Raw genomic sequence first — 218639 nt, 5'->3', positions numbered from 1 at the left:
GTTTCTGCTCATTTTTGAGATGAAAAGGAAGGGTTGTCATCAAGCTGATGGTCAGTTGCTGTCGGACTTCTTGTGGCTACCAACTTCAGTACTCAGATGTTGTTACCAAACCACTCTTGAAGGACCCTGAGCCCTTCTTTCACTTGTTTAAAGAGAGACTTTCTTTTGAGAGAGAACAAAGGTTTTTTGTTTTGTTTTTTAATTTTTTGTCGTTGCTGTTGTTTTGTAAGGCTTGTGCCACCACAGTCCATTGGCACCACCTTCCTAAAAGGGAGTTCCTGTGCTTCAGAGAGTGGATGCTGTGGTTAGGTCCAGAATCTTGTGACTGACTGTGTGACCAAACCCAGAAACTCTTCACCTAGCGTAATGAAAGCAAAGCAAAGTCCAAATAACAGCTGTCTGTGCTATGGAAATAGATTTTTGGTTTGTTTTTTGCTCTTCTCTTGTCTTTAGAAGTCTCCCTTTAAACACTTCTTGACTGGAGTGACTGAGGGCTTACCTGTCCCCAAGAAAATCTAAATTCCTTTCTAAAAATGCTGCCTATATAAGTAGCATGAGCATAGCAGAAATCACCAAAGTGATCTGTGAGGGTTTGGTTCATTCAGGGTGAAAGAAACAGTGATAGTATTGGGTGTTTGGGATTCCTGAGTTCTGCTGTGTTATCAAAACCTCCCTCCTTTAATCCCCTTGAAAATGTTTTTAATTTTATATATATATATATATATATATATATACACATACATATATATATATATATAATAATCTTAGATTTCCCAAGACCTTTAAACTTTCACCCCCTAAAAGCAAAAAATCTTTTGTAGAAATATTCAAAGTGGAATAAAAACTCCTGGAAATGCCCTGGCCCAACTACGTACCTTGGAGTAGAGGAGGGATGCCTCCCGGAGATGTGGGACCAGCGGAGAATACAGAGGCTGGTTTGGGAGCTCTGTGCGGGCAAGGGATGGCACAGATGTGAGAACACAGCTGTATTTTATTGCTGTATCTACAGTTCCTTATATCAGACAACTTGCACTTTAAAAAAAAACCTGCTTTTTAACACTAATATTCTCTTTAACCGTTTCTGTATATGCATATGAATATTTCTTTTAAGTCCCACAAACATGCATCAGGTAGATTTCTGTGACTTCAGGTCCTGTTCCACAGATTTTTGCTTGTTGCCTCATGGCGCTATACTTGTAAAATGAAGGTGAATGCTCACCTCCCACCGCATGCCACTGTTAACAGCAGACCTTGCCAACCACTCCGTGTGCCCCTGTTAGAAAACAGCAGTGGAGTGTTGGTTATAAAATAAGGAGCCAGGGAAGGTGACATTCTAAGTGTGAGCCTAATCTCTGTTGTTAACTCCAATAGATGTGGTTAAAGGTCACATTCAGAGGAAAACTTTCATGTAAAAAATCTCTGTCACTTTCCAGGACAGGGTGTAGAAGAAAGATTGTAGCATGTCAATATGGTGGAATGGTTTCACACCAGCAGTGCCTTTGTCATTAGGGATGCTCGGGACCTCAGAAATTCCACAATAGCCATGACCCTTCATAGGGTAATACAATAATCCCCATTTTTCCCTTTGAAATGCCCTAAGTGCGGAAGGAGTTGGAAGGTCCAGATCCTTCCTGCTTTTCAGTTCCCCCTGAATTCTTCAGAAAGTATATTTGGCTCTTAAAATGCCAAATCAGCCAGAACAGCCAAGCGGCTGCTCCCAAGTTCGTTAGTTCTATAAACTGAAAGGCTAGATTAGCTGCTTTGGCCCCCTTTCTACCAAAAATAGAGCAGTCTGTGTCTGTGACTGTATCTGGCATCGAGCAGCGCTGAACAGCTTGTGCCCTCTCACCGCCAAAGGGCCCCCATCTGGGGGCATGGTGCTGCTGGCCAGCCAGCTCGTTGCCCTCAGTTCTTAGACGTGGCTTTTTATGCAGTCGGGATCCCCGTTTGCTGAAGCTTCATAGCAATAAAATGCAACTCCTGGGACCCCAGGGAACCGCCCATGGCTTTATTTATGAACTCTCGGCAGGAGCAGGTAGGAAGCGGTAACATCCTTACCTGCCAGAAACCAGGACTCGAATAAAACGGTGCTTAAACTTTTCTTATACACATTTCCTTTGTGTAAATAAATGTTTACAGTTTTATATTGAAGATGGAATAAGAGTTAGATCTTTTGACTGTATATTTTTTACTTTTTATAGATTTTAAAACTGTATAATTCTTTATATATGTGGGGGGAGGGAGGCAGGGAGTATGCTAAATTTTATGCCTGTAAATGGAGAACAGTCAAATGATGCTAACCTTTTATGCCCTGTTTTTGTATAAAGATCCTATTAATCCCCTGATTCTTCCACTTCACTTAACTCTGGCACACACCAAAAAGAGAACCTTCACTTTCCTGTTTTATCATTATATGAAATAATAAAAGTATTTTACTAGTATGAAAACTGATTGTGCTGTTTGCCTGAACGTTCCCCCTCACTCCTGCAGTTGCCGATGTTTGTGTCTGGCCTCCTATAATGAAGTCTGAACTGAGTCGGGGTTTTCCATTTTGTTGGAGTGTATGACTTCTAACATAAAGTTTCAAGTCAAAATTAGGGTGCCAAGAAGTGAATCTACAAAGCATTTTATATTTGCAGAGTGCTTGCTGACCATTTCATGTACTCTCTTCATGCTAAGTTTATGATTGAGATTAATCTTACAGAAAAGAATGTAGAATATATCTGTCCTGAAGAGAGAGTCATTTTTGCAGAATCTGAGTTAGAAGACTATTGGTGGGTTGGGAGAGACAAGATAACAGGGCAGCCATGTGGGAGAGGGATTAAACAGGTGTGTTTGGCCCCAGAGGGTAAAACCAGGTGCTTGGGGGAGGTCAGAGAGGCCAAGGCTTGATGTTAGGAAAAACTCAACCAAAGCCATTGCAAAGTGAGATGCACTGCCTTGGAACGTTGCAAGTGCCTCCTCATATGAACATCTTTTAGCAGATGCTGAATGACCGCATAGGTGTTCTAGGAGAGGGTTCCAGGTCCCCTGCTGTAGTTCCTTCCAACTTTGGAATTCCAAGAGGCCTTAGAAGGCAGCTGGTACATGAATCTCTGTAGCAACTGCTGCTTTGGTATTTACAGTGAAAGAAAATTCCTGTAGGCCAGAGTGGCCCTTTTCATTTTTCTTTACATGGACATAATATCTCTCCCTATACACCACCAACTGCTTCTTAATTGTTTCTCTAGGGCCAGGCAGAACAAGTTTAATTCTTCCATATCAGCACTGCAAAACTTTGAGGTCCACTGTGTGGTCTCTATGCCTTCTCCAAGGCCTTTCAGCCTAATCTTCAAGGAAAGGACCTCCACTACAACCACTCTCCACCATAAAGTCCCTCCTAAAATGCATTCAGCACTGTTCATGGCCCTCCAGCTGTGGGCTCCCCAGGGCAGAGAGCAGTGGCATGGCCTGCTCCTTTGTCCTGGACATTATGCCTCTCTTAAAGCACCTTAGTTTTTTGGGCAGTCACATCACACTCTTGACATGTTAAACCTGCAGTTCAGTATGCTTGCCTACATATATTTTATGTGAACGGATACAAAGTTAGGTCTGCCACCACCCCTACCCCCAACATATATTTTTACAATTGATTTTTTTTTTTTGGCACCCAATTGTAGGATTTTAGGCAGCGTGGTAAAATGAAAGGAACGCAAGTCAGACCAGATCTGGACTTCAATCCTGCCATTACTTACTAGCAATTTGTTGTTCATTCATTTTCAGTCTTGTCTGACCCTTTGTGACCCAATCTGTGGTTTTCTTGGCAAAGATACCAGAGTGGTGTGCCACTTCCTTCTCCAGCTCGTTTTACAGATGCAGAAACTAAGGCAATAGCTAATAAGTATCTGAGGCTAGATTTGACCTCAGGACAATTAGTCTTCCTGACCAGGCTCAGCACTGAACCTCCCGGCCTCCCTGCTTCCTTAGCTGCCCTATGATCGCTAAATCCCTCTGAGTCTGTTTCTGCATCTGCAAAATAGGCTAATATCTGTAGAAACCAGTCTGAGAGTTGTGAGAATAATCAAATGGGATAAGATAGCTAAAGCAATTTGTTTTAAAACACACCAAATCATGATCAGCACTATGGAAATATCAGCTCTTATCCTCACTACTCAGCCCATCCATCCAGCTTGTTGGAATCTTTTTGGATTATGGTTTGGATAACCAAAGTACTAACTGTCCCAGCTTCATGTTATCTGCAAATGGTTATTATAAAATGTGGAAGGGGCAAGACTGAGAAGAGATTCCCTGAGACTCTAACTGAAAACTCCCCATTAATCATCACTTTCCATCAGGTGTTTCAGCTCTGGGTCCATGCAATTGTACTGTTGCCCAACCCACATCTCTTCCATTATATCCACAAAAATATCTTAAGAGGGTTCTGAGGTCAGCAGTTTTTCTAGAGTTCAAATTTTGTGGGAGTTTTGTTTGTTTTTTGGTGAGGCAACTGGGGTTAATGACTTGTCCAGGGTCACACAGCTAGTTAGTGTCAAGCACGTGAGGCTGGATTTGAACTTAAGTCCTCCTGACCCCAGGGCCAGTGCTTCATCCATTGTGCCACTTAAGCTGCCCCAATTTTGTGTTATTTTGGAAACCCTAAATAGTTCCACATTCAATCTTTGGTCATTGCTTTTGTCCACCATTCCTCAAAGATCAGGTTAACTATGTAGTCACTTCTAAATTTTTTCTGGACCCTGAGATGAAATTATTCTGGCTCTAGAAGTATGAATTAATTTAAAAGATTTTTTACTGGCTCCTCAACTACCTTCATCATTAACTCCCTATGCTTATTCTAGCCTTTCCTTGACACCCAGCCAACACACATTAATGTGCCAGACACTGCGCTAATCACGTGATACAGAGGCCAAAATAGTCCCCAGAAAGTTCACATTCTAACGGAGGAGGCAACATGAAAGCAACTACATACAAGCGACATACACAGGATAAATCAGATGTAAAGGGAAGGCACTGGCATTAAGGGGGACCAGGAAAGACTTCTTGCAGACGGAGGGATTTTAGTTGAGACAAAGAGGAAGCCAAGAGAGAGAATTCTAAGCATGGTGGAGATAGCCAGTAAAAATACCTGGAATTCATAAGTCGAGTGTCATGTTCAAGGAACACCATGGAAACCAATGTCCCTGGATCTGATCCATGGGCATAAGTAAGTTTAAAAAGACTAGAAGTTAGGGAGGGGGCCAAGTTATGAAGAGCTTTGAAATCCAAACAAATTATTTTTAAATTGATCCTGGAAGTCACTTTTAATGTATGTGACCTGGATGAACATCCCAGAAAGGTGACAGAGAAGGAGGAGAAATGGGTGGGAGGAGAACCAGGAGAGAGGTGTTCACAAAAACCTAGAAAACGTCAAGGAGAGGATGATCAGTAGTGTCCAAGGCTGCAGAGCAGTCCCGAAGCATGAGGGTTGAGATCATTGGTGACTGGAGAAAGCATTTCCAGTTGAATGATGAAGTCAGAAGCCAAACTGCAGAGAATTAAAGAAGAAAGCAAAGTCATTGGTTTTAAACAGCCTTCTCGGACAGTTTAGCTACAAAAGGGAGATGAGACATGATAATAGCTATCAAGAAAGGGTGGATCAAGTAAGGGTGTTCTGGGCATAATGTAGACAGTGTATTCGTAGGAAGTGGGGAGAAAGCTGGGAGACAGGGAGAGACTGAAGATTAGTGATAATGGAAGTTATAGAGGGAAGCAGTCTGCTGGAGGAGATAGGATGGAAAGGGATCACTTGCACATAATTGTAGAGGGATTTGCAAGGAGAAGCTCTTCATGTGAGACAGGGGTAAAGGAAAGGGGGACGGCATCTGAGTGATGAGGATGGGGTGGGGAGAAAAGGGAGCTCTCAGTGAATGGCCTTAATTTTTTTTTCCAGAGAAATATGAGGCAAAGTTCTCAGCTGAAAGAATGGTTGAAGGGGGAAATCATGGGAGGTTTGAGGGGGGATGAAAAGATTGGAAGAGTCACTGTGGAGAGTAGGATAGTGAATAGGTTAGGGAAGGGTAAAAGAATTGCCTTGCAGCAATGAAGGCACAGTGGAGATTATGTAGCATAAATTAGTTTCTTGATTTTTTCCAGTTTTGTTTGGCAATGTGTGAATAGGAGGGAAGGCAGGGTGTAGTGGGAATAAACCAAGGCTGAGGAAAGATCAGTGATAGGATGCGGGGACAAAGGGATTTGAGAGAAGACACTTGTTCACCAAGGGTTTGTCAAGATAAGAAATGATGAAGAGAGTAGCCAGTGCAAGAGTGGAAGAATTTGAGGTCATGGCAATGATGAACAGGATTAAGAATTATAAGGCAGAGGGAACAGTGGAATCATGCTCAGATAGAGGAATTTCAAAGTTCATGAACTTGGAAGTGGAGGATGAAGAAAAGATCCAAAGTAGGAGTATCCCTACATGTAGCTGAGGTGGGAGGAGGAGGAGGAGGAGGTCACAAGAAATGAGTAAGTGGAAGAACTGAAAAGTCAGGGTGTTTGATTGTCAGTAGGTATACCAAGGTACCTTGGTATGAGGGGAATAGTTGGAGAGAAGGAAAAGATTGGGCAGGAGCAATTCATTGATGAAGGACGGAGAGTTGGTAGATTACAATTATCAGAATGCTAACAGAGAAGATAAGAAAAAAAAGATGTGAGTGGTTCTCCTTCCTCCATCACTTATTTAAAATTATACCAAGCAGCTGGCCTCTCCCTTCCTTATTCTTGTTCAGAACATAGCTAAAAGAATCATTTTTATTGTTCGTAGCATTTTTGTGGATGTCAGCTAAATCTGGACTTTACTATTATTCATGGTTTTTGTGCTTTTTTTTTTTTTGCCACTCTTACATTTCTCCTTGGTTATACTGTGTTCGTCCTTTGTTGCCAAAGAAGACCATGCCACCAGAGAAATAATGACATGACTTGCACTTGACTTTGTTTTGAGTGAAAGGGCTGTGCAAGTCACAAGCCTCACTTCTTCTCCAGAGCCATCTGAATCCAGTGACCAGATATTCATCAAGATGACTGGAGATGACCCAGGATGAGGCATTTGGGGTTAAGTGACTTGCCAAGGTCACTCAGCTAGTGAGTGTCAAGTGTCTGAGGTGAGATTTGAATTCAGGTCCTCCTGACTCCTGCACTGGTGCTCTATCCTCTGCACCACCTAGCTGCCCCTTCCTTGGTTATAAGGTATAGTCAAATACAGGGCACTATTAGTGAAGGCTTCCTGCAGAAGCTGGTGCTTCAGCTGCATCTTGGAAGAACAGGGAAATCTAGGAAGCTGAGGGGAAGAGTGCATGGCAGAGGGATGACACCGTGCACACAAGCGATGGAGTGGTACGTGGGAGGAGCGCAGAAAGGTCTAGCTTGCCTGCAAAGAGGAATATCCAAGAAATCTTTCCTGTAAGATCTGAAGTAAAACCAGGATGCTCATTACTAATGCTAGAAATGCTAGCAGTAAGAAAAAGAAGTTGTTAGAATAAACATAGGCAAAGAGGAAACTAAACCATCACTTTTTGCAAATGATATGATGGTCCATTGAGTCAACTGTGAAGAGTCAACTAAAAACTAGTTGAAACTATTTTATATCCTGCAAAGGTGCAGAATAAAAATAAATCCAAAAAATCATCAGTATTGTTTTATAATACCCACAAGCCCCCTGAGGAATAGATAGAAAGATAAACTCCATTCAGAATAACCACAGAATGTATAAAATGCTTGGGAGTCTTATCTACCAAGACCCACAAAGAAATGAAAAACAAGTACCAATTGACTGTTATATAGATTGAAAGACCAAAATATTGGAGAAATATTAATTGCTTGTGCACAGGTCATAGCACTATAATAAAATTGACAATACTACCTAAATTAATTTACTTTTTCAGTGCCATATCAATCAGTGTACCAAAGTATTATTTTATACAGCTAAAAATGAAATTTATCTAGAGGAATAAAAGAGGGATAATAATTTTTTTTTTTTAAAAGCAGGAAAGGAGTCCTAGCAGTTACCAGGTCTCAAGATATGCCACAAAGTAGTTGTCATCAGAATAATCTGATAATGATTAAAAATAGAGAGGGGCAATCAGTGGAACAAATTAGGTATGTAACATACAAAAGCCGATGAACACAGCACCATAATGTCGAATAAGCCCAAAGATCCCATCTATTGGGACAAGGATTCATTACCCAACAAAGACTGATGGGAAGCTGAAAGCAGTCTGGTAGAAACTGGTCATAGACCAAGATTTCATAAAATGTATCAAGATAAACTCCAAATGAATACATAAGTTATACATAAATTAATGAAGCAAGGAAGAAATTACCTTCCAGAATAGAGGAAAAGTTCCCAACCAAATGAGGGATAGAGAGGATAATGTTGATTCCATAAAATTCTTAAAGTCTTTGCATAAATAAGAAAAATGCAGTTAAAATGAGAAGGGAAATAGGTTAAAAAAAAGAGAGAGAAGTAGAAGGAATTGGAAAGAAAATCATATGTTCTGAGGTTGACCTTGGTAAAAAGAAGGGCCGCCTCATTGTCAGAGAATGGAGAAGAAATGGAGACAGAGAGAGGAGAGAAAGAGAGAGGAGGGGGAGAGAATGAAAGACAGAAGAGAGGGAGGAGAGGGTGTGGTTTGGGAGAGGCTTAAGGAGGGTACAGAAGGTTTGAAAAACTTCTGTAGGGGAAGAAATAGGGAATCAACTGGGGAGTTATAAAAGAATTCGTTGCTTCAGGGAGGGCCTAGCTGAAATTGGATAACATGAATTTAGAATGGACTCAATTGACCCAGTGATGTGACTTCTTCCAGCACAGTTCAGCAGCCCATGAACCAGAAGCAGAGGAGTCAGAGAGTGGGAGTAATTTAGGGCTGAGGTTTGACAAAGGATGAGCAGTGATAAGACACGTCAGGATTCAAGACTAAATTGGCACGGAGGAAAGTATAATCAGAGCGGGGGTAATGGCCTGAGAAAGTATTGAGAAAATAGGTTTAGGAAGAGACAGACATAGGGAGAAGTGGAATGATAGGAGGTTATGGTCAAATAGAAGGATGTCCGAATTTCTGATGAAAGAAATGAAACACTTGAGATTAATGGTGAGGTCTAGTGTGCATTTATGTATAACTGTGGTCGAGTAAAGGAGGAGGTCATGGGATGGATAGAAGCCTAGGAACTGGAAGGTTAGGGAGCCTGACGTAGCATCAATGTAACGTTGACGTCTCCTAGCACATGGCTAGGAGTTGGGTTAGAAGGGAGAGACGGTAAATAGAAAAAATGCACTGATCACCACCTGAAAGAGATCCCAGGAGGAGAACTTACCCGAATATAGCAAAGTTTCAAAGCTCCCAGGTTAAGGAGAAAACATTGGAAGCAGCAAGAAAAAAATAATTTAAATGTCATGGAGCTACAATAAGGATTTCACAAGACCTAACAGCTACTACACTGAAGAACTGTAGAACTTGGAATACTATATTTCATACAGCAAAAGAGCTAGGGTTACAAAAAAGTGTGACTTGCCCAGCAAAGTTAATCTGAATGAAATAAATAATCTGAATGGGAAAAAAAGAGGATATTTTAACGAACTAAAAGATTTCCAGGTATTTGTGATGGACAAAAAGAGCAGAATTTAAGAGAAAATTCAACATACATCCTCCTGGATGTTCCAGGGGGTTAAATAAGGTAAACATTAAGGACCAATTATAAGGGGCTCAATAAGGTCAAAATATTTACTTGTTCTACATGGAAATATTATCAGTTCTTTCGTGACTGTCATTTTTATTTGGACAGTTTTAAAAAACTGAGTATGATGGGATGATTCTAAAAAATAAAACTGTAGGGAGAGATAAAAAGGAGCGATTATCTTATACAGATGAGGCAAAAAAGGAAAAATTGATATAGAAGAAGATAGTAGCAGGAGGGCTGACAGTGCTGGAACGTTACCCTTATTGGGGATGGGTTAAAGGAGGAACAACACATATATCAAGAAGGGCATAAAAGTCTTCTAAATTCAGAAAGAAATAAAAGGGAAAGAGCATAGGGGAAGGGAAGGGGATAAGGAAGGGACTCTTGGAGGGGTAGGTAGGTTAAGGAACAGGAGAGCAAGGTAATAGATAGAAGTTAAGCAGAGGAAGGAGGAGGGATAGGAATATAGTGAGAAGAATAGTGAAGAAAAATAGGAAGAAGGAAAACATACAAGAAATAATTATAGCTTAGAATGAGAATGGGATGAATTTACCTATGAAATGGAAACTGATAGGAGATTAAAAACTTGAATTGAACAATATGTTGCTTTCAGGAAATGCTACAAAAATTAGAGATATACACAAACATAAAAGTTGGGAGTAGAATTTATTATGCAAAAAGCAAGGGTAGTAATCATGATCTCAGACAAAATTAAAGCTAAAATAGATTTAATCAAAAGAGAAAAATAGGGAAATTACACTACTAATATGTCAGCCATATTATTCAATATTGTTTTAGATCATTTAAAATAGACAGTATAAAATACCTGAGAGCATACCTATATGAACATAAACATGAAACACTTTTTATACAAATAAAGTCTAATAATCAAAACCTAAATAATTGAAGTAATATTTATTGTTTATGGGTTGATAACACCAATATAATTTTAAAATGACAATTTTACCTAAGTAATTTATATATTTAATGCCATCCCAATTAAATTATTTTAAAAACTATCTTACAGAGTTAGAAAAAATAATAAAGTTCATTTGGAAGAATAAAAGGTCAGGAACTTCAAAGAAACCAGAGGAAAGAAGATGTAAAGGAAGCAGATTCGGCAGTATCAGGCCTTAAATTATATTACAAAGTGAGAGCATCGTTGAAGTATGAAACAGATACTTTTGATTATTTTAGATTAAAAATTTCTTGTGTAGATAAAACCTATGCAGCCAAGAATAGAAGGATTGCAGAAAATTGGGGGGAAATTTTTATAGACAATCTCTCAGATAGGATGTGATTGGGTTGGAATATTGTTGTACTGTAGGAAATGATGAACTAGTTGACTTAGAAAAACATGGAAAGACTTGGACTTATGAAGGAAGATGTCACCCACCTTGAGAGAAACAGATAATGAGGAAATAAGCATACATATGCTCATTACATATATGTGTCTTACATAGTCTTACATATATGTGTATGTTTGTAAATATATGTTGTGTATATATACATCTACGTATATATATCCTGCTTAATTAAAAGCCTTCTTGGGAAGGGGAGAGGGAGAGGGGGAAAATAAAGTAAAAAAGTGCACAGCAGAGAACAAAAGAAAACCTGCAAGAAGTAAGGAAAAGCTAGACGTTTTGGAAACAGTGTGCAGTGTTTATTGCATAGGCTGTCTTGGAATGGGAATTTCCCCTCGTTCTCCTGTGTACATGGCAATGCTTTTTCTCCCTTTTCTTATTTTGTATTTACATTTAAAATAAACTTTAAAACTTTGAAAAAGAAAAATATTATTATTAAAAAAAAAAACCAAACACGTCCATGACTGTCTCTGAAAAACCAAAAAAAGGAGAGGGACAGTGTGAGCCAGTTACAGAATGCTTTGGGAAAAGGAGAGCAAGGGAGCTCCTGCCAAACAGACCCCAGGGTATGGATTGAGGGGAAACATGCATTTTTTCTACTCCAGAGGAGACATTGCTGAGTAGGGGCAGTAAAGGGGACAGCCTGAAAGTGGTTGTGGGGAGCAAGGAGTCCTCTGACTCCCCCTCCAGGGCTATGGAGGGTGCAAGGAGGGACAGAGAAGGAACTTACTGCCAGTGTTGGAGATGATCAGGTATTCGGGTTACCTGGGGAAGCCAGATCTCCTTGCTGGTAGAAGAAAATACTGTGAGAGAGAAGTCCAAGACACAGAATGAAGGGAAGTTTGTATACAGACAGAGGGCACAGTGGCCAGTGATTAACTATTACAGAAGAAGAGAAACAGGAGGTTGGGAGCTTGCTAGTCATAGGACTAGTAGTGGGTGGCAAATAAATAATGATGGAAGGGGCGTCCTTGCTGGGCAGGGGTGTTTAAAATTCTTTTTAAAGATAAAGACTAATTAGGGGCAACCAAGTGGCACAGTGGATTCTATACACCAGCCCTAGAGTCAGGAGGACCTGAGTTCAAATTCGACCTCAGACACTTACTGTGTGAACCTGGGTGACCTAACCCCAATTGCCTCAAAAAAAGATAAGGCTTATAAGGGAGCACATTTGGTATTTGTTCACTGCACACCCGGCGCCAGCTTGTAACAGAGCCTGGCATTTAATAGTTTCTCAATAACTGATGTTGACAGATGGATGGTCAGCTCCCTCCCCAAGGAGTTCATCCCAGAAGCCTCCTAGGAGGGAATGGGGTGCTGCACTGCTCCGTTCCCTGGTTTAGCAGCTTCCTAATCTTTTCCATCTCCCTGATGGGAAATGGGATCTCGTTCATTTGCTCTCAGCCAGCTCCTTCAAGAGTCTTGGGTCTTGTGTTTGGGATCTGTCCCCCAGAGGCAGTGCCCAGGCTTTGGGAAGGGCAGTGCCGGACTGAGGATGGGGAATGGAACGGCCCCGTGTGTTGGCTTGAGGGAACCAGCTGTGACAGGGGGCTCCGCCCAATGAACCCCCTGTAAAGCGCTTCCTCTGAGCGCTATGCTGGGAGCCTCCCGGATGAGTGGGAGCGCACAGCGCTGCAGCTGAATTCCGACATCGGTCCTCCCTCAAATCTCTGCGCCGGGATGGGCTCCTCAGCAGGGAAGCTGGGGGGTTCCTCTAAGGGAGACCAGAGGGGGAGGAAGGGACAGGAGTGGTTAGTTCCATGATGAAATGAATGCCGGGGGTGGAGAGCAGAGGCTGGGTGGAGCCCTTATTGGCCCTTAAGAACCAGCTGCCAAGAGGGTAGCAAAGCACTGGGCTCCCCCGCCGCGGTCATCGGGCATCATGCATGGCGTACATGAGGAGGTGGCCCTGCTAGCCACAGTCACCCTCTGTGGAGTCCTGCTACAAGGTAAGGCTCAGGCCCAGGCCCTGCTCTAAGGTTTAGCTCAGCTTCCGGGCAGTCCAGTAGCTAGCTGACGCCCTCAGACCTCAGCACCATCATGGGGAGGGGAGTTCCCCAGAAGTCTAGCGGGAGAGAAGGCTGCCGATCTCTGGGTAGGGTTGGAGATGAGACTGCAGACCCATGATAGAGGGACAAAGACCCATGGACTTTAATCTGGTTGAGTTCCCCTTTTAGCTGTGAAGCCCCCATTCGGAAACTCCAAGTCGGGGGCCGTGGAGGACAGAGGGGTGGGAAAGGAAGGATGGTCCCAGAACAGTGTCAGGGGCAGGACCATAGACATCTCAGCCCCTGGGGTTTCGGCTGCCTTTATTTTTTGTTGTCTTGGGGGTGAAGGAAAGGATGGCTGGTCCAGAGACCTGATTTTATTGGTAGAGGGAATTCCTGGTGCCGAAACCACCAACTTAGATGGGCCACTTTTCTGTAATTGAGATCTTAGGATCTGCCTTAGGAGGCAGGATTTGGACCCAGGTCGTCCTGACTTGGTCCACTCTTCTATCCCCTATGCCATTAGTGATTAGTGAGAATGTTTCTAAATGCACCCAAAGGAGATAAATCTTCAATTTTCCAAGGAATTCCGGAGCAGGGAGTCACCTCAGATGGCCTGTAGTGGGAATTTCTTACATTGGAGGGAATCAGGACTCTCCTGTACAGCCCCAGACTGAAATTCAGATTGTAACTACATCTCCAAAAGTGGCATGTCCCAGGTGCCCCAGTCCCAGCAAGTACTGCTTGATAATTTGACTAAAGTTTGCAAATGAAATGAAGGACAAAGTCCTAAGGCTCCCCCATGGGGGGTGTATCTGGGGGGAAAGAGGCATGTACATCTAGGTGTCATCAGGTAACTGTTTAGAGATCCTCCTAGAGGTTCATTCTCATTTTAGGAAGCTCTTCATGACAGCCTAGAGGCAGGGGGATGGGAGAGATGACCTTACCCCAAGAGAACATCTGATTGGATTAAGAATAGCTCACATTTCTGTATCATTTGTGAGCTTTTCTTGAGAAAGCACAACTCCTATATAACTCATTTTACAAATGAGAGTTCAATGTCATCTCTAGTAGAAGGACCACTTTGCATTGGTGATGAGTCCCAAAGACCTGGCAGGTCCAGCGACACAGTGGCAAACTGACTCATTGATCCTCTCCTCCTCCTCAGCCTACTTCTCCTGGCAGGTGATCACGGCGAGGAGGAGATTCAGGGTGTCACCCCCAGCCACCACTGGCCCTCCAGAGTTCGAGAGAGTCTTCCGAGCTCAGTAAGGATCCGTAATGTGTGCCAAGCCTTGGACAGCATCAGAGAAGATGTCCAAGACTCTGAGTCCCTACTCTTCTGGTTCCTTGGCCAGACTCAGAGGTGTAGAGTCTGAGGCCCGACAGCTGGCTCGTCCTGCCCTGGGATCTCTGTGTGCCTGGCCTTAAGGGCCCAAGGGTAGAGGTGTCACCAAGCTTTGCCACTGCCCCAGCCCCACCCTGATCGATGCCTAGACATTCAGGACCCCACCCTGCCGTGACACACTCATCACTGCTCAGGATTTAGCCCTTCCCCCACCACCATTTCACAGCCCCAAGAAACACCACTAAGGGTAAAAATTGGCAGAACTGGAGGTGAAAAACAAGGGCCCCGCGCCTCTCAGCCCAGAACTCGTTCCCCTGTACTGTAAAAACCTGTGTTTCCATGCAAGGAGTGACAGCTTCTTCCCTCAGGTGGGGAGAGGGGGTCTTGGGTGGGTGGTGGAGAGCTCAGCTCTGCTTCTCTTCCTCTTCCCCAACCCCTGCCCACCTCCCCCCACAGGGCAAACTGCACAGAGTACTTCCCCCTGTTCCTGGCTGTCCTCTGGGTCGCTGGCATCTTCTTCCATCAAGGTATCAGGGTCTGGGGCACTGAGGGTAGACTGAGAGCCCAGCCCTCCCCCCACTCCAGTGCTCCAGTCACAGAAGAAATCCTTGGCCCCCAGGCACTCGGGTGTGTGCCCCCGAGACCATAAGGATGCTGCCTGTGACCCCATTGCTATGTGCGTGAGGGCCCACCCATGGGGTCATGCTGCTGTGCGCCCCACTCCTCGCTCTTCCAAGGGGCTCAAAAGCTGTTTCTCTTTTTCTGGAAAAGGGACAGCAGCTGCCTGCGGCCTGCTCTACCTGGGGGCCCGATACAGATACTTCCATGGTTATGCTGGGTCGGCCCAAGGGAGGTGAGCAAGGACTAGGGTGGGGATTGGGCGGCAGGCAGGGCTGGAGGGGAACGTCCTCTTATTAATTTTCACCCCCCCCCCTCCACCTTCGCAGGCTGGGCCCCCTGTACTTCGGTGCCCGTGTCCTCTGGCTGCTGGTAGCTCTGTCTGCATTGGGCCTGACATTCCACTTTCTTCCAGCCTCCCTCAAGAAGGCCCTCCTGAGTGACTGGTTGTAATTGGGTAGCAAGTGGGGTGGGGTCCCATGAGGGAACAGAGGTATGAACCAAGGTGGTTTGGGAAGTGTCAATCCCACCAGGGAGCAGTGGGGGGACAGTGGCACTGTGGAGAAATACAAAGACCTGGGGTCCCCAGAAAGGGGAGTGTGATGCAGACTCCCCCCAAGGTTTGAAACGGAATTAAACTTTTATTACAATTCACGTTTTATATAATTATATATCGACATACGTGAAAAAATCAAATGTATCCAATAATAAAAAACACAGCACATTAGAGTAGTATGATGCATTCCAGTGTACGGCCGCCTAAACCCGGAGAAGCCCTGATTTGGCCAGCGCACAGCACAGCCAGGGGCCAGGGCTGGGCCGCCCCTTAGGAAAGGCCTGTCCCCTGGGATTCCCTGTCCCTCATCACACCCAGCCAGGGGTGCCCAGGCACCCTGATCCCCGGCTCCTTGGCCCCATCCGTCTGACCTTGCTAGGCCCAGCCCAGCCCAAGGAGATAGCACCAGCTCCCTAGGACTGGAGACTCTCATGGGGCCTGCCCACATCAGGCTGGTGAGCAGAGCGGGGAATGTGGAGTGAAGGCCAAGGATGGCCTCGGGCCATGAGGCTCGTGGCCCCTTCCAGGACCCCTCATTCCCACCAGCCCCATGTGTGCCTTGGGACCCTCAGTTCCATTTTTGGAGGAAGGGAGGCCCCCTAGAGATCACCCCAGTCTCCCCCTTTGCCCCCAGGGCTGTCTTTGGTCCTGTCACCTCCAGATCTTGTACCCTGCTAGACTCTGGAGCAAGGGCACAGGCTCCCCACAGGATGCTGGGGGAGACATTGGGGCAGGATGGGGCTTTGCAGCCTGAAAGCTCCATTCCCTTCACCTTCCAATGCTTAGTCAGCCTTTTTCAGGAAAATCTGAAAGAACAGAGGAGGTAAGGGTCAGTCAGGCAGGGTACCTCAGAAGGACACAAACTAATAAGCTCTTCAGCCTCCGTGATTTCAGGGTCAAGCTGGGACCCTCACCTGCCCGTGCCCACCTTCAAGGCCTCTTACCTCACTCAGGATGACCCACACTGGGGAGTCGGTCTGGATTGACAACCGGACAGCTTCCAGGGGCCCAAAGGCCGGGTCTACCTCACCCTCAGCCACACCCTTGGAAAAGGAACCTGGAGGGTGGAGAGGCGCCTCAGAAAGTCCCAGCCCTACCTGACCACTTCAAAAACAGCCCAATGGGGCAGTGAGCAAAGAGAACCCAGCAGCCCTTCCCCAAAATAAACTGAATAGCCAGCGTGTATATAGTGTACTGTGGGGTCCACAAACACCTTTACAAATATCTCATTTAATCTCACAACCCTGGTGGCAGGGTGTGCTATTATTAAACCCATTTTACAGATGAAGAAACGGAGGCAGACGGCAGTGAAGTGACTTGCCCAAGGTCCTATAGCTAGTAAATATCTGGGGCTGGACCTGGACTTGAGTCTTCCTTATTCCAGGTCCAGCGCGCCACTCACTGCTGTCTAAGTGAAATAGATGGGGTGCTCACTATCCTTGGAGTTTTTGCTCCCATGCTCATTTTTCTGGCTTAGGTCTACTCACCGATCTGGAGGTAGCCATCTGGGGTCCTGGGATACCTGAGCGTGGCCCCTCGGCCCTCCTGCAGGGCCTCCTTGTCCGACTGTGGGTTCTAGGGGGCAAAGGACAAGCACAGGAGCAGCTGGTCATCCCAGGAGACAAGCAGTCTTTTATCAAGTGACCCCTCTCACCTGCCCTCGGGGCCAAGCTACTCACGTCAAAGGGCAGGACCTCCACCGTGGTGTTAAACAGCTTGTCCTGTGGGTGCTCAATGTTTCCACTTCGGAAGAAAAACCTGTTTGACAGAGACTCAGATTGTTTGTAAAGCCAAAGGCACACACAAAAGAGGGACAGACAGAGAAAGGGAGACCAGACAGAGACAGAGGCAGAGATGGGGCAAGCTCCCAGGCCAGTGTCCAGGGTTTAGTTCACGGTGGGGACAGAGGCTCTGTATAATGCCAGTGGAGATGATGATGAATGAGTCCCTCCCCTTGGTGGGGGGGGAGAGGGGCACTGACCGCTCTAGGCGCAGAGGCTGGAAGAATCTGAATCGGATGAAGTCTCCAGCTATGGGAGTGAAGGCCCAGAAGAAGTCCTCTCGAAGATAGGCCTTCTCCAGGGTGAAATGCTGGTACGTCTTGAGGCTAGTGCTGACTTCAGCAGGAGGATTCATGTGCTCCTTTCTCAGGGCATGTTTACCAAAATCCTTGTCCTGGACACAAGCACAAGCATTGGGGGGGGGGGGGGGGGGGAAGGTAGGGGGATGGATATGAGTCATACCAGGCTTATAACTAGCAAGAAGGCCCTCCCTGGGGAAGGGGTGGGAGGAGGTTAGCCCAGTCTAGGCACCCCTGGCCACCTCCACCACTCTGGCCTAATAGCGTCCCTCAAGTGTCTGGAGAGGTCAGGGCCTCCCTTGTACCTAGGTAGACATCCCTCTGAAATTGCTGAGCCTTTCTCCCTCGGACCTCCAATACAGTTTGAGGACATAGCCCCTACCTAAGAGGCCAGTCCTCAAGGCTCAGAGAGGACCTCAAAGAGTCCCTTTTGTCACTCAATCAACACGCATTTATTCTGTGATAGGAACTATACTAGGTTCTGGGGAAACAGAGACAAAAGTAAGACATTCCTCTTACCATTATATGTACTGATGAGAAAGCAACAGGACAATTACAAAACAGTCACGTAGAAAAGGAGTACTAAACTCTGGGGGAATCAGGAAAAGCCTCCTGAAAGACACCTGCCCATTCCCAAGCTCCTTTGCAGAGGTAGAGAATATTGAATGGGACATTGTGTTTTGATTGGAGTCGTCTTTTTTTTTTTTTTTTTGAGGCAATTGGGGTTAAGTGACCTGCCCAGGGTCACACAGCTAGTAAGTATCTGAGGCTGGATTTGAACTTGGGTCCTCCTGACTCCAGAGCTGGTGCTCTATCTACTGTGCCACTTAACTGCCCCTCTCTCATTTTGAAATTTAAATTCTTTTTTATAAGAGATGCTTTGCTTGGGAGGGGAGAGGAGGGAGGACATAAGTGGAGATGCAGACAATATAGAGCTCGAGGCTAGAGGTTCCAAGAAATAAAGCAGAAGGGTGTCCCAAATATGGGGTATAGCCTGTGGAAAAGCATGGAGGGGAGAGGTGGGATCTTCTCTATGGAGAACGTCAAGCAGGTCCACCTGGCTTGAGCCAAACTCTGAGGAAGAATTATACATCATTAATCTGAAAGTGGATGAACCTAGATTGCAAAAGGTTTTGAATGCCAGAGAAAAGTATCTTAGCTGTAATGTACAGGGAGATGCTAGAATTTCCTGAACAAGAAGTGACATAGTAGACTTGGGCTTTAGGAATACCAGTATGGCAGCTGTGTGGAGGACGGATCAAAGAAGGGAGAGACTGGATGGAGGGAGGCCAGGGCCACATCATTCTGGCAAGAGCCGCCCTTGGGAGCTTGGGCACGAAGCCTTGGGCACTGACTCACACTGCTGCTCTCCTGGCCATGGTCCTGCTAATACCCAGGTGACCATTTTCATGGGAGACTGCGTACTCCTTCCTGGGCTAGTAATACCAAATCTGAGCTGGCGATTGCCCCATTCACCCAGCCCTGGCTGTCCCCCTCAGTACAGAGCCACTCCTGTTCCTACTAGGGAAATGTCAACACTTGCAGTTCACTGCAGTTGAACAGGTACCAATTTGCTGTTCTGACCAGACCAAAAATGGGGATAATAATAAGATCTGCCCTCAAAGCTGTTGTGAGGATGAAATGAAGTTTTGGTATTTTGCAAACCTTAAAGTGTATAATTTATAAGTGCTAGCTGTTATGAAGATGATGTCACAGGATCACAGTTAAGAGGTAAAAGGAACCTTAGCAGTTATCTAGTACAATGCTCTCACTTTACTGATGGGGAAACAACAGTACAGATAGATGAATGACTTGCCCAAAGTCTAAGTTGCTGAGTCAAGTCTTGAACCCAGATTCTCCCCTTCCACATTCAGGCTTCAGATTTCTGAAGGGATATAATCCCCTCAGTATACATCTTGGGGACAGCCTCCTTTATGTATCCATCATGATCACTCCCAGAAGCAGCAGCACAGTACTATGGGAAGAGCACTGGTGGCAGATACTCACTTGCATTGCAAACATAGAAAAGTCATTCACTTCTTGGGGTCTCAGTTTCCTGAGGTCAGACTGGCTGACTTCAGCTCTAAATCTGTATGATCTGGGCCCCTAACATCTCAATGACATGTCCCCAAAGCCTCACTGCTATCTTGTGCATTCAGCACTGGTCATGAGCACCAGTTCCATCTCAACTGGGACAACAGACCTTCGATTTCCCACGAGTGTAATTGTTAGGTAATGGCCTTTCCTCCCACAGCAACCAGATGGATCCACAAAGGTCAGTGCTGCATCACTTACATCTTCCCCCATGCTCCTCTTCTTCGCTCTGGTCTCAGATGAAGAGATAGCCCCTGTGTTTACTGAGGCTCAACCCCTCCACATGTACCCTGATCCCACTGCCTCCTGACTTTTCCAGCAGTTTGCTCATACTAGCATCCCCAGTTTCTCTCATTTTCAATCTCTTCCTGTCTATTGGCTCTTTGTCTCCTCCATCCTCAAAAAACTCTCACTTAACATGAACTTCTCCATTAGCTACTGCCTCCCGTCTCCTCTCCCTTTCATAGCTAACCTCCTCTCCTGGCATCCTACAAATGATTCGGCAATCCCAGCCTACTTGTAGTTCCTTGACTACGAAACCTCCATCTCCCATTTCTGGCTCTGAAACAGTGGCTCTTCCCATTGAATTCTGGAAGTCCAACAGAGCTTTGACAGGGTCTAATCTATGACTGCCCAAATCCAGCGCTGCCTGGGACTCAAATGACCATTTGCTGTAAATGCATAGTCTTGGTTAGAGAAGATCACCAAAGATCCTCAGGTCTCAGTGTTCCTATAAGCTAACTGCTGACAAAGTCCTCTTCCTCTCCTGGACAATGGAGCTGCTGCTACCTATCACTGGGCCTTGAAGCCTTCAAGGGCGATGTTCTGACCAAATGCAGAACCCATTACAAAGTACAGAAAACCTAGCCATAGGGACCAAGTCTGGGGCTCTTTTCTTAGTCCTATTTGACTTGCACTGCAAGTAGACTCCAGTCCCCAGGACTGAAAAGCCAGAATTCCTACTAGTGCCCACACTCTCCTACTTGCTATGCTATCATCCAACCATGGCATCCTGAGACCTCACCAGGCCCCTATGGGCATACTGCTTCTTATACCTTACCTTGATCTGAATTGTACGGTGACAACACCACATGATTTACAAAAGCTACTAACAATTGCTGAAGATTTCTGACAGTCCCAGGTACACCACAGTGTTTAGAATGAAGAAAATCCTGCTGTTCTCAACTGTGGTCAGATCTCTTATTGTGTTCAGTTCTAGGGGCCACATCTGAAGGACTTTGGCACAATGAATTCCATACAGGAAAGAAGGACAGCTAGAAGGCTGAACTAGAGACCATGTGATGCAAGGCTCAGCTGAAGAAAATGAGGCTCTTTAGCCTGGATAAGAAGACTTTAGCAGGAAAAGAAGACAGCTGTTTTCAGCGTCTGAAATGCTATCATGGACTTGTTCAGTCTGGTTGCAAAAGGCACAGAAAGTACCATTGGAAAGAAGCTGCAAAGATAATTTTCAGCTCACCAATGAATACAAATGCCAGTAGGAGGGACTTGTACTGTCCCAAAGTGGAAGGCATGCCTGTGGGAGGTAATGAGTTCCTCATTAACAGTGATCTTCAAATAGAAGCTGAATGGCCACTTGGCAGGTGGTAGTAGTGGGATTCTTTGCTCAGGAATGAGTTGAATTAGAATTTAGAGGCACCAAACTCACAGCTCTCAAAGGGCTTCCCCAACTAGATTAAAATGCAATTGGGAAATGTTTAACAAAATAAGGAAAAATATAACATGATATAGATAATGTTAATTTGTGGTTTTCTAAGTCAACATGTGGCCAGCAGGGATCCATTTCTATTTGAGTTTGACACCCCCAGGGCTGGATGACCTTCAAGGATGATGTGCTAACATTCATGACCAATTGTGAAACCCATGTGAGTGACTAAACCGGGAAGCGAGAGGAGAAATGGTCACTCAAGACTTGAACGCTGCCACTGCTGCTATCAATATCACCCCACCCCACTCCCTACCCAAGACCACTACACTCAATCCCACAATTCTTTAGTCCATCTCTCTCTCTCTCTTTTTTTTTTTTTGGAGGGGGAAGGCAAGGCAATTGGGGTTAAGTGACTTGCTCAAGGTCACACAGCCAGTAAGTGTCAAGTGTCCGAGGCTGGATTTGAACTCAGGTCCTCCTGACTCCAGGGCCAGTGCTCTATTCACTGCACCACCTAGCTGCCCCAATCCCACAGTTCTTAAGAAGTTCCACTCCATATGTCAGCAAACCTGCTGCAGCTATTTAGAAAATCTGGGGATGAGGGCAGTGGGTATTTTTTCTTCCCTGTAAGCCAATGTAGTGCCAGAAGCAGGCTCAGTCCCTATGATTTCCCTTCTTGAGAAGGACTGGGGAAAGGGGTGTGCATGGGATTGATGAACACCCCCCTCTTGAAAGAATTCCCAACCAGAGGGTCTGGATGGCCATCCTTTGGGCTGTCTTGAGGGGCAGATAGGCAAACCAGCCTTAGCCCTTTGCTTTGCTTAAAAAAAAATTATCAATACAATTTGTTGACACAACATACACTTCCCAACAAACACCTAACATTACCCAGAAAAGTCAGTTTGTCAATTATTAACACAAGGGAGTGAGGTATCCTTTAACTGTGTTCCTGATTCTGATTGCTGTATCTGATATGAGGTTTACTGCTGCTCCACATCAGTTTTATTTATTTACACTGTCACTTTGCAAATCCCTTAATTCTGCTTTCTTGGTGTACGTGCATGTCTTCATACATATCTTCCCCAGTTTCTCTGGATTTTTTATTTTCATCCTTCTTTATGGTACAACAATATTCCATTACCTTCCACAATTTATTCCTCTAATTTCTCTAATCACTGTGCATATTTTTGTGGGGCTTTTTGTTATCACAGATGCTGTGGCTAGGATCAGTTTGTACACATGGGTCTTTTCCTGCTGTCCGTAATTCCCTTGGTGTATGTACAATCCTGGAAGTGGCATCTTTAGGTCAAAGGGTATGAGCTTCTACTCATGACTCCTAACTGCTTTCAAGAACAGTAAAGCCTATTCACAGCTTGGCCAGCAGAGAGCGAGCTGGCCTGTTTCTCGGAAGCCTTTCCCCCAATGAGGTCCCCATCTCCTTCAGCCTGATTAGCATGAGTGTGTAAGCTCCTAAATGCCCATCTTGTTGGCTCAGTTAGTGCTCCTAGGTCCTTATGTCCACATTCCTTTCCTCTCCTACCACCCTGAGTGAGGACAGGTCCTGGACCTAGTACTTTTCCTTCGAGAGTTAACTGAAGATGACTGAGAAGGTTAAGACAACCAGGAAGCGTTCACAGCCCCTGCCAGAAAGATGACCTATGTGCAATGGGTCCAAAGGCAGGGACATGGAGGTGGAAAGGGACCAGGCTTCAAGCCCACCCTAGCCCAAGTCCCAGGACTTGAATCCCAGGAAAGATCTCAGGGACCAACTAATCTAACCCACTTATGCTATAGTTAGGGAAACTGAAACCTAGAAGGGGAAGGTAATTGCCCAAGGTCACACGGCTATCCAGAATTAGGGACTGGATCTCCTGGGTCGTCTGACTGACTACTTTCTCCTCTTTGAAGCCTGGCGTTCAAAACAGGCAAGAGATCTTATTAGAAGGTAAGTAAAGTAACAAAGTAAACACTTGTTGAATGAATGAATCAATGAAATACCCTTGGCTTTCAGTGCTATGATTACAGGGAAACCCTCAAGTCTCATAAGAAAATGTCCCACTTTGACTTGTGAATTTGGAAGGTTCCCACAGCCAGCCTCTCCATGCTCACCTTAAACAGGCCTGTTACCACTTTCCCAGGCTACTGCAATAGCCTAATTAGGAGGTAAGTCTTCCTACCATTCCCCCTCTCTAATTTACTTCTCACACCACTGCTAGCCTCATCTTTCAAATATATAAATCTGGTCATGACACTTTTCTCATTCAAAAATCTTCAGTGGGGGGCGGGGCCAAGATGGCAGAGTAGAAAGACACACATACGCTAGCTCCGAACGCACAGCCCATAAAATATCTGTAAAGAAGAACTCCCAACAAATTCTGGAGCAGCAGAAGCCACAGAACAACAGAGCGGAGGAGATTTCTGTTCCAGAGAGACCTGAAAACTTCTCGCAAAAGGTCCGTCACGCCCTGGACCCGGAGCCAAGCCCAGCCCTCCCTTGGCTGCACGGCACCAAGACAAGCAGATCCGAGCAGGCTTCAGGGACAGAATCTCCAGCAGCCGAGTGGGTCCCTCCACCCACGGGCCCCAAAAGTTGGTGAGAGGGTCTTCTCGGCTTGCCGAGAGGGGAGTGGGGTCCCCCCATAACTCAGGCCCCTTCGGGAGGCAGCAGCAGAGGAGGGAGCAGACCTGGGCTCCTCAAGCAGGCAGGAGCTCGGATCCATTGTTGAAGGTCTCCCCATAAACCCCCTGAAGGAACTGAGCCTGTGAGGTGGCCCTGCCCTGACCTGAGCACCTGAACTTAATCTCACACTGAATAGCAGCCCTGCCCCCACCAAAAGCCCTGAGGCTGGGAAGCAGCATTTGAATCTCAGATCCCAAGCACTGGCTGGGTAGATCTGGAGGCTAGAAGGGTGTGGAGAGGTCAAGTCACTGGCTGGGAAAATGCCCAGAAAAGGGAAAAAAAATAAGACCATAGAAGGTTACTTTCTTGGTGAACAGGTATTTCCTCCCTTCCTTTCTGATGAGGAAGAACAATGCTTACCATCAGGGAAAGACACAGACATCAAGGCTTCTGTATCCCAGCCCACCCAATGGGCTCAGGCCATGGAAGAGCTCAAAAAGGATTTTGAAAATCAAATTAGAGAGGTGGAGGAAAAACTGGGAAGAGAAATGAGAGAGATGAAAGAAAAGCATGAAAAGCAGGTCCACACCCTGCTTTCAAAAGCAGAATTAGCCAAATGGAAAAGCTGGTTCAAAAGCTCACTGAAGAAAATAGTTCTTTCAAAATTAGAATGGAACAGATGGAGGCCAATGACTTGATGAGAAACCAAGAAATCACAAAACAAAACCAAAAGAATGAAAAAATGGAAGATAATGTGAAATATCTCTTTGGAAAAACAACTGACCTGGAAAATAGATCCAGGAGAGACAATTTAAAAATTATGGGCCTACCTGAAAGCCATGATCAAACAAAGAGTCTAGACATCATGTTTCATGAAATTATCAAGGAAAACTGCCCTGAGATTCTAGAACCAGAGGGTGAAATAAGTATTCAAGGAATCCACAGATCACTGCCTGAAAGAAATCCAAAAAGAGAAACTCCTGGAACATTGTGGCCAAATTCCAGAGTTCCCAGGTCAAGGAGAAAATATTGCAAGCAGCTAGAAAGAAACAATTCAAGTATTGTGGAAATACAATCAGGATAACACAAGATCTAGCAGCTTCTACATTAAGGGATCGAAGGGCATGGAATAGGATATTCCAGAAGTCAAAGGAATTAGGACTAAAACCAAGAATCACCTACCCAGCAAAACTGAGTATAATACTTCAGGGGAAAAATTGGTCTTTCAATGAAATAGAGGACTTTCAAGCATTCTTGATGAAAAGACCAGAGCTGAAAAGAAAATTTGACTTTCAAACACAAGAATGAAGAGAAGCATGAAAAGGTGAACAGCAAAGAGAAGTCATAAGGGACTTACTAAAGCTGAACTGTTTACATTCCTACATGGAAAGACAATCTTTGTAACTCTTGAAACATTTCAGTATCTGGGTACTGGGTGGGATTACATACACACACATGCACACACGCACACACACATAGAGACAGAGTGCACAGAGTGAATTGAAGAGGATGGGCTCATATCTTAAAAAAATGAAATCAAGCAGTGAGAGAGAAATATATTGGGAGGAGAAAGGGAGAAATGGAATGGGGCAAATTATCTCTCATAAAAGAGGCAAGCAAAAGACTTTTTAGTGGAGGGAAAAACAGGGGAGGTGAGAGAAAAACATGAAGCTTACTCTCATCACATTCCACTAAAGGAAGGAATAAAATGCACACTCATTTTGGTATGAAAACCTATCTTACAATACAGGAAAGTGGGGGATAAGGGGATAAGCAGGGTGGGGGGGATGATGGAAGGGAGGACATGGGGAGGAGGGTACAATTTGAGGTCGACACTCATGGGGAGGGACAGGATCAAAAGAGAATAGAAGTAATGGGGGACAGGATAGGATGAAGGGGAATATAGTTAGTCTTATACAACACAACTATTATGGAAGTCATTTGCAAAACTACACAGATTTGGCCTATATTGAATTGCTTGCCCTCCAAAGGGAAGGGGTGGGGAGAGAGGGAGGTAAAGAAGTTGGAACTCAAAGTGTTAGGAACAACTGTTGAGTAATGTTCTTGCCACTAGGAAATAAGAAATACAGGTAAAGGGGTATAGAAAGTTACCTGGCCCTACAGGACAAAAGAGAAGATGCAGACAAGGGCAGAAAGGGATGATAGAAGAGAGAGCAGATTGGTCATAGGGTCAATTAGAATGCTTGGTGTTTGGGGGGGAGGGGACAAAAGGGGAGAAAATTTGGAACCCAAAATTTTGTGAAAATGAATGTTAAAAGTTAAATAAAAAACAAATAAATAATTTAAAAAAAAAATCTTCAGTGGCCCTCTATCGCTTACTGAGTCAAGTTCTGGATCCCTTTACCTGGCATTCAAGGCCCCCCACAATGTGGAGCCACCCAGTTTTTTCAGCCTTATCATATTCTGAGTTCTGATAAAACTGGACTACTTTCTGTCCCCTGAACACACTGGGTCTTCTTACCTCTAGGACAAATGGACACAATGAAGGAGTAGAAGGCAAGGGGTACCACAGAGATATACCTTGAGCTTCTGGATCTTCCCAGCCAGGGAGGAGTGGGTGCCCACATGCTGGAAAAGTGAGGGTTTGAAGCGGATCCGAAGATTGGCCTTCTGTCGATCACAGTGCTTCTGGACAGACAGAGAGGGAATGTTAACCCCAGCCAGGAGAGAGAGGCAGAGAGGTGGTACAGACAGGTGGACAGAGATGGAAGGCGGGGCTGGGCACAAACAAAACAGTAGCTATGAATAGTGGTGGTGTGGTGGTGGTGGTGATGGCAGCAGCAGCAGCAGCAGTAACTGACGTTTCCACAGAGACTTAAAGCTTATAAAACCCCTTACATGTATTATCACATTGGACTCTCACACAATAGCCCTCTGAAGTAGGTATAACAGGTATTATTATCCCCAAATCTCTGCCTAGGCTCGCAGCTTGTCAGGGTCAGAAGCAGGATTTAAAACCCTCTCGTCTTCCTGACACCCAGTCCACATTTCTATTCATTAAGCCAAACTGTCTCTTGAAAAATGTGTGTGTGGGGGTAATTTTTAATAAAAATTTTTTAAAAAGGTGTAGAGAGGAGGCTAGATATGCAATTAGAACAAAGGGGTGGGTGTTGAGGACAACAGGCTATGTGGACAGACAGATAAGCCAGAGATGGACAGCTGCAAAGAAAGGGTGGCTGGGGGGAGACTGACAGAGTAGACACACACACATGAGAAAAACAGAAAGAAAAGGCAGATTATCAGAAAGACAAGTTACACAGACAGAGCAGAGCAGGCAAACAGATCGATGGGGTGGGTGGACAGAACTGAAGGTTCCTGCCAGCCAGAGCAGAACGGAGGTAGCCCTCCGGCCACCCCTCCCAGGTGGCTCTGGACATGCCATCCCCACAGCTGGGGGTGAGCTCTGTGTTTCCCACAGATCAGTGCTCTGGGGAAACCTGACCCACCCCCTGGCTCTTGGGATGGCAAAGAGGCCTGGGACAGCCCCAGCCTGTGCTTCTTCATCTTCCAACATGACCCTTGATTTACTAAAGGCAGGGAATTGATCCAGCCCCTGGGGCATGTGTATCTGCCCCGGCTCCCTGGTCCATGATTAGTTAGGAATTTCAGAGAATTTAAATGGCTAACCCTTTGCTAACATGCCTTGGCTCAAGGTCCATGTGGCAAGCATCAGTGGAGACTCTGTATTACAGAGATTAATTAGCCCAGACCTTGTGTTTCACCAAGCAGGACAGCCTGAGCTACATGAACTCATCTGTAAAATGGGGATGATAATAGCGCCTATTTCCCAGAGACTGTTGTGAGAATCAAGTGAGATAATATTGATCAACTTTAAATCACTCATGCCCACAGACAAGAGGACAGAGGCTGGTGCCAAGCAGGCCTGCCCCCTGGCAGAGGGCAAGGGTGGGGTGGGGTGGCGTGCCCAATCTCCAGCCCCTCTGACTCACCGCATCCTTCTCTGGGTTGCAGACCTTCACCCACAGGATGTGGTCCAGAAGCCAGTCAATCGGCTTGTCCCGGTAGAACATAAGGATGAACTCCACAATCAGGCTCAGGTCCAGAGACTTGAACATCTTTCCTGAAGAGACCCCCAAGAGTGCCTGAGCTGGGGTGAGGCATAGAAAGGAGGCCAAGGTGCCTTGACCACAGATCAGGATAAGGGGCAAGAGGTGGAGTTACAAAGAGGCAAGAATCAAGGTTTGTGTAAGGAGAAACTTCCTAAAACCTAAGAGTGGAACAGGCTGCTTCAGGAGGGCATGGGCTCCTTCTCCTGCAGCTCTTCAGGCATGCCCACACACAGCTTCTCAGGTAGATAGGGGTGGCCTCTGAAGTGCCTTCCAATTCTGCAGTTCTGTGACATGAAGGGCCAAGTGTGGGGCTGGGCCAGGCCAGGAAGGGCTTGGAGTCATCTCCTGACCACCCGTCCTGGGGCTTTGTGGAAAGAGGCAAGTGTCACTCCTGAAATCAATCTGCGGAGGGGCCAGCATCGGGCAGGGAAGGAATTCTAGCACCTATTCTGTGCTCAACCCATTACACTCATTATCTCATTTAATCCTTACAACTACCATAATTATCTTACTAATTATCCATTACATTATATGGCTAGCCTTCAGTCATTCAGCTGTGTCCGACTCTTTGGGACCTATGGACCACAGTGCACCAGTGCCAGCCATGGGGTTTTCTTGGCAAAGATATTGGAGTGGTTTGCCATTTCCTTCTCCAGTGGTTAATTATATTATGTTATTCCTTATCTCTTATTATTCTTATAGCTGAGGAAACTGAGGCAGGCAGCATCATATAGCTGGTAAGTGTGTAAGGCCGGATTTTAAATCTGGTCTTCCTGACTACAGGTCCAGGGCTCTTTCTACTACACCATCAGCTGCCTCTGCGTTAGTGTATATAAATGTTGTCTCCCCCAGTGGCATATAGACTCTCCGAGGACAGGGAGAGTTTCATTTTTGTTCTTGTATCCCCAGCAGGCAGAACAATGTCCACTACACAGTAAACAGTTAATTGTGGTTGTTGAGTCATTTTCAATTGTGTCTGACTCTTTGTGACCTCTTTTGGAGTTTTCTTGGCAAAGACACTGGAATGTTTTGCTATTTCCTTTTCCAATTCATTTTGCAGATGAGGAAACTGAGGCAAACAGGGTGAAGTGACTTGTCCAGGGTCACACACCTAGTTAGTGTCTGAGGCCGGGTTTGAACTCCAGTTTTCCTGATTCCCAAGTTTAGCCACCAACTGCTCCAGTTAATTAATGCATGATGACTGACTGATTGATTGTGGGGGGAGGTACAGCACTGAGGGGTCACTCTGCTCTCCCTGTGTACTTTATAGTCTTACTAGGCTAGGAGTTCCTGGGTGTGATCTTGCGGACCTTGGTGGTCCAGGACAAAGGCATATCATGCAAATGCGCTGAATTTGTTACGTCTCCAAAACAGGATGCATGTGCCATCCCTGGGACTGTCTTTCTGGGTAGGTCCAGGGACTTCATTTGGAACATGCATCCGGGCACAGGAGCAAAGGATCACTGAGCTAGCACTGGAAGGCCTCATAGGCCGTCTAAACCAAACCTCTTCATTTAACAGAAAAGGAAACCTTGGCCCAGGGACACTGAATGACTTGCCCAGGGTCACATGGGTGTAAATGACAGAGATAGGATGTGAACTCTAGCCTTCTTTTCACAGCACTATGGAGATCAGGAGGAAGAAGAGGCAAGATGGAAAAAGGAAAAAAAAGAAAGGAGGAGGAGGAGGCTACTCTGTGCTGACCAGTCAACAGCCTTGGCGTGAGCAAAGGGGAGAAGTTGGGGACAGCACTGTAGAACAAGACGGGAGGGCAGAACAGGGCAGGGGGCGTGTGCTCATTACCGATGAAACCAAGCTGGGAGAACTCCAGGATCATCCACTCCTCTGAGGGCTGCTGGAGAGCAAAATTCTTCATGGTGCTCAAGTAGTTGGGTTTGGCCACAATATCATCCTCCAACTGCCAGAGGGGAAAGGAAGAAGGCTCAGAAGCTGACCCCCTCATTCCCCTTCACCATGAGAGAGAATAGGGGTATATGTGTATATGTGTGTGTTTGGGGGTGGGGGTCAGGCTTCTCATTCCCTGATCCCTGGCTCTGCCCCAACCCTGCCCAGGGCCCATTCTGGGGTTCCCATGCTGCCTCCCCAGTAGCAGGCTAGAAACAAGGTCTCTTTCCAACACTGCCATCCCCAGAACCTGAGCCCCTGTCCAGGGTCTCCCTGGAAATCCCCTCCCCTCCACACTCAACCCCAAGTGGATACAAACAAGAAGTGAAAGCACTCCCCCTCCCCTGCCCTCCACCCAGCTCTCCCGGGCGCTGACCTGGACATAGTACATGCCCTTGGCCTGTGCGTACATCATCAAGAAACAGTAGTCCAGGTTCTGCTTGGTTCTCCACCTGGGGGAGAGGGATGTGGCCAGGTCAGGGGCCTGGACCCTCACTCCCAGCAGGGGTCAGACCTGTTCTGGGTAATCCCACGATGGGGGAATCTGTGTCCTGGGTTTACTGGGAGAGAGAGGGGTGCCTGATTTGGGCTCAGGGTCAGCTCAGGTCCTTGCCGGGGATCCCCAGGATGGACTTCATCCCCATGCTATGGATGGGGAAAGCCAAGGCACATGCAGAGGAATGGTGGCAGGGGCCAGATGGTTTGTACTGGTTACCTGACTCTCTCCTTGGGGTCTCCAAAGGACTCTCGGAGTCGGGAAAAGTCAGGATAAAAGTGTGGAGAAGGAGAGATGACTTCTAGGAGGCCAGAATGGATTTCGGTGGGGAACCTGGTGAGGGAATGAGGGAAGGAGTTATCACAGATCAGGAACTCTAAGGGAATCTAGTCTACCCTCTTCATTCAATACATAAGGAAACTGAGCCCCCAGAAGGCAAGGTTACTTGCTCAAAGTCACACAGGGGCAATGGCAGGATTTGCTACTACACTCTACTGAGAAGGAGGTTGAGTAAAACAAGATGGGGATACAGCGGTCAGGAAGGATCTCTGCTCTGTGCTTCCCCCACCCCCCAAACATTATCAGCCTGGCCCCAGAGAAGAGGGGGGTCCTGGACAGAAGAGGCAGGAACTAGGGAATGGTGCTCTTCAGCCTCAGCAGGGAGATGGGGAGCCTGTTGGACACCCCATTACCTCCTCTCCCTCTCAGAAAAGCTCCAGAAGCCAGGAGTCCTGGGATTCCCAGCCCAAGGGGAAGAAGTGGTGGGCAAATGCTCCCTGGTGGTGTTGGCTAAGACAAGAAAGAGGAAGGATTCTTCCTGCAATATCCCTAATTTTGTAAAAGTGAGCTACCTGTCTTGTGCAGAGGCAGCCAGAAACAAGGGTGGTACTTATGGGTGGCCAGGGCATCAATGTGGGATGGAAGGACAGCAGAGGGGGCACGAGAAGCTGAGCAGGAACAACAGTACCCCTTACCTATGTTCAATCAGAACCCCAGGTTGGGGTTCCTGGAGGGGGAAGCTAGGCAGCACCATGCCCTGAGGCTTTGGCCTGGCAGCAGGAGATCCTAATCCTAAGGGAGAGCCCTGCAGACACACTGGGCTCTGCTGGCACCTCTACCACATTTCTCATGGAAAGGGAATCACAAAGGAGCAGAGCCAGGTACGAAGGAACACCTTACACCTGAGGCTCAGCCTTATTTACCTTTCAGAGATTGCCAGGGTGAGGCAAGAGAGCCGATGTGAAAAGTAGTTTGGAAAGGAGGCTATGCTGTAATTACACCCTGAACAACAGTTGGGGGAGAGAGAGGTGTAGGGGGTGTCTGTGTGTGTCTGTGTGTGTGTGTGTGTCTCTGTGTGTCTGTGTCTGTGTGTGTGTCTGTGTCTGTGTGTCTGTGTCTGTGTCTGTGTGTGTGTCTCTGTGCGTGTGTCTCTGTGTGTGTGTGTCTCTGTGTGTGTACACATGTGCACATACATAGGTGTGGAACACTGCATCCATTGTCAGCTTTTTTTAAAAAGTATTTCTTAATTTTGTTGATTTTTTAATTTCTTTTTCTTTAAAAAATTATTTGTTATACAGGATGGATCTCCAGGAGGGGAAGAAAAGCAGGGGAGAATGTAGGAAATGTTAAAAATAAAAGATATCAATAAAAATCTACTAAAAATCATGGAACTCAAAATCTTACAAAAATGAATGTTGAAGAAAAGTAAAGGTGTTTTTTTAATTTAAAAAAAAAGTTGATTTTTTTTAAAATAAGGGGGATATTTCTCCCTGAGGTTCATTTACCAATATCATATTAATATTTTGGTAGGCCAGTAGTAGAATTCTTGAGTATTATTCATAAGACCTAGGCTTGGAGTTGGTCCATGAAAAGTCTAATATTATTGAAAGTTTGACTATTTCTCAAGTTATTTTATTGTATTTAACTTTGAACATAAAACTTCTTAATAAGGATAAAAAAATGAAAATGAAGGAGAGAAGGATGAAAGGAAGCTAAGCTAAGGCTCTGGTTCTCTCTCCCAGAGCTCTGAAGGTGAATTGAACTTCCTTCTCCAGGGCCCAGCTTAGTCCTACACTACAGCAGGGAGAGCTCTATTTCAGGATGTCAACCAATCAACATTAAAGTCATCTGTAGCTTGGTCTTCTCTGACCCTCATGATTTTTTTCTTTCAAGGTACTTTTGAAACTTCGTTTTTCAGCTGGCCAGACTTCTGTTCTTACGGACTCTGGTCACCTAGTCTTTCTTGGTCTTGGTCCCTAAAACCTGCTACTGAAACCATAGGACAACTTGTACGCTCCTGACCTCACCTCAGACTCTCCCCCCAAGCTTAGCTCTGGCCCAGCCCCGGGGGTCTCTATGCAGCCCTAGAGCTGCAGCTGGACGGGGCTGAGTTCTCAGAGCCCTGGGAAGGAGAAAGAGAGCCTGAGGGTCCCAGCCAGAGCTGGATCCCTCCCCACCTCCATGAGGATCCAGGGGCAGTCACTACTCACAAGGCCTTGATGTTCTCGGTCACCCCCGTCGTGTACTGGGTATCTGTCTGTGGATGAAAACCAAGCAATTTGAGTCCTGTATCCTTCTCCTCCAGTCTGTGGGACCCCTCCCCCCCATAATGCCTATTGACCAGGCCACCTGGAACTACTGGCCTTACCAGTATAGATATCCTTCCTTCAAGTCCCCCCTCCCCCGACGTCACTCCCCTTCTTACCAACACAGAAATACAGGCACAAGGAATTTAAACTAAATTCTTAAATTTCGTTTGGGAAAGAACTGAGAAGCCAGGAATGGTCAATACTATTGCATCTTGGGATCAAAGATTTAAGGCTCGAAGGTACTTGAGGGGTTCAAACTCTGAATTTTTATAAAAACTAAGGTCTGGGTCAAGTGTCATGCCCAAGGTCACAGAAGTTGCATGTAACATGTCTGCGATTTAAACTGGGTTTTCTGATTCCATGCCAGCATCCTTTCCACCGTACCATGTCACCAGTCTACCTGTGGGATTGGTGCAAGCCCTCTAGAATCATGAGCAAGAGGAAAGAGAAGGAAGGGAGAAGTCTAATGCCTGCAAGCCTGGGGACAGATGCCAGACAGGAAACACTGCACAGCTGAATATTTGCTCCAGTCTCCTTGGTTAACAGGAAGGCTCTTCAAACATGAAAGGGTGGGACAATGGCTATAAAGAGGGAACTGTGGTTGAGGGTAAGGGCCCTGAAAGGGGCTGCTTCATTTTTCACCTTTAACTCATCATGCCTGGCATATGCTAGTTATGGGACCCTGGGCAAGTCACACATCTGTCTGCCTCAGTTTCCTCAAATGTAATACAGGAATAGTAATAGCACCTATCTCACAGTGCTGTTGTGAGGGAACAAATGAGATAATAACTATAAAAAGTGCTTAGCACGGTGCCTGTACAGCACACAGTAGGTGCTATATAAATGCTTATTCCTTTCTCTTTCCTCCCATCTAGTTGGCCAGCTGAATGGTTGCCCTAGCTACTCTTAATGAGTCCAAGATTCAAAGTTCAGAAAAAAAACACTCCAGAATCCTGAAAGAACTCAAAGATGACATCACTGAGCACCATGAGGAGCAAGACTAGACATGGATAACTAATGGTCTTATTTTAGAAAGGAAGATGATGGTGAACTCTAGAAACTACAGCCTCATGAGCTTCATGTTAGGGCCCTCAAAATGGCAGATTAAAAAACTAAGGTGATAGTTAGTGGGCACTCAGAAAGAAAAAGGGCATCATAAAGGAGCTGGTCCAGGCTCCATCAAGAACAAATCATGCCAGGTCAACCTCATTTCCTGCATTTTTTTTGACAGTTACTAGACAGGCAGATCAAGCAAGTGCCACAAACAATGTACAGCAGAACTTCAACAAGCTCCATGACAAAAGACTCTTATTATGGGAACTGAGTCTGTCCTTGAGGTCTTGGCTTTGGATTAATGGGTGACCTGGAGGGGGCCTCTAACGGCAGCTTCTACTCTGCCTGGCTCAGAATTTCCAACAACAATTTGGACAAAGGCACAAATGGCATACTTTTCAAATGTATAGACCACATGAAGGCAGGAAATACAACCAATGCATGTGATGACAAGAACTAGGATGCAAAAAGATTTGGGTCATAACGCCATCTAAAATCAAGGAAATGAAACCAGAGAGACAAATGTAAAGTCAGGCACTTTGGCTAAAAAAAAAATCTGATTACACTGGTTCAGGATGGGGAGGAGGACACGGTCAGATGGCAGTTCACATGAAAAGGACTTAGGGACAACTTTGAGAGGCTAGAACCCTGGCCAACACAATGACCAACCACAATGTCACGGGCCTAGAGAAAAAGCATGCTCCCCATTTCCTGAAGAGAGGGCAGGGGCTCAAGGTGCAGGAGGAAATGTGGCCAATGTAGGGATTTATTTTGCTTGCCTATGTATATATTTGTTTTTCTTTTTCTTTTTCTAATAGGAGGGCAAGGTGGTAGGGAGAGGACATAGATAGTTGTTACCTGAGAAAAAAATTAAATTAAAAAAAGAAAAGATTTTAAAAAATAATTTTTTTTTTAAAAGAAGAACCTAGGGATTTTTACCAACTACAAGCTCAACGAGTTAACAGTATGATTTACCAGCCAAAAAAAAGCAAATTCAATTTTATCCTTTATTAATAGCTACAATCCAGTAACCAGAAGGGACGTGGCTGGTCTCATTGTACTCTGCCCTGGTCAGATCACATCTTAGTACTGTGGTTCAGTTCGGGGCACCACATTTCAGTAGGTACATTACAAAATGGGAGTCTCCAGAAGAGAGAAATTAGGATAGGGAGGAGGCTTGAAACCATGGCTCATGAAGATCACTTGAAGTTACAGGGAATGGTTAGCCTAGAGAAGATTGAGGAGGAAAAAGTTACAAGGCTGTCACTTATTCACTCCAAGAAACATTTTTAAGCATGTATCATAAGGGCGATCCAAAGATAAATGATACATGCTCCCTCTAATGGAGGAGGGATTAGAGCATCAGACTTGCTCTGTGAGTCCCCAGAAAACAAAATTAGGACCATCAGTAAATGGATTTTTCAGGGAAACCAATTTCAATTCAATCAATGACCCTAAGGATTTTTTAACAATTAGTTACTCAACAATGGAATGGGCTGTTTTGTAAGCTAGTGAGCTTTCTATCATTAGAGGTATTCATGCAGAGACAGTATGACTTGTCAAAGATGCTGTAGACAGCATTCTTGCAAGAGAAGGGAGATTGGACTAGACGCCTCTCAGTTTTCTCTTATTACTGGGGCTACCAAGAAAGGTAAATCACAAATCTAGAGCTAGAAGGCCCTCAGAAGCTTTCTAGCCCAATGCCCTTATTTTACACAGAAGGAAACTGACGCCCAGAGAGATGGAGTGACTTGCTTAAAAGCCCAGTGGAGGATAATCTGTAGTCCTAGACAGGAGATATCCACAGCTGCGTAGCATGTGGCCCCAAGGGTAGAGCTGTTCATAAGGGAAATGCCTTCAGCCCCTTTCTACCTTTCTAGGCTTCTTACACCTTATTAACCACCCCACCACCCTCCTGGGATCCAGTGATTTCCCTAAAGCCTGGTCAGGTCTGACCAGATCACCCACCTATTCAGTAATCTCCAGTGGCTTCCTGTCACCTCTAGGATTAAATATAAAAATCCTGTTTGGCATTGAGCCCTTTACAACCCACTTCCTCCTACCTTGCCAGTCTTCTTATACCTCCCTCCCCACAACCTCTCCTCACCCACTGGTACAGGGACACTGGCCTCCATGCTGTTCCATCTCCTCACCCGGGAAGTCTCTCCCTCCTTATTTCCACCTCCTGGCTTCTTATCAATCCCAGCTAAAATCCTACCTTTTAGAAGAGGCCTTTCCTGATTCTTCCTAATTCTAGTGCCCTCTCTCGGTTGATTGTGGCCAGTTTATCCCGTCTGTAACTTGACTGCATGCTGTCTCCCTCATCAGACTGAGGTCTTTGAGAGCAGGGATTGTCTTTCTGTTTGTCTGGCCTTTCTCTGTACCCCCAGTGCCACAAACATGTTGTTTCAGTCACATCCAACTCTTTGTGAGCCCTTTTGGGGTTTTCTTGGCAGAGACAGTGGGGTGGTTGGCCATTTCCTTCAGCTCATTTCATAGAGGAGGAAACTAAGGCAATAAGGTAAGTGACCTGCCCAGGGTCACACAGCTAGTAAGCACCAGAGGTCAGATTTGAACTCACAAAAATGAGTCTGCCTGACTCCGCTGGAATACAGTAGGCCACTGTCATTGCTGCTTGTCCTTTGTTTTCAAAGAGGATCAAGGACATCACTGGGAGATGTCTTGATTTGTACATGAATTAGATTTAAGTGATGCAAAGGGGCACAAAGTCGTCAGCCTTGCTCTTCCAGAGTCAGTGAAGTCCAGTTGGCAGGGCAAAAGTCAAGACTGACAATGGCCTGGGAGGCAGTGAATGACCGTGGCATCTTCCATGTCTGCCCATGCTCTAAGCCCACAACAGCACCTGCTTCATGACCCTTGGAACAAACTGTTCTTGTCCTCCCACTCTACTGGGGCAAGTTTACACATGCACAGATAGACACCCCCTTCACTCTCCAACGGGTCTGAAGCCTATCAGTTACCCTCAACCTAGTTTAGCCCATCTGCTGAGCTAGTTTTATCAGGGTGTGGCCACTGTATTTGACAGCTTCTTGGAGCCACAAGTGAGAGTTGGGTGAAAGATAGACACCAAAGGTCAATGAGCAGCCTCCAGAAATCCTCACACCAGAAGTGCTGGTCCTCCCTGAACACCCCATGCCCCTGGACAGAATGCTAGACTGACAGCAGGGAAAATGTGAATTCAAATGCTGCCTCTGACTCACCACGTGACCCTGACAAGTCACTGCACATCCCTTAGGCCCTTATTAAATGCTTATTGATCGACTGTGTCTACTAACCCTGGTCTAAAAGAAGTTCTTAGAGCTGGGTCCAGGACTTGCAGGAAGAAAAAGTCCTGTTTGCTTGTCCTGGAGTAAGAAGGGAAAGTGAATGTGGGGCTCCCAGAGCAGGGGAATTGGAAAGGGGCCAGGGCCCAAGCCATGTGCACTGTCGGCAAATGCATGCTCACTCATGCAGGAACACACACACACACACACACACACACCACACACTCTCTCTCTCTCTCTCACACACACACACCCCCCACACACACATACACACACTCTCTCTCTCTCTCACACCCCCCCCCCATATACACTCTCTCTCTCAAACCTGCCCTCTCCCAAGGTCTTGGCCATCCATGCCCCCCTCACCTCAGCAATCAGCACCACAATGACCGTGTCCTCCTTCTCTTGGGCGCTAAGCTCCGAGATGAGCGAGTGCAGTGTGTCCGTCAGGTATGAGTGCACCTCCCGCCGAACACTCGGGATGCCCATCACAATGGACACTGCAGTGGCCCAGGGACCAGGACTTAGGGGCTTCCCTACTCCCTGGACCCCCAGTGCTTTCCCTTTCCCACCCTGGCCCTACCCAGTCCCTGGACCAGAAGTCCTCTCCTTCTCCACACAGTCTCCCTCAAACCGTCCCTCCCTGCCCAACTACCTCCAGTGCGGCCCTGGCCCACGTGCAGGGCTGGCTGAAGGCTGCTCTCCTTAGACAGCAGGTGAGGCAGATGGTGGAAGACGGTGGGCAGGTGCATCACATGCTTGTGGGTGACGTTCCACAGCTTCAGCCTAGTGTCATCTGGGATGGAGGGAGGGAAGGAAGGTGGCTAAGACAGACGTCCCTCAGCCTCTTCCTCCAAGAAGCCAAACCCCTGGTCCCCAAGCCCTCACCAGACAGGTGGCCCCAGGTCCGGTTGCCGTCCACGTCCCGCAGGGCCTGCTTCTCTGACACGGCCCTCTTGATCTCATCCAGCACCACATTCAGCTCCTTGGAGCGCTTCAGGCTCTCTTGCTCTGCAGCGTGTAGACGGTCACGGAGGGCCAAGAACTCGCGCTGATACATCTCTGCTGAGTCACCTGCCAGACAGAGAGGACCCACAGGGTATCAGGCAGTGATGGGCAGACCCACTGGGTGAGGGACTTCCTGACTGGCCACTGGGACAGTACCATCATGCCATGTGTCTCCACTCCCACTCAACTGGAAAACTGGACCCTCACATCTGGAACCATCCTGGACTCAGGCCAACTTTGGCCTTATTTAGCCCCAATCCAGGCTTCCACACTTCCTCGGCTATCTACAGACCACATCCAAGCCATGCTGCTGTCTCTCTAGTAATTTTATCCTGATCCTACCCTCACCCTCAGCTTCCTTTTGGGTACTGTCCTCCCCACCCCACCCCTGTGGGTGTATGTAAGATGTTTAAGGGCAGGGACTGTCTTAGTTCTTTGCATTTTGTATTCCCAGTGCTTGGCACACAACAAACATTTCATAAATGCTTATCTATCTAATTATCTACATGTGAACAGGCTGCTTCCCTTCCCATCTCCCCATTAAATCCCAATGTAAGCTTCTTAAGGGCAGAAGCTGGGCTATGTTGCTTTTCATCCCTAATACATAATTAGGTGCTCAATAAATGCTTGTTGATTGATTGATCAACCTCCCTCCTCCAACTCTACCCCACAGGAACTTGTGTGTCTATGTCCTCATGTCTCACACTACCTCAGAATAAATAAATGTTCCTCTCTCCTTCACACAGTTCCTTCACATCTGCTTCGGCCCCTTTCATTCCTGCTAACCCATTCTACTCCAGGCCCTCACCGCCCCCTCCCCTGGTCTATCATAATGGCCTTGCAACTGGCACCCCAACCTCAAGACCCTGATCCTTCAATCTATCTCATCCCCCAATCTTCCTACAGCTCAGCTTTGGTCACAGCATGGGTGGGGTGTTCTGAACCTCCAGGGGCTTCCTGTCTGTCTATAGCTGACATTCATAAAGCAAATGATCTCATTAGAGGTGCATCCTGCAGGTATCATTATCTGGATTTTACAGTCTCAGCTTCAGGAAAAAAAGTGGGTTCCTTGCCTCCTCTGCCTTTACCATGCCAAGAATATAGGTAGAGCCCTTTCCTCTTACTTCTCCAAGCCATCCTATCCCATCCTTCAAGACTCATCCCAAGTCATAATGGTCCATGGAGGCCCACTTTAAGGGCTCTGACCACTCCAGACCTCCTGGATCTCTGTCAACCTTGTCAGCACAACTATAGTAATTACATTTATATGGAGCACTTTTGCAAACCACTTGACAAATCTTATCTCATTCTATTCTCACCTGGAGAGGCAGATGCTATCATCATTCTCATCTCCCTGGTGAGTCACACTAAGGAGCCCTGGTCTTTGTTCAGTACATGCCCTCCTGGTCTTATCTTCCACCCTAAATGAAGAGCTTCCAGAGGGCTGGGACCAGGAAGACCTTACTCAGCAACTAGCTTTGACCTCCCAGGGCAGGCACAGGTGAACAATTCAATTCAATTCAATACAACAAGTATTTGTTAAGCCAGAGTAAAGTGTTTCCAAGACCCAGGTTCAAATCCCACCTTTGACATTTATCACCCATGTGACCCTAGAACAAGTCAGTTTCTCTAGGTCTCAATTTCTTCAATATGTAAAATGAGGGGGTTGAACTAGAAAGCTTTTGAGGACCCTCCAGCTGCCGACCTACATCTTTACTTTTCTTTATATCTCAATGCTTAGCATTGTGCCAGGCACATAGCAGGTACTTACTGAATGTTTACTGACTGACCATCCAAGTACCTACTACCCTGTTCTAGGTACTGATAGTACCAAGACAAGAATAAAACTCTTTTAAGTGTTTGAAAATCTACTGACAGAATATATGTAAGTAAGGTGGATTTTAGTGTATGTAAGATGGATTTCTGTTACTCTGTTTTAAAGTCTAGTTTCCCAGGACTCATGGCCATAATAATCTCCATTTCCCTGGCTTGTGACTTGTAAACATCTCCACCATACTTGCCCAGTGTTATATAACGACAAACAATATAAACATTTGTGCTTAAATCGTAAATATCCACCTCAACTGCACAGTGAGATACAGTGGTGGGATAATGTAAACTTGTGAGGCTATGGCTAGTAATAGGCCTTCTTTGTCTGCTGCCCTATCAAGCAGGTGGGCACTGGTGGAGAACCCTTAGGGTTGAATGTACCAGATGGAATGCTGTGTATGCCTGGATTGGCCCCATCAAGGTTTGGGAGGAATCTGTGTGTGCCTCAACCGGCCCCCATTGAGGCCTAAGGGGATTTAGGGGAAGCACCTGCTGTGCCTGTCTTGATTAACCCCATGGAGATGTAGGGGCAGTTGCCCTCTTCATGTCAGCCCCTGAAAGTTGAGACAGGAGAGGGAGAATTAACAGTGGGAAGTTTCAGGGCAGCTGTGGTACCCACCCAGAGACTTGAGGAAAACAAGAATTCTATCTGATCAAGGGAAATAAGGATGGAGCTCATTCTAGGCTTGCACAAAATAAGAGAGGTGGGAGGTTAACTATATAAAGAGAGCAAGCTGTAGTAAAGTTTGGCTGGAAAAAAAATGTTTCAAAGGAAGGAGGGTGAGGTGGGGACAGAGGTACAAAGTAAAGGGACTTAAATACCAGGCAGAGGAAGTCTAGTCTCCTCCCAGAGCCACTAAAGGTTTGTAAGTAGAGGAATGAAAGGTTAGCTTAAGCAGGTTATTTCCGTTCCTGAGTGGAGGATGGAGAGGACTGAGTTAAGGCAATGGAAGAGCTGGGGGTCTGTTGCAAGTCCAGTAGAGGGGCGATGAGGACTCAAACTGGAACAGAGGTCATAGTGGGAGAGAAGGGGGTACAGATGAAAGATGCTTGCAGGTAGAACTAAAAATAACTTGGCAACCAACTGGCTACAGGAGAGTGAGGAAGAAACAAGTCAAGGATATCTCTAAGGTAATTGCTCAAGGCAACTGGTTCCGTCGACAGAAATGAAGGTTGGAAGAAGGGCTGGTCTGAGTTCTGCTTTAGACATATTCACTGAGTTTCACTAAGTATCCATCGGTTGATTTTTCAAGCTCAAGGAAGTCGCTGACAATTTAATTCAATAGACTACACATTTATTAGCTTATTGTGCAGACCATCTGATTGGAAGCAGGGAAGGAAGGAACCTTAGAACACAGACTTGGAAGGGACATTAGGACACAGAATGACAGAATTGGAAAGGTCTTTAGAATGTGGAATAAAAGAGCAAGAAGGACCCTTAGAATATAGGTTGTCAGGGCTGGAAGAGACCTTGGAACACACTGTTAAAACTAGATGGAGCCTTGGATGTCATGTAGTCCAGCCCTATAATTTTATAAATGAGGAAGCCAAAGTCAGAGAGAACTGACTTCCCAACGATCGAATATTAAGTTAAAGTTCAGCTCGGTCTCCAGTTTCATATCCATTCATCTTTTCATTACATCACATGCTCTGATTTATTTTGGGTTTTTTAAAATTACTTATTTTTAAAGTGCATTTTTAAAAAAATGTGAGTTCCAAATTCTCTCTCTCCCTACTCCAATTAATTTTTTTTTTAGTTATCAAAATATTTTTTTTATTTCACTTTTAACATTCATTTTCACAGAATTTTTGGGCTCCAAATTTTCTCCCCCCTTGTCCCCTCCCCCCCCCAAAACACCGAGCATTCTAATTGCCCCCATCTCCACTCCGCTCTCTTCTCCATCATTCCTCTCTGCCCTTGTCTCCATCCTCTCCTCTGTCCTGTTGGGCCAAATAACTTTCTATACCCCTTTACCTGTATTTCTTATTTCCTAGCGGCAAGAACAGTACTTGACAGTTATTCCTAAAACTTTGAGTTGCAACTTCTTTTCCTCCCTCCCTCCCCACCCCCTCCCTTTGGAAGGCAAGCAATTCAATATCAGCCAAATCTGTGTAGTTTTGCAAATGACTTCCATAATAGTCGTGTTATATAAGACTAACTATATTTCCCTCCATCCTATCCTGCTTCCAATTACTTCTATTCTCTCTTTTGATCCTGTCCCTCCCTGTGAGTGTCGACCTCAAATTGTACCCTCCTCCCCATGCCCTCCCTTCCATCGTCCCCCCCACCCTGTTTAATCCCCTTGTCCCCCACCTTCCTGTATTGTAAGATAGGTTTTCATACCAAAATGAGTGTGCATTTTATTCCTTCCTTTAGTGGAATGTGATGAGAGTAAGCTTCATGTTTTTCTCTCACCTCCCCTCTTTTTCCCCAAACTAAAAAAAAATCTTATGCTTGCCTCTTTTATGAGAGATAATTTGCCCCATTCCATTTCTCCCTTACTCCTCCCATATATTTCTCTCTCACTGCTTGATTTCATTTTTTTTTTTAAGATATGATCCCATCCTATTCAATTCACTCTGCACACTCTGTCTCTATGAGTGTGTGCGTGTGCATGTGTGTGTGTGTAATCCCACCAAGTACCCAGATACTGAATAGTTTCAAGAGTTACTAATATTGTCTTTCCATGTAGGGATGTCAACTTTTATAAGTCCCTTATGACTTCTCTTTGCTATTCACCTTTTCATGCTTCTCTTCTTTCTTGTGTTTGAAAGTCAAATTTTCTTTTCAGCTCTGGTCTTTTCATCAAGAATGCTTGAAAGTCCTCTATTTCATTAAAAGACCATTTTTTCCCCTGAAGTATTATACTCAGTTTTGCTGGGTAGGTGATTCTTGGTTTTAGTCCTAATTCCTTTGACTTCTGGAATATCCTATTCCATGCCCTTCGATCCCTTAATGTAGAAGCTGCTAGATCTTGTGTTATCCTGATTGTATTTCCACAGTACTTGAATTGTTTCTTTCTAGCTACTTGCAATATTTTCTCCTTGACCTGGGAACTCTGGAATTTGGCCACAATGTTCCTAGGAGTTTCTCTTTTTGGATCTTTTTCAGGTGGTAATCGGTGATTCTTTCAATATTTATTTTGCCCTCTGGTTCTAGAATCTCAGGGCAGTTTTCCTTGATAATTTCATGAAACATGATGTCTAGGCTCTTCTTTTGATCATGGCTTTCAGGTAGGCCCATAATTTTTAAATTGTCTCTCCTGGATCTATTTTCCAGGTCAGTTGTTTTTCCAATGAGATATTTCACATTATCTTCCATTTTTTCATTCTTTTGGTTTTGTTTTGTGATTTCTTGGTTTCTCATCAAGTCATTAGCCTCCATCTGTTCCATTCTAATTTTGAAAGAATTATTTTCTTCAGTGAGCTTTTGAATCTCCTTTTCCATTTGGCTAATTCTGCTTTTGAAAGCATTCTTCTCCTCATTGGCTTCTTGAACCTCCTTTGCCAGTTGAGTTAGCCTATTTTTCAGGGTGTTATTTTCTTCCGCATTTTTTTGGGTCTCCTTTAGCAGGGTGCTGATTTGTTGTTCATACTTTGCTTGCAAGTCTTTTATTACTCTTCCCAGTTTTTCCTCCACCTCTCTATCATGATTTTGAAAATTGTTTGGGCTCTTTAAGACCTTTTCCCAGAACTGATCCCATTGAGTGGGCTGGGATGTAGAAGCACTGACTTCCGTGTCTTCCCCTGATGGTGAACACCGCTCTTCCTCATCAGAAGGGAGGGGAGGAGAAACCTGCTCACCAAGAAAGTAACCCTCAATAGTCTTGGTTTTTTTCCCTTTTCTGGGCATTTTCCCAGCCAGTGACTTGAACTCTGAATATTCTCCTCACACCCACCTCGCCTCCTGATCCTCCCAGCCAGCGCTTGTGGTCTGGGAATCAAATGCTGCTTCCCAGCCTCAGGGCTTTGGGAGCGGGCAGGGCTGCTATTCAGTGTGAGATTAAGTTCAGGTGCTCAGGTAGGGGCAGGGCCGCCTCACGGGCTCAGTTCCCTCAGGGGGTTTATGCAGAGACCTTCAACAATGGATCCAGGCTCCTGCCTGCTTGGGGAGCCCTGGTCTGCTCCCGCCTCTGCTGTTGCCTTCCAAGGGCGCCTGAGTATGGGGGCACCCCACTCCCCTCTCGACCCACCAAAGAGACCTTCTCACCGACCCCCGTCACCTGTGGGTTGAGGGACCGGCGCGGCCGCTGGAGATCCTGTCCCTGGAGTCCGCTCGGATCTGTTCCTCTCGTTGCCGGGGCCGGTGCAGGGCTGGGCTGGGCTCCGCGTCCGTAGTGCGACGGACCTTTTGCAAGAGGTTTGCAGGTCCCTCTGGAACAGAAATCTTATCCGCTCCACTATTATGTGACTTCTCCTGCTCCCGAATTTATTGGCGGATCTTTACTACAGATATTTCATGGGCTGTGGGTTCGGAGCTAGCGTATTTGTGTGTTTCTACTCCACCATCTTGGCTCCGCTCCCCTACTCCAATTAATTTTAAAAGCTGTTCGATAAAATCAAATATTTTGTATAGCAGTTCCAGATTCCTATGTGTGATCATTAAAAATAAAACAAACCATCAAATCCAAAGCATGCCATGAAACGTCCTACTAATCTAATTTAATAAAAGCTTCACCTGACAAAATTGTTAACCTGGATATACACACCTTGTAAGACCACAGAGCGTAAGCTATTGGGGATTTTGGGACATTGGGAGTCTCTGAGCAGAATATTTTTTTTAATAGTATGGTATAGTGAATAGGACACTGAACTTGGATTCAGGAAGAATTCTTTTCAAATCCTGGCTCACTTACTAGCTGTGTGATCCTTAGCAAGTTATTTAACATTTCTTTGCCTCAGTTTCCAGATCTGTAAAATGAGGGGGTTGAAGTAAACCTCCAAAGTTCCTTCAAGCTTGAAGTCTGTGATCCTATAATTCTTTGCTTTTGCTATCTCTAACTAAAAGAATACCCCCACTCCCACCCCCACCCCCGCTCTTGATTGTGGGAAGAAATCATTAGCTTTACCAGCTTTTCCTAAAGGCATTCCTCTATTCTAAAATCCACTGCTGAGGTCTCCCGGGTGCTGCAGCTCAGTCCCTCCCTTCCTCAAGTCAAGGGGCTCATGCTTGTTTATGCTGGCCTCTGCCCAGCCTGAGTTTCCCCTCTGCCTAGGGCAGTCCCTAAACACATGCAAAGATGTGTGTAAAGCCTTTGTAACCCGCAGCATTTTAATTAGAAGTGATGATTGTGAGCATTCTACTTAGTACTACTAAAGAGGCAAGGCCTTGGACGAGGATTCAAATCCTACCCCTGATAATTATCAGATGTCTGACACATCCTTGTGACACTCAGCAGCTGAGGGAGCCACAGGGGGCTGGCCAGCTCACAGCGGAAGCTCATGTCCTGAACCTCGAGAAGTCTCAATATCCTCATCAGTAAATTGGGGGTGTTAATACCTGCAGCAATGACTGCAGAGCTGTTGGGAGGCTCAAACTAGATAATATAGGTCAAGTGTTTTACGAACTTTACAATGCGAGGTTAATTTTCTTATTATTCCTACTTGGCTTTTAAAGCCCTTCACAACCTGGCTCCAGCCCATCTTTCCAGACTGACTTCACATTATTCCTCTTCATGCATTCTGTGATCCAGCCAAATTGGCCGGTTAGCTGTTTCCCATCTCCCAAATCCATGACTTTGCACAGACGGTCCCCCTAGTTAATGAGTCAATAAACATTTATGAAGTACCTACTATGTGCCTGGCACTGTGCTCAGCACAGGGGACGGATGAAAGGCAAGACTGCGTCTCTGAAGGGGCACTGTCGAATTGGGGAGATGACATGCAAACAAGCTATTCAGTATATAGGACTAAGCGGAAATAATCAACAGAGTGAAGTCACTAGGCATTAACGGGGATCTGGAAAGGTCCCTGTGGGAAAAAGGAATTTTAGCTGGGACTTGAGGAAAGCCAGAAGGTGGAGATGAAGAGGGAGAGCAAGGTCTGGCATGGGGTGAGGTACAGCCAGAGAAAGCCCCCAGAGTCAGGAGAGAAGAGTCTTGTTTGAGGAAGAGCAAGGCAGCCAGAGGACTTTATACTTGATTCTAGGGGTGACAGGGAGCTTATCGAGTAGCTATGGACACGGTCACAGTGCACTTTCAGATCAGTTTGACATTGGAGTAGACAATGGGCTGGAGTGGGGGGACCTTGAGGTAGGGAGATCCTCCCTCCTCAACCCTAGGCTTCCTTCAAAGTTCAGGTCAAGAGATCCATTCTACAGAAAGCCTGGCCTCATTCCCCGCAATGGTGGGTGGCCTCCCTCTCCCCCAAACTATTCTGCATACATCTTGTCCTGAATTTTCTTTGTACAAGTCGCTTCTCCATCACACTGTGAGCTTCTCAGAGGAGGAGATGTTCTGGCCTTTCTTTGTAGTAAGAAGCACATAGTAAGCACTGAAGAAATCCCTGCTGTCTCCCCTCCCCCCATCACCCTAGACAGGCCCAGGAGAATGCAGGAGGGCAGGGACGGACGTTTCATTTCTGTCTTGGTCTCCTCAGTGCCTAGCACAGAGTCCATCTTACAGTCACCACTTAATAAATACTTGCTGAATTAATGATTATTATTAGCTCCACTGTGTTCTGTAGTTACCCAAGATGAGTCACCAGGCACTGTTGTTTCCACCTAAGAGGATGAGGAGCAGGGGCCAGTGGGAGAGGGACAGGACAGGGAGGTGGGGAGTGGGCAGCTGCCAGAAAGCACGTGACTGAGTGTGACCCCGGCTGTGATTTCTGCATAGAACCAAATGACAAAGCTTTCCCAGCCTCAATTTTCTCACCTATAGAACAGGAATAAGGTTATCTATGGAGAAGCAGTGTTCTACAGAACAAAGGTAAGAGGGAGAGTAAACAGTATGGGACTTGAAATCAGAAAGACCTAGTTTCAAATCCCACTTCTGATAGATATTAGCTGTGTGCCCACAGGTAAGTCACTTAACCTGAGACTCACTTTTCTCATAGGTAAAAAGGGGAAAACGAAACCTGTAGTACCCCTATCACCCTGACAATGTGGAGATCAAATGAAATGTTTGCAAAGCACTTTGGGGAATTTTCAAACACTTATGTGTTGTTGTTGTTGGAAGCGGAGGAAAGGGTATTTCAAATCAAGAAATTCATTTTTAAGTTAAAAAATGTTGGTAGGGAAGGGAGCCACAGAAGGGGATTCAGGTGGAGTATTATGCCCCTCACAGGTGTTCTTAGGGTCAAATGAAACACATGTAAAGTGCTATGGTGGTTGTTGAGTCGTTTTAGTCATGTCTGACTCGTTCTGTTTCTTGGCAGAAATACTGGAGTGGTTTGCCATTTCCTCTCCAGCTTGTTTTACAGATCAGGAAACTGAGGCAGACAAATTTAAGTGATTTGCCCAGGCTCACACAGAGATACAGCAAGAGTGAGGTCACATTTGAACTCAGATCTTCCTGACTCCAGCCCCAGCACTCAATCCACTACACCACCTAGCCCTGTAAATGCCAGCTCTTATCACGATTACTGAATCCAAACAGAAGGTAGAGTTTTCTGAAGGGCAGTTCTGGGGTCCCTGTAGTTATCCCCACACTACTCCCTCCTCCCTAAGAGATCCTCAGCACCTGGGATCCAAAGCTTGCACTAATCAGGCACAAAAGTCTGGGGAAGGAGAATGTTTCAGGCTTTAAGCCAGCATGAAATGCATCTCCTCCTCTTTTGTTGGACACGTGGGGCCTATGGGTACAGGATGTTGTGCACTTTACCAGACTAAATTGATGGGTGGCAATGAGGTATAATGGAAAGAACACTGATTCTAAGTTAGAGAACCTGGATGTGAATCTTGCCTCTCCCTCTTATTAATTTGTGACCTTGGGCTTCAGTTTCCTCATTTGTAAAGTGAAAGGAGAGAACCAGATGGTTTCTCAGAGTTCTTTCCTGCTCTAAATCTATGATCCTATGATGTACTGGTTGGTTTTATTTAGGTTTTTTTTTTATTATTATTAAAAAGGAAACTGCACAGGAGGGAAGGAAGAATATGCCCAGAAATGACTATAGCTGTAAAAAAATTAAAATTAAATTAACATAAAATAACATAAATTAAGGTAGAAGAGAGGATGAAAAGAAACTGCTGTAGATCCCTAGCCCTGAGGACCAGATTTTATAAGGGGGTGGATGAGGAAGGGGACTTCACAGGAAACATTACCAGAGGGTCTTAAGGGAGAATGTGCTGATCCCAGCCAACCTCTCTGAACATCCTGTTTTGCTGCATCTGTTGAATGTTTTTATTTCTTGTTTTAGAGAACTAAGCAATAAAAATTCCTTTCTTTAGCTTGAGCTTGGACAGGCAAATGGGAGGAACTTCTAAACAATAATAGCTAAAATTAATATGGCACTTTAAGGCTTAAAAACACATATTCATTTGATCTGTCTAACATTGCCATGAGAGAGGTGCTATTATCCCCATTGTGTGGATGAGAAAATTGAGGCTGAGTGAAGTTACATAACTTGCCCAGGGCCACACAGCTACTAAGTGTCTGCAGCAGGACACAAATTCTGGTCCTTAGTCCAAATTCAGCACCACCTAGCTGCCTTTTTCTTCTAGAGATGGCTTGATGGAGAGAGTGCTGAGCCTGGAGTCAGGAAGATTCATCTTTGTGAGTTCCAATCTGGCCTCACGCTTACTAGCTCTATGACCCTGGGCAAGTCACCTAACCCTATTTTCCTCAGTTTCCCCATCTGAAAATGAACTGCAGAAGGAAATGGCAAACCCCTCCAGCATCTTTGACAAGAAAACCCTAAATGGGGTCATGAAGAGTTGGACATGATGGAAATGACTGAACACATTTTTCTAGAGACATGACTTTTTGCCAGGAAGCTCCTGACCCCACCCCCCTCTGCCAAAAAAGAAAGATTAGTCCAGTGACTGGGTGATTCTGGAGGCCACGGTAAAATGGGCCCCCTACCTCAGGTTAGGTTTCAATCTTCCTTTTCCCTTGGATTAGGCCCTTTTATGAAGGTATGGATTTGCAGGGGCTTCATGTCTCCCCTGGGTCAGTGAGTATCCCCAGGGAAAGGGGGACCAGAGCTGGTGGCAGGAAAGATGGGGAAGTGACTCCATCTCCTTCCTGACCTGCCCAGCTTCCTGGGTTCATCCCTCTAGCCAGGGCAGAGGGGGGCCACCAGGGGCTGGCTCAGGCTTCTGAGCCAACAAGACAGGTCACAGATTCATCTTCCCTTTGTGTGCTACGGTCACAAAATGGGACCTGATCATCCGCCCCTGTTAACAAAGGATGTAGGGGAAAACCCAGTCATAATCATAACTCCCCCAGACCCCACACACTGAGTCAGGGGGAGGAAACTGAGGCTCTGAGACACTGACAGATTTGACCAAGGGCACACAAATCCCACTGAAGGGACTCTCTTGGCCATTTCCTCTCTCCAAGGTCACCAATGACTTCTTAATAGAAATCCAATGGCCTTCTCTCAGTCCTCATCCTTCTTGACCTTTTCAAGTCTCTCTCTTTCCTGAGGTTCACTGCTCTCTTCTCATCTTCTCAGTCACCTTTGTAGGATCTTCACCTGTGTTCCACCCCACCATGTGCTCTGTATGGGTGCTAATCCTCTTTTGATACTCAGTTTTCTTGATTTCAACAGTACCCACTGATTTAGGGGCAGCTAGGTGATACAGTGGATAGAGCAGAAGTCAGGAGGACCTGACTTCAAATCTCACCTCAGACACTTGACACTTACTAGCTGTGTGACCTTGGGCAAGTCACTTAACCTCAACTGCCTCATCCTGGGTCATCTCCAGTCATCCTGATGAATATCTGGTCACTGGATTCAGATGGCTCTGGAGGAGAAGTGAGGCTGGTGAGCTACACAGCCCTCCCTCACTCACTCAAAACAGTCAAGCACAAGTCATGTCATTATTTCTCTGATGGCATGGTCTTCTTTGGCAATGAAGGACGAACACACCCACCCACTGATTTAACTATTATCTCTACGAAGGCAGCTCCCAGATCTAAGCATCCCAAGCCCTCCACTCTCCTGAGCCACAATCCTGCTGGTTACCTCTGGATAGATGTCTCAAATTTAACATGTCCACATTCCCTTTCTTTCCCAACCAAAACCCACTGCTCCTGGTCACTTACCTGACTGTCAAAAGCCCCAACATTCTTCTATCACCCTCATTCATAACCTGATTCATTCTTTTCTTTACTCTCACCATCCTTATCCACAGTCATGAAGCCTTCTGGATTCGATGTTTATATCTCACATCTGCCCCCTTCTTCCTTCATTCAGCCACCAACCTAGTGAGAACCCTCATCACCTCTCTCCCCAAGACTATCACTAATTGGTTTCCCTGTCTCTTCTCCCTTCTCCCAACCATTCCACAAACAATGGTCAAACTGATTTTCTTAAAGTATAGGCTTGTTTATATCACTCAAGATGCTTCAGTGATTCCCTATCCCCTTTCCCTATCCCCTTTCCTAGAGGACAACACAAATTCCTTCTCCATCTCTCCCCCTTCTCCTCTCCTCCCTGTCTTTCTTCCCTCCTTCCTTCTCTCTGCTCCTCTCCTCTCTCTCTCTTCTCCTTCCCTCTTCCTCTCTTTTCCTCTTTCTCATCTCTCCATCCTTCTCTTTGCTCTTCTCTCTCTCCCTCTCTTCTCCCTCCTCTCTCTCTCTCCCCCTCTTTTCTTCTCTCATCTCTCTCGTTCTCTCTTCTTCACTCCTCTCCCTCCCTCCTTCCCTTTCTCTCTCTCCCCCCTCCTCTCCCTCCCTCCTTCCCTTTCTCTCTCTCCCCCCTCCTCTCCCTCCCTCCTTCCCTTTCTCTCTCTGTCTCTTTCCTCCTCTCTACACCTTCTATATTCCAGCCACACCAACACACCCCATATATGACATTCCATCTCCCACTTCTGCAGTTCCATAAGCCATCCTATACTCACTCGTGCTCTCTTCTCCCCTCTCTTTTCAAGGCTCAGCTCGGGGATTATGTTAGTGCTCCTCTGTCCACACCAAATAACTTTATTTTATGTATTTACTTATTGGTTTACATGTTATTTCCCCTCAGGAGAAATGTGAGCCAGTTGAGGCAGTCTCATTTCTGTCTCTGTATCCCCATTACTTAGCACAGTGTCTAGGGCACAACAGGCACTGGGTAAATGTGGAATCCTTAGTGAAGGTCCTGGTGCAATGTAATGGAAAATTAGGTAAGGAGAGAATGCAGCAATCCTCCCTGGTCATAGGAGATTGTAGGAACTCAGGGTCTTTGTGGCATTTCCCTATGCTGTATATACAGTACCAGACGTGGAACTGGAAAGGGCCTGGGTAATTATCTAGTCTCTCATTTTACAGAGGAAGAAGCAGAGGCTCAGAGACACTGACAGAGTTGGCCAATGGAACACAAATAATAAGAAAGAGGCAAGATTTGAACTAGGTCTTCTAACTCTGAATCCAGGGCTTTCCCCACTATGTTGCGTTGGAGTTAGTGACCTGTGGTGTTTTCTTTTCCTTCTAGCAGACTACAAGATCCATGAGAACAGAGATTACATTTTATCTAAATTCTGTATCTTCCCCAGTGCTCTGCAAAAAGTGCCCATGTAGACACTTCTATGTTTGCTGAGTGAAGAGATGTCTCTATTTCCCCACTGTTTGGGTACAGGTTCAAGATCAAGTCCTGTACTCCTCTAGAACATGAGGCACATCAAAGAAGGGGTCTTCAAGATGATACCTGGTGAGTGTCACAGATTCAACCTGAAGGGGACACAGTCACAGACCTTGGAATGTGACAGCCTCTGGCCCCACACTGACCCTACCTAGCCTACTTCATAATCACATGCTGTGGGTCGCATGCTACAGCTGAGATAACATAGTGCATACAGCTCAGTGTGGCCCATCTCCACCATCTAGGACAACTCAGAGTGTGTTGGCAAAGCTTTTGGGACTGAGGTAGAAGGCAGGGGGTATCTTGGTGTGACTATGGAAGACTTCAAGGCAGGGCTTCATTTTTAGTCCCTTCCCTTATCAGGAACCCCAACTGCTTGCTGGAAATGACCCCGAGATGCCTCAAAGGATCTGGCCTTAGATACTTACCAAATGTGTGGCCCTGAGCAAGTCATTTAATTTCTCTGGGCCTCCATTTCCTCATCTGTAAAATAGGAAGGTTATACTCTATGACTTCTAAGGTCTTGGTCTTCTACAGCACTAAATCTGTAGGAGCCTATGGCTCCAGAGACACAATGGCCTAGGCTAAATCCTGGGCTGGACGATGACCATGGGCAAAACACTTACCTTCTATGAACCTCCATTTCCTCCTCTGTAAAATGGGGATAATAACACCTATTGTGCCAGTCTCCTAGGGCAGTTGAGAATTAAGTGAGATAAAATATACAATGTGCCTTATAAACTGAGGTGTGATACTAGTTGTTTTAATGTTACTATTACCAACATCATCATCTTTACTGTTATAGGCCCTGAGTAGAGCACAGCATCTTCCAAAGGCATTTGGGATCCTTCTAACCTCTGGGATTGTACTTCACCCTTGGGGGCAGGGCAGGAGAGGCGGGCACTCCCCTCATACGTACACCAGGGGCCTAGGAGGGATGAATCAGTACTTTGTTCCAATTAGTGTTTGTTTTCCTTCTACTCCTTTCCGGGCCCCTTCCCTCTCAAGTAAACACAGCCTTAGCCAAAGGCCCCTCCCCCAGAACTGCCTCAGGAGATAACTGTACACTATAAAGACCACTATAAATATAGTTAAGTTTTCCCCCCACAATAACCCAATGAGGTAGGTAACTGATTTATCCATAAGCATTTAGTAAGCACCTACTCATGTAGGTGGGCAGTGCAAATCCTGTTACTACCACTTTAAAGAGAAGGAAACAAGCTGAGAAAGGGATCACAGATAAAGCCCTTCCTTTCACAGATAAGGAAATATAGGTTTACAGCCTTCATAACCTGCTACCTTTTCCAATTCTCCAACACCTTTGCTCCCTGCACTGCAATTCAACAACACAGGCCTCCGAAATGTCCCTTTCACTTGACACTCCCCACTCTGGGCATTTCCACACCTGGAATGTTCTCCTTCCTCACCTCTGCCTCCTGGCTTCCTCCAAGTCTCAGCTAAAATCTTGCCTTCTGCAAGAAGCCCTCCCTGGCTCCCCTTAACGTCTTCGCTCTGAGATGACCTCCAATCTGTCTGTACATATCTTGTCCCGACATACTAGTTTGCCTGTTCTCTGGCTCAATAGAGTTCTTGGAGGGTGAGGACTTGGTTTTACCTTTCCTTGTAAACCCAGCACTTAGCACATTTTAGTTGCGTGTGACTCTTTGGTGACCCCCCACGTAGGGTTTTTGTTTTAGCAAAGATATTGGAGTGGTTTGCCACTTCCTTCTCCAAGTCATTTTACAGATGAAACTGAGGCAAACAGTTAAGATCAGGGTCACACAGACAGTAAGTGTCTGAGGTCTAATTTGAATTCAGGTTTTCCTGAATCCAGGTATTTTATCTACTGCATCACCTAGCTGCCCACTTAGCATATTACTTGACTCATGAAGTCACTTGCCCATGATCCCACAGTTATTAAACACCTAGTATTTCCCTGACTCTAAATCTAGTACTCTACACCACAGAAAAGTAACTGGGCAGGGTGTGGGTTAAATTGAACATAGATAGTAGTTTGGAGGTCTGTAACTCTCTGCCATGGCTAAGAGGGGCCAAGCTGACAACTAGTAGGTGGTAGCAATTAGGAAGTTAAGGAGTGTGGAGTGGCAGGGCCACAGGGCAAGAGGGTAAAGCAATAGCAGGTGTGAGCCAGAGAGAATCCAAAGGGCAGCCCTTAGTTCCTATAACCCACAAAAGATGGTTCTTAGGTGTTTGATTCCGTGGAACCACTCTGAACAGGGAAGAGGTCAATACAGGACTAAGTAGGCCAGGCGAGCTAGCCCCTAAATCTGGGCTAGCCCCAAAGCTACATTAACAATGGGTCGATCATAAATGCACCTCTGGCCCTTCTTTGCAGAGCTGGGGCACTATGGATGTGGACATACTGATAGACTTGGCTGGTGTGTGGGTTAGCTCTGCTAAACCGTTTCTGTTCCCATTTCTTTTTCATGACAAGGGATGGCTCTTTGACTTAGGGAGGGAAGGAGAAAGGAGTATTCTGGGAAACAAAAAGGCTATAAAGACAAAAGGGGTCAATAACATTTGAAATAATATTATCTCACATACAGCACACTTTACAATTCTGAAAGCTCTTTGTTTCATGACAGTCTGACTAGTATCTTTGCCTAGAGACAAAGGTCATGTAAATAGTATCTTTGCTTTACAGATGAGGAAACTGAGGCTCAGAGAGATGAAATGTCAAACGTCACACAGGCCAGGACTTAAAAGCCATCATGCATGTTTAAGAATGGTGTTCTTTCCCCTCCACCAGGCTGTGCCAAATGCTTTCCTGGCCCTGAAGAGAGGAATTTGGGGAGGAGCTGCAGTTAGGATCATAGGTGAGGAAAAAGGAAACGCCAGGCCCAAGGCCCACTTGTCCTCAGAGGGCAGGATACAGTCTGAGTGTCAATCTATTATTAAGCATTTATTAAATACCTACTGTATATTCTAAAAAGGGAGACAACACAACCTAAACAAACACATACAAATAACAATAGCTATGCTAGCTATACAAATATATACAAAATTCACACAAGATTTTTATTCTTTTGTCACAGAGTATTAGCAGGTGGGGGAATCAGGAGGGGCTCCATATGTCACTAGGATAATTTTGCAGGCAACAAGGGATTCAGAGAAGGGGAGGTGAGGGCAGAAAAAGGCATAGATGGAGAGTGGAGATCTCAGAGGGAAGTAGTTTAAGAGAGGTGATAAATCAGCAGAGAGAGTCAGCCAAAAGCCTGTTGCCAGAGGCCGGGAACCCTCTGCTTATCACTCAGCTTCTGCAGAACAGCAGCTGCAAAGCCTGCCCCAGGGCATTGTCCGGCCTAGCATCCGGCCCATCCAGCCTCTTGCTGGGAGGCACACATCTGGAAGGCAGCAGAAGAAACAGAAACCTCCTCTAAAATCCAGGTGCCCACCCCAGAGCCTAAGGCCTTCTCAGAGCCTGGAGAAGACAGCAAAAGCAGGGGGAGAAATCCATTCTCAGAGAAATTTTCCCCAATGTTCAGAGGCAGGCCTTTAGCTTTCCCCAGCCCATCCCTTCTTGCCTGGGCTGCTCTCCAGAGACTTTCTCCTCAGAGATCCCTGAGCCAAGCTCAGGGCTGAGACAGGCTAATGAGCATTTCCACTCTGCACAGTCATGTGGCTTTCCTTGGGGAACTAGTCCCACGAGTTGGTTTCCTGAAGGTGATTTGGGCTTAGATCACAGGGATGGAGGGGACAGTTCAGCTAGCAGTAATCGCTCTTCCACAGTAACTCTCACAAGAACTAACGAACAAAGCACTGGAAGTTAGAGGGCCTGGGTTCAAAATCTGTTTTACCCAGACCAATCTGGATGCCTTCAGGCAGGCTACTTAATTTTTCTGAGTCTCAGTTTTCTCATTTGTAAAATAAATTGTGATTTAGTTTAGGGAATTTTCCTGGCAGAGATACAGAAATAGTTTGCCATTTCCTTCTCCAACTTATTTTACAGATGAGGAAACTGAGGCAAACAGGGTTAAGTGACTTAACTAAGGTCATACAGCTGGGAAATGTCTGAGGCCAGATCTGAACTCATGAAGATGAATCTCTCTAACTCCAGGCATGGCCTTCTATCTGATGGGGTGCTTGGACCCCAATTCTAAAATCACATTTCTCTTTAAAAATTACATTTATCCCTAGTCTCAAAACACTACCCCAGGCACTTTCTCCAGCCCAAGGACACAGCCTGCCCTAGCAAATTGTTATCTCCCTTCCTGATACAGCAGCCAGGTGCACCTATAGAACTTATTAGTCTGAACCAGTTGTGTACTGGCTGAACTGACTGTGCACGGAGTCATAGCGACATTCACTAGTCACTGACCAATCCTATGTATCCTAGACTTAGACATACGTATACTCCCTTACATTTATCTTGTCTAACAAGACATTGATGAGAGCAGCCTGGTATTCCTCAATCAGCGTTGACCCTGAGTTGACTTAGTGATGTTTCAGGCCTAAAACCACACCTCCATGTAGTCTCCCCTTGAGCTATGTTCGATGAACTCTGGGTAAAATACTTGCACAGTAGGTACTAAAAATGCATGTTCCTTTAAGAACTAACCATTCCCTAATCCTGCCCTGAATCACCTAGTTAGCATATTTGGCATATGTTTTACTATAGAATATCCTATACAAACTTTACCTGTACCCCTCTAATATTGCAGGTTCCTTAAGAACTCTTGCCTGCTGAAAAGTGTAATAAATCTTTTCCTTGAGCTCAAGAATGCTTAGGTTCATGAATTCATTCCAGGTGACCTACCCCTGTACTCCAGTCTTTGGAGGATTTCAGAATTTCATCCATCCCATCCCCCTTTCCAGCCCTCATCATATCCCCTGGGTCATCTACCTTCCCCCAAGTAAGGAAAATAAGAGGGCTGAACTAGACAGCCTCTGGTTCCCTCCAGCTCTAAATCTATGACTTCATCATCCCATGGAAAAACACACAGGGGCTTAATGGACCACACTGAAGCTCAATCTGAGTCAGCGGTATGATGTGGGCCCCGTCCCCCCTAAAAAATACTAATGAGATCTCAGTCTACATTAGTAGACGTCTAGCCCTGAGGCAACGGAAGGAGCATCTGGGTCTTCTTTACCCACCATGGTCAAAGCCAGAGGGTTACAGTGGAAAGAATACTACAAATGGGGTCCAAAGGCCTGGGTTCAAACTCCACCTTGGACACTTCTACCTGTGTGACCCTAGTCAACAAACTGCTTCTTTCCAAGCACTTCAATTTCCTGATCTATAAAATGAGAGGGCTGGGCTAAAATGGCTCCAGAGCCAGGCAGGATCTGGTTCTGTTCCATTTTAGGAGCAGCACTGAGAATCTGAATTGTGAAGGAGGGGAAATGAGAGTAGGGACAGATTCAAAACCAAGCCATCTGTATGTACAGGAGGACTAGGGCTCATTTAAAGAAGTAGAGATGCTTAGGCTGGAGAAGGAGAGACTTGAGGGTTGGGGGATGATGGCAATCACTCTGGGAGCAGGGAGAAGGATTCAAATTGGAGTTTAGAGAACTAGGTTCAAATCTTTGGGTTTTGGGGGGAGGTAAGGGGGGTTAAGTGACTTGCCCAGAGCTGTACTGTTATAAGTGTCTGAGGGTAGATTTGAACTCAATTCCTCTTGACTCCAAGGCTGGGGCTCTATCCACTGTGCCTCTTAGCTTCCCCACTGGGTTCAAATCTAACACCCTATGTGACTATGACCAAAATCACCTAACCTCTCAGAGCCTGAGCTTTCTTCTTGGCAAAATGGGTATAATACTCTTTCTACCCACCCTCACAGTATTTTTATAAGAAGAATGTGCTTTGTGAACCTTAAATCACTGGAAAAACAAGAATTTCTATTTAAGGAATCATCATGAAAAAGCAAGATTAGACTTGTTCTTATGCCCAAAGGGCTATAAAACTGTGGATACCCTTTGACCCAGCAATACCATTTCTAGGTCTGTGTCACAAACAGATCATAAAAAGGACTCACATGTACCAAAATATTTATAGCAGCTTTTCTTGTGGTGGCAAAGAACTGGAAATTGAGGGGATATCCATCAATTGGGGAATGGCTAAACAAGTTGTGATATATGAATGTAATAGAATACTATTGTGCTATAAGAAACAATGAGCAGGCAGATTTCAGAAAAACCTGGAAACACTTACATGAACTTATGCTGAGAGAAGTGAGCAGAACCAGGAGAACACTGTGTACAGTAACAATCACACTGTGTGATAACTAACTTTGATAGACTTGGCTCTTCTCAGCAATGCAAGGATCTAAGACAATTCCAAAAGACTCATGATGGAAAATGTCATCCACATCCAGAGAAAGAACTATGGAGTCTGAATGCAGATTGAAACATATTATTTGCTCTCTCTTTTTTTATTTTTGTTTCTTCTTTCTCATGGTTTCTCCCACTGGTTCAAATTCTTCTTTACAACATGATAAATGTGAAAATAGGTTCAATATGAGTGTATATGCAAAGCCTATGTCAAATTACATGCCATCTTGGGGCAGAGGGAAGGGAGGGATGGGGAAAAAAATGTGGAACTCAAAATCTTATGGAAGTGAATGTCGAAAACTAAAGATAAGTAAATTTATTAAGATTAGGCTTGCTCTGTATGACTAGAACCCTATGGGACCAACGGGCAGGGGGAGCAGTTCTAACTCAACATGAGAAAAAAAAACTTCCTGACTCAGAGCTAACAATGGAATAGGTGGCCTCCAGGGAGAGTGAGCTCCCTTGAAAGGCAGGTGTTAGTAAGAATAGCTAACGAGTATATTGCTCTTACTATACACCAGGAGCTCTGCTAAACACTTTATAATTATTATCTCACTCGATCCTTGAAAAGGGCAGTTAGGTAGTACAATGGATAGAGTGCCAGGCTTCAGATGCTTACTAGTTGTGTGGCCCTGGACAAGTCACTTAACCCTGTTTGCCTCAGTTTCCTCATCTGTAAAATGATCTACAGAAGGAAATGGTAAACCACTTCAGTATCTCTGCCAAGAAAACCCCAAATGGGGTCACGAAGAGTCAGACTTGAGTGAAAAACAAGTGAACAACAACAATGATCCTTGAAACAACCTCCGGAAAGTGTTATTATTATTTTACAGATAAGGAAACTGAGGCAGACAGAGGTTAAGTGACTTGCCTGGGGTCACATAGCTAGGTCTATAGTGAGACTGAAATTCAAGTCTTCTAGACGTGATGGCTAAATGCTTCAACTCCCTCAGGGAGGCTATACCAGGGATTATATTCTTGGGTGAGGAACCAGGACTTCAGAATTTCTGGACTCTCTTTCAACTCTGAGATTCTAGGAATTATCTGAAGCTTCAGATATTGCTTGAAGGCCAGTCTCCTTTGTGACTAAGGACTAAGAAGTTCAGTGTTAAAAAAGCATCTGTTTCTTTGGTCAGAGGTTCTGCACACTCAGAGGGCTAGGCAGGGTAGAAAGTCAGAGTGTGAAGCCTATGCCGGAGAAATGGTCTTCCCCCACCCCATACCTAATGCTTTGCTTCCTTCCTTGGATGAATATTCACTAATTAGGTACAACTAGGGAAGATGAAACACAAGACCTCTGGAAAAAGGTCCTTCCCAACCCAGGATCTGGAGATGCTACCACCCTCAGGTTGTTTTTCTGCTATTTCTTTCCATGAAAGCTGGCTTTTGATGGGCCCAGAAAAGCATTCTTCTCTTATACATCTCCTTCCTCAGATCATTGAAAACAGGGCAGTAAACAAGCACTGATGTACAGAGCCAAGAAAGCGCAGGGAAGAAAGAACCCACCAGGGACAGTCAGACGGCTTTAATATTTCCCACACAGGAAGGCTATGTCTAGGCTAGACCTGTATGTGGCTTGGGCCAGCTGAGCCGCTGAGATCATTATCTGGAGCCTTTTCCATCCCATTAGTGGGTTTCACTCATGGGCCAGATACCCTAAGCTGATTGCTCAGGCATCGTCTGCTAGCTGTTTCTTGATCTCAATCAGAATTATCTTTATCTTCTGTCTACTGGGAAGAAGATGGGAAAACTGAGGCTTTTTTGGAGGCTAGATCAGTCATAGGGCAGCATCCCTAGCTACCTACGCAAATGTCTTCTCCACCACCCCCTTGGGAGCAGCACTGAAATACTGGGCACAGCCTGAACCTAAACTGCTACCTTGGTCAGGAGGATAGAATGGAGAAGGGGGCAAGAGAATGTGGAAGCTTCAGTACAGTCTGAACCCACAGAAAAGTATACAATGCAACTTTGGCCTCCTAGATCACTGACAATGACTGAAGGGCAAAAACCCCCTTTCTATATTATGAAAGGCTCCTGCAGAAGCCACACGCTTCCTTTGGCCACACAGTAAACTCCCCAACCTCCATCCCCTGTACCCATGTAGACCAGACCTCACTTAGTAGAAAGTAACTGTGGTCTCCTGATAGACAGGTAGCATGGCATAGCTTCTTCCTACAGAATATAAACTTCTTCAAGGCAGGGACTGTTTCTTTTATGACTTTGTATCCCCAATGCCTCCAATACAACTAGGTGGTGCAGTGAATATAGTGCTCCACCTGAAAGTCAGGAAGACCTGGGTTCAAATCTAGCCTTAGATTCTTGCTAGCTGTGTAACCCTAGGTAAGTCACTTTGTCTCAGTTTCCCCATCTATAAAATGGAGCTGATGACAGCACCTTCCTCCCATAGTTGTGGTAAGGATAACATTTAGATAATATTTGTAAAATATTTTATAAAACCTGGGGAGTACTTTATAAATGCTAGCTTCCAGCTTTTGTTAATTAAAAAAGGGAAAATAATAAAGTACTTAATAAATGCTTCTGGATTGACTGACTCAGAATGGAGAGAGTGCTAAATCTGGAATAAGGAAGACCTGGGTGGGAAGCCTGCCTCAGATGCAACCTTTGTAATCCCAGAGAAGTCACTTAAATTCTACAAGCCTTAGTCTCCTTCTCCATAAAATGGGAATACTAGCACCTATCTCACAGGAATTTTGTGACAATCCAATGACAGCACATATACATAAAAACCCTTTCAAACCTGAAATGGTAAATATGAATTATGATTAATTATTACACATCTTGGGTCATGAGATCTGTTTTCATAACTGAATACAGAGGAAATGGAGCTACACTTGGGCCAGCCTCAGGATGACCACCTATCCAGCTGACAGAGGGTGTGGTAGGGCCACCTTCAGCTTGGGGCTACCCTTATAAGGTGAACACTGGCCAGCCATTGTCCCTGGATATGGCCTAAGGATAGAGGCAGCTACAGTGCAGAATGAATGCGAGAGTGTTTTGTATTTGAAGAGGGCAGGATAGAGGGAGGGAGGAAAGGGTTAGTCCTCAGTACAAAAATGCCTGTCCTCTCACAATTCAATGAGCCTCCTACAGCATCAAAAAGGCCCTGGGCATTAGTCATAGGATTCTTGGCCTGGCCCCTTTCTTCACCTCCCACACACAGTGTACCAGGGAACTGGGCAAGGTTTTGCCTTAGGATCTAATGCTGACTTGTGAATGAGGGCACAACACACAGTCATACAAGGACAAAGAGCTCCATCTTCAAGTCCCTAGAAGCAGAGACTTCTGCTGAGTAGGCCAGGGTGGCCCCAGCTCCTGGCTTAGCAGACCAAATGGCCTCCCTACTTCCCTGGCATCCTCGTGGACACTGGACACCCAACCTCTTGGACACCAGACACCACCTGTGTCAGAATTAGTCCAGTGGTGTCCTTTACAGCTATGAAACCAGACCCAGCTCAGGCTGGGTGTATATACTGTGGTACTATTTATCTACTCAACTCTAGGAAATTATGGGGGAGTGGGGGGAGAGGGATAGCACAAGTAGCACATGTTGGCCATGCAGATGACTTCTCCAAAAGAAGATCCTGGAAGAACCTGTCTGAAATCCTACATCACAGGCTGTTCTGCAACCTGGCTAGTGATAAATAGGATCATGGACAGAACAGGAAGTCTATTGCAGAAGACACCCATTCCAATCCTTCATTTTGGTCCCCATCAGACTGAAAGACCAATTTCTTTTTTTTTTTTTTTTGAAAGGCCAATTTTATGAGCAAAGGGTCAAGAAAACCCAAGAAGAGCTCAGGGCCCCCTGGTGCCAAGATCACTGCTTACTCTTACTTCTTTCCAGATCCTATTGGAAAAGCTTCATCCATGCAGTCTCCTGGCTAGAGAGGCTGCAGGCCAAGCTTTCCCATTGGGACTAGCCTTTGGTTATTTTCCAAAAAACCCCACAAGTTTGGATCCTCCAAGCATTGGACTGGGATGCAGGAAGATCTTCATGATCTATCTTCAGGGTCTGCCTGAGCACTGCAGCCTTTGACTCTGGAGATGACAAACAGAAAGACAGACCAGGGCTAAGAACAAATGTGTTCAGTCAGAGCTGGGAGGCAGAGCCTGGCTTTCTGCTTTCCTGACTCATCCCAGAGGAGGAATGTTTGTAGACTGAAGCATCCATCTCTTGGCACACCCCCATGCCTACTCAAACCACCTGTCTGTCTAGGCTTGGCCATCCGAGGGTACCTCTGACTAAAGCTTCTGGGGTTGCCTGGCTTGGCCCACAGAGAAAGTAGGGGGATTCACCCCTGAATTCAAAGCCTTTGTGAAATGACCCATGGTGAAGTGAACAGGACCGGCAGAACAAGAGACAAAATGACTTCAACAATATAAATGAAAACAGCGTGCAGGAGCAGCTGGACTCCGTCAATGGCAATAATCAGACTGGATCCCAAGGTACAGATGATGAAATACACAACTTCTCTAAGGAGAGAGTGGCAGGGGGGCACAAGAATGGAAGAGGACACACAGCATTAGGCAAGTCTGTAGGCTAGTTTAGTTGATCTCTTTTCCTTTATTAGAAGGGAGGGTGTCTGTTGGGAAATGAGTGTGGCATAAAATACAAAGAACATCAAAACAACTTAAAAATGTGTGTATTGAGTCTTCCCAGTCGCCTCCAACTCTTTGTGACCCCATCTGAGGTTTTCTTGGCAGAGATATACTGGAGTGCTTTGTCATTTCCTTCTCCAGCTCATTTTACAGATGAGAAACTAAGGCAAACAGAGCTGGGTGACTTGCCTAGGGTCACACAGCTAGGAAACGTCTGAGGCCAGATTTGAATTCAGGAAGATGAATCTTCTTAATTCCAAGCCCAGTGTTCTATCCACTGTACCGCTTAACTTTAAAATAAAGTAACCACAACCTCAAAAACAAACATTATCTCTCCCAGGAATGAAGAGAGCTAGTCAGGGAAAGAGACTGTGTTGCTGGAACCTCAACCTCCTAGAACAGAGTACCCCACGCCTCTCCCTGGATCACAGTGGCTCATCAGCATCCTCATTAAAAATCACCTCTCCAGCTCCCACTTGCTTTCAAAACAATCACTTTGCAATTAGTTCCCAAACCAAGTTGCAATTCTTGTGGTGGTGATCAGTACTTTTTATGAGGATGCAAATGAGCTTGACTCTGCAGGGGAAAAATCAAATTAGTCAGGTGGCAGTAACTAGGAGATAGGAGCCATTAGAGTCTCAGTTCAACCCAGTCTTTCTTGGGCCACTGGAGTATCCGACAACCAGTCCCATTCTCCTATGCTTCCACCAGCCTGCCGTCAGCAGGAAGAACCACTAACAAAGCTCCTAGATGACTCTCCAGATACCTTTAACGACTCTATAAGCCTATGGGATAACAGAACCTGCTTAGCTTGAGATTTGAGGCAAGGGAGTGGTCCAACCTTCCTTTATAGTCTTATTCTACCCACTGCCTATAATCTAGTATCTCTGAACAGCTCAGCAGTCCCTGGTGCTACACTTCACACCTTCACACTTTTGTCTATAATAATCCTTCTTTTACTCATGCTCACTCTACAAAGATCTGATAGGATCACAGCCCTAGAGTGGAAGGGACCACAAGAGGCTATCTAGTGCAAAGCCCTTTTCTTAAGGGCCTCGATTGAGGTCACACAAAAGCAGGGTATGACCCAGGTTCACTGACTCTTTCCTCTGTAACACTGAACTACATCTCTGACTATCTAAATTTCACCTATATTTCAATAGGGTAGCTAGGTAGTGAAATGTCTAGAGCTCTGGGCCTGAAGGCAGGAAGAGCTGAGTTCAAACTAGGACTCAGATATTTACTAGCTGTGTAGCCCTGGGCAAGTCACTTAACCCTGTTTGCCTTAGTTTATGCATCTTTAAAATAAGCTGGAGAAGGAAATGGCAGACCAGTATCTTTGCCAAGAAAACCCCAAATGGTATTACAAAGAGTCAGATATGACTGAAACAACTAAACAACAGTACCCATACTTCAAAGCCTTCTTTAAACACATTTTAAAAGCTGTTATTTCAATATAATTGGCTTTTTTTGTACTCCTGTGTATTTGTTTTATTCATTTAAAAACACATTCCAGAAAGCCAAAGGGGTCTGTCACACAAAAAAGGTTAAGATCACACACTGTCAGAGGTGGCATTGGAATTTGGAGCCCATGCTCTCCTTCCACAGCACCACAATGGAGCCTGGGTAAGTATTGTTCATGTACTCCCATCCATTCTCTCCCAGAGAAGCTACCCAACATGCTACAGGATTCTTTCTAAGTTTTTTGGCATTTGCAGAACACCAGGGTAGCCCTAAGGCTGCATTCTTTAACACCTGCCACATGACTGTCTGGCCTACCTCCTTTTCTTTTTTAAAAAATAAAATTTTATTGACATCTTTTTTTTTTATATCATCTACTTTTCCTAGTATACAGCACTTACAGAGTCATCCCCTATAACAAAGAATAAAAAAGAGGGAAAAAAATTCAACAAAACTTATCAACAAATAGAAAAAAATCTGATATAAAAAATAGAGTTTTTTTCTTTGGGGGGGAGTCTGTAAACTTGTTTTTAAAAATATATATTTAACTATATTTCAATGTTTCCTTTGTAATCCTATGTATTTTTATTGTATTCATTTTAAAATGTTATTCAGAGAAGGAGTCCATAGACTTCATCACACCATAGGAATCCAGGGCACAAAAATATCTATAATGTTCCTCACACCTTTAGATGCCTACCTCCACAAAGAAATAGAGAGAATGCCTCTTTTTCTAATTAGATATTTCCTGTCTTTTACACTATTTCTTTTGTAAAAGTCATGACCAAAAGTATGACATAGCTACTCTTGGGTCACCAGCAAATTGGATTCTTTGGAGATTACAAATGCTGCAGGATTCCAAACATACAATACCAAGGAAGATAAATCTAATCCCTCTCCCACTTAACATATCCCCAGATGTTAGAGATAAGGTCTGTTGGATGTCTGGAATAATTATCCCAAAGTGCCTAGAGATCCTAGTTACATTTTCAGCCTCTTTCACATCTTGGGGAAATGAGGTCCCCCAGTTTCCTCTAAAAACAAGAAGGCATTTCCTTCTCCTGAACCATGTCTCCTGACATCCAATTTTGGCTCCCTGATACCCTGGATCAAAGAGGAGCCTGGAACTCTAAAGGAAGTTCCAGTACCTTTAGTATATTATCTATGAACATTTGGGCCCTCCATGCTGCTTGGCCCTAATTAACTAACCTAAACCTTCCCCATTCTCCCCAAACCCTGGACCATACTCCCACCCCCATGCTTGAAGCCGATGATTTAAGCACACTTCTCGAAGGACACTGGACCCATCCCACATAAACTGTCATCCTCCCTCCTTCATTCCTCAAATATCCTCCTAGTCCTCACCCACTTTCTCCTCCTTACTATCCTACTCTTTGCCAAGGATGACTTTGCTACCTAGACCCTTCCATGGTAGGGATCCAATGCCCTTCTGCTCTCTTCAGGACCCAGCCCCAACAATCATCTCTCTCCAGTTTCTTCCTTCTGTCTTCTCATCTGCTTACAAACACACTCGAGTCTCCAAAAGCCTTCCCTTAACTCTTCTACCCCAACTAGGCAGCACTCCATCTCTCTACTGACTTTCATCTCCAGTCTTCTGGGAAAAGATGCCTACAACCAAAAGACATCCTCGATTAGAGATAAGTAAGTGGTCTAACGATGGTATGCCGGATTTGCAGCCAGGAGGCCAGGCTTTGAGTGCTGGCTTTTCTACCTACTCCCTGTTAGACCCAGAACCAGGACTTAATGTCTTCGGAACTGTTTCCTCATCTGTAAAATGAAGGAGTTGGCCTCCACATTGCGGTTCAGTCATTTTTCAGTCCTGTCCAATTCTTCCTTGTGACCTCATTTGGGGTTTTCTTGGCAAAGATACTGAAGTGGTTTGCCATTTCCTTCTCCAGCTCATTTTACAAATGGGGAAACTGGGGCAGACTGGGATAACTGACTTGCCCAGGGTCACACAGTTAGTAGGTATCTGAGACCACATTTTAACTCAGACCTTCCTGATTTCAGGCCCAGAGCTCTATCCACTATATCACCTAGCTGCTCCAACCTCCATGACCTAATTCTAAATTTATAATCCTATATATGCTTTTAAATTTAATGCAAATCACTTAACCTGTTTGCCTCAGTTTCCTTAACTGTAAAATGGAGATAATAATAGCAACTCTTTCACAGGGTTGTTGTGAGGATCAAATGAGATTATATTTGCAAAAGGCATTTAGCATAGTACACAGTAGGCACCTCAAAAATGATTACTCCCTTCCCTTAGAGGCATCATAAAATAGCTGATTCAGTGCTAGACCTGTAGTAGGAAATCAAGAGTTCAAATCCCACCTTTCTCGGTGACCCTGGGCAAGTCACTTATCCTGTCTGGACTTCCATTTCCTCATCAGTAAAATGGGGATAACAATATCTGTGGTACCTCTCCCACAGTGTTGTTGTGAGGCTCAAATGGGACATGTAAGTAAAAGCTCTTTGCAAACCTGAAAACTATATGGAGGTTGCTATTATCACGATCAACAAATTCTTTTCAAAAAGAAATGCAAACTGACAAAAACGAAATGAGAAAACATTCCAAATCACCAATAATGAGAAAATGAAAGTTAAGACAACTCTTAAGTTTTCACTTTTCCTATAGCTAACTGGAAAGACAGAAACAGTTAATGTTGGAGGATCGGTGGAAAGACCAGCACACTCAAACTCCATCGATGGAGCTGCAAAGTGGTCCAACTGTTCTGGAAAACAATTTGGAACCAGGCTAGAAAGGTGCATAAATTATTCAAATCCACTGACCCACAGATATCACTCCAGCCATATACCCCAAGTAGGTCAAAGATAGAGGAAAAGGTCCCATACATGCCAAAATATTCCTCACAACCCTGATTGGGCACCCATCTCTCCAGCTCATTGCTGTCTCTAACTTCCCTCCTTTCTCACTAATCTTCAGGGGTTCCCAGTCTACTGGCTGCTTCTCTCCTGCCTACAAACATCCTCAAAAAACCTTCACTTGATCTATTTATCCTGCTAACTACTGTCCCCTATCCCTCCTCTATTTGGTGGCTAAATTCCTTGGGAATGCCATCAACTATGGTTCCTTTCCTTTCACTCTCTTCCTAATTCTCTGCAGTCTGCCCTCTGACCTCATTATTCAACTAAAACTGCTCTCTCCAAAGTTACTGTCGATCTCAGTTGCCAAATCTAATGGCTTTTCTTCAATCCTTCTTGACCTCTCTGTAGCCTCTGACGCTATCAATCACCATTTTCCCTTTGATCTTTGATTTCCTCCAGGTTTTTGTGACACTGTTCTCTCCTGGTCCTTCTCAAGTCTTCTTTGCTGGATCGTTATCTAGGTCAATTGGATCACTCTGAGTGTTCCACGGGACTCTGTCCTGGGCCCTCTTCTCTTCTCCCTCTATACTATTTCACTTGGTTTCAATTATCATCTTTATACAGATGGCTCTCAGATCAGCTTGTCCAGCCCTAACCTCTCTTTCGATCTCCAGTCTTGCATCTCCAACTGCCTGTTTGGCTGTCTCAAACTAGACGCCCCATAGACACCTTCAACTCAACACATCCAAACTAAACTCATTACTTTTCCCACTAAACTCTCTGATCTTCCTAACTTTCCTAATACTGTAGAGGGTACAAGCATCCTCTCAGTCACTGGAACATGATGATACCAGATTATCATCTTTAACTTTTCACTCTCTCAGCCCTCAGATCCAATCAGCTGCCGAGTTCTGGCGTTTCTACCTCCAGTCTTTCATATATGCCCCTTTTTTCCCTCTGATGCTGCCACACCCCCAAGGCAGGCCCTGGACACCTACCACTCAGACTGTTACAATAGCCCTCGGGTCAGTCTTCCTGCCTCAGGTCTTTCCCCACCTAAATTCATCCTTACTCAGCTGTCAAATCAATCTCATTAAAAAGCAAGTCTGACTATATCACAGCCCTCATTCAGTAAGTTCCCCTGGCTTCACTTAGGACAAACATAAAACAAACATAAAATCCTCTGTTTGGCTTTCAGAGCCGTCTATGTCCCACCCACTTCTACCTTTCCAGACTTCTCCCTCCTCTCCACATACTCTGATCCAAGGACACCAGACTCCCTGCTGTGCCTTGCTCATGACATTCCAACTCCAGACCCCCTAGTTTTCACTGGCTGTCCCCTATGCCTAGAATTCCCTCCCTTATCTCCTCCTCCTACTTTCCCTGCCTTTCTTCAAGTCTCCTCCTTTTCTAGGCCTCCTTAATCTTAATGCCTTCCCCTTATGTCACACCTCCTCTTCCCCATTTATCCTACATAGGTCCTGTTTGCAGAGTTGTCTGCATGTTGTCTCTACCAGGGGACTGTGTGCGTGAACTTGAGAGCAGGGATTGTTGTTTTGCTTAACTGTATTTTGTTGCAGGGGAAGGTTCTGGGGAATTTATAGCAACAATTTTTAAAAGGAAAATATATCAATAAAACATTTTTTTAAAAGCTACTCACAGCTATTGTGTGTTCTAAATACTCTCTTTCTCCTCAGCCCTTTATCTGGCTTCTGCCCCCAGCACCTTACTGAAATTGCTCTCAATAAGGTCATTACTGACTAGTTGCCAAATCTTCACTCTCCTTGACCTTTCTGCATTCTGATGCCCACCTCTACCTATAGGCTATTCTCTCCTCCTTTGGCTTCAGATGCCATACTTCCCTGGTTCTCTTCCTATCTCCCAATCTGTTCCTTCTGTCTCACCTTCTTCTCAAGCCCAAAAGAACCTTAGTTCTCCAAGGATGGTTCTGTCCTCTCTCCTTTGACAATCTCTACTCATTCCCACAACTTCAACTAGCACCTTTATGGAGATATTCCCCCAAATTTTTATCTTTTAGCCCCCATCTCTCTTCTCAGCTTCACCCAGATCTATGTTCCACCTCACAACCTGAACACCTCAAACTCCACAGGCAAGGCAGAGCTCATCATTTTCCCCCCAAACTTGTTCTTTCTCTGAATTTCAGTGTTTCTGATTCTAACTAGTCTAGAGCAACAGGAGTTGGGTCTCAGGAAGCTGATGCAGGGAGGGCACACTTTTTCCCTGCAATGACAATTACTCTCACCTTATAGTCCTCTACCAATCCATGCCACTATATGAAGTACCCTCAAGCCACTGCTCCCTAGGGTCCTATCATTACAGACCTCTTAGATGATGCTTTCCCTCTCCCCATCTCCAGCATCAGTCACACTGTCTTCCATATCCCCATTGCAACAACTTGACCTGTAAAGTGGGGTCAAGTGAGAGCAAAAACAAAAGCTTGTTTTCTTAAAAATATTTAGCGGTATTTCAATGTACAGTTGGTACACTGAAAGGCCTGGTAGAGGCCTTCATTACCAACCACGTGGATTATTTCAATAGCCTCTAAAAAAGAAGCCTTTCTACCTCTGCTCTTCTCCCACCACCCTCCCCCAATCCCTTCTGTCCTTCACATCACCATCATACCAATCTTCCACATGCATGGATTTGTTCAAGTTTGTTGAGGGAACTAAATGTCACTCCTTCACTCAAGAATCAATAGCTTCCTAACGATCACCAACTAAAATTCAAACTCTTCTGACTAGCACTCAAGGACCTCCACAGTCTAACCTGTCTTTTCAAACTGAACTGAAAAGTATTATACCATTCCAAAAAACCAGACAAATCTCAGCCCTACAGATACACAAAATCCTTCTTTCCCTTGGCTAACACTTAGGCCCAACCTTTATACACAACAAAAGCTTAATATATGTTGTTTGAATTGACTTAATTTCATACTTGTTTTCACAACTATATCACTGGACAGGATGGAGGTAGGACAGACCTTTGACCTACCTTAAGGAACACAAATTTTGCCCATTCCTCTCACTGTCCCTTACAGCCCCCTCCTGGAGTCCAATGGCGGAGAGTCTTGGGGCTATGCCCTGGCGATGAGTATCTCTGGTGCAAGAATACCCCAAATGGTCTCCTCCTTGGAGTAGATTGGACAGGAGGAGAACTCAGCTTTCTATAATCTGCTCAAACTAAGTTCCCCCACCTCCTCCCCCCCAAAAAAACCCTTTCCTTGATATACATGGAATCATGAGGAGAAGCTAAAAACAAATTACTGTTCCCCCTTACCAGCTTGAAGATCCCAATCCTATCAGTTCCAGAGTAGAGATATTCTCCTGTCTAAGCAAGTAGTCTGAGAAACTTTTGGTCTGGTTTTCTAACCAAATGCTTTCCTGCCCAAACCCACCAACAAATGGCAGAGAATCCACCACCCCCACCCCCAATCTGATTTGTAACTGGGTCGGAGCTACTGCAGAGTATTGACTGAATAATTCTCCAGAACTCAAAGTTTCTCTGACTTTTTTACTCAATGCTTTTCACTCCAGGATTCAGAAACCCTACATAAGCTTTAGGGGCTAGAAAGAAATTTTCTGGTCTTGTCCCTCTTCTGGATAGGGTCTAACTAAATCAATCTATGGGGTGTCTAAGGTGAAAGAAGATAAGGCAGCCCCAGCTTTTGGGGGGAAATGGAATCTGAAAACTTCAAAATTCATTTCTAGCCAGATCATCATGTGGGGACAACTGGTTAAAGGAGGGAAATAACTTGCTTTTCTAAGTTTATTTTCCCTTTGAATCTAAAGAGGCTGAATTTTTGCTTCCCTACTTTAGATACTAAAATGTCATTTCCTGCAGGAAGGAAGGGAGGGAGGGTGGAAAGGGGCCCTAGTCCAAGTCTGGGGGATACACAGGGTCTGTGGTTTCCTCACCCACCCTGGAATCAACCTCAGGCTGAAGTTCTCCAAAGCAAAGTCCAACCGTGGCAATAAAGCTAACAAAGCATCTGTCTAAGGAAGACTGTGTATGTAAAGCACTAAGTGAGTTAGTGGAGGGGCCTCAGATTCAGTTTAGGCTCTCGTTTTACAGATGAGGAAGCTGAGGGCTAGACAACAGTTGTGACTCTTGCTCCCCTAAATGGTACTTCCTCATCTGTAGTCCCCTGAGGCTGATGGTTTCCAGTGATAAAGATGACCCACAGGCTATGGCAGAACAAAGCAAGCTCCAGAAATGCCAAAGCTGTAAAAGCTTTGAGTTGGGCACTAGAATGGACTGAAAGCCCAGTCATTCATTCAACAAGCATTAATTAAGTTCCCACTGTGTACCAGACAGGCACTGGGCTTGGCACTGGAGAGACTAAGACAAAAATTAAACAGCTCCCTTCACTCAAGGGACTTATAGTCTTTTAGCTTTGCTAAGTTTAGGAACATCCATCAGGGTGGCTGAAAGGTGATGACAGCTAAAATCCCAGTTTCTCCAAGGTCTTCCCAAACCTCCTTAATGCTAATCCTTCAGTGATCATTTCCAATTTATCCTGTATATATCCTGTTTGTACAAAGTTGTTTGTGTTCTATCTCTTCTCCTGAGCCCTTTAAGGGAAGAGATTGTCTTTTGCCTATCTTTGTGTCCCTGGTGCTTGGCAGAGTGCCCAGTAAACAGTAGGTGCTTAATAAATACCTGTCAGGGCAAAGTATAAAGAAAAGTCCAAGTCATCTCCTAAAAAGATCTCCAAAATGAAAACTTCCAGGAAAGCACCAATCCAAAGATCACAGGTCAAAGAATGAATGCATGTGGACTAAACCTGACCCCTCAGGCCATTTTATCTTACATGGAATAAACAGGGGTCAGAATATCCACATGAGTAAAGGAGTGCCTCTACTGATGAAATCTGGGATTCCTGAAGTATTTAAATTTGGCACAGAGAGGCAGTCTGGCAGTACTAGACAGAGAGCTGACATCCAACTCAAGAAGACCTGGATTCAAATCTTGCCTTAAACACACTGGCTGTGTGAACCTTGGGCAAGACATCTCAACTCCCAGCACTCTAAGACCAGACACTGCAGAGCAGGTGCTGACCTGCATGGGGAGAGGGAGGTGCTTATACCAAAGTAATCCTGGGTGCAGTCAGTCCCCTCTCCATTTCCTGTAACACAAGGTAGGATGGAAATTTCAGGCAAATGTCTAGTTTTCTGGCGTCAAAGAGAGGGTAGTAATTGAGTATTGTTCAACTCTATCTTTCCCACAGCACAGTAAGCTCGGGAAGTGCTCAGGAAATATGTTTGTTAAGTCACATAGCTAGGGACTAAAACCAGCTCTCCTGACTCCCAAATTCAGAGTTCTCTTCCCCCGACACCAGCTGTCCTCTCTCCCTAGTTAGTGACAGGAGTGAAAGCAGAGGAAGGCCCTTCAGCCTCATCCGGAGGTTGGGTGGAATGGGTGTGGGAGACCTCCCCTAAGTACCAGGACTCTCCCACATCCCCAAATTCCACAGGGCCCCACCCCAACCAGTGTGATGGATGAAGAAACTCTTTCCCTGGCTTGCCTTTCCTTCCTCCCCCCCCAATCCCAGGCCCCAAATGAAAACCAGAACCAACCCCCAAGGCCCCAAACTCCCCCCTCTCCTTGGCAGGGGCAGGCCCATATATGACACTGACACACTTGGGCTCATGCACAGCAGATCCAAGAGTAGAAAGTTGCGTTCACTGCCCCAGAAGCTGGGTTTGTCTTTTTTTCCCCCTCCTGTTCTCCTGGGACAGCCCCAGAGAAGCAGAATTGGGAGGGAGGGAGGGAGAAGAGAGAAGTGGGAGGGATATGGAAGATCTGATTAGGGATCAAGTGTTGTTTTACATAACACAGACAGAGCCCAGTTGGGGTGAGGCCAGGCCAGGCTGAGCTCTGGGCGGGGTCAGAGAAATAAAGGGGAAACTCTACATAGAAATTCATTCATTGGGCAAACAGTTACTGAGCTCTGAGAAGGTAAAATGCAGTTTCTACATACCCTGGGACAATCACAGTTACCTCCCTCCTACCCAAAGGAGGATGACTAGATAGATAATCCCCATAGTCCTAGCTGGGGAGTAGGGAAGGGAAGGGGACCCTGGTATGGTTCAGTCATAGAGTGATGTCTTCCCTACCCCCATGGCCACAGCACCCTCCCGATTCAAGTAAATAAATTAGATTGACTGGAAAATCCAGGCATAATAAGAACACTATTTAGAGTCGGAAGACCTTGGGTTCACACCTTCACCCTGCCAGGTAATACTGCTGTGACGGCATGTCACATTGCTTCTCTGGGCCTCAGTTTCCTCATCCTTAAAATGGGGGTGATAGGGAGGAACTGGAATGGAAGGATAGGATGATATGTAAGGTTGCTTCCAGTTCTAAATCCTATGAGCCCATGACGTATTATTATATAAAGGGCACCATGCTTAGGCACCAGGAGACAAAGCTGTTTTTGAGATGGAGCCTGCTCTTAAGCGTATGATAGAATAGGAAGAAAGATACGTACACAAATAAAGATATTGAATCCAAAGGGGAGGGTCAGGCAAAGCATCAGGAGACATTTAAGGAGAGTGATTTCATTTAAGGGGGAGAGAACAGTCAAGGATGGGTTCTCAGAGGAGGTAGCCCCTGAGTTTAGCCCCTCACAGGGGCCTCTTTGGGGCTGGCACAGAGATACAGGGAACAAACTACATCATAGGCCTGTCCTCCAAACTGTCTTCTGACCTGGTAGAAATCAACACAGACCAAACCAAGACCTGAGAGAGGGGAAAAACCTGGGGTCTCAGAATGACCCAGGGAGCTTCCCCCTGGCTCAAGGGAAATGAAAAAATAAGCCCTACAGGTTATTGCCAGGGAGATTTTATAGGCTGAAAAGGAGGCCAGTTCGTCACCGCCCCCCCCCCCCAAAAAAGCCACACACTAAATGCCCCCACCCTACAGAAACCCTGGCTACAGCCCAGAGCCCAGGCAGTGCTCCAATTCCTGCCAGTGTCTACAAAGAGGAAAGAGTAAGCATGTGGATCACTCAGTACTCTGGGGGATAGGGGGATGGAGGCACATTTCTGAGCCTACGTCTTATACTAAGGTTTGGTAAATACACTCCTATATATATTTGGTATGAACCTGGGATTTCATCAGTGACGGGAGACACAGTGTGGACCTTCCCTCTATCGATGGAGATGTGCCACTCATCTCACGACACTGAGAAGTTCAACTACTTGGATGGGTGAAAGGCAGGACTTGACCCCAGGTCCTACTGACTCCAAGATGAGCCTTTTATCCCCTATACCACACAGACTCTCTATAATTTTATATTTAAATAGATGATATTTCATCAAGTAAAGTGCCAGAGTACTAGGTCAGAGGATCATAGATTTAAAAGAGGTTTAGGGACCTTGGAGGTCTATCCTCTGCATTTTACAGATAAGGAAACAGAGGTCCAATTTGCCTAGGATCACACAGCTAGTAAGACGGGATGTGAACCAGGGTCTTCCTGATTCTAAGGCCAGAGGTCAATCCACTATAGCTCTCCACATCTAAGAATCTGGTTCAAGACCAGATGATAGCCCAAAGAAATTATCATAGCTGAGGGATAGCTGAGAAAGATGGCTCTGAAGAGATGGGGCAGGTAAGCAGACCAGAGGGTCAGTAATGCTATGGGATCCTTCCTAAGAGGGTCAATAATGGGCCATTTAACAATGCCCAAGATGGCTGGTCAAGGGATAATCTTTGGCCAGTGATGCCCTTAGTAGAGTGTCATGCCTTGGTTGTCTGATAGCTTAGGAGATTCCTCTATAGGTGTATCTCCAAGTTTCAGGGCCAGGAGAAGAAAGAAAGTCATTACCCCCTGATGTAACAAGTTTGGACTTACCAAAGGTAAAGGATCTGAAGACAATGTTTAGAAAAAGGGAAAGTGGGTTCAGAAATCCCTTTGAAGCTCCTCCCAGGATGGATGGTCCAATGGCCCCCCCCCCCCCCCCCCCCCCCCCCGCGGGAACTGGCCAGATGGAAGAACTTAACCCTTGAATCAGAGGCCACCATGTTGATTCCCAAAGGACTCCCCCTACACACACACACACACACACTCACACACACTCCATTCCCACACCCTCTCAGGGGAGGGGTGAGACAAAAAGACATAAACATGGGGAAGGGGGGGCCAGGAAGAGAGAGCAGGGCTGAGGAATCAGTCCCACAGACTCATCCTCATCCAGGCCCGCTGAAGAGAGTGGGGAATGGGCAGAGGGGGGCTGACTGGGGTGGAAGCAGTGAGTTGGGGGAACCTGGGACTCAGGCTAAATTCTTTACCTCAGGGCTGTCCTGGAATAGAAGAAATAAAGACAGAGCAAGTAGGTAGGATCCTTTCTGTTTAAGTCAGGGCTGGGAGTGATCTAGTCCCAAAGATCTAGCTTTCCAGGTGCTTGCCCTCTACACCTCTAATACCAGAACTGGTCCTCAGGGGCCGACCTCGAAGGAGGTGCCCTCCAAGTACCCTTGAAGAAAGGGTAGGAAACATAGAGCACAGGCTAGCCCTAGGGATCACCTGGAAGAGCAGTAGAGGAACCCCAACGTTTTTGCTTTTGGGGGAAGGAAAGGGAGAGGTGAAAATGCTGAGCCACCTTCCTGATCCTGGTCTTTGGGGTGAGGGGGTGACAAGTGGGGCAGTCAATCGCAAGTACCCCACCTCTTTCCTATCCAGGTGAGCTGTGCTGCGAAGGAAGCCAAGGGTAGTCCAGAGGAGGCAAACGGGAGAAGGGTTGCCTAAGGGCACTGACGGGCAGGTTGGATACAGACGAGGCTCTGTTCCGAGCCACCTCCCTCGGCTCTTCTCAGCCTCCCACAGCCCTCGCCTCAGCCCTGGCAAGGGCCCCATACAGACCCTAAAGAAACAAGGGTTCGCCTTAAGGAGGGAGCCGGAGCTGGGGGAAAGGGATCGGGAAGTCCGTGGCCAGCCGGGGGCCGTGCCAAGCTAGGAGATGCGGAGACTGGCCCTGGCCGGGGGGCGCTTCCTGACCCTGCCAGGTGGCCCCCGACCTGGGCAGCACCTTTTGGGGAACGCCTCCTCTAAGGCCTGTGGCGGGTGGGGATGGGCCAAGCCCCCTACCCGGTCAAATCTTCGCGTGCCCCCGGAGAGAAACGACCCCTCCTGCCTTCGCCCGGGCGCCGGCGGGGAGGCGGGTGCGGAGCGGAGGGGGCTCCCACCTCCTGTCCGGGGCAGGGGCTGCGGGACCCCCGAGAAGCGCCGAGCGCGCAGCGGCGGCTGCCGGGCAGAGCCGGGCGGCGGGGCCAGGCCGGCCGGGCGGCAGGTGGGCGCCCGCCTCGTCCCTTACCTTTCTGGCCGCTGAGCGCCGCGTACCAGGAGAGCGAGAGGAAGGCGCACAGGCAGCCGAGCAGCAGCGTCAGGAAGGTGCCATGGCGGAGCCTCATCTCCCCCGGCTCGGGCTCCTCGGCGGCGGCGGCGGCGGCGGCGGCGGGGGGAGGCGAGGCCGCATGTCCCGGGCCCGGCGCGGAGGAGGACGACGAGGAGGACGAGGCAGGCGGCGCTTCTGCGGGCCGGGGGCCGGGGCCGGGGCGCGCGCGGCGGCGGCGGAGGGCGGGTGGCGGCGGCAGCTGGCCCCGGGCCGGGCGCCGCCGCTGGGGCGGGGGCTGGGGGGGAGGGCGGGGGAGCACCGCTGGCTCGAGCCCGCGCGCGCGCCTCCCTCCGAGCCCGGGGAGGGAGGGGAGGGGGAGGGGGCGCGAGGCCGGGGCCGCGGCCCGGGCGGTGGGCGCTTAAAGTGACCGTGCCCCCCGCCTCGGAGCGGGGGTCCGTCCGGCCTCCGAACTGGGCAGAGGCGACGAGGAGCCTGGAACGTGTCTCCGCCGGGAGGCCGGCCGCACCCCTCCCCTGCCCCTTGTTACAGTATCCTCGGCGGTGAAAAGTCTGCGGAAGCCGAAGCGGAGCCCGGCCGGGCGGCTGGGAGCCCGGACCCAGCCGACGCTTTCCATCGGGGCCACGAGAAACAAGTGATTAAGCCCCTACCTGCTCTGGGCTGGGCCCGGAGGGGCAGACAGGATGTAGACCTCGGGGGGGGGGGACCCGAAGGCTCAGGCAGAGATAAATACGGTGGGGAACTGAGCAGGACCAGTGCGGTGGGGATGCACCCGAAGTGCCCCGGGGGTCTGAAATGGGAGAAGCAGCTTCCAACAGAAAGGCCCAAGAAGGCGGTGAGTCAGTGCTAGGCGCCCTGGGCCCGCGAGAGTGGGGTCAGAGGGTCAGGGGCTTAGAGCTCGGAGGCACCTCTGAGGAGGTCATCTCAATCTACCTATTTGGGCTTGTTTGTTTTTGTCTTTGAAAGCAGGGAGAAACTGAATCCCATAGAAGGAAAATGACTGGCCCACGGTCTCTCCGGTTAGGAGCGGGGGAGTCAACATTCCAACTCAAGTCCTCTGACTCCAGATCCAGCATTCCTCCGTCAACAATGCTGCCTCTGAGGGGGCATTCCAGAGAAGGGGACAGACAGCCTGGGAGAAGGCACCAAGAGTGGAGGTAATAGGAAGCTCCATGGAGGAAAAATTGGAACCAGAATAACATTCCTAACAATAGCTGACATTTTAGAGCACACAAAGCCACGTCAAGCAAGAACCCTCATTTTATGGATGGGGAAGTTGAGTCTCGAAGAAATGAATAGACTCGCCCTCTGTCTCGCTGACTAGCAAATATCTGAGGCAGGTTTCCAATCCAGTTTTCCCTTGCTCCAGGCCCTTCCCAGGAACCTTTGATGTCACTTAGTCTTTAGTAGGAAGATTACATGGGCACTGGACATGACAAAGGATGGAATAGACCGGGAGATCTGTTAGGAGGTGATGGGAGCCAGAGTGAGCAGTGTGGATCTCAAGGGGGGAGTGGGTGTAGGTGAAATCAGCTGTGGAGGTATAGAAAACACAGAATCTGCAACTGGTTAAATGAATGAGCAAATCAAATTTTAGGCTAGGGTGACTGGTAGGATGGTTGTACCATCAATAGAAATTGGAAATTTTGGAGGAAGAGCAGGTTTGGGGTGGGGAAGAGAAGGTGATGAGTTCTACATTGGACACATTAAGTTTGAGATGCCAACAGGACACCCATGTAGCCAGTAATTCTTGAAGGTGGCTCTGAGTGCCCTAAGCCTTGTTCCGGCTGCCCTTCCTCTCTCCTTTCCCCCGTTCCAGTTCTAGAACCATATTCAGATCAATACCTTCATTGCTCAGGAAAAGGATGTTTACTCCCTACTCACCATCCCTGCAGCCTTCCAAACCAAAGTACTTCTCCCTGGTCACCACTGCCCTGTGTGTGTTGTCTCCCCCTTGAGGACAGTAACTGTCTTCACTTTTCTGTTTGTACCCCTAGAGCTTAGCACAATGCTTGGCACATACTAAGCATCTCTATCATCAATGCTGTCTCGTTCATTTATCCATTCACTCATGTCAGAATAAGTAAGATTAACAAAAGAGAAAGTGTAAAAGGATAAAAGTCGGTGCTTGGTCAGACCTCTGGGGACGCTTGATACTTAAAGGGCAGAAGTTAGTTAAGGATGCCTGGGAACAGTCAGAAAGTTGCTGTTCCGTGGAAAGGACTCTGGATTTGGAATAAAAGACATTGGTTTGAAGCTCAGCTGTGCCACTTACTAACCATGTAAATTTGGGCACAAATTCACAGGGCCTCAGTTTCCTCATCTATAAAACAAGAGGACTGGACTACATAATGAATTAAGGCTCATTTTCGCTCTAGATCCCCAGAAATTGAAGTCCTTGAAGACAGAGACTGTCTTTTGCCAGCATTTTAACACAGTGCCCAGCACAGAGTAGGTGCTTTTTGTTGTTGTTGAATTGTGCATGACTCTGTGGACCGCAACACACCAGGCTTTTCTGTCTTCCACTAGCTCTCTAAGTCTGTCCAGGCTTATGTTCGTGGCTTCCATGACATTATTTACCCATCTCATCCTCTGCCATCCCCTTTTCTTTTTGCCTTCAATTTTTCCCAGTATCAAGGTCTTTTCCACTCAGTCCCATCTTCTCATTGTGGCCCAAGAATTTAAACTTCAATCTTAAAAATTTAAAACTTAAATTTAAATCTTAAAAATTCTTAAATTTAATCGTCAGTACTTGACCTTCCAGTGAATGAGCTGAATTAATTTCTTTAAGTATTGACTCATTTGGTTGCCTTGCTGTCCAAGGGACTCTCAAAACTCTTCTCCAGCACCACAATTTGAAAGCATCAATTCTGCAGTGCTCAGCTTTTCTTATAGTCCAACTCTCACAACCATAGATGGCTACAGGAAAAAAACTTTGACTGTACAGACCTTTGTCAGCAAGGTGATATCTCTGCTTTTTAATATGCTGTCCAGATTTGCCATAACTTTCCTTCCAAGGAGTGTTCTTTTAATTTCATGACTAGAGTCACTGTCTGCAGTGATCTTTGAGCCTAAGAATATAAAACCTGACACTGCTTCCATTTCTTCTCCCTCTATTTGCCAGGAAATGATGGGACCAGTTGCCAAGATCTTGATTTGTTTGTTTGTTTGGTTGGTTTTTTTGATGTTAAACTTGAAGCCAGCTTTTACACTCTCCTCCTTTACCCTCATCAAGAGGCTGACTGACTAGATCTTATCATCCTAGTTAGGAGAAGAATGAAGACAGGAGGGTTTAATGAAAGCAAAGGGAAGAAGGTTAAGGTCATCCAGGTAATTATGTACTATAGGAAGGCCAAAGGAGGACCTCTGAGGAAAAAAAATAACCTTTAGAAAGAGACAGAATGTAATATAGTAGAGAGAGAGAGAGAGAGAGAGAGAGAGAGAGAGAGAGAGAGAGAGAGAGCCAGGAAAACCTGGGTTCCAGTTGGCTGTGTAACCCTGGATAAGTCACTTATCTTCTCAATGCCCCAGGTAACACTTTAACACTGTAATTTGCAGAGTTATTGCCAAATTATAGTAGTAGTTATTACTGTTATATTATCATTAGCAGGCTGTTCCCTACATTAATAAAATCATGGGTCAGGATTTATTTTAAAGACAAATTAAGTAATTCCAAGGTCATTATCGATCTTGGAACTCCTCAAAAAAACCTCCATTGTCAAGATCTGATGCCCCAACTTCCTCTCCTCTCCCTTTTGAATCCCCCACCCCAGAATTTGTCTTCCAACCTGATCATCCACTGCCCTCTCCAAAGTTACTAATGATCTCTTATTTGACGAATGTCATAATGGCCTCTTCTTAATCCTCATCCTCTGAAACATCTGATGGTGTGGATCTCCTCCTGAATATTAAGCAGTATTTCTGTACTCAAGTTTATATTTAGGATTTCTTGACACTGCTATTGCTTTATCTGCTCTGTCCTAACAGGCTATATCTCAGTCTCTTTTGCTGGTTCTTCATCCATGTCATACCCACTTTCTTTGGGTATCACCCCAGGCTCTATGCTGAACCCAATTCTCCTTTCCCTCCATACTCTCATATCAGCTCCCATCACTTATGTTCTTTACACAGAGGATTCCTGGATCTATCCATCCGTCTCAAGTCTTACTTCTGAGATACATCTTTTGCACATTTTGAAGTATATTTCCCATGTGCCTCTCAAATTTAACATGTACAAAATAGGACTCATTATCTTTCCCTGACACCACCGCCTGTCCCACCCTCTCTTCCTAACTTCCCTGATACTGTTGAGGGCACTACCATCCTTCCACACACTCAGTCCCACAACCTCAGTATCATCCTGGACTCCCCACTCTTACTCACTTCATATATCCTATCTCATTTCTACCTTCACAACAACATTTCTCTATGTTTCTTTCTCTCCATTCATGTAACCACAATACTAGTTCAGTTTCTCATGTCTCACCTGGACTACTGTAGTAGACTGCTAATTAGTCCCCCTTCCTCAAGTCTGTCCCCATTCCAGTCCATCCTATACTCAGGCATCAAGTTGAATTTTCTGAAGCACATATAAGAAATGATAAGAGTGATATGTTAATTGAGGCAGAGTCAAGTGAGCAGAACTAGGAGACCGCTGTACACATTAAAAGCAATATTGTGACAGTGGCCAGCTGTGAAATACTTAGCTACTCTGAGCAAGACACACAAGAATTCCAAAGAACTCATGATGAAAAATACCTTCTACTTCCAGAGAGAGAACTGCTGAACACTGAGTGTAGATTGAAGCGTAATTTTTTTGTTTCTTTATTTTTCTTGGTTTTTTTCAACATAGTTAATGTGGAGATGTTTTATATTATTTCAGATGTATAATTGATATCATATTACTTGCCTTCTTGATGGGTGTTGGAAGGGCTACAGAGAGGAAGAGAATTTGGAACTCAAACTCTTTTTTAGAAATGAATGCTAAAAAATGATAAATTTTTTAGAAAATTTTCTAAAGATGTCACACACAGAATCAGTAAGTTCCAGTGGTTCCTATCACTTTCAGGACCAAATATAAATTACTATTTGACATTTAAATTCTTCTTAACCTGGGTCTTTCCTTCCTTTCTGGTCCTACACTTTATTCCCTCCCACACATAGTAAAAATCTGGCTATAGGGACCTACTTGGTATTTCTTGAATAAGGTGTTCCATCTCTTGACTCCTTCCCTTTGCACTATCCAATGCCCACACCTGGAATGCTCTTCTCTCACCTCCATCTGTTCTTTATTCCTCTGGATCCTTTCAAGACTGCTTAAATCTCACTTTTTACAGGAGGCTTTTCCCAATTCCCTACCCCTACACATATTCCTATCACTAGCAGCTTCCCCTCCAATTACTTTGCCTCTATTCTGCATATATTTTGAATGTAGCGCATTATTTTCATGTCATTCCTCCATTAGAATATAAACTTCTTGAAGACAGTGACGGTTTTCTTCTTTCTTTTTATCCCCAGTGTTTAGTATAGTGCCTGGCATAAAATAAGGTTTTAATGAATGTTATTGACTGATTGGCTGATCTTGGAGAGAGAAAATTGTGTCAAACATTTAGAACTAGAGGAGGAAACCCATCTGATTTAATTTGTTTAAAATAATTTTAATTTTTAATTACTCTGTACTTCTTAAGCACCAATACCTATATCCTCCTCTTTTTACCCATTAGAAAACAAAAACCTTCCCTTGCATATTTTAAGCAAAACAAATACACCCATCCCTCAGAAATATTTATCTCATTCTGCAATTCAAGTCCATCAAGTCTCTGTCAGGAAACTGGTAAATTACTTGATCATTGGTCCTCTAGAGTCTTGATTGGTTATTGCATCGATCAGTGTTCCTAAAGCGTTTCAAGGTCGTTTTTCTTTACACTGTGGTAAACTGTTCTGGTTCTGCTAAATCAATTCATATAAACCTCCCCGTATTTCTCTGAATCCATCCCTTTGATCATCTCTTATAGCATAAAAGTATTCCATTTCACTCATGTGCCATAATTTGTTCAGCCATTCTTCTGATTAATCAGCATCCCCTTATTTTCCAATTCTTTGCTACCACAATAAAAGAGCTGTTATAAATGTTTTATACTTATGCATTATTTCCCTTTATCTTTTATCTTTTGGTGATATAAGCCTGGTAGTTGAATCTCTGATGCAAAAGGTCCCACTGGTTTTACAGATGAGAAAACTGAGGCCAGGGAATGTTGAGTGACTTGCCAGTGGTTACAAAGGTAGCAAGCATCAATGTGTTGTCAATCCAAGAGGAGTAGCATAGTAGGGAAGGAAGTCTGATTGGACCAAGGGAAGGCAGGGTTGAGGATTACACAGATAGTGAGGAAGTGGGAGCTGAGCAGTGAAAGGGAGCAGAGATATTAAGCTCTTTGAAGCCTTTTAAGGTGCTGTAGAATTCCCAACTCTTAGAGCTTAAAGGGGTGGGAAGGTCAAGGGAAGATTTTTTTAAGCAAGGGGAAACCTCAGCATGTTTATAGACAGAGGGGATACTAACAAAGAGAAGAGGTTGAGGATGCAAGAAAGAAAGGAAATTACAAATAAAGACCCTAGAGAAACTCTAAGGTCAGAATGAATAGCGGGGATTCCCATCTTGTGGCTTTTACTTATCAATAAAGTAGGAAAGGAAATCCTCTGCTGAGATCCTGCCATCTCAGAATAACAGAATGTTTTGAGTTGGGAGGGACCTCAGCAGCTGTCTAGTTCAACCTACATGCAGAATGAATCCTAACTATAAAATGTCCAAGTGATGATCATCTATTTTCAAAGGACTGCAGTGAGGGTCATTGATTTCCCTCCCTGTGGGAAGGGAGGTCAGGAATCCTTTCTAGGAGTGGGGAACCTGTGATCTCACCCTCTATGTCCTCAAGTGTGGCCCTTTAACTTGATTCATTCAAAAGGGCATACTTGAGGACCTAGAAGGTCACATGTGGCCTCAAAACTGCAGGTTCCCCACCTCTGCTTTAAACCATGCCTAACAACTGGTCATCTGACCATCCCTTGAATACTTCTAGCAGAAAGAAACCCCTTTCCTCTCAAAGCAGTTCATTAACACTTTTGAATAGCTGAATTGTTAGGAAGATTTTCCATCTGCCTCTCTGTAATTTTTACCCATGATGCCTAGTTCTGCCCTCTGGCTCCAAGAAGAATCAAACCAGCAGACAGCACTTCAAATAGCTGTAAGATGGATATGCGTCCTCAGCAAAAAATAAAATAAAGCTAACAAAACCCCAAAGCATCGTTTTCTCCATGTTAAATTCCCCATTCCTTTCCACCGATCCTTCTATATAATGGTCTCCAGGCATCTACCCACATTTTCCACCTTGTCATTGCACTTCCTAAAATGTGGTCCCTAGACCTGAGTGCAACCTACTGGATGCAGTCTGACCACATCGTCTGGTACTCCTATCACTTCTCATGGCTTTGACACTGCGTTCTTAATGCATAAGGTTATATGACTCTTGGTTGTTATTAAGCTTTCTCAGTGCAGATCAGACTTGTAGTCCACCAAGACCTCCAGATTTTATTCACACAAAATGATGTCTCACTCTATACCTTCCCCATCAAAGCTGATTTTTTTTAATCCAAGTGTAGAATGTTTATGCTTATCCCTATTATACTCTTATCTTCTCAGATTTGACCCATCATTACAGATTTTCCCCAGATTGTCCTTTTTTACATATTGTTTTTATATGTTTTATATATATATTAAATATTTATTATTCCTATCATTTGTTTTTATGTTACTGAATTTCCCAGTATATACCTTCTCCTACACTGCCCAGAGAGCCATCCTCAATAACAGAAAATTTAGAGGAAAAAAAAAGAAAACGTGAATGAATACAACTATATACAAAGTTGTTCCATACAAGGTAGTTTGGGAGAGAGGGTAGGAGCAAAGGGAGGGATCCAGAAAGGATTCATGCAGAAGACAGTACTTGAGCTATATCTTTAAAGGAGAGAGGAATTCTGTGAGACAGAGGTAAGCAGGAATGGAAGATGATCCGTGAAAAGGCCTGGAGGGAGGAGATAGAGTGCTCCTTGTGAGGAATGGAGAGACCAATTTGACTGGGATTGCAGGAGGAGAAGTAATATCCCTCTTCTAGTAATTAAACTAGAAAGATATGTTGGGATCAGGTTGTAGAGTATTTTAAGAGCTAAACAGAGAAGTTCATATTTTATCCTAGAGGAGTATTAACCATACTTCCCAGTTTCTTTTGTCATGGGTAAATTTCACCTATGCCTTCATTCAAGTCACTGATAAAAAAGCTGAACAACCCATGTCCAAGAACAGAACTCTGGAAAATTCCACTAGAGATTTCTCACCATGTTGACATCAGACCATTAATGACTCCTCCAGGGCTAGTCATTCAACCAGTACCATATGCAGGTTCCCCACTTCTGCTTCAAACCATGCCTAACAACTGGTCATCTGATCATCCCTTGAATACTTCTAGCAGAAAGAAACCCCTTTCCTCTCAAAGCAGTTCATTAACACTTTTGAATAGCTGAATTGTTAGGAAGATTTTCCATCTGCCTCTCTGTAATTTTTACCCATGATGCCTGTATCAGCTGGCCTACAACACTTCATGAAACCAGCACAGGAGACTTTGCCACATACCTCATTCGCTCTCAGATTGATTTTTTCTTTTTTGAGTAGGTAAAAGAAGCCATTTTTTGCCTCATTTCTAACCTAACCTTAATCACTGAATGGGTGTGGCCTCAGGCAAACTGAGACCTGGGAAAGCTTAAAAAGGTCAACTTCTCCACAGTCATCTCTAGTCATCCTAATCCATATGTTGTCACTGGATCCACATGGCTCTCAAGAGGAGAGAGTGAGGCTGGTGACGTTGCAGAGCCCTGCCTCGCTTACGTCCAATTCACACTGAAGTCAAGACATCACCTTCCTGATATCATTGGTCTTTGAAAGGAAAAGACAAACAAACAACAAGCACCAGTAACAATAACAATCTGCTGAAATCTAGACAAATGCTCTTTAGAGCAGTCCCTTAATTTACCAGTCTATTAACCCTGTGGAAAAGGCAAATGAAACTAGTCTGGTATGACCTGTTCTTGATGAAACCATGCTGGCTCTTAGTGATCACTGCCTTCCTTTCTCACAAACCATCCCATTTATAGAATATTCTAGATTTAGGAAAGGAATCAGAGTCAATGTCACAGGCCTATAGTTCAAAGATTCTGCTTCCTCGCTTCCCTGTTTTTGAAAACTTCAAGTCCTGTAGGGCATCTAAGAAGCACTGGCCCTGCAATCAGGAGGACCTGAGTTCAAATCTGACCTCAGATGCTTACTAGCTGTGTAACCCTGTACAGGACACTTAACCCCCATTGCCTCCAGAAAGGAAAATTGGATCCTTTAAAAATATACGATTATTACAGCTGTATACGAAAACTGAATGGCAACAAAATTCAGATAAAAATGTGGACAACATTGGTATTAACATACAGCATATTATCCCATCTCTTGACAAGCAAATAGCTAAAGTACAAGGTCACATGTATTCTTAGTTGCCAATCTCTCTTTTAGCTTTACTTAAGCATCTGAGGGCATCATGCATTTTCAATACATTAAATTTGTAGCATATGCCAAAATTAAATTTATTTGTGAAAATTTTTAAAATAGCAAAAGAAACAGAGGCATTTTTGCCTTTATCCAATCCTGTGATGCCTGTCCCATTTTCCACAATCTTTCAAACATCATTAACACTGGCTCAGCAGTCACAGATGTTTCCAGACTGTGCCATAAGAGGTAATCCATGCAGGCCTAGTGACTTGAACTCATCCCCAGAGAGCTAAGACAAGTGTTCTTTTGGTAGAGGAAGGAGTACTGAACAGTGGAAAGAATGATGACTTTAGGTTTAGAAGAACTGTGTTCAGTTCCTGCTTCTGACCGTGGGCAAGTCATGTATTTTTCCCAAGTCTCACTCAATTTCTTCGTCTGTAAAATGAAAGCGTTGGATTAGATGGTCTCCAAGGTCCCTGACAGCTCTAAATCAGTGATCTCATCTCCTTACTTATCTTGGGTTTTGATCTCTTATGTAAGCCTGCTTTTGTTGTATCCACTTAAGTCTTTCCCAGATGTCTCCAGTAGCTTAAAGATGACCTGATAGCTAAAAGGTCAGTGGTAGCTGAGAGTGTGCACTAGAAGCACCTGTCAGGCTGCAAAGGCTTTCAGTTCTGTCATTCAAGGATAACATGGGCTAAGTCTGGACAGGCTAGTGCCCAGAACTGTAAGTAACCACCCAGGTGATTTATTTATTTTTTCCTCAACAAGTCATGAAGAGCTGTCTTCTAAGATTTAGAGGGAATGTGACTGTTCTAAAGGAGAGAATATCCATGGAGATAAAGTCATCAATCTTTCAAAGTCTCGAAATGAAGAGGTGAGGTCATCTGATGGATCTGAGGGGAAATTCATGAAACAACTGGACACTTGTGGATCAAAAGATCATAAGATCATCATCATATAACAAATCATGTTAGGTGATAATATAGTAATTATAGTAATGATAATAACATCCAGCATCTATATAGCACTTTAAAGTTTGCAAAGCATTTTACATATGTTATCTCATTTGGTCCTTATACCAACTCTGTGAGATGGGAACGATTATTATCATTCCCATTTTACAAATTAGAAAACTAAGTCATAAGAGTTTAAGTGATTTTTCTAAGATCACATAACTAATGTCTGAGGCAGGATGTGAACTCAAGTCTTCCTGATTACAAGTCAGGCTATTTATATTATACCTAGCTCCTCAAGGACAGGGACTGTTCTTTTTTTTAATCTTTGCATCTCTAGTGCCTGGCACATAGTAGATACTTAATAAATCCTTATTGAATTAGTGAATGAACAAATAACTAAAAGGAGAGAGCAAAAGGTTTAGAGTTTGGGTTAACAAAATCAAAACAAAACCACAATAAAGCAAAAATATCATACCATGAGACATTGATAAGAAACAACCAGTTTATTCTGTGATAAAAACCTCACTAAGCAAGTAAAATACTGCTGGGTTGGTCATAATATTTGGGTACAAGAACTGCAGGAAACAAGAGAGACACCAAGAGATGAATAAAAGGATTTGGAGCAATTGTGTACAGGGGTCAGCTGGGCTTAGAGGGAATGGATTTGTAGTAGACTTAAGCAGCTAGTGGGGTTTTGTAACTTTTTCCCCAGCCCAGCTGGACTGCCCAGTTGAGAAATCAGACCATCAAAGTGACCCAGGGTTAAAGCTGGGCACCGGAGAGGATAACAAGAAATATATTGGAAAATAAATACTGGTTCAAGAAACGAAAGAGGCCAGCTCAGTCACTTCCCTTTTACATCAGGAAATGTTTCCTTAAAAATAAAGGTCAGTTCCCTCCCTTCTTTGCTACAATGGGAGACTATGGGTGAGGACATTTCATATACTATCAAGCACAGTGGATATGTTAGTGGGGTTTGCTAGAGTTCTTTTTCTCTCTTTTAATCTTTATTATAAGGGTTGACTTATAGTAGTCTACTTGGAAGGGGAGGGAGAAAAGAATATTTTCAAAAATGAAGGTATTACATCATTTACCTCTTGAAAAAGAGGTGTTGAACCTATAATTCACAGAGAGTTTGCATTTTCTTCCAACATGACTTATGTGGGAATTTGTTGGGCCCAACTACACAATTATGTATTGAAGGCTTTATTTTTTTCTTAGGGGAGGGGGTGTTAAATGTTCTCCATATGAGGGGAAAGAAACAGGAAGAACAGATTAGTTTTTTAAATGCTTGGTAATTAGAACAATTTTTAAAATAAAAGAAGTTTGATATAAAAACAAAAGATATTTTAAAAAGATTAGAAAAAAAGATTGCATGGAAATCGTAGTCATCAAATGGCTTCATAAAAATAAATTGACTCTATATTAAGAGACAGGAAATGACTGTTTACTGACATGGAGTCATTTCCAAATCAGCTGTCTCTGTGTGCAGTTAGATCATCGAATGTTTGGAGCAAAGGTCAAAATCAATAACAATTTAGAAGAAGGGATAAAAATGAGAGAATGACTCTGCATGCAATTACAGTTGCTCCAACAAGACCTGTGCAAACAAGCTATCGACTGCAGAAATGGGAAACAGACAAAAGTAGTGGCACTAAAGATGAAGATGACAAATGTAATCGGTATAAAACATTCACAGCAAGGAGGCCAAGAGAGCCTAGAAACCATCTCAACCAATAAATGCTTGAATATTTTACCGAATGGAGAGATGTGGCAGCCAAGGGAAGTACCAACTCATTTGTAAATGCATAAAGGCACAAAAGAATACACACTTAATTGTAAGATATTATGGAGGGGTTTGGCCAAAGAACAGGAGCAGAATAGATTCATAAAACAGTCAGAAGCAATGGAGGGGAAGACAAGTGTATAGGGAGTTTGGCAGGATACTTAGCTATGCTAGATCATACTGAAATATCTGTCCATAAATTGGGAAGTTGGTAAATTGATAAATGGTTGTCATGTGCCTACTCTATCCCAGACATTGTGCAAAGCTCTGAAAATTCAAAGAAAGATAAAAGATAGTCCCTTCTTTCAAGTATCTCACAATTTAATGAAGAGACAACAGACAAGGAGAATGTGAGAGATAATGAGGTATAGAGGATAACACCTAGGTTACAAGCCAAAGTAACTGGGAGGAGTTACTCAATAGTAATGGGAAAGTTAGGAAGAGAGGAGGGTTTGAGGGGAAAGATCATTTCAATTTTGGACATGTTGAATTTGAGATCTCTATAGGACATCAAGTTCAAGATGTCCATCTAATCAGCAATTAGAAATGCTAGACTAGAAGTCAGGAGAGAGGTTAGACAAGCTGATCTAAAAACCATCTGCCTAGAAATGGTTACTGAAATCAGTGGAGCTGTTGAGATCATCAAAGTGAAATCGTATAGAGGGAGAAGAGGAGAAGGTTTAAGATAGAGCCCCAAAGGACTTTCACTATTCATGGCTGTATCAGTAAGTACCCTAACATACACAGGGGGGCCTCTATCACGGGTTCTTAGATCTGCCTTCATAAAAGGAAAGGCAACTTTAATCAAGTACATATATCATTCCCCTAGTTCAGGGGAGTCAGCACCCTGAACTTCAAAGAAAATTCAGAGAAATTAAAGATCAACAGATATGGCTTCTTCTGCCTGAATTCAACAGATAGTTGGACCCCAACTGTCTGACCATAGTTACCAGAGAGGGAAGCACTGACATCTGGATTTTCAAAGGGAGGGGGCGACTCCTTAAAGCAGCTTCCCAGAGCCCTCCTCTGGCACTCAAATCTTATAAAAACTAAGCCCCAAAGTAAAACCTCAGAGTAGCTATACACTTTTTAGAGCCCAGAGGGTATAACCCTCTGACCCAGTGCCTCAGTAAAAAAAAACAAAAGGTACTTGGGACCCTCCTACAAAACAACTGGACTAACTAAGCTTCCCACAATGGCCAGACACATCAATGAGTGAAAAAGATCTGTAATCACTATATTCAATCAGAGCCACTTTTAGTAAAACAAAAATAGCAAAAGATCCTAATTTGATTGCCATCACAATGGACATTACCTGGATGAAGATCCAGTAAAGAAGACTGAGGAGCAGATAGATAAGACAAGAACTAGGAGAGAGTAGAGTCACAAAAAAACTACAGAAAGAGAGTATAAAAGAGAAGGGGGCTGCAGAGAGGTCAAGAAAGATGAAGATGAAGAAAAGGCAGGTAAGATTTGGCAAGTAAATTAGAGATGCAAATCAAAACAACTCTGAGGTACCACATCACACCTATCAGATTGGCTAATATGACAAAACAGGAAGATGATAAATGGTAGAGAAGATGTGGGAGAGTTGGAACATTAATTCATTGTTGGTGGAGCTGTGAGCTAATCCAACCATTCTGGAGAACAATTTGAAACTATGCCCAAAGGGCTAGAAAAATATGCATACCCTTTGACCCAGCAATATCGCTTCTAGGACTGTATCCCAAAGAAATCATAAAAATGGAAAAGGGTCCCACATGTGCAAAAATATTTATAGCACCTCTCTTTGTGGTGGCCAAGAGCTGGAAACTGAGGGGATGCCCATCAATTGAGGAATGGCTGAACAAGTTATGGTATATGAATGTAATGGAATACTATTGTGCTATAAGAAATGACAAACAGGAAGACTTCAGAGAGGCCTGGAAGGACTTATATGAACTGATGCTGAGTGAAAGGAGCAGAACCAGGAGAACTTTGTACACAGCAACAGCCACAGTGTGCGAGGAATTTTTCTGGTAGACTTAGCCCTTCACAGCAATACAAGGACATAAAACATTCTGAATGGACTTTTGAGGCAAAATGCCATCCACATCCAGAGAAAGAACTATGGAACTGGAAAGCAGAATGAAGCAGACTGTTTTCTCTTGTGTTATGTTCTGTTTTGGTTTGGTTTTTTTCATAGTTTCTCCAATTCATTTTAATTCTTCCATGCAGCATGACTAATGTGAAAATGTATTTAATAAGAATGTATGTGTAGAACCCATATAAGATTGCATGCTGTCTCAGGGAGGGAGAGAAGAGGGAGGGGGAGAAAATCTAAGACTTACAGAAGTGATTGTAGAGAACTGAAAACAAATCAGTTTTGAAAAAAAAGATTTGGCAAGTAAGAGAGAGCAGTTTAGAGAGAACAATTTTAGTGGAATAAGGTTGGAAGCCAGAATATAGAGAGTTAAGAAGAAAGTGAAAGAAAAGACAGTAGAGAAACCTATTGTAGGTGGCCTTCTCAAGTTTAACCATGAAAAGCAGGAGTAATAGGATGATACCTAGTGGGGATGGCTGGATCAAGTGAGTTTTTTGATGTGTGACAGACAAGGGCATGTTTGTAGGCAGCGAGGAATCAGTCAGAAGATGGAGTTGAAGATAAGTGAGAAAGTGGGGATGATAGAAGAGGCAATCTTCTGGAGAAGATGGGGTAGACTGGGTTAACTTGTGCATGTAGAAGTGTTTGCCTTGGCAAGCAGAAGGGTCACTTGTTTATGTGAAATAGGAATGCAGAAGGATGCCAATGACAGAAGGCATCTGGAGGAAGAGGGGAGAAGAGAGAGCTCTCAGTGAATGGCCTTAATTTTTTCAGTAACATGTTAGGCAAGGTTCTCAGCTAAGAGCATGGAGGAAGGAGAGCCATGGAAGGGTTGAGGAAGGATGCAAAAGTTTGGAAGAGCCACTGTGGAGAATGGGATGGTGAGTTAAGGGAAGTATCAAAGGAGTGCCTTGCAGCAGTGAGAGCCCAGCTAGGGTTATGCAATATAAATTTATAGTTGCCTAGTCAGCATGGCTTCATGATTTTCTCCAGTCTTGTTCAACAACACATGTATAGAAGCAAAGGTATAGATAGCGATATTGATCTAAGGCTGAGATTTGGCAGGGCAAGTTCAGTGATAGGATAAGGGGTTAAAAGACTTAAGAGAAGAAGAAAGTAATAGAGTTGAATTGATTTACCAAAGGATGGAAATGGGGAAGGGAGGACAGGGTGGCTAGGGACTGGGAGAGAACTGCAGAATAGAAGGATTGCAGGTCATCGAGTAGATGAAGAACAGGATTTGAGGTTGGAAGGCGGAAGGACAGGTGAAATGACAATAGACTATGATTAGATAAAGGGATTTCAGAGTTCATGAACATGCAAATGGTACATCTGTGGGTGAGATAAGGGTAACATCTTTGTATGTGACTGAAGTAGGGTGAAGGAGTAGGTCATGTGAAGTGAGTAAATTGAGGAACTGTGAGATTAGGGTGTTTGACAGAGTATCAGTATGCACATTGAAGTCTCCCAGTATGAGGGCAGGAGTTGAGGAGGAGAGAAAGGAATGTCATGGAGGTATGTAGATAGCAGCTATTAGAATTTTGATTGGGTAGTAACTATGGATTGAGTGAACCTCAAAGGAAGAGACATTATTGAGGGATGGTGGTAGAGAGAGAACATGAACATGGCAATGGAGAACAAGGAATTTTCCAATTCCCCCACCTTAACCAGTAATTCCAGAGGAATGAGTGAAAGTACAGCCAGTGCTTGAAAGGGAGGCCAGGAAAGGAGCCAGCTCTCAGAGAGAGCCAGAAGATGGAAGGAATAGGAAAAGACAAGATTTAAGATGAAAGCAAGTTTATTGGAGCAGGCATTCCAAAAGAATGGAGGAAATTGAGTAGACATGAAATGGGACAGTTCTTATGGTATTTGCCTAGAGATCCTTTCTCATCACTGCTAAGAGGAAAACTACCACATATAGACTCTGCATGCACTGGACCACATGACAAAGTAGCAATGAAGTTAGGAAACTTGGCTGGACCTGACTAAGTACATACAATAAAAAGTCTGTGCTTCTGAGAACACAATTTTAAAAATAGTCAAGAATCAGTTCAAGATATATCAAGATGTAGAAGATTCCAAGAGAATAGAAAAATCAGAGAGTACTTTTATTTTTTAAAAAAATGCCAACAACCAAGAAAATACAGAAAATCATTAATCCATTTTCCTACTTTCTCATCTCTATAAAATCTCTATGAAAATACTCTATGCTCCCATCAAGGATATCATTGATGAAAACAGGAGAAGGGAACAAGTTGTTGTTGTTCAATCATTTCAGTTGTGGGGTTTTCTTGGCAAAGATACTAGAGTGGTTCGCCATTTTCTTCTTCAGCCCATTTTGCAGATGAGGAACTGAGGCAAACAGGATTAAGTGACTGGCCCAGGGTCACACAGCTAGTAAGTATCTGAAAGCCAGATTTGAACTCAGGAAGATGAGTCTTCTTAACTTCAGACCTAGCACTATCTCCACTGTGTCACCTAATTGCCTTTCACAAATGATTTTTTTACAGGAAAATACTTCTTCATTATCACAAAACTGAGAAGCATGAGGAATATAAGATCACACTGTCTCTTGTTTATTGATTACAAAATACCATCTGATTTGGTGGAGCAAAATAAAACTTAAAACGAAAATAAACATACCTCATGAAAAAGGTATCTTCCATACATATTTTAAAACTAGACAATATTCCAGGACAGATGTAGCCAGGAAGATAACATTATTCAATAATCTGCTGATTACCAATATCCATTGAAGCATAAAACAGAAAGACATATGTTTGCCATATGTTTGTCACTGTCATGGCGGATATTCTGCACAGTCAATTAGAAGAGGAATCCTGTATTGACAGCAAGAGTTTCCTGTTTGCAGATAACATTGCACTGATCATATTGAGCCCCAGAACACTAGAAGGCCTCTTGAGTGAGATCCTCTTCAAAGAAATTGTCTTAGCCATCCACACAGGAAAAATAGAAATAGATGAAGGATGTGTGTTACCTATATGATGATATGCAAGTAGTTGGGAAACTGATCAAGTCGGTCATCAGCACATGGATTGTGTACATACACTGGAGATGGGCATTGCATTGGGTCCACCTCTTTAACACCAATATTCTCCCTGTGATACTATAAGGCTATAAACCACAGAATTCAATTTCAGAAAAAGCAAAATTTTATTTTAGCCAAAGAGCAATGACTAGTGGCTATAAGAAGGCTCCAATATCTTAAATGTTAGAAATGGTACCAGTTATATCCAAGGGCTCAGGTTGGGCATCAAGGTCAATGAGTCATAGAATAAGAAGAATGAGAGAGGTTAAGGACTCTGAAAGATGGCAGATTTGGATCTCAAAGGGAATGATGAAGAGGTCCAAGGCGTTAGTAGATGGAAGCAAATAGAGTACAAGAAGAAAGGGGGCAGGTCTATAACCCAAAGAGATCATAAGAAAAGGGAAAGGACTTAAATGTACAAAAATATTTATAGCAACTCTTTTTTGTGGTGGCAAAGAATTGGAAATTGAAGGGATGCTCCTCAGTTGATGAATGGCTGAACAAGTTGTGGTAGATGAATGTAATGGAATACTGTTGTGCTATAAATAATGATGAGCAGGCAGATTTCAGGAAAACCTGGAAAGATTTCCATGAATGATGCAAAGGGAAATGAGGAGACCAGGAGAACATTGTACACAGTAACATTATGTGAAAATCAACTATGAATGACTTAGCTCTCCTCAGCAATACAGTGATCCAAGACAATTACAAGGGACTCATGATGGCACATGCTATCCCACATTCAGGGAAAGAACTGATGTACTCTGAATGCAAATCAAAGCATACTATTTTCACTTTATGTTTTTTAATTTTTGTCCCTTTCATCTGTTTCTTTCACAACTGTGACTAATATGGAAATATGTTTTTTATATGATTTCATATATATATATAAAACCTATATCAAATTGCTTACCATTTTAAGAAGAGAGGAGGGAACAGAGGGAGAAAAATTTGAAACTCAAAATTTTGTAAAAATATATGCTAAAAATTATTTTTGCATATAATTGTAAAAAAAAAAAAAGACTTTTTAAAAAAAGAAGAGGGCAACAGGACTACACAGTCTTAAGGAAAGTGGGAAAGTCCTGGTTGGTCCTGGAGCAGAAAGAATTGGGATAGAGAGTAGGGAATGATAGAGGATTGATGCCAAAGGAATGATCTAGAAAGGCTTAGGAAGAATAAGTCTTTGAAGAGTGAACGATCTCCTCCTAAAACCTGTCTGTTAATCTCGAGTCTTTCTACCCTTTTGTACTTCATCCGGTGGTTACCTCTACTTTGAATTCATTTTCCTCCCTTGCCCATCCATATGGGCAATCCTATAGTTAACCAGTTCAGCTGCATAACTCTTTCAAATCCCTTACTCCCCTGTCCTATGCCTTGTATGTCCTACTCCCAGCCCTTGCCAAAACCTCAACCCTGGATCACTGCCACCTACTCAGGTGTTGATGGATAGAACTGGAAGAAATCAGACAATTGAGCTGACTGGATCCACTATAAATACGTATTATCTAACCTCAACTGAGTCCTCCCCTATCAATTAATCCTTCCTAAATTTTTCCTATCGCATCCCCCACAGAGATCATTCTAAACCTTTTCTTTCTTCCAACCTCTCACCCCTCCTTCTTTCCCCACCCTTTCAGCTTGAAGACCTCACCTCATATTTTACTTTGAAAATTGAGGCCATTTGATGGGAGCTCACTACTCTCCCATTCTTTTCACCTCACAACTCCCTGACAGAATGAGACATATATTTTCAGATACAGCTCCGCTAACATGGGAATCTGTTGTTTGACTGTTCACATTTGTTTCACTTTTTTTTAATATGAGGGGAGGGGCAGTTAGAAGCGGAGGAAGCTTGTGATAGGACTGCCAAAAAAAAAAAAAGGAAGAAAGAGAAAGAAAAGAGGATCATTGAAATATCCTTTCAGAAGAGAACAGAAGGAAGGCCAGAAGGAAACACAGCAAAGCAGTAGAGCTTTGAAAATTACATGCTGAATGTATAATCCTTAAAAGGAAAAGCAAGTTGTATGTAATAGATAGTCACAGATTCATGCAGAATCCTTTTTTTCTGTTTTACTTTTTGTACGTAAATGTTCGTTTAACTGGCGATATAAAGTTCAGAGTAAAACAGCAATAACAAAAATGTTTTAAACCCTTGATATCACCCCCCTCTACTAAAATTTCCTCCTTGCCAAGGCACATAATCCCTCTTGATCCCATTCCTTCCCATTCTTTCCTGCATATTGCTCCCTCAATCATCCCCTGACCTCCAATCTTCAATCTCTGCCTGCGTCTACCTGTTCCTTCCCTGAAGTCATCAAACATGCAAGCCTCTCTCAGTCTTAAAAAAACCTTCACTAGATCCCACCCTCTCCTCAAGCTATTGTCCTGTCTATCCTCTTTCCTTTTTTAAAAAATTTATTTAGTATTTATTTTTCCTAATTACATGTAAAATCAATTTTTAGCATTCATTTTTAAAGTTTTTAAGGTAGTAAGTTCATTTTTAAAGTTCTAAATTCTCTCCCTTCCCCCTTCCTCATGCCCCTCATTGAGAAGGCAAGCAGTTCTATATAGATTATACATGTGTAGTTGTGCAAAGCACTTCCACATTAGGCATATTGTAAAAGACAACATGAACCAAAAAAAAAAATAAAGAAAATTTTAAAAGTATGCTTCTGTATTCAAATGCCATAACTTCTTTCTTTGGGGATGGAGAGCATTTTTCATCAAAAGTCCCTCTTCTCTTGGATCATTGAATTGCTGAGAATAGCTAAGTCATTCACAGCTGGTCATCTTACACTATTGCTGTTACTTTGTACATAGCACATTTCACTTTGCATTAGGTCATTTAAGTCTTTCCAGGTTTTTCTGAGAGCATCCTACTCATCATTTCTTATAGCACAATAGTATTCCATCACAATCACATGGCAGTTTGTTCAGCCATTGCCCAATTGATGGACATCCTTCCAATTTCAAACTCCCTGCCACCAGAAAAGAGTTGATATAAATATTTCTGTATATATAGGTCCTTTTCCCTTTTTTAAAATCTCTTTTTGGATACAGTCCTAGTAGCGTCACTGCTAGGTCAAAGGTTATGCATAGTTTTATAGCCCTTTGGACATAGATCCCAATTACTCTAAAAAATAGTTAAATCAGTTCAAAATTCCACCAACAACGCATTAATGTCTCATTTTTCCCACATCCCCTCCAACATTTGTCATTCTTTTCTGTTCTCCAATTTCATTCTCCAATCTTAATAGGGCTGAGTTAGTACCTCAGAATTGTTTCCATTTGCATTCCTCTAATCAGTAGCGATTTAGAACACCTTCTCATATGGCTATAGATAGTTTTGATCACTTCATCTGAAAACTGTTTGTATCAGTTGATCATTTATCAACTGGGAAATGGCTCCTATTTTTATAAATTGGACTCAGTTCTCTGTATATTTGAGAAATGAGGCCTTTATCAAAGAAATTTGCTTCAAAAATTTTTTTTAGTTATGATTGCTAAATGTATTTCCCTCCATTCTATTCCCCTACTCTCTTTACTTTCACCTTGTCTCTCCTCAAAAGTGTTTTGCTTCTGACAACCCCTCCCCCAATCTGCTCGCCCTTCTATCACACACCCCCTTTCCTCTTTTCTCAGCCAACCACCTAGAAAAAGCTACCTTCCTTTCCTCACTTTTCACTCACTCCTCCACCCTTTGCGATCTGACTTCTGACCTTATCACTCAACTCTCCAGACTCTCTAAAATCATCAGCTATCTTTTAATTGTCATATTTGATGATCTTTCCTTAGTTCGCACCCTTCTTTACTTCTCTGCTACATTTGACACTCTTTAGCATCTTTTCCTGGCCACTGTCTCTGGGTTTTCACAGCTTTCACTCTCTCTTTCTCTCTCTCCCCACCCTTGTCTCTCTCTGTCTCTGTCTATCTCTCTGGTCCTTCCCTCTCCTATTCTGTCTCTCTCCTCTCTCTGTCTTTGTCTCTCTCTCTCTACTTTTCTCATCCTTCTTTATCTCCTTTATTGGATGTTCATCCATGTCAAACCCACTTGTTGTGAGTATCTTCCAAGAGCCCCCTGGGCTCTCTTCTCTTTTCTTCCTACATGTGCACTTTTTGATCTCATTGGTTCATTTATTATCTCCATGAATATGACTCCCAGATCTTATATAGATCCAGCCCTAATCTCTTGAGCACTGGTCTTGCATCACAAACTGGCTGCTGAACATTTAAAACTGTATGTTCTATAGACATCAAAAACTCAACGTATCTAAAACAGAACATAGTATCTTTCCACTCCTCTTCCAAATATCACTCTCCCTGTCTCTCAGATTTCTAACCTCAGTGTTATTTTCCTCCTCATTCTCACCCTATATATAGAAGCAATTGCCAGATCTTGCTGTTTGTCTCTCCACTCTTCTCACTACTCACACAGCTAACACCTAAATTCAAACCCTCATATGTCCTACCTGATCTACTGCAATAGTTTTCATCTTTTCATTTGTTTCTGGGCCTCAAGCCTCTCCCCAGCTCCAATCCATTCACTCACAGCTGCCAAAGTAATAATGCTTAAGCCCAGATCTGCCCATGTCCCTCCCCTACTCAAGAAATTCTAGTTTCCTGTAGCATCAAATATAAAGACTTATTTGCCCTTCACAAACTGATTTCAACCTATCCTTCTAACTTTATCACCCATTACCTCTTTCATGCAGAGTCCAGGACCTAGCCCCAAATCCACTCTTTTGCGATTCCTTGTATGTGACACTCCATCTCCCACCTCCTATCTCTGTGCTTTTGCAGGGATTGTCCTCTAGTACTCCATAGGGCCTTCTGTAGGTGCTGGGGCGAGGTGAGGTACAGAATAGGAAGCTGGCAATCAGGGCTTGGATTCTCAGGGTCCAGTGGATTCTGGCTTCTCCCCCTCAGTGAGCCTCCAGGCCTGGGAATGCAATCCCAGTCTTGGGGGAGGCAGCTGCTGCTCACCTTTGTTTCCCAGAATCCTTCACTTCCTTAGAGCAGCTTCTGCAAGAAATCTTTCCTGATCCTAGTGCCCTCCTTCCCCTAGCATTAAACTACCTTGTATTTATTGTGCATAGACATCCATTCATTAATTAATATTTATTTTCTTACTGAAAAAATTGAGGCCTTTGAACGTGAGCTCTCTTTATCTCAAAACCCCTTAACAGGGTGCAGAATGAGCCATATGTTTTTTGGACCCAGTCTATGGGGGAATTTGTTTGGCTTGACAATCTGTATTTGTTACAAGAATTTTTTTTCTTTTTTCAATTGGGGTAGTGGAGTGCACCCATACATAAATACGTCTGTATGTATGTACATGTTGTCTACCCCAATAGAATATGAAGTCCCTTAGAACAGGGACTGTTTAATTTTTGTCTCTGTATCCCACATATCTATAGTAGATGCCTAAAAAAAATGTTTGTTGATGTATTGATCTTTTTGACAGTGAGAGTTTTTGAGTCCAATGGTTACTGGCTTCTCCTCCCCCTCAGTGAGCCTCCAGGGAATGTAATCCTATCCTTGGGGGAGGAAAAGCAAAGGAGGATTCCCCATTTTGGGGGGAGGCATTCACTTGGAACTCTCCCCCATATAGCCACACAAAGACTGCTTTTCAAATGCACCCACTCCCTCCTCCCTCCCACTCCCAGTGGCCTTCCCAGAGGAGGAGGAGACTCCCAGTGGCCCCCTGAAATCCAGGAAAGGGTAAGCATTTTGTAAGAGACAGCCAGACCTTTGGTCGCTTGGAGGAGGCTGTCGGGAAGCCAGACCTGGCTAGACTGGCAGGAGGGGTACATCCTGGATGTCCCCACCTCCCAGGAACAGGACAAAACCGAACCCAGCCAGAAGTAACCAGCTAAGATGGCAGAGGGGAGGGAGACCCCGGGCAGGATGTGCAGATATGGGTCTAGAGCCAGTGGCCTGCGTCCCCTGCTGGTTATGCTAACGTACAGCAGCTTGGTAGTGGCCAGAGCTGGCCCATATATGTGTGTTTGCTTGTGTGTTTGTGTTTGTTTGTACAAGTTTCTCCCGTTGCCTAATTCTTTCTCATTCCTTCTTCCCTGACACTGCTGAACAAGAACACCTCATTGGCTCCATGGTCTGGGCAGAATAGGGTCATAGGGTCAGAAGCAATGGTATTTTAGGCAGCTAGAAGCAGATGGAGAAAGGATGCCATCCCTTGGGATGGGAAAGGATGGCTTCCCTTTAACGCTGCTCCTCAGCCTTCTCTCCCTTTCCAGAGCCTGGCAAAGGAACCCCTACTTCTAGTCATCCTGACCTCAGCTTATAGCAGACACACTTTGAGGCCAAGAGCAAGGTGGGTACTTACTGAAATGCTGTATCCCCACTGAGGCCTCCAGGACCCCAAGGCTAAGTCTGTCTTGGCTTGCTGGTTCCCTGCCATGTTTGTCTCTCTGAACTCCAAACAGTTGGAAGGATCCTAGGTAGGTGTCCAATCAGGCCAGGCCTTGGTAGCCCAGAGTGGGACTGTTTTCTCAGCTCTGGACACATGTTCACTGGAGAGAACAAAGATCCCTAGGCTGCTATCTTCCCTTTCCTGGGTAGTCTCAGCTGCCCTGTCACTCTTCCTGAGTGGGAACATGATAGAGACAAGGGAACAGTATGGAAGACAAAATGAGCTAGGGCTCAAGTATAGTGCAAAGAGCTCTGAAGTGGGAGTGAGGAGAGCTGGGATTGAATTTTGCCTCTTAGAGGATGTGTGTACGTGTACATAGATGTATACATGTATGTGGAGGCAGCTAGCTAGCTCAATGGATAAAGGGCCTGGCCTGGAGTCAGGAACTTGTTATTTCAGTCATGTCTGACTCTTCCTGACCCCATTTGAGGTTTTCTTGGCAAAGATACTGGAATGTTTGCCATTTCCTTCTCCAGATCATTTTACAGATGAGGAACTGAGGCAAACAGAATTAAGTGACTTGCCCAGGGTCACACAGCTAGTGAGTATCTAAGGCCAAATTTGAACTCAGGTCCTTGTGACTTCAGGGCCAATGCTTAGGAATCAGGAAGACCTGAGTTCAAATCTGGCCTTCCTAGCTGTGTGACCCTGGGCAAGTCACTTCACTTGTGTTTGCCTTAGTCCACTGGAAAAGGAAATGGCAAACCACTGTACTCTCTTTGCCAAGAAAACTGCATACAGGGTCACAAAGAGTTGAACACATCTGCACACCTGGACATAGGTATGTGTATGTAGATATCTATGTAATATATACACACCTCTGTGTAATCACTGGCAAGTTACTAAACATTCATGGATCATAGCCTCCTCATCAAATGGGCTTCGTTCTTATGATATAACTCCAACAAGTGTAACTTGATTCTTATTCACCTCACAAGGTTTTTACCTGCAACAGTTTTTAAATGAGATAAAACATGGAAAATGCTTTGTAAAGCATCATCTTTTTATTATCATTGTTATTAGATCTGTTCCTTCCACACATTCAAGTATAGGATACCCCCCCCCCCTCTCTCTCCCTCTCTCTCTCTTTCTCTCTCTCTGTCTCTGTCTCTCTCCCTCTCTCTCTTTCTCTCTCTCCCTCTCTATCTCTCTCTCCCTCTCTCTCTCTGTCTGTCTGTCTCTCTCTCTCTCTCTCCCTATCTCTCTCTTTCTCTCTCCCTCTTTCTGTCTCTGTCTCTCTCTTTCTCTCTCTCTCTGTCTCTCTCTCTTTCTCTCTCTCTCTGTCTCTCTCTCTCTCCCTATCTCTCTTTCTCTCTCCCTCTCTCTCTGTGTCTGTCTCTGTCTCTGTGTCTCTCTCTGTCTCTGTCTCTCTTTCTCTCTCTCTCTCTCTCTCTCTCATCATAGCTGACATTTACATAGCACAAATCAATCATATGTCTAGAGCTAAGGGGGGCTCATCTAAGGGAGAAGACATCTAGTCCAACCCAATCATCTTAGGGAAACCAAAGAAAGGGAGAGGAGGCAGGTGGGAGAGGGGCCAAGTCCCCTGAGTTCAGACAGGTAGTAAATGCCAAAGGCAGGAGCTGAACCCAGGTCCTCTGACTCCAGGCTGCCTCCACATTTTCCATGCCCTCATGAGTCAGGTGCTGGTCCTCCCTGGGAGCGTATCTACGTCTGTGTGTTGTCTGAGGGGAAGTGGGAGAATGAGCCTAGGAAACATTGTATTTCACTCTCAGTGTGAGAGTGAAAGCAGCTGCTGATCTGTCAGGGCCCAGCTCACATTCCACCTGTGGGACCAGGCCAGCAGCCCAAGATTCTCTGGGGAGTATCTCTCTCTTCTCTGAACTCCATCACACTTTATTTCCTGACCGTGTGCTCTCCTTCCTTGCCAATTATCCACGTGCTAGAACCTCAGCCAGAGAGATGGGCGACTGACTCCCAGGGCAAAACCTTGTAAACATTGGCAGGCCCAGTCGCCAGGTGTTTTTACTGGTGTTTCTGTTACAAGGGGAAGGTTCAGGTTGGAAGGGGAGAGGGAAAGGTATTTCCACAAATGACCAATATAAAAAACAAAAAGCATTGATAAAATTTATTCTTTGAAAAAAAGTCTTGTGCCTTATCTTCTGTTATAGCACTGAGCAGGGCATGTGCCATGTATTCTGCGTGGGGGCACATGTCTATGAATCCAGCATTATCCTTCTGAACCAGAGTTTTTATCTTGAGATCTGGGCCAAGTCATAAGATCATTAGATCATAGACCTCTAGCCAGAGGGGAACTCAAAGGCTGAGTACAACCCACTCATTTAAGGATGAAGAAATAAGATGAAGGAGTTTAGCCTTATTGGAATTTTTTTCCTCCTCCCCTCCCCCTCCCCCTTTCTTCACCTCCTCCTCCTCTCTCCTTATTTCCCCTCCCTCTCCCCTCCTCTCTCCCCCTTTTCCTCCTCTTCCTTCCCTTCCTCCCTACTTCCCTCTTCTTCTCCCCCTCCCCCTCTCTCTCCTTCTCCTCTTCCTTCTCCTTGGCTAGGCTCAAGGTCAGCTGTATAGAAAGCCTATGGCTCAGTAGGAAAGGAACCTAACCTGCTGGCTAGAATGCTGGACCTGGAGTTGGGGAGCCCTAGGTTCAAATTCTGCCTCTGATACTTAGCCCTATGTGAGCATGGGCAAGTCATTTCAACTCTCTAAGCCTCAGTTTTCTCACTTGTAAAATGGGTGTAATGCTCATATTTTCATTTAGTATTTTATTTTTCCTCAGTTACATGTAAAAACAATTTTTAATATTCATTTTTAAAACTTTGGGTTCCAAATTCTCTCCCTTCCTTCTTTCCCACTCCCCCTCATTGAGAAGGCAAGCAGTTCTATATAGGTTATACATATGTAGCCTTGCAAAACATTTCTATAATAGTCTAACACTCACACTTTCAACCCGAAAAGCATTATAGAAAAGTGAATTTTCATCTAAAGAACTGTCATGAGGACAGTTCTGTGTGACCCCAGAGGAAAGGGAAGGCAGATTCCAGCTCAGTATGAGAAAGGACTTTCTAACACTTAAAGTTAATGATGCAGTGAGCTGTCTTAGGAGATAGTGAGCTCCCCAACAGTGCAGGTGTTTAGGTAGAGCTATAAGACCTCCCTATTAGGGAGGTTATACTGGGGATTCCATCCTTCAGTGAGAACTTGAATTCAGGAATCTTTGAGGCTCCTTTCTTCATCTGCAAAAAAGGAGAGAAGATATATTTCACTAAATTTTGGTGAAGCTCACATGAGATGATGGATATAAAGAACTTTGCATTTTAGATCATTTATAGAAATATTATTGTCATTATGCATGTCTGAAAAAATGTGGTATGTTCCAGGCTCCCTGATTTGCTTTGGATGTTGTATCCTTTTGTCACCGCTGTGTTAGCAGGTGAATGAGTCTATATATCGCTGCAGGGACCCTAGGCCTTCTGTGGCAAAAAAAGGTGGGTCACGCAACAATATTGTTTTGCACAGACACATGGGTCATATATAGTGGCACTAAGCTATGTTCAAATGCCAGTCAATTCCAGAGGATTCTAACCACTGTAGGACTGACAGGAGCTCACTATTTAGGGCCCCAGTCCTGTAGTTGGGCTGTACCAGCCATCCATATCTCAAACAAGCCTGTCTTTATTCCACAGTGACCCATCCAGCCAAGATGACTTAACATAATTCAGTTCAAAAAGAATTTATTAAGTGCCCACCACATTCAAGACACCATGCTTTTTCCCTTTTAGAGTGTGGAGGAAAGGACCTCTAAAAAACATCACAAGAATTTGGGATCCCAACAGGCAGGTCACCTTGCAGAACACTGATCATTCTAGATCATTCCAGATCATAAAGAATAAGCAGGGTTGTATGATCTGTAAGACAGACAGGTGATTAGATCACATGCACTAACATACAGGAAGTAGGGTGCTGATGAACACTATGGGAAAGTCAGAGGATTAATCACAGTCTAGCATTTAGAACTGGAAAGGACCTTGGAAATCACTTGGCCCAATCCGCTTGTTTTACAAAAAAAGAAACTAAAATTCCACAAGGTTGTGTGACTTGTCTGTGGTCACAGAGGAAGCAGCACAGTAACAATTTAAACACTTTGATGACAAATCCAGTGTTTCCTTGTAGAGGCTAAAAGTCATTTAAAATGTCAAGGTCCCCTTCGCCTGTGGGGCAAGGGCAGATTTTTTTTCTACTTTTTTTTTAAAGGGCAAATTTTCCAGGCTTTTGTCGAAGGGGCAGAGGTGGTGGGGAGGGAACCCAGAAGGAACCAGTCAGTCCTACTATCACCATTTTAAGAGAAGTCCTTTGATGTGGCCTGGCTACTCAGTATGCAAACATTTTCTGAGATCCTCTTTGAACTGATCTGGTCTTCACTGAGGACCTATGCTAGAACTAGAAGAATTAAAGACCCCTGGATTGACTGAATAGTAGAGATACTACAGGGGTGGGGAACTGCCTCAATACCATGTGTAGCCTTCTAGGTCCTCAAGTGCAGCCCTTTGACTGAATCCAAACTTCATAGAAGAAATCCTGGGGAATCCAGGGGCCACATTTGAGGACCTAGAGAGCCACATATGGCCTCAAAGCTGTAGGTTTCCTACCCTTGTATTAGACATGTACAGTGTATGGGAAAAGATATCTTATCCGACAGTTAAATAGCATGGTGAATAAAACCCAAGGTCTAAAGTCAGAAAGATCTATTTCAAATCTAGACCCAAGCACTTGCTAGTTATATGATCCTGGGCAAGTCATTTAACCTCTGTTCACCTCAGTTTCCTCACCTGGAAAAATGAAGATAATAATACTTCCCAGGGTTGTTGTAAGGTTCAATAATTGTAAAACACTTAGCATAGTGCCTGGCATATATAATAAGTTCTATATAAATATTAGCTATTAAATAGCTATTACATAGCTGTATTACCTATGTAATATATATAATATAACATATATTCTATAGCTATATTAGTTATATAAATAAATACCTATTATCATCCCCCACAGCCTCTAAGAACAAGTACTTGGTGAGTGTTATGTATGAATTTGGTCTAGTCTCTGGGGTCCAGGCTCCTTACCATCCACCCCCTCTTTGGGTCTCTGATATTTAGAGAGCATACATTGTACCAACACCATCCTCTGTCAGCACAGGACCTTGGAATACAAAGGGCCCAACCAACTGGTACCTATGGCTAACAAATACATACCTTCTACTCCCCTGATCCCAGTGATTTAAGAGTCCCTGTTTCTCAGAACCAAAAGCCCTTTCCCCTACTATGTCTTCTCATGCTCTTCTCTCCATTCAACTCAGTTCAGTCCCTCATCAGTTCCTTTCTGCTCTCTCTTTCCATTACTATCCCTAAAATTCTCATGTACTTGTTACCAAACTCTCCTTCCTCTTTGGTCTTCTCTGTTCATATTCCTTCCTCCTTCTTGATGAAACCATCAAGTTAATGTGACCAAACAGTGGGAAAAACTCTGAACTTGGAGTTACAGGACTTGAGCTCAACCAACCACTAACATTTATGAAGTGTTGACCATGTCCGAGGCACTGTGCTAGGCTCTGGGGATACAAAAACATGTTGCCTAAGTAAGATGTTTCTCTCCTTCATGACTAAGGGTATGTTGTCCATGAACCCTTGTCTTGGGCCTCAAAGCTCCTGTGTGCTTTTGCAAAATACTCTGCTAAAGCCTTAGCTATTGACCTCTTAGGCTGGGTTCCTCCTCTGTTAGGAACTTTCTTCTTGGGCCAAGTAGGTGAGAACGCTGTGGGTGAGCACATGTGACTCCCATATGCTCCTGGTTCACGGACAGGTTTCCTCCCTGCCTCCTAAACCCGGTCTGCTTAACTGCCCTCTGATCTGCCTCCCAACAGGGGAAAGGTGAACAGGAATGAAGGCAGTCTTTCACCTCACTCACTTTTCTAAGCCAGCTCAGAGTTCCTTAGGCAATAATATTAGAAAGTCTAATAATCCTGATAGTAGCCTCAGTCACTGAAACTTATCTCCTAGAAGGCAACCAGCTCCAAACTAGACAACTGTCTCAGGAAGACCAGTCAAAATGACAGTTTAGCAAGCTGGAAGAAATATTACAAAGATATTCTACAAAGATCTAGAAAAAGGACCAGACTGTGTTCTAATCAGAAAATTTAAGAAGAAAAAATCATAGTGAATCATTGTTCCAGCCAGATCAGTCAAGGAAAGCAGAGAGGTCTACAGACAATGGAGACTATATTCTGTGTTGAGGATACAAGCCTGACAGAAATAATTTTACTAAACTAAACTAATTCTAATCTAAGTATTCCTGCTTAGACAGATAAAAGTCCAGTCTGTCTTCCTGTTTCTAGGCTTTCCTTTCTGCAATCCATCTTCCACCACAAAGTTACCACAATACTCTTTCTGAAGCTCAGATCTGGTCATTTTATTCCTCTGCTCATAAACTTTCAATAATTCCTCAATTGCTCACAGGAAAAAGTGCAAATTCCTCAATCTGCCAATTCCATTCTCCAAAACAGGAAAATTCCTATTCAGTTCTCACTTCAGACACTTACTGGCTGTGTGAGTCTGGCCAAGTCAAGTCTGTTCAACAAACAGTTATCAAGCACTTTCTATGAGTCAGGCATCATGCTAAGTGCTGAGGATACAAAGAAAGGAACAGTCTCTACCCTTAAGCAGCTCAAAGTCTAATGGGGAAGACCACAGGCAGAATGCTAGTAGGTACATACAAGACAGAAACAGGGCAAATTGTAGGAGATCTCAGAAGGATAGCACTAGCATGGAGGGTAGGGGCAATGACAGGAAAGGCTTCTTGCAGTAAGATTTGAATTGACTCTTGAAGGAAGCCAGGGAAAGTTACAACTTCTTTTGCTTCCTCATCTGAAAACTTAAGAGGTTGGAATATATGTCCTCTAAGATCATTTCTAGCTTTAAATATATGAAAAATGTGGCTTCTTTTATATCCTCATTTCATCCTGCTGCGCTGTATGAATGCAACATTCCAACCAACCTAAATTCCTTTCCATCACCCCAAATGACTCATTTCCCACCTCCATGCTTTCAGACAAGCGTTTCCCATGCCCAGTAGATAGACAGACAGAATAGATAAATGGTAACTAGATAAATAAGTGATAGGTAAGTAGACAACTGGTAGATAGATGATAGATGATAGAAAGATAGATAAATGGCATTTAGATAAATGATAGGTTAGATCCATGATTAACAGGTCAATGACAGATGGCAGATATATAGTAGCTCAATAAATGGTAGGTAATAGATTGGATAAATTAGGTCGAAAAATGATAGAAATGTAAATAATAGATAAATGGTGAATAGTAGATAAATGGTAGATAGAGAAAGGATAGCTGATAGATTACATAAAGTGATAGACCGACATACAAAGAGGTAGCTAGAGGATTACTATGCCCTTGCTAGGAGCCATATACGCTGCTAAGCACTGAGGAAACAAATATAAGCCTATACTGACCCTTCATCTCTGACTCGGCAAATCTTTCTCTTCTTTAAGACTCAACTCAGGTCCCACCTCTCCTGTAAACTCTTTCTGATACCCCCAGTTGTTAGTGTGCCTCAATTTTTTTGTATATACTTATTTGAGTACATATTGTATTTTTCTTCATAGAAAGGAAGTTCCAAGAGGACAGGGATTGTTTCTGTCTCTGTCCTCTCTGGGTTCATTCCATTCCACTCCCACTCACATTCACACTCACCATTTGGGGGCCTTAAAGGAGTACTTGCTACCTAAGTCTTTTGCAGAATTCTCATCCTACAAAAAAAATTAAGAAAAAAAATCAGGAAAATATTAATTCATTCAAATATTAGTTGAAGAAAAATTTAAACACTATACTTTGCATCTTAGGAATAAGGCTGCCAGAAAAAATCTTAACATTATCCTAAATCCAAGCCACTTTCTTTTAAAGACAGTAGATGTGTTTAAGTCACGTACCCATTTTGGAGCCTGTCTTGCCAATAGTGAGAGATGTTGGTCTATGCTGAGCTTCTGCCAACCTGCTATGCAGTTTTCTTAACAATTTTTGTCAAATAGTGTATTCTTACCCCAATAACTGGAATCTTTTGGTTTATCAAACACTAGTCTACAAACCAGCCTCTCTAATTCCTAAGCCATAGTACCAAATTATTTTGGTGATTATCGGGAAAACAATTTTTAAAGGGACAAAAGGATTTTTTAGAAAAGAGAAATATTACTCCTTAATATTTCTAGAGAAACATTACAGGAAGTTTTTAATATACTTTTACAAAATGTAAATTTAAGTTTTGTGTAAAAGTCCCCACATGTAAATCTATTTGGGTAGATTTAGCATAGTGCATGATACCTAGCAGGAATATTATGCTCTATCCATCTATCTTCTTGCTTGTACAAAATACTAGGAATAGAGAAAACACATGTAGTAAGTATATTTCACATAATCTGCCACTCAGCTGGGGCAGAAAAAAGTTACCAAGGGTCAAAGTGACCCACTCTGGTTCAGGAAAAGACTCACTGGAAGGTAAAAATAGGTGAAGTATCTGTGACAACAAGCATACATAAACATAGATAAGAATCCACAGGGGACCCAGGTGTATAATTTGTTGTTGTTTGTCCGACCAGGACATCCGGAAGGTGATGTCATGACTTGCAAGTGAATTGGATTTAAGTGAGGCAGAGCTGTGCAGTCATCAGCCTCACTCTCTCCTCCAGTCATCTGAGTCCAGTGATAAGACATAGGTCAGGAAGACTGGAGATGGCACCAGATATAGTAGGAGATGTTGGCCTTTTTCCTTCCCAGGTCTTAGTTTGTCTGAGGTAACACCCACTCAGTGATTTAAGGCTAGGTAGGAAATGAGGCAAAAGATGGCCTTTTTTATCTACTCGAAGAAAGAAAAAAATCAGTCTGGGAGGGGAAGACCCTCAGGCTTTCCAGCAAGAATGGAAACAATGACCAAATGAGACTTGGGCTGGGACCTATTATTGGCCAATCAATGAATGAGAACCAGAGTGATTTGGGTTTAAGGCATAGTCATAAGGCTCTATTTGAATCCCAATGGACTTTATCAAAGCTTGGTTTTTCCAAGCTCAGCTTCAAGAAATTCATATTCCTTTTGGCAGAGCACCCACATGTAAGAGTCTGATTCTCCATGTAGACAGAGGAAGGAAGGAAGGAGTAGCATTGCCCAACTGGAACTGGCCAGTTGGGTCTTCAGTGAGGCAGCTGCTGCTACTTGTTTCTCAGAGGACCATGACATCAGGAAAGCAATGTCCTGACTTGCAGTGAAATGCATTTAAGTGAGACAGGGCTGTGTAGTCATCAGCCTCACTCTCTCCTCCGGAGTCCTTAGAATCCAAAGAAGAAAAAGAAAGATATTTTCTGCCCTCAAGGAGCTTACCATCTAATGAGGGAACATAATGTGTGGGATGGCTCAGGCCCCTACATAAATCTATTACTCAGAGGCCTCTCAAAGTGATGACAGAAAAGAGATTTATTCGATTCTCAAGAAGCAGGGCTAACCTGTAGGAGTAGGAAAGCTGAAGACAAAGAAAAGGAAGTGATTTATATAAACCCCAACACAAGTCCCTCCCCCACAACTGACCATTATTCTTATTAGCTGAGAATATGATCTTACATTCTAGACACGAAATCTAACCAATCCCTTTTGAAATGAAGACATTGAAGAATTAGGTAAACTTTATCCAATCATTGAGACCCTAATGTACTACACAGTTTTATATCCTTATATGGAATTATTCTGTTCTAAAAATTTAGTAACCTTGAGCCTCTCAGTCTTACCTCACCCCTGGGAGAAGAATTACAATCTGAGAAGTCTTCACTAAACCTATCCCACTCAATAACACACAAAAAACAGTTGAATAGAGGAGGAGAGAGAGCAGACCACTAAGGGGATGAAGTTCTAAGGTGTCCAAACTGAGCAGAGTTATGCACAGTATGCACTTAGACTAAAAGGGGAAGTGACAGCTCCTAAAGAGGAAATCTTTTTTCTCCCTTTTGTGGATTCCTCAAGAAGTTCCTTGGAGGTGTAACTCTGTCTGGCTAACAGTCAGAGGGTCAGTGTCTCTCAGAAGCCCATAACCAAAAGCCTTCTGTGGTGGAAGGAAGGGGTTACGTTCCTTGAGGTTACTGCAGCAGATTCAGCCACTGTGGTTTGGGGTGGCTACTGATATTGCCTCTGGTCAGCTCCTAAACTTAGAAGGTCACCTAGGTGCTTCATCTTAGAGTATTAATTTGCCTAAACTCAGGAAAGAACGAAGAGACAGAGGCAGCCTTGGCTCACAATCACTGCAGAAGGGGAGAGGAGAGACATATGGACAGACTGCCTTCCTCATTCCACCCCCAGACTACAGCTCACTGTAGCTGTGTCTTCTTGCAGATGAAACAGAGAGGGATGAAGGTCAGTTTGGTCCTTCTGTGTACCTGGTGAGTTCTAATATAGCAATTCCTAGGTCATCGTCTGCAGCCCATTAGAAGACTTTTCTTCATCATGTAATAACAGCCTCTCAATCACGTTAAGCTTCCATGTGGTTTATTAGATTGAAATTATGCAGGGGAATATCTGTGTCCCCTTCAAGAACTGATTCCATAGGCCAATCTACACCCATTACCCTTCTCTGTATCCTCAGGGCATAGCAGAGTGCCGGACACAAAGTGCTTCACACATGTCAGTTAAATTGATTAGCTAAAACGAGAAAGCTGAGTGGGATCCAAAGCCAATGAGTCAAACTGACAATAGGAATTCTTCTAGAAATTCAGAGACGGGAGAGATCTCTGAGGGCTAGGTTAGGGCAGGTTTTTAGGGGTTGTGTGATATGTGTATAGCACAAACACAGTCCAGTAGCATTGCCTGAATGCCACCTCCACAATCCATGCCAACAATTGCATTCAAATTGTAGGTCCCCAGCCACCTCTGGGATAGGCTCCACTACCTGCACTTGCCTACTTACCATGGTTGATCATTCTTCTACTCAAGTTGCTCAAACCAAGGGCTAACTCTTTTTAGAGGGGTAAGAGAAGTCCCTTAATCCAATCCTCAAAGAAAATGGTGTCAGAACTATGTAGTAGTCTAAGATTATATTCAGTACTTCTTCAATTCCTCAAAGCATGTGATCTCATCAATTTCTCCCAGTGGTATAGACTTCAACCCTTCTATGCCTTCTCATCCTGTGCTGCTCTTGTCTATGACTTGGCATAAATCCTGGCTAAGGTTTTGGGGCTCCTTAGGCTTCCTTATCATGGTGATTACTTTATGGTAGTAAAACTACCATAGGAAATGGTGATAACTTGTATTACTGTGTTTTCTTTGCTTTATTTCCCGCTTGAAATGGTTGAAATTGGACGAAATAATTTTGATTATATCAAAGCAAAAAAAATTTGCCCCCCAAAAACCAATGCAGCCAAGATTAAAAGGAAAGCAGGAAACTGGGGTGGGGGGGCGGAATTTTACAAGTTTCTCTGACAAAGGATTCCTTTTTCAAATATATAGAGAACTGAGTCATATTTATAAGAATACAACTGATAAATTGTCAAAAGATATGAACAAGTAGTTTTTAGAAGTCAAAGCTATCTATAGTCATACTAAAAAAAAGCTCTAAATTACTACTGATTATAGAAATGCAAATTAAAATAACTCTGATGTACCACCACCTCACATCTATTAAGTTGGCTAATATGACAGAAAAGGTAAATGATGGATGGTGGAGGGGATATGGAAAAATAGTGACACTAATACACTGTTGGTGGAGTTGTGAACCGATCCAATCATTTTGGAGAACAATTTGGAACTATGCCCAAAAGGGCTATAAAATTGTGCATACCCTTTGACCGGGCAATATTACTACTAGGTCTGTACTTCAAAGAGATCATAAAAAGGGGGAAAGACCCACATGTACATGTTTTAATGGGTGTTGCCTCACAAAAAGTGAGAACCTGAAGAGACCTTAGCTTAAAAGGACCAAGGAATCCCACTGCATCCTGGGCCATCTCTGGTCATCCTGATTGATATCTGGCCACTAGACCCAAATGACTACGGAGGAGGAAGTGAGGCTGGTGACTTTGCACAATACTCCCTCTCTCAAATCAAAGTCAATTGCAAGTCATGTCATCATCTCCCTGATGTCATGGTCCTCTTCAAGAATGAAGGACAAACCACAACCATGACTGTGACGTCTAAAATCATTTAAAGAGATAAAATTTTGAGGTAAATTATAATCAATTTTGTGGGCCTGCGTCCCCACGTGGCTGGGTGATAGCAGTGAAAAAGAAAGACACATGGACAGGCAAGAGAAGACAGGGCAACTCCATTTATTGATCCAAGGGTCAGGGTATTTATTGATCCAAGGGTCAGGGTATTTGTAGACAGAAACTGCAAGTCTACTTGACATTCTACTCTCCTCCTGTCCTAGTGATTTGGCCAGTCTTATTGTCTTAAAGACTGTTAGCCTAGAGGGCATCTATTTTACATATCCCTTGTATTCTGTAGTTCTCTAGTTTATCTCACATAGACAGCAATATGAGCCCCCCCCCCCACCTCCGCCCCTGCCCCCTCCCAGCATGGAGAGCCATTCTGGATGTTAACGACACAGTCACAAAGAACAGTTTCCCGGAAGGTCTATCCTGAATCTGCCAACTGCACTCCATCCTGGCCCTCAACAATTCCCCCTTTCTTTTGCTGTAACCAGAGATAAGGTACTTGGGTTTGAAGACCTTTCTCATTAGAGATAACCCACCTATAAATAGGTGGCCCGACACAGAGATAGAGGGATAGAGGTAATGAGCCAATGTAACAATGACACAAAGGGATTTGTATTAGCAAAATAACCCCAAATCACATTTGCAGCTTCATCAGGGTCAAGATTTTCCTTGGAGGCCCAATCTATATTATTAACAATCTGATTAAGATCTTCAATATGCAAAGTAAGACTGCTATTTCCCATATCCCATTCAAATGATTTCTAATCTTAGTCCAATTATATACAGAGCTATTATAATAGACAGGAATAACATAGAAATGAACCTATAATCATCTCATGGATAACCTTGTTTGAAGAACATCAACTTCATTTCCCTCCACAATATTTCCCTTAAAGCATCCATTAAGTGGTATGTACAGATAAACCAACTGATACAGAAGAAACCAATGCTGCCACAAAGCTTACAATGCCTAAAATAATGCAACTTATACATCTATTCTGACTTACTTTCAACAGTAACTGATTAAAAGTTTGATCAGATACAGACATATACCAGCCTTTACTTTTGATAGGCATTAAAGCAAACCTAGGACACATAATTACAGATATAATGCTAGTATTAGCTATATGAAAACCAACGTATTCAGTGATAGTACAATTAAAGCATGTTATTTCCCAATCATAAAAGCAAAAATTTTTTCTATCAATTCTATCAATTTGTTTCCCAAAAACCTTTGACCCATATCCTACTATAATTACCTCCTCTATCTCCTCTCCCCATGTCACCACCCTAACCCAAGGCAGATTATGTATAAAAGTCCATCTGTCTCCCTCTTGATCAGTTCCTTCTGCTGCAGTGGTCAGCTGGAGGGTGCCTAGAAGCAGAATGAGTGGCTTCATTGTCCTGTCAGTCTGATGATCAAGGCTTCTTCTTTTTCCTCGATCTACATCTTCTCCAATGTATGGCAGAGGTCAGATGTTTCTTTCCAGTATCCAGATTGTTTCTTCACCATTTTCTGTGGAAATACAAGCATACCCTGGCCCCCAAGTTAACAGTTTGGGTGGTTCAATTTCACCTTCACTTTTTTTCCAATCAGTGAAGTGTATTTTGCTTTTTTTGAAACTGTTTTTGAGCAGGCATAAGCCTCTCTTTATCTGGTGTCAGGTATACAACACCATGTCAACTCTTCTCCTTATTCTTTTGCCTTCTTCTCCCCTTTCTTTTGTTTTTGGAGGAGAGTTTTTATATCATGATTGTGACGTTCTACAATGGCCTGACCAGTAGAATTATATGGGATGCCAGTCCTATGCTGTATTCTGTATGACAGACAGAACTTAGTAAAGGCTTGACTAGTATAAGCTGGACTGTTATCTGTTTTTATAATTCTCTCTCTTTCTACCTTCTAACCCTGGCCAGGTTGTGAAGGTGGAGAGAAAGAGAATTTTACCAACAACTTTCCAAAACTTTAATGCTTTCCTTAAAACTGCACATAAGTTATTTCCTTGTATACCTTATCTGAAACTGCTTTTAGCAATATAAGATTAGTTTCTCTCTTTCTTTCTCCCATTCTCCTCCCTGATGATGCAGTCATCAGAGAGAAGGGATGAGGGGAAAGGAAAGAGAAAACATGGGAAAGAGATTAACACACAAACACACTCACACAGAACATATAGACAGAATACATATACAGACAATAAAAAAGAATTCAAAAACTGAGAAAAGATTATCAGAAATCCTCTGCACAAATTAGACCTTTGGCTTGATTTCTTTTACTTTGTTCCAAACATACTTTATGAATTCAAATTTCCACATTCAGTAATATCCTTCAAGAGTGGTTTTATCTAAATTACACCAATCAGTGAGGCATAGGGCTGTCTGAGAAATGTTGTCTAGAAGAGACTGAATGTAAGGATTACTTGGTCCATAATTCCCTTAAAAATATAAAATCCAGAGGAGTGAATTCTCTTGCAATTCCTCCTGGGTTATTGGGATCTGGGGTTTCTGGAGGAGTATAGAATGGCAGCGGCTCTGTGGGAGCAGAGGGTTCCAGGGGTGCTGAGGCTTCCTCTGACCAGGAATCCACCTCTTTTGCCTCTTCCTCCTTCTCCATGTCTGCCCCTGAGTGTTTCTGCCTTTAAAAAAGTATCTGTCCCATTGTTAACCTTACTTTTGCTATTTCCCTGTCGGCTCTGATTTCTTATGAACAGAATCTGCTTTTTGATTTTGTTAACACAGTAACTTCTCCCCATAAGCCTGTAATTGCTGAGATTTTACTGTGTCTGTGAACCTCGGATAAAGTGAAATGCCCCCGCAGAGGCTCTCAAGGCTTCCCCTTACCTTAGTTGCTTTGTCACAACTTGGAGCTCCTTTCCAGGGCGCCACTATCACCAAAGGACGAGTCCCTTTTCTGGGGTCAGGTTCCTGTCTAGGCGCCATTTGTGGCATACAGCCTGCGTCCCCACATGGCTGGGTGATAGCAGTGAAAAAGAAAGACACATGGACAGGCAAGAGAAGATAGGGCAACTCCATTTATTGATCAGAGGGTCAGGGTATTTGTAGACAGAAACTGCAAGTCTATGTGACATTCTACTCATCTCCTGTCCTAGTGATTTGGTCAGCTTTATTGTCTTAAAGACTGTTAGCCTAGAGGGCATCTATTTTACATATCCCTTGTATTCTATAGTTCTCTAGTTTATCTCACAGGGACAGCAATATGGGGGGGGGGGGGGGGCATGGAGAGCCATTCTAGATGCAAAGAACAGTTTCCCAGAAGGTCTATCCTGAACTTGCCAACTGCACTCCATCCTGGTCCTCAACACAATTTTATCAATCATGACTAGAAAATGATTGACAAAAAGGGCTCCTTAACCTCTTGATGGTCAAAGAAAATGGCCACTTCTTTATATGGTTTATATATGCCCTAAGACCAGAGGTGTTCCAGCAGACTGCAATCAACTCTGATTGGTTAACAGTTAATGAGAGGTAGACTTTACAAAGAGAAATGAGCTAACTCTAATGCAGGGGTAAGAGTGACATCATATCACTTAAGGAACTGAGAGTCTATTCCCATACCCAGACCACCCCTAGTCTAGACAATCTAGACAAAAGGATCTATCTCCACCCAAGCCTGATCAAGTGGAATTTATCTTAGACTAGACATTCCTTTTAAAGTTGAGTGGGGTCAGCTAGAGGAGAAAGTTAGCTCAATCTTCAGAGACTGAGGTTTTAAAATGAAGATAACAGAAAAAGGGGGAACTCTGGATCTCCCCAGATCATTGGTTATTAATTTCTCCCAATATGGTTAATTTCCTGCAGTAGTACACTGACTCATTAGCTGTTGGACAAGGTTCTCACTTGGAATACCAAGTTAATTGAATTGACATTCTCCTTTTCCCCTATTCCACTGTCTTTATTTTAAAGCACAAGGTGACAACTGAAGCCCAATAGCTATTTTAAAATAATAATATTTTATTTTTTCCCATTTACAGGTAAAGACAATTTTTAACATGCACTTCTTAAAAATCTTCTAAATTTTCTCCCTTTCCCTGAGCTGGTAAATAATTTGATATAGGTTATGCATGTTCAATCATGCAAAACATATTACCATATTAGTCATATTGTGGAAGAAGATACAGATACAAAGGGAAAAAGACATGAAAAAAATACAGAAAGTGAAAAATAGTATTCTTTGGTCTGCATTCAAACTTCATCAGTTCTTTCTCTGGAGGTGTACAGCATTTTTGATCATGAATCCTTTGGAATTGTCTTGGCCAATAGCTATTTTTAATTGCTGTTGTTTCATGAGTTCCATTCAAGTCTATTTAATTCAACAAATATTTATTAAGCATTTACTATGTCACAAGGTACTCCTCTAGGTGAAAGGAATACAAAACAAAGAACAAAACAATAGGTACACAGATAAGTAATTTCAGAAGAAAGCACCAACAAGGGGGGATTAAGCAATGCCTTTTGCGGGAAGTGGCAACTGAAATGGGTCTAAGCTAGACATTCTAGGAGGCATAGAGGAAGAGGGAGGGAATTTCAGGCATGGGAGTCAGCCCGGTAGAGGGCAAAGGTTCAAAGGCACAAACAAAATGTCCTAGATGCAGAAGACCAAGTCATCTGTATGAAAATATGGAAATAGGAGATGGAATTCCTATAGGCCTGCTATAGGAGAACAAAAAGGAAGTCAGATTTTTTACAGAAACTCTATGTTTTAAACATAAAGTTTGTGAGAGGAAATAATGTGAAATGAGCCTGCAAAATTCAACCGAAGTCAGATATTCAAGATCTTAAAAAATGAAACATTTGTATTTTATCTTTCCAGCAATAAGGAGCCACTGAAGATTTTTGAACAGAAGAGTCGGACAGTCAGACTTGCATTTAAGGAAGATATTTTGGCAACTGTGTGGAATACAGACTGGAGAGAGGAGAGACTAAAAAGGGAAATAAATTTGGAGCTGACTATAATAGTGCAAGTAAGAAGAGATAAGGATTTTAATTAACATGATAATTAATTAATATGACTGGAGAGAAAAAGAGATATGTAAGATATTGTGGAGGTCAAATCAATAAGACTTGGCAACTGATTGGATTAGAGGGAAAGAATGAGAGAGAGGGAAAAGTTGAGGATGAATCCCCACAGAGATCAAAGAAAAGTATCTCATGTCTAAAAATATTTACAGTAGGTGTGTGTGTATACGGATATCCATCAATCAGGGAATAGTTGAACAAACTAGAGAATATAAATATAATGAAATCTATTGTGCTATAAGAAAGGGAGGATAGTTTCAGAGAAATCTGGGGAAACATATCAACTAATGCAGAGTGAAATAAGCAGAATCAAGAGAAAAATTTATGTAATAACAGTATGGAAAAACAAAGAACTTTGAAAGACTTAGGAACTTTGATAGCAAAGAACAATACCTATTGTGAAATCAGGAAGGCCTTTATTAATCTTTACATCCATCCCTGTGAACGGACAGGTAGCTTTCCCCAGTAAGGTTACAGGAAGATTACAGGAAGACTACAACACGTGCAGGAAGATGGGGGGTTCTTATACTGTTTTCTGAATTTTGGATTAATTGACTTGCCCAGGGTCACAGAGCTAGTAAGAGTCTGAGGTCAGATTTAAACTCAGGGAAATGAGTCTTTCTGACTCCTGGCATTCAATCCACTGTGTCACCTAGCTGCCTATTTCCTAATGTATCTCTACCCTTTTTCCCTCCCAGAGAACTATCCCCTAAACCAAACCATTTCAGCAAAACTAATTGACATTTTAAAAAAATCTAACACAGGCAGTACTACCAGTACTACCCAGAGTCCCTCCCATCTCAGAAAAGGGGAAGAGAAGGGCCTTCTCATAATGTCACACAGTAAGGTATGATTGAATTTTGTTTCCACAGAAATTAAATAAAATTATAATTCATATTGATGGCTAATGTCAGAGACAAAAACTGTTTGTACAGACAGCAGTGGGGGAAGTTGGCTATCTAAAAGATCTCTTCCTGCATACTAGAAACAACTGCCAGGCCAGCTCTCATCTACAAAGCATAAGTATGAGAGCCATAAAACCCACCTTTATTATTGATATCCTAGGTTGGAATCTATAAACTCACACTTTTGTCAATTCTCTTAGCAACTGAAAACTCCTTTATCATGCTATCTGATATAGACAAAAGGGGAGGGGACTGAAAGTATTACTTTAAAGAATAAAGTGGATAGAGCACCAGTGCAGGAGTCAGGAGGACCTGAGTTCAAATTTCACCTCAGACACTTGACACTCACTAGCTGGGTGACCTTGGGCAAGTCACGTAACCCCAATTGCCTCATCCTGGGTCATCTCCAGTCATCCTGATGAATATCTGGTCACTGGATTCAGATGGCTCAGGAGGAGAAGTGAGGCTTGTGACCTGTACAGCCCTCCCTCACTCAAAACAAAGTCAAGTGCAAGTCATGTCATTATTTCTCTGATGGCATGCTCTTCTTTGGCAATGAAGGATGAACACACAAATGAAGATGTGATTAAGGGGTGGGGTTTAGTGAACCCTAGAATGCTGACCAATAGGGTTCAAGGCACAAAATTCAAATCTGGATGAATTATAAAGGCTCGTATAAATTATGTGTACTTGTATCAGCTTGAATGCCAAGTTTTAGATGTCTTTTAGATTTTTTTTTTCTAAATTCATTTGTGACCAGATAGAATTCTTGGTTATTTCTAACAACAGCAATATCCTATTACATTTAATACATATTTTAAAATTATACATGATAGAAGTTTATAGTTCTGATGTGGATACAAATGAAACTCTAAGGGTTAGTAAGAGTCATTTTCCCAGGGTTTGAGGCTCATTCTATAGCCCATCCTGTAACCTGAGGGCATCCTAATGCTCTTTCCCCCTTATCTTGAAATACCATGCAACTTGTACCTGAAGAGTTGCCCTTACCCCATGTCCCCTATCCTGTCATCTTCCTCATCCTGTGTCATGGCTTTTCCTTCTCTTGCAAGCAGACACCTCCCTTACCTTGTTTGTCCTTATCCACTCCCTAAATCTCCAATCCCCATTAGAAGCCCTAAAAATAACATCATCATCCTACAGGTTGTATAGCTTTCTATCCATAAGTCTGGTTCTTTTCCTATATCTGTGCCTTCGTCTCGCTCCCGGCTAAATCTCAGGTCTGTATACTTTTGCATCAGTAAATCGTCCCATTGGATAAAGATAAAGAGGTCCAAGTGAATTCTTTCAAATGTGAACCAGTTCTCCTAACTCCGACCTCCACAGTTTCATATACAATCCTCCTTTTCTGGATTTCTTTGCATATTGAAATGGCTTTGTTATATTTATGATAGAGGAGAATTTAAAAAAAAAATTAACCCCTAGTAAAAGACAATAACAGCTTGAATTTCGATAGTAAAGTTTGCAAAGCACTCTGCACAATTATTTATCTTCTTTGGTTCTCGTTACAACCTTTTCAAATTGCTGTTATTATTCCCACTTTACAAATGGGGAAACTGAATTTGATGGAGCTTAAGTGACTTGCCTAAGGTCACACAGTAAGTACCAGAGGCAAGATCTGCCTGAAGACAGGAATTTTCATGTTTCATTTTATGAGGACCAGCCTGGGCCAGGCACATAGTAGGGGTTGCAGATTAATTGCTGGATTGTGGGATTATAAAAGTACTATATGCAAGCCTCTGGGGGGGGGGGGCGGGAAAGGCTCAGAAATTAATTTCTTACTAACAACTCAACTCCTGCCCTAACCTCTCCTTCTTTTCCCTTGCTCTGGCCCTGCCAGTGGGCAGGGGCTGGCTAAATTGGCCAGGTTGTGGCACTGTACTAAAAGCCTGAAATGATTTTGGTTCCATTTTCAAGGGAGTTGGGACTTCAGTTTTATGGAGGGCCCCATTCCTGCCCCCACACACTGCCATCAAAATTCTGGATTCCTGGAGACTCTCTTTGCTCAGAGAGTTTCCCTTGGAATCTACCCTGTTGCTCTTGGCCAGACTGCCTTGTCTTTCAAAGACCATTCAGATATTTCTTATGTGTGTGGAAATGTTTCGCCTTGGACTCCAGGACAAGTCAGGTGCTCAGTCCAGGAAGTCTCTGTCCTGGTGGCTCCTCTAAGTCCAGCCTAGCTCTTCCTTCCTCTGCTGGGCAGGTGCAACTCTCAGGAGTCAGTGAGAGAAGGCCCTGGTCTCTCTACCCAGTTTCAACCACTCTGGCTATGGCTAGGCCTGAGCTATAGAGCCTTAGGTGTCTGTAGAATCTCCCATTTGAACCTCACCCCCTACCCTGCACTAAAGTACTCAAGCTGAGCCTTTGCATTCTTTCCTAGGTCACTGTGAGAAACATACTCATTCTAAACAAAGAACAATATTTATTGTGAAATCAGGAAAGCTTTTATTAATTTTTGTGTTCATTAGTTCCTAATGGACTGCTGCATTTGTTCAGACAGAAGCAGACCTTTTCATGCCCTGTTTCCAATTTGATTTCCCACCTGCTTCCCACTGGCTAGGCACTTCAGGGTTCACTAAACCCCACCCATGTGGGTCTCTCTTCTAGCCACCTTTATAGAAGGATGTTTGGTTCACTTCTTAGATCATCTATCCACCCCCAAAGGGGAGGCAACCATCCCAGTGCCAAGGGCTCAAAGCCCAGTTTCTGATTAAATAAAAGCCAAAATGTCCATTGCCTTCAGTTCTAGGGAGAAGATGCTGAATTAATACTTGTTGACTTACTCAGCTTTTAGCCCCAGTTTAAATTCACAAAGAGAAGAGAAAACTTTGGGAGAGAAAACAGTCTCTTTAGGTGAGGTACAAAGTCTAGGCAGAAGCTGGTGGAAAGCCCAAGCCAAGGGCAGGTTCAGGTCCTGGGCCCGGGAAGGTCAGAGGCTGTGTATATGAGCTGTAGGACAGGCTCCCTGCTGCATTCTCTGGTCTCCAAGTTCCCCGAGGCTGTTATCTGCTTGCTAGGGCCCGCCCCTGAGAACTGCCCACAGCTCATGAGACTCAGTGAGTCACAGCCACCTGACCCAGATCAGTCAGGCAGGGGAAGGAGGACAAAGGCCCTTCCTGGGGATTTCCATGCTGCCTTGTTTACAAACTTTATTCTGGATCTAGCTGAATTAGGGCCGCTGACTTTTATACTGTACCTTAAGGTCTGCAGAGCAGACCTTATATACATCATTTTATTTGATCCTCACCATAACCCTTTGACAAAGGAAAGGTGGAAGACAAGCATTTATTAAGCACCTACTATGTGCCAGGTACTGTGCTAAAAGCTTTACAAATATCTTATTTGGCTCTTGCAACAACCCTGGGAGGTAGGTGCTCTCATTATCCCTATTTTACAAGTGAGGAAACTGAGGCAGATGGACCTTAAGGGCTAGGCACATAGCCAGCAAGTGTCTGAGGCCAGATTTGAAGTCGTATCTTTCCGACTCCAAGCCTAGTGCTACCACTCGTGCTCTGTTCACTGTCACTCAGCTCACTACAAATCATCATTAATAATAAACTATTATTGATTGCTAGCGTTTATCCAGCACGTTAGGGTTTGCAGAGAGCTTTGTGTGTGTTATCTCACCTGACGATCTCTACAACAACTCTGCTCTGAGGCAGGTACCACATCATTCCCATTTTACAAATGAGGAAACTGAGGCTGAGAGAGGTTAGCATAGTGGACAGAGTGCCTGACTGCAAATCAGGTCTTAGACATTTGCTGGCTATGTGACCCTGGGTAAAGCACTTAATCTCTGACTTGCCTCAGTTTCTTTTTCAGCAGAACAGGGATAATAGCAGCACCCACCTCACAGGGCTGTCATGAAGATCAAATTAGATAACATTTGCAATGCACTTTGCAAACCTTCATGTGCTCTACAAATGCTATTATCACTATATGTACATATGGGTATATATCTAAATGTACGTACATATATATGTACATACACACATGCACAAAAATATACATATATGAGTGTTTTCCTCACCCCTAACCACCCTCTCTCACCTCCCACCAAATCTAAGCCAGAACCCAATGGTAAAGAGCAGCTCTCGCCCCTATAGTGAAAGAAACCACTGTGGTTCATTGGGAAGAGACAGAGTCAAATCTGAAGGATATGTTTCATTCATTTCTCTTATGGCTTGTGTGACCCTGGGTGATAGTAGCAGCAGCAGCAGAAGTAGTAATAGTAATGTCACTTAGTAGGCAAGTCACTAAACATACATGGGTTTTGGTTTCCTTGTTTGTAAAAGAGGTTGGCTTAGATGACCTCTGAGGTTTGTTCCAGTTCTGACTCCATGACCCTAGCTTGGTATCTGTTAGTAAGTCAGGATGGAGGTTACAACCTTTCACCCAGAGGGCTAGACTCCACTGACCTCTAAGATCCCTTCCAGCTCTAAATTCCAACTTATAAGCCTTAAAGCTGAGCAGGGGGTTGGCAAGTGATGCATCTGGCTTCTGGCCCTGGCTGGAGAACTCTGACAAGGCTGGGAACTCACTGAGTCATCGTTACCCACACTCCCAAGGGCCAAGGAGCAGAAACCTTCCTACCTCCCTTAGAAAGTACTGGATGGGGTTGAGCCAAGCCTGGTTGGGCAATACTCAAGAGGAAGGGGTGTGGCCAAAGTAATTAAATGAGTGAGAGTAGGGATACCCCCCCAAGTTTCTGGTGTTCTCTAGAAAGTTCTGTGTCCCACCCCCAACCAGAATTCCTTTCTACTAACCCTGGGTTCTCTGGCCCTGCTGCCTCATTTCTAAGTAGCTAGCTGACCTTAGGGATCCTGGACTCCTTGTTACCTTTTATAGACTCCCCACCATATCCTTCCTGTTCCCTTTCTTCTGAGTCTCACTTTTCTCATCAGTAGAGAAAATGGTACCTGAAGTGCCTACCTGATGGAGTTATTAGGAGGATCAAGGAAGATGATGTGTGGCAATCCCTGTAGCAATTAATCAATCAACAAGCATTTATTAAGCCTCCATTAGGTGCCAGGCCCTGGGCTACGTGCTGAGGCTAAGACAAAAAGTGACATCCCTACGGCCAAGAAGGAAGGCAAGCACAGAGTCAAGCACACACAAAGTATATGTGAAGTCATTTCAGGGGGAGGCACTTGCTTCTTCCAAGAAGTGCTGGCTGGCATTTAAGCTGAGCTTCTAAGGAAACTAGAAGCTCCAAGAGGTAGAAAGGAGGAGGGAGTGCACTCAAGATGTGGGATACAGCCTGGGCAAAACTGAGGAGATGCGAAATGGCTTGAAGGCCAGTTTGATTGGATCGTGAGAAAGGGAGTTAATGTTCAGTGAATGAGGAAAGATAGGGCCAGGTTGTGAAGGGTTTTAAGATCTAAACTGAGGAGTTTATACTTTAAGTTACAGGTAATAGGAAGTTAAGAGAGTAGGAGAGTGACACAGTATTAACTTGCCTAAAATTCCCCATTAGATAAGCTTCCTGAGGGGAGGCCTAGAAAAAAGGAAGGAGAACCTGCTGTAGATAGTCAACAAATAGGGAAGGGAATAAGAATTTATATATGGCCTACTATGTGTCAGGCACGGTGTTAAATGCTTTACAAATGTAAACTCATTTGATCCTCACAGTAATCCTGGAAAGTAGGGGCGGTCATTATTTGAAACAGAGGGTAAGTGACTTGTGCAGTAAGGTGACACAGTGTCAGAGGTCAGAGCTGACTCAGGAATTCCTGACTACAGGCCCTAAGCTCTATCCATTTCACCCTCTACCTGAGAAAATCCTACCCAAGAGAACTCCCAGGGACAAAGAATCATAGAAATGAACCTGTGACTCAATTCTCCTTTGGACTGGAGTGAAACAAGCCTGATCTCACAGACAGTGCTAGTCAAACCCCTTTCCTCTTGGCCCAGTGAAACTCCCCAGATTCCCCTGATAACATGTGTTGTTCCCTAAAGCCAGACACTTATTATCATCATTCCCAATCAACCAATCGAAAGGCATTTATGAAAGGCTTATCATTGGCCTGTGGCTGTGCTATACCTTAGGGAATCAAAGACAAAAGGGAAATAGTCTGTGCCCTCAAGAAACTTACTCTTCGGGGGTGGGGTTGGTTGAGTAGTATGTACATACAAAAATATAAGCAAAATAGATAGAATTTAAGTTTTGAGAGGAAGGCACAAGAAACTGGAGGAGTTGGGAGAGGTTTCCTGTATCTCTTTTATGCTGTATCTCTTGATTTAAGTTTTGAAGGAGACCAAGAATTGTGGAGGGCAGCCAGGTGGCACAGTAGATAGAGAACTAGCCTGGAATGAGAAAGACCTGAGTTCAAATCTAACTTCAGACACTATCTGTGTGACCCTGGGCAAGTCACTTCACCCTCTTTACCTCAGTTTCCTCATCTGTAAAATGAGCTGGAGAGGGAAATAACAAACCACTCCAGTATCTTTGTCAAAAATACCCCCAAAGGGTCACAAAGAGTCAGAAACAACAGTAAGTTAGAATGGAAGAGTTGAATTATCTCCTGGGCCTTCTACTGGAGAAAGATGGAAAGAGCTCAGCACCACAGGCCTCAGGGGACAAGGGCACGGCATAGGGCACAGACCCTAGGGGATTTTGAGGGGACAAGTAGTTCAAGCAATAAGCATTTTTTAAGCATCTACTATGTGTTAGGCATAGTTTAATCTATATTATATTGTATCAACATTTATAACGCGTACTTTATATTTTAATCTCTACGCGGTCAGTCAAGTGGCTCTTGGAGCTGGAGGAAGATGGAAAATTCCAGATTTAACAATGAGGGGCAAACCAAGCCTCCCCAGCCCCATGGGCCAAGTTAGGCAAGTTAGACAAGTTAGCCTCGGAGCCCTGGCCATCAGAGAAGGTCACCGAGCTAAGTTCTCCTTGGCTAACGGTCCGTGAACACTGGCAAGGAGCGCTGCGGACCCCCTCTGCGGGCAGCAGGCCCACTTTGGGGCACGGGGTAAGAGAAAGCTCCCGGAGCCCGGAGGCCCCGAAGTGGCCAGGCGAGCTGCTGAGTCATGCTCAGTCAGGTCAGTGTGCAGTCCGGGGAAGTCCCTCACCCGTGGGGCTGTGAATCCGGAGGGAAGCGGCCTGGTGCCCAACTCTTCCTGCCCTATGCGGCCCTCGCCAGCGTGCTGGGGCACCGGGGGCACGGAGACCTCCCCCTCCCCACAGCTCAGGGCCCTAAGGAAGAGCCAGGGCTCCCATACTTCTGAAAGTTGAAGGGGCCCTTCCGCAGGTCCGCGGACCTCCCTCCTACAGCAGACACCCCCGCCCCGACGCTGAGACCTCCCCTAGAACACGGCGCCCCTCCCTGCCCCCTCCACCTTCCACTCCCCCCAACGGCGCATAAAACCCTCACCCCCCAAAAAGCCTCCCGCTCCTTTCCAGGGGCAAAATGACGGTCCCTTCAGCCTCCTCCGGCTACAGGGACACCCCCTCCCACACGCACGTGGGAAGCCTCTGGGATACTTTTCTAGACAGCTGCATCCCCTGGCACGTGGGAACTGCTCCCCGCCCCCACTCTGATGCCTCCCAGGGTCGCAGAGCCCCCAGCTCCGCCACTACGGACCGAACGGCAGACCCCTCCCCCCACTTGTTTATTTCGGCAGCGCACGAGGGATCCGCTTCGGGGCGTGAGCTAGCACCGAGGGACACGTGAGGGGAGGGGGGCGGGCGGGGTCCGGGGGGGGGGCGCGTAGCTCCCGGCCCCGCCCCAGCCGGGCGGAGACTCGGGCGTCGTGTATAAGACCTGAGCGGGGCGGGCTCGCCGGAGACGCCGTCCCAACGTCTGCGGGTCGCAGGTCGCCTTCGTCCGTGTTTTCAGCTGCCGAGACCGGCCTCTCCGCCTGCACAGTGCCGCCGACGCCGAGATGGAGCGGCTGACCGTGAAGGCCTACCTGATGGGCAAGGAGGAGGCGGCCCGGGAGATCCGCCGCTTCACCGTGGAGCCGCTCGACGGCCCGGGCCGCTGCGAGAAGCTGCTCCGCCGCGTGGCCGAGGTGTTCCCGGCGCTGCGGCCCGGCGGCTTCCAGGTGTACTACCGAGGTGAGGCCGCGGGGCCGGGCCGGGCAGGCGGGGGCCTGGCCGGGAGCGGGGCTCCGAGCCCGCAGCCGGCTCTGGCCCGCCCTGACCCTGCCGCTTGTTTATCTGGCGTCGGGCCGAGCCGGGCTTACGTAACCGGACCCCGTGTGCCGTGACGCGGGCCAAACCGCCGAGGCTGGGCGGGAGCCGAACCGACCCCCGCCGAGGTCTCCGTGTCCCCCGGGAGCTAGGCTAGGATTGGCCCGCCTGCAGCCACCCGCGTTTATTAAACGCTGCTGTGTGCGAGGCGCTGGAGACAGAAAAATGGTGGCGCTCCTACCCCCGAGGAGTTCACTTGGTTTTGGGGGTGTGGGGGTGTGTACACACACTCGTGGATGCGTAATACGTGTGTACGTATATCGGCGGCTGTACGCGTATCTAGCAGCCTGTTGCACGAGCAAGTCTGTTTATACAAACATGCGAATAAGTAAGCCAAGGTTCAGAGTTTTGAGGAGGAGGATCCGGAAGGAGCTTGGGGGCGGTTAGGGTGTGCCTGGCTTGGAGGTGTGTGTCTCGGTGCCCGCGTGTGCCCTGGCAGGAGTGGCATCAAACTTGTCCCAGCCGTGCGGCGCCGGGCGGGTCGCTTCATCGCCTCCTGCCTTAGCGTCCCCGTCGGTAAAATGGGCATTAGAAGTAAGGCCAAGCTGCCAGCGCTGTTGTGCGTGAGTGTTCCATGGAAGCGTTACTACTGGCGCTGCTACGGCTCCAGCCTTGCTTTGGGCCTGGCCGCCCGCCAGCCTCCTGGTCCTGTTGTGACTGCCCGAGCTGGACCTGGACGGAGCCCACGGTGGCGGCCCTCCCGCCCCCAGAGTAGTCCTTGGCTTTTCTACTCCCCCCAGGGCAGAAGTTTCCAGAATCTGTGACCATTTTCTGTCTCACCGTCTCCAAACTAATTAGTAAAATAACGTGTGATGAATCCCACAAACGAGCTAAACTTTTTTTCCAGAAATGTTTGTATAGTCAAAGAGTGGGGGGGAAATCCCACTTAGAGACCACCCTTGGAGATTGGATTGGTTTAAATCGATGTATCCTTAGGCAACACAAGATCCGTGCACACCAAAAGAGGCAGCAGACAGTCTAATGGAGGAGACCACATGCTAATAAATACGTAGAAAGAGAGCTACATTCAGAATAAAGAGGGAAGGCACTAGAATTTAAAGGGTTTGGGGAAGGCTTCCTGTAGGAAACCAGGGAGGTCAGTCAACACCAAAGGGAAAACTTTCTAGGCTCAGGACACCCAGAGAAAATGCCCAGAGCTGAGGGTTGGAGTTCGTGAAACAGCCAGGAGGCTGGTGTCGCTGGATAAGAAAGAGTACCTGTAGGGGCGAGTAAGGTGTAAGAAGATTGAAAAGGTTGTGAAGGGCTTTCCAAGGCCAAGCAGAGCTTTTTGTATTTGATCCTAGAGACAATAGGGAGGCCCTGGAGTTTATTGAGTAGGGGAAGGTGGGTTGACCCCATCGGACTTGAACATAGGAAAATCACTTTTAGTGGCTTGGAGGATAGATTGGAAGAAGGAGAGATGAGAAGCCTGCAGACACCCCATCCCCACAGCAGGATGTTGTAATCAAAGCCTGAGGTGATGAGGGCCTGGACCCAGGGGGTTGGCAGTGTCTGGAAGGATTTTGCAAAGGTGAAATCAATAGGCCTTGGCAGGGCTCGAATATGAGAGATGGGTGAGGAGTTCACCGTTCCTAGGTCAAGAACCTGAGAGACTGGTAAGATGATGTGGCTCCTGAGGGTAAAGGGAAAGGTTGGAGGGGCAGGATTTAGGGGGAAAGATTGATTTCAGCTTTGGACTTAGTTTAACTAAGTTAAAAATGTCTACTAGACATCCAGTTCTGGGTGTCTGAAAAGTTAGTTGGAGATGAGAAAATGGAGGTTAGGAGAGGGAGATTTAAGAATCATTGGCATAAAGATGATAATTAGATCCATGGCAAGTGAGAGAGAAGAGGGCCCAGGTATAGGAACTAGAGGGACACCCATGATTAAAGGGTGGCATCATTAGGAGGATCCAGGAAGGGACACAGAAGGAACAATCTGAGAGGTGGGAGGAGAACCAGGAGAGTGTGGTGTCCTGAAAACCTAGAAGAGGGTGTCAAGGGGGGGAGATTGACACAACTATGTTAGAGGTCAAGGGGAACGAGGGTGGAGAAAAAGACAACCAAGAGACTATTAGTAACTTTGGAGAGAGAAGGTTTTGGTGGAATGATGAAGTTGGAAGTCAGATTGCGAGGGGTTGAGGAGAGGAAGTGGAGACACTGATAAAGAGAAATGAGATTATAAAGTGAGGCAGAGGTCTCACTTTCGAATTTTTTTGGGGGGGGGGGGAGTTTTCCTGGAAAAAATGACTTCAGAGATCCAGGTATACTAACTTTGTAGTCTTTGATTCCCTTAGGCAGCTAGCACATACAGTGCCAGGCTTGGAGTCAGGAAGATCTGATTGGATTCAGATTTCATCCTGGAGGCAATTGGCAGCCACTGGAGTTTGTTGTTGGGGGAAGTGGGTTGACGCCAGCTGTGTGACAAGTCTAGGCAAGTTGTTTAACCTGCCTGCCTCGGTTTCTTCATCTCTAAAATGGGAATGATCATCTTCTACCTCCAAGGGTTGTGTGTGACAATAAAATGGGGGAAAATATATGCAAAGCCCTACATAAATGCTAGTTAGTAGTATTCTCCCTGCTCCAAAGTAAGCTCTCTATCCTGAACTACATTTGATTTGAACCTCTCCTCTTTCCACTCCCAGATAATAAACTATTTGAGGGCTGGGGCTTATTTTATGTGTGTGTGTGTGTGTGTGTGTGTAAATATGGTGCTCAGGTATATGTTGGGTTGAATGTGTAGGGTGCTTAGATATTTATTGGATTGGAGATATATATATACTTATTAGGCACATACATTAGGTGTTTAGATGTATGTTGGAGTGTGCATATAAGATGCTTAGATATTTGTTACGTTGAATGCATATTAAGTGCTTAGATACTTGTTGGGTTGAATATATATGTATACATACACACGTACTTATGAGGCACTTAGGTATTTGTTGGGTTGAATGGACATTTTGAAGTTACCAGGTTTAAGGGCTTTGAATCCTGCAAGAACTAGGAATCACTTGTAGGGCTGGGTAGGGGAGTGACTCTAATCTTAGTTCTTGAGTGTCAAATTCAGTAAAACCGAGGTTATGTTTCATGATTATGAAGTTAATTATGAGATTATGATCATGAGCTCAAAAAGAGACCATCTAGTCGAACCCTCTCATTTTAGAGATGAAGAAACTGAGGTTTGGTGCAGGGGTGGTGAAGTGACCGCTTTATACTGAGAGGTATTAAGATGAGGGATAGGTCTTGTAACTCCGGAGTTGGTACCATTTCTACTGTACTCCACTGCCCCATAGAATCACTGAGGTGTTTCCTGGCTTTAACTCTGTGATTCCACATCTGGGATGCTGGTTGTACTTGAGAAGATTCTCTTAGTCATCTGTGTGCTGGATTCATTGGGAAAGGGAGAGGCTAGAGGCAGGGAGATAGAGAAGTAAGCTCCCTGAGGCCAAGGACTGTCTTTTGCCTCTCTGTATTCCCCATCCCTTAGTGAGGTTCCTGGACTAGGAGTGGTTTGTTCTTCAAAGAACCTCCCACTGTTTTCCTGCTGGCAGGGAGTGAATTGTTGTAGAGAGCCTTTGGTGAGGACAGGGAAGGGAAGGGGACGACAAGCACTTGTAAAGCTCCAAATACAGTGCTAAGCACTTCACAAATATCTCATTTGATCCTCTGACCAACCCTGGGAGGGGAAGTAATGTTACTAAACCCATTTTACAGATGAGGAAACTGAGGCAAATGGGTTAATCAACTTGTCCAGGATCATACAGGATCATATAGCAAGTATCTGAGGCTAGATTTGAACTCAGCTTTTCCCTCCCCCAGCCCAGCTCTCTATCCACTGCTCCTCTTTGCTGCCAGGGTTTGTGTCTCATCCTAATCTTTGCTCCCTTCCCTTCACATAAAAAAAGATAAATTTTCAACAGGGTTTAGGGAAGGGCCTGAGAAAATGCAGATGAATACTATAAATGGCCCTGAGGCATTTCTCAGAGATAACTGACTGGGTTTTAAGACTGAATGTGATTCCAACTCAAATGGGCTAACCCCCATTTAAGCCTGACAGGTGCTGACGAGCCTCTTCCTCTTAAGTAACCATCCCACCATCAGGCACCAAGGTCTGATAGAGTCAGTTTCACATAAGACATTTAGACCTTCTATACCCTGAACCTTTGGTCAAGGCTCTTTTCTGTTTTCCTTTTTATCTGTTTGGTGTCTGGGCGGATTGGTGACAGCCAGTTTAGGCCCTAGAGTAGAGCTATTAGAAAAAAGTCTTTACCTGGCAGGTGTTGAGTATTCGTGTGTTTTCATTTTCCCCAGGGATGTGTAAGAACACATCTTTGAAGGCTGTTCTGACTTGCTGGCTAGGTTGTTTATTTGATATCCAGACCTAGACTTACCACCAAATATCAGTTCCCCCTTAACTCTTGCCAGCCTCCTTATTGTCTTTTTCCCTGCCTTCCTCATGGAGGTTGATCTTTCAGGTGATCCCTTACCACCTCTGTGCTTAACAAGAATAACTTGACCTTTTCAGATGACCATTGGCTGGTGACTCCTGCCTGATTCCAGAAATACAGGTCCCAGAATTGTAGACAAATTCAGAATCCCATCTGATTCAATCCATACCTGGATAGGAATACCACCCAGAGCAGGGAATAAATAGATGAAAGCATTTTCTTAGCTGGTACTTAACTCTGTGCTGATCACTGAGGATATACAGAGAAAAATTGAGACAGATTCTGCTCTTTAAAAAGCTCACAACTCTTAATTGGAAAGACAAGTTCAGCTTTTGCAAGGCAAATGAAAAAGCTGGAAAGAGGGAACAGGAGGAGGTGTTGGTGGAGGGGAGGGGAGAACGGGACCAGTCACCCCCAAGGAAGCTTATTTTTTTCCCCCAGCTCTAGAGTTAGCGACTCTTCCAGTAGGATCCACTGAGCACCACTACCAGGATTCTGCCCCAGGCTGTCAGAGACTACTCTGACTGAGTTGCCCTCACTGAGTCAAGTCAATCTGACTCACAGAACCCCTTTGCAGAGTTCCCACCAGATACTGGACACCCACTGTCAGCCAGATGCTGCCAACATCCCAACCTCTGCTTTTTTTGTTCCATTTGATTGGAACTGTATGTGCCCATGGAGAGTATATAGTGGAAAAAACCCTGCTCTAAAGAGGGTCAGGGGTGTGTCAGAATACATGGGTTTGATTCTTGACTGTTGTTGAACATTACTTTTCTAACCTTTTTAGTAAGTCAGTTTAATTTGGCAGAACATCAGATTCTCCATGGGTAACATGGGGTCAGTAATACTTGTACTACCCACCTCATGGAATTACTGCAAGGCTCAAATGAGATGACAGATGGGAAAACCCATCTATGTAAACACAAGTTACCACTTTGATCCTCTTTAGTCCCAGACCCTGTTTAAAGTCAACCCATTTTCAGCTTTTTGGGCAGGAGGGAGGAATTTTTTCATTAGAGAGAGATGAGCAAAAATTTCAACTGTATTATGTGGGTGGCTGAGATTAATGTGTACGTACAGTTTGGACGCAGAAGAGAGAGGGTGGCCCATGACCTTGGCCTCTGGTTACATTGAGTTGGATGGCTAGTTTCAGGCGGTCAGATAGCTTGTGTCAGGAGGCAGAATAAGAAAACAGGAAAACTTACGCAAATACTATTATTGACTTTAATGTTATGTTTCATTTTTACTTATTTTAAAATCTAGATGAAGATGGGGACCTGGTTGCCTTCTCCAGTGATGATGAGCTGAGCATGGCAATGCGCTACATTAAAGAAGATCTGTTCCGGATTTACATTAAAGGTGGGAATGGGTTTAAAGCTGGATTCTCATTTCTAACAGTTGATAGTGCAGACTGGGCTTAGAATGGGGAGAGTCCTGCCCTGTTTCCTCATCTGTAAAATGGGACTAAAAATACTTAATAGCACTGACCTCGAAGGATGCTTCTGAGAAAAGCTCTTTGCAAACTTTTTAAAGTATTCTAGAAGAGGGAGTAATATTTTAGGATTATCATTATTACCTGTGAAGGGGACCTCTGAGGATAGTGGCCTGGAGGTGGATTCATGGATATAAAAATAGAAGCCGGGCTCCAATTCCTTTGAAGGGACTATGAGTCAGGTGCTATTTGTGATTACAAAGACAGCTGCCTGCTGCTTTGGGGAATTTTGGCCTGCTCTATTTTTCTTCCTCATTCACTCATTTTTAATAGAAAGGAAGCGAGTTCCATTTTTCCTCTTCTCTCTATTGTACTTTTGGCTTTGTCAGAACTAAGTGTTTCTGGGACTGACTGGCTCAGGTGGATCCCAGAGATAACTTTTAAAGACTGGGATTATATTTAGGTCTCTCTTGAAAAATTTCCCTTTTTGGGTGTATCTCTTTTTTTTCTTTTTTTTTTTTTTAAACCAAAGGCAGCTGGTTTGTGACCATCTTGTTAACAAGACTCTCTCAGGCTTTGAATAAAGCCAATTGCCAGTCCTTAGTTCATTAAGGCACACACTATTCCTGCAGCTCCTGAGACCTGCTACTGAGTCCTGGTGGGTGGGAGCAAGGGGGGTTCTATTGGGAAAACAATCGGTCTGCCATTGGTCCTGTAATTGAGTTCTAGGGTTGGTCTGGTAAGAATAAGACACAGAGGGTTGATGAGGTCTGAGTGAGAGTGAATAGTGAGCACCTTTAACAGCTTAAATGATTTTTTAAAAAAATCTTTTATTTCATTTAGTTTTTACTTAAACTTCGTTGGGGGGGGGGGGTGTCTCCTACTCACAAGAGATTAAAAGAGTTAAAAAACAAAGGGTTCACCCAAACTGTTGAGCACTGTCAGCCAGGTGTGACATGGTGTGTAGTATTCACCTCTTGCCTTTGCAAAGAGGGGGCTAACCCCATCTTCTCAACTCTCCTGAGGTCAGGCTGTGTTGTTAAAAAAAGTTTCACAGCATCGGGGGAGGGTGGTTGTTATTGCTTCCTTTCTCTTTATGTGATTGTCACTGGGCATGTCTTCGTCATTTTCCTGGTCCTGCTTGCTTCACTCTGTGTCAGTTGATGTAAGCTTTCCCTTGCTTCTCATCATCTTTATTTCTTGCTGCATAGGAATGTTGCAGCATACTGTTAAGTGACTTACTTGGCCTGTGCAGCTATCTGCTATCAAAGCTATATGGCATGTTGAACTCATCTTCTTTATCACTATTCCCTCTTTTAGAGAAGAAGGAATGTAAGCGGGAGCATCGGGAGCATCGCCCCCCCTGTGCCCAGGAGTTTCCCACCAACGTGGTGCATCCCAACGTGGTCTGTGATGGCTGCAATGGGCCAGTGGTGGGTAATCGCTTCAAGTGTACGGTCTGCCCTGACTACGACCTCTGCAGCACCTGTGAGGGCAAAGGTCTTCACAAAGAGCATAATATGATTGTCTTTCAGAATCCGTTCAACACCCATCTGCCTGAGGTGAGAGGCAAGCAGCATGGAAATAAAGTAAGGCCTCACAATCCATCACCACCTTCCTGCCTCCTCCCTCTCCTTTAAAAACCATTGCCTACCAGGTAAAATAGAGCCTGGCCTTCAAGGCTTTTGCCCAGCTTGGCACCAGCCTACCTCTCTCACGTTTATCTAATGCTATTTGAATACTGTGTTTTCTTCCCATTTATAGGGAAAGGCAGTTTGTAGTAGTGGAGAGAGGACTGGAGCTGGAGACAGGGCCCTACTAGCTTAAGTGATCCTGGGCAAGTCATAAAAAGCATTAAGCGTTTATTGTGTTAGGCATTATGATAGGTGCTGGAGACACAGACAAGTGAAATAGTTCCTGTCCTCAGGGAGTTGCAGTTCTATCAAAGGAGACATGTATGTATGTGTGTGTATATATGTGTAATATATATAAAACATTAATTAAGCACCTACTATGTACCATGCACTCTGCTAAGTGCTGGTGACACAAGTAAGAGAAAGACAGTTCCTGCCTTCATGGAGATAGTTTCTCAAGGAAGACATGCTATACATAGATAAGTATATACAAAGTAAGTGAAGGTAATTTTGAGGGGGGCATGGGTCAGTGATCAAAGTGTAGGTCGCTGAGTTGTAGGAGGGCTGGGGAAGCGAGTGCATAACTCTAATCTGTGGGTTTGACTGATTTCTTTCAGTGGGTTTCCCGTCGACGTTGGCTTCAGAAGATGAGACATGGGCCTTTCCCTCCTTTTGGGTGGATTCCAGGCTGGGGATTCCCTGCTCCTCACTCCATGAATCATAATGCTCCACAGGCAGAAACTAGTGGGACTCCTCCCAATCCAGGAGCAGAACAAGGTCGGATGGGTTTGGGCTCTTGGCTTGCTTTTGGAATTGTCATAAATCCCAACCTACCTGGGATCTGCAGGTGTTTGGCAAAGGAGGTGAACTATTGTTTAGCAAGGGGAGAAGGGAGGAAAAGGATTTGGCCCAGTTCATGGTCTTCTGGAAGTAGAACTGAATGCATTCATTTTTACTCATTGACTCTTACTGTTTTGTTTTTAAATGCTTCAGCTAGTACCAGTTCACAGCAGGATCCCAATGTCACCTTCCTGCAGAATGTAGGTGAAAGTGTGGCGGCTGCCCTTAGCCCTCTGGGTAAGTGACCTTTTTTTTTTTTTTTTGAATTTATTTGGGATTTCTATCATGGTAATTTCCAAAAAAAGTTCAGGCAGCTTGTAAATCTAAAATATAACATGGGCCTGTTGATCTAAAACTAAATAAAAGGAGCCAGCTGGAACCCGAGTTAAATAATTCCTATAATTGGACACAGGATTCAGTTCTTCAGTCTCCTGGCTAACAGGAAAATATGTTTGGTTATGGGTCTCATGAAGCATTCAGTCATCTTGAGATGCTTTTTCCTGGAAAAACTGGAATTTCCTGGAATGTTGGGTAACCATGGGCAATACCTAGTTCTGTAGAAGACAGGAACCCTCTATCAGCAGTCTATAAAAGTCAAGGACATAACTTTTAACATATCCAGGCAGGTTGGCAACCTACTGATCTGAACTAGGGCACAATTGTCTGAGGAATAAAAACACAGATGGGGGGGCGGCGGAGGGCAGTGACAATTTTTAGCTCATTTAATCCAAGCCTTCATTTGACACTGGTATCCAGAAAATTAAGAACTAGGATTCAAACCCAGCTTTTCCACCGCTGAATCCAAGACTATGTCTCTTACGCCACACTACCTTCCTAGTTAGGTACACATTAGGTTAGTTATAGGTCCATTGTCTCTCAAAAATGAAATTTCTGACAAGGGGGGGGAGTCAGCTATGACTGACTGGCCAAGTGAACAAGAATCCTCTTAGTCTTAAGAGACCAGACTTCTCTTCAGAGAGGGAAACTGGTCTTGAACTTGTGACAGGCAAGGGGCTAACTTTGAAAGAAACTATGGCTAGGACTGCAGTCCACCCAAGAGAACCTAACAAGAAGCTTGAGTTTTATACACAAGAAGGGAGGAAACGAGCATTTACTTAGCACCTACTATGCGCCAGGCATTGCTGGCATATTATCTCATTTGATTCTCTGCAACCCTGGGAGGTTGATTCTCCTATTATCTTCATTTTACAGCTGGAGAAACTGAGGCACACAGTTTAACTGAATTGCCCCAAATCACATAGCTATCAACTCTCTAAGGCAAGTTTAAACTTGGGTTTTCCTGACTCCTGGCCCAGTACTCCAACCACTGTGCCACACCTAGTTGCCGATGTGCATTTACTAGAAATCGTACATTTCCCTCCATCATATTCTAGAACAGGAGAGGTTTTTTTTTTTTATTTAACTTTTAACATTTATTTTCACAAAATTTTGGGTTACAAATTTTTCCCCTTTTCTCCCCTCTCCCCCCCAAACCCGAGCATTCTAATTGCCCCTGTGACCAATCTGCGTTCTCCTCTATCCTCTCTCCCTGTCCATGTCTCCGTCTTCTCTTTTGTCCTGTAGGGCCAGATAGCTTTCTTGACCCCTTAACCTGTATTTCTTGTTACCCAGTGGTAAGAACATTACATTTGGTCCTAACCCTTTGAGTTCCAACTTCTTTAGCTCCCTCCCTCCCCAATCCTTCCCCTTGGAAGACAAGCAATTCAATATAGGCCAAATCTGTTTAGTTTTGCAAATGATTTCCATACTAGTTGTGTTGTATAGGACTAACTATATTTCCCTCCATCCTATCCTGTCCCCCATTACTTCTATTTTCTTATGGTCCTTTCCCTCCCCATGAGTGTCGACCTCGGATTGCATTCTCCTCCCCCTGCCCTCCCCTCTATCCTCCCCCCCATCCTGCTTGTGCCCCTGTCCTCCACTCTCCTGTATTATGAGATAGGTTTTCCGATCAGAATGAGTGTGCATTATATTCTTTCCTTTAGTGGAATGTGATGAGAGTAGACCTCATGTTTTTCTCTTGCCTCCCCTCTTTATCCCACCACTAAGTCTTTTGCTTGCCTCTTTTATGAGAGATAATTTGCCCCATATAACTTCTCCCTTTCTCCTCCCAATATTTCTCTCTCACTGCTTGATTTCATTTTTTTTTTTTAAGATATGATCCCATCCTCTTCAACTCACTCTGTGCACTCTGTCTCTACGTATGTGTGCGTGTACTCCCACCCAGTACCCAGATACTGAAAAGTTTCAAGAGTTACAAATATTGTCTTTCCATGTAGGAATGTAAACAGTTCAACTTTAGTAAGTCCCTTATGACTTCTCTTTGCTGTTCACCTTTTCATGGTTCTCTTCATTCTTGTGTTAGAAAGTCAAATTTTCTTTCTAGCTCTGGTCTTTTCATCAGGAAAATTTGAAAATCCTCTATTTCATTGAAAGACCATTTTTTCTCCTGAAGTATTATACTCAGTTTTGCTGGGTAGGTGATTCTTGGTTTTAGTCCTAGTTCCTTTGACTTCTGGAATATCTATCCTATTCCATTCCCTTCGATCCCTTAATGTAGAGGGAGCTAGATCTTGTGTTATCCTGATTGTATTTCCACAATACTGGAATTGTTTCTTTCTAGCTGCTTTTGCAATATTTTCTCTTTCACCTGGGAATTCTGTAATTTGGCCACAATGCTCCTAGGAGTTTCTCTTTTTGGATCTCTTTCATGTGGTGTTCTGCGGATTCCTTGAATATTTATTTTGCCTTCTGGTTCTAGAATCTCAGGGCAGTTTTCCTTGATAATTTCATGGAAGATGATATCTAGGCTCTTCTTTTGATCATGGTTTTCAGGTAGTCCCAGAATTTTTACATTGTCTCTCCTGATTCTATTTTCCAGGTCAGTTGTTTTTCCAATAAGATATTTCACATTATCTTCCATTTTTCGAATCTGCACGCTATGTTCTGTGATATCTGTCTTTCTCATAAAGTCCTTAGCGTCCATCTGTACCATTCCAGTTTTGAAAGATCTATTTTCTTCAGTGAGCTTTTGAATCTCCTTTTCCATTTGGTTAATTCTGCTTTTGAAAGCATTCTTCTCCTCATTGGCCCCTTGCACCTCCCTTGCCAACTGAGTTAGGCTAGTTCTCAAGGTGCCAATTTCTTCAAGATTTTTTTGGTTCTCCTTTAGCAGGGAGCTGATCTGCTTTTCATGCTTCTCCCTCATTCCTCTCATTTCTCTTCCCAGTCTTTCCTCCACCTCTCTAACTTGATTTTCAAAATTCCTCTTGAGCTCTTCCATGGCCTGAGCCCATTGGGTGGGCTGGGACACAAAATCCTCGATTTCTGTGTCTTTGCCTGATGGCAAGCATTGTTCCTCCCCATCAGAAAGGAAGGGAGGAAGTGTCTTTTCTCCGATAAAGTACCCTTCAATAGTTTTATTTCTTTTCCCTTTTCTTGGCATTTTCTCCAACCAGTGACCTGACCTCTGAATGTTCTCCTCACACCCACCTCACCTCCTGGTCCTCCCAGCCAACGTTTGGGGACTGAGATTCAAATGCTGCTTCCTGCCTTAGGATTTTTGGCGGGGGCAGGGCTGTTATTCAGTGTTAAATTAGGCTCAGGTGCTGAGGTCAGGGGCAGGGCCGCCTCTCAGGCTCAGTTCCCTCAGGGGGTTTATGCACAGACCTTCCACAATGGATCCCGTCCGCAGCCACCTCTCAGCCCCCACCTCCCGGGGGGTCGAGCCATGGGGGCACCCCACTCCCCTCTCCACCCGCCAAAGACACTCTCACCTACCCCCATCAGTCACCTGTTGGTGGGGGGGCCGTGCCACCGCTGGAGATCCCGTCCCCGTAGCCCGCTCGGATCTTTTCCTCACGGTGTCGCTGCCGCGGCAGGGCTGCCCTCTGCTCCCCGTCCCGGCGCCCAGTCCACGGCGTGAAGGACCCCCGCGAGAGGTTTGCAGTTCTCTCTGGAACAGAAATCTCCCTTGCTCCAATACTCCGTGGTCTCTGGGTGCAGAATTCGCCCTGGGTTTTAGTCCCCTCTGCCGTTCTGTGGTTTGTGGGTTCGGAGCTATGTGTATGTGCGTCTTTCTACTTCGCCATCTTGGCTCCACCCCAGGAGAGGTTTTTTTTAAGAACATTTTATCTTGTTCCCTAGTTACATTTTAAAATAATTTTTAGTATTTTTAAAAGAATATTGAAGATTTTGAGTTTTAAATTCTATTACCTTTTCCTTCCTTTTCTCCCTGAGACAGTAAGCAGTCAGTTATACAGTTCTGTTATTAGTCATTTTGTGAAAGAAAACTTGAACAACAAATAAGTAAAAAAAGATTATGTTTTGGTCTGTATTCAGACACCATCAGCTTTTTTATCGTGCGTTCTTTGGGATTGTCTTAGTCTTAGGTCATTGTATTGCTGAGAAATAGCGAAGTCATGCCCAGCTGATCATCATGCAGTATTGATGTTACTGTGTACGATGTTCTCCTGCTTCTGCTCACTTTATATCAATTCATGGAAGTCTTTACAGGTTTTTCTCAAGTCTGTCTGCTTATCATTTCCTAATAGCATAATAGTACTCCATTACATTCATATACCACAACTTGTTCAACCGTTTCCCAGTTGAGGGGCATGTCCTCAATTTCTGATTGTTGGCCACTACAAAAAAGAGTTGCCATAAATATTTATGTACATGTGGGTCATTTGCCCATTTTTATCATCTCTTTTTAATATAGACATAGAAGTGGTGTTGCTGGGTTAAAAAGGGTATGTCCAGTTTCATTACCCTTTGGACGTAGTTCCAAATTGCTCTCCAGAATGACTGGATCAGTTCACAACTCCACTAGCAGTCCGTGAGTGTCCCAATTTCCTGAACAATTACAATTTTCCATTACTCAGGAGTTTAGACTTGCTTTGGGCTGGAGACACCAGGAGTAGTTCCTACCATTGTTGCTCCCCCTCTTTTAGTTCAGCATGACAGTACCTTTAAAATTTGTGAGGCTTTTAGTATATTCATATAGGATCATTGGACTAGAGCTGGAAGGGACCTTAGGCCATCTCATTACTTTACAGTAATTAAGGATACTGATGCTCACAGAGAGTACATAGCTAGTGAGCATCGGAAGAGTTCTGAACATAGGGCCTTTGATTCCAGAGCCATTGGTGGACTTTTTTTTTTCATCATGCCACCAAAGGATAAAGGTTTCAGCTGGGACTTGGCCCCTGAACTAACAGCCTAATTCCAAGGCCTCCAGCAGTAGCCTGTGATGGTGAGAAGGCAGTTAAATGTAGTAAAAGAACATTGGGTGAGAATTGAAGACCATATAGGTCTTAACTGTAGGTTCTGCCACAAAGTTGCTATGTGACCTTGGGACAAGGTTGAAGAGTATTTTTGTGGCAGGAACTGAGAGGTCTGCTTGAGTCCAACCACCTTGTTTGACATGTGAAGACTTTGAAATGGCCTGGAGAGAATGATTCTTCCCTGAGCTTGTGTCACTGTTAACCTGAAAATTAACCCAGTTCTCCTTTTCATGTCTTTGTCTCATGGCTCAGTACCTAGCACATAGTAGGAGTTTTAATAAGTGTTGGTTGTTTTGATACATCCCTCTGGGTATGAACTTGATTTTGGTGGACTAGATATCCTTCCCTTCCAGATCCACATTATGGTCCGACATTTCTTTGTGATGTTATACGTTACTACCACAGGCAGGAAGTGGTTCTCAACCTGAGGCTTGGGAATTTCTTTTTAAAAAATTACATGATAGCTATTCTAACATACTATTTTTTCTCTGTAATCCTATGTATTCATTTTAAAACATTCTGAGAAGGGGTTCATACACTTCACCAGATTGCCAGAGGGGTTGAGGCCGCACAAAACATTGGAGAATCCCTGGCCTGACAGCATTACCAAGATTTCAACTTGGGGAAACCACTCCTTCATTTCTAGGCTAAGTACTTGATGAGCTGTTACTGGGGAAATAGTCTATCAGCCATTCTCAGGGACAGCTATTTCAAGTTACCAGATGAGCTGTTATTGAGGAAGTTATTGCATATCAGCCATTTGCAAAGACTAGACCTTCCTCTCAAGGAGAGCCAGTTCAGGCCATCCTTTTAGCTTGATCCTTTGTCCCTTGATTCCTCTTGGGAGAATTTAATCAGACAATGCTGCTGCAGTTGGGGACATCTGTACCTAACCCTAGGTGCAAAGTACATTGGTATATTTGCTTTGAAAGGCCCCTGGTGATGGATTTCTCTTCCTTCTTAACAGGACATACAGAAGTACTTAGGGACACCTTTATGGAAGGTTGAAGTCCAGGAGTGTAGGCCCCTGGTTTTGAGAGAGACTTTGAATTCTAGTCAAATCTCCACTGTCAGAAAAGTTCTTAGGCACTCTCAGGTCCTGCCTCTTTCTACATACTGGGCACAGTACTTCCCTTGGTATTGCAGGCAATTTTCTGAGACTAAGGTCCTCTTGCTAGAGGGAGTGTCCTCACTCTAGTTTCCTGTGCCAGTGAAATCACAGTTCCAGACCTTGTCCATCTTGGAATGTAAGATAAACTGTCCTTACGTATGGCCAACTCTTAGGCTTTCTTGGTGAATGAAATGAATGGAGAGAGAAACATTTATTAAGCACTTCAGTGTGCCCCAAGCACTGCTCTAAGTGCTGAGGATTCAAGTAGAAAAATAAGACAAGGAGCCCATTTTAATGGAGGTGGCAGCATGTTTTAACTTCAAATCAGATAAGGAGCAAAACAACTAGTGCTCAGTAATGCTTCTCTCCTTTGGGGGGGAAGGGGTTAAGTAAGCCCAAAATCATGCAGCTAATTGGGTCCTCCTGATGCCAGGGCTGGTGTTCTGTGCCACTCTGCCATCTAGCTGCCCCAGTGCTGCTTCTTCATTGTCATTTCCACTGATTAAAAGTCATCAGTTCTTGATGTTGCACCATTTGGCAGTGCCAGGGACTTGGGTGACAAGAAATTTCTTTTCTGAATCTTCAGTGGTGCTGTGGCTGTAGCCCCTCGTAAGAGAGGGCAACTCTCATGGTAAGAGGGAGAAGGCCTCAGTGTATTCCCAAGGCTGGAGGATTCTGATACCCTGGGCCTCTCTCCAAAGAGCCTTCTTCAGGAGGCCATTTTATTTAGATGAGTTTATCACACTCGAGTCCCTGCTTTAGTACTACTTAGTGATACAGATTTGATTGAGAAATGGAGCCAGTGTTAGAAAATTATCAGGTTGGAAAAGCAGTCTGGTATGTAGAGGCTGGATCTGGATTCTAATTCTTTCTCAGATGCTTAATAGGAAAGTCATTTAACAAGGAAAGAAACATTAATTAAGCACCTACTGTGTGTTAGGCACTATGGCAAACGTTTCCCAAAATTAAGCCCATCTGGCCCTTAAAAAAAACCATGGGTGCTATTAGTATTCCCATGTTACAGTTGAAGAAACTGAGGCAGATTCAGTGACTTGCCGAGGCTCACACAGCTAGTAAGCGTCTGAGGGCAGAGTGAAACTCAGGTCTTCCTGACTACACAGCACATTATCAACTGCATTCCTTGGCTGCCTAGATAATAAAGAAGTAGTATTTATGTAGCACTGAAAAATTTGCATATGTTAATTTCTTTGATCCTCACAACAGTCCCATGAGGTCGGGGCTCTTTTTATGTAATTTAGTCTGTTGTGGGCCTTAGGTTTCTTATCTGTAAAAATGGAAGTATTGGACATGGTGGTGAAGAGGTTTGAGGGAGGGTACACTCAAGCATTCTTTTAGTCAAGTGGCCCAAAATTTATTGTAACATTTTATGCTTAGCAAAAGCAGGCAAGGTCCTTAAGGAACCTGCAAGAGGTTGAGGATGGGAAAGGAATGTCAGGGATACTAAGGTAATTTAAGGAAGGGTGTGTGTGTGGGGGGGGGGGGTGGGGGTGTGTGGTGTGTGTGGTGTGTGGTGTGTGCGTGTGTGTTGTGGACAGGAAAGTGTAGGGAGCATACCAGACGTTAAAGGGAGATGGCAGAGAGTCATGGACCTTGAGGATCTGGTGGGAGAGAGAGTCCTTGGGTCCCTGGCGTTCCTTTGTCTCTTTCTGACAAGAGATTGTGTTTTGCAACAAGAGAAAATTTTGTCTCACAGGATAGGGGCCTACTGAGAAATTGGGAGATCTACAGAGACATGATCTTATGGCTGGGGCCTGAGAACATTGCCCTGTCAGTGGTGTCTAAGGTCCTTTTCATACCTAAATCTTTGTTTCTGTGACCTTTTAGTGTCAGAATTCATGGATGAATGGGCACCTTTAGAAGTAGTGAAACCTGCTCTCGAAAGAACAGATGATCACAGCCTCAGTCACCACCTCCCCACCCCCCACCCATTAGGTAGGCCTTCTGTCTAGAATGTAGGATTTATTGGAGTACTACAGAGTATTTTGGTTTATCCTCTGGGAGATTGTTAAACCAAACTGGATTTCCTTTTCTGTAGATAAGATGTCTTAAACAGCCTTTTATTTTATTAAGGATCAAGGTGTTAAAAGGGAGAAACTTGATAGTAAGGGAATCTTGGGCATTATGTTCCAGAGAAGAGAGGTAGTTGGCAGCCCTCTAGCAGACAGTCCAGTAATTCCTGCCCCTTGGCCTCTGAGGTCCCTTATAGCTCTAAGTCTACGATCTTTGTCTTAGCCTAATATATCTTAAGCTTCCTGACAGAAGGGAATGCTTGGATTTGGTGTCTGCATTCCCAGCTCCTAACATGTTAATTGTTCAGTGTTTGTTATGTTAGACTCTGTGACCCTATTTGGGGTTTACTTGGCAGAGATACTGGAGTGGTTTGCCATTTCTTTCTTCAGCTCATTTTACAAATGAGGAAACTGAGGTGAACAGAGTTGAGTGATTTGCCCAGGGTCACACAGCTAGTAAGTGTCTGAGGCCAGATTTGAATTCAGGAAGAGGAGTCTTCCTGACTCCAGGCCCACCTCTGTGTGTACTATGGTGCCACCTAGCTGTCCTAGTACGTAGTAGGGGTGACACATAGTAGAGATGGGGATTAGTCAATATCGCATCACTAGTATAGGGAACTCTTGGGTGAAGAAAATACATAGTTGGAGTCCAATAAAAGCCTGAGAAATGCATTTAAACAGAACAGTAAGCCCTTTCGCACCTCTAGCAGGAGGAGTGAGATGCTTCTTGGGTTGCCTCTAGGGGGCCACTTCTCAAGGCTTGGACTTCCTCACCAAGGCTTCTATGAATGCTGTCACCAGGCATTACCACAGTAACAAGGTGGTTTTGAGGTAGAGCTGATGACCAGGTCCTTGCAGAGCTCTCATTATTCATTCCTTCGGTGGTTTTAACTCATAAATAACCAGTCTCATGGAGATTCTGGAGTTCATTTGTAGGTGAGAAGGTAGCATCGATTGCCTTTCTGTCTGCGTGCTTGCCGCGGTCCATAGAGCCTATGTGTGGGCTACATAGATCAGAAGGAGGAATTTGAGACTTGCAAAAGCCTCCACCCTGGTTTTATTTTGCCTTGTCCTGGAGAGGTGTTTGAATGATCGCCTGGTTTCTTTCCTCCCTTAAAAGAATGCAAAGTAGCGAGTTACAGGTTTGCATTAGTGGGGCTGTGCCTACTTCTGTCTTCTCTTACCAATTGGAATGATGTCTTTTCCACTATTTCTTCAACCTCCCCCCCAACATTGAGCCCTCCTTTTTGTAATAGAAAAGTAGTTAAGCCAAAGGACAATAAGGCTGTGGTATTGGCAATGTTCTTCACCCTTATTCTTCTTCCACCTGAGTGGAGAGATCTGTATTTTCCTTTCTTTTAGCCCCCAAATTGTAAACTCATTGAGAAAAACGGGACTGAATCTTTCTTCCTAAGGCCTAGCCCAGTTGAGTCATTTCAATTGTGTCTGACTCTTCTGTGACCCTATTTTACGTTTTCTTTGCAGATAGGAATAGTTTGCCATTTCCCTATCCAGATCATTTTACAGATGAGGAAATTGAGGCAAACAGTGACTTGCTCAGGGTCATACAGCTAGTAAACGTCTGGGGACAGGTTTGAAGTCAGGAAAGAAAGTGAGTCATCTTGGCTTCAGGCCTAGCACTCCGCACTGTGCCACCTAGCTGTACCTTATCCAATACCAGTTACTTAATAAATACTAATAAATTCATTAATGAGCAAGATTAGTTAACTCTGTGCCTCTAGAATGTCTTCTATTCTCATGAATTAAGACAGCTCATTACAATTAATCCAAGTTGAGCTTCCCCAGTTAGTTTTCATTTACATTACTGTAATCAAGAGTTCTAAGCTTTTTGATGTTTGTGGTTGCTTTAATATACTTTTTGGCTTTTCAGGTATTGATGTTGACATTGATGTAGAACATGGTGGAAAAAGAAGCAAGGTAACTCCACCCTTCTCTCAGCCCAACAGTGACGAGAAGGGTAGCCCTCAGCCAAGCAACTGCTCATCCAGCCAGAGCCAAGAGACCCTCCAGAGTGCTGACATGGAGGCCCTCTCTGAGCAGATGGAGAAGGTGATTGTGGAGTCTTCCATGCAGGTGGATGAGAACCCAGTGTCCCAAGTAAGCTGAGACCACTCTAAGCTTGCTTTTATCCTCCTAATTGTCATGTATTATAAATTTGGGCATTTCTGTTCTAGTGAACATCTTAGGATAATTTGGTCAGTTACAGAAATTTTAATTCTAGCTGTGAAAGTTAGCGTCTCAGAATAAAACTCAGTGAAGACAGAATTATTGACTCTTCATACATCTCAACCAAAAAGCCATGACAGCTTGGATCTCTAGCCAACTTGAAACTGTATTAGCTCCTCAGCTTCATGCTTTAGTTAGGTGTGATCTCTCTTCTTTCCTCAGGAACAGGCAGAGACTGGTTCAGGAGGAGATGATGACTGGACTCACTTGTCTTCGAAAGAAGTGGATCCTTCCACAGGTGAACTTCAGTCCCTACAAATGCCAGAAACAGATGGTTCAAACTCCATGGACCATTCTCAAGAGGGGCCCACAGGGCTCAGGGAAGCTGCCTTATACCCACATCTTCCACCAGGCAAGTGGTTTTCAGTAACTCACAGTACTTTGTTTTGGGGGTTCCATTCTCCCCTTAAGTGACTGCTGTGTTTTTAAACTGTAAGTAGAGATAATGAAGTTCTTCTAAATAAGGCTTCCCTCCATTAGGGTACTTGGATACCCTATCTTTAGGGGATATCTTTAAATTTAAATCAGGAGTAAATCTTTAACTAGGAAGTCTAGCTGAAGATGCAACAAGTGGCCCAGATGTTTTAGGTACAGGTAGTCAAGGCCCCTAGGGGAGAGTGACCAGTCCTGTGGGTACATCTGCAGGAATCTTCATGACTTCTCTTGTCTTTGGCAGAAGCAGATCCGTGTTTGATTGAATCCCTCTCCCAGATGCTGTCCATGGGCTTCTCTGATGAGGGTGGCTGGCTCACCAGACTCCTGCAGACCAAGAACTATGACATCGGGGCTGCTCTTGATGCCATCCAGTATTCCAAGCACCCACCTCATCCATAAGGGATTCCTGTTCTCACAGGACAACTCCCTCTCACCTTGTTTTTTCTGTCCCATAACCACACTGACCTGTCTCAATTCCAGCTTCTCTGGAAATTAAGCTCATCTTTGTGAAAGTTCTTAGTTTTATGTTCGGTCATGTTGGAAACCATATCAGTTCACTTTTTACTTAGGCCATGGTGAGCACCAGCGCACCCACCTCTGACCATTGTGCCATTGTTTCAAGGGGGGGAGGCAGGAAACAAACAATGATGCCAGTAGCTCACCTTGGGCATCCCTTCACCATTTTGTGAAGGAACAATTTTGTGAGGAGGAGGGCATGAAGGCAAAGCAAAGGACAGGCTTTCCTAGTGCTTTGTTTCCATGTTTCCTTAGCTCTGGTGTAAGAGAAGTCATGTTCATGTCAGTTGTCTTAAAATTAAGTGTCGTTGGCTTTTCACCTCTGTAACGGTTTCTGCAGTTAAACTTGTGAAGAACTAATGTTGCCTTCTTTTGGTAGAAAAATTTGCCATATCCAATGCCATTCATTCAATAAACATTTATTCAGCCTTTACTGAGTTCTCATCACTGGGAGAGCTATAAATATAGATAAGGTTCTCTGCCCACATGGACATCCCTATCACTTTAAAAGCCTAATGCACAAAATCACAAGAATGTGTTGAAGAAGCTGGAGGGGAGAAATATTTGGACACAGCGTATGTTAGGATTATTTTCCATAAATGGAAAGATTAAGCCTGTTTTAAAGTTAAGTGGGTTTTATAACACATCCCCTTTGGTTTCACCAAGTTTATGGAACTTGTTAATTCAGAAAGAAGCTTCAGTCTGTTTGAGAGCAAATCACAGCATGGAATATGTTACTGGCCAAGGCTTTCATTTGGAAGACTTGGGCTGGGGCGGGGAGGGGGGGGGAAGGCTTTTAACAAAGAAGGCCTCAAGGTCCTGTGGGAGGGGGAGAGTCAGAAGAAGAAACTGAGAAACATTGGGCATTCCACCCTAGTTACAGCATCATGCAGCCCAATCACCTAGAGCAGCAGCATTCCAGTCTTACTAGGTTTGCTAGGTAAGGGTATCTGACTTCTGCTGCAGTGACAAAGGATTGGAGACTGCTTCTTGCAAGGTAGGTTAGTACCTTGGACTGAGCGGGATTCCCAGAGCATCTGGGGAGCTGCTGTTAAATGTATGTGTAAGGACTAACACCTCTGAGGGCTTGCCACCTTAGGTGTCTGGTTCGCCCGAGTTAACTCGCTGTGGCACGTGCAGCAGCTATGCCCAAGTAAAACTACACATGGCATGAAGGTTGAGGGTCATTGGCAGGCCTCAGACAAGCATGTGAAATCTCCCCTAGTGGAATGGATACATGAGAACAATTCCAGCAGCCATGAAGTCTGCTGAAACAAGCGCTGTGGCTCTTAAAGCTTAGATATCCACTGCATCCCAGACCATTGCCTGACTTGGCTTTGGCCTTCAGTGACTGAATAAGAGTGAGGGGCTGTGCCTCTCTGAAATCCAATTCATGTGCAAATCAATACATCACTCACTTCATAGGTCCTCTAAAAAAAAAAAAAAGATTAAAACCCAGTCAGCTTTGTCCTATGATGTGCTTGGATTTGAAAATTCAGGTCAATTCGGGGAAAATAATAAGACAGGCTTAGCCACTGAAGAGGCAGAAAAGTCAGCTAGTCTGCTTATTAGTCTCAAGATTCTTAGAAGCCATTAGTAAGTAGACACCCAACTACATCCATGCTTTAAATGCACTAGACAGGCACCTGTGGTGTATGTGTCGTTCAGCTTTCATTCATAAAGAAGACCAGTGACATCAGGAGGGCGATGTTTGACTTGCAAGTGAGGCAGGGCTATGCAGAGACACTAGCTCTAGAGAGAGTCCACTGAATCTAGTGGCAAGTCATATCTCAGGAAGATTGGCAATGGCCCAGGATGCAGTGGGAGACCCTGGCCTTTTAAAGCTAAGGGCTTTCTCAGGTCTCATATTGCTTGAGGCAACACTCATTCAGTAGTTAGAAGACTAGGTAAAAAATAGAGGTAAAAGATGGTGTACTTTGCCTTTACAAAATTCGGGAGGGAAAAAACCATGGCCAGAACAGAAATAACTATTTAACTATTAAGGTTCATTCTGAGCCATCAAAATCTAAATAATGAGCAATGCTTAGCCTGGGGGCTATTATTGACCACCGAGTGATTTGGGTTTAAAGGCTCTAGTAGCTCCATTTGAATCCCAATGGCCTGGTTTTTTTTCAGAGATGTTTCAAGAAGTCATAATGAAAACTACATAAGACAAAAGAGTTATCTGTCCCAGTTAAAAAAAAATTCAATAGAATAAATAAGGAAGAATAGCCCCCGAACCCCAAGATTCCTTGAGAAGTATAAGGACATACATGTGTGACTCCCCAAGTGGGCAGAGGAAGGAGAGGGGGGAGGAGGAGGAGTAACATTACCCAACTGCAACTGTCCTGTTGGATCCCCCAGGGGCGCAGCTACTACTGCTTACAGATTTTCGTTCGTACTTCATTCTCTAAGAGGACCAATGGTGTCAGGAGGGAAATAGATGTCTTAGTGAATTGGATTTAAGTAAGACAGCTATGCAAAGTCATCAGCCCCATTCTCTTCTCCAGTCATCAGAGTCCAGTGGCAGGACGTAGGTCAAGATAGCTTTCTATGGCCCCATGATATGTATAAGGCTTTGTGAAAAGATGTGGGTGGTATAAAAAAGAAAGACAGGTGCAAACAAAATATCAGGTGAGTGAAAGCACCAATCTAGGGAAAGTGATGAATCTTAAAGAGAAAATTTAGGCAGCAAAGGAGCTGGGACTTCAGAATGAAATTCCGGGTGCATGTCCCCTTCAACACAACTGAGCCAAAATAAGTCAGTTCACACAAAATTAAAATGTACCTCAAAAATGAGCATGGAAAAAGAAGAGTAACTAGGGCATTTGGGACTTCATAGTGAAAAGGGCTAGAACCTGGGTTAAAATTCTGATTTTATTAGTATGTGACCTTGGGAGAAAACTCAGATTTTCTTAGGGATCAGTTTTCTCATCTGTAAGATAAAAGGGGGCTGGTGCTTCATAGTTTTAGATATGGAAATATGTATTTCCATATTCTATAGTTATGGAAAGAAATGGGAAATCTACAAAATTCCCAGAAGATACTTTGAGAAAATTAAAACTAGCAAAATCATGAAGGAGAAGAGCTTGCAACAGGTAAAAAGGATAACCTAAGAAAAGTAATGTATATGGAGAATATAACAAAAATCATCTGAAAAATCAATAGATGCAATCAACATGATGCTGTCAAAATTAATGGTAGTCACTGGAAAGGGGGTTGGAAACTATGCAGCTGCACTATGATAGATTTGGAGGAGAGGTCAAGTCACAGCAAGTTCAGAATTACTGACATCACAGAACATTCAGAGAAAAGGAAGACTCTGGACACTGTGCTCTAGTAATTTATTCAAGAAAGCTGAGAAGCATTGATCGTGAACTCCCAATCAGCTTTCCAGCAATATTAAGCATGCAATATGAAGGCCAAAAATTGGGCATTCACTAATCCACAGGATTTTTAATAATTCACAGGAAAAGCAGACATTTCAAAGCAGCTTTTGGAAAGGAGACCTCCCTAAAAAAGATGGGGAGCAATCCATACTTTTAAACTAAGACAAAGCAGTTGTTAACTAAATACAAGAAGGTTCAGAGGGGAAAGAAAGAGATTCCAGAGGAGAAGGGGAATAAGCAAGCCCATACTATGTGCCAGGTACCTTACACATATTCTAATCCTCACAACAACCTTGTGAGATATGTACTGTTATTTTACAGATGAGGAAACTGAGGCTAACAGTTGAAGTGATTTGCCCAGGGTCCCACAGTATTAAGTGTTTGAGGTCCCATTTGAACTCAGATCTCCCTCTCTCACCCAGCTGAGAAGAGGGCAAGCTGATCTTGGGATCAGCTACTTCTGATAAAAGGCAAATCTGGATTAAAAGATTTCTACCAGTAATTTGATAAAGAATGGTAGAAAGAAAGATAAGTAACAACTAGAAGGGTGACTGTAAATGAGTTGAACTCCTTAGAAGAAAAATAAAATGCAGAGATTGGATTAAAAATCATCCAATATGTTTATCAACAAATAACACATAATGTAGTAAGGGCTTACATAGCTTTTTTTTCCTCCCTAACTTTTATTTGGTATTTTATTTTTTCCTCAGTTACATGTAAAAAACAGTTTTTAACATTCATTTTCAAAACTTTGAGTTCCATCTTCTCCCCCCCACACTGAGAAGGCACACAATTTGATATAGGTTATACGTGTGTAGTCATGTGAAACAGCTCCATAATACCCATGTTGTAAAAGACTCACTATATTTCCCTCCATCCTATCTCATCTCCCATTTATTCTATTCTCTCCTTTCATCCTGTCCCTTCTCAAAAGTATTTGCTTTTGATTACCTCCTCCCCCAATCTGCCCTCCCTTTTGTCACACTGTACCCCACCCCCTCTTATTCCCTTCCCTCCTTACTTTCCTGTAGGTTTACATAGCTTTGAACAGAAAGGTTGAACCAAAATGTACCATGGAATTGCTAACTCAAGAAAAGCTAGAGTGACACTGGTGAATTGGTGTTACTGAACAGTTAAATTCAATTAAGAGTGTTGAAGCATATTAAAAAATCTTTTCCATTCCTCTAAAAATATTAAGAAATATTTCTCTTGCCTAAAAACCTTTTCCAGACTTCTCTCCTTAGGTGGATTTCTTAACAAAAAGCTTGCCTTTCCTAGTCTCTGAAGTACCTGAGCTATGACCCAACTTTCTCTTCTTGGAAGGACTGAGATATTGATTACTAGGAAGGAACCCTGGAAATCCTTGAAGAAGGAAGTGAATTGAGTAATTCATATTACTATTAATATGATTACAATTAATAGTGAAGGAAGGAATTGAGTAATGACTATTCTGGACTGGTAACCTAAAACTGGATTTAAATATATTTCCTTGTTCAAGACTCCTATTATAATATTATCATTAATATTTTAATTAATATTAATGATAACTATTATTATAGTTCACTAATGTGCCAGGGACTAAGCTAAGTGCTTTGCAATTATTATCTCCTCACAAACTAGGAGGTAGGTGCTGTTATTATCCCCATTTTATAGATGAAGAAACAGGTATACAGAGGTTTAGTGACTTGCCCAGGGTCACAGGTGAAAGGCTCTGGGATTTCAATTGAATTCAGGTCTTCCTGACTCCAAGCTCAATACTCTATCCATTGTGCCACCTAGCAGCCTCTATAAGTATTACTTCAAATTATCCTGGAGTTGAGAGACAAGTCCAAGAACGTAATAAAGATGGAGGGATTATGCCAGTTTGGACATCTCCCTCTAAACTAGAAATACTTGACTATTAAATTTTAAAAAATGATTCCTGGGAAACATGTGCCTAAAAACGTAGAGTACAGTATTAATGCTTTTTCTTCAACAAAAGACATAACTTCAACAAAAGACATGTGATCAACTAATTGATCACATTATGTTTAAAAGGTACTATTCAAAATTAGGGGCAGCTAGGTGCCACAGTGGATAGAGGGCCAGTCGTGCTGAGTGAGAAAGACTTATTTTCCTGAGTTTCAATCTGGTCTCAGACACTTACTGTGTCACCCTAGGCAAGTCATTTAAGCCCATTACTTTAGCTCCCTGAGAAGAAAATGGCAAAGCACTCCAGTATCATTGCCAGTGGGATCACAAAGAATAGTCAAACATGACTGAACAACAGCAAAAAATTCAAAATCAGAATTTGAAGAATTTGAAAAATATATATTTACCAAATATTTTCATGAAATTTATGAAGGACAAGTCATTATCTTTCAAGAAAAAAATAGACTATATGTTATTGTTTTTTAAATCCACACTACCATGAAAAAAATTGATCTTAGGCTAGGTCACAAGATTGTTATGGATTAGAAAAGCACAAATTTTACATATTTCTTTTATGAATCAAAATGCAATAAATAGTGGAATATGTCAGTGGATCTATTATCTCATCATAGTGGGCATTCCTTCAAGAAGATTACAATCCATTCATTCCTCATCCTGTGTTGTTCCTGTCTACTATATTTTCTCCTGCACTATCTACAGATGATGGACTTCCTTCAGGTTATTAAAAAAAATTATTTATTAATTTATTGTTTTATTTTTATTATATGTAATATATATTATTTTTATTATAATACATTAATTTACATAATACATTAATTTAATTAATTACAAACTTACAAAACTTACAAAAAGAAACATTTTCATTTTGAACACACAAACTGAATTCTTTATGAGATTGTGAATCTCCATTTCATCATTTGCTTTTTTAAAAGTATTATCAAATTCACAAATTACTTTCAAAACTGCCATGCTCCTAAGTCTCCTTTTCTCCTCTGTGTATTTTATTCTAATGGTATTTTATCTTTTCCTTTTCTGTGTATTTTTTAAAAGTGTTACAATGGTCCTCTTTTTTGTCTCACATCACTATTACTAACTTCCTCCCTCCTTCAACTAAAAACTTTGACAGAAAGGGGGAGAAAAAAATCAACCTTTGTAACAAATAAGCATAGTTGGAGAGAAACAAAAAAGCCTTGTTAATAAATAAGCATGGATTCCACAAAGGGGCCAAGTCCACAAACGTCTCTTTCTGCACCTGGCATCCATAACCTCTCTGGTAGACAGCGGATGATATGCTTTTTTATCATCTGTTGTCCAGAAAAATGGTTGGATGTTGCATCAAACAGAGTTCTCTAGTCTTTCCATTTTTTTGACAAATTGTTCTTTTTTCAAATTCTGTCTTTTTACAAATTGTTCTTCTGGTTCTACTCATTTTGCATGAGTTTATATTACCCAGCATTCTCTGAAGTCATCTCTTTTTTCATCATTTCTCAACAATATTCCATTAGATTTATATACCACAGCCTCTTCCGCCATTCTGCAATTGGCTGCAAAGAAATCTAAGGCAGCCCTTGGGTTCCATCTCCTCCTTTCCTCATTAGATAATTTGTTTTGTTTTGCTTGTGATTATTTCCTTCCTGGTATTATCCTTCCTCTTAAGTTCTCCTCCCTATCCCTGCCTGTTTCTCTGCTGAGTTTGATGTATTTCTGCACCAAGTTTTGTGTGTATGTGTGTGTTTGTGTATGTATGTGTGTATGTGTTCCACCCCTCTTTGACCATTTCAGCTAAGGCTGAGGTTCATCTGAAGCTCTTTTCCCCCTCTTTCCTTGATGTTTGTTTCTGAATATTCTTCTCATGTGTTGCTATTAAGAGAAACAGCAAGTTCTATCCCCTTCTTCCTCCTTTCTGCACTAATGTTGTGTTCGTTCTTTGTTGCCAAAGACCATGCCATCAGAGAAATGATGACATGACTTGCACTTGACTTTGTTTTGAGTGAGGGAGGGCTGCGCAGGTCACCAGCCTCACTTCTCCAGAGCCATCTGAATCCAGTGATCAGATCCAGTGACCATCACGATGACTGGAGATGACCCAGCATGCACTGGGAGACCTCGTCCCCTTTAGGCCAAGGTATATGCAGGTACTCACTTAGGGTGAGGTAACACCCTTTCATTGAATAGATCTGCTTAAGAGTCAGAGTGCAGTAGGTCAAAGGGGAAAGGAAGGGGAGGGAAGCGAAGGGAAGGGATCTAGCCAGTAAACTCCAAATTAACTGGGCATCTTCTGGCCATACTAATTTACCTTCCTTTAGGTAGGAGAAGGAAGGGGAGGGGGAGACACACAGGAGAGGAGGAGCTGGTTTGGGTCCCCATTCAGGCAGCTGTATCTACTCACAGAGTGTTGTGTTTGTCCTTCCTTGCTGAAGAACACCATGCCATTAGAGAAATGATATGCTGATGTATTCTTCCTTTAATGTCCTTTCTCTTTATTCAAACCCTTAGAACAGAATCAATTTACTTCCTAGAACTGTTTGTCTTGTTTAATGCCTTCAACATCCACTATTCAGTTTTTAATTTATTTCAATTAGTTTCCTCTCTCCCACACCCCCAATATCAACTCTCTGTTCTCATCTTTTCCCCAATGGGAAAAAAACCAAAATACTTTTTTTTTTAACAAATATTCATAATCAAGCAAAATAAATTCCCATATTGGCTATCTTCCTTAATATAATACCGTTTAAAAATATTAAGTCTCTGAAGGGACACAGTTCTTCTTCCTCTATTAGAATACATTATCATACAGTTTCTTCCAGTTGCTCAAATCAACTTACCTTTCCAGGTTTCTCTGGTTTCTTGCATTTGTATTTCAAAGTTCCTACTCATCTCTGGTCTTTTCATTAGATATGTTTTCTATTAAAGATCCATTTTTCCCCCTGTAGGATTACACGCAGATTTGCAAAGTATGTTATTTTTTCAATTTTTGGAATAACCTTTTGGAATATTGTTTTCCAAGAACTCCTTTGGTTGATAGTATCAGTTGCTAAATCTTACGTGATACTGACTGTGGCATCTTGGTACCTGAATTGCTTCTTTCTATATGCTTGTAATCTTTTCTTTAATACAGAAGTTTTGGACTTTGACTATGACTTTCTTGGGACTTTTCCAATTGGAAGTCATCAGTGGATTCTATTTTCATTTTTGCCCTCTGGTTCTAATAGATCTATGCAGCTTTCATTTGAGTTCTTGAAAAATGCTATCCAGGCTTTTTTTTTAGATAATGGGTTTTTTTAAAATAATGGTTTTAAAGGAATACAATGAATCTTAAATTCTCTCTGCTTAGCTTGTTTTCCCACTCAGTGGTTTTTGCTGTTAGGTATCTGACATTTTTTTCTACTTTGTCAAGTTTTTGCTTTTGTTTTAATATTTTTTTGTTTCATTGAGTCATTGATTTCTGTTTTGGTCTGTTTTAGTTAGCAGAAGACCATCATTCCTTGGATAAATCTTTGGTCAATGTTTTCTTTGATTTATTAATCTTTTCATTTTTAATTCCATAATTAGAGCTTTATGCTTGGCTTTGCTTGATCTGTTCTTGGGTCCTCTGAGTTGCATCTGACCTTTACTTCCATGAGTTATGCCCTGTTTTATGTTGGAGGTTTAGAGCTCTCTGAGGAACCTCAGGACAGAATGCTGAGGACCTTGAAACCCTGAGCATCTCAGCTGTTTTGGTTTGATTACTGCTGCGCAGCTGTGCAGCAGATTACTGCTGCTCCCCAACGACTTCTGCAACAATCACCCTGGGGCTTTTTTCATGGGCTTCTTCCTATGGGAACTCTCTGCTCTTGATGCCTCAGCACACAGAACCCTTTAGGCTATGGTGTCTCTGGCCCTTCTCTGGTAATGCTGAAATGCTGACGTTTGCTCATTGCCACATGAGGGCATTTGCTGCCCCAAACAGTCCTGAGTTATATGAGGTCAGAGAGAAGTGAGGCACTGGACCACTCTGTTGTACATACCCATTGAGTCATTAGCTTCTCTGGCTCTGCAACCAATAATGGGCCTCTCCATCATCTCACAGTGCCAACCCTTCAGTGGTGAGTCACACGCTGACTCTCCAACACTTTCACGTAGTTGCCTGAACCAAGAATGGTGGGAAATGGGTAAGGAGTGAGGGAGTAATAATGGCCATTATACTATTAATAGAAGAATCTTTCCTTAATATGATAAAATTATCTGTTGAAGCCATAAGCTAGCATTATAGGAAAGGAAGGAATAAAGAGAAATTCCACTTAAACAGGTAGATACCTGGAGTGTATTTCCAAGTAATCTTAGCAACAACAAAGCATGAAAACCAAGGACTGCTAGGTGGCACAATGCATAGCGTGCCAGACCTGGACTCAGAAAGCTCCATCTTCCTGAGTTCAAATCTAGCCTCAGGCACTCACTCACTAGCTAGTCACTTCACCCTGTTTGCCTCAGTTTACTCATCTGTAAAATGATCTGGAGAAAGAAGTGGAAAACTACTCTAGTATCTCTGCCAAGAAAACCCCAAAAGAGTTGGACACGACTGAACAACAAAAACTAAGGGGTTGTCCCCCTAATGGGAAACAAATCGTGGTACATGAACATAATGGAATATTATTGTGGAATATTAATGAAATAAAGTTTCAGAAGAAACTGGGATAGCGTTTATAAAGTCATGCAGAGCTAAGTGAGCGGAAGTAGGAGCACAGTTTAGACAAGGACAGCAACATTGTAACAAATAACTTTAAAGACTTTAGAACTTGGATTAACACAAGATTAAACAATGAGTCCAAAAGAAGGAAGAGAAAACATACCACTTACCTCCTGCCAGAAAAGTGACCCATTTAAAATGCAGACACATGGCCAAGGGGGACATTTATTTTGCCAGACTATGCCTGTATGTACTGAGGGCTTAAAAAAAATTCCTGAGGACAAGAATGGAAAAGACAGATTAATAAAATAATATATAGATTTTTTTATAATTCAAAAAAGAGGTCAGGAGGAGGGCCCAAAAAAATCACAGACGCATTTGATAACTTTAAAAATTACATGTTGATTTTATTAGAAAAGTAAGCTGTCCATAATAGAGATCAGAAGTTTTAGGTACCATCCTTTTAGTCTATAACATGGAAATGCTCATTTTATTGAGTTTTTTAAATTAAAAAATTTTTTTTTTAAAGACTGTGTTCTAGGTTTTAGATATTTTGTATATAAACTGGTACTCTTCTGTAGTAAAGGTCCAACTGAATTTTGCTTGCCAAGAGAAAATAAAACAAAACAAACAGATAAAACAACTGTTTTGTCATGGAACAGCTGTGATTCACTTTCTACAGCTATATCCTTTTTAATTTTAAGGATATACTTAAATTCTCAGGACTAGGGACCAATGGTAGAGTGAATCTCCTTACAGCTGTTCTCTGTTTTATGTTTGCTTGTTTTTTTTATATTCTTGCCTATATGCTTCTGCATATGAACTTAGTTGTGACTTTAATTTTTTAAAATAAGCTATTGGTATTTTGATTGGAATTGCATTAAATCTTAATTTAAGAAGAATTGAGAATTTTTACAATATTTGTTCAACCAAACCATGAGGAGGAGATAGATTTTTTTTGTGATTTGTCAAAATCACTTTAGAATCGTCTCCCATTGCTCTTTTGTATGTCTTGCTCTTATATGTCTTGAAAATATTTACTATGGTTTATTATTGCAATTTGCTATTGTGACACTTTTGGAGCTCACTGCTACCCTCTACCTATCCAAGGGAGAAAGCATGTCACCGGGCTAATTATGAATTTGAGGGATTTTAATCATCTGATTCAATATCTGAATTAGCCTTTGAGTGTCTAGAGCTATTGTTCTAGGCCTCTTCTTCCACTCTGGTGCAAGATCAAGGGACAGCTACTCTCTAATAAACTTCAGAATCTCCACTAGCCACGGCAGAGCACTTAGGCTGGAACGTCCAGGCTTTTCCCAGCAGGAAACAGGGCATACCACCACTACAGTACTTCACTCAGAGATAGCTTTTGTTTAAGCCCCTTGCTGGATAATTGATTCAGGGACATGCTGACTTCTTGAACGCTTAAGGGAGGCAGAAGTAAGCAAACAAAAAAAAAAAATGTCACGACTTCCACTCACACTGAACAGCCAAACATAATTCAAAATAGGTGGCAATTCTCAGCAATTCCGGTTGTTTCCTCTCCTTGCAGTTCCTCTCTGGCTTCATCATTTGTTTCAGAGTTCCTGAACTTAAGTCATTACTGCCTATCTCCCAACCATAAGTATATCTCTCTCTTCCCAGAAATTTCAGTTAAAAGGTCAGAAAAAAAGAATACAAAAAGAGAGATAGCACAAATTACAAATAGCATCTTTTTATTCTATTGTGTGAGTCCTTGCCCCAGGATGAACTTAAAAGCAGGCCAGCTTTCATTATCTCTGATGGAGAAAGTAGAGGCAATCACGTTTCCATGGAAAGGCTCATCATTTCTGCTCTCTTCCTTTCTGTAAATCATTTCCTGGGTCATTTCTATATGCTATCAGTAAAGATATAAAGATGGGTGCAAGTACTGTGCTACATTCTTGTAAAGGGTATATATATCTCTATCAGTTCTTCTTGTTTTTTGTTGATTTATATAGACGTGCAAATAATTTTTGGAGTTGTTCCTATATCCTGATACTTTATTAAAGTTATATAATTTAAAGCAAACTCATTTTATTATTTAACTTTAATGAATTAAACAACTTCTATTAGTCTATATTTAAGATTGTCTAGATAGTCATATAATGATATTGTGTGTAAATATAGTTTAATTTCACTGACGATCCTTATTCCTTTCCTTTGTTTTTTTTTCTTGTTATTGTTCAGTCAGGTCTAACTCTTCCTGACCCCATTTGGGGGGTCAAAAGATAGAAAATAAACTGTAAGGAATCTCATATCAAAAGCAACTGACTTGGAAAACAGCCATAGGAGAGATTAAGAACTGCTGAGCTACCTGAAAAGCATGATTTTTTTTTAAAGCCCATATAAGTTATATTTCAAAGAATCATAAAATAAAAATGCTCAGATTTCTTAGGATCAGAGAGAAAATCCTCTGCATATGGGCTCCTATGTATCCAAAATGAAAATAGAAAAAATTCTATTAGTCACTTCCTGCATAATAGTTAAACTCCAGAACTTCTGAGTCACAGTAAAAATACTTCAAGGATCCAGAAAAAATGAATTCAAATACCAAAGAGCTAAAATTAAGATCATATATGTTTAGTAGTCACCAATATAAAGGAACAAAGAGCTTAGAATACAATATTATGTCTGGGCCTTTTTTTTAAAAAAATGATAGCTCAGGTATCTATAAGCTTTTAGTGTATTCAGATCAGTCTGATTCAGGAAAAAGTCTGAACGCTGCCCTTCTGGTCTGAGCTCTGCAAGTTTCTGACCTGAGTTTGGGTTTGAGCAAAACCACTGAGGGCTTTCCCCTGGTTGGAACTCCTTGGATTGCTGCTGAACTCAGACACTATCAGCCAGCTGTAGTACTCCACAGGTTCAGAGTGACACAATTTCAGGCTCCCCTTTGCTCCCCTTCTTGCCTTTAGGTCCTGGAGCCACCCAATTGAGCCTTTCTTCTTATGATTATTGTCCTATTTCTAAGCCCTAGATGACAGAAGTGACTCCATGCTTGACCACTAAGTGAACTGCCTGTGTAACAGGAAGTTCCTATGTACCCAACAAGTGGCTTGTCAGCTAAATTTAGGGTTAGGAATGCAAGGCTAGCAAACTATCAGCTTAGCAAACTTTCATGTACGCAAGGTTAGCAAACTTTACTGATCACAGTGTCCCTGTGGTTGATAATGGAGGACTTGCAGTCTAGACCACCCACTGGTTGACTGTCCTTGCTAAAGGCACCCCTTCCCACTCAGTTCCGGTGAGTCTGCTCAGCAACCACAATCAGATTGGAAAAAAATCCAGGAGATCTGGGCTCTTGATCTAAGTATCTATCGTGCTATATGCTCAAGTGACAATTCTCATGGGCTGGAAGGCCTGGAAGGTAAGGAAGCCACACTCCTGAATGCTTGTGAGTAATAAACTGCTTGGCTCTGAGTACTTATATTCCTTTTCAATGTCTCCTCACCCATGATCTTCTCCCATCTCAGTATTTGCTCTTCTCTAAGTAAACAGCCTAAGGCCTGTGTGGGTTAAAAAGACCCTTACCCAAAATTTTAAATAAACGAAGAGGCTTCTCGAGGAAAGAACAGAAAGTGATTTATTCAATTCTGGCAAGAAAGAGGCATCCCTCCACTAGGATGGGGCTGATGGAAGGAGGAAACTTACAGGGGATAAAACACCATTATATACCCTAATGCAGAAAATCCCACCTCCCCACTATCCCACCTCTCCATTGGCTGGGAGGCAAGCTTACAATCTAAGCTTGAAAAACTAGACAAACTAGACAAACTAGAAATATTCACCTATCCCAACACACTTCCTTATCCATTACCTAACTAACTGCTGATGTGGCTATTCTATAACTAAAAAGGAGGGGAGGGGGAGAAGGGGGAGCTGGTAGTGTTGATGTGGCAACAGTTTAACAAACAAAGGAGAGATTTGAGTATCTTCCAAGTTTTCACTACAGTCCATAGCACTACCACAAAGAGAAGGGAGGAGCCCCAACTGCCCAAAGCCCCAGACTCCTGGGAATTAGGTATCCAGAAAGAGAGGCCTCATGGAAAAGAAATTTTATTTAGAAAATACAGTATTCCCCATATTTTATTATGAAAAGTCTTCACGGTATTCTTATTTCACTCAGGCCTATGACTGCCCCCTGTCCTGGACTGATAGCCCAAGGTACAGGGTACTCAGTCTGTTCTAGGTATGTCTCCCAGTACTGGGTACTGAACAGTGGAGTTGCCAATAAGTGTCTGTTCCTGCTCCTTGCATAAGGTCAGGAATCCCCCTGTGTGTAGGGGCCTTTTCTGGCCCTGATGCAAAGCTTCTGGAAAACTTTCATTCAGTTCCAGTACTGAAAGGTTCTATGTGGCCCACTCCCGGCTACTTTATCTTCATTTGTTGAAGACCTCACTATTTGTCTACCTTTCCTCTCTGTGTTGGAAAATTCTGTGTGATTTTTTTCTTGGATTGCCCATTCAGGACTCAGGTCTGATGCATTTTCTAGAGTTTTGTTGAGGAGGTGTGGTGGGGGAGCTGGGCCTGTTGCTACCTTCTGCTACTCCATTATCTTGACTGGTCTTTTAATAGTGATTCAATCTGAGATGAAGAAATAGAATTGGAGTGCAACAGTAAGGACTCAGTTGAATTTAGATAACATGAATTTCTTATTCAGACATTCTGGTTTTGAATTGGGTTATTTGTTAACAGAATTGAAAGGCTGAAGAAAATAATATGATTTTGAAACAAAAAAATAAAGTGGTAACGTCACTTTCAACTTATCTGTTAAATTCTGTGATGGAGCATGTGGGAAACTGAGAATAGTCTGAGTCAGTGCCTCTCAAGGGGCTTTTCTAGATAGTGACAAACCCTGACTTTGCTGCTTTCTGAATCTTGGCTATTTCAGGGGATTTGATTCTTCTGGCTTTTGGCCCTAGGTGATGAGGGCTTCAAAAATCATAGGCATGGACTGTTCATACAAGGTCTGGTTCCTCCAGTTCTTGTTCAGGTAGAGTTCACAGCTTCTAGCAGAGCAGAAGCCTAAACAACTAAGGACCTCTTGTTCCCTGAATTTGAATTTGTAGCTCACACCTCTGCCCCCAGTAGCCCCAGATATATCTATGGTTGGCACACAGTTTTACAAAGTCTGTTACTTGGATAACGTCTATTATTTTCTCTTCTAAGCTTTATCACCCTCCCCCTTTCCAATTCTTTCCTTGAGAGTTTTTATTTTATTTTAAATTTCCCCCTTTTCTTTTAGATGTTCTTGTAATCCTTGTGGAACATCTGTTTTTTTCATTTTTGTCTCTGCTTACCTTTGTGACAGTGTTACTTTCTCTTTTTTGGAGATTTGAAATTATTTTGGATACTAGTCAGTCTTTTCTTTGATTTACTCATCTCTCCAGCTATAGTTCCTGCACTGGGTTTTTGGGCCAGGGTCAATGCTTACCCCCTGCTGAGCTTCTGGGGAGGTGGTTAGCTTAGCTTGGTCTGGCCCTGGGTCCCCTAGGATTCCTGCACTTCTGCCTCCCGGTGGGGGCCATCTCTAGTTGTCCTGATTTTTATATTGCCGCTGGGCCCAGATGGCACCAGAGGAGAAAGTGAGGCTGGTGACTTTGCACAGCCCTGCCTCACTTAAATCCAATCTACTTCTATAAATATGACATCACCTTCCTGATGTGACAGTTCTCTTGGAGAAAGAAGGACAAACAACAACCTCTCGGGCATGATGTATAAAAAGTTTGAGAGACCTAGTTTCTGGGTAATTGATCATTTTATCAATCATGCTAACATATAATTAATAAAAGGAGCCAATGACACTCTTGACCCCTCATGGAACCCACTCAACACTTACATGCCCTTGGAAGAGGGGGTGTTCCTTGGGGTGGCAATTGACTCTGATTGGTTAACAAGTAATGAAAAAATGAATATTATAGTGAGAAGTCGACCTGTTCTAATGAGGGGTTGAGGGAATGTGACTTTGATGTCATTTACTTTCAATTCATCTGTAGCCTTGGGCGATCTAGACAAAGGATGCACTTGCTCCACGCCCCCACCCCACCCCCCACCCCCCACTTGCTGGAGTGGAACTACATGGGCTAGAATCCACTTTAGATTAAATTCTTTGTAAGCTTTTCTAGTTGGGGGGGCAACAACTCCACCTAGATAAGATAGTCTAGGTGGGGTAAATTTTTGGGAAAGGTCAGGGGTTTCCCCAATAATTTGCTATTTAATAATCATTTCTCTCAAATCAAATATAAAATCCTTTGTTTGGCATTCAAAGCCCTTAAGAACCTGGCCCTCTCTTCCTTTTCCAATCTTCTTCTACTTTATTACACCCCCCCCCCCATACACTGTAATCCAATGACAATGACCTCCTTGAACAAGACATTCCATCTTTCCACTCTATGCCTTTTCTCTGACTATCTCCATGCCTGGAAATCTCTCTCTTCCTATCTCCACCATTTGACTTTCTTTGTTTCCATTAAGTCCCAATTAAAATCTCACTTTCTTCAACACTTTTCTTATCCCCCTGAGTTCTAGTGCCTTGGCTCCATTGATTTATTCCCTATTTATCCTATATATCTCTTATTTGTACCTAGTTGTTTGCCTGTTTTTTCCCCCATTAGACTGTAAGCTTCTTGAGAAGGTCTGACTTTTGCACTTCTTTGTATTCCCAATGCTTGTATGAAGAGACCATCACAACTTCATAAAACTTATGTGAAAACTAGGTTTATTACAAGAGAAATTAACATGCATGTGGAACCCAAAGAGTTCACAATCCATACAAAAACTTGCAGATGTGCAACAGTTGGACAAAGGGAAGAAGAGGTTCCTGAAATCCCCACCTAGAGGGGCTGTGGCATGGCAGGGGGAAAGGTGCAGTTAAGGTAGAAAAAGGACAAGACCCTTCTGGAGGGGGAGGAGCAAGGTGACGGTTAAAGTGGTGTTCTTCTCCCTTGGGAACTACTAGACCATGAAGACAAGAGGGTCTGCTTATCTATGAGGGTCCCAGGTGCACAGTCTAGTATCCCAGTCTAGTGAAGACTGACCAGTGACTGTCTTGACTCCCAAGGACACGTAGGGAAGGGAGTCCAGTTTGGGATGCAAACAGCAAATTTTGTCAGCTGGGGGGGGTCATCCTTGACACATTCAGTGGGTCTAGTGTTTCTGGAAAATATGTCAATTAAAAAAGACAAACTAAGGGGAATTCTTAACATTCCTTAACACTTAGCACATTGCCTGATGCTTAATAAATGCTTATTGACCTTGCAGGCTCTGCATTTCCTTGCCTGTCTCTGGTCATGCTCAAAGGCTTCTCTGACTGTGCTGGCCACCTCCCTATTACTTCTGGCTAAACTCTTTTATAATTTTGTAGTGGAAGAAGTTTATGCTTTAGTTTCTCACTGAAATTCTGATCATTACTGGGTCTGGTGTGAACTTCAGGTTTTTGTTGGAGTAGGAATGCAGGAGCTAAGCAGTTTGCTTCTGGTTCAGCCAACCATCTTACCCAGAATAGTAATAAATAGTCAGAATGGCAAGGATGGCAGGATGACTCAAGTGATAAATATACCAAAGGGTGCTGAGCCAGGGTCAGGTTCAGGAACTAAGAAGGCCCTATTTTTCCCTTCTCATTGGGATGAGATGGACACAAAGGGGGAAAAAAATAAACACACCAAGAGCACAGGGAAGGAAGCAGTTTCTTTTGGAGAAAACTTTGAACTTAATGCTATGTTTCAATATAAAGAATAACTTCTCTGTGTGGGTCTTTTTAGTAATGCAGAAGCTAAATGCTCCCTGTAGACTCGGGGACATACAGGAAAAGTGAATTCTAAAAAGACAGAGACTTTCGGTGGTGGGAAAACAATCAAGGTCTTAGAGTGGTCCAAGTCTAATAACCAAACAAACATGAATTTTTGCTAAAAAATTTAGACATGCTGAGCAATTTGCTGGCCATGGGTCACTAGATCACTACCATTTGTCCAATGTAAGCATCCTTTGTGGAGCAGATGAGCAGTGGGCAACACCCTGTAAACAAGGTGCAGACACAGAAATGGCAAATATTCTGTAAACTGAATATAGTTAGTATTGAGACCAGGAGAGGAAAACCATCTGAAATCACTGAGGTGCTGAAACTGAGCTCAGGGCCCCTTCTTTTTGAGCATCAGAGCTATGCAGCCACCTTATGGTGGTGAGAGTTCACCATATCTAGGTGCCTTCAGCACCACCAGTCTGCCCTCTCTTTGCCATGCTTGCTGTGTTCTACCCTCCACATTTGACCTTGGCACTCCAGCACTTCTTGTGACCCTGCACTCCTGGAGGGTGAGAGATCATATTATCTGATGCCCCCAGACTCATCAAAGCAGTGCTGCAGTCTTCTTGCAGTGCCTTCCTCCCTACTTCCTTCTCTTTCTCTTTTTTTATTCTTCTTCCTCTTTCTCCTCCTCCTTTTTCATTCACCTATATCAGGTCACATTCCTGTAAAGTTTAAAAACCACTAACTCTCAACTATAGAACCAAAATGGCTTATCTTGAAAAATAAGCAGTGGGTCAAATGGCTCTACCTTTGATTGATTAGCTGTATCAGCCACGCATAATTTGGCTGAAGCAGCTCCTCATATAGAACTGAAGGCTTGAAAAATACCATTATTCATTATCTCATTTGATCCCACACAACAATTCTATGAGGTGTGCACTTCATTCAAATCCATTTTAATACATGAGAAAATAAATTGAGAGAGGTTAAGTGGTTTTGTTTCTTAGGGTCACAGAGAAAGTTCTTTGAAGCAGGATGTGAAAACAGGTTTTCTTCACTTAGGCAGCACTGGGCTTAGAATCAGGAAGATTCATCTTCCTGAGTTCAAATTGGCCTCAGATACTTACTAGCTGTGAAGAGATGACAGCTGAGATTCTACCATGGTGGCTGGATGGGTGAAAAAGAATTCCTTCTCTTCCTCAAGCTTTGAGATCTTCTTGATCAGAAAGCTAACTTTATGTCAGCCATTCCCAAAGTAACAGAGGCAGTACCAAGGAGGTACTCTCTCTGCCAATTCTTGGTTGTACTAGACCATTGATTGGCATTATCTCAGTGGGCAATAAATCTATTCACTCTAATCTGAAAATTGATAGTTGTAACAATTCACTTATACAATCTCAACCAACATTCTGTCTTCAGCCATTAGCACTGTATAATAAATCTTGCTTTTTACACCCCTGTAGATGAATTCTATCAGCAGTTGTTTGCTGGTTTCTGCATACTGCGCTCCATAGAGCAATGATTGTGTTATACCAGGAATTATCAGAGGGAGCTCAGGAAAGGTTAAGGACAGTAGGTGATGTTGGGGGCTGAGGGAAAATTGATGGATCAGGCACTGTTCAAGAAAAGGTAAGAAGGCTCAATATTTGCTCAAAGAGTTTCAGTGGGGTTTCTGGAATGCTCAGGGAAAGTTCTGGGAGCCCCAGAAGGGCTTAGGAGGGGCACAGGAACTTTGGTGTAGTGCTTATGAAGCTTTGGGGAGCATGAAAAAATGATCACAGAGGGTCAAGGAGTTAAGTACCCAAAACATAGCTAAAGGAATAAAGAGTTGAATAGAGAAAAATAGAGGGAGCAGCAAACACTGAATGAGAGGGCTCAGGGTAATTTTGGAGGGCTCAGGAAGACTCAAGGAACACTCAGGACTTGAGGGGGCTTAGGAAAGTTCAGGGTTCAGGTAAGGTCAGGGAGGTTCAGGAGGGAGATATGAGAAGTTAGTTAGGGAGTATCAGAGAAACTTTTCCAGGACTCACAGGGACTTGGGGAGAATCAGGGAACTGTTAGCATTCTAGGTTAGTTATTAGATTAAGAAACAATCTAACACAACACCAGAATGGTTGACTTTACTACAAATTCATTTAAATTCAACCGGGCTCTTACCGCTGCACTGCAGTCCTTTTCCTCACTTAATCTGGTGTTTTGCACTTGTTCCACGAGTCTTCCGATCTTGGGATCTTTCATTTTTGGTAACAATGCATTTTGGCAGGTTGCATTCAACAATTCAAACTTCTCAGACTTTGAAAGGCATGTACATTTATGAAGCACACAGAATTCACCCATACGTTACTCTTCCAGTTTTATTCAGATGACTGGGTTCGCTGGTGGGAGAGCTTTCGGTAGGTCCTACCAAACTCCCAAGAACGCGCGTGGCAGTGGGCAGCCTGGATGATTTTGGTGAAGCTCACCGCAGGCTGGCTACTGGATAAAGAACATGCGGGCCAGATGGGACTAAACACGAGGGTCCATTCGGCCAGAAAAGGGTTGTGGTATGTAACGTGTAACCTTCCACTGATGAATGTACAGATCCTGGAAATACTGATTAAACAGAGGGAAGTTTTAACTCGGAAAAATCTACAAATACACTTCCAAAGAATGGGCACTTGGCTCAGTCAGGCAATCTGCACGAGGAGCTTCCCTTTCAGAAGTAACGCCCTCCTGCCAGGCAGGCAGAAAAGACCTGGGAAAAGGATGACCTGGCCGGAGTCAGGAGAGGGAGACGCACGTGCACGGGGACAGGGCGCAATCCCAAGACACCGGGCTACTTGTTCCTGCCAAGGGGTGCTTCAAGTCCGGGCAGAACAAATCTCTGACCCGAAAGGCGGAGGTGCCCTCCGAACGCTGAGGCTCGTGCCCAGTGGTGCTTCCTCCGAAACCAAGGCGAGCCCAAACCAACCACACGCCAAGGGCGCCCCCGGCAGTCCCTGCCAGGCCCCCCCTCCAACAGTTCCCCGTTCTGTCCTGCTCAGTGAGGCGGGCATGTTCATCTTAACATCAGCTGCCCTCCAAGGCACGCTCCCAGAACGCCCCAGCGTGCCGAGAACAGCGGGGCTTCGCCGCCGGAGGTGAGGAGGCCGCGCCGCGGGCCGGGATGGGGTCCGCCCGAAGGGCACCACGCACGCCCGGTGGGGCCTACTTAACGCGCCTCTCGGGGTGCGCGAGGAGTCCTGCCCAAACTCAGTTCGCTCCGTAGGCCTTTCCGCTCCTGCGGTCCGGCAGGCCAGAGAGGGAAATCACGGGAGTGACCAGAACTGAGGGTGGGATCTAGGAAAGGTGGGGTTTGATCCCGGTCTGGGCGTGGCCTCAGCTCCCTCCGCAAACCGGGCAGGTAAAGGTGCCCTTGCCCCCGGAGGAGGCCCAACCGTGAAGCTCTCAGGTAAACATTAGAAGTCTGGGAGCGACCTCCAGCCGTGCCGAGCATCATAAGTACGCCACCAGAGGGGCGTGGGGAAAGTGGGAGGGGACTAAGTGAAGAAAGGGAAGGCTTGTGAAGGGAGCCGCGGAGGCAAGGTCAGAGGTGACAGGTCGGAGGCCGTAGGTCCAGGCCTGCCTGTAGCACCCACATGTCCCTCCGGGTCGAGCGGAATTCCCGGAATTCCCAGAGATGCGGATGCGGGACCACGGCGCCTGCGCAGAGCTCCAAAGCCTCTCTAGCCAGGTCGGGAGGCCCTGGCGCTTGTCTCTATGATCGGCGGAGGGGGCTGAGCGCCGCGGAGCCCAGAGCAGACTCGGCCGGGGTTGGAGCTGCGGCTGCGCGGGGCTGCCCAGGCAGCTGCGGGCGTTGTGGAGAGGGCAGAGCCCTGCTAGGTCAGTGCCCTCAGAGCACTCTGACTGGGCCGGAGGCGGGTGTTAAGTTTCTAGCTGTGCACGAAGCTTGGGAGGAGAGTTAGAGCTGGAAGGGACCTAGAGGCCATCTAGTTCAGACCCCTAATTAAAAAAAAATTAAGTTTGATTTTTTTTTTTAATGGACAAAAATGTATTTTCCTTTTCCCTCCCCATTGGAATAAAAGAAAAATAAATATGCAAAACAAATTAACTGGCATTAATTGCCAATGTCCAGAAAATGTCTCGTCTTGCATTCTGAGTCCTTATTTTGCTTTCAGGGGAGGCTAGTCATCGTCCAGCTCCCTCATTTTAAAGATGAGGAAACTGAGGCTGGGGCAAGGTGTAACGGGGAGTCTGTGCCTGAACCAAGGTGCAAAATCAGGCCCTTGGACCTAGGAGGCACAATTTTCTTTCTACTACAAATTATCCCTTAGGGGAAGTATAGATTAGGCTCATTTTACATAGAATGCTGGTGGAGTTCATTGGGAACCTCTGAACCACTGTCTTCTTGACCCTGGAAATTCCCAAAATGACAGAGTAGATAGACTGAAGTAACCTCAACAATGACCTGTTAAAAGTATGATAAAGTGGAAAGGTAAGGTTACACTTTATGTGAAGTTCTCAGATCAGAAATAGTAGTCAGCCATTAAATAACCAAAGATAGGCCTTTAAAAAAAGTAGGTCATGGACTCTAGAAAGCAGCTGAGGCAAGAGACAGCTTTGAGGACTTACCTGACTTTATAAATCAAGAAAAGAGAGCCCTAGCAGTAAGGAAGCTGAGGAGAGGAACCGCAAGGAAGCCCAGCTGAATGACCAACACAGATGCTGCACCCAGGAGCACCATGAAGGTACCATGAAAAGAGATGTTGGGGTTACAGTACCAGAGCTCTGAGTGACCTCGGCCACATTCCCAAACCATATTCCTTTTTACTAGTGTCTTCTCTGTCCCCATCCTTCCCTATAATGTGGTGTGTAGTTGTGAGAGAGTCTCTACCAGCTTTATAGAAAGGAATGTTTTGTAACTATCTTGCCATCCATGCCTCTCAGGAAATACTTTTACTTTAAAATAATTATGTCTACTGACTGACTATTAAAGGTAGACACAGCAATGGGGGTTTGTGAGCTATAGTTTAGTGTGGGTTCATAGAGTACCTTGAAACTGGGAGTAGTTTTGTTTGGATGAATGGGAGCTGGGACGATGGCAGTTCCATAAATAGAAATAAGGAAGTTGGGAGAGGGCAGCTTTTTGGAGAAGATGGTGAATTTGGGACAAGTTGAGTTTTAGATGTCAGTAGGACATATGATAGAGATGTAGTTGGAAATGCCAGGGCTAATTTTCAAAAGAGAGATTAAGGATGAATATACAGATATGGAAGTCAATTTGGTGAAGGTGGTACTTGAACCCACAGCAAAGTATGAATTTACTAATGGAGAGTATATAGAGAAAAAAACCGTGTGTGTGTGTGTGTGTGTGTGTGTGTGTGTGAGAGAGAGAGAGAGATGGACCTCTTTGGCATGGACCCCTTCTCAGAATAATGTTTCCAAATGCATAAAATATGTAAATTTAAAAAGCAAAATAACGTTGAAGTAATTATCAAAATATTTTTTAAAAAAGGTTCATTCCCAGGATAACTACTCTTAGGAAGTAGAAGGTAAAAAAGCAAGTAGCATCATGGAAGCCAGAGGAGAAAATATCTAGAAGGAGGGGGTGATTAACAGTACTAATGCTACAAAAAAGTCGAGGAAGAGAAGGCTTGAGCAAAAGGCTATTGAATTTATTAACTAAGAAGTGATCTTGGAAGGAACAGTTTCTGTACAGTGGATAAGTGAGGCAGTGGAAGAGGTGTTAAGGACAGGAGACTATGATTAGAGAAAGGCATTTCAGAGTTCAGAATCTTGAAGGGGGAACAGTATTAGTGGATAGTGAGGTCTAAGGTAGTTGAAAGGCGAGATGGAAGTTGTGGGAGTTGGAGAGATCGATGAGCAGAGAGGCCAGTGTTTTAGGGCTGCCAACATGAATGTGAAGTCACCTACACTGAAGGAGTAGTTGAGGTGAAGAAGATAATTGTGACTCAGGTACTGCCCTTAGGGAGAGAGGAATAAGACACTTGAAGACTGTTATAACACAGAAACAAAAGAAAACAACCACAAAGTGGAGGGCACCGAGTAATGAGGGCAAAGAAAGGCTTGTACCTTGGACTAAGGTACTGAAAAGCAAGGAGTGTGCAGACTTTTCTTAGTTCTTAGTGATGGGTGGACATGAGAATTGTTGATTAATCATTAACTGTCAATGTCTTCTCTAGAAAGGGAGGAAGAGATCTTGAGTGGAGAATTTCAAGGAAGGGGAGGGCAGAAGGGAATGGTAAGATATAAGGCTGGTCTGGAGATGGATGACTAAGAAGGGAGAGATAACAAGAGATAGCCATTTTTGACTAGGCACCGACAGTTGTGAATCATGGGGATTAGGAGATCAGGAGGTAAGATTTTGTTGGCTGGAAGGAACAGAAAGTCTGTGGCCATATCAGCCTCTAGGTTCTGATTATGGTGTTGGTGTGAAGGAACCTTTGCTGTTGCTGCCTTCTAGCTGGAACCCTCTCAGCTGATCGTAGAAGGCTTCTGACAGCTAGGAAGGGGCTGAAGGGAAGGAGGCTTCAATTGATGGCAGCCAAACTGCTGGTTCTTGGTGGTGGCACAGATCCTAGCTTCACATAAGGCTTTGGTCTATCTGGATGAGATAAATACAACAGTTTAATTAAGGCCAGGGCTTCACTGGCCTATGGATACACAGAAAAAGAGGGAGCTATGGGATGAAGAATGATGTGGAAGAAGATGAGGGATGGAGAGGAGGAAGCAAGATGCAGAAGACAGGACCCAAGAATGGGACCTGACAGAAGGATTGTTTGGAGACAGGTTTCTGGATTTATGTAGCTTAGACAGGGCCCCACCCTGCTGTTTTTGCTTCTTTCACTGATGACATGACAGAACAGGCTGGAAAGAGTAAGCCCATGTAGAGTATTTTTATTTCAAAATCAATTACAATAAGTTACAACATTTAGTAAAAAGCAGGAGGGTTTCTGGCCATAGCTGAGGAGGCAGAAGTAAAAAGCCATGGACACCTAGGGGTGGCACCCCTCTCAGGGGAAAGGCCATGGAGAGCCCTATGCTGAAGACTTTTTTTCCTGCCTTCTGAACCTTCCTCACATGGGTACTCTCTGTAGTGAGCTAAACCAGAGCACAGCCTCTTCCTTCCTTCCCTCTCCATGCCTGGCTCTGGAGGAAGGAGAACCGTACTTTTGTGATCTGTCCCTTTCCTTCCAGGTGAGTGGAATCACCAAGTCTTGGCCAGTCACTGGAGAGCTTAGGAGGAACCTGTGTAAGCTGGAACAACGTGGCCCCTCCTCAGAACCCTTTTCAGCTATCTGCAGAACTTCTTTCCCCTAGGGAGGCCTAGAGGGTAGGGATTCCTTCGGTAGTAGGCCCTATTCCCAGCCACCCCTGGGAAGAAGCTACCTCTCTGGATGTCATTCTAGAAGCTGGTGAAGCCTGTTGTCTCTGGGCTTCTGTATGCCACATGCTGGGAGGAACGCTTCTTTCAGGGCATGTTATTAGGTAGGCACTGAACAGTGATTCACTTTTAAGCAAACTTAAATGATTAAAATAAGATATATCGAGAAACATCTGGTGCTCTTTTAAATGTTAATAGTGAAAGAAATGAAATGGATAATAATGAAAGCAGCAGTAATTATGTCCACCTGTCCCCCATTTGGAGGCTTGCTTTAAGAAATTTCCTCTCCATCTTTCCTCCAGGCTTCAACCTCAGTGAGCTCTGCCCTCCCTACAGAGCAACCTGAAGGGATGGATGATTTTAGCACCTAACTCACATGTGAAGGGTTAAAACCAAAACCTGTCTCCTGGCAAAAGGCTAAGTGACAGCACAACCAGAGCTGTACCTGTAGGTCACTGCAACCAGGAACTGCAGACTGAGCCAGGAACCTGGAGCATGGGGACACATGAAGGAGAGCAGGGTCTCTGCGTTACGGCAGTGGTCCTGGGAATCTGCCCTCTGAGGCCAGGGTCCTGTGGCCTTTACCTAGTGTGCTGGCGTAGAGGCAGGTGGCCAAAGGAGGGGATGGTTCCCTGCTAAGCTACATCTCTGTGCAAAATCACCCAGGAACCTATGAAGGCAGGGTATAGAGAGGGCAGCTGCACCCCAAACACTGCTTTAATAATAACTCCTGAAGATTATACAAGCAGAGGCAGACATGCATAATTTACTGTGGGGTTCTCTGAGCCTTGGGCACCAGGAGTTTCTGATAGCAGTAAGATTACAACAGTTTTGCTCCTCCATGCCCCAAACAATTTTGGCTAGAGGAGTAAGGTGTCTATATACGTTAGCCACTTGGGAAAAGCCCTCTCTTTTCAAATAGGCCTGTCACTGATGTGGTGGAGAATTCTGGGTTTGTTTGTTAAAGTAAGAAAAAATTCTCCCATCTTGTGCCACAGTGGTCCAATTCTCACCCATTTACCTTCTAAAACCTTACTGTTCACTCAGTGAGGGTCAGCCTGAAATGGAGGAGAGTTCATAGTCACTGGATGAACTAAACTGCCTTTCCATCTTCTTCTGATCCTTGATCTTTAGGCCAATATCCACCTTTTTTTCAAAGAAGTTCACCAGGGCAGTCTCTGTAAGGATGGAAGCCAAGATCTGCTCAAAGGATATGGACCAATCAGTATCAATGGTGCTGCCATACCTGGAGGCAGGGCTGCCTGCTTCACATCCCACCAGCACGGTATCATCAGCAATGTCTTCACACTGCAGGGAGCTGGTGCTCACCACGGAATAGGAAGACATAGACATGTCATCTTTGGTTTCATCATCTGACAACAGCTGGGAGGGAGATCCTTGCCCTTCTCCTCGCCCTTCCTCACTTACAAGCTGGTTCTCCCGCAGAGTCTTTCCAGGCTGTATATCTCCCCCCGCTTTCTGTTCTGGGTCCACAGGGGAATGCTGCTCCCCAGCTGAGCTCTGCCTGTATTCTGATGGGAGAGACTCTTCCTCACTTGTTAAGTCCTGTTCGTGGCTGGCTGGGTTGCCCTCTGGCTTTTTGTGGGGCCGGCTGGAAAATTTCTTGCCCACTTCTCCAATGCGGAGAAGGAGGCTGGCCACAGTGGCAATGGCATGATATAGCTCCTGTTCCACCGGATCCTCGCTGAACATATTATAAAGAGTCTTGCACAATTCAATAAATTGTTCCTTTTATGCAGAGGAAGATAAAAGAAGAGACCATGGGTCAGAGAATGAAACAGTAGCAAACTTGATGCTATCACTCTGGTAAAGCATTAGAAAGGTGCGAGCTATCCTTAGTATTAGAACTGCAGAGCCTTGCTAAGTTAAGTAAGGACAGGGGACTCAGTAAAGGTTGAATTTAGATAGACAATATGTATTTTTTTTGGACTGGATCTGTTATTTAACTGGGAATTCCCAGTGAGTAAATTCCTTATACCAATGCAGACTGTTGTCTGTCCTGCAAATTGCGACCATAAGAGAGTTATCTGGGACAATGAGAGGTTAAATGACTTGCTCAGGGTTACAGGAACCTAAGCCTTCTTCTGAGGTCAGCTTTCTATTATGCCACACTATCTCTCTGTGGAAAATGCTGTTCTTAATTATAGGATGACCACAATAATGTAAACAATACTGAGACTTCAGAACTCTGATCAATGCAATGACCAATTGTGACTTCAGAGGACTGATGAGGAGGAGGAGGAAGCCTCTCATCAGAGATATGGGTGGATTACAGAGGCTCACATTGTCACTGTCAGATGTGGCCAAAGTACATACTTATTTTTTGCTCTACTTCTTTGTTACATGGAAGGTTGTATGGGGGAACTATCTATGATGGGAGCAAGGGGACTGGGTAATGTGGAGTTCCTGGGAAGTGACAATGATCTAAAAATTAAAGCACATCAAACAAATATTTAAAAAAAGAGAATACTGCTTTTTAAAGATATAGACACCAAAGTATGTATGCCCTGTCTATCCAAGCAGGCAACCAGGGCAGCCACATTGTTGGAAAAAACCTACTTAACTGGTCCTGGCTGCCAACATCACTCACTCTTGGGAGCTCAGCAGAGTCATCAAAGAGAGAGGTTAGGAGAAAAGAGACGCCTGCTGTGATTTCATTAGCATACTGTATGAATACTGGTATTTCAGATTCTGGATCTCTGTTACATAAGAAGGAAACCTTAAAACCTTTATGTAGTGTGGAGGGCTAATGCTTGTGGCTGTTTTTGTGTCTTAGGATTAATTTAAGCAATAAGATTCATAATGACTCCGCATTATGAAACATGTGATTCTTGTTGGTCTGGCCCAAGAGGGTGAAAATGATGCCCTCCTGGCAGGCATTTCAAGCTGTCTAGCCTGGTTCTCTGCCAAGACAACCTGTCCTGTAATGACCAGGCTGCAACAGGGGGTAGAATGGCAATTTAGGAGGGTCTTAAAAAGGCAGGGGAACAAAAAGAAACATTCCCATGCCCTCAGAGAAACCTTTCACTTTCGTTCCTTCCATTTCCAATACCTGCTAGCCAAGAGTAATCCATACCAGGGTGTAAGTGCCATGATAAAGTCACAGGAATGCAATAGCCCCTTGGGAAGACCCTTGGCAACCAGGGCCATTATTTAATTGGCACCAGAAGAGCCCTGAAAGCTGTAAACAGAAGAAAGGGACAGCCTGTGTTCTGCTGCCTCTTAGCAAAGGCAGTAACATTTTGTTCAGTGTCGGGGGGTGAGGGGAGGAAGGAGAAGAGTGGGCACACAGGTTACTATACCTGAGTATTCTACATTTAAAACTATACCATAACAAATGTATTCCTAAGGTCCTTATATTCTGAGCAAGTCATGTAACCTCTCAGTGGTCCCAGATAACTCTCTTAAGGTCATAATTTGCAGGACAGACAACAGTCTGCATTGGCATAAGAAATATATATATATATAGGTCAGAAGTATACCTTAGAGTATAGTATTAGAAAGGAATATAACATATAAGGCCAGAGCCGTGCCTGGAACACTTATCGAGTGGCAAGGAAGGGAGACCTCAGCTTGGAAGAGGCATGGGAGGAAAACCACATGGCTCGATCTGGGCACGGTGAGTTACCAAATGCTAGGACATTAAATCTCATTTGTCATTTTTCCAAGAACTTCAGAGGCTTTTTACCATAGAATGCTAGGGTTAGATAAGGCTATTCGGTCTGACCAGGCCAGCCAGTTCAAACCCCTCATTTCACTGAGCAAGGAACTGAGCCCGTAAAGACCATGGTGACCTCAGACCTCCCATAAGAGACAACTGTCATCCTTCTTAATCAAAAAGCATGTCGTAAGCATGTACTTTGTCTCTTCTATTTCTTCTTTGACTTTCATACCTGGCTCATTTTGGGAAGATCCTTAATAGTTTCTTTCTTGCACTCTTTCTCGCTGGCCCACATTTGAAGGTAGTACCTGTAGTCTGGGGAGTTGGCCCCCTTCTCTTCTGCAAAGAAAGGAAGAAACAAACAAGCCAGAGGTTCCATAGGATACAAAAATTACTTCCACGGTGAACTGCAGGAAATCTAAAAATGATTATAGGCTGGAAGCTAAAGTTGCTAATACCAAGCAAGGTCCATGTAACAGGAGGGACTCAGAAAGGTCTGTAGTACTTTACACATGTCTTTCAATTGTGTCTTTTTTTCATGGTTATTACTGGGGGGACAATGGGGTATAGCGAAAGGGGTGAGGGAGAGTATGAGTGTGTGTGTGACAAATGTACGTATCACACTGCTATTAATAGGTTATTTCTGACAATATTAGACATTACCTCTTTTATCTTTGAAGTCTCCATTTCCACTTCCTTCTTTTTCTTCAGGAGATGCAGCTTCTAAGCAACCAGAAAGAAGAAAATCACAAAATATATTTCTGTCATAAGGTACAAAATGAAAATTCTGAAATTTATTTTAGAAAATTATTTCTGGAAAATTTATTTTCAGAAAAACTTTGTTTTTGAAATTTATTTGCAGAACTGGACTCATTTTGTTAACTCTCTATTTTCCCTTAGCAATTATTTCCCCAACTGTACCCTTTGTAATTTCTGTTGTACCCTTAGCTCTCCTTCCTATCATCTTTCTTCTTTTGTCCCTATATTCAGCCTTAGAAAGAATTCCCATAAACTCAGGGAAAATATTACTTCTGCAAAAGATAAAACAAAAGAAAGATGTTACTTCAGTCCTCATAAGGATGAAAATCATGCTACATTTGGTCTTGATATTTGAAGGACCAAAGAGGTTATGGGATGACACGGTCTCAGGGGAGAATGGGCTCCCTATGAAAACTGTATTCTGAAAAACAGTATTCTGTTGTAAAAGTTGAAACTCAAGGAAATTTCAATCACTAATTCAACCTGCGTTAATATCCAGACTGATAAAGCAACATGGTGATTGCTGGCAGTGCAGCAAAAATACCGTACTCAGAGTCTAAGTACCTGAGTGTCCATCTAGATCTTCTACTTACTAGCTATGACCACGGGCAAGTCATCTGACTTCTTTATAAAATGTGGGGGAAGACAAGATGATCTCTAAGGTCCCTTCTAGTTTCAGCCTCCTTCTATTCTATGGTCTAGCAACACATGTCCAGTATTAAAGTTTCAGGTTTCTGAGGCAATTTATTTCCTTGAGTCTGTGCCAGGAGCAACTGTGGCTAGGGAAAACTGAGAACTGGTACTAAACTGGATAAATGCAGGCCAATCAAATATTCCACCCCTACTGACCTGGCTAAGTTAGTGGTACAGGAAGGGAGAGCAAGCAGTGAGCTTCTCTGCCCCTCTCTACTAGTTGAATATGAAAAAGACTGCTCTAGTTTGTCTACTTGGAAGTATGGCCTTTCAAACTCAATACTCATATTTAAGCAAATCATTCAAATCAGGTGTGTCCCAATGTCATGCAAGCTGCCTTGTAATTTTACCAGCCAATTTATGTGGCTCCTGGTTGCCATAAATAACAACACTAAGTATCCCTAGCACCCAGCACGGTGTAACATAGCAGGTGCTAATAAATGCTTGCTGAATTGAACTTAAGTAAAGAGTGTTTTACCATTTCCAATTATTCCACCCCATTTCCCTATGAGACAATATCACTACATCCACTTTGCAGATGGGAAAAACTAGGGTTACTTTTGAACGTTAAAGTCAAGGTGTCTATTAGAGCTCATATCTCCTCACTTCTGAATTCTACTTAATCTCACTAGGCCACATTCCCTCTCTCACCTGCATCAGAAAGGCTCAACCACCAAGAATATTACATGCTAGATAGATGTGCCATGAAAAACTGATATAATGAAACTGCAGAAAAGACTGACAATGATAACGTTTCTTTAGGGATTTGAGTTCTTAGCACAAGAAGGCAGCACTCTGCCTGGGACTGACCTGGAGTCTCACAGTGCAGGAAGAGATCCAGGTCTGAGACAAAAGGAGATACTGAAGCGTCCAGGAGGGAGGAGAGGGAATGGAAGGAAGAAGAAAAATTCAGGGAATACACAGAGACACTGGAGAATCCGGTTAGGAAAATAGGAATAGAAATGCCAATGAGCTTCTTAAGCAAACCACTGAAGCGCGAAAGGCAGGTTTTTGCCTCAAGAGCATCTTTCTGGAGTCTCCCAACAGCAATGTGGGAATGTGCCCTGGCAAGCAGCTCCTCCTGGTGGGAAACTCTGGTTTTCACAGGAAAGTTCCTTATTCCCCAGAGAGGGGGGCAATGCAGGTGGCAGCAGTGCCCAAGCCCTGCCAAGCTGATGGGGAGCCTTGCCTCCCCTCTGAGGGGCAGAAGGCCCTGCATTACTGATGAAAACATCTCCTATGCCACTCAGAGCCCAATGAAGGCCCCTGGGGTGGCCCTTCTCTATTTTCCTTACCTTCTGCTGAGAGGTCTTCTGGGAAGTAGTGTGCTGCCTCCAGAGCTGACTCTGCTTCCTCTGAGCTCAGGGCTGGGAAGAAAGAGCAAGACAAAGGGGGGTAAGGAGAGGAAAGAATGAAGTGGTCACCTCAGCACTCCTGTTCCTACGGTTACCATACTCATTGTCAACAACATCAACTAAGAAACTGAACTGAGAAAACACATCCTGGCATGCTCTTCTAGCAGCTTACAAGGACAGGAGAAGCAAGGCTGAACTCCTTTCTTACTGCTCTCATGATAAGGAGAAGACCACTGTGGCTAGTTTTGAAACATCTTAAAACAAAAGAACCAATGAACAAAGACATGGCTTTTCTCCTCACCAGGGAAGTCCTTTACTTATTTGCGCCTTTGACCCCCTCCCCTCCTTTCTCCTCTGGTAGCTTGTCCTATTCATCTTCTGAATTCCTGCTATAATCTTCAATTTTCCTTATGCACTGCTTCTGTTCCCTGCTGATTATGTGTATCCTTCCTCTTGGAGTCAAATTCTTAGAACTGTCTACATCTGTTGCCCCCAATTCCTCATTTTCCAGTTCTGAAGTGCTCCCCATATGCTTCCAAGCCTGACACTTGACTGCACCTATACTTGCTCTGAGGACACCAACGATCTCTTAACTGTCAATCCCAGTGGCCTTTTTACTGTCCCCATCTGTAGAAGAAAGTAGATTTTTGTCATTATTTCTTAGAGTTTAACTTCCCAGGATCCATGGCCATAATCATCTCTTGTTCCCAGGTATTAGATATGAGTTCTCAGGATTATGGTTCAAAACAGCTTTACTTAAATTATTACTTAAATATCCACTGCAACTGCACAGTGAGGTACAGGGATGAGGCTGAATGCACAAGCTAGAAAGCTGTGCATGCCTTGATCAGCCCCCATCCAGGCCTTGAAGAATCTGTGTTTGCCTGAATTGGGGAATGCACAAGCTGAGCCTGTCTCGATCGACCCCATCGAGATGTAGGGGTAGTTGCCTCCCTCCCTTCTCGTTAGCCCTTGCCAGAGGGGTGATTAGGGAATGCTGTAGGAATTTGTCCTCTCATTATCAGCAATCCTTGTGAGAAAATTAAATACACCTTTGCAGACACACATTGGTTAAGCTCCAGGGATTAAAAGGAGTGCAAAGCAGGAGCTGCAGAGATGGGAGAGCTCTCATAGGGGGAGGAGGGAATTTCTCTTTTGAAGAAAAATTACTGAATCAGGAGATATTAAATCTATCAATATCAAGAATGAATCTGTGCTTGTAGCCCTGAAGTGTGCTGTGTTTATTTGTGTCATATCATCCTTCTGGACTTCTTTGTACCTTATGATCCTCCTGACTGCCATCTCCTGCAGCCTCTTTGCTTTCATGACACAATTCTCTCTTGATCTTCCTGTCTGACCACACCTTCTCAGTCTCTTTGGCAGGATCATACCCATATTTCACACCCTAAGAGGGTGCTTCCTGAGGCTCTGACCTGCGCACTGCAACCTGATGATCTCATCAGCTTTCAGGAGTTCAATTACTATTGCTATGCAGGTAACTCCCAAGTGTACATATCTAATCCTAGCACTTTTTCTGAGCTCCAGTCTTGAATTATTGTCTGTTTGATACCTCTCTTTACCTGGATGTTCTACTGACATCTCAAATGCAACAAGTTCAAAACAGAACTCAGTCTTTCCCTTTACTCCACCTTTCCTCCTAGTTTCTCCATTTCTTTGGCAGATAACTCCAATCTTCCACTTGCCCAGGATCCCAACCTTGGGGTTTTCCATGTCTCTCCTCCTGCACAGAACCAATTAGCTGCCACATCCTACTGACTCTCCTTGAACCAGGCTCCTCTTCTCTACTTCCATAGAGCCATCATTCAGGCCACCATCATATCAAGCCTGCACTACTGCCACAGGCTCCTAATGAACCTCCCTACCTCCAGTGTCTCCCCTTTGTCAAGGACAGGGCTGACCACACCACTGCTCTCCTCAAGATCCTCCAGCTGCTCCTTAGTGGCTCTAGAATAAAACCCAAACTGCCTGGCTTCACATTTATAGGCTTTTACTTTTTAGTTCTAGGCCACCTTTGTAGACTTATTCCTCATGTACTCAATTTCCTAGACTCATAATAAGTATCTGCTGAACTGTATCATTAAACTGAAGTTATTCACAATTACATAAGTTAGGCAATGCAAGTATTATCACTAGAATTTTACAGTTCAGGTATCTGAGGCTCAACAAGGGGAAGTGACTCACCTAGGATCACATAGCTAATAAATGACAGAACTGGGAGTGGCATCCAAGTCTTCTTACTACAAATCCAGGCTCTTTATATATTGCCTTATGATATATTACATTACAACAAGGTTGTTAAAGTCACAGTGGATGGGAAGGGATTTAAGACTAGCGTCATCAACATTCTAAGTGGGGACCAACAGCTGTGGAGTCCCCTCTCTTTTAAATGTATGTTTAAATAAACTGGGGATTGTGCATATTAACTCACTTAAGAAGAACTTGAAGCTAGTCTAAGCCAGCTGAAAAGGTTTGTGGCGGCTGTAACCTTTCCTTGGCTGAGGAATAAGCACCAGGGGATACAGACTCACTCCTCAGCATGGGGACAGTCTCATCCAGATGGACTCTATGGTGTACATGATATTCAAAGAGTAGCCCAAACCCTAAGACAGCAAATAGCATAGCAATTTACAGAAATTCGCCTAGTCTATAAGACAGCCAAGTACTTGAGCACAAAACTTCCTTTTCCTTCAAAGCTGGTCTGTTTTCACTTTCATTTCCCATTTCACTACTTCAAAGATGGGGGATGCCCTGGATCCTTTAGGCCATAAAGACTTTCTTTCCTGGCTGGGATCTTGTGAAGCTACTGAATATAGCTGAATAAATTCTTGTCTAGGAAGAAAGATGCTTTGTGCTTCCTCTTTTTGCACCAATGTGAAACAGATCTGAAGGCCTTTGTTTTACAAAGAAATGCCTACACACCTTATATTGCAGGTTCTGGAAACATTCAGTAGTGAATCATGCAGTGAGCTACAAGGCACTTAGAAAACACTTAGCATGGGATCTTATAGCAGGGGCCTCCACTGGGGTAGAAATAAGCACAGAATTCTCCTACCTGGAGGAAGATGTAGCTTGTAAAGAACTTTAAGCTTCTCTGTTAGGTCTCCATGATACATCCCACCTATTTAGAAAAGAAAGGAAACATTATCCAGCATCATTCACTGAGACATCATCAGGCAGAATTCAGAAAAGCACAATAGGGTGCAGCCATCACTTCAAAGAAGCGTGTCTAGTGGCATGATTCTCGATCCTGTGAATTATTCAGGAACTGATATGGCCCAATACTGCCTTGTCCTCTACCAGCTCCTGTGAGATTTAACTGGCTTTGGCTTTTTGGAGAGATTAGTAACTATTTAAGTACAATGTGGTAACCTCATTAGCATTATTTCCACACTCTCTCACTAGGCCTGAATGAAGAACCCTGGTGAAATGTGGAGGACCAATGAAGAACCCTAATAATTGTTACTAACTCATCATTCCCTTTTCTAGGCTTCATTTTCAACTGTACAGTGAGAAGCTTAGACAAAATAAGGTTCTTTCCAGCTTTGTGATTTTTCATGTAATGTTAACAGATTTGGGAGAGCAAAGAAGTCCTAAAGACACTTACTCATCCCCGTCACAAACTCCTTGAAGTTGATGAGAGAGTCCTTGTTTTCATCCAGAAGTCTGAACATCCGTCCCGCCAGCACTGGAGTATGAGAGCCGCAGGTCCAGGGGGTCAAGCTGACAAAGAGGTCCCTGAACTGGTTCCCATCGATTCTGTACTGCTCCAGATAGGGGAGGCTCTGGTCCCTGCGAACGGCTGTCATGCGGTTATTTCCCCAGTAACAGCTCATCAGGTATTTAGCCTACAAGTGTAAGGAATGGTTTACTGAAGTGAAATCTGCTTCTAGAGCACAGGATTCTTAACCTCTTTTGGTATCACGGACTCCTCTGGTAGTCTGGTGAAACCTATGGGCCCATTCTTGAAAAGTTTATAAATACATAAAATAAAATACACAGGATTACAAAGAAAATCAATTACGTTGAAATATAGTTATCAAAAATGTATTAAAAACTCCCCAAGTTCATGGACCACAGAACCCCTGGGGATCTAGGGACAAAAACAAGAATCTAAGCTGTCATCCTTGTTTATCCCTATATTGTCTTAGTATAGTCATTTTTGTCTGGCTGTAGGCAGATAAATAAAAGAAAGCAGTGGGAATAGGGAGGTAGGAGAATAGAGCTCAGGGATTACTAAGGTTCATCATGTTTAGGCTCATGTATAACATGAAGTGAAATGAAATAGAAACATGTGCAGTAAATAGACAGCTAGCCAGAGTACTTGATGACCAGCAGGAATCCTTTAAGAGAATCTCTCTTTTAGCAGGAGGCCTCTCTACTTGCTCTACTTTGTGAAAGTAGATTTGATGAAGAAAGCCAGGAAAATTCACTTTCAGAGTCAACAAGGATGAAATATGCAATGTCCATTTTAGAATCCTACCTTAAACACCATGTAAAGTTCTTCTAACTCTTCCATGGAAAAGCCAATGTCACTAGATATAGCTCGGACCTTGAGGTAAAGAAGAGAATGGATTTATTCAATTTGAAGTAGGCAGAAGCATATGATTCTACAATGTTAAAAATGAAAATCTTTTAAAAATACACAACATTTTCATTTCCAGATGTGGGTATAATGTAGGAGGTGTGTGTGTGTAGAAGAGATGTGGATCAGTATCTGAGTAGGAAATCTGAGTATATGGCAGTACCAAATAAAACAAACATTTCCAAATGGATTTTCACATCAAAGTATGGTAAATAAATATGAAATGAAATAAAATAAATAAAATGAAATGAAATAAATGAAATAAAATGAAATAGATTATTTCTATTAAATGAAATATAATGAATGAAATATTAATGAATAATGAATATGAATAAATAAATGGTAAATAAATAAATAAAATGAAATGGCTAGAAGTTTCTTGTATTCCTCTTCAAAAAGGGGAGGTTGGGTCCCCAAAGTTAACAAAGCAATATGCTGACCAAACTTTTAAATTGGAATTTTCTAATTCTTCCCATGTTACCTCCAAGAAAGAAAAAATGCTGAGGTAAGGATATAACCTGGGGAGACATGAATGACTGACTACTCACAGAGTAACCCCTCACTACAGCACGTACAGAGAATAGGGAGTGGTCCCTTCTACTGCTCTCAGTCACAAAGAAGGGGAACAGCAGTATCAAACACTACAAGTGCTCATCACAGTTCCTTCAAAAGGAAGAGAGACCCACCCTAATAGAATGGTAGAAACCAAACTCAAGTTTACTGTTTTGTGAAGAGGCATGGTCATTTCTGGCCTTAGTCCAGTAACCAAGGTTATTTGGAAATGCCAATAATTGGCCCAGCTTATTAGCCATCAGGCTGAGAACTAATCAGAGCTAAGTCATCAGTGATGATTCCAGTGATCAGCAGTTCCTTCTACCTGAGTAGAGAACACTCTAGGAAAATCCTAGAAAGGCAAAATTCTAAAAAGAACATCATCAAAGGTGTGCTATTCCCTGATGAAAGTTTCTAGATGAAACTTGAGGTTTCACATACCACACTCCTTTTTGCTGTGTCCTCCAAGGACTGGATGACTTTTAGTCTTTGCTTAAACCGCATTTGTTCAATGTCTTCTCCTCTTAAAGTGCTAAATTTCTAGAAAAGGAAATAAATCAATTAAATACCTCTAAATAAGCAAGTCAGCACCCATATGTCAACATCCAAGTCAGTTAATCAGGGTATATGTATAACTGTTAAACAAAGTCAAACCTAATGTGATTCCTGACCTCATAGGATGTTTTCAAGAGTTCAAAAATATCGATTTCAGGAGGAGGCTCATCCCCACTGGTGAGTAAGGCATGTAGATGTGGGATAGGGGGAGAAACACTTTGCTTATTCACCACATTATCCAGGTATCTGTGATTAAGAAGGGGAAAACATTTATCAGTTTAGAAAACAGTGAGGGATAATAAAAAATTGGCAAAATCAAATGGAAAAAGCTCCTTTGGGGGACTGTCTTTGGCTACTCACTTATTTTTCATATATGCTCATGAAATGTACACGTTCAAGTAGACTACTGGGAGCCCTTCACTGGGTTGGAGACATCTTCCTTCTGAGTCAGAGAATTCCAATGCTTCATGACACTCTTAGAAATTTAAGATGCAACAAATAGTCTGTAACTCTAGTTTAGCTCCATTGGCCCTACGAGGAGATCTCTTAGTCTGATTTCCTTGTTCAACCTTTTGGTTCAAGAAACCCTGACTGTTTTGTCTCTGTGATGACAAAGATAGGGATGAGCTCTACAACTTGGACAGAGGCCACCTATCTCCACTCAACTCGGAAGCAAACAGCAATCCAGAAGTGAACTGCTACTTCTGGCAAGGCCAAGGCTTTAGCCAGACTCAAGACTTGGTTGCAGGGAGACAGTGAAACATACTGCTGAACGCAGCTGGAAAGAGTCATGCAACTGTGTTGAGTCCACTACAAACTTTTTTACTTAATCTTAACTACGCCCTCCTTGCAGCAAAGCCATCCTTTTATTCCTCTCAAACTAGGTGTTCACTCTTTTCTCAAAAGCAGCTGCCCAAAACCTTCTCTTCTTCTCTCAAACCTCATACTTGAGACCTGGCCTAATACTTCATTGAGAAAGAGGCCATTTGCCATCAGTGCCCTCTTCTTTCACTGACTATCCTCTTGACACAATCTTCTATTCTGTTCTTCTTCTTGTTCCAACTCTCATAAAGAGGAGGCCCATTTCCTTCCCAAGATCAATATCTCTACACATATTCTTTCTTTGCCAGCTGACTGCCCCCACAATCTTCCTTTGCTTCACTCCTCAACCTTTCCCTATCTACTGGTTTCTTTTCTGTTATCTACTAATATACCCAAGTCCTTTCTTAAAAAACAACAGCAAAAAAAACCCAACAACTCACTTGACCCTTCCATCCCCTTAGCCTCTGTTCACTGTCAAAGACCTAGAAAAAGCTACCAGTACTCCTTGCTTCTACTTCCTTTCCTCCCATCCACTTAACTCATTGCAATTTGGCTTTCAACATCATTGCTCAAGTGACATCGCTCTCTCCAAAGTTACCAAGCATTTCTTAATTGTTAAATCTAATGAAATCTTCTCAATCTTCACACTACTTGGCTCTCTGTGGCATCTGACACTATTGATTCTCTTGTCCCCCTGGAAATTATTTCCTTCCTGGGTCATCATGACACTGCTCTCTCAGTTCCCCTCATCTCTGCTGCCAAAGTGATCTTCCAAAAGCACAAGTCTAACAGGTCACCTTTGCCCCCTCTATAAATTTCAGGATCAAATATAAAATCTTCTTATGCCTTTTAAAGCTCTTCATAACCTAGCTTCTTTCTACCTTTCCAGTCCTTGTACATTTTCTTCCCCTATGATTCGGCAACACGGGCCTTCCTGCTGTTCCTCACACACAACATTCCATCCCGATTCGATGCCTTTTCCTTGGCCATGCCTCATGCCTGGAATGCTTTCCCTCCTCATCTCCATCTCCTGGTTTCCCTCAAGCCTCAACTCAAATCTCACCTTCTGCAGGAAACCTTTAATAGTTCCACTCATACTGCTCTAACTACTAGTGTCTTCCTTCAGAGCTCATTTTCTACTTACACTGTATGTATCTCACACATATAATTTTTGTACATGTTGTCTCTCCCATGAGAACATGAGATTCTTGAGGGGAGGGATTGTATTTTTGCCTTTCTTTGTGTCTGCATTGTACAGTGCAGTGAATGGCACATATTAAATGCTTGTTCATTGACTGACCTGTCTGATTATTTTCAGGTTTCTTTGTTGAAGTCATCAATCACATCCTGCCCACTAACTGTGGTTGTAGCCCAAGAATCTACCTTGGGGCTTCTTTCTTTGAATACTCTTGGTTTCCTCACCAGCTATCATGGATTTAACACCATTTCTGTATATCTATATTAGATCTACATAACCAATGAAATTTGAAGTTTCACATACCCTACTCCTTTTCACTCCAAGGACTGGATGACTTTTAGTCTTTGCTAATCTCTCTCTTGAGCCCTAAAAGATATTTCAGCTGAATGTCTCATAGGCATCTCAAACTCATCATACCTAAAAACATGACTTGTAGCAATATCGCTACTAGGACTATATCCCCAAGAGATCATAAAAATGGGAAAGGGTCCCACATGTACAAAAATATTTATAGCAGCACTCTATGTAGTTGCCAAAAACTGGAAGTCAAGGGGATGTCCATCAATTGGGGAATGGCTGAATAAATTATGGTATATGAATGTAATGGAGTACTATTGTGCCATAAGAAATGATGAACAAGAAGACTTCAGAGAGGCCTGGAAGGACTTATATGACCTGATGCTGAGTGAAAGGAGCAGAACCAGGAGAACTTTATGCACAGCAACAACCACAGTGTGTGAGAGTTTTTTCTGGTAGACTTAGATTTTTGTAATAACACAAGAACTTCTGGAAAAAAAAAAAAAATCCCAATGGTGGACCTCAAGGCAAAATGCCTTCCACACTCAGAGAGAGAAATATGGAAGTCACTCACACAATGTAGCAGATCATGTTTGTGTATGTGTATCTGTTTGTGTATCATGTTCTGATTTGTTATACGGATTCTTTCATTTATCTTAGTCTGACTACATAGCATGACTATAGTGAAAATATACTCAATAGGAAAGTATATGTAGAATCTATACAGAATTGTATGCAGTCGTGGGGAGGGAGGGAGGTAGTGGGGGGTGGGTGGGGAGGGATAAAATCGCAATTGTATGGCAGTGATTGTTAAACATTAAAAAAAATAAAAAAATTAATAAAAAAAAAAACAAAACATGACTTGTTGTTTCCTCTAAACTTATCCCTTTTTCAAACTATCCCATTACTGTCAAGGCCACTACTACCCTTCCATTCACCAAGGGTAACAACTTCATTATCATAGTCTTCACTCTCCCTTACTCCATATCTATCCCCCTCACCTTGGTGCTGTTTCACTTAAGAGCTGGAGAGTCAAGCTGGAATAGAAACTAGATGAAGAAGGGTGGCTGGTGCTCCCTCCTGCCCTTCCTGTTTCCCATTCTACTACACCTGGTAGTCAAGGTTCTCCACAATCTGACCCTGCCCTATTTTTCTACTCTCATGTCTTATTTCCCCCATATATGATACGTGCTGTCCCAACTAGATTACTCTCTGTCCCTATCTCTCCAACAGGCCTTACCTTCTCCTATTTTTGACCTTTGTTCTTGCTTGGAATGTCCTCCATCTCCCTCTGCAACTATCAAGTCCCTATCCATCCTTTAAACTTAAACGCTACCTCCTCCAGGAAACCTTCCCCGGTTCCCCCCATCAATAATGACCTTCCCCTTTTGACCTCACACAGCATTTTATCTACACTTCCCTTATTATGTAATGCTAAGTATTTGTAATTTACTTTTGGGTCTTTACCCCTCCACTAGACTGTCAGTTCCACAAAAGCAGGGACTGTGCTTTGCCTGAACCCTTCATCCTTCTTACTCTCTAGTTTGTACTCTGCACAGCAGACACTTAATCAATGTTTGCTAAATGAATAAGTAAGGTTGGGCAAGGCTGCTACATTACCTCAAAAAAACCTCCTCTTGCCCAGTGGTTTGCTCTCATAACAGAAGCCCACTTGGTAAGTGTGGGGCCTAAGGAGTATCAGAAAACAACTTAAAGAACCATAAAATGTTAAAGATGAAAGAGTTGTTTCTGATCATCCAGTCTAGCCCCCTTAAGTTTGTCCTGCCATCAAGCAGTTATCACAGTATCATTATTTAGAAGAATCAATGAAGAAAACATATCAACCCATTGGCCATGTCTGAAAAAGTGCACTCACTGCACCTAGGAAGAGGGTAGCATGCTTTATAAGAGTGACAGGCTAGTCAGAAGACAGGGGAGCCGTGAATCACCTGCCCAGAACTGTCATGGCTTCACCTTCGTCACTGCAATTCAGCAGCTGCTCCATGTTGGCATCCAGAATGGCCAAGGAGACCTGCAAAATGAGCTTGATGCCCTCATAGAAGAAACAGTCAACGATGACCACAGCACTTTCAAAAGGCATGACACTGAGGAAGAGAGTGAGAAACCAGGAGAGAGAGATGGTGGAAATAACCCCCAGATCCTGCATCTTCTCTGAGAGCTGAGGTAAGAATTCTCTCGTGAGCTCTTCAAAGATGCCTTGGTCCACAAGTGCACCTGAAGGGGAAGAAAAGGAAGCCTTTGGTGAGTCAGGGTATCCTTCATCTTCTCTATGAACCTGGGTTAAAGATATTCTTATCCTGGGGCAGATTTTTAGCCAGATTATTTATAACTTATTATAATGGAACAAAAGTCTACTAGTTTGGAGCCCTGATTCATAGTAACAGAAAAATGGTTTCCATCCTTGCTCGTATTCTTTTTTTTCCTTTGGTATAAACACTTATTTTCTCCTAAAACTCTAAAAGAAAAAAGAATGCAACAATTCAGTCCCTAGTGGCACCTGGGTAGTGCAGTGGATAGAACACTGGGCCTGGAGTCAGGAAGTTCAAATCTGGCCTTATATACTTGCTGTGTGATCCTGAGCAAGTCACTTCACTTCTTTTGCCTTAGTTTCCTTATCTGTAAAAGGGAAATAATAAGAACACCTACTTTCCAGGGTTATTGTGAGGACCAAATGAGAAAACTTATGTATTTCACATTTTCGCAATGTCCAATGTAAGAATTCAGTTTTTAGGCTGGTGGAAACAGACCTGAGCAGTTCCTAGTTCTAAAAAAATGGAGTTTGTATCTCACTATTTTCATCAACAGCTGCTAACTAAGGGTGCTAACTAAGGGTACGATGTGTATATCTGGCATTTTGTCAGATACTATGGAGGGGGATTCTATCACTAGTGTCTTCCTTTAATGCCTCATTGTAGTGTAGAGGAAACCATGGATTTTCAAGGGCTAGGCTAGTGGACTTAAGCTTGGCAGGATCTATTACATGGGAAGGGCTTTGAGAATGGGGTTGTCATTCAAGGACCAGCTGAATTAAATTCAGACTGGCCATAGAATGATGAATTTTTCCATCACAGAAACTCCTAAAGGCTAAGTCCTGGAGGAGTGTGATCTAGACAGGAACTCCAATGTCAGTGAAATCACAGCTCTTTAAAGTACTATAGTATGGATGGAGGGATTGCTATGATAAGGACCCCTGACATTTGTATGAGGTTTCTATGGTTTTTAACATTCTTTTCTTCTAGATCTTACCTGATCTTCACAATAAGCTCATGAGAAAAGCAGGGCAGAGACTAATGTCCCCATTTGATGCATATAGATATTGAGGCTCAAAGAGGTGAATAATTTGTTGGTGAAGAGCTGGTCAGAAAGTATCAGAGGCAGGACTACAAAAATTCAGATCTTCTAACTCCTTTGGCTCTTACTACTCATAGCATGTTGTCTCTCAAAGTAAACCTCTTTTGTCCTGACAACATTTTTCCTTTTAAGACACTTGTGCTTTTCTTCCTGCTGACTAACAAGTCCCAGGGACCATTTTGGGCCAACTCACCTACCACCCTGGTGTTGTAGTAGTCAGGCAGCATCCTCTCACAGAGCGCCACCAGGAGCCAAAAAGCCTCTTCCTCATTGCCGTACAGAAGCAGCACCGATGTCACAATGTTCATAGCCTGTGAACCGTCCCGCCAGGACAGACACAAGAAGGCACAGAGAACAAACAGCAATGAAAACTGGAAGCCACTAAATGTATTAGTCCATCCTCAGCAGGGAAAGCAAGGCCACTCTGTCCCAAGACCTGGCTCAAGATTGAATACAATGGGTACTTCATGCTTGTGGAAGTGAGTGAGAAACCTCTATTCAACATGACTAAAGATAATTTACTTTGAGAAGGAAGCTTTCATGCAGTCCAAACCAGAAATAGGTGAAAGATAATACTTTAATATAAGGGAGCAGAACAATCACTAGAATCTGTTCCTTCTTGGTATCGGGACATATCTAATACTGTCTAAATCTTGTCAGGGCTGCCTGCTTCCACGATCTTTGGCATGGATGCCTTGGAGTCTTAGAGGCCACAGGGGACTTTCTAGCTCTAGGCATCCCTGCAAAAGGGATGTCAAACTGGTGGCATCTAACCTGGCAGTATCCAATCGTTGGGTTTCGGAAAGCATATGCAGTTAGCACTCGCCGGAGGGCAGCAATACCCATTGCATTCTGGAAGGCTGGATGTTCAGGCATGGAACGGTGCAGATCTCTCTCAATTTCCTCGGCAGCAAGACTTTGCTTGCCCATGGATTTCTCCACTAGCTCAGCATAGTATCCAGGGTGGGTCACCATCTCATTCCAGGCTCCTGCAGTGGAAATACACACAGCACTGTCTGACATTCTCAGAAGAGCTTTATGCCTAGGAATTCAATAAAATTTCAGGCTGGAGAGTTTACAGAGAAATGAGATTGGGGGATCAATTCCAAGTGAAGGCGAAGTTCCATTTTACTCTGTAGCATCTGCTTTATTAAGTTTCAGAACTCCAAGAACTACTAAGACTCAAGCAATAAACAGCAGTGGAGAATGCAGGCCCACTACATGAAACTGATATATGAGCCAACCTTCTCCCTACCACCCTAATCCTTTCCTCACTCCAGTGGAGTTACCATGTAGCAGAAAGCAGATGTTCAGCCTTAAAGGACTCCTTGAGAAGGGAACTCCAGTTGTGTGACAATGGTGAAATAGTAGCTTACCTGAAAATAGAAGCCAGAGTTCTCCACGGAGGCTCTCAGGGATACCTTTTAAGACAAGCTCCCGGGTCTTTGCTGTACGATACATGCACATGCCACGTCCGTACTCAAAGAAGTGAATATTCCAAGATTCTTCTTTCATCTTCTCCTTTGCCTTAGAAAAAAGAGTGTTGTTTGTACTTGTGGACTCCAGAGGCCTTATGTAAACATTGCAGGCCAAAGCAATATACACAGAAAACCTTTCACTGCAAAATAAATCACCCATGAAACACTGACCATCTCTCTCAAACTGCAAAATCCTCAGAGTCAAAAAATATAAGTGCTTAGCAAGCTGAAAGGAGACACTGATTTCAACTTCTTATTACTTATGGAGAATTAATGACAAGTATAACAACCCTAAGACTGTCTCTGAATAATTTAAGTCAAATGTTATATTATATAGACTGAAATAAACTGGTTTCCATTTGTTTCTCAGAGACTCTTTCTTTACATATCCAACCAGATGACATGCCAATTCTGCCCAATTTGTAGTTTCTGGTTTGGGTTTTGGTAGAGAAATGCTAATGGCACAGGGGTGAAGGAGCCCACATATGTGCCTGAGCTCAGTGATACTATCAGCTTCTTCTTCTCTTGAGAACCCAACATTCATTCAAATTTTGGATTTCTTAATCACAGCAGACCAAGTCTTACCCCTTTGGGTCCAAGAAACTCTGTGGATGAGTTTTTCTGAAAAAGTTTGAGAAGTCCATGAGAAGCAGTTGGAGCTTCCTCCAAGAAGGAGGTCAGTTGACTGCTGAGGCTGGAAGATGGGGTGGCAGTCAGATCACTACCCTCCTGAGGAAAAGAAAAAGCAGGTTAAAAAGGTTTTCCAATTTATCTATCTGTTAGCCTGAAGTCAAAGACTTCCTCCTCCAAAGGCCAGATACTGACAGTGTACCCTTCACTTTTTAAATCTTATTTTTTTATTTTGAAATCAAACATTAAAAAAAGGGCATTTCTGTATACACAATAAAAAATGATGGTTCTCTACAGAGCTACTAATCTATTTCATACTGGTTGTTATCTTTTTAAAAAAGCATATAATAAAATCTATATATTACTTTCTTATGAATATCCTTTTCTTTGTACTTTATTAATATTTTTTAAAAAATGAAATTTTAAGATCCTCATTTTCTCCTCTCCCTTCTCCCCATCTGAGAAAACCTGTTACAAAATGTGTAACTGAGCAAAACAAATTCCTGCTCTGATCATCCTCAGTTCCTCAACCCTTACAAAATGTCTCAATTTATAGCCCATCAGCTCTCTATCAGGAGGTGAGTAGCATGTTTCATCTTGAGTCTTCTGGCTCTATGGTGGATCATTGTGTTTTATTTGAGTTCTTAAATTTTTCCAGGTTGTCTGTCTTTACACTATTGGTATTGTATAATTTGTTCTCCTGGTTCTGCTCACTTCACTTTGCATCAGTTCATACAAGTCTTCCCAATTTTCTCTGAAACTAGCTTTAATAATATTCTAATAGCCCTCTTTTTTGGAATATCACTTTTGTTAACATTCAGTTCCTCAACTCCACCTCACCCCAACTGAAGGAAATAAAGAAAAAAAATCTTACAACAAATTAGGGTAGTCATGTGTATAGGGGCCATATTTGAAAAATATAAATCTTTGTGAGTCATGTGTCCATCACCTATTAGGAGATGGATAACATTTCACCACGTGTCCTCGGGGGACATAGGTTGGTCACTGCTTTGATTAGATTTCTTAATTCTTTCAAAGCATTTTTCTTCACAATGTTGTCATCTTTATATAAATCGCTCTTCTGCTTCTGCTCACTTCAATCTATATCAATTCATAATTGTCACAATACTCTGAAATTGTCTCTTTTATCATTTCTTTTGGTGCAGTAGTATTCCATTCCATTCATATATTGTTCAGTCATTTTCCAAATGCCTATTGTTTAACAGGCAATCTAAAGCGTTTGCTGAACTGCCAAGTATTCAAACTGTGCTTCAGAGAGCACAACTCCGATGGGCTGGCCACGTGGTTTGAATGCAAAATGTATGCTTGCCAAAAAGATGATTTTATGGAGAACTCACATGGGGCAGGCGATTACATGGTGGCCAAAAGAAATGATACAAGGACACTCTCAAGGTCTCTCTCAAGAACTTTGGATTTGACTGTGCAACGTAGGAGACACTGGCACTGGACTGCTCAGCATGGTGTGCCCACATCAGAAAGGGTGCTATGCTCTTTGAGCAAAGCAGAATTGAGACAGCACAAAGTAAATGCAGAATGCGCAAATTGGGGTATCCACCCCAAATATTAACACAGACTATCTGTGCCCAACCTGTGGTAGAGCATTCCAAGCTTGTATTAGTCTCATCAGCCACAGTGGGAAACACTGAAATTTCACTTTACCATGATGATGTCATTTTGGTCCTCTTCGAAGATGAAGGACAACAACCAGTTCCGCCCCCCCCCCCCCCCCCGATAATCTCCCCTTCAAGATCACGAAGTTTTTTCTGCTGTTAGCTATCTATCCGCTCCTACCTCTTAACATCTACTTCTGGTCTCCCCTCATTTCCCTTTCAGTTTGATGTATTTCCACACTAAACTCTTTGTGTATCTGTAATGTATGCTCAACCCTCCTTTGCTTGTTTCAGATAAAAGTGAGGTTTATATGATGCCCACTCTGCCACCCCTTCCTCCACATTTGCATATTCTTGTTAAGCATGAAAAATAACAAGTTATTTTTCCTTTTTACTTTAGTGCATTCTTCCTTCTACCTTCCTTTCTCTTTTCCTTCTTCAAACCCTCAGTACAAGAACTTCTGCACTTAGAGCCCTCCTTTCTTATTTCACTCTCTAGTACTCTATGAACACATTAAGGTTCTGAAAGGATACTTGTTTCTGTTCCCCTTATTAGAATGTTAGCATTTTGGTTAAATACATTTACCTTTTTAGGTCTTTATATCATAAGTGCCTGAAAGTCTTTTATTTCATTAAAGATTCATCTACCCTCCCCACCCCCTCCATGGGATTATGACTTTGCAGGATACATTATTCTTGGCTGTAAATTGCCTTTTGTAACACTGTATTCCAGGTCCCCTCTTGCTTACTGTAGAAGCTTTTGTATGATCCTGACTGTAGTTCTTTGGTACCTCAATTATTTATTTCTGGATACTGAAGTATTTTTTCTTTGATTATAGGAGCCCTGGATTTTGCCTATGATATTCCTGGGACTTTTCCTATTGGGAGGTGACTTTTATCTTCACGTTGCCATCAGGGTTCTAATGTTTCTGAGTTTTCATTTATGATTTCTTGAAATATAGTGTCCAGGATTTTTTTACTTTGATCATGGCTTTCAAGAAGTTCAATGAGTATTGAGTATCTCTCCTTAACTTATTTACAGGTCTGTTGTTTTAGACATTAGCTACCTTACAGATTCTATTTTTTCAGTATTTTGATTTGGTTCTAATATTTCTTGCTACTGCATGGAGTCATTGATTTGTTTGACCTTTGACTTCTTCGGCAAGGTTTTTCACTTTCTCTTCTAAACTACTTACTGTCCTTCCAATTCTTTCTTCAAGAGTTTTTAATGTCTTTTTTTAAATCTCTTGCTTCATTTCTTCTAGGTCTTCATAAAGTCCTTGTGGAAAATGCACTTTTTTCTTTGACTCAATATTTGCAGATGTTATATAGATTGAAATAATTTTTGATATTGGTTGGCATTTCTTGGATTTACTCATCTCTCCAGCTTTAAGTTCCTGATTTGGGGCTTTATTCTAGGGCCAGGTTCTGCCCCTTCTTATGCTTTTTGGTGGAGTGGTCAGCCCTGCTTAGTGTTGTCCTGAGTCCCCTGGGTTTTCCTGATGACTCTTCTACCTCTTTGAGGTTTACAGTTGGATATTCAAGACCCTCTCTGACATCTCAGGGTAGCATTAAGGACTTCAGTGTCTCTAGGCCTATGTTGTCCTGCTGGCTGCTGCTCCTGCTCCTGCTCCCCATGAGTCTTCCAAAAGACTCTTCCTAAGTCCCCACCCTGGGCCCTTCTCAGGGTTTTGTTCTTGAAGCCTCCTATCGCAGAGCCTTGTAGGTGACATGATCAGAGCTGTACTGAATTAAATGGGCTACCATGGAATGAGGTGACTTCATCCCTACATGAAGTTTTCAAGCAGAGGCTGAATGACTACAGAGGATTTCTGTTCAAGTACATGTTGAATAAGATGATAATTGATGTGCCTTCCAACGCTGAGAGTCTATGATTCAACTCAAGAACCTACAAAAGCTTCTTGATGGATCAAATCTAAAAAAACTTGTTATCTCTTAAAAGAACCTCCTACTAGGTCTAGGCTGGTCCCATCACTCTTCCCGGAACACATCAAGAAAGCTGACTCCTGCCTTTTTTCCTTTGCTCAGGCCTTTTAAAGGATGGCCTTTTAAAATAAGTATTTGGATAAAAGTACTTTAAAGTTTAGTTTAAAATGCCTTGTCATGTTTTCTGTTTAGATAGTGTTTAGAAATGTAATGTTCTGAGGTAAAAAGGCAAAACCTCATACAGTAGTCATAACAGGTTTATACCTGATCTTGTATTAGGGCCATTGTTAAGGGATCTAGTCAAGCAGTATTAACATGGAAATCTTGTCACCATGCATACATCAACACATACAGCAGTTGGTTTTCCCTATCAGAAGGGGCAGACTGAAAATTCCTAGTTATATCACCACAATTCAACTGATTAGCAGAAAGAGAAAAAGAACTTCATGTGCAGAAAACATCATGCACAAAAAGAAATAGTGGAGTCAGGAGAGTATCCTGGACTGAGAGAAGAAAATGTAAGCTGAAGATTATGGAAGATAAAGTTGGAATGAGGTCTCTTGATGGAGACCTTCAATGCCTTTGAATGATTTTGAACTTGGCTAATAGGTGAGGAGTAAAAGTCAGCAATCTTCAGAAAAAAAATGAAGGCCACACATAGTTTAAAAAACAACTTAACAAAGGTATACTTACCTGTTTCTTAATAGTTTAAAAAACAACTTAACTAAGGTATACTTACCTGTTTCTTAAATTAAGAACAGTGAAAATAAGAACTTTATTCAGTAACTATGAAATATTTCTTTTAATACATGTCAAGTTTTCCTTCCATCTTACCTCTCCTTGTGCTGGGTCTGTGACTCCAGTCTTCTCTCTGCTGCCAGCACGTGACTTCTTAGCTGATGTTTTCTGAAGGAAATCGGAGATTTTCTGGACCAAAAAATCTCGGTCCTTTAGATTGGCAAACAAGAAGGTCATTTTACTCTTGGTGCTAATAGACAGTGGGCTCGGTAACACGCTGGAGCTGTCAGCTTTTTCAACCACTGTCACCTGTGAAGGAAGAGGCATTTGTTCCATAATTCTCTCTTAAGTTATAAGGGAAGCCAAACACACCCAAGAATTGACTATTAAAGACATATGTACATGATCAGGCGTTCCAGAGTGTCTCCTCTTCTCAAAATGGATTGAATTTGGAAGCTGTCTTCTTGCAAGGAATTTCCCCAAGAAGCTCATGTTGAAGCTATGTCTCAGAGGCAACCAAGGTGTGAAGGTTTGGCCACAGTGATGCTTCTACACCTTAAGACAGGAAACTAGAGGGATTCCTCATGCCATTTGGCTGTTCTCCATGCCTGGGATGTTCTCCATCCTCATTTCTGTCTCTTAGAATCCCTGGCTTCCTTTAAGACTAAGTTCAAGTCCTACCTTTTATAGGAGGCTTTGCCTTGCTCCCTTGGTAGCTAATTCCTTTCCTTTTAAGCTAATTTTCTATATATTCAGTGTTTATTTTGTATATCTCTACACATATGTTGTTTCCCTCAATAGAAGACAAGTTCACTGAGGGTAGAAATTTTTTTTCTCTTTTCTTTTGTATGTCTAGCACTTAGCATAATGCCTGGCACATAGACAGAGCTTAATAAATGCTTTTGATTGATGTTGAGACTTGCAGAAACTAGTCTCATTTATTTATATTTGCTAAAGAATCAAAGGATTCCCATGTCTAACTAATGCATGTTTTAAACAGAATTTATCTTTTTTCTGCTACAAACCGGAATAAAAGTCAAATGATAGCTAAGTCTTATGCCATTATTTATGAATAGTTACTGGGGCAGCTAAGTGACACAGTGGATAGAGTGCCAGGCCTGGAGACAGGAAGACCTGAGTTCAAATCCGGCTACAGACACTGCCGGTGTGACCCTGGCCAAGTCACTTAACCCTATTTGCCTATTTCCTCATCTGGAGGATGAGTTGAAGGAGGAAATGGCAAACCACTTTGGCATCTTTGCCAAGAAACTCCCAAAAAGGGGTCAAAAAGTCAGCCACAACTGAAACAACTGAACAACAACAAATAAATAATTACTATAGTGTATTTGTCCTTTGTTGCTGAAGAGAAATGATGACATGACTTGCACTTGATTTTATTTTGAGTGAGGGAGGGCTGGGCAGGTCACCAGCCTCACTTCTCTTCCAGAGCCATCTGAATCCAGTGACCAGATATTCATCAGGATGACTGGAGATGATCCAGGATGAGGCAATTGGGGTTAAGTGACTTGCCCAAGGTCACACAGCTAGTGAGTGTCTGAGGTGAGATTTGAACTCAGGTCCTCCTGACTCCTGTACTGGTGCTCTATCCACTGCACCACCTAGCTACCCCAATTACTACAGTATTTTGCATTTAAATAGTAACTTGTGGTCAATGCTCTCCAAGTGTTTCCTACACAACTTGCAAGTCTTGTTGGGCCCTGCAAGGTGAGGTTACTATCCCAAATCTTGCTCTAAAACTTACAATCACTGTGATGTCTTTGAAACACAGCTCAGGGTCCCAGAATTAGTTTTGTATCTTTTTTTTTTTATGGTCTAGTTTCCTCTCACAGAATAGTTATTCTTGTCCTTCACAGTGGGTCCTCCTGAAAGTCATGGAATTATCACTCAACTGGAAAAGAAAGTCCTTGATACACTGTGAACTGCTGAAACTCACGAAATACCCTGATCTGCTGACCCAAGTGATGCTCCCTAGGGTATATATCTCTCGGTATGGCTAACAGCAAATATCATATAACAATTAAAAGACTATCTCCTGCCATTTCCAAAGACTTTATAGGCTCTCCCCAACCCCTAACATGTTTTCTTCTTCCATTGCCCTAGATGAACCTCCAAATGTCACCTACAAGTATAAAGGCCAGATATATTTAACTGCATTTGATAGGTGAGAAGTTAAGTTACGGCCAAAGTAGTTAGTCAGAAAGAGAACTCAAGTCTCCCAACTCTTAAACAGATGGTCTTTTCATCATCTTGGCTGCCACCATAATAATGTGATTGCTGACCTTGAATATTAATACTCAAACTGAAACAATTCTTCACCTCTCTCAGTGGTATTATGAGATAACAAGCCTCTTCTTCTTTACTGGCGAAGCAAATATAATTGTTGGAGATGAACATCTGGCCAGGGATATGCATCTTATTGAATGGGGTCCATAAGGTACAGTCAGTGTGTCCATCAAGTCGTTCATCCTTTGGCAACCGGAAAGTTGCCCGGTAGCATTCATTTTTGGCCCTGGCATCCAGATCTCTGAATGCAGAAGAGAAAAACCAAAGTATGTGGGTCAAGTGTTAGCAATGATGTTACCTTCAGTTTAAATACTATTACCTAGTAAAAGCTATACTATATCCATCTGCAGCGGGGGGGCAAGATGAACTGCCATCTGCTTGATCAGGACAAACATATGCATATTCATATGCATATGTGAGAAGACAGGAACTCTTATTCGAGGTTAAAAAGTAACTCTAAAAAATTATTTTTTTAGGAGACTCATTTTCCTTGGAAATAAAGGGTGAAAGGAAGGGAAACCCCTAGTCCTAATTAACATAATTAGCATGCGTCTCTTGCCTTCTTTACAGTGTCTGAATTTTGGACATTTATCCTGGCAGATCAATATGGCTGGTTAGTCCGGCATTCCAAAAGTTAGCTCTTTGCTGGAATCTGGAAGGCCCAAATACTGACAAGACCTATTATAGTCATGGAGTCTAAAACCAGAGATTGTCAATGAGTTGTGACCCACAGGTCCATGATTTAGATCTACAGACATCATTACATTTCAAACTGCAACAGGAGCACCTATTCCCTCAGATCTGTAGCTCAGTGTGGGAAAAGGACTAGAGAGGGTGGCAAAATCTGAGCTTCTGTGGAACTCTGCTTCAGGGCTGAGTGGTCCTGACTGATGAATTAGTAAATGCCAACTCACTTAACCCACTATATTGTACTGGTCTCAAACCACACGTTACATTCCAGCCAGCCAGCCATTGTACATCTTGTCCCATTTGCCTGACACCTACACATACCTTCTTCCTATCTACCTTTCTACTTTTTGTTCTGGAACGGTAATTAAATCAATTCTACTACTGCTTCTAGAAAGTGCATGACAATAGACTACTTTATGGTCTGCTTGTCATCCCTGTAATTCCCCAGACCAAAGTTCCCTTCCCTGACCACCCAGCCCTAATATGCACTGTATTCCTCATTAGAATATAAGGTATTTAAAGGCAGGGACTATCTCACTTTTGTATTTGTATCCCCAGTGCCTAGCAAAGCACATTGCACATAGTAGGTAATCAACAAATGCTTTTTCATTCATTCATTTATCCAGACCAATATGGGAAGAGTCCCACGCACAACTATAAATTGGATTAAGACAATGACTGTGCTGGACCTCTGAGTCTCCAACTGCCTTGCATCATTTGTCTGTATCTCTTAAGTGAAAAGAGACATACCTTTTTAAGGCTGAGATGTTTTTAAGAGGCCTAACAGGCTTGGGGAGGGACTTGTCCTCCAGGAAGCCTTCATTGTCCAGCAGCTGCCGCATGGCAATATTGGCCAACTGCTCCATAAGCTTGAAGGTCTCATTGATGTTGAGGAACATGGAGAAGTACAGCTCCTTGTCCCTGGTGTTAACTTTGATGCACTCAGGGAACAGCAGGGTGGCATTCTTCTCCAACTCAGTTACATCTACCCACTGGACCACCAAGGTTACTGAGAACCACCAAACAAAGAAACACCAATTCAAACAGTTTTGAGAGACAAAGTAAAAAAATCAACAGGAGAAATAAGTGACAGTGTGTCTCAAGAATGGCTCACAACATGGACTCACTGAATGAGAACTGAAGCCCTGGGAGGGGAAGAACTCAAAATCCCTACTTTCTGGTGTGTGGCTTCTTTGGGCTAGAGCAGGCTCCTGGATCACAACAGCTTACCTTCTTTGCCCAAAAGGAAGGAGTAGAAACAAAGGTGATTGACAGTCAGGTACAACCATCCCTGCCTGGGCACCCGTCCTTTCCAGTAGCTGCAGGAATAGTAATTGACCAGCTTCTCCACTTCGGGCATTCCAAACTGTTTTCTCATTTTTAGTTCTGCTTCTTTGAATTTTCCTGGATCCTCATCTCCCTGAGGTTGCAGGTTCTTGTTTTCTTCAGCAATGATGCCCTGGAGTGGAAAACAGAGATGGGGACTCCTATGTAAAATAAATAAGGAAAAGGGCAAAAGGAACCATTTAGGTTCCTAAAACATTAATGGCATTAAAAAAGGAAATTTAATTTAGAATTTATGATTAAGAAAGGTTAAGTGCAATGATCTGCCTGCAGGAAGGATGCTTATTGAACAAATGAAAGAATTAAAAAGCGGATGTTAGCAAAACCAAAATAACACTAATAATTTAAGTTAAAGTCAATCAAGAGCTAATAGTCTCCCAGGTTGCTTGGAAGCCCAGAACATATATCCTTTTTATTGCTACTAATGATACCGGGATCACCCTGCTGTCTCATCCACTGCTCTCTATCTTCTATTTTTAAGAAGTAAAGGGAGAAAGGATAACCTATTAGAAGGATCTTCTTCCATCCCTTAAGGACAGTGCTCCACAAAGTGCTGTCTTTGGCCCTCCTCTCTTTCTATACTCCCTCCCTTAGTGATCTTATCAATTTTCATGGCTATTAATTATATAGATGATTCCAAAATCTTTATCTCCACCCCTGACCTCTATTCCGAGCTTCACTCTTAGACTGTCTATAGGGCCTATCTATCTGGATGTCCCACTAGCAGCTCAAAACACGTTTAAAACCAAGTCGGCAATCTTTTCTTCTAAGCTGGCTTTCCCAAATGACTTCACTATTTCTGACTGTGGTAACACCATTTATCCAAGCTACCATGTTTTTAAAACTTTGGAATAATATCTTTGATTCTTCCCTCTAGTCACAATCCACAAATCCTGCTTACTTCGTCTCTAGAATACTTCTCTTTTCTTCTCTGTTTCCACGATCTGTTCCCATAATCCAGTGCTGAGCTTCACTATTACCTGCCTGGATTATCACAATATTCTCCTGGTTGGCGTTCTCCTCCACTCTCCCCCTTCTTTTTACTACCAGAATCACCTTCCTCGTGCACAGTCTGGCCATGTCACTATTCAAAAATCTTCCATCAAATAAAGCTCAAATTCCTTCGCATTAAATTCAAGGTGCTCTACAGTTTGGCAATACCTAACCTCTTTTATTCTCTGCTGTGTACTCTTATTTTCAAGCCAAATTAAATTATTTTACATCCCTTGAACAGCTCTGTATTCACTCATCTTAGAGCCTTTGCTCATGCTGGCCTCTATGCTTAAAATGTCCTCCTCTTCTTTTTGTTACCTACTGAATTCTTTAAACCCCAAATCAAATACCACATTCTACCAGGAAACCTTCCCTAAGTGATCAGCAATGAAAATTTTCCTCTGGCTGTTACAAAGCACTTCTGCACCTCTCTAATGAGCTTTTGCACTATTATGTATTACAATTATCTATGTATGTCCGTATCTTCCCCCAGGCTTAAGTTCCATGAGAGCAGGGCTATCTTATATTTAAACTTTAAATCTCCCCACACAATCCTGAATAGTTTTCTGTAGATAGGAAGAGCTTAAATGTTCACTGATTTTGTGGGTCAACTGATCAAGGCATGCACTGCTGCCTTGAGGCCTTCTCTAGGCACTCAGCCACAAGGAAGATAGTTGGATATAACCTGACCTCTAGAGGACAAGGAAGCTAAGAAAAATACTGTGCCTCACTAAGAATTATGGGCTAGTGGTTTCATTTTACATTGGTCCAACAAAGCTGGACCATAAAAAATAAAAATACTGTTGAACAAAAGTGCTACTTGTTACTTTAAGAAGCTGGTTGTAAAACATGAAAACTGGGAGCCTGTCACCATATTAGGGGTAGCTAATGAAGAATCTTGAGCAACTTGAGATACAACCCTTTTTTATACACCTTGAGCTTCAAAGGTTGAGGAATAGAGAAAGAAGAGTCTGGATGAACACAATCTGAGGGCTCTTCCCAGCCTTGAGTTACAAGAGACACCACCAGGCCCACTGGCTGCCCTGAGCCTCTCCAGCTCGGGGGCTTCCCCACCCCCTGTCCCTGTTGCAGTTGTTGTTTGAACTCACTCCATGTATAATTGTTTAAAAACATCATGTTCAAGTGAGCACTCATTTGTTGTCATTAGGCAGACTATGCATATTTCAGTCATCATTTTTTCTATGTAAATAAGGTAGAAGTAAATAAAACATGCAAAATTCAATGGGAAACTAGAAAGGAGAGGGGTGGTAAAATTTTACTAGGTTTCCTTAATAACCAAAAGTTCATCATTTGCTCAGAAAAAAACCAGTCAAAAGTATCCATACTCCACATTCCGTATCCTGAGAAGGTTAAAAATAAAGGAGATCAGATTAGCAGAACTAAGAAGGATGTCATATGGAGGCAGATTTCAACTGACAAAAAGGAAGAACTTTCTAATGCCCAAGCTGTCCAACAAGTAAGCTAACCAGGCCTGGGGATTGCTATTGAAGCTACATGACTTGCTGTCACAGGTGTGGCAGAGTAAGTGGGTGGTGGGACCAGGTAAGGTCCCCAAGCACATGAATGCTAAGCAACTGCTCCTTACGTGTATCTTGCCCTTAACAAAGGTAGTGATGTCTTCTTCATTCTCAAAGATGGACAACGTCTGTAGCAAGTTATTTTCCAGCCATTCCCAATGTTTTGTGATCTCCTTACGGGAAGAACCTGGGTGTATTGGGGAGGTTAAAAAAAAAAAAGAAAAAACCCATCAACACACCAATCTTTCAAGTTCATTTGAGGAGGAATATTAAGAATCATTTTCCATCATAAAGGTTAAGGCAGAAGTCTCTGTACATACAAGTGACAAGAAGTCTTAGAAAATACCCATTAAGCTGAGGATAGTTAAAAGATAAAATGAAATGCTTATAGGGCTGTGGAAAAATAAGAACATGCTTACTCTGCTAGTGAAGTTATGAAATGCTACAGTCTTTGTGGAAAACAAAATGGCATTATACAATAAGAACTACCAAGTTCTCTGATTTAGTGAATCCACTATAAGGGCTATATCCTAAAAATGCCATTTACAGGAAAAAAAAAAGGCTTCTGTACAAATATCCATAGCAGTAATCATAATAGCAAAAACAAAAAAATAATCCATGTGTCAGAAGACTGGGAAACTGCCAGACTACAGTATATAACAAATTCTATTTAATGAGAAGAACACTCATTAAGCACCCATTATGTACAAGGTACCCACACTAGGGCCTGAGGACAAAAACAAAATTGTTCCTGTCATCAAGGAGTTTGTGTTCTCTTGTAGGATGCCAAATGACAAAAATAATAGTTGATATTTTAATATACAAAACTGAGAAGGTGGACTGGAGACAGTCTGTGAAGGGTCTTCAATGTTGGGGTAGAGTTTTTGTTTCAACTGGACTCAATAGGGAGCCACTATGAATTTTTTTTTTTTAATTTTTTTATTTTTTTATTTTTTTAATGTTTAACAATCACTGCCATACAATTGCGATTTTATCCCTCCCCACCCACCCCCCACTACCTCCCTCCCTCCCCACGACTGCATACAATTCTGTATAGATTCTACATATACTTTCCTATTGAGTATATTTTCACTATAGTCATGCTATGTAGTCAGACTAAGATAAATGAAAGAATCCGTATAACAAATCAGAACATGATACACAAACAGATACACATAGCCACTATGAATTTTTGAGCAGGGGAATGACAGAGTCAGACTTGAGCCTCAAGAAAATTATTTTGGCAGCTGTTTGTAGGATGGATTGGATAAGGGAGAGAATGGAAAAGGGGAGACTAATGAGGAGATTATTAAAATAGCCTAGAGGTGAGGACAGCTTGAACTAGGGATATGACCATGTGTGTAGAGAGAAGAGATGAACCTGAGAGATACTGTGAAAGAGAAAAGGCAAGTCTAGAGTCATCTCAGTAGAGATGATAACTGAGGCCAGAGGAATCACCAAGAAAGATAAGAAGATGGTCCAGGGCAGAGCCTTGAGGAAATACACATTTAAGGGATGGGAGCAGAACAATGAATTGCTAAAGGTAATTGAAAAGGAGATCAGATAGGTAGGAGGAGAATCAGGAGAAAAGTCACTGGGAAAAGTATTTAGTAGGAAACAGTGTTAAAAGTTATAGACATCGTGCACTGTGAGAACTCATTAAAAAGTCACTGGATTTAACAGTTAAAAAGTCAGGGAAACCTTTCCCATTCATTTTAATTCTTCCATGCAACATGACTAATGTGAAAATGTGTTTATAAGAATGTATATGTAGAACCCATATAAGACTGCATGCATAAGGGGGAGAAAATCTAAGACATATGGAAATGACTGTACAAAACTGAAAACAAATAAATTTAAAAAAAAAAGAAAAAATAAAGTACTAAGCATCTCTTAAAAAAAGTCAGGGAAACCTTGGAAAGAACAGTATCAGTTAAGTGGTGGGCTGGAAAATCTGATTATGTGGGTGGAGGATGAAGAATGAATGGATAGTGAAGAAATAGAGGTAGGGAGAGAAGGTAACTCTTTCTAAGAGTTTGGCAGTGAAAAGGAAGAAAGAGAAAACAATTTGAGGGGACAGCAGGATCAAATGAAAGCGACCCGCAATCTTTCTAAACAATGTAGGACACCTTAGTATATCTGTAGACAACAGAGAAGGATCCAGTGGAAAGGGAGAAATTGAAGAAGAGAGAAGGTGAACAATTAATGAGGGGAGCTCCCAAAAGAGGTGGAATGGGGTGAGATCAAGGGCACAAGTAGGCGAAAATTGGGAGTGGGGAAAAAAGAAAAATGAAGTAGAGGGCTTTTGATGTAAGGGTAAGGGAGAAGAGGGAAATTATGAAGGAATGGTCAAATTTTCTCCATAAAGTGAAGTCATCTGTAGAAGTTGGGGGAAGGAAGTACCAGAGGGAATTTGAAAAGAGATGAAAAGATTTGGAACAACTGCTGTAAGGACAGAGAAAGTCAATCAGGAAAGAATAGAAGGTTTGTCTTACAACTATGAGAGCTCAGTTGAGACTGGATATTATGAATTTATAGTGAACTCAAATGGCTATTGGGTGCTGTTTTCCAGCACCCAATCTTTAGCAACATGCGAGTGGAAGCAGGGAATGTCTGAATGGTGGTGAGAAAAGTGTGCAAGACATTCAAGGACAGAGGGTGACTCATGGTTTAACTTGGTGAACTTTAAGATCAAGACTTTGAAGGGAAGAAAGTGAGATCAAAGCAGCAGCACCAATTTAGGAGAAAAGAGGATGAAATGACTAGAAATCACAGTGGAACCAGTCAGAGTAAAAGATGTCAACAGATATATGTTTGATAGGGAGGGAAGATGAACTAGCACAAGGAATGATAGGTAGACGATATCCTGAGATTACTCAGGAAACAATATGCAAGGCCTCCAGCATATTGGGTGAAGAACATAGGGGAAAACAGGAACAAGAGTTGAACAGGACAGGCAGGAATATATAGATTGTGATCTGCATAGCTGGGACAGCATCCAAATTGAGGAGGACTATTTGAGTATAAGAAAAACCATTAATGATAAGATGGTCTTCAACAGAAAGAGGATCTAGATTATATTTGAATTATACTCACCTAGAAATACTACCTGAATTTTTGGTTTCTAGACATTTTACCTGGAACTACCAGCTCAACACCAGGTTGGGTCTGGTTTGGCCCAGCCCCTACCATTTCCTTTGATCTAACTTTGATCTGCCTTAATGCAGATGAGTTTGGCTGGCACTCCTTCTAGGATATTTAGTTTCTATCTCCACTTCCCAGTTTTCACCTAAACTCAAAGGAACATTCTGGTGCTAACAGACCAAGTCTTATTTTAACACCTCCTCTCTTGACTTGCCTTAGGAGTTCTGCCCCATCTCTGATTCTCTGCCAGACCAATTAAATTCCAGAGAGACTTGGGCCAGTGTTGGAGGTGAGAGAGGGTGAGAGTGAGAGTGAGAGAAAGAGAGAGAGAGAGAGAGAGAGAGAGAGAGAGAGAGAGAAAGAGAGAGTGTATATGTGTATATGTGTGTGTGTGTGTGTGTTGGGAGGTTGGTTATGTCATTGTGATTAGGAAAGCTACATCCCTGGCATTTCAAGTCAGAACTCAGAAAGTCTTTCCCCAAAGGAACTCTTATACATTGTGGGTTCTAGAGGACAATTAACACAATGGATTCTGGGTAAAGAGGCTTTTGTGAACTGAACTGGAAACCTAATCACCATATTACATTTGTTTCAGCAGATGGAAAAACTTCTTGAGTTACCAATACCCAAATGATAGACAGACTTTTGTGATACCGTAGAGGTTTCTGATCCAAATATCTGACTGTAGATGAGCTTTGCTTCCAGGATACTTAGTCCTGAGGAACATTGTTCCAAGACCCCCTTTCTGAACCTTGAGGGAAGTTCAGTCCTGATCTCTTTTTTGGATCCTTCCCTGCCAAAAAGGCCAGGGCCCTAATTTCATACCTTGAGCTTTGAAGATTATTAGGCTGTTACTTAGCTAATGTATTACTCCCTTTGAAGAAAAAAGCCATGATACTTCACGTAGAAAGAAAGAAAGAAGACATGTTACACCTAAACTATAGGTTCTCTACCTCATTTCCCATGAAAGACTTGGGGTTACTCCCTATGGTAGGGCAAAAGTAAAATATAAGGAACAGCAGTGAAGAAAGGAAGTGGTTAGAACAAGAACTCTAAAAATACCAAAGCCTACTTCTCCTGAATGGCATTACAGTCTCAAGGAGGTTATTGAACCTGACAGCTCTGGGTGTCTGCATTCGCTAAGAAGGGAAGACGGTCACATGTTCTGGGGTATATTCTTGCTAGAAGAAGCTCAAAATATCTGAAATTCTTGTTGAAAGCAGCCCCGAATTCAACTTCCCTAATAAAGGAAGTCACTTTCCCTCCATTTTTTTGGCCCCTGGATTTGAGAGACTTGGCATGTAAATGTTCAAGTCTCTCTGAGCTATGTCTGATGTGAGTTTTGACAAGGCAAGAAAAGGAACCTACCACAGGCCACAGCCCAATAGATCTGAGAGTCCTGAGTCTGGTGAAGGATTCGATAAGGAGCGACTCTGGCACTGGAATCCAAGACAACATCTAATGTTCCCACAAGAAGACCTGGGAAATAAAGTGGAGAGAAACGTGACTGGGGATTTAATTGGTATATGTCCCTGCTCTAGCTACGTCAAATGCTGCTCCAGATGGCCTGATTTCATGGGCTGAAAGAACAAGAAGGATCAAATGAGATGTGTAATAAGGCACTTTGTGAACTATAAACTGCTGTACAAATATACATTAATTACTACCTCTCCTGTGGCCCAGGTAATCACGACAAATAGCTGTCATTTTCTGTTTAAAAGTCTCAAAGGGGAGCCATTCTTTAGCTTCTTTCAGGTTTCATTTCAGTGTAACTGAACGCCTGGAGCCAGGAAATCTTCCTTTTGTAGAAAATGATAAAGTCCTCCTGGACCCTTCCAACCTTTTCAGTCTTTTTATACTTTACTCCCCTCCACACCCTCTATGATCCAGTCACACTGGCCTCCTTGCTCTTCCACACATCCAACACCCGTCTCCCAACTCTACCTCCTCTCCAGCTGTTCACCAGGCCTGAAATGTCCTTGCTCTGTACCTCTGTCTCCTGGTTTCCCTCAAGAATCAGCTCAAATCCCACCTTCTGTAGGAGGCCTTTACTGGTTGCTCCTGCTACTAGTTCCTTCTCTCTGAGATTCCCTTCCATTTTACTATCTGTGTCTGGTATGTATGTAGTTACTTGCATGTTATCTCCCTAACAGAATGTGAACTGAGGGCAGGGACTGTGTTTTTGCCCTTTTTTTGTAACCTCATTGTTTAGCATGTAAGTACTTAATAAATGCTTGACTTGGGGACAGCTCAAATGACTGACACCCACTGTTTCTCACTGTGTACAACTCTCATTTACTAAGAGACACAAGGCACCTTCTAGCCCTTTCTAAATGACTCCTCTTCCTTTAAGCTTTTTTCCAAATACAAAAAAATTCCCAAACCAATCAAATATTTTTATTGATGTGTTCCCCCCACTTTCTGACATCAAATTCATTTCCCAATTATTCTGTGTTCCCTTCATCCTCTTTACTTCTCCTATTACCATAGACCTTTCCCCTGTAATGAAGAAGGACAAGTCAAACAAAACAAGTCAACATATTGGTGATATCTGATGACAAATACTTCATTTTCCAGTTACAGTCCATTTCTCCACTGAGAAAAAGGAAGCATGCTTCCCTATCAGAAGACCAATTTTTCTTTTAGTTCTATTTCTGTACTTATCTATTTAAAATTTGGTGACTCCATAAAGATAGAAGTAGCCAGTTTTTCCTGACCATGCTTCTAACACAAATTAGTGTAGTGCTAATTTATTATTCTAGCACTTACCTAGGACCTAAGGTTGGGTTTCCACAGAAATTCATTTTCTAGATTACCAAATCTTATCCCTTTAGTTGTTCAAACTTGCTTTATTTTAAACATTATGGATACAAATGTTCTAAAATGCAGGAAATATATCCCTGCCTTCTTAAACAGAGAATACTGAGAATAACATTTTGAGAGTACACAATAATTGATGTATAATTCTGCATAAAAATTAGTCTTTTCTCAGTGACTAAGGGTTATCATTATGAGTGCCAATGACTATGCTCTAACTGTAATGAAATCATTCCCCCAAGGCCTACGGAAGTTTATGGAGCTCTTGGCTAGGCCAAATGGCTTTGGACTGGGTTGGGCTGTTTTTTTCTGTCTCTTTCTGGCTATCAGTTATCTCTTCTCATTGTTACATTTCCCCATAGTCTTTGTGCTCCCACTAGCTACTATTCTCACATCATCTAATCATTCATTCAATACTTTTAAGAGCCTATTGCATTGAGAGCACTCTTTTGAGTATGGGATACAGTTTAGATAAAATATGATATCTGCCTTCATAGTCTATTAGGGAGAAAAGGATCTAAATTATGTATCTAAAATATGTAATATGATCTAAATTCATCAAAGAGTTGAAAAACAAAATACCATGAGGTGTTAAAAAGTCATTAGAACCAAAGAAAGATTTCTGGGAGGAGGTATCATTTGAATTGGGCTTTCAAGAAGAGTCATGCAGGAAGAGCATAGAGCACATCCAGGATAAAGATATTGGAGGAGGAAGGCCCGGTTCATCAGAGGCACAAAGTACATGATGCTGATCTGAAGGTCTTTGCTTTTTTCTGGTTGGGGGAACATTCCATATGTTTGAGAATACTAGATGTCTGACCTCTGGAAAAGTGGGAGTGTTAAATGTACTGCGTTTCTCACTATATAACTACTTTATACAGTCATAATTTCTTCTTTATGGTCTTTATTTGTTCTATCTATAAGTGACTAGTCTTTCCTTTTCCTATAACATTGGCACGGAAGCATGTACTGCTTATAGAGACAGGTTGAATAATGATTCCTGTGAAGTGGTCATATCATTTGAATGTTCCAAGTTATAATTACATGTAAAATATGGTTACTGGTTCCAGCCCAATGGAAATATACAATGACAATTTGAATGTGACCTCTTCCTTGGGTTTACTGTTCAGAGACTGGGACCTAGCTGTATTACCTTAACTTCTAAAGGATCCCAAAGCACTTTTGAGATATCTATCAGCATTCACTTCATTATTTAATTCTTTAACAAATCATTTCTTAGGCACCTGAGTATAGGGAAAGTTTAGATGAGAACATAGCTGTATGAGAAAGACAAATGAACAAAAACTGTATGAGAGAGATATACGCAAAGAGCTCTGTGAGGTCCAAGGTCATGATCAACAGCAGGATGAGAACAGAGGACTGGGGCACTTTCCCTGTCTCTCCACCGCGATGTACCCCAAAGTACAGAGCACTGGAAATCTGTTCAACAAAACTCCATCGCTTTAGCCTGGGGCTGGAAATTCAAAATCTAACATGTCGACCAAACGATTTTGTACCAAAAGTTCGGCAGGAGCTAAAGTCAACCAAACCGGTAGAGAATTTCAGGGAGTAGAACAATTAGCTGGTGTGAGATCTGCCTGGATTCTGGAGCTAATACTTCGGTATTTCCGGGGATTAGCACCGACTTTTCACATAGGAAGGTCAAGTTCCTCCCCTGATTCTCATGACCAGGCTAAGACGTTCAGGGGGGGCAGATGTTACTGGAAGGCACCCTTGACATCTGGGAGAAGCCACAGCTGACTGAGAGGAAGAGCCAGAAAACTACAAACAATTTCCCCTGGGGATGTACCCAGGCCATCAGGCAGCCCAGTAACCTCCCCTCCCGTGTTGGGAGGCGACAAGCCAGGCCTGCTGACGGGGGGCTCTAGTGGCATCCCCCGCCCGGGGCGGAGGGGAGATCCTGGGCTTCGCTGAAGCCCCAGCGCTCTCCAGACAGCTCGGGGGGCGGGTCCGGAGGCCCTCCGCGGCCAGGACCTGCTCGGGAGCTCAATTTCCCCATCGGTATAACCGGCTGGACACATGGCACGCTCCCTAAGCAAGCTGGCACCTCTTGATTCTTTCCCGAAGGATCCGGGGACCCCCGCGGCAGCCTCTCCCCCTCCAGGGGCCCCGGAGGGTCGCCAGATGTTCCAGGGCCCCGCCCCCTCCCAGCACTCCTTTAGGCCTCTGGTCCTCGCCCCTCCCCCTCTCCGGCGGCCCCGGCGGCCCCTCCGGCCCGCACCGTCCCCGGCCTGGGGCTTCCCCGTCCGCCGCCCCGGCGCCCCGCCGCCCCGGCCCTCACCCGTGAGGCCGCCGCCCTTGCCGTGGCCGCGGCGCCGCTGCAGCAGGAAGAAGGGGTTGGCGCGCTCTGTCACCCACAGCGCGTTGGCCACCAGCACCTCCTCCGGGCTCAGCCACATGCTGCCGACCCGGAGCCCCGCGGGCTCCCCGGAGCAGCAGGAGCGGTCGGGCTCGGGCCGGGCCCAGCTCCCCGAGAAAGCGGAAGCGAAGCGGGCGGGAGCACAGGAAAGAGCGATGGAGCGAGCGCAGCCGAGCGGAGCCGGGCAGGGAGTGAGGGCCTACGGGGCCAGGGACCCGGCGTCCGCACAGCGCCCCCTGGCGGCCTCTCGGGGCACCCCAGCCTCGCGCAGCCGGGCCTGGCCCCGCCTCCTCCCGCAGCCTCGGCCACACCCCCTTTCCCGGCTCTTCGCTCCGCCCGCCCCTTGGCTCTCTTTCCCCTCCCTCTTTTTCCTCCGCCCCCTTACTTCTTCTTTCCCCTCCTTCCCCTCCTTCCTCTCTCCCTCTCTCCACATTCTGCCTTTGCCCAGCAGGTCAGGCAGCAGTGAGTGCACGGGCAGCTCATGTTTCCGAGGGGGCTGAGGTCCTGGGGCCGTTCCCTGGGCTCTGAGCTTGGCCTTCCGCAGGGAAGTTCCATGGGACTGAGCACATCATTCTTGTCTCTCCTGTGTTTGGGTGTAACTCTGGACTCTGTCCTGAGGTCTCTTCTTTCTCTGTAGTCTTTCTTTTGGAGATTCCATCAGTTGTATGGGTTCAACTTTTGTATCAGTGTAAAGGCCTCCCTAAGCTACTCTCCAGCCCACATCAATATGTAAGAGATGAATTAAACTTACGTTTCCACAGAAAATATGTAAGATATGTAATACCAGTGATAATCATTTAATATCATCTTTGGACCTCAATAAGGGCCAGAGCCTGAACTAATCAACAAGAAGAAGAATCTGGACCTCACAGCTTCTTTGTACTCTGAGTAAACTTAGAGAGTACCTCTGCCTGTGTCAACAGCACCAGATGGGGCTGACTTAAGAGCATTTCTTATGAGACCCTTAACTAAGACACTTTCTTGAATAATGGGACTTTTTCTTAATATTTTGTGGACATATACTATGTTATGGCATGTTAATGGTAAAGAAAGCACAGATATCCTGGGTCTCAATTTCAATCAATACTTTGTCAACTCTCTTATCTTATTGTATTTACCACCTTTTCAATTAAGATATCACCTAACCTGTTTGCATCTTTAACCAAACTTTCAGGTCAACATCAGAAAGACTGCACATCAGTTAAGGGAATTCCTTTAAAAGAATTTATCTCATGTCATTCTATAATGAAAATGAGGAATGTGGCCCACGTGGGGTGGGCTGAATCGTGGAATGCTGGTCAATGGAGAGCAAGGTGGGAAATTTGAATTGGGAACAGCATGAAAAGGCTTGCTTTGGTCTGAACAAATGGAGCAGTCCATCAGGAACCACTCATTCATTCAGGGCGATGAGCTTTCCTGATTTCACAACAAGTATTGTTCTTTGTTTGAAGTATGTTTCTAACAATTAACTATTTGCTGAACATTTCCATATGGATATTCCATAGGTAGGGGTGTAAATGACAAATGTCTAACAACTGACGTTCAGAAAAAAGTATACAGAACGCACCTTTAAGTTTAATTTGCATTATTAACATTTTCTCCATCACTTAAAATTTTTTTCCCACTTAATTGCATTTTGTTTTTCCCAATTACATGCAAAATAGTTTTCAACATTCACTTTTGTAAGATTTTGAGTTTTAAGTTTTTTCTCCCTTTCTCCCTCTCCTTCCCCAAAATGGCAAAAATCTGATATAGGCTATACATGTACAATCATATTAAACATATTTCCACGTTACTCATGTTGTGAAAGAAGAATCAGAACAAAAGGGAAAAACTATGAGAAAGAAAAAAAAAAGAAAATAATATGTTTTGATCTGCTTTGAGACTCCATAGTTCTTCCTCTGGATGTGGATAGCATTTTCCATCATGAGCCATTCAGAGTTGTCTTGGATCATTTTATTACTGAGAAGAACTAAGTATGTTCATCGTATAACATTGTGCTTCTGCTCACTTTGCTCAGGACCAATTCATGTAAGTCTGTCCAGGTTTTTCTGAAGTCTGTCTGCTTATCATTTCTTATAGCACAATAGTATTCCATTACATTCATATACCACAGCTTGTTCAGCCATTCCCCAATTTATGGGCATCCCCTCAATTTCTGATTCTTTGCCACTACAAAAAGAGCTGCTGTAAATATTTTTGTATACGTGAATCTTTTCCATTTTTTATGATCTCTTTGGGATGCAGACCTAATAATGGTATTGCTTCTCCATCACTTTCTTGAGTGTAGACAATCAATAAATCAATAAATTAAGTCCTGATTTGTAGTATTTGCCAGTTTCTGAGGAATAAATGTTCACACTGAAAATTTAAAAATTGATTCTGGTGATGTAATTCAAGCTGGCTCCAGTACACCTCCTACTATAAGCATCTCAAACTCAAGATATCCAGAATAGAACTAGACACCCAGGTTTGCAGCCTCAGAATCAACTTGAAGGCCTTGCTTCCCACCATATCTGAACAAGTGCCTAAGCTTGTTCATTTTGCCTCTAAGACATCTCTCAAATTCAGTGTTCTTTCCATTAATATGGTAACCACCATAGATCAATCTTTCCTCACCTCTTTTTTTTAAAATGAATTGATTTGTTTTCTACAATCATTTCCACAAGTCTTAGATTCTCCCCCCCTCCCTTCTTCCTCCCTCTCTGAGACAGCAAGCAATCTTATATGGGCTTTACACATACTTCATTCATTTATTTATTTATTTTTAGTTTTCAATATTCATTTCCACAAGATTTTGAGTTCCAAATTTTCTCCCCATCTCTCCCCTCACCCCATCCTAAGACACCATGCATTCTGATTACCCCTTCCCCCAATATGCCCTCCCTTCTATCACACCCTCCTTTCCCTTATCCCCATCTTCTCTCTTTTCTGGTAGGGTAAGATAGATTTCTATACTCCATTACCTGTATTTCTTATTTCCCAGTTGCATGCAAAAACAATTTGCAACATTCATTCCTAAAACTTTGAGTTCCAACTTCTCTCCCTTTCACCCTCCCCACTCATCTCTGCTGAGAAGGCAAGCAATTCAATATAGGCTATACATGTGTAGTTACGCAAAAGACTTCCATAATAGTCATGTTGTGAAAGATTAACTATATTTCCTTCCATCCTATCCTGCCCCCCATTTATTCCATTCTCTCTTTTGACCTTGGCCCTCCTCAAATGTTTACTTCTAATTACTCACTCCTCCCATTTGCCCTCCCTTCTATCATCCCCCCACACCCCACTTATCCCCTTCTCCCCTACTTTTCTTAGTGTAAGATTTTCATACCAAATTGAGTGTGCATGTTATTCCCTTCTTAAGCCATATGTGATGAGAGTAAGCTTTACTTTTCCCCTCTCCCCTCCCTCTTTTCCCCCTCCATTGAAAAAGCCTTTTCTTGCCTCTTTTATGAGAGATAATTTGCCCCATTCCATTTCTCCCTTTCTCCTCCCAATATATTCCTCTCTCACCCCTTAATTTTATTTTTTTAGGTATCATCCCTTCCTATTCAACCACATATATTCTTATTAACCACATTTTCACATTAGTCATGTTCCATAGAAGAATTAAAATGAATGGGAGAAACCATGGGAAAAAACAAGTCAAAATAAAACATAACACAAGAGAAAATAGTCTGCTTTCTTCTGCATTCTGATTCTATAGTTCTTTCTCTGGACTTGGATGGCATATTGCCTCAAGAGTCCTTTGGGAATGTTTTAGGTCATTGCATTGTTGTGAAGGGCTAGGTTTACCAGAAACAGTCCTCACACACTGTGGCTGTTACTGTGTACAATGTTCTCCTTGTTCTGCTCATTTCACTCAGCATCAGTTCATATAAGTCCTTACAGGCCTTTCTGAAGTCCCCCTGTTTATCATTTCTTATAGCACAATAATATTCCATTGCATTCGTATACTACAACTTGTTCAGCCATTCCCCAGTTGATGGGCATCCCCTCGATTTCCAGTTCTTGGCCACTACAAAGAGAGCTGCTATAAATATTTTTGTATATGTGGGATCCTTTCCCATTTTTATGATATTTTTGGGATATAGTCTTAGAAGCAATATTGCTGGGGCAAGGGGTATGCACATTTTTGTAGCCCTTTGGGCATAGTTCCAAATTGCTCTCCAGAATAGTTGGATCAACTCACAGCTCCACCAACAATGAATTAGTGTTCCAACTCTCATATATCTTCTCCAACATTTATCATCTTCCTGTTTTGTCATGTTAGTCAATCTCATAGGTGTGATGTGGTAACTCAGAGTTGTTTTGATTCGCATCTCTCTAATCAATAGTGATTTACAGCATTTTTATATGATTATAGATAGCTTTAATTTCTTCCTCTGAAAGCTGCCTGTTCATATCCTTCTCTTACCCAGACTGTTTTGTAGCCTCCTTATTGGTCCCCTGATCTCCAATCTCTGCCCTTTTAAATCTTTCCCCCCCACACAGCTACCTCATGGACAGTTCTGACCTTGTCCTTCCTCTGATCAAGAAGTTTAGTGTCTTCCCTATTGCTGCTATGGTAAAATATGTTTGGTATTTGAAGTCCTTCACAATCTGACTCCAGGTTGATTTCATACAGTTCCCTCCTCAGGCACTCTGTGTGCTGGACAAATTGGCCCCCTGGCTGTCCTCAGGACATGGCATTCCATCCTCTTGCCACCGTGCCTTTCCTTAGCCTTTCCCCCCTGCCTGGAATTCCCTTCCTCCTCCTCACTTCCACCCCTTAGAATCTCTAAATTACCCTAAGATTTAGCTCAAGTATCACTTCTTAAAAGAGACTTTTCCTGATTATCTTAGTTGTTGGTACCTTCTTTTACTTTTAATTTATTTTGTATGTACATTACTTTTAATTTATTTTGCATGTACATATCAGTGTACATGCTACTTAGGTAAGCCTCTCAAAGGCAGGGATATATTTCATCTTTGTCTTTGTATTCTTGTTGCCTGGCACAGTGCCTGGTACCTAGCCATCATTTAATAAATGACTGTTGTTGATTTGAACATCATAAATTAATTTAGTAATTGGCTAAATGGCAACTCTGTACCCTTGATAACTTCAGGTCCATTCACCTTCAGTACCAGTCCTGGGCTTGTGGATGGCTCAAGATGGCTATTATTATTTTCAGGGTATCTAGAGAAATTCTCTGTTCCTTAGGACCCTCTACAGCTTGAGTATTAGGTGGGCAAAGGGTAGCCTTTGGATTCAGCCCTCCTTTTGTGTGGGCACAGTTCCTCCTCAGATCAGAATATACTTGGTTGAATTCCTTAGTCCTTTGGTAGGTACATAGTTTTCTCCTCATTAAACCCATTCTCTGAGCTATTGTTCAGTTCTTATAGTCTGTCTACAATGGGTGAACAAATTTTCTTGGAATCCACTTGACTGACTCTTTGTCCTGTTTTTCCTCCTTGTCATTAATTCCCCAAAGAGAGGAATAGGTGCTTGTGTTGTATTATCTTTCCAAGCCCCTAGATGGTCCCTATTGTTGTTTGGGGCATTCCAGGCATTCCCAGGTTTCCAACCTTGATGTAGCATCCTTGAGTTCTCACTCTTCCTTATCAAAATATCCAAAGTTATTAAATCTTGTTTTTTGGCATTTTTAAAATATTCCACACATCTAACCTAGACTATTGCAATAGTTCTCCCTACCTCAAATATCTCTTCATTTCAATCTAATGCCAGTGATTTTCCCAAAGTTTAGGTCTGATCATGCCTCTCCTCTTTTCCGTAATCTCCAATGGCTCCCTATTACAATAGAAAATCCTTCTCTTTGTAATTTCAGGCTCTTTATAACCTGTCCCCTTCCAGCCTTCCCAGTCTTACACTTTAGTCCTGAAACATACTCTATGATCCAAGTACATTGGCTTTGCTATTCCTGGAAGACATCACATATATTTCATCTCTCAGCCTTTTGCACTGACTGTCCCCCATATCAGGAGGGCTCTTTCTTTTCACCTTTGCTTCTTAGTTTCACCGGCTTCCTTCAAGACTCAGCTCAAATCTCACCTTCTGCCAGAGACCTTTCTTAATCTCTCTCCCCTTAGTACTTTCCCTCTACTTCCATCTACTTCCCATATATCTTTCTATGTACGTAGTTATTTACTTATCTCCCCTGTTAGAATGTGACTTCCTGGAGGGCAGGGACTGTGCTTTTGCCTTTCTTTGAAACCCTGGTACTTTGCACGGTACCTGGCATTTAGTAAGCATTTAATGAATACTTGTTGATTGACAGACTAAAAAGATTGGAAAGGTAGATTAGGACCAGTTTGTGAAAGGTTTTAAATGAGATGATAGGGAGTTACTGGAGTTGATTTAGTAGGAGTGATGGGGTCAGATCTGTGTGTAAGGTTGTTGTTGGTTGTCTTTTGGAGGTGATGCCATGACATGCAAGTAAATTGGGAGGGAGGGCTGTGTGAAGTCACCAAGCCTTACTCTCTCCTCTGGAGCCATCTGGGTCCAGTGGCAAGACATAGATCAGGCTGACTGGAGATGGCCCCCATGCTTAAGGACAGTTACTTTAGCAGCAGTGGGAGGATGGATTGCTGTGGGGAGAGACTTGAGGCAGGGAGACCAATGAGGAAGCCATTGCTACAGTCCAGACAAGAGATGATGAGAGTCTAAATTAGAGTGGCAGCTTGTGAGAAGAGATAAAGGAATCTGTTTAAGAGAAGTTGTAGAGGAAAGAAACAAGTATTTATTAAGTGCCTACTATGTGCCAGGCACTCTGCTATGTACTGTGCAAATATATCTCATTTATCCTAATAAGCAACTTTGGAAGGTAGGTACTATGATTGTCTCTATTTTACACTTGAGGAAACTGAGGTAAACAGGTTAAGTGATATGTCCAGGGTCATACCTCCAGTAAGGATCTGAGATCATATTTGAACTCAGCTCTTCCTGACTCCAGGCACAGTGTTATATACACTGTGACACCTTTCTGTTTCTAGAGATAGAGGGAGAGATAGAAACAGCAAGATTTGTCATCTGATTGAATATGTCGGGTGAGGAAGAGTGAGGGGAATCCAGGTTCATAAT

General features: G+C 43.4%; 4 protein-coding genes and 2 long non-coding RNA genes across 27 annotated transcripts; 3 read left to right on the top strand and 3 right to left on the bottom strand.

The window, feature by feature from the left end:
* Positions 1-12567: 12567 nt before the first annotated feature.
* LTC4S (leukotriene C4 synthase) lies at positions 12568-15677 on the top strand. 2 transcript variants are annotated; one of them, XM_072631258.1, is made up of 5 exons: positions 12568-13018; positions 14226-14325; positions 14862-14932; positions 15177-15258; positions 15353-15677. In XM_072631258.1, the coding sequence occupies exons 1-5, from the start codon at positions 12952-12954 to the stop codon at positions 15474-15476; spliced, it is 444 nt and encodes a 147-aa protein (XP_072487359.1). In that variant the 5' UTR covers positions 12568-12951; the 3' UTR covers positions 15477-15677. The 2 variants fall into 2 exon arrangements, with proteins under 2 accessions (XP_072487359.1, XP_072487360.1); XM_072631259.1 differs by lacking the exon at positions 14862-14932 and having other exon boundaries at positions 12662-13018.
* MGAT4B (alpha-1,3-mannosyl-glycoprotein 4-beta-N-acetylglucosaminyltransferase B) lies at positions 15645-76814 on the bottom strand. Of its 4 annotated transcripts, none has more exons than XM_072631236.1 (15): positions 76579-76814; positions 38345-38530; positions 38112-38252; positions 37823-37956; positions 33021-33067; positions 30751-30864; positions 30412-30487; positions 29934-30048; positions 28011-28141; positions 26581-26685; positions 17561-17754; positions 17259-17337; positions 17067-17154; positions 16524-16636; positions 15645-16385 (listed from the first exon to the last, which is right to left on the bottom strand). In XM_072631236.1, the coding sequence occupies exons 1-15, from the start codon at positions 76673-76675 to the stop codon at positions 16362-16364; spliced, it is 1644 nt and encodes a 547-aa protein (XP_072487337.1). In that variant the 5' UTR covers positions 76676-76814; the 3' UTR covers positions 15645-16361. The 4 variants fall into 4 exon arrangements, with proteins under 4 accessions (XP_072487337.1, XP_072487336.1, XP_072487339.1 ...); XM_072631235.1 differs by having other exon boundaries at positions 26581-26688; positions 76579-76813; XM_072631238.1 differs by lacking the exon at positions 76579-76814 and adding an exon at positions 75933-76014 and having other exon boundaries at positions 26581-26688.
* Positions 76815-76918: 104 nt separating this feature from the next.
* On the top strand, positions 76919-118674 carry LOC140518811 (uncharacterized). 5 transcript variants are annotated; one of them, XR_011972022.1, is made up of 3 exons: positions 76932-77452; positions 77584-79068; positions 117568-118674. It is a non-coding gene; the product is annotated as an uncharacterized lncRNA (long non-coding RNA). The 5 variants fall into 5 exon arrangements; XR_011972021.1 differs by lacking the exon at positions 117568-118674 and having other exon boundaries at positions 76919-77251; positions 77587-83911; XR_011972020.1 differs by lacking the exon at positions 117568-118674 and having other exon boundaries at positions 76919-77251; positions 77584-83911.
* LOC140518814 (uncharacterized) lies at positions 101818-117574 on the bottom strand. Its single transcript, XR_011972024.1, has 2 exons — positions 108249-117574; positions 101818-103719 (listed from the first exon to the last, which is right to left on the bottom strand). It is a non-coding gene; the product is annotated as an uncharacterized lncRNA (long non-coding RNA).
* Positions 118675-126363: 7689 nt separating the features above from the next.
* On the top strand, positions 126364-147333 carry SQSTM1 (sequestosome 1). Of its 14 annotated transcripts, none has more exons than XM_072631249.1 (9): positions 126364-126767; positions 132613-132708; positions 134102-134214; positions 134317-134343; positions 135033-135192; positions 135409-135492; positions 145594-145772; positions 146112-146301; positions 146626-147333. In XM_072631249.1, exons 1-9 carry the CDS (start codon positions 126593-126595, stop codon positions 146781-146783), a joined length of 1182 nt encoding a protein of 393 aa, XP_072487350.1. In that variant the 5' UTR covers positions 126364-126592; the 3' UTR covers positions 146784-147333. The 14 variants fall into 14 exon arrangements, with proteins under 14 accessions (XP_072487350.1, XP_072487353.1, XP_072487346.1 ...); XM_072631252.1 differs by having other exon boundaries at positions 145594-145820; positions 146112-146187; XM_072631245.1 differs by having other exon boundaries at positions 145594-145820.
* Positions 147334-171530: 24197 nt separating this feature from the next.
* TBC1D9B (TBC1 domain family member 9B) lies at positions 171531-211757 on the bottom strand. The gene is made up of 21 exons (XM_072631234.1): positions 211478-211757; positions 207727-207837; positions 203283-203401; positions 200570-200798; positions 200090-200348; positions 198683-198890; positions 196442-196654; positions 191985-192128; positions 191298-191448; positions 190696-190910; positions 190115-190232; positions 188499-188784; positions 184349-184478; positions 184119-184217; positions 183024-183092; positions 182148-182388; positions 181596-181661; positions 178463-178534; positions 176379-176438; positions 175948-176054; positions 171531-173782 (listed from the first exon to the last, which is right to left on the bottom strand). Exons 1-21 carry the CDS (start codon positions 211593-211595, stop codon positions 173087-173089), a joined length of 3711 nt encoding a protein of 1236 aa, XP_072487335.1. The 5' UTR covers positions 211596-211757; the 3' UTR covers positions 171531-173086.
* Between the last annotated feature and the right edge of the window lie 6882 nt (positions 211758-218639).

The sequence above is a fragment of the Notamacropus eugenii genome, chromosome 1 (genome assembly GCF_028372415.1).
Source record: "Notamacropus eugenii isolate mMacEug1 chromosome 1, mMacEug1.pri_v2, whole genome shotgun sequence".
Taxonomy (NCBI): Eukaryota; Metazoa; Chordata; class Mammalia; order Diprotodontia; family Macropodidae; genus Notamacropus; species Notamacropus eugenii.
Note: the sequence above shows the minus strand (reverse complement) of the source record. Positions and strands in the feature narration are given on the sequence as shown.

Bases quoted from the DNA above. Each gene is read 5' to 3' on its own strand.
- LTC4S (XM_072631258.1), top strand. From the start codon at position 12,952: ATGCATGGCGTACATGAGGAGGTGGCCCTGCTAGCCACAGTCACCCTC. The intron at 13,019-14,225 runs GTAAGGCTCAGG...CCTCCTCCTCAG, and splicing joins CTGTGGAGTCCTGCTACAAG to CCTACTTCTCCTGGCAGGTG. The intron at 15,259-15,352 runs GTGAGCAAGGAC...CCACCTTCGCAG, and splicing joins GCTGGGTCGGCCCAAGGGAG to GCTGGGCCCCCTGTACTTCG.
- SQSTM1 (XM_072631239.1), top strand. From the start codon at position 126,593: ATGGAGCGGCTGACCGTGAAGGCCTACCTGATGGGCAAGGAGGAGGCG. The intron at 135,193-135,408 runs GTCGGATGGGTT...TAAATGCTTCAG, and splicing joins CAATCCAGGAGCAGAACAAG to CTAGTACCAGTTCACAGCAG. The intron at 146,302-146,625 runs GCAAGTGGTTTT...TGTCTTTGGCAG, and splicing joins ATACCCACATCTTCCACCAG to AAGCAGATCCGTGTTTGATT.
- TBC1D9B (XM_072631234.1), bottom strand. From the start codon at position 211,595: ATGTGGCTGAGCCCGGAGGAGGTGCTGGTGGCCAACGCGCTGTGGGTG. The intron at 207,838-211,477 runs GTGAGGGCCGGG...TTTATTTCCCAG, and splicing joins CAAGGGCGGCGGCCTCACGG to GTCTTCTTGTGGGAACATTA. The intron at 181,662-182,147 runs GTAAGTGTCTTT...TTTTCTAAATAG, and splicing joins GGAGTTTGTGACGGGGATGA to GTGGGATGTATCATGGAGAC.
- MGAT4B (XM_072631235.1), bottom strand. From the start codon at position 76,675: ATGAGGCTCCGCCATGGCACCTTCCTGACGCTGCTGCTCGGCTGCCTG. The intron at 38,531-76,578 runs GTAAGGGACGAG...TCTGTCTGGCAG, and splicing joins GGCGCTCAGCGGCCAGAAAG to GTGACTCAGCAGAGATGTAT. The intron at 37,957-38,111 runs GTAGTTGGGCAG...GGGCCACTGCAG, and splicing joins GGGCCAGGGCCGCACTGGAG to TGTCCATTGTGATGGGCATC.